Raw genomic sequence first — 288,358 nt, 5'->3', positions numbered from 1 at the left:
GGTTATATGTGTAAATGCTTTGGATTTGTCAATGTGTAGGACTCAAAAGGGTTCCTCAATGGTACCCAAAACTTGGGCATTCCTAACCTATCTTCTATGAAATATTTGTATACCTAAGTATGTTCATTGCACAATTGTCTCAACTTTGTCTTATTTAGCTTATTAACAATGTTATCTTACTCTCCCTTTACAGTTTGTGGATCTAAAAATATTAGTTTCGATCACAACTTATAAACAGCCATTACTCTGGGCAGTTATAAATACAAGTCAGGACTGAATTGGAGACTTTTTCATAGTCACCCCTCATGGTGTTCATTAGGGTTGTTTGACTTTCTCTGTCTTCCCCTATCAGAAGAAGTCAAGCAAAAGGTATCACTGGTATCACTGAAACAGTTTCCCAAATCCTTCAATTCCCCCTTCCAAGTAAGTACCAGACCACACTACTGCTTTTTTTTTTTTTTTGTTTTTTTGGTAACTCTAAACAATACCCTCTATTTTGAAGCTTTATTAACTTGTATATCTGATAACCAGTGAAGAATGGTTAATATTGTGATTGTAGCACATGAGGACTGAAAGTATGCAGAAATACTGAAAAGTAAATAAGGAAATAAAGGCATTAAAAAAAACCCACAAAAACACAATGCATGCTGACATTCAGACACATCTGCATTTTAATGGAATCGTTAATTATGGTTGTATTCTTTCTTATGTCTACTATTCAGAGATGACAACAAGAAACAACTTTTTAGGACAGCTCTGAAAGAGGAAGAAGAAATGGCTTTATATAACTTTACCCAAGTTTTGTTGGGTCTTTTTCATTAAAACTACTACTATGGATTGCATGGAATAAAAGCATTTTCAGTGAAGCAAGAACTAATGAAAAAAACTAGGCAAAAAAAAAAATTCTTTGCATTTTACATCAGGATCATTCCTGTCATATTGTAAATACCTTCCATGAACTCATCAGCTTCATCAAGTTTAGAATCAATTTAGATTCCTCCATTGCTAAGCCTTTCCAAATCTTTCTTTGTTGATTGGGAAACTATTTCTAATTTCTAGTTTAAATTTATACATTTGTATCCATTTACTTTCTGTAAGTACTATCCTTCAGTATTTATGCCTTTGCATTTATTTCTTGAATTTATTTATGAAAAATAATCATGCCCTTCTCAACTTTTATTTTGCTAGGCTGAACAAAGCAATTTCCTTTAATCTCTTTACATATGATAAGTCTTCCATTTCCCCTAGTTATACAAGGAGTCATCCTTTGCTCCTGTTCCAGTCTCAGAGGATTTTGTTAGTTTGTTTTATACACAGATTGCTTAAACAGAGTATTACTGTATTTTAAACGTGCTCCTACTAATAACTTTGTAAAGCAACTATGCAGTGCCTGGAATATTTCTCTTGAAAATATTCCACACAATATATCACAAAACTCCCACATTTTTCCATGGATGAAATTTAACCACCAATTTTTTCATTTAGGTTTGTTCTTCAATCACATTAAATTGATTAACTCCTTTTGTTTATAAGAAGTATTGTGATGTCTATTCCAAAATAAATGGTCTTGTACTTCTCTGTCTCATTGCTATCCATCCCTTGAAGACAGACCACATGATAACCATGTGGTTCCTCACACTGGTAATAAATTCTGGATTGGTATAAACTCTACTTTTCTAAAACAACAAGCCCATTAACAAAAATGTTGAACAGAAGTTTTAAAACAAGCAGGACCCAAAGAAAACAAGAACTGATTGATCCACTTCCTTCATAATTAGTATCAAGGAATTATAATCTTTGCGTTATCCAGTTTTTTATTCACCATACAACAAAATCCATGCACTCCATTGTCTTCCATTCAATAACTACTTGTGAGCAGTAAATCAAGAGTACTTCCTTAAACACAGCTAAAGAATGTTGGCAAATATACAATTTTAAAAAAAATCAGTTATTTTAGCAGTAAATAAGTTAATTTATTAGAAATTACCATTCATATAAGCATTGTAGCTTTTAGGTTACTTTCTGTTTACACCTGCTTCCTATATATAACATTGAGCCTATAAACCACAGTGAGCAGGTGTTTCCTGACCACCTCCCCACTACTTCCTTTTTCAAAAGACAATACTGTGTTTTATTTGTAACTTTCTATCTCCTAAATTCAATTCCCTAGAATAAATCTAACTGGAATAATTGTTATTTGATTTGCAAATTATTTTTCCAATTGTTTTAGTATTTTTAAAAGGTGATTAGATTTTAAGCAATTAGTTGCCCAAATATTGTTTCCACAGAATCACAGAATCTTTGATTTGAAAAGACATCCAAGATCATCAAGTCCAACTTTAGATTGATCAACCACTTTGTCAACCATGGCACTAAGTGCCACATCCTATCCAAGATTGTTGCTTGGACATTTCCGGAGACAGTGACCCCACAATCTCCACGGGCAATCCCTTCCAGTGCTGAAAAACCCATTCCATGTAGAAATCCCTCCTAACAGTAAACTTGAACCTCTCCTGGCACAGCCTGAGGCTTTGTTCTCTTGTCTTGGTGGTGGTTGTCTGGGATGAGAGACTGACCCTCACCTGGCTACAGCTTCCTTTCAGGCAGTGGTAGAGAATGATGAGGCACCCACAAGTCTCCTTTTCTCCAGGCTAAACACCCGCAGCTCCCTCAGCCACTCCTCATAGGACTTACTCTTCAGACTCTCTGGATGTGTGCTTTCATCCCAAATTTGGCTGTGTCCGTTATTCAGTGTGTTGTTTCGTGAGTACATACATATGTACATTACATTTAAGTGTTACTGACTGCATTAAGCTATTTGTTTCCACTCTGGTTCACAGACTTGTTTTAGTCTTATATGCATCTCTGATATTTGTAATGTGTTGCATAGGCCTTCACATTTTATCTCATTATTTATGTGACTGAAAGCTGTGTTTCTATTTTTATTTATAAAGTGAAAAACTCCTCATCTTTTAGCTATTTTCATTGTATTCTTTATTTCTCTTAGTATCAAGAATTAAGTCTTTTTTTCATCATTCTTTTTCCCTTTACTTGGCTATACCATTCTTCTGGATGCCCATGTGAGTTGTTTATTCTTTACTCATTATTTATGCTTTGTCACTTTATTATTTTCCATCTGAAATATAAACTCTGCAAAATATTTGCATTTACTCAGTGTAAAGTAAATGAATTCTAGGCATCCTCCATGTTCCAATTCTTTGTGTCTTTCCAGCAACCCACATTCTATTTTTTATGCTTTGATCTTCCCCTCAGATCTACTTTCCTATAAGTAACATTTTCAGAAGTACTGCAAGAGCTCTAGAATTGTTCACTTCCAGACTTTTTCCATGATCTGTTCCCAGTAAGATGCGTGCCCCCATTTGTTCTAAAAATTAATAAATTAATTAAAATTTTGATCCTCAGTAATTTTGCTGCCTGTGTCCATGAAAGACATGAGCCTGAGACAGGAAGAATGAACTGGAAAGGACAAGAGGACAAGATGGTAGGGAAAAAAGTGTACAAGATTTAGAAATGTGGTCATGACACAAAGGGAAAAAAAAAAAGAAAAAAAAAAAGAAAAAGTCAGGCTAATACAATTAGATGGGGACAAAATAACTTAAACCATAAATTTTCCAGGCAGAAAGAAACCTAGACAGTCTAGACAGGACAGATAGTAGAAAACAATTTAGGCAGCACTATGAAATACAGCAGCAAAAGCCAGCCAATGCAATTTCAGTCTCTCTGTGCATTGATAACACAACACAGTGCAGCACTCCATCATCTGGGAAAAGGAAAAGTAACTCAAGAACTTAAAGATGCTTCTATTGCATTCCTTATACAAGGAGAAGTGATTGTATCTAATACTACAACCACTATAGACTCTCCTTCCAAACAACACCAAGGCTCAGACTACATTCAGCTGTCCAAATGCTGACTTTTTTGCAATATTATTTTTAGATGAACAATGTGGATTCCATACTGGCTGCAATATTGTTGGCTGCAGTACTCACAAACAGGGAAGTTGAGGAGAAGTGTAGTGCCTAGGTTCAGTCCTTCATAAACATTATGTTTGCATTGTTAAGAAACTAGAAGAAGTCACAAGCACTTCTCACCTTGGGCTCTTAATTCAGCCCAGGAACACATCAACTGCCTCTACAGACAGTATTAATACTTTATTATAAGATCATTGCATTCCTGTCATACAAATGTGAGCGTAATTTTAGTATGTTTGGGTCAGTCCTCCTTCCCATTTTCTAGGAGTTCAACGTTACCACCTGTACTGATGTTTGAAAAACGGGATTTGTCCATTGTCTCACCAGTGTTCATCCCTCCTCATCTCAAGTTTTTGCCTTGCCCAATCTTATCTTATGTTCTAAAACATAAGCACAGTTTCTGTAGAGTGTAAAGTATTTTTGTTGTCATGGAGCAGAAAGCTAGTCTTTATGGTATGCACAAAGCAATGAGGTTTGCCACTCAACTGATTACTAAAGGAGATGACAGCACTGAACACATAATCATCAGTATTCCCTAAGTAAAAAACGTAATGTTGTGTAACCTCAAAATCCTCATCTCAGACTCTCATCTTTTTGTCCAGGTTCTTCTGAATTGCTATCCATCTTTTGTTTACTGCAGAATCTCTCAGTAGTTTGTTTGCTGAGCCATCTAAGACAGCAAATATAGCAAACAGAATGACTTTGTACCAGAGCCCTAATACCATTTATCAGGTATTTGTAAATCACTCTGTAAATACCTGCTACTGGTTTCCTTTCTTCATTTTTTCTTTCAAGGAGACCTGTGCTCACAAGTCCATTTCAGCAGGGAAATTCCTAGAGCTCTGATCCAGGCTACATCTGCAGTTTAAACATTCCCCAGAGCAGGAAACTGAGATACCAAGTTGCCCCAACCACTGCAGAGCTGATACCTCCTCAGTAAGATTTCACTTTGTACAGTGCTAGACATGAAATCCTTTATGAAACAGACATGAAAACTGCAATTTGGCTGGAAGCTTTTACAACAGGGATAGTATGTGCTAGTACTTCCTAAAATCTAGGAAAAAAATATATCTAGTGTCGCAGACATTTCTCCACAGAAATCCTTTATTTCACATTTCTGTGTCTTCGGGAGCCAGAGGCCCCCGAAGAGAAGGTAAACAATTATTATCAGCTGCTGTGGAATGCAATAGGATTCACCTTGATTGGCTCATTTTCTATGTTTATAATTAAGAGCCAATCATCAGTTCAAGCCAGGGGACTGAGTCCTTGGCCACAACTTTGTTGTGGATTCTTTTCTATCTATTCTTAGCTTAGCTAGCAGCTCTGCAAACCTCTCTCTATATTCTTTTTAGTATAATTATAATGTATTATATCATATATTAATAAATTCAGCCTTCTGATCAAGATACAAGATTCACCGTCTCTCTCTCACCAGCAGCGACCCACTCAGGCCGCTGTAATAATCTAGTATCAACCCACAGTTAGGAGAAATGCTTTGCATTTCATCATTTAATGGAGTCAATTGGCTTCTCTCAAGATATGAAAGTATTTTGAATTTGATTTGAGTCCAAGGTGAAAATGTGAATGGAGCATTTATCTTAGATAACAGGGACCAAAGGACATATCTATTTGTTGTTCCTAGTTGCAAATCCTAAAATTGTATTTTTTATTCCAATAATAATTTACTGTTAAAATGGAGGACATTCCTATCACTCAGTTGCTTACAAAATAGGCAGCACATTTCTTCTACATCCCTCCCCTATCATTTGTGCCATCAGCATATCTTAGTTACTTTCAAAATGTATTTTATTTCAATAACTGACTTCCTCTAACTATGCCCTACATGCTCAATTTCCAGATTAATCTTCAGTGGGATGTCCTGTGAATTCTAATCACTGAAATTATATTCATATCTATGCACAAACTCTGCTTGTACATTTATATCAAAGTCAATCTTAGGCCCACCTGTTTTAAGGATTAAATTGTACTGTTGTACTAGAATCCATAGATGTTTGAGTTCATATATTACTGAAGGATTTGATAGAAAGAGAGCTAAAAAGGTTTAGTAACTTAAATCATAATCTGACCTATACTTGGCGTTTCATTCCCACATCAACTACGTCTATAATCTCTTAAGCAAACATGGATTACAGCAGACTTGAATGAAAATTGATATTATAGTGTATATTCTCAGAGGAACTATTTCAGCAGCTCACTGGATTTTCAAGAAGTCTGACAACATTAAAGACATCCCTTGTTTATCTTGATGCAATGTAAACAAACCTTTACCTTAGAAATTAATATTTATAGCCATTTGCCTAAGCAATATCATAAACTTACATCTTTTTACTGTCTTGTGCTTTGAATCAACTTCATTTATTATGCAAAAATTATTTTTCATTAAGGTGGTTGTTTTACATTAATCTCTAGAAAATGCAGTGTTTATCTTGCTAAGAAAACAAAGAATAACCAGACAACACATCCCTTGTATCCCTTGTATTCTTACAAAGGGCCATGCAAATTTGGATAGAGGTTGTATTTAACCTTCTGCATCTGCAAGATAGAAGCAAAACAAACATTTTCCTGAGATTTGGCAAAAATTAATTAAATAAGGCTTCAGCCTTCGTTGCCTGAGATCTTAATATAATGCATAGTTTTGATGGGTAATTGAACATGCAGGTATTCCTATAGTAAGTGTAGTGAAAGAATAATTATACTTTCCTCTAGATGATACAGAAGCACAGTCAGAGCCTTGTTCTATTTTTACTGCCCAATCTCAATGTTAAATGAATACCTATTCTTGTAGGTTAAATACCTATTCATAGGTTAAATGAATACCTATACCTATACTAGAGTGGCCTGCAAGTATTAAACTTGTCCCTCTTTTTTCCACTGCTGTGGAACTTGGTGTGTTTTAACATAACCTCACTAAAACCTTGTATTGGTTTGGGTGTTTCCTTATGTACAAAGAATACTTCTGACAGAAATATCAGAAATAAGAGGTACAATAGGGATTTCTGAATCTGACTCTTTTTTTTCCAGACACCTGCACAAAAGAGACTATTCTTGAAGAGAATATAGCCATTTACATCAACTACATTCAAGTGTTAGCAATGTAACAGTATGAGTAAAAAGAATAGGAGCTATTGCTTTTAAAATATATTTTATAGTAACATTTGTGAAGTCATTAAACTCTCCTCTGAGATTTTTAAATTTTTATTTCTAAAGGCTTAAAATGCTTATTTGGAGATTTAAAAAATCGCATAATATTATCAATTTCAAATCTACTTTTCCTCTCCTGTTTCTGTGAGGTAATGATTTGCACCCACTCTTAAATCAAAGAAGATATATTATATCTGCAGAAGTTGCCCATGATTAAAACTCCATCATTTTACCATCCTTTTGAGACATATTTACTATTTGCAAGGTCTGTGTATTTTTAATATTCATGTAGCGAAGCAACATACTGCCTTAATTAAAATAAGTCACATTAATTTATCAATCTCTGTTTGAAATTTGTCAAATAGTGATTAAGGTGTAATAGAAAGATGCAATCATAGCTACCAGGAATTCAGCAGTTGTCTCACAGTAAGAAACTCTTGACCTTACAACTCATTTACTCTTTGGCTTGGCCTGGTAGTCTCCAGAAGGAAATGATGTGGAACACATGAGGATTCAGGTCAGAACCTTGTTAGAATCAGTGTGAAAGAGCAAAATATTATTAGGATTCTCAATAAATTATGACTGAAAATTATTTAAAAGTAAAATTATGCTAGGATGCAAAAGGAGCAAGCAGAAAAATAATTAAATGATAAGACTTTATTCTTCAGAAATCACATCAAGCCTGACACTATACCACTATACAAGGCGCCTACCTATTTACAGACTGATTTTCTCTGTTATTTTCTAAATATTTTTGTTTTCAAAAGCCTATTACTATTTTTGATAATGAATGTCAAGAAACAGATACACAATTATATTACGTGTATGTAGGTTTTTCCTATTTGCTCTACTTCTTACACTGATAAAATCTTGTAGTAATTTATGCAAAAATATTTGGACAATAAACAGAGTCAGTAGTGTTTAATTGCCAACACACAAGTTCTCTCTCAAAACATCATTCAACTCCCTTCACTCCAAATTCAGATACTGTGCTCATTCCCAGTTTTCCACACTCCATAAGAGTACCAATATCTCCAAGCTTGTACACAAATTGGAAGCAGAGCAATGTGTCAAAAAAAAGGTTTATTCAGCCTAAAATCATAAGTAACTATATCTGAATAAAGTATGGTCTTTGGCAGGTTGCAGTTGTGTGGTTTTTCATTCCATATGCTTAGTACTACTCACTATCTGCGAGTGGTGAAATATTGTGTATTAGTAATAATCTTATCATTAGTAATAATCTTATCATTTTCCCACTGTTTAGCTTCTGCCTTGAATCCAGACTTTACCAAAACTCTCCCAGTTGGAGAGTGCTATCACTCCAGGCTTTACCAAAACTCTCCCAGTTTGGAGAGTGCTATCACACACAGTCCCACCAAATCTGTTTTACTGTTATTCCACATCTCTAACCTCAATGGTTAGTCCCTTGCCTCCCCCCACCCAGGTTTCCCACAAGGTCTTTACTAGATAAAGGCCTATTCTACTTATATTGACTGTAAATCAATAATTTACTGTGGCTTATCAGTTTTGTCCTCTAGTTACTGCCTACTGATGAACAATCCTCTTCAAGATCTCAATCTTTCCTAAAGGACTTAAGGTCCAGTAAAACATTCAGCTGGAGATTATGCTTTGGTATTTTAATTGCATATCTAGGCCTGAACCTAGGAACCTGCCCATAAGAAAAGAGGATTTTCAGTGGACCTTTGGCTTCATCATGTTATCGAAGACTAGAATTGTGGCTGTCCTGTTCAATACCAACAGAGAAGGTAATCTCCACCAAAAAAAAGTGCTTTCTGCTTCCAAGATACTTCCTGACAAAAGAGCAAAGGCTGTAAAACTCTGTGCAATGTTATCCAAATAGTAAATATAAGGGAACTAATCTAAAGCAATCATGTCAACACTGAGAAAACCAGAAAAATATCTCCACAAAATGAAGGGGAGAAAAGGTAAGCAATATGTTGAAAAATGTTTCAATGTGATCACCAAAGTCAAGCTTGTCAGAAGACTATGCTCTCTCAGACAGTAGTGAATATGCTGTGACTCTTCTACTGCTACCAGGTGCTTAACAGGAGAGAAATTCTCAGTTATTGAGAACAAGATCTTTTATATATATACATTCAGAAATGTAATTTAGGATCTGTAAATAGATGTTATTCTTTCATGTCTAGGACATACACATTCTTTATTTGGATGCCTGTGAAATGCTCACACCAATGCTTATTGCACTCTCCTGTGATCCTCAAAAACAACCTCATGACATCAGAATTGCCATTAAGAGATTCCTTTACAAATTACTTGTTGTTGTACAGGAAACCACCAGATGGCGACTGGAAATGCAGATCATTATTTCCTGAGACTGAATAATGTTCTGTCTTCAGGCATGGCTTGCTGGTGGCCTCAAAGGGCAGTCAAGTTAGAGTCGATGAAAGGAAACCATTTATCACCTTCTGCAGTTTACACCTGCCTGCCAGCCAAAATCTTAAGAGAGCTGCAAACAACTTAAACATGCATAGATCTGCTCATAATGTCATAGTCTGCTATGAAATTTATTTTACAAGCTCTCCTTTACCACCAGCTTAAGAACACATACAGTCTCTGAATGTGGCAGAGATAAATCTGCTATTGCACTCGAGAAATTCTAGGTCACCTATCAGCTCAGTGTCTGAAAGCAAGTCATATTGTAACAGAGAACAGAACCCAATTGTTCTGAAAGATAAAGTATATTAACTGCAGAAGAAAATCAAAATAAAGGGGAAAAGGCTGAGGGCAGAAGTGAGAAAGTTTTTCTGATAATAATGCACATATTTATTAATCTGTCTCAGCGTTCCTTTAGTCGTAAACCTCTGTGTATCAAATGAATGAGAGTCTTCTTGTTGCCAGTGTCAGCTTAACTGGGTTTATGATTTTCTTTGCTACATCTGCTTCATTAATTTGCTGTAAATGACCTGAGAAACTGCTGGAAACATATTTTACTGCTAAATAATTTATGTGGACAGTAATGATATGTGGATATTAGTCTGCAGTTGCCTTCCTTTGTACATGTTACAGTCCACTCTTCCAGATAAAAAGCTAATTACCGAACATCCACAGTTTTTGAATCCTCTGGTTTGACTAGCTATGCAGCTTCAGTGGCCCATGGCACTCATACTTGTCCATGTTACATTGGGTTTCCTCTGTCTTGCTCAAAAGAACGTTTACCATACTTGCACTGTGTACATTTTGTATATGAATATGCAAACTATGGGTTAGAAGATTTTAAATGAATCTTTATGCTCAGACTCTTAAGTTTATATGAGGAAAATATAGCTCTGCATGGAAGAGAGTATTTTGATATATTCAGGAGCTAATCTTTCTTCTTCCACTTTTGAAATAAGCTGTTGAAGTGTTTGGGGTGTTTTAGTGGATGGGAGAGAGAGGGGTTTTTTTGCTTGTTTTGATACTTCTACATATCCTGAACATCTTTAACAAGGAACAAAGTAGGAATTCTTCCCAACTATCTCTTGATAAAAATGACAATGACTATTTAAAATTCAGTAGAAGAAACCAATTGTCTTTTGTTAATATATTTTCCCAGCTTCAATCTGATTAATTGAATATGACCAAGAATATTATTTCTTTATCATGTTAAGAATTTTGCTTTAAATAAAGACATCAAAATATTAAGCTAACATGTAAAAAGAGCTTGGAGAAATTGAGGAATCACTACAAGTGAAACAAAACTTGTCATCAAGAAATGCTTAGTTTTATGAATTTTGGTTTGCAATGAATAGGAAAAGAACTAGATTCAAAACAACTTCACCAAAGAACTAGATTCAATACAGTTATGGTATCAAATACCAACTGCAGTTATAGTATCAAACACAACATTTAATAGTAGAGGAATTAAACATGATTTAACTGCAGGTATAGCTTGCAATATATTCCTATCATCCAGAAAACTCTCTTTGCCGTTCTCTTTAACAGAGAAGATTGTTCAATTGATTTAAATTTGAACTTGTTTTTTAGTAGACCTAGAACCTGATGATGTGCTTCTTGATGGTGAGTGGAATTTAGGTGTCAGTTTCTTCGGTTTTCAATCACCTTTCCAAAGAAATGTTTGGAGCTGGGCCTGGAGAAGATATCTAAAACTGAAGGTACGGAAAGTGTTCTTCTATATTGGAAAGTGGCCTAAACAGGTAAATCATCTCAGAGACACCACTGGAATTAAAGGACTTATAGGAAATATCATGTTATTGCTACTATTGCTATTGCAAATATTTTCCTTGCTATTCCTTTTGGTACTACAGCATACATTCTCCACTCTCCCAGCCAACTCCACATGAGGTGTATAAAGATGCAAGGGAACAAAGTAATTTCCCATTTTCTTCAAGCATGCTTGAACATCAGCTCCATCATTCTCTTCAGATCCTTTAGTGGTTGTCAGGTGCCTTATAGCTTCCACAGAAAAAGGAGAGATGGCAGATAAAAATGTAGTGTTCTTACAAGACCTGTCTAACTCTTACTGTTCTGCGGGCATTTGCCATTGTCTGAATAATTCAGTTACCTGAATTTCATGTTGAACATTCTGTATTCCATAGTCTATAAAAATCATATTAATGCATGTGTTATGTGTATACATATTATCCATAATGTCAAATATATATTCTATAATATATTAATATCCTGAGCTTTGTCTTATCCCAAAATATTCATTTACCTGCCCTTGATGACCAAAATATGTCTTGAGTGCAAATTTTTATTTCTAATTTTTATAGATCACATGCAACGACCATGCCCATTACAGTTTAATTGGACTTGAGCTCTTTAAGACTGGTACAAAACTACATCTACCACAGTCTGTGATATAAAATATTGCTTCATAAATGCAGTGAAAATGTACTAAGAAGTACAAAGAAATTAAAGAAATGAAAGAAATTGAAATATTCTTTAGAGATCTTGTTGATAAGCCTTTAATGTGTACTTGTTCTGACAATAAGATTTCACTTACTGTAGGTTTCGTTTCATAAATAAATAAAGTAGAAAACATGCAAGTAAGAAATTCTTAAAACCACCTATTTCCTTCAAAACCAGAGCATATTCCAAACGCTCTGGTTTTTTTATATCTAGTAAATGGGAATTGTGAACAACAAAACAAGAAGCATTTTAAATAAAGTTTGGGTGTGCTTTTCTAACACTGTTCATTAATAAGTTAAAATAAAACAGTCAAAACTTCCATTGACCTTTTGCAGGACTATTAGTCAGTCTCCCAAATTTTGGCTGAACTAACTCAGAAAAGCTTTTTTGTTGATATATGAGATGTACAAACAGCTGTGAGAAAAAACATAAACTTCTGAAAACAGCCTTCTTTCCCTATGGATCATGGAAATAGCCATCATCATCTCCAACATACAAGGGTGAGTGGACTAGGCCATGTCCTTTCTTTGTAACATTAGGTCAGATAAAGCCCAATAAATTTAAAAGAACACATCTTCATTAATGCTGGAATCAAACTACTTAACCAAATAGCAAACTATTTTAATATCAAAATTTACCTTGATGCTGGCTTTTGAGATTGGAAAACCAATATGTGGACATGGTAAGGAGGGAATGTATTACCTCAGTGGTGCTCTTTTTAGTCTGACTTTTCACCCATCAGGGCAACTCAGAAGATGGTAATTTCAAAGCCACACATTCACAATTCTTGTCCTTCACTGTATGTCACAAATTTCAGGATCTAAACAATTTTAAGAGGCATCAATGCTTGGTGTGATATAAGCAAAATATTTTAATACTTATCTCAGATGAAGTCACCACAAATCTAAAGAAGACATATTACAAGATTAGTGTAACTAAATGAAAAGTTTGTTTTAAAAAATATGGAAAAGAGGATTTTGATATAGACCCTACTTGTTCAAACTTTTAACTGTAATGATAACTGTAAGCACAGTTTTCTACTTTCAATTGTTTGCTATTTTCTGTTGTAAACTTCCATGTTTACTTGAAAAATTTATGAGAACATTTTCTGTGCTAGAGAAAGTGTAGTCTGACACTACAGTGAGACAAAGACACAGAGTTTCATTCCATAAACTTACTGTTCCCACCAGAAAGTCTTGCATCTTCATTTTCTCTGTAGTGTGGCAGATTGTTCCTCATGAAAAATGATTGTAACATCAGACACAAGAGGATTTCACACAATTTTCAGTGAGGCAGATTTCCTTTTATACTCAATTTATGAGCTTCATTCTACCTTGACACCAAGACAGTCAAGATGTCCAGTTGGTAAATCTGAAATCTCTGAGTGTGTAATTAGAAAGTCCCAAATCCAGACTTTATGGGGCAAGTCAAGCAATGCCCACTGCTGTGCCTTTCAAAGTGTTTTGAGGTAAGGACATTTTCTCTGTTTCTAGTAACAGCAATGATAAAGCTGTAGATGGGATGACCAGAGAAGCTGTGAAATCTTTGGAGATCCTGGGAACCTGACCGTACAAGTTGTCCTGGTTTTGTTCAGGGGTCACTAAGTTACAGTTCTCTCCAGGTGGCAAAGTCACCCTGTGTGGCTAGGTCTCCCTATGACTGAACAGCTGAAAGCCAAGAGGCTGAGCAGGCTGTGTTACTTCTCTCACTGTTAGAATGGTAGCTGAGGGTTGCTCTGGACATTCAGCTCAGGAGGGACTGTGGGAGGTTATGCTGTCTTGTCATTCCATCAAACAACCCCACAGACACCTCTAGCCCTCAGTTCCTGGGTCATTCACTATCAGAATTTTTGATTTCTCAGATCTCAGAAAAATCCTTTCTTACCTGCTCTCATCTTCTGTCCTCCTCTGTTACCCATTTCCTCCTTCTGTCCTAGCCTATGGATTAACCACAAAAATGGGGCATCATAACCCATTATGGTCTTCTACGTTGATATCACCTTAGAAGAAACAACAAATCTTGAGCCCTGCCCCCTAAGTGCTTCCATTTAAAGCATACATCATCAAGTTGGACATCCCACCATCAAAGATTCCCTTGCCTCCTCTAGATAGAAGTATGCCATTCCTCCCTGATAAGCTATAATAATAGAAGAATGTCCTGTTGTAAAAGCCAAAACCCTCAAGACATCACCAGCCACTAAACCAGAAGTTTGTTTGCATAATATGTCTGTCTCTGGCTGCACCCTTTTCTCTAACTGGTAAAATGCAAGAAAATGGAACTTGGGTACCTATACTTTAGTTGTACATCCAGAGCTTTGTCATTTTCTTTGATTTTGTCCAGATCCTGGCTTGCAGTGTTGTTTATTCCCATGTGAAGGGATAGCAATGGAGAGAAGTTTGTGCTCTTGACAAGCTGTGGCACTCTCTGGACAGCATCTTGTACTTTAGCTCCCAGAAGGCAGCACAGCTCTCATGGCTCTCTGTCAGAGCAGCAGATGAGCTCTGAGTGCCCCTTAACACAGAATCACCCCCTCATTGTTTCTTTCTGCTGTGTATCCATTTGAAATATCTGTAAGGTAAGAAGCATTTTTGTCCCCATTTCTGAGCAGAGAATTGAAGCACTGAGAGATTAGGTGAAGTGCCCAAAATGATAGAGGTAGTAAGGAATAAATCCTAGTCTCTGACACCAACTCAGTGCTTTAGTAATCCTCTCAGTTACAGTTGCTGTAAGAAAATAAGCCTGATCCCTTGTATATTGCCTAGACCTCCAGATGTGTAATCCTGCTTGAATGTGTGATGTCTGTTTCATTGGCTGGAGAGCAGAAAGCCAGCCAACAACATGAAGATACCATAACAACACTTTGAGAGAGCCCATGACCACACTGGATAGTACTGACACTCTGCTGTGGCTGCCCTGTACTGCCACAGTAAAGCCAGGTCAGAATCTGCAGAGATGTAAAGTTATAGATTCTTCTTCTATCCAAATGTTAAATAATGGCTTTGAAATTTAGTGCACATATAAAAGATTGTATTTGTACATATTCCAAACACAGTACTTAGGGGGTTTTGATATTTTGAACCAACTGCTTATTACACCTCAAAACACTGCCTTCATGAGCTAAAGGCAAAGGCCTACACATTGAAGTCCTAGTAGGTCACGAATAACAGAGAAAAGCAAAAAATAATCAATATTACACAACTAAAATGTACCTGTGGCTTCATGGGACTGGTTAGTTATTGCCAAATTATGTTACTGTGAATCCCTGGTATTCAATTTTGAGGTATGCAAATGCACAGAGAATGCCCAAATTTTGCTCAGGTTATGACAGGAGAGACTACAAAAATACTAATGAAGGCAAAATCAACAGGAGAAGAATTTTTAAAGCACATCCAGAAAAAAAAAAAACCACAACTAGAACAACTAGAGAAGATAAGATTCAGTTAATACTTTCAGGTATATTCATGCGTTTGAGAATAATGACAAAAGGAAAAAATATCACAAATTTGAAAAGACTTTACAGGTTTTTTGATTTTGATGTTTATAAGTGGTGTTCAATTGTAATGTTAGTTATTTTATCTCTAAGCTTTGCTAAATGGTTCACATGTAGCCAACCAGAATAAATCTCCAGTGGTTCAGAAAGGTTAACTATACAGTATACTGTGACAGGATATTTCACCACATATTAATAAAATCTCACTGTTTGCTTTCTCTTCTACCAAGTATTTTCATTTTAATTCCCAAAAGCTTCTGCTGTTTCTTTGTTGTTCCTTTATTCTCTGATTTACTCTGAAACACTTCCCCATTCTTTAGAGGTGTTATGCAGACACTGTTTTGTCCCCTAACACAGGAGAGACAGCATGTCAATGAATCTCTTCATGTCCTTCCTTGGCAATTTATTAATTCAGATAAAATTGTGGAGAGTCACACAGCACAAAAACTCTTCTCATTATAAATATGGGTTGCAAGGGTCTCAGTGTCTTTCATTCCATACTGTTTTTTCTGCTGTTAGACTCAATCTCTGCAGGCATTCTGTCCCACAACTCACCACCACTATTAAAAGCTCTTTATATTATCAATATTCCCTTCTCACATCTTCTCACCAAAAGCAGATAGCTGAACATGCCTGCCCCAGCTCATTCAGGCTGTCACAACCAACCCCACCTCATTATGAGCACAAACCAATAAACCTTTAAGACTCAGGTGTGATTTTGTCTGCTCCAGAGGGGTGCATCAGCCTGCTCAGAACTGCTCATAGAGAATGAAAACAGAATAGGCATGAAAAGGGGAAACTGGGGGTAAAGAAAAGGCAAACCAAGGCAAATTTAAGGCTAAAATAAACAGTAGAAGTACTGCTTTTTTAATGCCATGTACCAAAACAGATTAACTTGAAATATGCAAAGATTAACTGCAATAATAGAAAATATTAAATTGATTAACAACTGAAATTTATCTGACTTTTGTCGGGAAACTATTTTATGATTCACTCCTCCACCAGTCATGCTGAGGAGTGTAAAATCTACCCTTTAAAAACCTCTTTAAGAATTTCTCATTAAACCAAATCTTTGGAATAATAGAAATCTCTACCCGGGACCGTGTTACAGCAGAGAACCTAAGTGCTAGAAATATCTTGGAGGAACAGAGAAAAGGGAATTACACCATGCAAGGATGCTGTGATGTAACCAGCAGATTAATGAAAAATAATGTAGGTTACCAGCAATAGCATATTAACCATCCTCCTTGAAAACCTCACTAAAAGTATCTCCAGTCAAAAATTAAGATGTTAAATGCTGTTATCTCCAAATCAACATAATCTGCAAAGTTAGAAAAGATTAATTTTTGTGGGAGAGAAAATTCCAAAAGATCCTAGCACTTTGTGTGATAAGGTGCTAGAATGGACAGATAACTTTCCAGGTTTCAGTGCAGCAGACAGAACTCTGCATTTGGCCTAATCTGCTCAGTAGCATTTCCCTGAGCAGGATGACATGAAAGGTCCTTGGCCTGGTCACAGGAGGTCAGTGCTGACTTCTGACACAGCACCTCCCTTTGCCCTATCCCCTCACAGCCAGGAATGTGGTGCAAAATCAGGTACTTCTGTGATATTTTTTTTTGTTGATTTTTTTGTTTCTTTGTTTGTTTTTGTGTTCTTCTTTTGTTTCTGCCGAGTGGAAGTCCCTTCCCTCAGGGGTACCCCACTGGCAGGCAGGCTTTAGGAAGGCAACATGGGGAAAAAGTTGGCAGGGAGATAAAATGTAGCTACTCTCTCCAAAGGAGTTCCCTAAAAAAATATCTGAAAAGCTACCACCATTTATTCCCTTAAATCTCCATGATATGTAATTCTATGGCACTGGGAATACTAACATTTTTTTAAAGGCAATGCAAAGTGATGCCTGGACACTGAAGAAGCTACTTATATTTATACAAAGTAAAATATGGCATAGAAATGTGATATATATTTGCACATAATTACACATGCTTTGGCATACTGCTGTCCCTGTAGGTTTGTGAATTCACTGTCTGACCAAATTGGAAGTGTTCTGAGGCAAAGGGTGGCACCATGTCTTTATACAATGCCTGTACCAGCATCAGCATTTAACTGTAAGAATATTTGCAATGGGAGTTTTGAATTAAGCTTTTCCCCAAAAGGGAAAATATCAATATGCCTTGGAAAAATTGGGACAGGAAATCATTATTTGAAAATAAGCTGGCATTATGCTTTTGATCATAAATTTCTTTTCTGATATTAACCTGAGAAGCAATTATCTTGAATTTAGTTTAAAGGAAAAGTAGAATTTGTTTGCAATTGGAAATAGAAAATTTTCAGAAACAAGAAATTAACAATTTAGAGAAAGCATTTTATATTTCTGAGAGAAGTGACTGTAAAATAACAAACCAAACATTCTGCCTTCATCTGCTTCCTTACACCCGCTGTGGGGACAAACAAGACCAAGAAAATAACAGAAGAACAGTGGGAATTTCTCTGTCTAAATGGGGAATTGTTATCCACCGCTATAGCTTGAAAGCAGAAGGTTGAAAATTTTTCGACAGCCATTTTTCTGGGTGAAAATTCTATTTCCCCTAAACTAAAATTTTCAAAATGAATGCGGCAGGAATTTTGGGTTGGAAAGAGTTTTTAAGTATATTGGATTTTTTATCCACAAAAGAAAAGAGATCTCACCCAGAGAAGTAATAGATCAGTAGTTGTGCAGTTACCTGCATATATGGGTCCTCAGTTTAAGGCACTTTTTTGCCCAGCTCAGAAAAGAACATTTTTATACCCCAGCTGAGTATCCTAGCTATGGAAATAAGATCAATCAAACCCTTTCTTCAGCATGGCAATATTCTATATAAAAAACCCAGTGGGGCAGCTACTTAAAGACTGATCCAGTAGTAGCTGCATTCTCTTGAGAAACAAGAAACAAAGACCCAATGTCCCTCTAGGATAAATATTTAACTATTTATCTGACATGAAACAGTTCCACAAAGACAGCTTGGAAAAGGACACTGTACTCTGCCAGCTACCATACATATCTAGTCAGCAGGAAAGACCTTGCTTATCTTGTTCCATCTATAATTATACACTAAAGAAAGAGAAACATGGTAATGGACACCTTTTTGTTCTAGCATACTGCTTTGATCACTATAAAGGCTAGAAAAGTTCATATGGGAAATAAGGGGGAAGGTTTTAGCTAGAGCTATTTATTGATGACAGTGATAGATAATTTTTCACCAATTTTTGAATCAAGATGTGGTCCAAGCAGCTAATATTCAGGGAACTCTCAGGGCCAAGTCTGTCAGGATGGCTTGTTAGGCAGTTACAGTAACTTCTTTGGGCTCTGTAGGTTTAGAATTTATGAAGATGACACAGTACAAGAAGGCAAGTCAGCAGTGAAGGACAGTGAAGTAGCTGTGAGTGACCTGCTGATCTGGTTGCATGGTTAGGCCATTTGTTCTGAACAAGACACATACCAAACATTGAGACAGTGGCCACAGTCCCTCCAGATTTGAGGGTAAACATCTACCCTGAACAACTATGAGATTTTGGACAGAAAAGGGTCTTGTGGGCTTCTCAACAAATCCAAAAGAGCAAACAGAAATCAGTTCTTTTCTTCCAAGGCTGTTTGCTGTTTAGCAGCCAGAGCTGCAATATAAAGTTCTACTCCTCTATGAAGTTTTTTGTAACCTGAATATTATTCTTAAATTGAAGTGCTGTCACCAATTAGTAAATTGAAATAAGTCACCAGTATTTCAACCAGATTCATTGCAGAGCACAATGGCTGAGAGTATGAAATTCTTACTCTGGATATCTACCATTTAGCCTGTCCAAAGCAGACTTACTGTCTGAATTCCATTATATTCTTGGGGAGATAATCAATATAGTTAATGGAGTTTAAAGAACAATTCATCTGATCAAATTTAGGACAAGATTAACTGCTCTCTAGATGCCATGGACTGTATTGGCTATATCTTCATTGATTCTAATGGGACTTATACAATTAATTCAAATATGGCCAGATGCATTACATGTAACCAAGGCAAGATGAATCTTAACTAAATCCTTTCCATTAAGTGGGTAATGAAAATACTCACAGCTATGTTAGACAGTGTACATGATACAGCTGCACAAGACGTTTTTTGTTTAAATCTCTTTGTTTCATCTGAAATTGAGCTGAAGACTGCCCTCAGCCTTTATCATGGCTAAGAAGTTGAGAGCAAGCAGACATATTGCTAATAGTACTGTTCTCTGTGTGACATGGTGTAAAAGAACTGCAATAGGCCCAATTCACTAACACAAGGGATGACTGGACTTCAGGGTTGAAATTTTAAAATATTTGACTGTTCTAACCTACACTGATTAGACATGAGAATTTTGAATCTTCAGTATTCTACTATTACTTGCCTTAGATTATAAAATATGTTTAGTTATGTGTGACATAATGCAATTATTTTGACAAAAATTTGAATCCAAATACATGAGTACAAAAATTTAAATATAGAAAAAAAACAGAAATAAAAACATTATGGATCTTTTAGAAATATCTAAATGCCAAAATATTTTAAAGAATGCTAGAAGGTGAAAAGTTTCTTGTAATAACTGTTCTCATAAAGTATATGCAAATGTTCACTAGTATGAATAAAAGATTATTAAATTCTTTTGTACCCTGAATCCATGTTTGGCTCGACCTTATCTCATTAAGAACTTGGTTCTGAAATAATATCTGCCAGATGGCATTATAATGCTGGGTCCAAGGAGCATGGGCTAATTCCTTCAGGTGAAATGTTTTCAGCCAGGACATATCAGAAGTTGTCTCCAGCTACCTTTAAAATGTGTTTAAGGGAGACTGATAGTTTGTTTAAAAATAAAGTCATACAGTTCAGTCTAATTCCAATACATTAACTGATAGGAATACAATTTCAAATGACCAGCTGGGACATTCCATTTTATATCTTGTCCTTGATTCTGGCAGGAAGAATAATCTGTAAGGTTTTCTCAGAAGTTCAGTAATACAAAATAATTGTTTTCTACAGAATTATAGGGAACATGGATCTTTCAGATTGCATATCACATTAAAATTTTGTTTTCATTACTGCCAATATTTCTGTAAGATTCTTATTTTCAAAAATTCTATTCCTCTCTGGCCACACATTATTTACCGGTAAATGTAAGCTAAATGACATATTTCCTACAAAAACATAGGACAACCTTCAGTTCCTATGTCAGATGGCAGCAAGGAGATTCTTTGTAGCTTTACAATTGAATATATGAAACTTGCACGTGCAGACCATAAGAAATGACATTTGAAAGGGACTTATGTTATTCTGAGCATGTAGTTATGAACAAGCACAACTGCCATAGGTCACTAGAGGCAAAAGGATAAAGAAACTCTGTTTAAGCTTTCAAAACCATCGGGAAGTAAAAAAAGGTACATGAAGCTATTAAAAATGACATGATACAAAATCACAGATCTCATCAGTTTCACCTTTATTTGAGTCATGATACAGAATTGTCATGGTTTAGGAATGGTATTGCCCAACTTAGTACTCTCCAAAGGAAACCACAAACCCTCCCTCTCTGGTGGGAGACAAAAGGCAGAGATCACAAATGGAGATAAGAATGACTTACTGGAAAAAAGCAATGAGATAAGAAAATGAACAGTAGTAGCAACAATGCTAATAACAGAAGTCTACAAAAGAGACGATTTACATGATGATTTACATGAAAAATTCTCACTCAGACTGACCCAAGGCAGTTTGACCCCAAGACAAAGAACAATGGCTAAAGGGTTCCCCACCCTGTTCCACCCAAAGCTATGCCCCTCTTCCCAGAAGTAGACTCCCTTCCTTCTGCCCCCAGGGGTGATGTATTTTCTGTGGAATAACCAACCCAGATATGCCCACAGGGCTCTGAGTCACCACCTACTCACGGCTCCTGTGAAAAAAATTAACCCTGTCCTGGCTAAACCAAGGGCAGGAACCACAGTGGCACCAGGTGGATTACATAGACTGTCCTGAGTAGTGAAATTATGGGACAAAGTAAATTAAAAATAAAGATTAAACAAAAATAAAGGCAGAAATATAATTTTAAAAGTCCAAGTGGAAAGAAAAGTTGCCAAAAAGTCCTGTATATGAGCAACAAGGACAGTCCAGTTATCCCAGACAAACTCTCTTCCACTTAAGAGTCAGCCCAAGGACATGAACACTGAAAACAGTTCCATGCAAATATTCAGGAAAGACTGAAGACCTTTTTCTGCATGAAAACTCAGAGAGAGACCAATGGGCCAGTAGTATAAGACTAAAACTTGAACATAGCAAGCCCTAGCTTATACAAAGTATGTGTTTTAATAGGACAGTACAATATTTATTGAAGGTATGGCCACCCCGAGTGACTCATTCAAAACCTGAATTTTTAAACAGTATTGGGGAAAAGATGTTTACCAGGAAGCATCCATTTTGACTCAGCAAAATTATGTTCTTTGCCAGTCAGAAGGTTTTCAGACAGAATGATAACGCTCAGGAAGGAGCTTCACAGATTTGCTTTAAATACCAGAGAAACACTGTAACTTGACGTGGACAAAAATCACCACAGACTGAATTTATCTACTAGCAGAGTATACAAACACCGCTACACTAATGAACCTGAATATCAGTGGACCTCTACCGGATCAAAAACTAAACACAATAAATCCATTCAGGTCTTCTAAGGAATTATAGCCTACATTATCATGGTCAGGAATTTGGAGATGTCAGACCATAGTCATTGACTATGAAGACACATCAGTATCTTGTGTGTTGTGGATCCACTAGGTAAAACTACGCTGCTACCCACATGTATGATCATGTAATACACATACAACCTCAACATCTCAATGATAGTAAGAGATTGCAGAAGTGCTTTATTTTCTCCTTTTTCTTTTTTGTATTTGTCTGTGTGTGTTTAATAGCATTGTGTTGGTCTTCAGTTTCATTCTTCATGCTTTGGGACTAACACAAAGTAACCAAAACTAATAGTCAGCAAACAGCAGGGAAATATTTTCAAAGAAGGAGGAAAAGAGAGGATATTTTTGATCACGTTTTTGACCTGTCCCAGTGACCCTGTGGGCACAGCACAAAACTTCATGAAAAGAAATATTTGTTTAAAAAGGTCTCAGAATCCCAGGATGTTGTAGGATGTTGTAGTAGAAATTGTAGGCTGGGATTATTTTACAAGTCTCTTTGCAATGCCAACTGTAGTTACAATGTAGAGTCTATTCTTAGCATCAATGTTTTATACTGATCTTAAGCAGTATACTCATTTTTGTGCCTCACAGATCTCACCTACCAAAATTTAATTTTCAGGATGGTCACACAGCATTTGGTCAGCTTAGCATGCGGACGTAATCTTAGTTTGATGATGTTTCTTTAACATTAGCTACATTACGAAAAAATTCTGTGCATTTTCAAATGTTAAGTTTCCACAGTTGTAAACACCAAAGTAATCAATTCCATGTGCAGAATTGCAGATTGGATAGTGGTATTAAATCACATTAATCCTTCTGCTTTGATGTACACCTTCTTTATCCAGCAACAACAATCACCCTAGCAGGGAAGACAGTAATAGCAGATCTTCTGACACTGAGAGGGTTCAGCCACAATCTATGAGGTTTAGCAGAGATAACCCCTTAAATCTCTGAAGCCAAATTAGAACATAAGACAAACTAGTTTTGTTTCAACTCTCAGCTTCCTGAGTTTTTCTCAGTTTTCTTTACAGCACTTATAGACTCAGTCTTCCTGTGCCTAAGACCTTTCAATTCCATAATCCTCCTCTAGCTGTATGCTCTGTAACCTCTAAATGTAAATCAAGGGACCTCAGCTGGTGATTCTGGCTGGCTGCTAAACAATCTTCTCCCGCTCCTGGTAAAGTCCCCATGTGTTACATAGAAAATGCTCCCGAATTCACTTACAGTTACCTTACACTTTAGAAAAGATAATGGTGCAAAGAATTTGCACCAAACCATTTCAGACTTGTATATTTCTGCAGAGGTATTTAGGTCTGAATACCTAAATAGCAATTTTATTTATGGAGAAAAGCAAAGAGGAATTCCACAGGACTGTGGATCTGATTCATACCAGTTCATCTTATAGGCCAGAGAATAACTTTGTGTCTCCACCCTCACTCCTGACCTTGTATATGAGCATAGTCTGCCTGTAAATTTGAAATTTCCCCATATTTTATTTTATGGGGAAAAATTTTAGATTTGTTTCATTTTCGCCAATCAAGCATAGTTCCTCCACAATATCAGTTAATAAAGAAAGAGAACCAAATAGAAACATTCAACAGCTGAGAAGACAGCTAATGGAATTTATCTATTGTGCAAGTCAAACTTTTTCTACAAGTTCTACATTCTGTTAACTTTGTTTCCAATTTTTGTCTCCCCTTTTTTGCATTTACTTGAGTCCCATTCCCCCTCCCAGGGCAACAAAAAGGCTGATAAACATCAGCAATCTGAGTACAGGCAGGCCATTTTGGAATAACTCTCAGAAGACTAGGAACAAGCAGATCCTAGGATCGGCCATGGCCAGGGGAATTGACACAGATCCCTACTTGCCAAAGGTGATTTTTCCAGCCTGAGTTTTCTGCTGCAAATGCTAAATGCTTTGCTCAGCTGTTAGAGTCAGAACATAGCAAGTTCTTTGTAGATCCTGCAAAGTATTTGAGCATATCTGGATGGTGCCATAGGGTCTCTACAGAATGGATCTCCAGATATTATTGATGACCGATCCTATGCATTGTCAGAATGGAGGTGCAAAACCTACAGATGAATATAGATACCATGGTTGATTGGCTGGTTTGTTGATGGGTTTGGGTTTTTTTATTCCATATGCTATAAGATCTAAGACATTGCTTCTCTGATTGAGGAAAGGGATAGCTGAGACATTTTCACTCCAATGTTAACAATGAAGTAGATAGATATTCCTCCCCAGAAGGAGGAAAAGTGTAATTTTCTTGAAGGTTATAGAAGGTCAAATGTATGCCTTCACCCTGCATAACATAAGGGGGGTTCTATGGATGTTTGACTACCTAAAAAATTATGACAAAACCATCCATATTCTTTATAAACAAGTTGATTTTGGAAATGATGACTCTATCTGTTGGGAGGTCTTGCTTGCAGGCTACTGACCTCCGCTCTTGGGGAAGGAAGATGATGCTACTCAGGGCTCTTTTGGTCTATTGTCTCTGAATGATGGTGTCCAGATGAAGCCCACCATGTAGAATAGGAGCGTAAATCAACATAGTTCTTATAGGATGTCAAGAGCATTTGTTGTTTGGGAGTGGTTTTCTGACCTGTTCCAGCGGGGGAAAGAGACAACACCCCTGTCCTGTTTGTCCAAGTTTCTTATTCTCAGCCTATTCTGCAGCGACTGCTTCTCCAGCTATCCTGGAGGGCAGAGCAGTTACTTCCCATGAACATAAATGCTTTCAGAACCACCCCTACCTGAGTAGTCAAAAGACTCAAAAGCTATAAAAGAGAATTGATAGGCAAAGGGATCATAGACACACATTTACACAATTCACACACGAGACTTAAAGTATGAACATCTGAATCTTATTCTCTGATAAGATCAGACTGAAATACATTAAAATGTGTGTGGAGACATTTGTTTAGTAACTAGCAAGCAGAATATTTTGATCTGGCTCATGCAGTCATTAGGACACACTAACTATACAGGCTGACATTCCCACAGGCAGCAAGAAAAGAGCTACTATTGTCAACAGCATACACACATATGTCTTTTTTGCATTACTTTGTTTGGGCTTGGACTAAAAGGATGTGGAAGTAAAAGACTACATGTATTTCACAAGATTAAAGCAATGTATCCAAGTTCAACAACTATCTGCTTCTGTTTTTAAAAAAAAATACTATCTTGATGTTTTTCTATGTCATCAAACAGCTCTTTATCCTTGCTTTTCTTCCACTCCTTACAAGACAAAACATCTCTTTTCCTACAGAGTTAAAGAAACAACAATCTCACTGGTTCTAAACAGGGGAAAGGATGGACAAGTTATTGTATACTTGAAATTCCCAGTGTGAATTTTAGGAGAAACAAGGAGAGGGTTAATTTCTCTGTATTGTCAGCAGGCTTCCTTCACCCCACAGTGAAAATTCCAGAACAGAACAGTAAGACCCAAATAACAAGGCAAATCATAATAATGATAGCAAATAAATAACAAATTAAATAACAAATAACAAATTAAGATATATTCCAGTAATCTCTTCTGCCTTTTGTTTTGCCAGAGGCATTCTACTTTTTTTCTATTAAAATAAAACAAATAAAAAGCAGCAATGTTTTTTACCAGCTTTGAAAATATTACTTTAAAAATGGGTCCCTCTCAGCAATTTTATTAAAATAAAGTTGAATATCTTCTGCTTTTAAAACTGGAAATGATTCCATGCTTTTAATTTCTTTCTGAAGTAACGAATTGCACAGCACCAGAATGCTGCTTACCATTACTGGTTCTGGCCTTAGGGAATGTTACTTTATTACCTTTCCAAACCATACTTCAGAGGAATTAATTAATTGATGCTCTTAGCAGCCTCATCCTGACAAAAACATATGATACTCAAATGTTAAACATGGAAGCTAAGATGAAACTGTCAGGAGAAGGCTGAAAGTGGTTATTAATATGGGTTTTGATAAATATCTTCTCAGGCTCACACTGTGCCTCGTCTACTTTCATCTTGGAAAGTAGTTAATCTGATTGATGAAGATCCTGTTTCAGATTGTCTCCATGCTGAGTTTAATAACTGCTTCTTTTTTTTTTTTCTCAAAAATAAAAAGTCCCTTATTGCACGGCAAAGAAGCTGTGCACTGGCATGTTTTGCAATCATGTAAGAAGCCTAACGGTGAAACCCTTGGGTTTTTTCACATTCCATGCTTGAACAGTGTTGCTTAATTACCACACCATTCCATATATGACAGTCCACTCCCTCCTCCCTGAGCGCTTTGCAAAGCAGACTCTGATAAGAAAATTGTCATATGCTGCTAATGTTAAGCCCTTAGGCTTAAAAGAGTAAGCTCATCATGGCATCCTATCAGGACTGCAGCACAAAGGGGTAGAACAGCAAGCCAGTTGTGTGTCGTTACTAACATTCCAGTGTTAAAAATCAGCAAGCAGGGGGCTTTGTTATTATTTAAATTATTCTGTTTTAAACATGTAGTCTCAGATGTGGTTGCTAAGTTGAATAGAAAAGGGTACAGATTAATATCTGCAGATGCATTTCCATACAGAAAAAAACCTTCAAAATCCAGTATATATTTTAGAAGAGAACTTAAAATATTTTCTAATCAACTAATTCTACAGATAAACTTGGATAACACTGAGAGCTAGTGCAATACTGAGGAATAGGTGTATCCACGATCTAGCCAAGACTCTACAGCCCTTTAGGAAATTGTCTGGGAAATGTTATTTTGTGTGAAAATACTGACTCATCAAAAAATAAATTTAGAAAGGTCCAGTTTTTGCTGACTTTTTTTCCAAAATCTGTGTAACAGAATGTTCTTTTTTGTGTGTGTTTTTATTTGAAAGAACTCTTTATTTTAGATTTTAGTTGCTTTTCCTAATTAAAAGCATCAGGGGAAAATATATCTAAGTAAATGTAAAAAAAAACATTCCAATTCACTGAAGCTTTGTTTTTATACTGGTAACATGTAAACATTTCTGAAAGGGCAGCAAAAATGTTTTCATTCTGTAAAGAATTACGATCTATAAGGGCAGAGTTCCTTGAAGTCTTCTCTTAACAATGTAGGCAAACTCAGTTTTGTTCCGGCAAGAACAAGGGTTTACCAGGAGCACAGTGCTGCTTGTTCCAGCAGCTGAAGCCTTAGCAGACTTCTGAGGAGACAGGGAATATGGGAACCTGTGTAGACTGAAGGAAAAACACCTGAAGGGCCCCGCCGGGCTTTCCTGGCAGTAGCAGTAAGGAACAGGCAAGGTGAGAATGGAAACTGGACATTGATTTCCTACCTTTCCCCACATTCCCAAACCCCTCACTGGTGGGATTGGTGGTACTGCAGAATATGGTTTTCAAGGGCCTAAACATCACATCGTTAAAGGAAATATGGAAATATGGCTGTTCCTGCAAACGAGGGTCCTTCCTTCCGCCACTTCCTTCCTTCCTTCCTTCCTTCCTTCCTTCCTTCCTTCCTTCCTTCCTTCCTTCCTTCCTTCCTTCCTTCCTTCCTTCCTTCCTTCCTTCCTTCCGCCACTTCCTTCCTTCCGCCACTTCCTTCCTTCCGCCACTTCCTTCCTTCCGCCACTTCCTTCCGCCACTTCCTTCCGCCACTTCCTTCCTTCCTTCCTTCCTTCCTTCCTTCCTTCCTTCCTTCCTCCCGCCACTTCCTTCCTTCCACCACTTCCTTCCGCCACTTCCTTCCGCCACTTCCGCCACTTCCGCCACTTCCACCACTTCCGCCACTTCCGCCACTTCCTTCCGCCACTTCCTTCCGCCACTTCCTTCCGCCACTTCCTTCCTTCCTTCCTTCCTTCCTTCCTTCCTTCCTTCCTTCCTTCCGCCACTTCCTTCCGCCACTTCCTTCCACCACTTCCTTCCGCCACTTCCTTCCTTCCGCCACTTCCTTCCGCCACTTCCTTCCGCCACTTCCTTCCTTCCACCACTTCCTTCCTTCCACCACTTCCTTCCTTCCGCCACTTCCTTCCTTCTGCCACTTCCTTCCTTCCTTCCTTCCTTCCTTCCTTCCTTCCTTCCTTCCTTCCTTCCTTCCTTCCTTCCTTCCTTCCTTCCTTCCTTCCTTCCTTCCTTCCTTCCTTCCTTCCTTCCTTCCTTCCTTCCTTCCTTCCTTCCTTCCTTCCTTCCTTCCGCCACTTCCTTCCGCCACTTCCTTCCGCCACTTCCTTCCGCCACTTCCTTCCTTTCCTTCCGCCACTTCCTTCCACCACTTCCTTCCTTCCACCACTTCCTTCCTTCCGCCACTTCCTTCCTTCTGCCACTTCCTTCCTTCCGCCGCTTCCCCAGTCAGGGAAGGAAGCAGTTATTCACTTTGAGGGAAGTTCCACCACTGCCTGCATGCCACACACACTGTGGCATGCCAGAGGGAATCTGATTTTGCTGCCAGTCAAAAGACTGATGATATCTCTGTCTCTTTTGAAATGGAGGAAGCGCTTCTCACATACCCCAATTCCAAGAGAGCACTAAAACATAGCACTAACAGAACCCTTTCTCAAAAAAATGGAGTGGTGGGAAGGGGAGGGGAAAAGAGGAAGACTCACTTCCCTGAAAGTTAGTCTCCTGAAAGTTATATGTCTTGGTAGACATATAATACAACATGGTTAGATGGTACTTTTATCAGTATCATTTTATGAGATAATGCTGCTCACAACAATTTTAAAATCACACAAGTGCCTTGGGTGCTGCATCATTTTAGGTGTACTTTCCCAGAGGAACAGCATGCTGAGCCAACTGCCAGCAAATCTAGAACATAAACTTTGCAGGGAGGACTGGAAATGCTCAGGCTGGCTCTCTTCATAGGAGCAGCTGGTGGATTTCCGCTCCAAATTGTTGTGGCTTGTATTGCTTTGTTTTGTTTTAAGTTACAAACATTTTAAGAAAAATCAACTGATCCCAAGGGCCAAGTAGAGAATATTTCATATCAAAAGGGAAATAAAATTACACTCAATTCAATTTTTAAAAAAGAAAAATATTTAAAAATTAGTATTTTTATAATGATGCTAACTCAGATTTTCTCTTGCACTCTGACTTTTTATCGTTTCACAATATAAGACAATAAGAAACTGTATATCTGCCATTGGGAATTATTTTTGCATGGGTGTCCCAGCAGGAGAAAAGCAGATGCGGATTTTGTTGTAATGGGCATCTTCACTCATTCCCGTAGCAGGACTGATACATTGTGTATCAATAGAACAGCAGGAGGACTGAAATGAGATAGTCTCATTCATCCATGATTTTAAAGATGAATTGCTAAATAAAAACCTTTCATCCCCAAAAGGATACCCCAAAAACTTTCACAACTGATTACATTATCAGAACTTTGCTCCCCAAACTCTTCATGGTTAGCCTATTTTTGCCAAAATAGGCTAAACATGAAGTACAAAACCAAAATTTATCTTTCAGAAGGGTACTTATAATCTGCACTTAGTAAATATGTCCTGCTTGTCTGAGGTTTCCTCAGACATGCTGTAGTTGAGTCTTTCATTTTTATGCATTCTTATAAAAAAGGAGCAACTTTACTCTCTTTTGGTGGGAGTTTGATATAATCAAAAAGAGAGAGATGGTTTCCTCTGGTGAAAAACAGAATTATGACTACTGTAAGTACCAAAGGCAATGCAAATAAGTGAGGTTTCTCAGTAAGAAGAGACAGAAATCATGTCCAGGTCAGAGGGGAAAGGGGAAAAAAAAGGAACTTTTAGGTAAGAAAGATATTCTTGGTGGATGAAGATAGTAAATTCTTTGTTAGAGCAAACCCAGGAAAAGCAAGTAAAATTAGATATTTTGCATGCAAAATTTAATATTTTTATCCTTCATATCCTGGGTATAAAAGTTTTTTGTGGTTTCATTGAAATTTTCCTTCAAATTACGGACATTGTCTTTCATGTATGGATGAGGAAGGAGAAGGGGAAGTGACAGAGGAGTGCTGATTCTACTCATGATGGTTCATAGTAAAGAAATTAGTACAACCATCTTCTCTTTCTCTCCATAAGTTACTAGTATTTTCCTGTCTTTTCCTATCAAGGATATATGTAGCAGAAAGAACTCAGTGGAGGAACTCTTAAAATTTCTTAAACCATCCATTTCACCAGTCAACTAGGTCTTCCCACTCCATCCATTTATCTTCCGATTTATGTATTTGTTCACTGTCTTTCCTCCCATGCCAAGGCTGCTGGGTCTTATTGAACCTGGGAAAGTTTTTACAATTGACTTAACTCCTCATCTTGGAATATAGTATTTATCTGTCAGGCCAGTGCTCAAGGAGCAAATTTGTATCCAGTTCTGGGCCCCCTAGTTTAGGAAGGATGTTGAGGTTCTCAAAGGTGTCCAGAGGAGAGCAACAAGGCTGATGTCTAGACAAACAAGAGTCTAGAACACAAACCCAATGAGGAGGGGCTGAAGGAGCTGGGGGTGTTTAGCCTGGAGAAAAGGAGGTTCCTGGGGGGACCTTATCCCTCTCCACAACTGCCTGAAAGGAGGGTGTACCCAGGTAAGGGTTGATCGCTTCTCCCAGGCAACCAGGGACAGGACAAAAGGACACAGCCTTAAGCTGCACTGGGGGAAGTTTAGGAAAAAAAGGAAAAAACTCTTCCCAGAGTGATTGGGCATTGGAATGAGCTGCCCAGGAAGGTGGTGGAGTCACTGTCCCTGGAGGTGTTTAAAAAAAGACTGGATGTGGCACTTAATGCCATGGTCTAGTTGACAAGGTGATGTTAGGTCATAGGTTGGACTTGATGATCTCAAAGGTCTTTTCCAACCTAATAAATTCTGTGATTCTGTGATTCTTTTGTAAATGAGCATATTCTATTAACATAGTTAAAACTTGTCTGCTAACAGGTAAAGTTAATTGGCCCATCAGCTTGTATGGGGTGAGGGGGGAAGGGGCTGGTAACAAACCTGCCTCTTGTTTTATTTCTTTGCTATTCCTACATTTTAATACAAAGAAAACGTGTAGTCTTCTGGAAAAATGATAGTTGAAGTTTCATTTATTTGAGAGGAGAGAGATTAAATTTCTACACCAATACAGTAGCTGTACAAAAAATACAGTACACTGTTGGCAAATTACTATTAATGCTGCTTTAAGAATTCAAATTGGTGGCAGTTCTGAGCAGCTGTGAGGATACATATTAGTTACTTTAGCAGCTGTGGAAGAAAATGTAGGCCTGAGTGTGTTGCTTTTGTTTATATCAATCTGTGTGACTGTTAAAGCAATAAGTATGTCTGACGTTTAATTTCAAAGAAATCTCTTCGTGACTAACAATGAGTTGATCTCATTACCTGCTTCTTGTATCATTCTGGTGAAAGAGTAAATCTGAAGTTCAATTTGTCAGTCTTTCTTCTTAATCAGTCTGGAAAAAAAGTCTTTAAACTAAAGTGACTTATTCCGAAAAAAAATAAATGGAAAAGTAGATGTTCTTATCTTTTGAAATCTGGGCTCTAGCTGGAAGCTATATTTTTTTATTAAAATACCTTTTATAAGCCTAAGATATTAACTAGTCTAGAAAGAACATTTATCAAAGCTGCAGTTAGTCTCTGAAAAGCAGTTAGGTTTGAGGAAAATGAAATTAAATATGAAAATTCAGTGCTGCTGTGGAATGATCCCAAAAGCAGTGCATGGTAATATGAAAGTATTGGTATATATTACAGTAGTTTAGCATGTACCACACAGAACAAGTCATTACATAATTATAATTAAAGTTTTTTAATTGTATTCCTACATTATTATTACCAAAGGCCAAGAATCAAGAAACCTTCACTCATATATGTGAGTCTCCTTCAGTGAAGCTTATGGCCCTTGGGAATATAGGCAGCCACAACAGGGTGAATCTGAGCACCAGATACTCTCTTGGTTTGCTGCTAAATCCTCTATACCACTCCACCTTGTAAAATATGACCATTTAAGAATGCATTGTACGTGAGCTAAACTTATTGTAAAGAATTTCAGTTTCAAATAAGAGATTAAGAGTACTCTCAAGAGTAGGACACTACTCAAGCAGGAGAAAATGCAGGTATTATCAAAAAAGCAATTTTCAAACTGAGTCATTGAGTAAGGAACAGGGCAAGATGGAGTTACTTGAATGGATATAAGAGCAAAAGATAGTGGACAAATTGGTGGGGGAAGGGAAATAAAGGGCAATTTATAGCATCAGTTGAAAGAAGAGAGAAGTCCAAGAAGCATCAAGGTGACCTCAAAGACACTCAGTCATAAAAGGACCTGAAATGGGAAGACTTAAAGTGTCTAAGTACAAGTCTCAGAAGGAGTATCAAAGAGTTCAAGGTGAGATTAAGCAAACAACATGAGCTAGAAATGGAAAATGAAACATTAAATAGATGAATAATATTTCAAGTGTTCAAACATGCTTATTTAAAGTTCAAGTTTTGACTAAAAGAAACAAATATACATGTTGCCCTACTTCACATAGTATATGTTTGAGTCAATTATTTCATCTTCACAACCATGATGTGGAGGAGAAGCTTTTCAGAAATGAAAGTTGAAATACACATATTTTTACAAGAATCCAAAGGAACATGCCAGTTTATTCAATTTTTAAAAAAATTGTTTTAAAAAAATGGCTTGGTGTTCCTAATGACCTAAGAAATCATGGGGAAGAAATCCACGTGAGATTGGGTGATGAGTAAAAATTCCATACAACAAAAAGGAAGTCCAAGTTTGGTGGGGAAGGTTTGCTAAGCCTGGCACTGAGCATCTCCTGGCATGGCCCCTGGCCTGGCTGGGGCTGTGTAGCACAGGGCTCGGTCTGGTACTTTTGCTCTACCTCACTTATCTCCAGCAAACCCTGCTCTCAGCTCCTGCCACTCCATCTCTTCAATTAGCAAGCAAATTTGTGCCCTGCCCATGGCACATGTGAATGGGGAACTTCCGCAAGATTTCTTCTTTCCTGCCCTATATTTAGCACTTTCCCACCTTTTATTATGTTACATCATGAAACCTGGTGGCAAGAACTTCCTAGGCGTTTTGATTTGGATGCCAAATTATATTTTCTTCTAAAACTTTGGCTTTTTAAAAGCCAAATTAAATCTCTCACAATAGACCAAGTTTACAGGGTTTCTAGCACATTCCTGGAAATGAGGCAAGGAAGAGGCTGGAATACATTAAGAGAAATGCAGCCCGTACAGAGAACTCAAACCATCAGAGAGAAAACAAATAGGAAGCTCCAAGACTGTAATTGGAGTGCATTTATTGTTGTTCCAAAATAAAATTTCTTCATTTCATTTAAAAATGAAGATATTCCAGTTAAGGACAGCTCTACTTGTGATATTCCTAAATTGGTAACAAAAATGTTCAAGCAGTACCCTATCTTCACATTGACAATATATTTCCATGTAGCAGCCCTATGCCAGAAAGTATTTTGACAGAAAATTGCCAAATGAAACCTTCTTTTGAGGATAGAAATAAAAAACACTACTACAACAAAACAAAAAAGAAGAATAATATCAACAGAAAACAGGTTTAAATGCATAATTTCACAATTTTACTAAAAATATGCTTGCAGCAGACACATGAGGTAGAGACACCAGTGGAGGTGGTTTAGTTCAGTCACTCACTCAAAGCAAAGCAAGTGATGTTGGTGTCAGAATTTCTTTCTCTTTGCCAGGAGGAGAATGGTGTTAATTATTTCTTCCCCACCCCATATGGGGAAGATGGAAGATTCATTCTTCCCCTGTGTCTTAACATTTTCCAACATGCTTTCATGTTGCACTCTCTCCATTGATCTTCATCTCGATGCCACAAAGTTACATGCAAACATATGATAATCAGAGACATGATGGAGATTTGTTTTTTGCTTTCTTGTTTCCTTAAAGCTGTTTTTTCCCTTGCTCACAAGGTTGCATTCCATTAAATGACCAGTGGTTTGTAGAGTTGGTATATTTGTTTTCAGCTCCTGTCACTTCAGGCAGTGTGTGCATTCTCTCTTTCATCCTGTCTTTATCTTAGCTGCTCTTTGTCTTCAGATATCAGGCTCTTGCGTTTTGGTGATAGCAGATGCTTTAATTTTTTTATTATTCTTAAAACATTATTTTCCCAGGCGTTGTAAACAATACCTTTGTATTACTAGCTAGGTTTCCTATGCATCTTAAAAGCCTAGATGATTATATTTATTTTCTAAGGGAAAAAAATGAAAAATAAAAAAGGTTTTTTCAGTATTACATCAGTAACCTGATATCAGAGAAGAGGAAGGCTGAGTCATGATTTCTGAATGCTGAACTCCTGAGATTGGCCATACTGGTGATTAGGAGAAATGTACTCAAAGGCAATAGCAAAAAAGAAAAGAAATGATTGTATGTGGTTGATTTACAAGTATAAGAATGAAACAAAGAGGCAGATGGTGGAGAAATATAAGGGCAGGAGAAACTGGATGAACATCGGTATTTACAGGAATGGTGATGAGGGAGAAAGAAACAAGGGCAGTAATGGTAAGTGAGGAACATTGTCTGTGACAGTCAATACTCAATGCGAGCCCTGTTCAATCAATATGCAAAGAAGCAGCTAAAGTGGCTGCAGCAAAAGGCTCTGGCAAGAAGTGAAAATGGCTGCAGCACATACAGGGCTCATTTGTTAATCAAGAAACAGCTGGAGTCCTGCCATCCACTGCAACATGCAAAAGAGCAAAAGAGGCAGGGAGCAGCAAACAAAGGTTAAGTGACTAAAATGTGATTGATTATTAACAAGGCCAGCAAGCAGGTGAGAAGCAAAGGCAGTTCAGCAGACTGGAGGATGAAATGCACAGTTCTTTGTAATGACAACAGAAAATGCCTAACACACACACACACACACACACACACACACACACACACACACAGACACACAGAGAGACACACAGAGACATACACAGAGTTCTGAAGCCCTGCTCTGCTCAGAGCCTTTCCAGCCTCCCGCACACCAGAGGAGCTGCAGAGTAGCTCGGACAAGCTGGAAATCTCCCACATAACCCCATCTTTTTTGTCTCTAACTGCTCAAGAGAATTCTCTGGTGCAAATTTTGCCTTGTTCCAGGCACATCTTCAACATTCATACAATACCCCCCTTTTTAGTCCTATATTATAGTAAGTAGGAGCTATGATTACCTGCTATCACCATATACATTTTATACAGCTAGAAATAATGTGTACTCTGCTGTTTCAGTTCCTTTCAATATTCAATGCTTTGCTGGTTCTTTAGCTTTTTACCTGTCCAGGTCTTTACTATCCTTTGTTACTTCCCCTTATGAAGATTATTGCAACATATGATGATATAAACACAACTTGCCAATGGAACAGAGGACACATACAGACAGTACATTGGCAGTAAGCCTAAAAACAAAGAGTAGAAACATTTAGTTTAGATCCCTTAGAGGCAGGAAGAACAGCCATTACTAGACTTCCTCCAGTGATACTGTGACATTTTTTTATTATGGTTTGTGGTTTTTTGTTTGGGTTTTTTTGCACATGGGGTAGAGTTGGGGTTTTTTTCAGCTTACAAACAAACTGAAATGATTCCCAAAGGAGCAATATTATAAGTAAAGGTTCAATCAGTTATATCACTATTCTTCAACAGGATCTATCAAGAAATATGTGACCCATAAGTTGTATACCTTGTTTGTTTAACAAGACTGCCCAGGATGGCTGTTCAGAGGCAGTTTGTCAGCATAATCAGGAATCTGAATATTACTTTTTTAACAGCTGAACAGATCATGAAATTATCCACTCTGAGAAGAAGGATATAGTCAGACTGTGATGGAGATAGCCCTTTTGAGCTTACAGTACCATTTTCTGCCTGGATGCTGAAATTCTACAGCACATTGCCCATTTTAGGTAAAAAATATTCAAAACCAGTAAAAGGCCCTGAGTTATCAGCAAATCTGACTTAGTTTTCCCATAGTAATTTGGAACAGAAGACATTTAGCAAAGGAAAAATACCATATGCGTTTCTAAGAATGACTCCTGCAAAACTTGCTGTCTCTGGTCCAACATAATTTTACACCATGATATGCTAGAATTACATGTTATAGATTACATATCACTCCCTTTACACTCCTGCAATAGTTAAACAGTAACGGGCACAATATAGAATCGAGTATTTTTCACAGGTTGGCTATGTTTGGAAATATTTTAGATAAAAACACTAGGAAAATTTTTTCCAAGATTCTTTTCTGATGATAAAACAACTAATTACTTTTGATTAAGAAATAAATATAAAACCATATTTGTACAGATCCTCAAAATAATTTTTTGCTTAAACTCCTATAACTTAAAAAAAAATCATTAAATTTATATGCAATCATGTTCTCTAGCACCTTTTATGGAATTGGCATTTTCCTGGAGGAATCTCCATGAAAGCATATAAACTACATCTTACTCTCAAAAAGATTTTAGTATAAAGAAAGAAAAAATAGCTGTTTCTCTGTGCTATTTCGTACATTACTCTTAAGATATCATTACCAACTAAAACACTTATTCCACCTAATAGATTTATCTATAGACACATGGAGTCTGCATGCAGCTCCATAACTACCATTAAAAAAATAGACATCAATATTCAGATAGATCGATAGTATTATCTCCTCTTTCACCTGCAAATGAAGAAAAAAATAGTGAATAACTTAGAAGTACAAACATTAGCAATAATGCTCAGAATACCACTAGCTTAACATTGAGTTTTATATTTTCTGTAACATAAACAGTGAGAGTATAACCATGCTCATAAATGAAGGGGAAACAGCACTCTATAACAATAGGTGCACATTGTATTAGGTTAAGAGAAAAAAAATTATAACAAAAGGCAAGGAAATTCAGACATCTTGAGGAGCTGCTTAGCAGAGTTTCACACAGGTGTGCCTACATCTACTGAGGTTTGGGAGCCCTCAGTAATGATTTTCAAACCTATTTGTTAATCTCACCCACCAAGGACAGAAGGTAAGAGCCTCTAAGATATCTGACAGAAGAGAAAGACAGCATCAATGAATAGTGATGGAGGACTTAGGACTGTTTTGGTGTTCAGCTATTGCTGATTACTTTGGTTCACCTGAGAGCCATTACAAGCTTCACAATTGTAGAAATTCTACAATTATAGAATTTTCACCTTAGTAAACATCACATAATACAACAGCTAAATCCAAATCCAAAGGAAATGGAATTGGATTATTCACACTTACAGAGGAAGTTTTCAGAGGAGATCACTGCTCTTAATTTATTAACATAACTATGAATTTCTGCAGCTTGAGCAGAAGTAACTTGTTGAGTAATATGATGCTAGCAGTAGAGACTTTACAATGCCTTGTGGAAGTGATCTAGACAGAGGCCAGGGATTTGTAGGACATTGCCACAAAGGGAGCCTTTCCTAAAGGAAATGTCAATGGAAAAGGACTCTGAGAAGGACAGATTGCCTAGTCATTGTAACTCCCGTAAGGTAAAGTTCTCAAGTGAATGGGAAACATAACATAGTCAGCCTCAGTGAGAAATCTTTATCTACAAAACAAAAAGTGCTGGTTACTGGAGGAGGAGTTCCTTCATATAATTATACATATCTGCATAATTATAAACTTTAGCCTACCCAGCTGCTGTGACATGGATTAAGGTACTGGAGTGTAAGGGTTTATTCAATATTAGTCCACTGTATTTCAACAGGGAGGAAGCTATATGTTGAAAAGGGAGTGGGGATAGGTATTTTCATGCCAGCTGCTTTGATACCAAAAGGGCTGAGAGGGAGTTTCCCACGCTCATCTCCATGGGTCTGAACTCTTAATACAAAGTGAGAAGGTGACATTAAAAAGACATTTGTGTGGGCTGACAAGAAAGAAAATGATGAAACCAGACAGAGGTCTGGAGATGTAATGCATTGATAGATAAGCAATAAGCAGCTATGGCAATCTGAGTTCATTTCAGAAGACATAAATCAAAAAAACCTGATTCAGTCAGGACACAGGGAGATGCCATGCAGTACAGGAAAAAGGCTAATCCTGTGACCTGTCATAATGTCAGAATTATTTTAAGGCAGAAAACATGGGGCTGACTTTGAAGAGTGCTTCATGACATATGCAGGCAGGTTTGCCAAATTCAGGTACTGGGGTATACAAAAGGAAGTTCTGCCAAAGCACCCCAAAGGACACTGCACTCAGTATTGATCCTATGGGAAAGTTACCTCAGTATCAATTTAAGAGACTTAGTCTTGCCCCCTCTTCCCCACCTTTAACTTTCCTAAAGAGAAAATGCTCTGTAAATTGTATTCTAACTACTCCAACTGTATAATTCCTGAATATTTTTTCTCAGCATTGTTCTCTTGCAAGCATATAGTGTGCAGTGTATAATGTATAGTGTATAGTATATAGTATATTCCATACATGTTGAAAAATGCTATAAAGATAGGGCAATGTAATTCCTTCAGACTCTTAGGGGATCTGTCAGTTATCCCCAGAGCAGTAGTACTGGGAATTGGGAGGTATGTTTCCTTGCCTTTCCCTTCCCCTGGGGAAGCCTTAAGCTTCTTTCAGGTAGGATTTTCTGTGAAGGCCATATTTATATGGGCTATGTAGGCACCTAAGGAATAGTAAGAATCACAGTGAGATTTATAAAAGCATCCAATTTAACGGTGGATTAAAATTTCAAACCTAGGCTGAAAAGCAAGGGAAAAAAAGTGAATATAAGACTCTCACAGTATTTAAACACTCAACTAAAAAGTCTCAACTAAATCAAATTTAAAAGCATGCAGCACATGATAAAAACCAATGGGCCTTCTGTTCCTACATTATCTATGAGCTTATGAAAATTCCACCTTTAACAACTGTCACTTTTTGATTTTGACAGAAAATGCAAATGTCTCAGTTCTAGAAATAAATGCAACATCTTCTTATGTTTTCTGTATTAAACATGAAAATAATAAGGCATATAACACTATTCTTCTGGTCACTCAGGAGCAGTGGCTGCCAAACATTTTATAAAGTCAGTGAATTGACTGGACTGCTTCAGTGATCATTGATGGCTGCTACCTATTTCACTGTCTGTAGTTGCTGCAAAAATTATTAGTCGAACTAAGACAAAAATAATGTTAATATCCCAGAATTCTGTTGCAAAGTAAAATGAGTGAAGAGCCAGCTTTATGTTTGGATCCTATTTGAAACATTATTCATGACATTTTCCAACAAAAGTTGCAATTAGTGTCATGGACATTGCTGTCATTGCAATGCAAACACTTTGTTTCTTGTCTGTCAAAATCAGAGCAGCTGTCACAATTTAACTAAATTGAAAAGAATTGTAATTAGGAAGCCCTACTTTATAAAATTTCTCTTATACTTTAGCTAAAGTCAAAGGAGTAATTACACAGATTTCAGTCAAAAAAGCAGTCTTCAAACTTTTAAAATAGAAAATATTGTGGTTTTTGCTTTTCTGACTGCCAAGAGCAATTAGAAAAAATGGGGGTTAACTGAGATTAAAATATTACTCTATATCCTTACTATTAGAAAGTAATACTGCAAAAAATATTAAATTACATAGACTGTATATAATCCTCTACCCCTTAAGTTTTTTCTGTATAGAAAATGGATGCATTTACCCTAGAACTAATAATATGTAATGGGTACAATAAAGAGGCATTTAGAATTAGAGACTGAGATTGCATCATAATTTTTCAGGTACTCAGACAGATTCCACAAAAAAATTCATGTTCTTTAAAACCAGTAAATGATGCTGAAAAGTATCTATAGCCCCAAAATAGCTGCTGGTTTGGGCAGAATAAATAGGGAAAATTAGTTTTAAACCTTTCATCTGACTCAAATCTCTATGAGGCTGGTGTTATAGTGAAGGCAGTGGGGTATCATAAAATTTATGAAAAATTTTGCAGCTGTGACTGGCTTTATTAATTTATTAAGAGGTATTTTAATTAGTCTAAATGTCATTTAAACTGTACAACCATTTGTTCTTAAAAATAAAATAGTTTTCAGCAAATTCCTTTGCCCTTTTGCAATAATTTGCAAATATTTCTGCTTCTTTAAAAAAGTCTTTTTAAAACTTACTCTTTGTTGTTTAGCAGAGTCATTATTCAGACAATTTTTATTGCTGTTTGCTTGCCTTTAATCTCAGCAAATTCACCAGCATTTCTTACAGAGTAAGAAATAGACTCAGCAAAATATTAACAGTCAGGTCTCTGTCCCAAAATTTCTGCAGAAAGATAACAAGGCAGCTGAATAATGAGGGAGTAAAACTTCTTCATGAATAGAAACAAATTTTTGAGTTTGTTGAATAAATTACTGGCTGCTATTCATTTTTATTATTTCCAGGTATTCTTGATTTACTTCTCATTTGAATGCCCATTTCATCTTTTTAAAAATATTTATGTCTCCCTTTATACAAAAGCCCATATTTTCAGAGTTAGACATATGAAATAAAAGTACATTGAGTTACCCAAGTAAGTGACCTGATTTTTGGAAATGTTGAGACTCAGCTACCAGTGTGATCAATATATATTGATTCTACATACTACATTCTCTTTATGCAGTTGAAAACATACCAATATTGCTATGCAGTATTTCATCAGGAAGCTATAAAAATTTCTTAGGTATCTGTATTATTGACAAACTAAAAATAAGTGTTCAACTAAAATCCCAGTGGTGTATAATCTTAGTAATGCTCAAAACTGATTTTTGGAGTTTGAATTAGAAAACTTATTTATGTATTCTCTGAAATGCAACAAAAGTTTTCAAACAGAATGCTACAGAAAGGGCTTTGAAAGTGTCTCTTACCTCTCAGACAGTTCACTTGAAATCTTTTTTCTTAGAGATTTGGTTATTAAAAGTATTCTACATTTCATGTAAGAAATGTTATAATCATATTCTACATTTCATGTAAGAAGAGTTCCTCTGTGAAGCCAAGCCACTGATCCTAAAAGGTTTGTTATGTTTTGCTCATATCATTCTTGCCATCCTGAAAATGCCATAACTTCCCTTACCTTATAGCTCTTACTGGATTATAAACTGGAAAAATCGACAACCTATCTCTGTTAACCTTTGGCAAAGCTTGAGGAACTATTTCTTGCTCATGAAAAAGCCATCTAATTGCTAATCTATAATCCTTTTAATATGCTCTACGTTGTGGATTGATCTACTGCCAGCTGACCCAGCAGTGCCCATGGCTATATTAATCCTATTATTCACATGTTCCAATGGAACTCTTTAATGAAGTCTGAAAGGCTTGCATACTACTGATATTAAGGATGGTTACACTTGTATTGTACCTAATTATGGAACATTCTATTGTATCACCTAATTGTGCAAATTACTTTTTTTCCCAAGGCAAAATTTATTTCGACAACGAGCTTTATCATATTGTTTTCATCTGTGTTCTTTTTTTTTTTTTGGAGGCAGTGACTTACTTACAGCTTCACTGCTATGTTTTTAATATCCTAATAAGTGTTACATTGCTTGACCAGACTGAAACTAAAATTAGCAAGGTAAAGAAAGATGTTCTGAAAAACAGGAGTCATAAATAGTAATATTTTGTATAATTAGAATTTAACTAGAGGATTTAAAACTACTCGAAAAACAATGACAAATTGCTAGACCTTAAAATACTCTTTTATGAAAGCAGGTTTAACAATATTATAGATCTGTAGACAAAGAAATTAATGAAACATGCTAATAGCAGTGACACTGTACTATCAGCCAATAGTTCTTCAATCCTGACTCTTTGACTTTCTTCCTCACAGAAAATACAGTAACAGCATGGTTTGTATTGCTTTCTCCTTTAGGAGTTTCAAGCAAGTCACAGCTGTTGTGACTGATGCAATCACTTTCAGTGTCCCATACTAAAAAACAAATTTGCCTTTCCGCTTCATGTATTGCACAGAAACTAGGCACATCATCTGTAAGTACAGCATCAGAAAAAAAGGTTCTAATCCAGGCATCTGTAATCCAGCGCAACTTTGAAAATAAAGGCCCCTATTTCCTTCACTGATGCCCTTCACTGAGTCTTATTATGGTTTGGGTCATGTATCTCCACAAAACCTGCCCTGCAGTTGCAAAAGAAATCACTTACCCTTCATGATGCCATGAGAAAAGCAATAGCCTGTTCACTCAAAAATCACTCAAGCCAATTGTCATATGTTTCCCTGTCAATCATTCCAAAAAATGGTCAAGAACACAACTTGTGTTTTCTGTACTGCATCTCTGGTATGTTACCATCTTACTCCAAATTGGCAGCAGCCTTTATTTGCATTTTATTGGTAATTAGCATTTTATTATTAACCCTTAATAATTAAAGAATAGTAAGCATGTTGTAATGTCTCAGCTGTTGAGTGATCAGCAGAATACATGTGCTCCTCATTGGTAAAACAGAAATATCAAAGCCTCAACTGAATAGTAACCTTCAGCTACCTGAGCTTTTTCTTTTAGGTCTATTTCAAAATATTAAATTTATCCCATGAAGCATAACCTTAGACAAGTAATGTAACAGTGGAGTATTGATTACTTTCTTAGTCTTGATAAGGTTTATGGATTTATACACAAATACAGACTCACAACAAAATACACTTAGGATAGCCAGCTTATACTGCACAATATCGTGCAACTGACTTTTGCTTGTGCTTCCTAAACACCAGAGAAAATGAGGATGAATGTATGTTGTCTCTGAAGCACTTCATTAAGGTTGTCTAATTGGAATGCTACTCAATTATCCAATATAATGGCTACAAGTGCTTATAAGACATGCAAATACTCATAGACACGTCAAAAAGGCACTACGTTGGTGGCTTTGGGTGTCATAACTGTAAATAAAACTGCAGCAGCTGCACATTACTCAACATATGTGAGTTTTCTTGACAAAATACTGGTCTCACAAAATTCTCTTGAAAGAATAATCTCCTCTGGCAAGAAGTAGTGCTCGCTTTCAGTTGAGCTTTTCTTGCGAGTCAGTTGCTTTCCTAGGTCACTCTGCCTAATTCCTTCATGAGTCTTTCCCTAGAGCATCCTTCTTTCCTATCAGCACACGTATCTGAAGTTCCTGACAAAGAAAGGAGAGACCCTAAGGAATTCATTCTGCATCAGAAATTTGGGACCTACTTCAGAGGATTTGTGTCTTACAGCAGAGACCCAGACAGCATTTCCCTCAGCTAAGGGGCCAGGAGCATCTCCAAAGAACTTTCTCACACTATTTTATGTCACTTCCCTGTCCTGCACAACATAACTGTGCACCCCGCCTGAAATTTTACCCACACTACAGAAATCACTTAGAAATGAGACATACAGCACTTAAAGAGACTTGATAAGCCAGAACTGGAGACCAAAAATTCACCTGAAGTTGCGGTGCAGATGCCCACACTGAGTATTCTCCCTACTTACCAGTACCCTCATTGTAATCCCAAAGAACTTCTGAATCAGGTCAGATTCAGCATGGACAACAGTGTAACAAGTTGGGAAAGAGGATGGGTAAGAGAGATAAGTGAAAAAATAAGTAGTTCAACTAAGGGAAATCAATACATTATTCAACCTTTAGCAGTACGTGCAATTAACATAAATGTGTTCATTGGTGCTAATAGATTTATCAGCCAAAAGCATTCTTCCCTTTGGGAGCATGAACATCACAGAATAAAAGAGTCTCTGACTGTCTTAAAAGAAGAGAACCATGCCAATATTGGCTGTATTTCCTTTGACCAACACTCGCAAACCCTCACCAAACTGGTAACAACAACCCACCCCAGTCAACAAACTAACCAAACAAAACAAAAAGCTGGTTATGCAGGAAATCAGCCTTGCTCTGTTGATAGCTTAGTTAAAGTTGCCTGAGGAATTGACACCAGATACCATTAAAACAGAGAGTAAGAACTAAGTTAGTACAATGCTATCAGTCACATAGGCTGAGAGAAAGGATATGAAAAGCCCAGAAGACCATGGATTGCATGCAAAAATGAAAACCATCTGGGAAAATATATGTATAAGTTTACTCTTTTTTCCTATTTCAGATCCCTGAGATCCTGCCCAAATCCATTATGTTCTCCTTTATTACAATTTGAATTTATTTTTGGCTCAATTTTAATATCTTATCTTTGCAAGAAACTAAAAAAAGGTGGCTAAGATTTTTGTTTTGGATGGAAGGAGAAGAGAGAAGAAATTATGTCTGTAATCTTAGATTTTAACTAAATGACATTGATATTCACTGTCAGTTTGTTCCCACAGTATTTCTAAGATATCTCTGATAGTTTATACTTAGCAGCCATATGTATGTATCACTTATCTGATATGTTATCTAGGATCCGTTGAAGTAAATTGGCACAGATTAATTTGGGTCTTAGGTTTTAGGTTTCTGTTTTTCTTTGGTGTGTTCTTTTCAATCAATTTTAACCCATCTTTAATTGCCATTAAAAAATCTTCATTTACTTCCATAGGAGTAGCAATAGTTTCTTCATTTTTTAAAGTTAAAGATTAGATGATCTTTTCTTTCTGGAAATTAATGATTTTTTAACTCTGCAGGTTGTCAATTTGTTGCTGGAATGCTGCTGAACTCGACTTCCACCACCTTTGCAAGGATTCATAAATTTTTTGTTGTTGAGGATGCAGTTAGAGGATCTGAAAGAGTGAAAACAGTTGAGATACTTCTGCTAATTTATTGATGGGGTCTCTTAAAATTATCAGATTCACAAGTGTCTTAAATAATTTATCTGTTGTTTGCTAGATTACATCTGTTATTTGCTTTCTCCAGAAATATGTACTAGAATTCACATATCACTGGTTCATCACAAGGATTTAATCCATAATAAGAATTTGCAAGTGCAATATGTGATGCTTCTCTGTACAAAGTACAGCACAAATATTAAGTTTCCCAAAAAATGAAACTAACTGGCCATTGTATCTTTTTCCTGGTAGCATACTGTGCTCCTAATTTCTACCAAAATATCATGAACAAGTCAATATTCAGAAAATAAATAACAGTAAATTTACAGATTAAGCACCCATTACAAAGAACAGCTCAACTATATTTAGAAGCCCAAAAATCAAAGTTAATTGTAAATTGTCATAACTATCTGATTTGGAAGTTGATCGATCAAACAAACTTAAGCAGCAATATATTTCATAAAATTGTGAGAACCTTGCGGCAAAGCCATCAAACAAATAGCAACATTAATCAAAAATGGCTCACTGCAATAAGTGAAGGTTTAATAAGTATAAATGGACTGAAGCAAAACATTTAGTTAACCCTACATGCTCTGCTGAATCAGAAGGCTACACCATAGGTTGTTCTAGTAAAGCATATTTGTATCATAGAGTAATTGAAGGGATCAGTTCCTGTGGTGTCATCCCTGTCTATATATTTGTGAAGAAAATTTTAGTGTGGAAGAAGAAAAAGAGGTAGGCTGTTCATTTGCAGCAGATAAGAATAAATCTTTAGTTTATGCTAAGCCAACAGAAAAAATATTACCTGAGGATAAATTTAAATATTTTCTGGAAAATCTTATAGTTTTTCTTAAAATCTGACCAGAAAATGCCTGCTGTAGGTAAAAGTTGACATAAATGCTGAAAAACATTTAACCTTTTTTGAGGGAGATATATTTTCATGTCCTTGTTTTATACTAATGCAGACTTATCAGAGGTTTTTGTTTGGTTAGATTTTTCCCCAGGCTACTTCCAGAGAATATTTCTTAACATTCTAGTTATTCTGAAATACAGTTATTGCTCTTAATGGACTATTATGAGTTACACTGTGCAAAATCTATCCAGGAGAAAAAGTTCCACAGGGGAAAAAAATCAACATCCTTAAAACGAGTCAGTTTGGAATGTACTTTACTTCAAGACAAATTTCATTAGAGTGGGGAGTTTTCCCCTCTTGGCTACATTGATGCTCTGTAAAAGTCATCAATGAAAAATGTGGTTCAATGGAAAAAAAAAACTTTTCCCAACATGATAGTGATGTCTTTTCCTGGTCTTAGGAAACTGAGAGCCAGACACAGTTAAGGGATAAGGAGGTTTTGCCTCAGTACTTCAATAAGGGTCCTTATTGGTGAACAATTTTGCCAAAGTGGAATGCGCCGCAATGCACACACATGATAAACCACATTTGCAATTTAAAGACTTTACAAATTAGCACATCCTATAAAGATGGCTCAGTGGGAGGCCTGGATGAATGACATGGTATTTCCATATTTGTGAAATTCCCCCTTGGATGGGACAAATCTCTGTTTTCCAGGATATGTTCTAGAGAGGACCTTGGTTTCTCAAGACAGTGTAGGGTTTTCCAGCCTCCTACTATGACGCTTTTAGGATGTTTGGTCTCCTGACCCAACAGAATACTGGGGCTCTGCTAAATTACCAACTTAAGGAATTACAAGTATGCCTGCTAAGAATACCGAGGACACATAAAAGTTATAAAAAAGGTATATAAAAGAAAATACAAAAAAATCATGTTGGCATCAATAGAAATAGAAGACATAAATTCAACCTCAAGAACAATTCCTTCAATACATTAAGATAAACTTGATAAAGTCTATGTACAGTTCAGCCTGTAATGCCCTATGCACTATGAACCAGGCAGAGGACGTGCAGCTAATCCAGGCCCTGAAGTCTTTGATATTTTTCTTAAAAGAACTATGGCTGAATAAATATAAGGGTTAAGATTGTAAGTATCCGGAAGGACACGGAAATATGGATTAAGAAATAAAACAATCTACTGAGGATGGACACTGGGTCTGGAGGGCTGCTATTCAGTTCAGGGAAAGTTAAGATATTAAAGATCTGTGCAAATAGTGTGTGCTGTGGAGAAAAGCAACAAAATTTTTCCATCTTATAAGCTTTTGAACTAGCATCCAGAGGAACTTTTAAGCATGCACTATCCCAAAACAATGTACTGCAGGAGGGTGAGAATAGGCAATCCTCAGATGAGTCTCCTCCCACTTCCAATCCATCCCACCAGTTTCAGGGTCTTGTGGGGGCTACTGCTGCTATGAGTTAAAACTTCTGCCGTAGGGAATTGTCACATTTCATTTCTACCCATGTGTTTTGAATGGCTCCCAGGGCCAGTAATTGTGTGGGGGAAAAGACCTATTGACTCAGTCATACAGCAAAGAAAGAATTTGTTTCTTTTTGTTATCTCTTCCACTTCCACACTAGGCTTCTATTAATCTCTTCAAAGTATTGCAAACACAAATGATGTAAATACAGTTAGAAATTTACTTATTGGGTCAAATATTTAAATCCTTGGAGAACTAAACTGAAACTATTTCTGAATTCAAAACGGGGACTTGGGTACCTTTTTTCATATTACAAGAGTACTCTGACAAATTTTCTACTGGCTAGGGTCCAACAGATATTTCTTGCTATCTCTCTCTTGGTTTTGAATTGTTAGAGGTACAAAATAACTTCCCATACTGTAAAAACTCTACATAATACATATATGTCAGGTAAAATTATAGAAGAAAGTATATCAGATTAAGTAGCTGGAAATAAAAGACTTAAAAATTAAAGTTATTTCCTGATCCTTAAAAAATAGAAGCAAATTAAAAAAAAAATTAAAAATATGAAACAACAAATTTAAGCTAAACAATTATATTTAGTCATCTGCCAGGGCAAGGTAGGTAACTTGTTAAAAATAATGAATCATGATCCAGGAAAGAAAAGAGACTGTAATATCTGAAAAGCAGTATCATAATTAAGTACATAAAGCTAAGTCAGAGTTATAATTTTAATTGAAAGATTCACCTTTGCAGCTTTTTTGTACTTCTCTGATGAGCATCAGATCAGGAAATAGCCATTCTGTTGAAAATTTCCTCCCAGTCTTAGCTGACCAAGCAGATCCATCTTGACACAAAGTGATTGCTTTGCTTCACCTGCATACTTTCAGTGTAGCATTGGGCACAGAAATTCCACTGGAAGGATGCCTATGAATTTTGATGTTCCCTCTGGGATAGCAGGGGAAGAGATGGAGGTGACTGTGCTGGCTCCAATGGACAGATTTGTCAGCTGTTGCTCTGATAAGGTCTGGTTATATATATTAGCTTGGTGGATGTTTGGTTTGTGTGGTGAGTTAGCAACCTCAGAATGTTCAAATTAACAAAACTGTCTTTATTAGAGGGGAAATGAAGGAAGATATTTTAAGATACAGTGTTCCAGTACCAATTGCTATCATTCAATGATTTTCATATAGATTAGTTTATATTATACCACATGAAAACTAGAACTACAGAGTTTGTGCTGTTTGTAATGTGTTTAGCCTCTACTTTCTGCTTTAAATTTGTGCATGATATTAAAGCATTGAGAAACTAGAAAATACATACATTAGAATTGTTACCTAGTGTGATGCTTTTTGCTTTATGATAAGGTTCTTAATTGCTTGATCTCAAATTTCTGTGAAAATATGTAATAATTTGGAATCATTTTTCACTACATGCACACAAACACTTTTATTCACCAAGGTTTGTCTGGAAGGAGATACCAAACTGAAAACTTTTCAATACTCAATACTGGTATCATGAGAATTTATTGAAAGTTTTTGTTGGAAGATGCTGGACTGGTCTGTAAAGAGTCACAGTCTCAATGCCATGACATGAGCCACAGTATTAATTTATTTTATAAAGGATCTGGAATAAAGTTCCCAAATCTCATTCTTCCATTTTTCTATGCTATTTTTTATTGTGGCTTAAATCTCTAATTTTGATTGGCTGCCATATTTAGATCCAAAGAATCTTTCTGCACAATTCTGAACTTATCTCCCACACTACAGCAGTTCCACAAAGTAGTTCATGTCTAAGGGAAATTTTCTTATTATCTCTGGTCACAGGTGTAGTAAACAGTCATTGGGGGAAAAGTTGTCTCATCCTCTGTGTCTAGGCAGGTATCTTAAAATGGAGATCTTTGAGGATTCCAATTAAAAAGTAAATCTTCTAATGGTATTCACCTTCTTCAACAGATCCTGAGATAGGAAGATGAAAGTTCAGGGAACAAAGAGTCTTATAAAGACTGTTGCTTGATTTTTACTGAGTAAGGTTTTACTGATCAGGACAGAAAGGTGCATGTGTTTTTAACCTCATATTAATTGATCATTATTTGTGAACACTGTTTTAAAGACAGAGATTTGATTCATTGTAAGGCTTACTCGTGCATGGAAAATAAAATCTTATATTTCTGCCAGTTCCTTGACTAATGTTTTAAAGAAATTAATTAAATAACTAAATATAAATTCTTGCATTTTCCTGTTTTTAATTTGGTCCATATTCTAAGAGTAGTTTAGAGTTTTTTCAAAGTCGGTACAATAAAAATTAATATAGAAAGAAAACACACAAAAACACGTGCGCACACACACACAAAAAAACCCGTAACAAAACCTTTGAAAACTCAGAATACTTTGAACACAGAAACATTTCAAAATATTGCAAGTTCTTTCTCTCCTGCAATTTCTTATCTCCTTAAGGGCATCACCTTTATGAGAGCACCTGCTAAATCACAGTTATATGTGTAAACTTTGAGACAGAAAAAGATTTAATGACAAAATACAGAATTTGGCTTGACATGGAAACAGAATATTGATTCTTCACAATAGAGAGTACTTTGACAACTGAAAGCAGAGTAAGACTCACTGAAGTGAGCAAAAAGATCATTGATATCCTTGTGTTTTATATATTTTAAGTAAATATATAAACACATTCTTTTGTAGTTGTACCATATGCATTTAAGGAAAGATTCTGAATTAAATATGGAACTTTTGTTTAGAAAAAGCCAATTATTCATCCTGGTATTTTCCAAGATAAATATTATTGCAAATAGTGAAAATGGGCGGAAAGTATCATTTGAGCATGAAAACAATCTTAAATAGAAAAAAAAAGCCCAACATTTTCTATTTCAGATTTCTCATCTTCCTATTAAACATTATCCACTTTCTCTAATGCAGAATTCAATTTCCAGCACAAAAGAGATAAAACACTGATAATGGTAATGGATATTAATCTGAAATGGAGTGAAGAAAAAAAAGAAACATGCATTAATATATGCTAATGTTAGTGTTTGCAAAATATCCATAATATCTTGTTTTTAATGTATTTAGGCAAGCTGAAAGCAACTGACATTAACAGTGGATTACAAATCCCTTATTTTCTATGTCCTCGTATAATTTACATGCTGAGATCATTATGTTTCTTGACACACATTTGCAATGAAAATGAAATAAATTGAACTGGCATGACTGAAGTGGGCACTACTATACTGCAGTACAGTATCTCTCAGGTTTTGAGCCTCAAATATACCCCAAACAAAACAGGAGACACAGTATCATATATCCTAGCTTACCCCACAGAGTTCTCCTAACATACATAGAAACTGCCACTATGCTCTTGTAAAATATATTACATTAAACATGTCAATAGCAAACATTATCAGCTTAATGAAACAGCTGTTCAGGATTCCAAGTGGATTGAATGACACTGATAGCTTCATTCACAAGTAATAGTCAATATAAAATATGATTTTCTTAATAGAGCAGAGCACAGTATTGATAATTAAATAAACTTTTAATAATGAATCTGTCACAGAGCAAGAAGTGCCATGAATCATTCATCGTTACATGCTTGAGGCAAAAAGTGAAAAATGGCTGATTTTCTTCACCTTTTTTTTCGGACAGATTTTCTTTTCCAAATTAGCTGGCCAAATCAGCTGAATGAAGAGGTCAGATTTTTGACAGGGTTAAAACATCATAGGTTTGCATCTTTTAAATAAGGTGGCAGTACAGCTGTAATGTTCAGTAAATTATTCAAGATTATTTAAAGCGAGAAGCTATGACAGAATGTACATGAGGTTTCCATTGCAAAGCTGTAGTAAACAATAGGTGATCTCAATAGTTCACTGTACCTGATTCCTATGAATATATTTTTTATTCAGTTCAGTTCAGTCCAGTCTGGAGGTGTCTGACATGACTTGGGTAAGAACTGAAACACAGCACAGCTGTGTTTTACCAGGAAAGCTCTGAGGCTTCTAAAAAGTGGTCTGCTAAAGTGACCTCAGACAGGCACCTCACACAAAGCTGTGTAAAGAGACAGAATTTACTTAAGAAAAAGAATACTGGGGCAAGATGAAAAGTTCTGTCAAGTTTGCAGATGGCACCAAATTGGAGAAGACAGTCAACAGGTTCAAGGGCAGAGATGCCACCCAGTGTAGAGTCTGGAGGAATGGGCAACAGGAGCCTGATGAAATTCAGCAAGGACAAATGCTGAGGCCCAGGCCTGGGAAGGGAGATCACCTGGTAATGATACTGGCTGGGAAGAAGCTCTGCTTAAATGTCCTGGAGCAGTTTGCAGAAAGTGAGTTAGGTGAGCATGAACTCACTGGTAGTTATTGGTACTGAAAGGTTATAAACTGGTACTGAAAGGTTATAAACTGGCCCTAGTATTTTTCATTCAGTCTGGCTCTGCTGAGGTTTGTGAAGATGAAAACAGACCAGGCAGAATAAAGACTACTTAGGTAAATAGCCAATGAAGACTGGAAATGGTGCTAGAGACCTTCTTGGATAAGACACTGCCCAAAGGATCTTGAATGCTCCTTTTCTACTCTTCTCTTCTTTTTTTCTGTTCTAATTACAAAATTAGATAAATTAGCTTGCATTGTGCTCCATTCTGCTGAGACTAGTTTTCTTCCAGGTAACTCACTGACAACTTATTTGACCATAGTGACACAATTGCTGCAAACTGCAAAAGAAAAACAGCTCAGGAGAGAAACTACTCAGAGATAATTAGTGACCTCCAGTATCAGCTCATCAGCGATGTCTCCAGCATCACTGCTGTTCAGCACAACTCTGCATGCTCCTATAGGACCGTGCACTTTGTTTTCTGCAGGACTGCATGGCAGGGTTAATCGTTTCACAAAGGCATTTTCTAGTCTGTCCCATATTCTTTCTCTTCTGTGCCATATTTCTTCATTTTCTTCATTCAAAAGGATTTCCTTCCTTACAATCAGATACATATGGTAAGTAACGCAAGTAGCTCTGTATTGTACTCACGTTCTCAATTAGTTCCTCCCTATTGAAGAAGTAGATCCAGGACAGTTTCTCCTCTGGTTGCATTTTCTGCTTTCTGGATCATAAAGCTGTCTTCTCAGTATTCTTGGAACTACTTCTGTGTTTTACTGTCTTCATTACCTAATGAGTTTCAAAATGGTTATTGTTAAGTCCCTCATGAATATAGTAGCTTCTGCATTTTAACACTTCAAGGGTTGATGTAGGAATTTTCCTTTACAAGTCAGGTGACCTATAACAAACACACACAATCATATCTTCATCATATTAATTTCTTTTTTCCCAAATATACAGTATGTCTAGCTGGTACTGAGGTTTTTTTCCACTTATTTTTATATTTAATTATTCAAATAGTTTCTATTATATAGGTGTATTATCACTTTTAAAATTTATTTTGTATTTTAATTTTCCCCTAGGAATATGTTGGTTTATGTTTTCTCCTCTTTTGATGTCATAACACTTTTTTTGCCCTTTCTTTCTCCTGACACATGTTGCATCTTTCTTTTCTACTCTTTAATTCAAATAGCCTAGAGCAACTAAAAGATTTCTTTTTTCTATCAACTTATCAACTGAAAATTAAGCATTTTACCCTATGGGCTTTGCCAGAAAAGACAAAGATCTTTGTCATCTATTTGTATACATTCCTTTAAGAAAGCATGTTCTGTATATCAGCTAACAGATACAGTAAGGCACGGTAGTTGCTAGGAGAATTTTTCACTACAATAACAGAACAAATAGTGATTTGTCTGAATATAATTTATAGCTTCCCTAAGGCTGCAGTAAATTATGCATCTTCTTTTACTCACAGAATGTCTTACAAATGTCTACTGAAGATACCTCTTTTTTCTGCCTGTGTTTATTTCTTGCAATGCTTCATATTTTTAATACGGACAGAAATATGTTCATAAGAATGAATAACATTTTGGGGTTTCTTTTTAAAGCTAACATACAAAATAAATGTGATTTCCTAATATGTTCACTCTGTAAAGTAGCCAGCTTCTAATTACATCTAGTGATTGTTAATTTCAAATCATTATGGAACATAAAATTGGTAGAATGTCCATTCCTTCTTCCTTCTCACCAAGGGTATTAGGACATTCTGTGAGTAACTGAAGTGTTTAGGAGAATCACAGAATGGGTCCCATTGAAAGAGGGTCATCTGTCCAACCTCCCTGCTCAAGCAGGGCCATCCTAGAAAACGAGTGCTAAGTTTTCAGAAATGCTTCTAACTTCTTAGGGCAATTTTAAAACATGCCCTTTGAGATGCAGAAAATCAAATGTTTTTTTAAATGAGTTTCCTTTTACAGAGAATAGTTCTAGTGAACTCCCTAGAAAAAGAGCTCTAATTTTATGTTGCTCATCTTGGTCATAGAGTGAAGCATCAGCGACTGTCACTTGCTTAACTGCTTTTGCTTGTCGGAACTGACTTACTGACATCACATACCTCTACTAAAATTTTTGGGAAACTTCACATCTTTCAGTTTCCAGACTACAAAATTATTTACAGAATAGCGGTATAATGCACCTATAGAATAAATTTGTTCCAAAGGAACTGCAAATTACCCAAAATAAAAAAAGAAGTCTTGCATGAATCACAGTTATGGTTTCCAACAAGTTCCAGTGCTCTCAAGAGAGCACTGAGAAAGTAAAGTCAAAAATAAAGAAGTGAAAGTTTGAGCACTCTAGATTATAATTTTTGCAGTGTCCAAAAATTAAGAATAGTCGCATTCTTTTGCAGGATGAATTTCAATATTTTTAATTATAGTTTGCTTTCATGGTATTAATTTTAAAGATACAGGTATTTGCACCCAATGAAAATGTAGCTGCATTTTATACACTGAGACAATGTGGAGTCTGAAGGCAGTGGTATTTTTGATGAATGTAAAACATAATGTCTAAGGTGATGAGTGCCAAAAATTACATTAAAAACCATGATAAAAACTTCTAGTAAGAAAATTTCTTATTTAAATGATCAAAGAATTTATTATTTATGGAAAAATGCACTTTTGACCTTATATTTCTAAGCCTATATTGTCCTCAAGTCATGGCAAGGCATAAAAGGCTGAACAAATCCAAGAGCTTATGTGAATTAAATGATTCATTTCAGTCATAGAGCAAGTGCAGTAAATTATACTAAATGCAGAACAAGACAGCAGAAGACAAAGCAAATAGCTCAGGAAACTGACTTTCATTTTAGAAGGCAAAATGGTCTTAAACCTGCACAGCAAATATTGAAGAAAATTCATAACCATATTGTGCAGGTTATCTATATTATTCCAATGCATGACTGTAGCAGCTTGCCCCTGGCTGGATATTGGGTGCCCACAAAGCTGTTCTACTGCTCCCCTTCTCAGCTGGGTGGGTGGGAGAAAATATAAGGAAAACCTCATGGATCAAAATAAGGACAGGATGAGTAACTCAGCAGTTACCATCATGGGCAAAACAGACTCAACTTCAGTAAAAAAAATATTTAATTTTATGCATCAAAATATGAATAAATGAATGAGCAAGCAAAATCTAAATCTTAAAACACCTTCCACCTACTCCTCCTTTCTTGCTGGGCTCAACTTTACTCCAAATTTTCTCTACCTCCTTCCCCCCAGTGGCACAAAGATCAGGGAATGGGGTCTGCAGTCAGTTCATCACACATCATTGCTTCTGCTCCTTCCTCTCAGGTAGGACTACTCACAGCCTTCTGCTCCAGGGTGAGGTTTCTCCCATGGGAGGCAGTTCTACATGAGCTTCTCCCACATGAGTTCTTCCCACAGCTTGCAGTTCTTCATTCACTGCTGCAGTGGGAGACTCCACAGGGTAACGACTCCTGCCAGAAAATCCGCTCCAGCATCATCTCCTCTGATTCCATGGCTCCGCAAGTCCTTCCAGGAGCTTGCACAGTCCAGGCTTCCCATAGGGTCACAAGCTTCTTGGGATGCACCTCCCTGCTCTGACATGGAGCTCTCCACAGGCTGCAAGTTGTTTTCTGCTCTGCTGTGCACCTTCCTGGGCTGCAGGAGGACAGCCTGCCTCCCCACTGCCTTTTCCAGGGGCTTCAGGGAAATCTCTGATCTGGCACCTGAGGCAGCTCGGCCCACCCCTTCTTCACTGATCTTGATGCCTGCAGAGCTGTTTCTCTCTTGTATCCTCAGCCATCTCTTCTCTGTCTGCAGCTGCTCTTGTGCAGCACCTTTTTTCCGTTCTCTATTACATTGTCCCAGAGGTGCTATCACCACCACTGACGGGCTCAGCCTTGGCCAGCAGTGGGTTCATCTGAGATCTGGATGGCTTTGTCTCCACTGGAGATTAGAGAAGCTTCTGGCAGCTTTTCACAAAAGCTGGCCCTGCAGCTCTCCCTGCTACCAAAACCTTGCTGAACAAACCAAGTACAAGGACTTCCTCTTAAACATTTTTATTTAAAGAAAGGAGACAAACAGTTACATCTAAACAGTTTTATTTTTTTTTTTCTTTTCACTGCTGATTTGATTTTCTTAGCTGACTTTGTTTACAATTTTCAGCAGGATGATACGAGTGTCATTAGATGAGAACATGGCCGCAGTGGGCGTGGGCAAAGATGACCAAAATATGGACAATTGCAAAAGAATGTCTTAAACTTTCCTAGAGAAAGCCACTTTATCTGCTGTGTATGGAAAACCAAATCCTCATTTATATTTTCAGGACATGTTTATTCTCTTAGGCCTGTGACATTTAGTTTTAAATTCGATGCTGTTCCAAATTACTCTGGGAGTTTTAACTTGCTATGCAAGAAGTTTGCAAATATTAGCTAGCTTTTAAGGAAATGTACTGTGCTGAAAGGTATGAGCACTGAAGAACTGTGTAGGAAATTATTTTCTTAGCCTCTGGTAAGTCTGCATCAAGCCAAACCTGAGACTTCTGAGGGGTTTTATGGGAAAAAATAGAGAGCATCTGTTCAGAAGAGGCAGTAGCTCCCATGAGAGATGAGAATTGCAAGTTCAAGACATTAATTTCAAATTAGTCAGGGCAAAGACATAAAGTCTGGTTTTTTCATACCATCAGTGCATGGCTATCTGTTAGCAACTATAGGATTGTGGGGGTTTTTTTAGTTTCGACAGAATAAGTGCTGACTAAGAGAAATCTTTCCTGACTTAAAGAAAAATTAAAATTCTGTACAGTCATGTGGGTAGCTCCCTCCCAGTAACTCAGTATTTTCTACTGAAAATTTCTCAACTTCTAGTATCATTTTTATAAGCTCTGTTACTTAATTCCTGGCTTTTTCAGACTACTAAAATTTGTCATAGTACATTACAAAAGTCTTCCATAACAGAAGGAAAAAAAATAGCCTAGAGTTAGTGATAAAAGATTCTTCAACTGTAGCTCGGCAAACTAAACCATTATATGGGCTCAATATTACCATTAACTTTTAGCTTTTACTAAGGAAATCTTCCTGGTCTCTAGTTCTTTCTGCATTTCTAAGTTATAGCCAGTCTTTAATTCCTGAATTTGAGACAGTGATATATTGTGCATGGCTTTTCCTCTATTGCATCTTGAAGGTAGTTTTCTGCTGTGTTAATTTTCTCATGTGTCACACACCCAAGGAACTCAGGAGGTTCAGAGGAGTTTATAGTGACAAATGTTTTAGAATATATGGGGGTTTGGAGTTTCTGCTGATTTGAAACCTATGACCTCATACTACAAGGTCCAGGGTGATTCAAGGGAAAATTTTCAGATATTTTCAAATTTTCCAAGTTAATGGTTGACCTGACTGAGCACATAGGAAAATTTTAAGCACAGACTGAGACACTTCACCTTGATCCCTGACTCAAGCAGAAAAGGGGAAAGGATTTGACTGTCAGCTGTCAAGGAATGTAAATGAAGATTGCTGTTTTATTATTAACTTGATTGATATATTCTAGGTAAAAGCACTCTGGAGAACTGTTAGGTAGTGATATTGGGTGAAATAGCTGTTTTGCATCTCCCCAGCTATCATTATGTTAATTAAGTTAATAAAGTTACAGCCTCTAGCAGTAATCATATTCTTATGTGTGAATCTTATTTGCCTGAGGTGTTTAAATCAACACACAGGTGTTACCAAGCCCGAAAAAAATCCATATTTTGTTACATGATTACCAGTTTAAAAAGAAATTTTGGGGGTTTGGGATGTATTCAGTTACTGGTACATTGAAATTTTTCCATTGTTAGGAAATATACCAAAGGGATATATACAAAACTTTCAAAGTACAGCTGCATCCCACACATACAAACTCAGGTTGCATCAATGAGGATTTTTAATGAGCCCAGAGTAGTGTAGACAATCATATTTCTTTTTAAACACTATTTTATAGGGCATTATGTCAAATGGGTTAACCTCTACCTATTTATATTCTTTTTATCTAATTGGATGGTATTTTTCCAAATATCCTAAAACTTCTCATTTCCACAGTTTCCACAGCAATTTTTGACTTTATAACTAAGAGAGCTGTTGTCTTCTCTTGCCCTTAATAATGATGGTGTAATTGGATTTGAAATTAAAATAATAGTGAGAGGAGAAAATTCACTTAAAACTGAGTCAAATAAACATTTATCATTCCTATAATGTAGCAATTGTAAATTAGCCTATGGAAACCAAAAGGCATGATGGAAACCTAAGGATAAACCAGCTCTATCACAGTTTGACTTGTTATAGTTTGAAAAAAACTGATATTGAAATAGAAACATCTGTATAAAAAAACCCCAGAAGGCATTTTTGTTTAGACATAAAAATATTTTGAGGACATCTGAAAGAGAAGATTTGATGAACAGGTTAAGCCTGTTGATCAAGATCATTTCTACATTAAACCACATCCACCCCTCTGAGGAATCCAATTTCAGCTGCTGTCTGAGAAAAGCAGTAAAGTAAATGTTCCTTTGATTCTACTGAGGAATATCATTATATCAGATCAACATGATTAAAAGAATTTTACGCATCTAAGGTTTACTTCCTGATTTGTTTCTTCACCTCACTATAGCCATTCAGTATAAATGCAAAATAGAAGGTGGCAACCAGCAGAAGATGTCACAACCAGGAGTTGTGGCAAGATGCACTCAACAGAGGATTAATCTGTAGGCTTTGCACACTGTTCTGGAAGACTCTTCAGGCTTTTTAGGGTGGAAGGCAAGTGCATTGATGGAGTTGACAGCCCTGAAGGATGGGATGACATCCAAATGACCTGGACAGGCTTGAGAAGTGGCCCATGGGAACTCAAGAGGACAAACCAAGCCAAGTGCAAGGTCAGGGCAATCCCCATTATCAATACAGGTGGGGTATGATGGGTTTGAGAGCAGCCCTTCCCAGAAGAACCTTGGGGTGCTGGTGGATGAAAGGCTGGGCACGACCCAGCCATGGGCACTCACAGCCCAGAGAGCCAAACGTGTCCTGGGCTGCACCCAGAGCAGCCTGGGCAGCAGGGCAGGGCAGGGGAGGTTTTGCCCCTCTGCTCTGCTCTGCTCTGGTGAGAGAGACCCCCCCTGGAACACAGCACCCAGCTCTGGGGTGCCCAGCACAGGAGGGACATGGAGCAATTCCGGAGGAAGCCAACAAGATGATCAGAGGGATGGAGCACCTCTCCTAAGAGGAAAGGCTGAGAAAAGAGGGATTTTTCAGCCAGCAGAAGACAAGGCTTATTAAGAGGAGATCTTATTTCACTTTCAGTATTCAAAGGAAGCCTATAAGAAATATGGGGACAAAAGTTTTTTTGCAGGGTCTATAGTGACAGGACAAGGAGAAATGGCTTCAAACTCAAGGACAGTCAATTTAAATTAGATGTCAGAAAGAAGTATTTTCAATGAGGTTTGTGAGACACTGGAACAGGGTTCCCAAAAAGGTGGTAGATGCCCTCTCCCTGGAAACATTCAGGTTGGACAGGGTTCTGATCAGCCTGACCTAGCTGAAGATGTCCTTGCTCATTGCAGTGAGGTTGGAATAGATGATCTTTAAAAGGTCCTTTCCAACTCAGACTATCCTATGATTCTATGAAAAAACAATGAAAAAATCTAAGTGAAGGCCTGGGTCAGAATATGTGGCTACATGCTGCTTCAGGGCATGGTCAGATATGGTGGTTGAATTCAGACTTTCTGTGGGCCCTTTGGGTCCAGAAATGATTTGGCAGTTTGTGGAAAGAATGTAGAAGAGGAATTGTTGGTGAAAGGGACATTGTTTAAATAAGTTCTGAAAATTCAACTGTTAGGTATTTCATACCACAACTGACAAATTAAAATTCAGAAACCAAAAGATAAATACACCTAAAATGTATTCATTAAAAAAACAGTGATCTTATTATCTTTCAACTAAAGTCAAACTCATGAGTCTCTGATTTGAAAACTTATTCTGGCTGGGTTTTTGAGTTTTTTCCATAATACCAAGTGGAATTTCTATGGTGATATTCAGTAAAGCTCTTCCATGTTCATGTGTGAAGTACAACAGAACAATCAGTTGATAGACTACCAGTTGCAATGAGACTTTCAGTTGTAATGAGATGATGTGTCAGCCACACTGATACCATAAACAAAAGTCTTCCTTTCTATAGAAACCAGGAAAGTAAACAGAAATCTTACTGATTTTGTTTAAAATATTTGGGTTATAATAATAAATTTCAGATCTAATCTGAGATATCTTAAGGTCAATAAAAAAGATCCCAACAGTCACCAGGTCTTTTGATCAGGTTTATGGTTTTTTTCTGAAAGAGAAATCACATGGTATTTTCCTGTGGAAGGAGTTCACTGGAGATAATTTTTACACTTTATTTGATGATGTATGGAGAAGTTGGACAATTTTCTTTTCCCTGATAGTTCCTTTTTCCCCCTTCTATAACTACAGCAAGTTCTGGTGTACCTATAATGTAAAGATTTAGCTAAACTATATATTTAAAATTTTGCTCTACAATTTCATTCTCAAAAAAAAACCCCAAAAAAAACAAACAAAAAACCCCCCAAAAACAAAAACAAAAAACAAACAAAAAAAAAAAAAAAAAAAAAAAACAACAAAACAAAATCCCAATCTACCATACTCTAATGTATGATTACCACGATCATTTGATTAAACTATGTCTGCCTAATTTCAACCAGCAATGCTAACATGTCAGGAAATATTATCTCAGTGTAGCCCATTTTCAAAATTGTCACTGTCTCAAAATTGTTTTTTAGGTGAACACAAAACACCTGAAGTCAATGGGCATTTTCTCTTGAATGGCAGCTAGGACAGACATCACATGCATAGTGTTGATATCAGCACTTCCATAGTGTGCAGTCTGTTCTGATTTTACTGTAAATGCTTTTTCCTGCATCTGATTCACGTAAAAGCCTCAGATATTATGAAACAACAAAAGTGTTTATGATAGCCTGTTTGTACAGCCATAATTTTAAAAAATACTTATTAAGAATATCAATTTTACAGAGGTTGTCATCCTCCTTAGATTTAGAGAACTTACTTCCATCACGTTTGTGTTTAGTTTTCATTTTCTTTGGGTTGGAGAATTTAGAGTGGAGTTCTTTTCCAGTTCTCTCTAGTTCAGAAAAATTAGCAATGCTAGTTCTAGTACAAATCTCAAAGTTTTGGTATTGATTTCACAGACACCTCAAACAAGATTTTGAAAAGGAAAACCTATTAGGAAATTTAATCATTTGTAGTAAAATTATGTTAGCTACTACTTGGCAAGATTGCTTTAGAACTAAGGCTTTGAAGCCTGTCACAAGTCTTAAAAATAAAATTGCTTGAGTAGTTGAGGAGAACTGTATTAAAATGCAAATTTCCAGCTGCTAATATTTCTTCAAAAACCAATAATCCCTCAAGGCCACCAATATGTCAAATACTTAATGGAAAAATATCCCTTAGGCAGAATGGCCTTTCTAAGTTGACTTTTGATTAAACTTAAAATACTATATAGCAAAAAAACTTAAAATCAAAAAGAGGATATAAATATAGTACTAGACTAAAATGTCATAAAGAATGCAATTGGAGGGGCAAATTTAAGGTCGCTAATTTTTAAGTCATTTTCTAGCCTTTCTGAGGATTAGTCAAGGAAATAATTGCTAATATAAGGTATACCTTATAGCACACACCCACAAATGGGCCTTGGAGGAACAAAAACTAATATTTTTTCAAAATAATACTGATGTAAACAAAAAGTTCTGACACCGTTGATGTGTATAGCACAGAAATCAAAGTCTCCACTGCCAAACACTTCTGCTTCTGCTCTGTTGTACAAAACCTCAGACCTAAGGCTCAAATTTATCAAGTGAGAATGCAATGGATCTTATTTTTCCTGGCCACCAAATTCCAAGGCTCTGTGCATCTCTGTTAAACACAGGAGAGAATTTTGCTTTGAAAAGGAATGACTCAGTAAAAGTCTAACCCCATTCCTATGAAAAGCAGCTACAAAACATTAGTGTGAGGAGAACTGGGGTATTGTTTTACTCCAGTTGCAGTACACTTTGAGTACATCAAAATTTTGAAGAAATTAAAATGTTGTTTAAACATTAAATCAATCATAGAACCACTAGCTGCTAGCATATTGAATTCCATCATTGCTAAGTGTTGTCCAATGAAACAGATTTGTGGAAATCACAAGATGTCTGTTTACAGATTAGCATACTCTCTGACAATCATGAAATATCAGCTTTTACAATGAAAACTTCATGGCAGAGAAGGTAAAAAAACATGAGATACACAGAGTTTGTAATCTGTGTCAGATTTGTAATCAGAGTTTGTAATGTCCCTGAGTGAAGAGAATATTTAGTAATATAAAAATGCAACACCAGGTGTCTGATGAATAATCCAGGCACAGCTCATTTCTAATGTGAAGCACAATTGTTTTTGAATAGGAATTGGACAAGTGTTTTGGCCAGATAAGAAAATCTTATGTGATCATGAAGAAACAGCAGCTGAATTCTCAGCTGGGGTGAAGCAGAATAGTCTGACTGAAGTATCTTGAACATACAAAGATCTGTATCAGTAAAAGACGTGACACTGCATTTGATCTTTATGGAAGATGAGTTACAATGTTCTTAATCTGCAATATAATTCCAAAGGACATGTTTTCAATACTAAAGGTATCTTATAGCTCTTCAAAATATAATAATTTGTATAGCTTCACCTTAACTTTTGAGGCTTCAGTCACCAATGCATGAATCTAGTGAATGTGAAACAAGTAAAAGGAATGAAATTACCCCGAGGAAAAAGTATGATGTAGAAACAATATCAGGCCCCTGCTTTTAAATAGTTCTAGATTTTTAGCAGCATAGATCCATAGCTTCCCTGAAGAGTTACAGAGTCACCCTGAAATCTGTATTCCTCCCAATCAGCTCCTTACATCCAAGGAAACAAACTGCTTTAGGTCTCACCCTCAGATGTCTGACCACCTTCCCAAATAACATATGGTTATGATACAGGATGCAGAATTTTAATCTTCAAGTTTACAGAATATAATGCATTTTCTCTCAATAGTCAATAATCTAATCTAGTAACCTTCAAAGACTCTTCAAAAGAAAGGTACCCATCCTTTTGAAACCCTATGTGTTTAGTTTCTGGTTGAGCAGATAAAGTAGTATCAGACATGGACACTTCACATGATCAGCAGGTTTCCAGTTCACCAAGTACCCAGCTATCTTAGTAAAAAGTGATTGAAGTCTAAAGAAACTTTAATTTATTTTTTTCCTCGATCACAAGGAGGTCACTTACTGAGTGTTGAGGACACCGTGTTAAAGGCAATGACCAGTGATCATATTCAAATCTTGGCTGTGATCAAGGATCAAAATATACTTGTTGACAAAGTGTGTCACAGTAGCATTTCTCACTGGATCCAAACAGCTATACAAACTGTTTCATTTGCACTGGGTGGAGAATGAAGAGTAGTACTTCTACATTTTCAGTCTGACAATTATATGCTTAAGAGATGGTGGGAAAATAAAAACTAAGTAAATTTGGATCAGCTGGTCTAACTGAGTCCCCTCTCAAGATCTTATCGTCTTCCAGCCCCTTTGCTGGGGGAGGATGCTGAAGACAGAGCTGATGCTGTGCCAGCACTGCCCAGAAGTAGCCAAAACACTGACGTGTTATCAACACAACTACCAATTTCAAACTATCAATGCAAAGCACAGGACTGTGAGGGCTGCTAAGGGAAAGTGAACTCCATCTCAGCCAGACCAAAAACAAAGACATATTTTGTCTTTTAGTTTGGTTAGGAAGTTACTTGAGCATTGTCAGATTTCTAATTAATTCCCCAAATGATAGTGTTATTTGTAACTCATTTTAGAGGTTTTGGGTTTTTTACTTTGTTATCCAGTTATAGCATCAGACAGCCTTGTTATATTGTAGGTAATTTTTTAAGCATTCACATAACAATGGAATCAGGAAGGGATTATGCAATGGTTTACATTTAGACATATGGAATTTTTAACTACAAATTTCAAAAGAGCTTTATCTTAAATAGCTGAGAAACAATTAAAGTTTCTGTCAGAGAAAGAACATGAATAAGTTAAAAGAAATGAGTTTCTATAAAACATATCCCAACAATCAGTGTTGTCTAAAAATTAAATCCTTTGGCATTCTTATAAAAATTGCTTAAACTAAGAATTATATTATGTTGTAAAATGAGAGTTTATCATCAAAGAAAGAAAAAAGTAAGAGAGAAAAATTCTGATAACTTACTTGGATTTACTGCCCAGCAATAATGCTTATCCTGAATGGCCTCTTTGAATCACTATAAGTAATGGAATTTTCCCTGTTGTGCCTGTTGAGTAACTGTCATTTTGTTGGGTGGGCAAGACTAAATTTATCTGTAAGATTGACTGGTATCTTAAAGGTGAATTATTTTCTTTGTCATGAACTTATGATTTGCTTGTGTTTTGACCAAAGTGGCAAATAGATTTATGACCTGTCATTTCTTACTTTGGTGGCTTGAACTTGGCCAGGCGACAGATTCCTGCCCAGCCATTCCCCCCTTTTTATTCCTCTCACAAGCATCTGCTGGGAGAGACCAAGGATGAAAGGAGCTTGCAGGTTAAAACAACACCTTCGTTCTATCTGTCCTTCTTCCCAGGCTCACCTTCACTCCTTCATTCCCAACTTCTCTGCTTTCTTCCTGTTCCAAGTAGCGCAGGAGGATGAGGAATGATGAGGTCACAGTCAGTCTGTAGCAGTTCCTTTCTGCTGCTCCATCCTTTTTCTCTTCTCCCGTGTAGGTCTCTCTGTGGACTGCAGTCTTTCAGTGAAAACCTGCTCCAGCAATGGGCCCTCCATGGAGCACAAATCATCTAGGAAATACCCACATGCTCCAGTGTAGAGTCGTCCATGCAGAGTGGATGTATTCTTCCCATGGGTTGCAGAAAAATACTTTCTCAATCATCCACAGAGGATTCTCTGCTCTGTTCCTCCTCCTCTTCCATTTAGGCTGCGTATGTCAGCAAACTGGCAACGACTGCCAATCATACTACACATCATGATATTCATGTTCTTTAAACATTGTCTGTAGAACCATGTGCCCTTAAGTCAGAAAGAACGCAAGCAAGAGTTTAGTAACACAAACTCCCCACAAATAAATTTGAATTATTTTATTGAAGAGCATTTTTGTGTCTCTATTAGTATTTACTTCCTATAATGGTTTTGCAAAATCATGCAAAGCAAGCAGCAGTTTTCTGTTTTAAATGAAAATAGAGGCAATGATACTAGATGGATGAGGAGACAAAGGGTCAAATTAACCATAAACAGAACTGTCAGAAGAAATCTGATTACTTCTCAACTTGTTGGTAAATAGGGCCCCTTCATTCCATTTTCAGCCAAGACAGTGGCTGTAAAACAGCAATACCATAGGCAGACAAGCATTCTGCCCATGCATTTTATGCATATGCATGTATGTGAGCATTGTGACACCAAAGGGGCAAAGATGTGTGTGGTTTAATGTAGAAGGGATTCAGGTAAAAACAAATTGAAGAACGAAATAAGCACAAGAGGCAATTATAATACATTGCCTGCAAACAGGCAGAATCTATTGCCAAATACATTGGAAGGATCCTCCCATATGAAACACTTATTAAAGTTTAGCAGCTATGTAGATGCAGCGATCATAACAAATAACTTGTGGAGGCTTTAATGGAGGAATTTGGTCATGTCTTTTTCTAAACATCAGAACTGTTCTGTTTTGTCAGTGTCTTAACCACCTCCACTATATCGGTCTCTAACTCCCTGAATTTTTCTATATCTATTTATATCTGCACATGTAATAAACTTCATGGCATTTCTCTATCAGCATTTTTAAATTTGAAAATTTGAAAATTTTCTCATCCAGATGTTTTCAAAATGCCAAAGAATTACCTAGGCATCACTGCAAAAACTCATAACAAGTCTCAAAATTACTTCAAAAGTATCTCCTTAAGCACACTTCCCAAGAGCATCTTACAAGCTAAGCTAATCTACCAACTCAGCAAAGCCAACAAAAGGAACTTAATCAAGGCATGTTTCTTCCTCTCTTTACCCTAACAATGTGCTATCACCTGCACTACCAAACCCTAGCTCCCCAGTGGCAGAGAAGCTTGAGATACCAAGTCTTTTCAGTGTTTCTTCTCTACTGGGAGAAGCAATGTAACTTGGAGAGAACAAAATTCAGGCACACAAAACTGCCTGTAAAAGCATCAAATGTGTAAAGTCTAAGGCATGAGGCAGCAATAGGAAATCTGGGAGGAAAAGTGTGGTAAAGGTGTGATCATCAGCATTAGTCTGCTCAGATCTCTCTGGGAGTACTGAAAAACTCATTTTTATAGGACTCCCTGAGGAGTCTTCAAGAACTGGTTGTCACATGAAGTTCCTCAGTCTCCTCAATTTCTTTAATCACATTGGCATTTTCTGATGATGATGGAGATTGTCCACATCCCATATAGGAAGTTAAGGTTCAGTCTCTGGTGATCAAAAAGTCTCTGCATTTGGACTCTGTAGAAAACTTTCCCTAGAAAACATATGCAATGCACTCTTAATGTCTTCTCAATACAGTCACCCCTTTCTGGGGAAAACCAAAAAATCGAACAGAATGAGCATCTTACAAATGCAACAAATTTTGGTGTATGGGCTAGACAAGAACCCTGATGCATCCTGGATCATTTATCCATAAAATGTGCATCAGCTGTACATCACTCCAAAAAGCAATCACAGAAAGGGGAGGCTGTGTCTGTTCTTTACTATTATCCCCAAACCTGATGCATCGATGGCTTTGCTAGTCTGTGTGTCCAGTAGTACTTGGAAGGGAAAAAAATGACAGTATGGGAATACACTTCAACAGTATGCAATGTGTTATGTAGAGAACCTTTCATGTAAGAAAATTCTGTTACCTTAATTTTTCTTTTGAAATACCTTATGTTTTGATTTGCTGTTCATTCAAGTGACTGAAAGTTTCTTCTGAGAGCAGATTTAATAGAAAATAAAAAAATAAGTGTGGAGGGAAAAAAAGGAAAAGAGAGAGCTAATGAATATGATGTTTAGTATGCTGTCAGCCATTTAAGGCTTATGCTGCCTCAACTCCAGTTAGCTGAGCACAGCAGTAGTTATGAGGAGTAATGAGTTTGCCAGACATTTTGAAATTCCTCTCCTGCTGTGTCCTGTCAGTTGAAAAAGAGGGAGACAGTGATGGCTAACAATTTAAACATAACGGATTGACCATAACTGGCACCTAAAGAACAATAAAGCAAAGACCAAATGGCAGCATCTGACCAGCTAGTTTCTAAGTTCTCTGAATATGACAAGGATTGTTACATTTTATGTTTTTCTTGAAAAGAAAAATGCAGCTATAGATTCAGCAGCTGGAAAACATTTAATTAGAAATAACCACATTCTATTGGAAAAACAAGATAATTTATGACATAATAATGAATGCTAAAAATGGCCACATTTTTTTTTTCTGCTCAATTTAAGTTAGGGAGGTATTTCTAGATAATTTTGGGTAATAGATAAGAAAAAATGCATGTCAAATGTATTTTTCCACTTATAGTAATGTGTCTATGAAAGACCAGAGATTACATTCCTTCTACATTTCTCCTCAGAAAGATTGAAATCTGGATTTTTAAAAAACAAAGCAGATATTCATAGCTGTCACCATGCTGTCACCATGCTGCACAGTTAGAGTATTCATTATATTCTGGTAGAAGAGGGACTGGACATCAGATTTTCCACTCCAAAAGAATATGCCTCTGCCAAGTTATTTAGATCAGATCTATATGAACAATTTATCCTGCTAGAACTTTATTTCCAAAATAATACATCAGTATTGATAAGAAAGATGAAAAAAAAAGAAGAAATCTCAAAATCACAACAAATGGCTTTTCAGTTCTACTATTTAGCTGGAGCAAGTCACTCTGTGAAGCTGTTCCCTCTTCTGGTATGAAATAGAAGATTCATCAAAGGAGGGGGTTTTAATTTCTCATGCTAAGGAATCCAAACCCTAGTTTAAGGAGCTGAGCTACTCACCCCATGATTCTGCTATAGACAGCAAAGAAAAAGGAAGGCACATCTAGACACTGATTTCTCTCCCTAACATGACAGATCACATTAATTGTATACATTTGTGTTTATATTTGCTATGAGTGGAATCTCAAGTGTTTAATTCTGAATTAAATATCCAGTTTTTAAACACCTAAAATTTGTGAAAATCTTTTTTTGCCACCAATGTAGCTTATTTGGCTATTTTTCTATACATATTCTATTTCAGTCCTTTTGAAATAAAAAACACAAAGCTCTTTTCCCTAAAATCCAATACTTCATGATTCCAACAGACCCTTTTTCAAAGGGCAGAACCTTCAGAGTAAATATATAAAACTTGTATCATGTGATATCAAGTTATGCAAAGCAAATAAATGTAATATTGATCATGTCTGATAATGCATATCTGCTGTACCTGTGACACAAGAAATATCAACCATTTATTTTTTTTGCAGACCACAGCAGTGACTTGTTGCAAGGCACATTTGGACAAGTGTAAGTTCACAGCATTACAAGATGATGTGGGAGCCCCCTGCCCCTGAATCTGTGATTCAGCCCCTCTGGAGTTCACCAGAATACTGCTTAGTTCACAGACCATTAGCTTGATGGAATAGCTATCTTAAATGCCTAATTAATTTCCTTTTATTTTAAATATTAAAAAATGTTGGGATAGATTTATTTCAAACTAAGAAAACAAGGATTGGGCATGCTAAGCCCAGACCTTCATCTGCTTTGTCTCCATCAAGCATCCTGGCTGCAGAGGAGTAATGCAAAGAAGCCTCTGGACTACCTGAACAGTGCATGAAGCTCAGCCAGATTTACCTAGGGAAGGTAGTGCTGGATCACAGGGTTCAAATGTCTGCGTCCAAAAGAAGCACAGAGACACAGAGTCAATGTAATGACTAAAATCTTCCCTTCCACATCCATTGGATGCAATTGTATTCCCACTTTTGTCACACAAAGGGAAAAGGGAAATGTTGCCACGTTACTTGGCAGCCTCACAGCTTGGTGTCACACCACACACCCAGGAGAGCTCGGGCTACAGCAGTGCCCGTGCTGCCTACATGAGCAGCAGGAAAGGAGCTGCAGTTGGGGATTGGCCACATGTAAGCTCCCAGTGCTACTGCACCGAAGGAAAGCCTGGCATCCAACTTGCCTAAATAATTCCCTTAACACACTAAGCACCACAGAAGGACTGCAGCTTTTACAACTAGATAAGGAGAGCAGCTTACAGCAAGAATGGCAATAGGCTTAGGTACCATAATCCACAGCCATGGCTGTAGCCTTGACAGAGTTTTGTGAACTGCATATAAACCTATCCTGGTCTCACAGAGTGTTCTTGCTATTCAAAACCATTTCAAAAAGTGCTTTTACATGTAGCTCTGTCATCCACTGTAACAGCTGAACTGTATCATCTTTTCTGCTACATGATTATTTTTCATCCAGGATTCCCGGTACAGTTCCTACTCCTTGAATGGACAACACAGAAGTTTAAGCAGGGAACTTACAAGGGAAAAACAGGAAAGACTAACCCTCTTCAAATAAAAAGAGGAATATTCTTGTTGAAATTTCTCCTAGCCTTTATATTTGGAAATATTTTTATGAGGAAAATAATGATTTTTTAAATAATAATACTAAAAATCACAATAGGGGAAACAGACACAACAATCATTTCCAAAGATATTTCAAACCATTTTTTCATACAAGGACAATTTTCTATTTCACTGCTTTGCTTTATCACTCAAAGAATAGTATCACATTAAACAAGGGAATCCAGGGTATTTCCAGAAAATGAAATCCAGGGTGTTTCCAGAACATGTAAGTCACAACTGAGTCCTTGAAGAAATAATTTTCTCTGTTTGGAGCAATAAGAACAAAACACTGAGTGTTAAAAGGAGGTGTGACTCTAATGCTCCAGTTTTTGAAAGCAGCATTTATGAGATTAATCAAATTTGCAATTAGTTAAGAGTTTTGCAGTTAAATGAATGTAATGCCTATACCCACATAGACATCAGTGGTACAATAAACTCATATTGTTTGACTTAGCTGACAGGAGCTGGTTTATTCTAGGTTGGGGACTCAGTTCCTGTTCTGACATTGATCCTAATCATATTTTGAAAGCAATAAAGCTTTGGGAAGCTATTGTTTTCCAGAGCTGCCAGTGTAGGGCTGATATTTTATTCTTAAATCTGAATAGGAAAGCAGAATGGTCTATGTTCTTAGGGTCTTCAGAGGGGCCTGGCTTTTACTCTGGTCTTGCCTTTATTCTGGTGTGTAACAGGATGCCACTCACCTGTCTGTGTTGCCGTAGTCTGTCTAGATTCTGGCATTGTCAGGGAAATTCTTCTAACTATAAATGCAGAAATTAATTCCAAATTGCTATACCTTGGCTTGGAGGCTAAATCTTAGAGCATATTGACTGCACAGTCACTCATCTCAGTACAGACACCTAATCTGAATCTTTATTCATTTTTGTCCATGAGAATTCTTTGCTGTGGTACTGAGATGCCTCTACACAATAAAAAGTGTTTATTAAAAATCTGTCTGAAATTCAATAGCAATAATTTTGTTGTCTGAACCAGGTTATCATCTTCCACTTTAAACAGAGATAAAGAGAGATGTCTGAAAGAAATCTGTCACAAGATACAAGACAATATCTAAGTTCAGAAAAAGGAAATGATACATGTCAAGCAGGAGACATAGGAGTCAATTTCTTCCTTTGTCCCCAACTGTTAATGTTCTAAGGCATGACAATCAGCTTTTTTTTTTTTTTTTTTTTTCCTGTGTTGGCTTTCCTTCAAGGGTTAATAATATCTCCCCAATAATATTTGGCATATAATCCATATAAAATTCTGAAGCATTTGGATACAAGGCTACCAGTACTAGTCTATAAAAGGGTATTCAATTGAGGCTCAACCAGACTCTTATTATGGGCTCCTCTTTGATGCCTTCACTCATGGCTTTTCATTTCCATCAGCCCAATCCCCACCCTGCACAGCTGCACAAAGTGCAGCCACCCAATGATCAAGATCAAGACCAGCTTCCACACTTCAGTTCATGCAACCATCTAGATGAGGGTTGAAACATTTCTATTTTTTTTTTCTCAAATTTCACTTATATTTTTTCATTTCTTTTCTTTGTTGTTCCTCCTCCCACTTTTCTTTCCCATTTCTGATCCTGAGTCACACTGAGTTACCTATTGTAACAAAGGTTTCTCAGTCCTTTCCTAATTGGCAAAACCCTCCTGAGAGGATGACTTTTTAGCATTTCAACATCTCACATTATTGCTGTGATCTTTTGCATAAGAGCCGCCAGACAAAAATGATTCAGGTTCAGTTTTCCAAATGAAATGAGTAATGGGAGTAGACAATGGATCTGCAGATGGACCTGTTTGCCTCATTCTACCCCATGAATGTGCAGATTTATTACCATGTAGAAGAGTGGCATTTTGGGGGGTTTGCAGGAGTTATTTATAACATTTTTACACATTTTACACAACTAGAAAATAATCCTCCTATTTTCAAAACCATTATCTCTTAGAGATTACATAGCCTCAAAGTCATATTAAATCCTAGTGTTGGATATAAAGACTTTTTCTAATTAATTCAATTTGGTTATGCAGATTTGGTCCTGTCTACATAATTTTTTCATAGAGCATTTTTAATATTACCTCTTTTACAAAGAGATTAGACTTCAGAAATTAAAATAAAAATCTATGTGAAAAATAGGATGACATTGGTCTGCCTTTAACCCTAGCATCTACTTCTTCTGTAAGATAATGGCTGCTGAGCAGACTAAAGTTCTCAAGTTGAAATGTGAATGCATAAATCATGCAAAACAATTCAAAGTTTCTAGGCATCAAGAGGCTTGCAGACTTGAGGTGTGATTGAAGAGTAATAATGTGCGTTTGTCAGTGAGTTAGCTTGAATCTGAAAAATAGACTAGCTGATTGAAGGACTTGACCTAATGATCTCATTCTTCCATTTCTACTCTGTCCTTGTTTCCAGTCCACTCTAGATTTTTGTTCCCCAATTCATAGTAGACTAAAATTTTCCCTCCGTTCCACTTATGTAAATGAATTTCACCGAGTCTGTTAGTTTAGGTGGCATGACTCTTTATGGTACCCTTACTATTTTCAGCTGATCTGACAGACCTAGCAATAAGTAATAACAATAACTTTGGCACAGAAATCACTAACTTTTTTCCCAGAAAATTCCACATTATTTAGGTAAAAATTTATTTAACTGGAACAATAGCACTTTAGGTAAATATAGGCAAGATTTTTTAAAAAATGTTTGCAGAAATAGTAAGCATGAGAAAATATACCAACTTAAATGTGACTATTTAGATTTACCTTGATTATATCTGTGTTGATTTCACATAGCCTGGTTTTTGGCAGCAGGTTGGGCCACAAAGGTGGCCTCTGTGAGAAGCTGCCAGAAGCTTCCATCACATCCAGCAGAGCCAGTCCCTGATGGCTCCAAAGATGGACATGCTGCTGGCTGAGGCTGGCCAATTAGAGATGTTGGCAATGCCTCTGTGATAACATTTTTAAGAAGAAATCAAAACAAGGAACCCTTCATTATATTTTCTCCCCTGTCTAGTTGCAGTGGGGAGTGAGTGAGAGGCTTTCATGGGTGCCTGGCATTTGACCAGTCTCAAACTATAACAACATCGTTTGATATAAAGTTTAGTCTGCTTTATATTCTTAAATCATTCACAATCTAGAAAACATTAGTATGAGTTTACCAGTACCTTTCCCAGACCACATCAATAATTTCACGAATATTGTTCTTACGTAAAATCTGTGCTAAAGGACTACCTGAGTTTTTTTGACCTACACCAGACTGTACTCACCTCGTTACAGCACAAAAGAGAAAAAAACCTCCTAGCTTGACACCTGAAATAAACTGCTTTCTTAACTTCACACAAAATTCTGCATATTTCCAATGCAGGAAAAGCATATTTAACATTTTAATAAACACTGGAAATAAAAGGTCATTTAAGGAACCAAAAATGCAATTTGCATTTCTTAGTCCTTTCATAAGTTGCTTTATCCATAGTTGTCATCTTTGTCATCAAAGCAGAAGGATATTCAAATTTTTATAAAATTTATGTGAATGACAGTGCAATAATTCACCGGTGATTTTGAATTTCAGTGTTCTTGAAGAAAAATGCAGGTTTAATTTTGATTGGTTAACAGGGAAATTAATGAAAATGTATGATTTAATTTAGATATAACTGAAAATGGCTGCTATTAGATGCTTTCCAAAAGTGCATTCTTTCTAACCTGCTCTATCACAGAAAATAGAGAGATCACTTTAAGATATCTTTCCATGATCTTTATTATCAATCATTTACCACGTGCTTTGGTTGCTTAAAAATAAGAACAAAATCATTGATCTAATCTTGCTAAAGATAATGCTGCTTGAAATTAAAGGAATAGTTTTCCGTTATGTTATAATTTTCAGAGTGCAACGAGCAATTGATTTTTTCAGTATGTATTCATAAACTAGTGCTGCACGTTTGTAAATGCTATTTCTCTGTCTTATGCCAATATTATATTTGTGCTACTTCCCATACAAGAAGACATCCATAAAGGGAAAAAAGTTTACTTTGCTTATTTTTATAGCTGATTTATTGTTTCTAAGGATTTAATCAAAGTTTCCCCTCAGAAGCCTAATTTTTGAAACCAATTTACATATACCAGCTATTCTAAAATGCGACTAATCATCAAAAGATCCATTTTTATGTTCAATTCTTTAGCTGAGAGAGGGGTTTTTAAAGGGAAATTCATCCAGCACAAAAAGGTTTGCAGAAGTTTTGCACTCATTTATGCACTCCATTCAGGCCATACATGACACTCTCAGTGCTGCTTGCTCAGGAGGCTTTAACCCAATTAAAAAGCCCTTGACAAAATAGGCTACAGCATTTCAGGCTCAGTTAGCCTCAGGAGAAAACATCAGGGATAGGGACATGACAACACGGTCAATTAACATGGCTTCAGATATGTTAGCCCGGCTCTTCAATGCCATTAACTAAAATCAAGTGAACTAATACAATTAAACAGAGGAGCCTCTTTATCCATCCAAATATACCCCAAAGACTAACAAAGATGACCCAATGCCTGCCAGATCTTTTCAGGGAAGACACAGTTAAAGTTCCATCTGGAGCAACATTGCAACCTTAGGAACAGCCAAGTATTTAAGCCAAACTAGAAATCAGTCACAAATTTTGCACCTAGCCTCTGTTTCTCTTGCAGAGACACCATTCAAATGCATTTTAGGAGCAGTGAAGCATCATCCCTGCCCTTTGTTTCTTCTGTGATCCATCCACACTGCACACTCAACAGACTGGCACTGGTACAGGACCTGCACAGCTTGGTTTCTGTTGCCTCAATGTGTTATAATGACCCTCTTCCAGGAAGGGCTTACTTGGAGGTTTTCTCCAACATCTACTTTGTCCATTGAGGCAGTTTGATGGTAAGATTATTCATCTTTTCTGATCAAATGTGGTGACATCGACATGGAACCAAAAATACTACCACTCACTTTAGAAGTTTCTTTGACCATGACTGGTCATTCTACCAAAATTTCATTGAGATATAAAAGCAAAAGTGGAATATTATTTTTAATGTATTGCCAGAACAAAAGATACAAAACTAATTTAATGTTTCTTGAGTATAAAAGTCTCATATATTGTATAGACCATAAAGAATAAATCCTAGCAAATTTTAAATACAAGAATAGAGACAAACCCAAGAACTGCATTGAGCTGTGGCTTGATAGTGGAATGCTGGTAATGTTAAAAATATGGTTGTCCAATTTAAGTAAAATAATTATTAAAATAATGCAGATGGAAAGAGAGAAAAATGCAAATACTTTCACAGCACTACATAAGTTCTCGAACTTATATTGGATATTAACCCTCAGAACCTTTATAGAACCTTTATAGTTCACTTAGTCAGAACTTTTATGGAATAAAAATGTAGTTGCCCAGTGCACATCAGGAAATACCTTTCTCACAGCTGGAGTCCAGAGCCTCTTGATCAACATGTATCACTTTTACCTGCACCACATTGTTTACATACTGACTTGAAATGAAGCTTCTATTGATGGACATAAAAAACAAGGCAAAACTTCCACATGATTTGTAACTACCAAGATTTGTGCGTGTCAGTGTGGCAAGTCATGAAACTATTACACATTTTCATCCCTATCCTTTCAATTTTTTCTTCTCCTTGTCTTTTTGTTTATTGCATTCATTGTAACCAATTTTTGATTTGATCCTGACCTCTCCAAGGGAGAGATTTTTTCCTCTGGGTATTTTGCACAGTGAATTTTGTTTTTTTTAAATCAAGCAATTTGTTACAAATAATATTTGAAAGAACTATTCATTGGTTCAAATAATCAGTTTTAGGATTTTGATATTGAATCAGAAAAAATAACCATATTTGCTAAATAATAATTTCAAATTAGAATCTAAAAATATTTGGAAACTAATTTGACCAAATTCCGAAACATGTCTCAAATTTCTCCTGGAAAAGTCTCATAGACAAATAGTGGTAAATGCTGTTGGCTGTTTCCAAGATTTTTTCTATCATGGAGACAGTAGGATTTTACAGGCTTGTAATGGCTTTCAACCATGCAGGTATGGATTACACCTCTTTCCTTTAAAGATCCTTTGGTTATTTCTGGATGGTAATCATTGCTGTCAGTCATGATACTCTGTAGTTTCATGGTTTTCATAACAATGAGAAACAATAAAAAAACCCCAAAAAAACTGTAGCTCTCCATTCTCACCATTCTAAATGTCTCCCTCAAGTCTCCTTTTAATTCAAAATAAAATTAAGATAAATATTTATTTCTGCAGTATTTGACCTTCCAGCACATTGCATTGAATGGGAATATGAACCACACAGCAATCAGAAAATATAGATTCATTAAAAACTGATTTTTCAGTCAAATAATATAAAAATATATTGTCTGTGGGGATTTGTACAAGATTGTCATGGCTATTCACAAAAATTTAGCTTACTGTCACAGAAGGAACTGAGTTTGCTCAATCTGGAGAAGAGGCAATTTAACAGGGAACATGAATGCCAGAACCCACAAGGAGGGCATCAAGAATGGCTCTTCACAGAGGTGTGTGGTGGGAGGATGACATGGATATAAGTTGAAATAACAGAGGTTCAGACTAAATATAAGGAAAGCAAAATTTTACCATGAAAGGAACTTGAAAGAACCAGTTTGCCCAGACAGTTTAGGTAATCTCTGTCCTTGGAGATTTTGAAGACTGGATAAAGCCATGAGCATCTTGCATTGAACTCATAGTTAACAACGAACAGAATTTTCCAATGATCCTTTAATCCTATATCTAACAGAAATGTGGAATATGATAATGAGTTATTTGTGTGGTTGAGTAACACTTAGAATTGTATGGAGATACGCTGAACACAACATTCTTCTTTTTATCCATGGAGAACCATTGCTGCTGGTATATAGGCAGAAGAATTCAGCTGATTTAGTGGTTTGCACAATACTCAATACAGTAGGGGACCAGGCCAGGGGAGTTTAAGTGCTCAAGTAGCACAGATCCCAAATAATGATATTAAGCATACAGGACCAAATATTTAAGCATTATGACTTCCTTGCAATAAGGCAGGGCATTCATTCATTTTAAATATACTACTAATACAAAAGTATTCCACTGGGTAATTATGCATATTTCTGTATATTCTTATAGACCTACACATACAGCAACACATAGCATATTATAAAAAATAAAATAATTGAAGTAACTATATATAACCCACAATATAGTCACAGGAATTTCAACATACACATGAAGCTAGTGCTGCTTATAAATATAAATTTCAGCCTTGACTTCACTGGAGAGAATTAGCATCAACAGCATTCGCGGAAAGTGTCAGCACTTTTGGAAGCTATTTCATAAACCTGGTTATCATTTCTTTTCAGGCTTCAGAGGAAAACCCCTTCACCATCTACGTCATATGCACTTATTCATGTTGCCCTGTTTTTGCCAACAAAAAAGAATCCCACCTTCTCTCTGAGTGTGTGCGAATAATTTCTCTAGCTATCTATGGGTACAGATACAGAAATAATAACTGGAAAAGAGCAGGCTGAAGAGATCAAAAGGATAGGTTGAGATGTAGCACTTGACAGTCTCCAAGGAACTAGTATGCTCCAGAGAACCAGAAATGCTACTGAATCTACAAGAAATGATCTTGAGCTGAGAAAGCCAAGATTGGACAAATCTGTGCAAGGGCAGGAGAACACATGGGGATCAACAACAGACTGTGCCTTGGGCTGCTTCCAGAGAGGTGATGACTGCAGGACTAGGGGACTGTGCATTGTCCCTCAAGAAGGCACCTCGAGGCACTTTCCAAACACCCAACTACAAACCATTGGCCCATCAGTTTGCAAACATTTAAAATAGGTGGAATCTGGGATTTTTGCCTTGCAGAAAATATATCAGGAAGATGCAATTATCCAACTTATCTCAAATAAAGGCAGCAATGAGATTTAAGTTTCTAGAATCCAATCTTGTGATTGGTAATTACTAATCATGCGATTGGTAATGCCTAAGAACATATTTCAAGAAATGTTACTTTTGTTCCAGATTTTATTCATAAGTTTATTAACTCTAATGGCACTTACAAAAAAGGAAAACATTTTTCAACATCTTGATATTTAATGCACAATTTTGTCTTATTTTACTTACTGTTCCCATAAACAGGGGCTGACCTCTCCTGTCAGTTAGACACAAGTTATAACTTTTGAGTGCCAAGATAGGCACAATTTGCTATTTTGCTTTACTCTGTGATTTTATATTATTTCTGTGATTTGTGCTGCAATTTCATTTGTGGTCTACGCTGTCTTTCTAGGGAGATCAATTAAAGATAACAAGACAAATTCTTGATTATATTCAGGGAGTCAATTTTAATATTACTTCCAAGAGGGGATTGTAATCTTCTCAAGGATGTAATCTCTCCAGTTTTGCTTTTACTTAATGGGAGGTTTGAGCATAGTGATTCAAACCAATATGATATGGAATATAAGCAAAGTCCAATTTAACAGTGTTACATCACATAATTTAAATAAATAACAGTGTAATGAAGAGAAGTCAAAGCTTAAAAAAATCTGCCCAGAAGTGCAGTGACATTTCAGATGGCATATTCTAAGAGGCAGTGAATCTCAAAGCCAGTGCAGAGTGTGAGAGAAGTATCAAATTAATACCAATTTCAGAGAAAAATACAGCCTCTTACTGTATTCAGAATGACTTTAGTTCATCTTTATATTCAAAAGATAGCATAGTATCCTTGGAAGAGAACAATGAGGTAGCTTGACTCCATTAACTGCTGCCTTCAGTGAATATGGAAATGTCAGGTACTTCCTTTTCACACAGGATTTGATGAATTGTTGATAACAGAACACTGGTTATGAGGTGGGTGTGAGATCTTGTCTTATTGAAAATCAGAACTGATATCAGAATGCATCATTTTAGATATCTAACTTGAGACTTTTGTAAACAAACTGCTGAGATACATAGATTATATTTCTATCAAGCTTTCATTTTGCATACATACCTGAGGCACTGAAAGTCCAAAGTTTTTGCTATTGAACAGATTTAGACTTTTTTGGTCTGCTGAAATTAGGCAAATGCTTTTGCAAACTAACATATTGGTGTGAATAGGATTTGATCAATAATTTAACAACTTCCAAAACACTTTGCTAGTCATTTGCTCATAGGTCTAGGTAAAGAGTTCTGAGAGAGGATGGAGTAATTTCATGTATTCTGGAGGTTTTATTCCTACAAGGCTGGCCCTACTTAAGTTAATGGAACTATCCTGACATATAAAGGTGCACCAGAGTGTAGTACTGTCTCTGGTTCAACAGAGGTTTTAATTTCTGCTTGATCTTCACTGTGCAAGACCTAGTTCAGCTCATTTGAAATTCAAAGATAAATTTAGGCACAACTGTATTTAATTATTTGGGCTCAGAAGATCAGGCAAGAAGTAAAAAAAAATAGCATTTTTTGTTGCTTTCATTATACTTTTGTAAGAATGTGACTAACCTTAAACAAAAGAAAGCTGAGTGTCCTGAGCTTCATTAGGAGAAGTGTTGCCTCATTCAGGTCAAGAAATGTGATCCTTCCCCTCTGTTCATCACTGGTGAGGCCATACCTGGACTACTGGGTCCACTTCTGGTTTTCCCAGAACAAAAAGACATGCTGGAGACCATCCACTGAAGGGCCACAGAGAGGATTTATGGGCTGGAGCATCCTTCATGTGAATGGAGCGCTGTTGAGCCTGACTAGGGGAGTAGCCCCATCAAAGCACGTGAATATCTGAATGGAGGCAGTAGAGAACAGCCAGGCTACTTTCAGTGGTCTGTGGCAGAACAGGAGTCAATGGACACTGAAGGTTTAATCTGAACTGTGAGGGCAATGGAGCACTGACACAGGTAGAAAATTCTACATCCTTGGAGATACTTAAAAGCCATCCAGGCCTGGTCCTGGAGTATCTGCTCTAGGTGACCCTGCTTAAACAGGATTGGATAAGATGACTTGGAGAGGTCCCTTTCAATCTCAATGATTTGGTGAATCTAATTCTGGCTCTGGTATCTCACATTCTTTTCGGAAAGTATCAGAAATATATTGTCTTTGGTTTTCTCCCACAGGAGCAGATCCTAGAGCTGTGTGGATGTGGCTGAATTGCTGTTCTATACCATCCAATGCATCACTCTGGGCATGGCTTTGAGGGAATTAAAAAACAACCTCAGGACAGAAGTTCACTCTTTTGCTCCATTTCTCCCTTGAGGAAGCCACCAGGACCAGCACTGAGGACTCTGTACCTCTCCTGCTGCTGCCCTTCCTGTTCCCCAGAGAACGCAGCTCCAGGTAGTGAACACATCTGACCCATGGCACATCTCCAAAAAGCAACAAACTCAGCCAAGGCTCAGTTCTGAAGGGGCAGTGAGATGAGCCTGAGCTGAGCCCAGTGAGTCCAGCGGAGCCAGGCAGACAGGTCCGAAGCAGCAGCACCACAAGGAATTCAATCAGTGGAGTCAAGCAGTCTGGAGGTGAGCATTGCAGTGCTGGGCAGATGATCCAGCTTTTGGGGGGGTTGTTCATCATCATTTTTCACCGTGTTGGGCATGGAGATGGGGAGCACCAGCTGTGGAGAGCCTCTGCCAACTTGTCTTTGTCTTGGCAGACACATAGAATTTTTGTGTAAAGCGCCTTTGTTTTGTATACTTTTGTTATTGTTGCTGTTACTGCGTGTTTCTTATTCCATTGCTGTTTGTGTTCAGTAAATTGTTGTCTCAACCCATAGTTTCTGCCCTCTGTCTATCTCTCTCACCAAAGGGGGACTGGGGGTAGTGGCTCATTTGGAGTTTCATTCCCAGCTGTTTCTTTTTTAACCACCACAAGTATATAAGGCTTTCAAGACCAGTTTTGGCAAATAGGGGTTTGTGAAACCAGGGGAGTGTGAGGAAATAAAAAACAGGAGATACAAGGAACTGAGCTCACAACTCAGCACTGCAACCCTTCTGTGGGCCTGCAAAGCCCAAATTCAGCTAGATCCCACCACACAGGTGCATCTTGACTTCTTAGTACTTCATGCTGCTGCAAGATCTGCATTAACTGAGCACCTCTTCTATGAGCTGGGCCAATCTGAAAGTCTAGTATGCACTGCAGGCTGCAGGGAGCCTCACGTTTATCTGGAAAAACATCCACAGGGCCAGTGGGGGCACGTGCATCTGCATCAGCACAATTTTTTATAAAAGTCTTTGGGCCTCATTTTAGAAGTATTTAGGGGTCTTTTAGGTGGTCAATTCCCAGTGGTGCTAGCCAGATTTGAATGACCTGCTGTGTAGGCATCCAGGATCCACCACAGTGGAGAGTGAGAGAATAAAGTGGAAGGACTCAGGAGCTGGATTTGATAGCACCAAGACTGATAACTTGTCCCACTGTGCATCTCACATGAAATCAGGCTTCTCAGTCTCTCTTCCCATTTACAGTACCTCTTTCAGACACAGCTGGTGTCACTTGACTGGTTATGCAGATGTTCCAGCTGTTAAGGACTTTAATCTGGCCCTTCTGCTACAAGGTTTACAGGATAGAAAGCGTAAGGCAATTTATGTGAATTATATATCATTCACCAACTAGATGATCCCAGCCTGTGTAATAGTCCATCTTCAAGGCCTCAATGGTGGAGCTGGTGCTCCAAGCAGCTAATCAGTGGGGAAAGTTGCAGCAGTGCTTTGGATGCTGTGAAGCTGCCAGTTGCAAGAGACTATACACGTAACTGAATTGGACACCTGGGAGGTTGGGCTGTAGTTATAGCTGTGAAAACAGCAGCCGTGCCAATGCCATGAATCTAAGCACCAATCTGTTGTTTTGGGAGCCTGAGTTATTTTGAAAGACCTAGGAAATGACTGTCAAGGAGACTTAGAGCTACAGCTATTACTTGTGATGGGATGTTTCACAGGTCCTTTCTTAGGTCCTGAGGTATTCAGATCTATCCAGGTCCACTCCAATATGTGTATTTACTTTCTCAAAATGGGATGGTTGCTTAGATAAGAGCCCTGCAGAGACTGGTACAATTGGTGACTGGGAGAAAATTCAATTAGGAAAGAGCTACCTTTTCTGCTCACAGCAGTACAGGGTGGATATCCCAAAACTCCAACACCCCTCTGTGACTTATGAAAACTGGACTTCAGGTTCCCAAGTTGTTTTATACTGTCATTTCACATCTCTTTCTGAATTTCTAGAACAAAAATAATTGTTTAAAACCAGTGAGGAGTAGAAGGCAATGGTGAAGTTAAATATGGTGCATTCAGGGTTTATGTTCCCATGAAACATCTGTCTCATGAATATAAGTCTCTCAGTTTGTCAAGTGAAGACAGAAAAAAATCTTATTTAAAGCAGCACTGTTGAAAAAGCAGTTTTCTCATAACATAGAGTGTTGACCTTCTAATATTTGCTTGTCTTCCTCCTAGTTTTAGTAAAACTAATTTTATAGTTGTAGCAGTATTTAATGAAAAAACAGTTTTCTAACTGTTTTTTCTAACACACAACAAAAAGAGTTCTTCCTACCTACTCACCCATTCCATCTGATGTATTTTAAACTAGCTTTGAGATAACATTGAATTTTCTAAATACATTTAGAAAAGTTAAATACAAACTCAAAGTCAGCAGGGCTAGTGACAAAGCATAAGGCTTACTGACACTTTTTTCCTTCATAAAATGAGACTTGTAATTCAATTATGTACTCATAGGGGGAGAAAATGGTGCATGTTCCAGCCAGCAGCTCCCATTGTCCACATGTGCATTCTCAGATCAAACAGATCTAATAATTCCTTGTTAAAGTCATCATTTCCCATTAGATGAGCAACTGTGGCTGGTAAAAGGTAATGGTTACAGTGTGTTACACAATTAACACAGTGTGAAATGAACTGAAATATGTTTTCCAAAGAAGATTTTCAATGGAAGTAGAGTATTTAGACTGTATATATCAAAAATACATACCCAGATGAGGATTGTACTGAATATTTTTACAAGACTGACAGTGTGCTCAGTCACAGCAGCTCTTATACTATAAATAAAATTAGTATGCTGTCAAAAGCATAGCAAACATTCTTTAGGGCTGTGAAAGAGAAAACTTGCATTAGAAGAAAATAATTTCAAGTTGTCTGGAAATACATAAATGATGGAAATATTTTCAGGCTTTGTAATGGTTTCTGCCACAAAATGTACTAAAAATTCAGAAAATGAGAAGTACTGCAGTAGATAATAGACAGCAAGTTTAGTGTAAGTAGAATGAATTCAGGGTCTGGTGATTAAAAAAGAAAAAAGAAACTAGCAAACTCTTAAGTGAGCAGTTTACTGTGTTGTCTGCATGATATGTTTCAAACTACCCCAGAATAACTCATGTAGTCAGTGAACCACAATATCCAGCAGTTCTGAGGTTCAGAAGTTGCTTATCAATTCATGCTGTTTCTGCCTATCAATAAAGAGAGCAGGTTTCCTAGCAGATATCTGATCTGAATTTAAAAAAATAAAAATCCATATATCCTTTCATGTTGTAGAGCATTTTCACTACCTGTAGGCTAAATGCAGTTCTGTGGAATTTAGCACAGTGAAACCATTTTATATGTCACCTGGGTAGTGGCACACTGCTGGAATTTGATAAAAAGTGCTCCAGAAGATAATGATGTGAAATTTGTTCTTTGAGTACATAAATCATTACCAAAAGTAGCTGAGACTCTAGAGTCATTTAGACAGATCTGTATGTGACCATGTCCCTGCTAACAATTCTTGCTTCTCAAATGGGTTTATTGACATAATAAACCTGGCAGTCTGACCAAGTTAGAACACTGGGCAAGTTAATGTACAAGCAGCAGCCTCTGACCATTTAGACCATTCCTGAGGTCTGTTGTGCTTAATGGAGCAAATATCTAACTCTCAGGCGGCCCTTAGGAACCTTTGGTGTTAAGAAGCCCCATGTCAGAATTATAAAATCACAACATGGCTTGGGCTAGAATAGAATCAGAATCACAGAATCATAAATTATGCTGAACTGGAAGAGATCTGTCAGGATCAACTCCGGGCCCTGTGCAGGATCACACCTTGTGTCTGAGAGCATTGTCCAAATCCTTCTTGAACTTTGACACACTTGGTGCAATGACCACATCCCTGAGGAGCCTGTTCAGTCATCCTCTGGGTAGAAAGCCTTTCTTGATATTCAACCTACACCTCCCCTGACTCAGCTTGACTACAAGAGTAGAAAATCTCAAGGCACACCCAGTAGTGCTGTTGGGGTGGAAATTCCTATCATACAGTCAGAGAATCATAGAAATATCACAGAACCATAGAATGGTTTTCTTTGGAAATAACCCTAAAGAACATCTCATTTCAAGCCCCCTGAAAGGAGCAGACACACCTTTCACCAGGCCACTTTGCTAAGAGCCCCATCCAGCCTGGCCTAGAACACTTCCAAAGATGGGGCATGTGCAATTCTGGCCAACCTGTTCCCGTGCCCTCACCATCTTCACAGTGAAGAATTTCTTCCTAATATCTAATTTAAATTCATTATTTTGACTTGAAGCCATTCCTCCTTGTCCTGTCACTCCATGCTCTTGTAAACAGTCCCTTTCCATCTTTCTTGTAGGCTCCCTTCAACCTTGCAGTTGGAAGACCACCATCAGGCCGCCTTTCTATTTCCAGGCTGAACAATCCCAATTCTCTCAGCCTTTCCTCTTTGAAGAGGTGCTCTAATCACCACTCTAATCATCTTTGTGACCCTCCTCTGGACTCTCTCCAACAGGTCCATGTCCTTCCTGTGCAGGGACCCCAGAGCTGGAGGCAGCCCTGCAGGTGGTGTCTCACCAGAGCAGAGCAGAGCAGAGCAGAGGGGCAGAATCTCTCCCTTGGCCTCCTGGCCATGGTGCTTAGGATGCAGCTCAGCATATGGTTAACCACCTACAAAGATATGGGTAAGCATCTCAGAAAAGGATTTCAAAACACTGACACATACTACATTTAGAGAAAATCTGGCTGAATCTCAAACACAGACAATATTCTGCAGGTCCCTTACTGCAAAAAGATGAAGTTCTGCTTCCAGTCAGGATGAGATCACACCATTAGTAATTTACTTACTCAAAAAAAAAAAAATCAAAAAAAACCAAACAAACAAACCACAAAGTACACTTATATATGTCTTCCTTTTGGGTCAGGAGTACATCTCAAGTAACAAGATACAGAGGCTAGATGCTAGATGTGGAAAAGAGAAAGACTTAAAACCAAGGGTCTATCTATACTGTATAATGGAGCACAGTACAGTAATCCCACTTGTAACTACTGAAATAGCATGGCAGGTTTGATTATCCATTTTTTGTATGTTGCTCTCATGCTAGATTCCTTTTTCACAATAATTCTATAGCTCTTCTCTTGAGTGTTGCTCTACTGTATACCACTATGCTTGTCCTTGAGGCTTTCATTCTACAAGACTACCAGGTATCAGGTGTTTGATGAGACCAGTTCAGAGAATAATTAGGAAATGCCCATTTTATGCTATCAATAGGATACAGTAGCACTGAGATAGTTTTGAAGCACCATGCAGCATCTCCTATTAGCCTTTATGCCTAACCTTCCTTTTTATCCTCCATAATGCACATCTTTAAACTCCCATCTCTGTTTATCTGGTTTTTGGGACACGGACTGTCTGCTTCTGTCTGCACAGTAGGATAATATATCCCATTATGCAAATAGTAACCAATAAATAAATAACCATATGAAAAATACCAAAAAAACCAAATTATTTCACTCCTCTGATTGCACTCCTTTGAAGGGAGACAACTTTTTGTAGGATAGTTCCTTTGGCAGTATCAAGATCACACTGTTCCCTGGGAATGGGATGGAGAGGTATTTAGTTTCAAAGATGAGGAAGAAAAGCCACCACTAAAACATTCACTGACTAGATCTTGTCTCTCAAAAATAGTGCAAGATTTATTCAGCTATCCTGTCTCATTGAGAAGATTCAGCTATGTTAGTCTGTGTGACAATTACGACTTTACAAATAAGCATTATGCCTTTGATTGTAGTAGTATTCATTAAAATTAATAAATTTAAAGTATTCATTAAATTTCTCTGGCAGAAAACCCAGAGACTCCAAACTGAATATTGATGGGCTTGAAGTTGGACATCACATGAACACTCTGATATGCATTCGAGACTGTTCCAAACCTGAGTGCTTCAAATAATGTCAGTGGTTTTGTATAAGCAAAGAACACCAGAAATTACAGACCAAAACTTGACCTAATATAAATACTCAGAAGACTTGGTTCCCTCATAGTGTAAATTTGACCTTTTAATTATGCCCTCAGTGAAAATGGTGTCATGCAACTTGCCTGAACAGTGAAATGCTGGAGCATGATATCTCCTTCTATAGTTGAAAATACACACAAGAGAATATATCTGCTCTTAGATCAGACACACTGTACCCATTTGCAGATGATGTCCAGATAGGTTACTTCAGATGATTGGCAGACAGAGTTTACAGCCAAATCTCTTAGAAACCAGCAATTTATTTTCAGTCCACAGACCTTCGAAACTAGTCATCTTGACTCAGATTGCCTGAACATGATTTTTCCAATACACTAAGGTCATTTGATAGTTCAAACTTACAAAGAAGAAATTGGCAATAATGATGCTCTTCAATAGCTCTTTTCAGAAACTCCAAAACAATGACCTGTAATTGTAAGTAAAAAAATATTGTCATGTCTCAGCAGAATAGCTTTTCTTCAAGTAGAATATGTGAAATAAAAAGCCCGTCCATAATTGTCTAGAGTAGTGGTGCAGGGGACAGAGGGAAGTGTGAGGTCCTTCCCACAGGTCATGCAGAAACATTTTTAGGTAGGAAAAGGAGAAGATCTATCTTCTTTCTTAGAACAGCAGGAAGCAGTATTAGTGAGGAGAGACCACATGGATGCACGAGCTGATGCAGCTCCACATGGAAAAGCTGCTCTGCAGTTATTATCTCCTCACAGAAGCATAGTCCTTGGAAAGCAGAAGTTCCACACTGTCTCCCATTTAGGCTGATGTTATACAGGGCAAATAACATCAGAAATATAAGTGAAGAGTGGAAAGACACTCTTCTGATAGAATTTCTGCAGGAAATGAGGTAATTTATGCTTATCAGCCTGTTAGGCAATTCAGAATAACTGGTATTTTAATTCCAATAGTGAACAACACTGTAAATAAATTCTGAGTATATTGATTAATCAGTGAACAAGTAGCTAGAGTGAGAGAGACACTTTCCTCCACTAGAATGTAAATGGTCTTTCATTTGTTTTTTGATTAAGCTTTAGAGGTTAGCGCCACAGAAGGACAAACGCACCTTGAAGCCCATCAGGTTTGTCCTCATGATATTGTACCCAAAATTTTATGCTATTCTTTCCTAGCTGACTGACTAAACAGTCCCCTTGAATAGTTAGATCTCCTTCCCCAAAAAACACAGGTCAAAATTGCCCTTGTTAAGTTGCTGTCTATCAGGAGAGAAGGTAAAGCCTATACTTCTTACAATTTCAAATAATAAAACTCCAGGGTATTTGAAAGCTTCTATTCTACTTAAATGCTGAACAATTAATACCTAAGCCTTACTCTTCTCTCTTCCTGAAATCTTGGAGGTGTTCAGAATGATTGTTTTATTCAAGCACATAGAACAGAAAATAAGAGAAAGCATAGCCTTAGAGAATGCAAGTAGAATGGATGATTTGGCAGAGTAGAGAACACTGAATTTTGAACTAAAATTCATGTCTTCCACTTTCTAGACAAGTGATGTAACCAGATGGTTCTCATAGAAATGGTGAGAATGAAACCTGTACATTTTAAAAGGAAAAGCTTTTTTCATTGTTTTGAAGGAAACACACGACTGAGGACTGATTCAATTTATACTGCAGGTGTCATGAGATCTGATTCAAAGAAAAAGAAAAGTCTGAGTATTTGGAGACAACAGCACAAGAGGCAAAAAAGCAGAACACTTCTTTTAGGAGCAAACTGCAGAAATTAGACTGGTGTTAAATAAAATCACTTCCTCAGTTGCAGTCCAGGATCCACAAATTTGCTCATTCACTTTTTTACAGCCAGGTGTGAGCTGACTTCACTTATGCTATGAATTTACCTCCTTTCAGCCTGGAAGCTGTGCATATTTATCACCTCAGAGATATTCTCACATTTAAACCCATCATGGAGGTCTATTAGCATAGGTGAGTGTGTTAATGCAGCAAAAAAGTTGCATTCAATAACATCTCACACACATTTTGATCAGAGCACAAGCAAAGTCTCTGCCTGCAAGTAATCAAAGAGACCTGGACCTTTGTTTTCACACTCTGTGTGTTCTGATAACCACATTAGAACCAGAGGTAAACAGAGTTGATGGCTAATAGTAAAATGTAAAGAGTAGACATAAGTGAGTTTTGTTTTACAAATATTAAAGTTAAATTTTTATAAAGAAGGATCAAATTGAGATTAAATCCAAATGATGAAAATTTAATGATGAGAAAACGGAAATAATATTTAGACAGCTAAAGTCCTTGTTTGACTAGAAGATACCATTAACATTTCTTAGACATGTGATGCTCATTGAAATGTGGGAGCTTGTCTTATAGTTATATAAAAGTCATTTTCCCAAACTAGAACCTCTGATCTAGGCAAAGATTTTATTTGTAACATATACATACTAACAGGCCAGAGGTAACAGGTACTTCTAACATATTAAAAAATGTCAGCATAAATCCCAAAGGAACTATGAACAGCATTCTCTAAGGAATTATTGCACTCATTAATATGAGAAGGAATTAGATCCTTATTAATTGTCACTGCTTCCAAGAGAAATACTTTTCTGCCTTGACTTTACATGCAAGAATCTACTTAAAGTTTATGACCTTTCTTCCTTCCAAAAGCAGGTAAATTATAAAAGTAGCTCATTCCCTCAACATATTAAAAGTATCTCTTCTGGTGAATAATTTTTTTGGTTTCTCCTGTTTAGTCCCCAGTTAATCATTGCCTTAAATTTGTGTGATTGTAGTCTAAAAACTGTAAGTGTAAAAATGCCGGCTTGGTTACTCTCAAAATGTTCAGACTCTACCTGTGCCATCTTGCAATGATTTACAATATCATTAAAGAGTGCAAAGACTATGAAGAGCTGATGTAACTGTGAAAGAAAAAAAAGAGGGAGGAGAGAAGTGTTTTATTGAATACCAAAGTTATCTTGATAAATGGGGGGATTGGTCTGAAATCAATAACAAGAAATTCAATAGAGACAAGTGCAGAGTACTACACTTGGGGCTTGTCTACACAAACAGATTAGTACGGCAAACTAAAGCATGAATTTACAGTACCCTTGCTGCTGCATACTAACTTTTCATGCTGACACTTTGCTAAGCAGTAAGTATAGCTCTCTGTGATGTCTTCTACTTCACATTCTGCACAGAGACAGCATTAGTGCAGGCTACAAGTATCCACAGGGGAATCTGGCATGAAGAAGCAAGTGTGCTGTAAATTTATGCCCTATCTTACTGAAATTTGGTAGTTTAAATTCTACCATAGGCAGAAAAAAAATTGAATGCACAAAGAGAAAATGTGGAATTATAGGTTAGACAACATTACTGCATAAGCAGATTGTAGTCAGCATAACCAGCATAGTCATTGATAAATAATGATAAATAACTGTGTTATTGGTATTACATAGAGCACTGTTACAAGTACATAAAAAGAAACAGAAGAGAATTATTCACATTCTGCTTTTCTCACTGTTGGCAAGACATAAGCCAGAATAGTCTGCTTTCTTTGGAGTTCCACTTGAAAGGGTAGGCAAGTTTTGGAGTAGTCAGAAAAATGCAGTCAAACGTGTTATAAGATCCAAGATTGCTAAATCCAGAAAAACTAGGACTGATGGCTGAGTATGGTAACATTCTTCAAAGACATAAAAGGGCACTTTAAAAGAACTTCCTTTTTTTTTTCCAGTCCAAGAAGACTTGGAAGGAAACAATTGTTTCATTTTCAATTTTGATATTTCACACCTTGGGAAACCAAGTGTTGATGTATAACATCCTGAGAGGTACAAGAGCAAAGCAACACTGGAAACAATGGTAAATGGGTCAATTGCTCTCATTTCTAACATCATGACATGTTCTAGGAGTGAGTGCAAGAACAGCAGTAAGAAAGAGAAAGCTAAAGATTCAAGATTAACTTTCTTTGAAGAAAGGGTACAAGAACATAGAGTTTGAGAACTGTTGAGTTTGAAGACAATTTACCCAGAAAGAATAAGTAATTAAGCACACTGGAAGGTCCTAAAATCTATTCATAGACAAACATCTTTCCATGTGGTCTAAATATCCTTGAAACTTTCTCTGGGCAGGAGCTCAGAAGTAAACAGCTTTGCAATTCCTTTCCATTTCTTTTTAGACGTATAGCAGCCTTACTAAAATGTAGACCTTGTAGTGATGTGTACTTGGCTCAAATATATTATTTGCAATTTGCTATGGAGCAGCAGCACCCTATTGAATGAAGCCTAACAAAAGTCAATGGGGGTCTAATTTTATATCTGATTATTTACCACCCATTTTTCAGTTTCTCATCTAACTAATCATCCTCATCTTTGCTATATGCAAGAAGAAACCTTAGTGTTATATTTCTCATAGTTGAAAAGAGAAATAAACATGTAAATTACAATATATGCAAATTATGCTTATATTTATATGTGCTCTTTTATTATTAATTTGCATTTGCTTACTTAACTGTCATTATATGTGCCTCCTAGTTACCCATATATATTTTTCATTATTGAATATGTTGTATGCTGAATTTACAACTTGCATGTTACGACGGATTTAACCCATCATATATTGGGACCCAGCTAGCCTAAAAATAAGCTTTTGAGTTGGCTGCATTTCTCTTCCACAAAGACAGCACATAGAAATTATCTTAAACTGAGAAACCAAAAATCAGTACCTGCTAGAAAAAGAGTGAAGAGTAAATATAAAGTATGCCAGCTGGATGAACTAAAAGTTCTGGAAATTTACAAATTCAAAAAGTCGATGGGGAGAGTACAGTTACAGAAAGTTAGTTGCCTTCTCTTGGCAACTAGCCATCAGATGGTCTAAGTAATATAAGAGTAGCAAGAGGAATTCATCGTAAATCCTTTTTAAAATGTTAATAATATCTGGGAGAGAATAAGACAAAGTGAAAGGAATAGAATAGGCCTACAGGCTAGCAATTACAATTGTATATTAGCCTTCTACCTAGGAAGATACAAGAAATATTGGGAAACTAATTGGAAATGGTGTGTATTTCCTAGGAATGATATGAAATTTTATTACTGATTTGTTCTACCACCAAGCTAATCACTTTGCCTTTAGTGATATTTGGACACAGGCAACAACTTTTTTTACATTAATTCCCAGTCCTATGAATAAAGTAACTCCTGATTTTTTTTAATGGTATACCTAAATTCTTATCCAAGGATTAGTTGCCACTACCCCTTGTTACTTAGTATTGCTAAATGAGTTCACCTCATTAGATCAATTTTTAACAGAAAACATGTATTTCATCCCTTCCTATGTGTAAATACATCAGTGAGCACTACTCACATCTGACCTGAAGCCGACAAATGGACTTCAAATCAGAGTAAGAAAAAATACACCAAACAGGGATGAAGGCAGGCCAGAAGTCAATCAGAAAAGAACAACAAAATGGCATCACAGCAGTTAGCTGGAAGTCTAAGTAATGTGCTAATGAAGTTCATAGACAATTCCTCCATCTGTGAGGCTAGAAATGTATTAAAAATGGGTCTAAAGAGGTAGACTTGCATAAAGAAGTGGCAAAGGAGAGTAGCCATGAATGCTGCTGAAGACTGAAGACTGCTACTTAACTCAAATGAGAAGGAACACTGGAAAGCAGTATAATTAAGACTTGCTTCTAATAGAAATAATAGTGGAGAGCTCATTAGCAGCAAATTTTTTGCAGTTTGGGACCTGAGAGAAACCACTGTAACTATGAATATGAAGGAATTTCATTAGAGAAAGGTGATGAGACCATGTAAAATATTGCATTCATTTTGTAGTCTTTAACTGTATCAGAGACTGATGATGTGGGAGTTGCTCTGAAAAGACCAACACAGTTCTTTTGGAGTGGTTAATTAAAAGCAACTTTGCAGGTAATACTTGTGCAATTAGCAAAAGTAAGTAAATTGGGCAAATTTGTGTGATTCCTACGAATTAAAAAGGGGTGCTTTTACCACAGTAGGGGGAAAAGCCTTCTTTAGGGAGAGGAAATTCAGTAAAACCATAGTCTGCAGGGAAAAAGCAGAAACTTGCTCAACATTTGTAGAAGAATAGTACAAGAAGTTTTAGGAAAAAATACCTCACTGAAAAATGGGAGATTATTTGCTAAAACATTTCTCAGAGTATTACCTTTGATTAAAGAAATGGTAAGTCTCAGATATGCAGAAGAGCTATCATAATTGCATGAAATGAGATAGTACTGGAGAATATGGCTGAGATCTTGAGAAAAATACAGTTCAAAGTTTGTGAGTATTACTCCTGTTTTCTGAAGGGCTACAGCTACCTTACTGAAGTTCCTCAGCTAAAGGTTTCAGTAATTTTTTTCTCAAGTCAGGGAAGATGCATTTGGGAATTCATTTGATACACAAGCTGTGATGTTAGTGTCTGTCTACCTTGTTAAGTGGACATGACCTACAGGTCATTAGCAAAATAAAGACTAGAGCACCTATACGCCTATTTATCCCTTTGTTTCATGGAGTTTACAAGTGACCTCCACACTAAGAATGTTAAAGTGAATCATGGCTGAATAACTGCATTTCTTATGCCTCTAGATTTACAAAAATACAAACACAGAACCAGAAACAGACAAACACAACAAAATTAACATACAATGAGCTCAAGATCACCATGGTTCCTGCCTTTCAAGTTCTATTATTGCTGTTTTGTTCACTATCAGCAATCACAGTTCTGGACTCCACATGAAGCCAGTTGAAAGGAGTTCAGAGTATTTACCTCTGGAAGAAGTATGCTGCAGTTGTAGAAATTTCCTTGAAGAAAATTCCATCTTTATTTCCACTGTATAACTAATCAAAATACTTTACTTTCACAAAAGAAATTTTAAAATGCTTCATAAATATGCCATAATAAATTTAACAATTATAGCTATTGGATACTAGAAGAATTAATATGACTTTTCATTTACATTCCATAAGTGAGCTCAAATTTTCCTTAGGTTACCTGGTTCTAAGTAGGCTTTTGCATCTCATTCCGGATTTTCTGTGACCTAGATGAGGAACTAAAGATCTCATGTTATTTATGCCTTTGCCAACTCTGGTTTTATTTATTTTCTGTGATGAACAGGTCTGCAAGTGCATTGGGCTTCTCCCAAAAACTCAGTAGCCCTTTCACAAACTAGTGATTTACTTTTTGGAAAGGCTAATTGCCACATCTTCACTGATGTGTATGAACGGCTTCAAACTTATAAATTTTCTTTTGATGCCTCTAATTTCTTATTAACAACAGGAAGAAGTCATTTCACACACCACTTAAGCCTTCCCTCATAGCAATATCCCTACTAGATACATGACTGAGGTACAGTTTGAGCTAGGAATAAATCCCAAATGTGCTCTATCTTCTTTCACAATGGGAATATAATTCTTAGAATTAAAGTTCGAGTCATTGGCTTGCTCCTGACCTAAAGCACCTACAAAAAACTACATTGCTTCTTTATCTCAAAGGCAAACTAAGATAAAGGATTCAAAATTATGTATATCATACACAGGACATCCGTCTAAGCACAAGCAGAGATTCACCAGTGTCCCTCAAACAGAATTTAAAAATTGTATAGGGATTTTCCAATGAGAAAATACTCTTGTACAAAACAAAGTAATCTGCTTGCTAGTTTGGATACATTAATTATCACAGAATACAGGAAACAATGAGAAAATGTAATTTTTAACTATAAGATGGATCAATGTTTTTGGAGAAATGCCACAAGTATTAGATCATATTGTCAGGTCTATACTACTCAAGGAAATACAATATTCCCAAAGTCCCAAGATTTATTGTAAATTTACACAGGACAGTTTATTTTCAATAGTGTTCCTCTTGCAAGCTGCAAAAGGTGTTAACCATATCCACAGATATTTATTTTGACAAATTAATCCAGAAAATTATTTAATCTGCCAATTTTATCATAATTTTAGTAAGATACTGACCATTAAAAAATAAAGAAAAAATGAAAGATTATTTTACTACAAAATACTCTGTTTTTTCAAAGTCAAAAGATTTTTGGAAATAGTGTTCTTATTTATAAATTATTAGGCAACTGTAACTAATCAGAAGGGTCAAAAGTGCTTGTATTTCATTGAGGTGTGTATGTATGAGATATTAAAAATACATTTTTTTGAGAACTGTGTATATTTAACAAAAAAATCATAAAAAGTATGCTTCAAATTTATAAGTACATGGTTCACAATAACTCTGCAGTACATTGTCTTGGAAATTAGGAGTTCTTGGCATCCAAAACTTGGCATTCCCAAATAGGTATTGTATACATTATATATTATGCAGCTCCTAGCACAACAGGTCCTTGATGCAGCCATTTGAGTTTTCTGGCAGTCCTAAGGCATGCAGTTAAGTACAAATCACTGGAGAGAAGCTGCTCTTCCTTTGCTAGATGCAGTCAGACTCAATTTTACTACCTCTGCCATGGAAGGACAATAGAAGGACCCACAAGATGCCAAGACTGAGGTTCATTGTCTTCTGTTGAAGAATAATTTTTCAGATCAGTTGTCTATGCTTTAGGCTGGTTTTACTGTAAGCTTAGCAGTAAAAATGGATATTTTTAATCCATTTTCTTCCACAATTCTCTAACACATGATTTTCAGGGTAGCTTATGATATTCTACTAGAATTGCAATTTACAACACCGAGTTCAGAACTCATGATGTCATGATTCAATGGTAGCAAAACTGCCCTCTGACCAAATGACTTGAATAGTATTATTTAAATTTCTGTGTTAACATATAACACTGCAAAACTTTCATTCTGCTCTCCTATAAATGGAGTTTGAATATTTCTAAGTTTGCTGTAAGTTACTACAGTAATTTTTAATGTTTTCTGACATCATTACTTTTTAAGTAAGGGCAAACTTTGAAAAACAATATCTGTATAAAGATGAATTTATTAGTTTGGTTACTACCAGTGTCAGAGGAAGAAGGGAGAAAGGGATAAAATTTTACAAATGATTGCATAAGGAGAGAAGATAATATATTTTCTGCTCCAGGCTGAAATATTTTTATAAAATTAACAAGTGAAAGCCTTACAGGTCACTACCACTGTTTAAAACTTTAATCAGTGATTTTTGCAGTTTTTTTGCAAACTACCCATTTCCTAGATCTTAGACTCCTTTTTTCAAAAGCACAGGAACTGACACATAAATAATATCACCAATCCATGCAGGGCAATTTTAATATACTGATACTTGCTCAAGTGCATGATCCATGTATTTTTCCACCAGAAATCATTGGTTCCATTAAAATATCTCTATCTGTGATTCTCTATGAAGTGAAAATAAGAGCCAAAGCATGATTTAAAAGGTTAAATAAAAGGGTGAACAGAAACAGTCTCTTCACTTCTTAAAAATAAGTAACTTAATCTTCTTTAATCCTAAAAATATACCATTAGAGATATACATCTTTATTACTCCTAGAATTAACGAGTTATAGTGTGGCAACATTTGCCTGGCCTAGCACTCCATTAAGGCATTTTTCCTGTGCAAGACCCAGACACTCATACATACATTGTTTAACTGACTTAACACATTCATGTGCATTAAAATCCTTTTCCAAATGACAAAACCAAAAACATTCTTTAACAAAGTTAGTAAACACATAATATTTCCTAAATAGATTGAATGAAATGCAATGAACTAGCACCTAAGTAATACATTATCTGTTCTGGTATTAGATCACTGTTTCACAACTCAATCACTAAAAGAACTCTTTCAAGCTAAAACTCAACAATGCTTATGAAGAACAACAAATTCTTCAAAGGCTTCGGTCTAATTAATAGTATGAATGACTGTGACAGAGGCAGATAAAATACCAATGACCACAATTAATAGGATCAAACGTTGCATGATGAATAGTTCCTTTTTGTATGGATGCTACCTGAAAAGTGGACAAATATTTAAACATTAATAGAATGTATATGTTTCATATATTTATGAGAAGTTTTAGAAAATATAGAAAATAATGAAACTGTACCAGCAATAGTATTTCACATCAATTTTCCAGGAATATAAACGAACCATATAATGCTCAATTGTAATATGGATTGCTAAGATTGTTAATCATATTTAACACTGGAGTTCTATATACTATTAAATGGAATTTTATATTGAAATCAATAGCAAAATTCCCATTGATTTAATGGACCGAAGATCTAACTATTGGCAACAACACAAATTAATTTATGGTTTATACTGATAACAATTACTTTTAATAGAGCACAAGGGGTAAACACTTTAAACCAGTTTAATCATGATCCCTGTTAAAAGAAAAAAAATTGTGTCAGCATATTCCTGAATGAGATCAGAATATGGACTACACAGTTTGGAAAATTTCTTTCTCCAAATCTAGACATGGTTTGGGGTCACAATTTTGTCCTGGGAAATGTCACACATAATGAGGAAATTCCCACAAGCATATCAATTCAAAGAAGCCAAAGCAATAATAATATGAAAGTCTCCTACTGGTACATCAGTGGGAAAACATTTACTTTCAATAACATTATCCATTTGCTTTGTTCCATTCTCATGTTCTGCACATTTCAGCAAAAGAGCTTCTCAATTGATAGTTGTTTTGAACGTTTCTGTTCTTGAAACACTAGTAGAGTGTTTATTGGGATTTTTGAGAAGCTGTTCATAATGCTGCACATAGTTGGAAGCTGACCTGCATTTGCATCTGTGACCCAAGAGCACAGAACATGGGGGCAAGGGTGGAAGGGGAAAGAAAACATTTCCAGGACTGATAATTCTGAAAGATATGATATGAAATACTGAGTTCTTTTCGTAGCCTTCTTTTAGGCAAGGACTTCTTGCAGTTGCTGGTTTTCTGGATGTTGGGGGTAAATTATGCCACTATCCACAAAATATATATATAAAAGCTATGAGCTTTTTTTTACAGGAAGAAAATTCCCTAGTACCATAAAAAGGGATCTCTTCATTCCATAGAGATCAGGACCTCACAGGAGGCTAGAATTAAGGCAAAGACAGGCCTTTGTACACAGAGAGTGGCTCTATGTTTTCCCACTTCTAAATTATAATGACTCATTTTAAACAAAGCCCTGCAATTTCTTATCGGAGTGGGGGCTTCTGCTTGAACTAGCAAGACTTTCAGTAATGAGATCTGCTTGCTAGGAAAAGGGCTCCAGAAAGTTTTATGTATTCAACATAAATATGTATTTTCACACACTCACACACGCATGTACTTATACACACACAAATATGCATACACACAAATTCATAAATAGATGTCTATATATGTACATATGCAAAGGGACAATATTGAAAATCATGTTAGACTTGGAGTATTACCCGCTTGTCAGAACTATTTAAACTACTATCTACACAGTACATATTGAAACTCAACTTTAAGATTTTTTATTTTTATGTACAGTTCATTTTTTCCTCTGGAAATAAAATATCTAAATACAGACAGACTGTAATGTTGTATATGTATAGCTTTCAACAATACTTTAGCTGAATAAATGCTTTGTACATAGTTCTGTCTTTTAATGGAGTTTACAGCTACATTGATAAAATGGATTCCTCATTTCCTTGATTGTTTTAAACAATAACAAGCAGAGAGACAATTACAAGTTAATATTAATAAGCAGCTCAAATAACACTGGTTAAATTATGTACAATACAAACCATTCATACAAATGAAGACTAGGATATTGAATTTGTTACAATATTTTGTAATAAAGATAAGACAGCCACTTATAACTTACATGTTCTCTGCCAGGCATTTTCCTTCTTAGAGATCAATTCCAGTTTTTAAGCAGTTTAGCTGGCCTAAACTCAAACAAGTTTAAAGAATCAGAGCTTAAAGAGTCAGAGAAATGTTAAACCAGAATGTCTGCTCACATGTAAATTCCAAATGTTTGCCCATCTTTACTAGAAACAGGCTTGCTCCATGGAAAAAGAGCCACCAACACCACCTTGAATGTGCCTACTGTGTGCTGGGAAAAGTCACGACGCTTTGCTGTGTTCATATAATACGGAATACTGAACTCTAAACACACTTTTCCCCATTTTAACAAGTACTTATTCCTACAGTATTATTTACCAGTACAGCTGCTCCAAGCAGTAGAATGCATGAGAGAGGATTATTGATTGGCATGTACTCAGAGGACTTTCAAGGAGATTTCCATAACAGTCTGCCTTAGAAACCTTGTACTGTCTAGTTAATCCATTTTGCTTGATGATAGGTTATGCTGAATCCTTAGATATCAGACAATGAAAGATTTCTTAACAGGAATCTCAATAACGTGAGCTGAAAAGTGTGTGTGTGTCTCTGTGTATGTGAATGGTTTTATTTCAAATCCATAGTGATTTACACCTAGATGGATACATGGAGCTGACTGGGCAAAAATTACATTAGATTGTTTTCCACTAACATATTTGCAGCCATTTGACATCAGCAGCAGCAGGTAGACACATTCCAGGCAATAGATGTGGCCTTCCTCCTTGAGGTTACAGCCCTGTTATTCGACCTCTTTTATTCCCCAGGCTTCAGTCTCAGACACAAGTTGGTCCTCACCCTGAAGGGAAGTAGGGTGTGTCACTGTGGTAGTTGTAATCAGGACACACCTTCTGTACTAGTTTATAATCTGTACTATAAAAGGAAATGTAAATACAGATTACTTTAAAGGGCTTGGAGCAGAGCCATGACACATGGCTCTGGGTCTGCTCCTGATAACAGGTTTTTGAAGGGTCATAGTTGCAGAGTGTATTCTTGGTAGCCTTGTCAACCTTTTCATACTCGATTCGACAGTTAAAGGACTTGGAATCTTTGGCATCAATCACTGTCTGTTGTGCCAAGTCAAATTCCACTATTTTTGTAGGGGGCACTAGGCTCACAGATACATTTCCTTGACCAGTGGAGTTATGCCTGAAGTAAACACTAAACGTCCCATTGCCATGGTCAACAATTTTCCCTGTTATTAACAGATTTAGCTTCACAGTCTTGATGTTGGAATGAAAATCTCCCCAGCCAAACATTTTCTTAAATTTCCCAGTCTTGACGATGGGCCGTCTCTTTGCTCTGGGCCGAGGCTCTTGCAGATCTGTGGAGTTCCTCAGCCAGTCCCAGAGATCTTGCTCAGAATAAGTTTCTGGGGCATCGTATCGCAGGTCCAAATCTGTATCATTTTCCTTTCCACGAAAAGTCTGTGACAGCAGTCGGCTGATGGACAAGTCTTTGCTGCTTTCTGTCCATATGTGCTTTAGTGTGGATTTGGAGCTTCCTGATTTTAGAAGTTCTGTTTTTCCTCCATTTGTTAAATTTGCACAGGTAACCTGAAAGAGAAGGGAAGAAGAAAGAAACAATATATTGAGATATGTGATACAAATCCCATCATTTCTACCTGAGACCAAAATAACCAGATTTACCACAAACATAGATAAATATTTTTTTGAGAAATTAAATTTTACCTCTCTACTCAGTAAACCAAAAGGGAAATGTCTGTTTTCCTATACTTTCCAAGTATTATTACTCAATTCTCCTTTGCCAGTTTTTTTAAAATAGGCCTTCAGATTTAATCACAGACATTCACATTATTTGTCTGTTATGATGTCTGTAAGTGGTGAGTGCATAACAAAAACTGAGTTACACAGTCTTGTCATACTTCAGGCTGTATGTGGCATCTCAGAGTGAAGTGTTCTTGCTTGAATGTTCACTCTACAAGGTTGCTGTGTCTTCTACCATCAGAGACACATTCATTTACTTTTGCTGCCCCTGGAGTGCACTGTCAGGGTGCTGTCTTGGTGGTGCCAGCCTGACCATGCTTGGAGTCCATGTCATTATGAATCTAATAATAATACAATTTCCTTATTCCTTTTATGAATACTCATTGGTCTATGTTCTTGACTGGGATCTTCAGTCACAACTACAATATTAATAACAGAATAATGAAAATTTTAATGAGTTTTGAGTTGATAACTGTACATAGAGTGTCCTCCACGTCAGTTAATGCAGGAGGAGTCACAGCCTATTCTAACAATCCCTTATAGACCAACTACTGGTTTGCCTTGTCTGTATCTAATATGACAAGCATTTCTCCTTTCTTGCTTCACTTCTTTTTTCACCATTTCCTCCCCAAATTAAATAGAGATCTGTGTAAGACAGAAAGCCTTTTGTATATTTACAAAAAAAAAAAAAAAAAGAAAGAAAAAATAGAGGCACCAATTTAAAAGCAGTAATAAAAAAATCCTGCAAAATCACATTTTAAAAGAACACAAAATCTTGCACCAAGTTCCTACAAAATCATATATTTCAGATATCGTTTTTCACAAAATTTACTGTCAAAGCAATTTGTCTTATTTATATTTTTTTCTCTTTGCTTTAATTGAGTGGAAAACAGACAACAGATGCAGGCTTGCAGCTGTCTAACATGCAGCACTGGCAGAGAGCTCTGACAGAGCGTACCTGGGAGGGCTGGAATTTGTGCAGGGTGGATGGAAAAGGACTGACAACATGTGTAGTCCTATTCCCCCTATAATTTGCACCTCACACACTGCCTAATTTTTTTAACATTTGCACTGCTCTGAAGAGGCCATCAAGTTTCTTATTTCCATTTTCATGGCTACATATGAGATTCCAAATATGCCTGTTTTATTCCTCTGTGTTCTGGCACTGATTTATGTGCTTCTATCATACTTGCAGTTATATCTTTCTCTTCACTTTAAAATGAATTGAGTGCATTTCATACCTAGGAAACCCATTGGAAACCAGAAAGTATTTAAATCATGTCCCCTCCCTACTGGTACAATTGGAGGTATATGTCACAAAGGATATCTATCACAGCATGGCCTTTTCATTTCTTAACAATCATGAAATTGAAACACACTTTCATTAACTTCAGTAGTTTTCCAAGGTCATTTGAAGGCACATAGATAAAATCAGTCTAAATTGTCTTAATACACTGATCACACAGGAGATATGCCCCCAGCTTTTTACAGCAGCTAAATAGGTAAATAAATCTGTCGCATCCTACGCTATTCCTGCCCAATCCATTTCATGTGGGGCCAGTAAGGATAATAGATAAAATATGGATTTAATTCAGGATTTTGCCAAAGAGAAAGCTTCCCCCCCTTTCAAATGGACAGAAGGATCAAAACACAGACCAGCATTTTGATAGCCAGTTCATAGCTGCATCTTAGCAATAACACAGTAGGCCAAGAGAGAAGCTGTAATAAAATGCACTGATGGTGCACTGGTTAATGAAGCAGCAATGAAGATGTCACAGGGAGAGAAGAAGAGACTCAGAATATTTTTTTTTCCTATGTCATATGGGGAAGGAGGGCAAAATAAGAAAAGAAATGTGGTTAAAAGGAAAAATGTGCCTGTGTAGAATGAATCTATCAACCACAATGAATCAAAGCAGTTAGCTAGCAGAGCTAGTAAACCAGCAATCTGTAGGTAGGATACAGATTGCTTACCACTCTCATTTTCTTTGCTTGCAGTTTGTTTTTCCTTTGTTTTCCTCTCTTCATCTAATGATTTATATTTCATAGAATTAGACTAATGGTTCCATGTAACAATATGTAAGAGTTTAAAAATCTTGAAAATAAGTCTCTCTTTTTTCCAAATATGTGAAACTGAAGACTCAGGAGAAGGAGGAAATTTTCTGAAATGATTGATGACTGATCCTATGCGTGGTTTTTTGAAAACCAGCATATTTCATGGAAATAGATGATTTAGGCCATAGGCATTCTCTACTGCTTCACATCCAATCTAACAGATACAACTGATTGTTATTGTCATTGATTTTGTAATACCTGAAAGATTTCTGGCTGTGCAGTTAGTCCTGAGACCTCTGTTTGTGATTTTCAATGTGGGTAACTGGTTGCATTTGTGAGTAAAGGCCTGAACCTGTCTTTCCTAGTCAAGAGTCCGTGTTAGCACTAAAAACAGCCCACAAGCATTAATAAAAAAAGCTCTAGAATTCATTGTGCTTCGCTAACATTTTCCATCCAACTGCTTTTCATATACTGCTAGTATACTACACACTATAGAAAGTATCCTCAGAGACTCACACACCCAATAACACAGAGCATTGCTGTGTAATAGAATTTCTGCAAATGCAGCAGTTCTTTCACATGAACTGATTCAGTTTTCTTCAATCTCTCTTTTTCCCAAACCCAAGGTTGCAATAGTACAAGAAAGACCATGCAAAAGCATGAGGTTTTGCACTTAGTATTGTGAAGCTTAAACATAGATCTATTTTAGGAGATCATGGAAAAAGAGCCAATTTGAAGTGAGCAATAAAACATGGAGCAGCCTAAAATCTATGGTGGTTTTCTTGTCCTCTTCCTTGAGGATACTTACATATAATTCAGAAACTTGCATACTCTATCAATTAGTACACGCTAACCAGTTTTGCCTCCTTTTCCATAGCCAAGTGTCACTCCTAGATGAAACATTTGAAACCCAATTTTAATGGCCCTTTCTAGGATGGAGTCCATTTTCTTCATAGAAGCTCATATGGTGCTGAGGTTGAATTTTGACCCAAATGCTGGTAACATACTTATGTTCTAGCTCTGGCTGAAGAGTACAGTGCCAAGACCTTCTCTATTTCTCTCAGCTTCTCTAGTGAATAGACTGGGGAGGTGCACAATGGATTGGGAATGGACACAGCTGAGCAGAGAACCTGAATTCACCAGAGATATTCCATAATATGTTGCATCATGCTCAGCAATTAAAAGAGTGGGAGTTTAAAGGAGGTAGACATCTTTTGTTCAGGAACTGGTTGGTCATCATTCTACCCACTGGAGTAGGTTGTCTGTTGAGTATTGCCTTTGCATCACTTGTTCTGGTTTATTTTCTTCTTTTCTTTCTTCTTTTTCTATTTATCCTTCAGTTATTAAACTTTACTTTATCTTGACTCCCAAGTTTCCTCACTTTTATTGTCCTGTTCCTCTTCCCTGTCCCACTGGGGAAAGGGGCAAAGTAAACAAAGAACTTTGAGGTGCTTAGTTGCTCACCAGTGTTAACCCAAAACACCACTGCAGTGCAATAAATCAGTGTTGCAAAAGGGCTGAGTAGGGGCATTTCCTCCATGACTGCATAGCTAGAAGTGGTTCTGAATGATGATGATGGCAGAAATGTTTGTATAGAAAAATAGTAAGGGGCAAAAAATTTAGAAGTGCTTATCTAGTGTACAACTGTCATTGGAAAAGTACTTATTAAGCATGGCAGACTGATATTTGGTTCTGCTCTTGTACGTTTACGGGAAAGTATGCATTTACAGTATCTAGTAAAGTCTACTGATACCAAAAAGGCACCATGAGATTTTACTACTGCCTGGCAACTGTTCTCCAAAAAATACTGACAATTTGTTATTCCATTTCTTCTACTTCTTCTTTGAAAAAGGAAAGAGAGTGATTTCATTGGGCATAATTTCAGAAAGCATCATTAAAACACAGGAATTAATCTGTAAATAATTTTTTAATGTATTAAAATAGAATACTCCATTCATTTTGTATCCTATGTTTTGAGGGTGATGATTTTTTTTAATGTTTAGCTTCATTAAGCATGTTTTAATTAATATAGTTCTTTAATTAAAATAGTTATTTTAGGACTCCCTAAAGGATAGGCAGTTTATTTATCTCAGAAGTTTTGGAGTTCTCTTTCAAGACACTGAGCCATGAATTCTTTGCCAAATTAAACCTTAACATTTGGAGCAGAGAAAATGAAGTTAAAAAGGAATTTCAGGAAACCATGAAGGCTTCAATTGGTGATTTAAGTCCTCTTCTCAGTGTAAAATCAACCACAGGTATATTAACATTAATTAAAGACTGATCAGTTTAAGATTTTAAAAAATATTAATTAAAAAATGTACAGAATGCATCTTGATTTCTCACTCTTTTCCTTTTATTCTAGCTCTACTACAGTTCATTACCTATAATTACAGTATTGGTTTAGAAATTATGCATTTATTTCCCAGAATATATGACTACTTCAGAGCAAATGAAAATGCAAACAAACAATCTAATACTCAAGGTGGAAAATCTCTCTCTTCAGGTAAATAACTAATCAAAAACCAAGACTGTTTTTTTTTTGGCATAGAACTGTAAGAATTTGGCAGCACTGTGTTTGCAAATGCTCTGTATAAAAGAATTCAGAATTTCCTTTCCTCGGTAAGATATCTCAGATACAACAAAGGCAGGATAGTATTGATGGACACTACAATAAGCTGGACCATTATCAAGGCAGGGCAGCACACAGAAAGTTGTCACTGAGTCCAGTGTCTTTATATTCATCCTGTTTCTGCAATGGGTGGAGGGAAAACAAGACCAAATTTACTCTTCCATTTAGGTCCATTTTTCTTCCTGCAGCTGTCTACACATTGTACGAAGTTAGCAGTGGCATGGAAATATTTTATTCAGTGAATAATTTCCAGAAAAGTCAAAGTCAGTATTCTACAGGTATTTGGTAATAAAGAAATTGAGAATGCAAATTAATGGAGATATTACTGTAATGGGAGAGAGTGAAACACACTGAAGGACTTGTACCTCTTAAATGGACACTTTGAGAAAGAAGGATGAAAACAGAAAACCATACACATGGATATTTCACAGAAACAGGCCTCTCTGGTTTTAGCTTACAAACCTTTATGCTGAACAACATGAAACAAATAGGGATGTATGTTGGTCATTCAAAAAATCTGCAAACTCAGATGAGACTGACAAACAGGACAGTAACCCATGATCTAGTGTCAAATGAGAAATCAAAAGTCGCTATGCAGGATCAAACCTAAGACTCATTTAGAAAAATCATCTTGTCTCCAACAGCAACTATAAGGGACACCTCGAGAAGAACATGCAAGTGCCTTGCAGATGCCTTGCAAGAATATGGCAAGTGTATTTTAGGCCCCTAATTTCTTTCCAGCTGTCCAATAATTCTAGTTTCCTCTGCTAGATGTTGTTTCTGTGTATGTTTTCTGTTTCATCGTTTCCCTTTCAATTTCACAATATTATGCTATCACATTTAGAAATCTGTGAACAAATTAGATTTCTGTTTCAGTAACTCTAAACAGACTGATCTTCTGTTCATTTGATCACTTTGACACTTTGCAAAATTTAATGATCATAAGATGCTTCAGCAGTGATTTCGACAGCTCTGTTTCCTCCTAGGGTTTGTTTTAAACCTCATTCCTGACACCTTCTTTGGAGAACCCTTCATGTGGAAAGTTGTGCCTCTATCCAAATTTCCCATGCTCCTCAATATTTCTCTTTGTTGCTATGCTTTAAGTATTTTTTCAACAAATACCACTGAGTGGAAAATTTGATGATTCCTAGCTGCATGAGGAAGCCTCCCTCTCGCTGACTAGTACATGCCTCAACTATATCCATTCATAATAGTAATCAGATATTGACCTCTTTTCCAGCCCTAAAAGCCTCCTGAATCATGCAAATAATCCCTATACATAAATTGTTCTATACCTATAGCTTTAAATTTCCTTTTTGTCCTTCTCACTCCCAGTTCTGTTTTTAAAATGAGAATGGTACATGGTATTCAGGATGTGGCACAAACATGGTCCTGTATGATGGCAAATATAGCCTCCCATTATTTGTTCAGTCTTTTTTCTCTACTTATTCAAAGTATTTTATTTGGGTTTGGTCATAAAAGAGCACTGAATTGATTATTGACCATATAAAAATAAGTTTCTGAAGTTTTTAATAATATTTTCTAAAGTAAGCACTTTGGATAATTCATTTAAGCATAAAAAATTATAATTGAGGGAATGTAGGCTTGTTTTTTTTTTTTTCTTTTACTATCTTTAGGTTAAGAAATTGAGCTTAACATACACTGTTACTGCAATTTTTGTATAGAACATTCTTAGGAATCACAAAATGCAGAATACTTATATTAACTGCTCGGCTCAGCTTTAAATTCTGTATTTTTCTGGTTTTAATCTATGAGCTATCATTCTTGCTTCAAATTGCCCTTGTTAAAACAAAAATGTAGCTACCTGAGCTTTCTTCATCATTCACACAACAGCAGTTTTGCAAGACAAGAAGCTGATATAAATTCAGCTGACAGCAGCTGATATAAATTCAGTGAAATTTAACATCACTGAAATTACAGTGCCTGTATCAGTTGATATGTCTTTGAGATCTGACTAAGAATCAAAGACTAATTAGAAAATTTGTACCCACAGAAAGATGAGGGTACTAATAAAATAGTAGCAACACAGCTTTGTTTAGGTGCATTATAATTCTTAACAGTTGTTATCATAAGATATTGGAATGGCTGTTCTGCAAAAGAAAAAAGCTAGCAAAAATTACAATTTTGCAGTGCTTTCTACACAATGAAAGTTACCTTACAAATAAATCCCAAAACTAGCTAGTCTCAAACAATTTTCAGGAAATGCAAAGGTGGTAAAGCACCTTAAGTATTTGGTCCCAATAAAAATCCTTAAGAATTAGAGTTTCATTTCCTCTCCCTTGCATTCCTGGACTGTGGGCTAAGCTGTGACACTGCCACAAGCTCTGTGAATGGTAAAAGACTGATGAAAAAATCGAATGGCCTGCCAGCTATTAGGTCCTGAATTATATCATATCCTTTGCCAGTCCAGACCATGATCTTGGGAGGGATTCACTGATCTATTCATTCACCTGGAATTCTAGGCCTAGTCCATAATCAAGAGAGAAACAGAGTGGATTGTGTCCTCTACCTCCATGAATGTTGATGAACTTTCCAAATTGAATAAATGCTCTTCACCTAATCACCCAGTGGTAACCAAGAACAATCTGACCTATGGTGCATAACTTGCCCTGGAGACAATTCTATGGAGAGAACCCAAAGGCTGCAGGCTGGCAGCAGGGCAATGAATGCTCTGTGTAAATGCCTTCTGCTGCTCTCCAGTCCTGCTGAAGTGCACTTCTCCCTGTACATCTGTAAGCATGCTGAAACTGATGAAGTTATATGGTACTCATGCACCAAGGCATGCACACTTGCTAGTATTGCTCCTCCTTTTAGATATAGGAAATTCCCCATCTGGAGGAATTTCCTGTGAGAAACAGTATAGATTTGTACTATTCTGTTATCTCTTGAGTTTGATTTAATCACATGAAAGATTTTCACAAGTATTTAGAATCTGAAAAATTAGTCTTCTTGATCCTGTTTTGTCCACTAGTGACTAAGAATTGTTTAGTAAGCAGGCTTTTTAAGAAGTGTTTAGTCATCTGAGACAGATAGGTATTTTAAATCAATCGGATTTAGATTGTAATTACAGAGACACTTCTAGTAGCAGTGTCCTAATGGATATTTTTCTCTTCCTCCTTTTTTTTTTTGTCTGCTTCATTCTGCCAGGGCTGCCTTCTCTCCATGACAGTCAGATATATAGAAGGATTTTCTTTATTATTTCACAAACTTTCAGAGTGGAAATCAGACTCAGAATTAAACATCCAGGCTTCTCTATCTGCCTGGATAAGACTGGGACCTTTGAACCAAGAATCAAAATCACAGAACCACAACAGGAAGCAATGAAAAGCCAGCCCTACAGTTTGTTCCACCCTTTTCCTGGAAAGCAGGAGCGAAGACAGGCACTGCTATCACTATTGTTTCAAAGAAGATAACTCATTGTTTTCTCTCCAAACACATAGCTTTTAGAGGACAAAAAGAAAAAAGGAAATTATTGCCATTGTCTCTGTCATTTAAGAGTTCGAAAGAATTAGGAAGTCAAAATGGAAGTCTATCTGGTTCTGCACCATGCATTCAACAATGGCTAAATGTTGATTTTATCACGAAATGCAAAATGAGGAGAAAAACATACTACTTGTACCAGCAAATATTTTTAATTTTCAAGCCTTTGCAGATCAATGGCTTCTTAAGTTGTGGGTGGGGCTATGAATTTCTTCATTTTCAATAAATATAGCTTACAAGCACTACAAGAACATGAATCTTCTACCATGTGAAACACCCTACCACCTCATCTCTACTTCAGACCCTCAGAACTTTCTCATCCTGTTGTTTTGAACGAGTCCCCTGCCAGCTTTATCTGATGCCACCCAAAATCTGGTCCAGCATGACACAACAAAACGGAGGAAGGAGGCAGGATTTTTCCTGTGGAGTTCAGGCAGGAGTTTGGTGCCTGCATGCTGAGGCAGGCAAAGCTGTAATCATCTATGGCTGGCACTAGAGGAGCCTCCTGCTTAAAGAAAATAAGGTGTTGTCTGTGTTACAGATACTTCCAGAACTAGGCAGCTCCAAAGGTTTAGTCAAGGAAGAGTGTAAAACTGTAGGTTTCAAGTACATAGGAAATGCATGAGCCTTTCCCAATCAATTTGTGAGCCGAATCTTCACCCACCAATAAAGTCAATCATAAAACTCCCAGAGGAGCAGAAGGATGAAGACAGTATGGTATTATGTACCTTAATTTCATTTTTGTGCCCAGTTAAGACAGAATGGAAGGTATTCAGTTTGTAAAATGTCATTTCTGTTTCAGTTTAGAAAATATTATGCTATCACATATAAAACTCTGTGAACTGAAGGACCAATGAGTTACAATACCCTGTGAAAATCTTTGCATTAGAATTTTGCAGCTTTCTGGTTTTTGCCTTAAAAGAACAGAAATTGAGCCCAAGTATTTCTGATGGCAGAGATGCAAGTGAATGTACGACAATTTGGAAAAGGATTGAAATATAACTGTATGAAATATCCTATTAACTCTTGCCCTAAGTTTAACATTTTTGGAAATAATTTAAACTAAACTCTTGAAGCCTGCTGTCTATGTTGTCATTACAGATTTTTTACTTCAGTGGATTATGACTTTTGAAAATTCACTCCATCTCTATTCAGCAGGGGATTAAACTACCATGGAATAAATTAAAGTGGGTTAAAAATGTCTAACAGAGTTTTAAAACCACTGTATTATGCCAGTATCACAGAGTGCTGCTAACTTTGAAATGAAAGTCTAGCTAGGTAAATAAATTTTGACAGGGATCTATTGTTCTTGTTCCACATTCCTGTAAGCCTTCTTTTATTAATATTAGCTTGCCATTTTCTGCATACATGTAGAAAGTAATATTAAATAAAATTAGATTTTATATGAAAGGCCACAGAGCAACATTTTAATCAAAATTTGCTCTATAGTTTGCTTTTCCCGTAACACACTGAAGAAAATATCCATTATCATATGAGTAGCCAAATCTTCTGAAGAAAGTGAAAAATATTATAACTTGACATATCCTGGAACTATATAATGGACCACTGTGCACAGTTAACATTGCTCATTTTCTACGTGATGTTCCAAATCATCCAGTCAATGCAAAATTTAAATAAAATTAAATCCACCCAAAGAGTTTGTTGCTCCTGTGTCTGATGCTATATTTTTTCCAGAGAAAAGCATCAGAATGTTGATACAGCTGAGTCACTTTCCTCACAGATATTCATGGGTGCTTCCTAGAAATCTGAATTTGAACAAAGATGCCATTTGAGGAGATTTAACTCCCACTGATGTTGGCAGGGTGCACATTGCCACACAAAGGAATTTTATATCTATATGAGATGCTTGGGGGAGGGGGGAGAGGGGGAAGGGCTCCCACAAGTTCAGGAAATTCTATAGCAAAAATACAAATTCCTTTCATTAAAATTCCCTGTTCTTCACCATGTGTTATTCATTGATTACAAACAGCTGAATACTTCAGGAGAGGTATTTTAAAAACATAGAGGAAGCTGTTCCAATGTTCAGAGTTTGACATATCCATGCTAGCTTTTATGCCCTCCTCTTCACCCTATGCCCTTGCTGCATACATTTACTAACTTCTCAGAAGTCTTTTGTGATCTCAAAGAAGAAGGGTTTCTTCTCTTTGAATTTTAACCAGATACAACAACATACTGCCTTTTTAATTGTGTTTCTTTAAGAGGCATTGCTCGTTCATTTTTTTGGTCAGTGGATATCAACAGCTATTAAAATTCATTTCTGAGGAAAGAGGTGTATTTCTTTAAAGTTGTTCTGGTAAGGAAGGGAAGCATTAAGCAGCTATTCTATTGCAAGTGTATTCAATTAATTTTTATTGAGATTTTCTTGATGGTTTTGTCAAGGTCTGCTAATTCTTACAGGGGTATGCTCAGCAGTAAGCAGCGTGTGGGCACCAGCTCTGCTAGGCCAGCCAAGTGCTGAGCATTGTTTTCCTGGCGATGACATACACAAACATGCTGCAACGCTCCCAAAGTGCAAAGATGTCAAAGAAATATGGATTGGACTGTTGGAAATCAGGAGACACCACATGTTACATATTTACAAGATCCAGGCAAAATTTAGTCTTGATCCAAATCTGAGCAGGACTCTATCATCAGTGTACGCTTGCTCAGTCAGGATGCAGGGAAACCAAGCAGGCTCAGTAAAAGTCCTGGCCACACTTGCCTGCAGAGCTGGTCTTTATGTGACCCTGGACACTGCATTATAAGAGATTATTATGCCACTAAGAGAAATAGAGCTACTGAGTACTGGAAGGGGATACCATAAACCAATTTCTCTACATCCTATAAACTATTAATATTCAATCTACATGGTGCTTCTTTGTGCTGACTATGTCTGAGCTTGCACAGACCTGTTTTAAGGTCTCTGGTACCTTTCTGAGCTGATCCAGACAGACATTGCCAAGGAATTTACCACAGCCAAACAAACACAACAGAATACTCAACAGAAAATCAGCATTGTCTCTGCCTGATAGTAGTCTTGTATTTTCTCCTGCAATAGTATCACACCTAATTAAAAGTGAAAATTGATAGCCAGCAGGATTAATCAAATTCCATATGCAAATAGCTGGCTCATGAGAGCCATGGTCCAATTGCTAATACTATCAGTAAGGTCATTAATTTAAATTGAGATGAGTTAAGAGTCCTTTGGGCATTGACACATAAGTTGAAGGAGGTTATTCATTGCTAAGTTTTTCACACTGTAACAAAAAACTTAGGAAGAGAATATGTGAATATTGCTCCAGCGGGCCAGCTTCTAGGATGAGCAGCACTGTGAACTTGTCTATGGGGGCCATGAGGCTTCTCCTGAGTAGCTCTGATACCTCAGTTTAAATTCTTATTAAGATGTACTAAGCAAGTTAAATACAAGACAGTCCAAGGTCTAGTAAATTTACATCTTTGGGATTTATTTTATGCCTGCCGACTTCAAATAACAGAAAGACTTCTATTTTTTCAATGAGACTTGAGGACCAGTTTCATAAATCCTTCAGAGACTTTCCCAACCTTCAGCCTTCATAAAAGGTCCAGACATTTCCAATTAGCAAGAAGTATTAACTCAGCTCATAAAGAGAAATACTGCAGCAATTCTAATGCAAATACAGTGCATTCTCAGTTTACCAGCTCATCTCAAAGCTAGTTCCAGTGTCTTGATCTATCACTACATTTCTAGACAGGGTGACTAGAAAAAATGTAGTATTACAGGCAGATTATTATATAGTGCTACACACCTATGAGCTTTCTACAAATGCTGATGGCAAAAATATTTTAAGTTGCATAGTAACAAAATGACTGCAGAGTAATAAAGTAGTGATGTAATTACATAACTTATCCTTCATGAGGAATAAAAACATTACATTTATTACTCTGACCTTGTATCCCAAGAACTTCTCAGGAATGTAAAAAAAATTCAATTGGTCTATCAAAACAGGCTTAGACTAAAGTGAGCCCTGCAAATCTTTGTTGCCAGAAGGCTTTTTCTAAACTTATGGAGACCACTGGAGTCTGGAAAATTAAGCTGGAATCCTTAGAAGTTTGGGCTTCATTACTTTCTCAAGATCCTGTTTTTATATTCTTAGAGCATAAAAAAATTCAGGTTTCAGGGACAATCAGGCATTCTTTGTCCAAAATCTGCTCAAATTAGGAAATGAGACGGACTCCAAAAATGGATAGACAAACAAAAACTTTTCACATCAGATTTCCAGAAGCCTTCATCTTTTTTGACTGATACATGAAGTCTGCTCTGCTTTGATCTCAGACAGTTCTAAACATCAACACCTTGACCACACTGAAATATTTGAGCCAATTCTCCCTGCATTTCCACTCATGCAGCCTCCTGCATGAACAAAATTTCAGTGGAGTGATTCAGACAGGAATTAAGTGCTTTGCCTTTCTTAGCATAAACATTTCATCAAGGGCAGATCAAGATCACTGTTTCATTCATCTGTCTGCCCAAAAATGCAAATGACTTTTTTACATTGTCTCATCCTTCCATATATTTGTGGCTGAGCAGCAGTACAAAACAATTTAACATTAGCAAGAAATTTTCATTTGTTACCTGCCAAATGCTGATACAAAAGATAAATATGAAAAAAGCAGTAATATCTTTATTCTAAGGCAGAAGGTAACATGTCTTCATTATAATATACTTGCTAAATAATATTCAATAAACTCGTAAAAGCATTTAATTCAAATATAAATGCTTAGCAGTTCTGTTTTTCAGGGAGTAAATGACACTCCTGCTTGTGTTTATCTTAAATGTATTTTCAGAATAGATATCCTTTCATAACCTCTAGTTAGTGTAATATATTATTACTCTTGCTGCAATGCTCACAGACCTCCCTGTGGTCAGGGTTAAGGTGTACTAGAAGCTAAACATACACAGTCACTGACCTAGAAAGATTTCTCACTGAAACAGATTTGACAAAGGCAAAGCTAAAAGAAGAAATATTACTGATGTCCTAACTCAATTGCAGAGCTAAGAGCTAGTACAAATCTCTGGACTTCTCTTTCCCATGTCATATCCAGTATGTACCAATGAAAAGGCCAATTCCAATGATTACTTATACATAATGCCACTTTAAAAAGGATGCAAGGAAACAAAGTCAGCTTTGAAGTGCATTGTGTCAACAAGAAGCCTGAAAATAATTTGTAGACCAGTTTTCTACAGGAGCAGGAAAAACTGCCCTTGTTAATGAGAAATGTTTGATTTGTTCTTCTGCCAAAAAATGATAGTGAAAATAATCATACTCATGTGTTGCATTCCGTCGCAATGTGGTTAGAAAATCACAACAAAAAAGAAATAACATTGGATTTACAATTTGGAAGACATTATAAATGTCTTTCAAAATGTGAATCACTTTATCTTTCATCAGCCAATCAACACCAGCTCTGGGTAGAATATAAGCTACCTAGTGAATAACAAGAATATTTTTCCATTGTTTCAAATTTAATATATAAAAATCTAATTATATAATTTTTATAAACTTAGAGGAAACCAGAAGAACTTTTTCAAGTTATTAGCTTTTTAGAGTGTTTTCTTTCTTATAGTTTGCTCTATTGACAACCAAGACCGTAGAACAGCAAAAAAAGTCCAGTTGGTACTTGTTACACGATACTTTAAGCTTTTTATTAATCCATTACAATTTTTTGTCCATTTATCTTTTGGATTTTATTGCTAAAATATGGAAGACTTTTTATCTAGTGTAATCCAGCAATATTCCTAGATGAATTAATAGAACAGATTTCCTGGTAATTTCAGAACGGCTTTTCCATGGAGAACAGCATGTACACAGACTTGCTCTAAAAGATATATTTATGAGAAATACATTCTATCGCTCATGAGTTACAGGAGTATGAGAATACAAAGTTTTGGAATTTAAGGTTTTGTTATATCATGGTAGTAATCCTAGGCAAATGCCTGAACCCTGAGCCCCAGCCCCAAGCTCTTACTCATTCCAAGCCCCTAACTACAACCTCTCTCCTCATCCTAAGCAATTTGATGGCAAGAAAAAGAAGGGCAGGCCTTGTATGTATAATATACATAATTTTGCAGTACTTTCTCTAAAACAACTTAAATATGATTGTGTACTTTGAGTAATGCAGAATTGGATCTTTTACCAGGTTCACTGACTACTACTTAACTAATTTTTCAGCAGATTCACGTCAGATTAATCCAGCTGAGGATCAATCACGTATATTTGAAAATATCAAACAAAACCTTCCAGAGTTAAAATGCAGGTTATTCTGCATTCAGAGCCCTTCAAATAATTTTCAGCTTTATTTTGGGTCCAAAGTATGATTTCTTATAATTTCTTTCAGGGCAAAAGATAACCAAACAGAATACAAAAATCTCAGACAGAGAGACTGAAAGTTTCAGCTTGTCCTTGAGACCGAAAATGGCAGTAATTTTGGTTATGGGGAATGGCAGTAGCAGCTTCATGGCAGCTCTCCATGCCTGTTCAATTACTGTCCATTCTAATCAGATTGCTAACAAGGGATCATTAGGAGTTTGGTGTCTATGATGTAAAATATCTACTAGGAATTGGATTTTGATCATCACTTCATTTTACATCTGTTTCCCACTAACCAATGGAACAAAGATTGTTAATCACTCTTGACCTTTCCTGGACTCACACTAGTAATTTAATTGCTAATCCTTACCGAGGGACTCCGAAGTGCACTGCAGAGCCCCCGAGGCATGCAGCTTGACCCTCTCTGCTCAACACTGGCTTTAACCAACAACATCATCAGGAGTACACTCAGATTTGACAATGTTAATTGCAGCCTTGGCCAGAGTTTCCAGATGAAGTAGAAGAAACTGTCTAACTAGAAACATTAAAAATATCTGTCGAGCTCTAGGTGATTCTACATAAATCAAAAAGTGTCTCTCCAGCCAAGAAGACTTTGCAGCCAAGACAAATCTTGCAGACTCACACTACTGCACTGTCAATTTGCTCCTAAGAAATGCCCAACTCCTGGCAATTAGAATTCTTAAGGGGCTGGTGAAAATCTGTTAGTTTTGGCTTATTTCAAAATCTTCCCCCAGATGGTAATATAATTCCAAACCAGCTGAGATTCACTTTGTGTTGAATTTCATTCTAAAAAAGGATCCTACAGAAAAAAAACAGGAACAAAAGATTTCCTCTCCTCAAATTTCAAGTTACAACATGGAGAACATTTTCTTTGAATCATTCTTCTGAGTAAAATTAGGTTATTCTAAATTCTGTATCTCCAAATCTAAACTTTCTCCTTGATTATTTTCAAATCTACACTCAGTTATATTTCAGACTAACATTTGCAAACTAAGAGAGAAGAAATATAAAGCAGTATGATCTATCATGCACTCCGGTCTTAATACAAAGCTTTAAACCAGAACACAAGCTTCTACCTGCACATTTTCTGCCATATTAAAATCACATTAAACTGATAATTTTCCTGTAAATACCAGTGCGTAATACTGCTATCGTTTGTCACATAGTTTCATGCCTCTTACATGTGTTTGTCAAAATATATTGTTTTATTACAGGATTGAGGGTCATATCTGTAACTAAGATTAGAACCACATTTCTGTTTTAAACCTGACTGAAGACTACATTTACTTTTCTGTAATACTTAAAAGGCTTTGTCATTGCAAACTGGAATGCAGTGTCTACTGCCCTGAGATTGTAGTGATTAGTATTTCAGACAGAAGCACTAGCAAGGTCCCTCAAAGCAGACAAACTCTGTGGACATGAAGTTGTGCAGCAGATAATGAAATCCCCCTATTAGACCTTAACTGGGGCACTGTTTAGCTCTGGGGTTACTGGTTTAGCAAACAGCTTGCACAGAGGTCTGTACTGAATTTTTTTATAATGTCAGAGCCCTATTCTCTTCGTTTTTATCCATTGAAAAATGTAGATCTTCCAAAGTAAATACAAATCACTGTAGTTGTTCACTGGAGGGAGTAATTTCCCATGAAAACTGAGTTCAGGCTTCACAGAGGAAGGCATTAAAGGTACCTCTCAGTTTGATGGGATTCCAGGCATTTGGGTTGCACCTCAAGGGACAAAAAGAGAATGATAGTTTTCTAGTATAAAAATAGATTCATTGACTATACTTTACTGGAGTTATTCCTGAACTATGCTGTCATAAACAGAAGTTCTAATCTGTTCCACACGGTAACTGAATAGCCCAGTCAATGGCAACTTATTCAATGAGCAATTGGCATTTGTCAGGATTGAGAACACTTCCTATTTTCTACTGTCTTGATCACACTAAGACAGGCCTACACAGGTAACAAAAATTATTTTTAAATAAATATTTTTGGTAGTATAAGCCAAAAATTTAAAAACTCGCTCTGCCCTAAGATCTTGGCAAGAGACGCACGCACGTCCTCGCAGAAAGCTGACTGAGAAAGTGTGTTGTGTTGGAAATATTTCTTTGACTAAGGATTTACAAACTTTCATTTAACAAATCGCACACCAAACTTTCTTAAGGATTTCAAAGAGCCGGCAAAACACAAGAGCCATGAAAAGACTCAGGACTTTTGAACCATTCCCAGCCCTGTTTCTGTTGCTGCAGCTCCTCCAGGAAGGCAGCTTGCCAGCCTCCAAAAGCAAATCCCCAGCACGAGGGTACTGAGGTGTTGGATGGAGGCAGTCAACAGGAACTTGTGGCCAGCGTGCCAGGCCACCTGTTCTAGGGGGGATCAAGCCACAGAGAAGGGTTGAATTCAATTTCCTTAGCAATTCTCTTTACACAGCTTCCCAGCATTTATCAAATCTCTGCCACCTGGAGAAATCCTCTTTATGTCTGGCAGAGAGAGGGAACAATGAAAGAGAATGTGTTTCCCCATCCCCATACCAGATTGACACTGGAAACCCCTAACTACTACAAATATTACAATGGAAATACAAATCTTTTCCTCTAAAGAATGAAGATATTTCTGGCAAAGACAAAAAAATATAGCAAAAAAATAGTCATTAATTTCTGTGAAAATTAATTAAAACTTCAGGGGGCTGAATTAGGGAATCAGATGCAGTCTAGAGGGAAGTTTCTATCCATTGTTGTCTCATGTTATTTACCACAATAAAGCTCAAAGGTTGCAGGAACTTAAAATTATTCACCACAAACTTAGTATTCTTCTTGTTCTTAGTATTGTTATAGTCCAAGGTCAATGATCTCAGTAATAAATCAAGAGGAAAATATAACACAGACAAATACAAAAATAACTTTTTCCTTTACTTCACAACATAGAGAACAATAAATACTTTATCCATACTGGAGAAAAATATTTCAATTATTCAGTGCTAGTATTGACCATTTATAAAATGTTATATTAGTCTTATTATCTGTGGGAACACAATATAAACAGTTGTTTGTTTTTTTTTAATACTGAATTTTTCCTAAACTTGTCTAAGAACTTTAAAATAGAAATAAGTTGGTCAACTGCATCAGAACTACCAAAGTACTGAAAGTTACATAATTTTCTCACAGCAACCCAAAATTTTTCTGAATACTGTTTTGACTGCAAAACTGTACAATTGCCAAAATGAATCCAAGAAGAACCAAGGACAGTTGTGTTGGATTTTCAGCAAGAGTAGTAATTCAAATGTGGTCCTGGCAGAAAAGAACAGGCAATAGATTTTTTTTTTAAGTAGAATCAATTTGAAGTTAATAAGTATTTGCTTCGATTAAAAATTCAGGAAGTAATTGCAAGATTAAAAATAGAAAGTACATTTAAGTACTAGCATATTTTGAAAGGAAATGTGTACATTTAAATACAAATTATTTTTTTGCCCCACTACACTACTGAATTTGGCATAATGAAAAATGAGACAAGACAGACAAGAATGCAAAGCTTCCCAGTGCTGGTCCATCACTGGCAAAGTCACAGAGAGAAATGAAGGTTTATACTTGGTGTGGACCCGAGTGACACTTTCTGGAGAAGCAAGCTTTTTATTCAGAAAAGGAACAGATGTTTTGGCAGATAGCATAGAAAGAATCCTGTCAAAGACTATAAACTAGGCTTGAAGGGGAAGAAAAGAGTCTGGAAAAAATGTGAAGTATAAAACAAAAGAACCAAAATGACATGGATAAAATAGAAATGCAGAAAAAAGACAAGGGCTTTGTTAAAATTGAAATGAGAAAGTAAATGTGTTCAACTCTTTGTAACTTTGGAAGAAGTTTTAAGGCAAAAAAAAATGAAACTTATCTCTCTTCCACTGACACAGCTCATTGCAGCATGACACTGGGAGATTAATTTTATAGCTCCAGACAGAAATCAAATAAAAGGAAGAGTCAATGCCCTTTTTAAGCATCAGTAGAGAAAGATCACAAGTACACAGCCAATATTAAAATGCAGCCAAGGTTTATGGCCAACATTTAAGTAGATTTGTACTGGAAGGACAAAAAATAACCAACTGTGTAAATGGAGATGGGCATACTACCACCTCACCTGCTCTGCACCCAGAAGTTTTCCTCTTTCATTTCTTGGCAGTAAAGAAGCTCCTTCTGAACCAAACAAATATGCTTAAGACTCAAAACTCAAATTCACCAAGCCATTTCCTGTCAATACCTTCAGTCTTCATAAAAAGAGCTTTGTCAAGAAATTCTCAGCCTACTCCATCTGCAGCTGCTGGACAACATTCTAAAAAATCCTGTATAACCTCCAAGAATAGCCTTTTCTGAATAAACACACCCTGGTATCAAGGTGTCCAAGCCAGTTATGCACAGCTCCTTCCTGCCATCTGCTAAGAATGAAGAACCAGCCAAAGAGACTGTGGCACATCTTGGTACAGACATCAAAGTGGGAAAAAAATGTGGCCATACAGAAGTTGCACTGCCAGCTAGCTGTGCATCTATCTAACTGTGATGACACTGATACCTGAGCAAGCAACCACAAAAGATTCAGGTATTGTATGTCAGCCGTTTCACAGTCAGAGCCAACGCACCTATCCTTACCATGGTGTAAATCCAAGGCAATTGAAGACCACTTGTGAATAAACAGCAACCAAAATTTATCACAGGAAAAAAACAGGAGCATGCATTTTTTTATTAAATACTCAAATTTACATTTTAAATTCCACTGCAATAGGCTTCTTACACCCAAAAATGGCACTACCTGGCCTGGAGGGATGCAGCTTAGGGTGCAGTCCCTGAAAATATCTTAAAGACTTAATTTGTTGTTTAAATGGTGTCCCAAATCACTGTTTCTATGAGGAAAGACCCATACAGTAACACTGACTAGAGTAAAAATTAGAAATTTAATATTGCAATGAAAGTTCTATTTTTTTGTCTTTTGGATTTTAACCCCTATATTAAGTCTGTAAGGAGGTGCTGTTCCTCACACAGCAAGACACAGAATATCTGTAAAAACAAGAAACCATGAAAAAATTTACAGTCAGAGAAATATACAAGGAAAAACTGCAAGAAAATGAATACAAAGTCCCAGTAAAACTGACAGGAAGAAATAAGAAGGTTCATCTGGATAGAAAATTGACCGTATAAACACTTCTTTGCATTCCATATATATTTCCATCAAGGCTTTCCATTTGAAATGTTCTCAGTCTGCAGTCAAAACCAGATTTTCCTGTCTGATGGACATGAAAGCTCAAATTCACCTCTGCAAATTAACTATGTTCTTTCCGCTTCATACATCAACTATTAGAAGCAACGTTATTTCTGGAACTGTATCTGAGCTTACAATTTGATGATTATGGTACATCAGGGAGAAGAGAATGCACCTTGCACTGCCACAGCTACATTTTTATTGACTCCACAGTACTGAATTGGGAAATTTCTTTTTGTCAGCAAACTAAGCAGGTCTGACTTGGAAGATTTAAAGGCTGCAGATCTGGCATCTGTGATCAGTTGATGCCTGCAATGACAATGGGATGGCAGAAAGAATCTGCTTAGTCTAGGAAGCTACTGCAACTATTTACAACAGAAACACTGAGGGATAATAGTGTACCAGACTTTTGCCATCATTTTCTCCAGGCAGAATGTGCTTCTTCATGAAAGGCGAGATTTTTGCATTCTCACCTCCAACCCACCTCAGCATTTGCAGCCTGTTATTCAGGCTGCAAATTACTAACCAACAATACAAAGTTCATTACTAACCAACAATGCAAAGCAATGGCCCCAGTGGTTTGCAGCGAGTCTGTAGATTTTGGGTTTGGTGATATATGGTCCATCCTTCTGGGTAAAGTCTCCAGCCTCCCAGTTTAGACCCTCAGACTCCAGAACCATGAAACATAATATTAAGATCTCTGAGCTTGCACTCTCATGAATTCTCTGAGGCCTTTAGCAAGATCTTTCCTCATGTACTCCTAGACTTCTCAAAATCTTCTTTGACCCTGAAAACTGGGTTTCTCTCTCCTGAGGAACACAATCTTTAGTGGTGATGTCTGATTAAAAGTCTATCTCCCTTATTCTGTAAAGAGGAAACAACAGAAATTATTTCTTGCTGAAGGAAAAGCCACGAGTCCAAAATTTCAGAGGAGAGGGGGCTTGATCAAAACAATTAACTTTGATAGTCTTTTGGTCTTAGGTCATCAATCAGCACTGTTAAGAACCGTGGATCTTGTAAGAGGTATTGTACTGGAAAAATAGAGAGAAAAAATATACTTTTGACATTTCTACTAGACAAGAAAAACTCAGGAGATATACTCACAGACAAAGCAGAGTTGCTGGATTAAAACAACCAACTTTATATTTAAACAGAGCAGGTCAATGACAAATTAAATATGGAACTAATGGCATTTTGTTCATCACTAAGTTTTATGACTGATTGTTGCCATAACTGGTGGCATACACATTTTTATTTTCATTTTAGAAATAAAATTAGCTGTGGCTAAAATAAACACATTTATGATTTCCTTTCCAGAATTATTAGCCCATATATTTTTATATGGACATCCTCCGTATATCGAGATATAACTAGAAGAATAAAAATTACAAAGAAAATAGAAATTTTGTGATTTTTCTTATAGCAGGCTAAAATAATTTATATTCAATGCAGTATTTATTGAATTTTAATGTCCCTTTGGGTTTTTGCTGTTATTACACAAATAATTATGTAAAAAAAAGCTATATGCTTATAATTCTTTCATTTAGATCATCCTCCTGATTAATGTTAATTTGCATGTGACTTTGGGGTGTTTGCTTTTTCTTGTTCCTCCTACAATTCTCTTACATTTTTTCACTCAGTATGTAGAAATGAGTTCGCTGAACTTGCTTCCCAAGCTATCCCAAGTAGGTGTGAATTACTTTGCTTACTTGCATCAAAATGCCAAATCCTACACAAATTCTACTTTTTGCTGTTTTACTTACTTATGCTCTCTGTTTGCATCACTCTAGTAAATGAAAATTAGCAGTACACTGACCCTCACAAAATGGCTGAAGTAATTTGCTTTCATTTGTGTCTTTTATTACCTGGTAACTCCAGAACCCTTTCATGTCCTGAAGATAATCACCTTCCCTGATCCAAATAAGATGAAGGTCTCAGTGGTTGCTGCAGCTGCCAGTGACCAACATTTAACCCAATCTGGCACCAATGCTACTGTGGATCTGATGCATGCAGAGCCTTCCTGGTTCCACTGAACCCTCAGAACACTTCAAGGAATCACCAGCTCTGAAAAGGAAGTCCCAGGAACATACACATGCAAAGAGGTGCTGGCTGGTTAGAGAAGCTTCTAAAAGTCTGGCCTGTCTTTTAGACTGTGCTATAGACAAGGTGTCTTTAAATCATCAGCACTTACATGCCTTTCTTCCTCTCCCTAGTTCACTTTTAATCTGAGACCACTACTTAAAACAACTAAATGTTTTCCCTTTCTGAGTTCTGCCTGTAAACAAATACCTTTCTGAAAATGAAAGCTGTCACTGTCCTCAAGAGCAGAAGTGATCCCTAAATATCATTAATTTTCTATCAGTTTCTACTCACCATTTTTAAGTCTATCAGTATTTTCTATTATAATATGATATTGCCTCTACTCACATAGATTCTTGGGTTTCTCATCTCTGGGACAGACTCCATCTGCCCCTGAAGTTTTGCTGATCTTTAGACATTCTAATATCCTGATCATCTGTTCAGGTATGGTCTTGATTTTCCTCAGTATTTCTTCTTCCTCTCACAGGAAATTTACAGCCATTTCCAGCATCTGTCACCCACTCACTTGTGAATGTTAAGGCAAATCATTAATTTAATGTTTAAAAGTTCTGTCCATCAATTATGTTAGCTTCTTACTCCAGCTACCTTTATGGACTTCCCATGCAAAGTACATTAAAATTCCTTCATAAAACAGCTCAGCATGTCTTTTCTCATGTTGACTTTTTATAGGATTAGGCTTCCCACAAAGAATATGTATTTGCCTTCCTCTTCCATAAAAGCTAAAATAGGAATCTATTGTGTGCGCTAGTTTTTTTTTCAAATCTCCCAGTAACTACCTGGTCTCAACTGTGACATGTACTAATTGCTTCGATCATCTGTATTAAACCCCTGATTTTCATGGAACCTAACCTTTTTTTCTGCAAGCTTTTCAATATAATCACTTTTGAAACTGAAGTTTAAATTGTGAGGATTATTTTAAAAATCAAAGTAACCAGACCTGAAGCTTTTGAAAAAATGTAAAGGGATGGCATAAGTATGTCTTCCAGAAAACCAAGCAGAAGTTTCTATTGCTATGACTACTCACTCTGTATTTTTCTACATATTTACCTTTGAACTTTCCTTATTGCCCTCATTCAGAAAAAAATATTTAGCTTTCCCTACTAGAAAAGGGGAACAATATACACACTGACACAACTTTTTTTCAACACCAGACAGTGCTTGTCTTTTATTTAAAAACTTATCATGTGTTCCTCTAGAAAGTTAGATCACATCATCTGCTTTGTAAACAAGTCAATGTCCAATGCCTTCAGCCTAAATTTTTTGGTTATTTCTGCATAGCACCTTTAATGAGTGCCCATTGATGTTCACCCACAAAACTCTTCTCCATACTGCCATAATCCACTTCAAATCTCTATCCATCAGAACATCTGTTCCTCTGTTTACCTATGATCCCCTCACACAGAATCTGATGGAACAAAAGTGCCAGCCTTTTTGACCAATGCTTGTTTATTATTTTCAAAATAATCAGCTGTAAGCTATTTGCCTTCATCTTCAAATTCTTCCTCATTTTCATCCCACCTATCATCTTCTATGAGCTGTCTCCAGTTAGACCATAATGTTGGCTTCCACTATCCATTTGTCAGATATTTTTAAACAAGCTCCTCTGTGATTTTTTCCAAGCATCTGCCACACAACCTCATTATCTTCCTTCAAATCCCTCATTAAAACTCTCTTGCTGTGATGCCTACAAAAAAACATGAGAAAATGTTTAAGCTAATAATGCACTGAGACGCTTTCTCTCATACTGACCAACATTGCCTCATTGTTTCCTTGTGCTCCTTCAGCTGTCTCAATACATGTGTTGTTGTCTCTTACATTTGAATCATAAACTCCCCATGTGGTCCTGGTTTATGATTCAGAGCTCTGGTGTTGATAATATAAATAAGAATCAGAAGAAAGGCTTTTCCCCTCATTATAATTTGCTAGCTCCTGCAAACATGTTCACACTTCTCTTTTGTGTTAGTTTCTGGCAAGTAATTATAAAAAGCACCTCTAATATAATCTCAAAGTCCTCTCTCCCTTTTCAGAGGGAAACACCCAGCTGAAGGACTAATTCATTCTCTATTCAAAAAAAAGTATTTGTAAAGGGGAACTATGGGTAAGAGGGAAAAGCTAGTGTTTCAGCACACTTTTTCCATAAAGGAGGGAGAAGTTCAGCTTTGATTTCTCTCCATCTTGTTCCTGCCCCTTAGAACAGTACAAATAGGATTCACTTCAAGGTAAGGATGAGGTCTTTCCTGGGAATTAGCAATTTCCTTTCCTCCTTCCCTGACTGCCATTGCATGCTGGATAAAGCCCAAATCCTGCTGCTTTTGAAGGCACAGACTCCTGCTCTGGCACTTCTCATGGAAAGGATTTTCCTTCAGGATGGGAAGGAATTATTTTTCCACAGATAATGGAGAACAGAATGAAAAGTGAAAGTTTTTCTCATCCCATATTTCACAGTCTCTCAGTTCAGCATTATTTTCATTCTCAGATCACAAAGTTATTTGTAATCTTCCCTAATACATGTACTCAAAGCAGCTCTGTGCCTGTACTAAAAGGAGTTCTTTCTAAGAACTGAACCTCCTCTGCATGGATCTGAGTTACAGTGAGGGCTGATGTTTCCAATTTGGCTTTTAAGTCCTCTATGTATATAATATGTCCTTAGCCACTGAATTTTTCCTTTTGCATCTTGTCTCTTTTAGTCCTTTTTAGCAGGATTGATATAACACTCATGGGAATGACCCCTATTTACAAGAAGGATAGGTATTTTCCTGGTCTGACACATTATCATTGCAAATACTACAACAGAGGTGTAGAAATTGGTTTAGACAGATATGATTTAATAATGTGCTCGGCAGATATCTGTTGATCAGCTGGAGAACTTTAGCACCTATCCAACAAGAGATACACATACAAGAAAAAATATATAAATTTATACACCTACCAAATTTCCCACAGACAACAGTAAATCCTACAGCAATTTCTGATTTTGAGATGTAAGCAGTCAGTTTTGACATCTGTATGTTCTATGTTCAGACAAGAACACATTAAGTCATGGGGTTTATATTGCTCAAATTATTTAGGACTTTAGGAAAACTTGATACTATTTTTTTCCTGTGTTTCCATTTTGTTAACGCAAAGCACCAACAATGCAAGCTACAAAATTATATCAGTTATGCTCATGAATTACACAACTCTGCGTCAAGTCCTTTTATTCCATTTGAGTTATGGGAAAATGATTTAATTATGAAAATTGAATCAGTCATAGAGTTCATTAATCCCATAGCACAAACACAGGAGGTGAGCATGGAGCTGCAGTGCAAGTACTGGGCAGAGCCAGAGGCCATTCTAGCACAGAAGCAGTTGGGAGACAACATGGAGCAGGTGTAATCTTCACCTCTTCAGAAGCATTTCAGAATGGCAGCCATGGAGTTTCTTTGTGCTTCTAGGGGAGTGAGACAGCTCCATGCTGTTAGCAAAATCTCACTCTACAAAGCCATCAAATGCAAATGTACTGTCCCCCCTTTGATTTCATGTTGACAACATTGTGTCATGGCTGATCAACCAATCTCCATCCAATTGTAATTTCTTATCTCAAGAGAAATTCAACTCTTTACAACTTTCACATCAGAAACCTGTTAGAAAAATAATAATAAAAAATGCAGCTGAACAGGAAGCTGTTTTCTATAGTTAGCACCTGCTAGTCCCTTACTAGCAGCTATGCAACTCTGATGGACACATTAAAAAAGAATGAACTTTTCCTCCATGCAACAAAGAGGTTTGCTTATTATAAACGCAGCAGAAGCTCAGCTTTGAGAACTCACGGTGTAAGGACTTTTTCTTCCACATAAACATGGCTAGCAGAGTCCTCATCTTAGCCCATGAGAAAGCTACCCAAAGCAAACAGCTTCATCTTAAAATGCTGAACCACTTTAAGAAGAAACTCAAGTACTCTTGGGGAAAAGAAATCTAGGGAAAAAAAAGCCAACCAAAAAAAAAAAAAAAAAAAACACACAAAAACCACACAAAAACCCCCAAACACCTAAGTACATAATCTTCCAAAATTTCACTACCCATTTCTGGTTTCCTTCAGAGGGTTTTGATCACTTTTCTAATATCACTTCCACCATATCTCTTACCAATATCAACTTCAATCTGTCTCAAAATTCAAAAAGACATCTTTACCTGAAATGTGCTCTGATTTAGCAAGAAATGACCTTGCAAGTCAGTATGATGGTCAATTTAAGTGAGCTGAGGAAATGTTAATTAATAAGAGATTAAGATATTAGAACTTGGTTTAGATTATTTGTGCAATGTTATGAATTAAAAAAAAAACTTAAAAAAGGAAAAGCAATAATGTAATCATGTAACAAATGAAATTAAGGAGGAGAATCAATTACCTGATCTATAGTCTATGGATCCAATTTGAAGTTATGCACCATTTACAAAGATCTTCTGAATAATTCACCCAGGGGAAAAAAAGTTCAAAAAGTGCTGCCCAATAAAGCACAGAGCTTTACAGTTCATTTAAGCTATGTTTCTTTATGCACAAGTACCCATATCTCCATTATGCATCCAAGGGTGCACTACCACAAAACAAGGTGGACTGTGACAGAAAGAGACATGACCTGTTCCAGCACACAGTTCTCATTTAGTTGAGGAAAACTAAAATGGGTATAAAATGTCAAACTGCCTGATGTACCCTAACTTAAAATAAATGCTCATTACCTTTGATGGTTTTATTCTGAGTTTTGCTGTAATAGAAATAAAGGATGAAGGGGATAAGAAAAAATGTAACCACTTAAAGAAATTTCCCAAGGAAATATTTTTATGCTGAAGCTGAGACATGCATTTTGCAGCTTTTTTGCCCCACATATCTTACCAACATCTTTTACTGATACTGCAAGGTAACATCACCAGTAAAGGTTTTTGATCAACGAGAATTCAAAGTCATAGATAGCAAGCCCACAGATAATTAGACAACATAAATCCATAGGACAGTTTAGTAAGTTGAGCAAAAGCATCAGAAGGGATTTTTTAAAGCCTCCCAAAAAACATAAATTCTATGAAAAAGGAATTGTCAGGATCTTATACCACTCCATGATCTACAACATCTGAAACCATTGATAAGGAGGAGACTGAGCCAGCTGAAAGTTCCTATCACCTCAGCATCTTTAGAAATTTTTAGTAAAAGAAAAATTTAATGGGAAAATGTAGTAATGCTATTTTGTATATTTGAGAATGGCCTAGGGACTGTGAGAACATACTGTCCCAATCTGCTGTCTACATTTCAAGAGAAATGTTGATATTCAGTTGACAGAAGAACCTTCAGTGTGCATAGCAGATCAGAAGATCTCATAGCTAATACTCCAAGAGCTCAACACTTCTACAGAAGTTTAGGAATTATTTCATCTACAGCTTAAAAGAATGTATATGGGAAGCAGAAATTTAATAATGGCTTCTCTGATTTACAGCAAAGAACAATTTTAAGGAGTCCTCCCAAAAACTTAAAAAAAACTATGAATAACAATATGAATAAAAGCCATCAGCTTTAGAAAAAAATTAGGAATTAGAAATGTGGAATATCTGATCTTATATAGGCCAAAAGTTCCCCAAACTCTTATAGCCCAAACAAAGCAGAATCACAGACTTCTCAGAGATAAGATACATGGAAATAGAGAAGGATCTACATTCACAATGACAGAAAGACTACAAGACATTTAATGAGAACAGTTAAAATATATTATCAACAGAAATACCTTTGAAGCCATTAGTGGACAAATATTCAATTAAGATTAAAAGGAGATAGCTCAGTGTTGACTTCAGCAATATATCTACTTTCACTGAAGATAAATAAAGCTCATTAGATGATGAATGCACTGAATATGTTCAACAGCTGTAAGTTTACAGTTTCTACTAGTTTAGTACAGGAAATGAAGATGTTAAAAAATGGAAATTAGTGTTTCATGATATTGAAACTAGATTACTTCAAACAGATTTTATAAAGTGCCTTTACAGAGTACAGCATTTTCTGCTACAAGTACCCACCAACACTGGTGAAGAGCACAGATGGAGTTACTATTAGCTAGACTGATCATGCACTTACTAAGTGAAGACAGAAATCTTTGCCTCTTGGCATCAAAAATCTGGAGGGAGGTAGCCGTAACTCATATGACTGTCTCGTAAGAGACTCATAAGAAAAAAATTTACATAGTAGAGAAAACATAGAATATATGAGCACATAGAGAAGACATTGTCTTTAGACAATTCAAATTATGCACACAAATGGAAAGTATTGATTCAGGAAAAAATTCTGGAGTCTGCTAGATTAAATTGCAGATGCGTTGGTAGCAAAGAGAAGGACATTTGGAAAACAAAGGAGAGCACAAAAGCGGAGCTCCAGAAACACATCCAAATGTAAATGAGCAACTTTGACCTAGTATGCAACCTAGTGTGCCAATGCAATCAATATAACCAAAAACTACAGAATGTGAAAAGACTGAAGAAGAAACTGCAAATCTACAAAGAAAATAAAACTTCAAGGAAAGAATGAATCAGAAAAAAAATTACTAAAAACATGAGTGTCCTTCATGACTTCAGGACACATTTAACTGCACAAAGAGCACTGTGTTCACTCTTGGATCCTTGGCACAGGGGGGCAATCCCCTGAAGCACCATGAAAACATCTAAGGTGCAAAAGCAGATGACACATGCAACTAAAGAAACTGCGTTCAGTCTAGAGAAAAAGTGTAAGGAAGGACCTTATTGTCAGATTCCTACTATCTAAAAGGGAGATATAGAGAAGATGGAGACAGGCTTTCCTAGGAAATTTTGTATGAAAACAAGAAATAAAGAAAAATTCCTGTTGAACATGGTGAGAACATGAGTGTGATCAAACATGGTAACAGTTGCTTGAGAGACTAACGCATTTCTTTACAAAACTGGATTAAACACAGCCCTGATCAATCTGATTAGCTTGAAACTTAGCTCTGCTACGAGGAAAACATTGAGGTAAATTACTTCCAGAAGGCAAAAACAAAATACACAACTGTAGTTTATGTAAGCCCTCCCTCAGATCAAAACGAGTAACAAAATTCAAAGTTCAATGAGTTCAAAATTCAAAGCCAGGCTGAAAACAATAGCTGTATTGAAAAAACAGTTCCAAAATCTGAGAAAGAAGAGTTGATTGATAGTGAGAAGTAGGGGAATTTTAATAGGACTTTGGAAAGCTGAGAGGCCGAGGAAATTATTGGCTGATTATTAGCAGAGATATGAGAATATATAAGAATAACAAGGAAGTTGGTTTAAAACGACTGACCATTACTGTTCCCTGAGGTCTGTAGTTACAAAGATTAGCCTTTTAGTTTCCAGTGGCATAAGTAATTTTGCTTTCCAAGCTTTTCTTTTAAAGGTATTTCATACCTTTACTGCATCAGGCCTGAAAGTTCAGAGAGGGAAGGAATAGTTTGTGAAAAGCATTCCCCCCCTGGAAAATGGATTTTTATAGCCACTGTTGTTTGTCTGCAGGGGTTCATTCAAGTATGAATTTGTTGTTTAGTTATACCAGTTCCTATCTCCAGTTTCCCTAAGAGCTTTTGGTGTGTTAGGTGAAATACATTATATTCTGGGAAATTCAAATACAAAATTCAGAGCTTTCAGTGGTTCTTTGGAGGAGATCCTTACTATGGTGTGATGATGGGTGTTGGTATGTTTTACATGTGTTCCTTGGGCAAGAGTGGACCTTTTCACAGGATTATAGTTTGTAGACAATTTGCTTCTAATGACTGAGTTTAAGGAGCCTGAGACTGTTCAAAAATTTTACAGGGGTATCAATGCATGAAGAAAAGAATATCAATAACAAGAAAGTCTGATAAAATATAAAACTGAAAATAATCTTATTACAAGGAATGGAAATAGAGAAATATGGTAGGAGTGCTTAGACAAGTCCGGTAAAGAAAATAAGAAGGCCAACAACAAATGGCCACCTTCCAGGCAGCTGAGCCAAATTTTAAAGAGATTCAAGAGGCAATCAGAACCCTTAGGAATAACAAGCACCAGGTGTCAACAGTGTTGCTGCTGAAATGTTAAAAACAAGAAGCTGTAATCTTAGAGACCTTATCTATATATTTTTTTATATGGAGCTCTGTGAAAAAGCTAAGGGAATTGAAAAAAGCAGGCATATTTCTAATTTCAAAAGGGAAGACAAATGTAAAGAGACAGTCTGCTTTCTCTATTTATTATGATTCATAGAATCCTAGCTTTAACACTTTTATATAGATTTTGCCCTTAGAGGCAACAAACAATAGGAGAATACAAGTGCTTCCAGGCATATATAACATTCCATAAATCTCATATCTATGTATCAGATGTTTTCAATGCTTCAGTGGCAAAGAAAAATTGTAGTATGATCAGCATACATATTTAAATAGATTCTAAGGTCTGTGTGATAGCACCCTCCAATATGGTCTTTGTACTGCAATGAAAGAGATGCCTAATAAAATAGTTAGGGTAGCCCAGTTGTCGTTAAGTGACTGAAATTTAGACTATGGAATAGGAAATTCCTATGCATTTTGTCAACAATATAGGATTATGAAGGGCAAAAACTGTGTATGGAAAAAATCTGGCATGAACCTGTAGGAAGATTATTACACAGGATAGAAAAAAAATAGGTCTCAAAAAAATTCAGTAACAGATCATACAGTCAGAATTCTGGGAAAATATTCCAGTTAAACAATTCAATATACTGTTCTTATACCAGTATTGGATAACCACATAAAATGCTGACCAAGGAGGAGGCAGAAAAAATATGGCAAGCATTACCAAGAATCTGTAATGTCAAGGTGATGAAAAAGAAGAAATGAGAATCTGAACTTAGTTTATCAGCAGGATATAACAGTTCACCTTCTTCACTGCAGTTGATTGTTTCTTGAGTACAATTTCAGTAGACACTCAGGATGGGTATAAACTCAGTAGTGAGATTTGTTTATTCATTGAGCAAGAGGTTCCCTTGTTAAAGTGAGTATTTATGGCCTGTCCTTAACCATACCTTGTTGAAGGTAAGCTTCTGAATTATTGTTATATTTGACTTCATACTGTTACATTAAAATTTTCCTGATGCCCAATTTTAATATTCAAATGTAAGCTACAATATTATTTTGTCTCTATTTTATTTTAATTTAATAAAAGCTACCTACCTCAATCATTTCTGCACTCCATTTTGCTTTCAATGACCATTTTATGCCCTTCTTTATCTAGTAATTATCCCTCTAGGCAATTGCTAGATCCAGTTACAGTAAGTTCATTACTAGGCTTGATTTGAAGATTCACATTGTTTTTCAAAATAATCAGCAGAAGAATCACCTTATATCTTATTGAAGATTAACATATCTTGCATAGAATATATGTTATTCTTGTCCCTTTCTAAAATATAATTTCTAATAGGAATAAAGCTGCATATTGGCATCTCTGAGCCAAAAGAAGGATAAATAGGTCATTGACCTTGGAAAAGTATCACATGCAGAATTCAGGGCTATCATGTAGCATTTCATCATTATGAGATTTTATTCAAGAGGCAAAGTTTGCCCCTGCTCTCTTTTCATGGATCATTAATAGCTTTTTAATCAAGAAAAATTAGCTGAAAATAGTGTCATTTAGCTACAGCTATATAATGATCTTTATAAATGTCTCCTGAATACAGGGTCAAAACTGAGAGATCTCCCCAACAGTTCTTTTATTTATTTGCTATTTCTGTCTACTTTATTGTCTGGCTACTGTGTTATGAAAATTACAACTGCATATTACGGCTGAGGAAAGAATTGAAATATCTTTTGAAATAATAGAATAAAACACATCTTCTTCTAGTTCTCTCTTAAAAAAATATTGAATGTATTGATCAGTTTATAAAATGCTATGAAATTCAACAAACAGTTTTTATTGGGCCAAAATGAAGAAATAAAATCAGAATCCAATAGTGTCATGAATAAGGATTCAAATCAGAAATCATTCCATTAAATCTCCTCTTTTAAAACTATATAGTTTCAGAAATTTTGTTTTAAATTCACATCTAAAAACATAAATTATACTACATAGACAAAAATAGACTGTACCTGCATATGAAGAGTGCCATTTATGTACAAATACTAAATGTATCTCTTGCAAAAACCAACCCAGACGCAGTGGGATTTTCTATTTAAATCGGCTATTTCTGAATAAAAGTGTGATTTTGGGAGTATTTATTCAAACATCCAGCATATAATAATGATGCTAAGACAGAAGACGTTCAAAGCTTGAAAGAAAATTCCTTTGTTCATCCAAAGATTTATTTTCCTTGAATTTAGAGAGTAAAATTTTCCATCCACACAAATCTTAAAAATTCAAAGGTAGGTGTGATCCAAATTCATAAACAAACACAATATAAATTATGCAGATGTACTGCTAGATCACCTAAATAAATAACATCATCAGCAGTGCACTACTAGTCTAATCTGAATTTTAGGAAAGATTACCTAATTTTTATAGCATCTGGCACTGACTACTTGAATTAAAAAAAAAAAACAACATAGTGATACTATATGTAGAATTTTTACACATATTTTTATGAGAGTAGCTTCTTTTGTTGATGATGTAACTTTGTAATTTCACTATATTGACAAAGATTTGTGCTTTAGTAGTACCTCCAGTTGTACCTAGTAACAATTCTACCTGAATTGTGAAGAGTAACCACTTGTCCGTCACAGTTTGATTTTTAGGATCCTCCAATATGCTTCAGAGTAAGCTTCTGACTGTGCCTTAGTTGCTGTCTGTATTCTTTATTTATACCTATTTTTTACTCACATCTCCACGTCTTTAGATCAGATCACCAGAAGTTATGACTTCCCCCAAAGAGAGAGAAGGAGAAAATATCTCATTAATACACTTGCATAACAATGTACACACACCTATGCACATGCAGACCAAATGAAATAATGAACAGTATCATTTGGTAAGAAATGTTGCTCCTAATGTCAAATAAATACACCCAAGAGGAAATAATATCACTGGTTTGGTTACCACATGTAACAAGGCTCTACATTTTTAGAGAGATTAAGAAATTGGGAAAGTGTCACCTGCTTTGGAAAGTGTCACCTCCAAAGGCACTCTACGCTGCAGTGGTCTAACAGGGCACAGCTCTTTTCTGCTTCTGAACTGATAAGGAAGTCCTGATATAGAAGTTAAACTTGTTGCATATCACATATGTATGATGAAGTTATTCAGAGATTTATCTAGTACTGATTGCAACTAAACTCTACTATCTAATGTGTGTCTCACTCTGCACAGTGCAGAGAAAGCAAAACCCTCTGAGCAGTTATAGCTGGGAATGAAGGGACAATTTTTTGAGGCTATTGAGACACCTAAAGAGGTAGGCTCTAGCTCCCCAGAACTTTTCAAAAGGTTCTGTTTACTGAGGTACAACAAAGACCTGTATTCAGAAAGAAAGAAAAATAGGCACCTACACATATGATGATCCTGCTGTACCCAACCATATTGCTAAGCACATGAAAGCCTGTGTGCTTTTAGTTCCAAGGCATTTGTTCAAGACTTCGTGGAAGGAAATGATCACTAAGCAAAAGATGCAGTAGGGGATATCTTCTACAACTGGTTGTTTTTCTTTTTCTAAGATAAGTTTGCCATAAAAAGGCATCTTCATTCAGGAACTTTTTAACCAGGAATTCAGAGCTTGCTAAACATTGTCAAATGCATCAGAAACACTACAAAAGCATCAAATCCACATTATGTGTTTAAACATAGCCATCTAGTGCAATTTTAGATACACTCAAGTTATCCAAATTATCAGATAACCTAAGCCAATAAAAATAAATGTATAAAATCAAATGTTAGAAAGAGGAATCTGTCTCAAGATGACTACCAGTACAACAATCTCCATTTATCCCCATGATCTGGTTGATCCAGTCATTTTTTAATCTCCTGGATTCTGCCTCAATTGTAGATCAATTCTAAATAGATTTCTATCAGTTTGTGGCACCAGACAGCAGCGTACACTTCAGCTTCCAGCTTGCAATTGCACAGTTGACCTGGTAGAAACTACTTACAATAAAAAAAAAAAAAAAAAAAAAAAACAAACAGAAAATAACAAACAAAATAACCCCAAACAACAGCAAAAAAGTGGTACACAGACCTGCCAGCAAAAGTCTGAATACATAACTACCAATGATGTATCTATGTTATGAACTCAAAAAAGGTTTGAAATAAGCCCTGGAAGTTCATGCTAGTCTAGTCCCTCTCCCCAAGAGGGCAGCTGTAGGGTTTCATCACACTCCCTAGGAATATTTGGGCTTGCACAGAGACTGTGCACAAGTGTAATACAAACAAAAGACTCTAATCCTGGGGTTAATGCTGTCATCACTTAGCATTTTAACTCACCCTGAAGAAGCAGCACAAACAGGATATCTTGAAGGTATCTCCTGCGTAAACTCAATTGGTGCATAGCTTTAAGTAATCCCTACAGATCTATTATTAAAGGTAAGATGAAAGGAAAGAATGTTCTTTTCTGAAACAAGGAGAGGGTATTTGAATTGGTCTCTAGATTAGAGAAGATCTTGGTCAATGGCAGCTCCCAGAAAGAATCCCCCACCAGCACAACCTACCTTGGATCTTGGGTGACCCAAACAAAGGTGGTACCTGAACTGAAGGGTTTTAAAACTGAGGTCTATATGAAATGAAAGACCTATTGTCATTGCAATAACTGAAGTAAAGATGGCTTGAAATTTCACATCAATGTATAAACTAAGAGGAAATGATGGAGGAAATGCAGAAGATTCATGTTATGGCAGAGCCTCTCTCCCCAGAGTTCTTGTCCCCTCACCATGTTTTACAGCTAAGTGACACTGGCTCAGGAAGAAGGGACTCCATGCAGAGCACTGCTCTCACTGTCTGGACTCACCTGAGTTCCCCCTGCAGGCTTTCTGCACCCACTTGCTTTTGCCCTAAACCACTTCATTAATTCAGAGGCCTGTAGCAGTAATTTGTAATATTCGTTTTGAATTTGGAATATACATAAGATATTGCTGAGTACATTATCCAATACATGGGTGTCCACATGGATTTCTCCCCTTCTTAGGTGTATTAACTTGCTGGCTATTCCATGTCCTGTTCTGATCAGAAACTAAAGAAGATCAGCAATAACAATAAAACCAAAATATTCTTTAATGGCCTATCTACAGTATATTTTCAGGAAAACATCAAAAAATACTAACTTACCTGACTCACAATACCCCATGTACTTTTACAGGATCAAGAACAGCTGGGTAGATAGGCAATGATAAGAGAGTTCAGAAAAATAGGGTGACAGCAAGATACAATGGTAAATTCAGTAGAAGAGGAAAGGTACAATGAATGGTCAAAATAAGTGAGAAATATCAGGAAATCTAAAAAAAATTCACTTTCCTATATAAGAGGTGATTTCTGAGTGTGGATAGAGGGACCATCTCAAAGGAAATGAAGACTGCTGCCACAAGTGTAAGGGTTTCATGGTGGGTGTCAGAGGTTGGTTGTTGTACTGAGAGGTGGGGTGGAAGTCAAAAGGGTCAGATAAGAAGGGAAGATCCTTGCTCCAGGTAAAGCTCCAGGGTGGCTTTGAAGAGACCCACCTGATCATAGACCTAACTCTGCTGCTCATTTTCTGCCCTCAGGCATTTAATTTTGTTTCTTTGAGATTCTGTTTTTTCCTCCTGTCTTCCCTGACATCTATCTTGAACTGTATGTTGTTTAGGATAGCAGCTGTTCTTACACACTTCCTTGAACAATGGGGGTCTGATCTCACAGGAATCATCTAGATGCTCCTGGAATATAAATAATAAGTAATCTTAATTTAGCAAATATTTATTGAGTTCTCTCAGGTATTAGAACTAATTACTGCCACTTTCCCTTAAAGAAATAATCCATCACTCTGCTGATGATAAAAGAGCTTTTTGAAAAATGGATTTAAAATCTATCTATTCAGATAAATAATTTGTTCTTATTTCTTTCCTATCGCTTTATGCAAATTTCTTCCTTCCCTGTAGGATAACTCTAAACTCTCTAAATAGGGTGAACTAAACCAGTATTGAGCAGGTTCAGATTCTGTGCAACGTAAAGATGCAAAGAGATAGTTTCTATTTCCAAAGAAATAGAAATAGAAAATGTGTACATACAAAACTAACATTCCACACAAAAGTAGTTAATAGAAGAGCTGAACTATGTGGGAAAAGACTGCATAACCATATAATTTGATAATTATATATTAAAAGTGGCATTCTCTATTTATTAGATTTGTGATTACACTGTAATAATTCTAAGTAATCCATTGTACCCAGACTATTTTATAGTAGCAGACCATATAGCCCAACTACACCTGTGGGAGGCACATTTTCAGGAGTAGACATTTCCTTCAAATGGATCAGTTTAAGAGCTTAAATTCAGGTATTCAAAGACTTCTTTTCATAATTAAATGGGACCTCACAGCCCACTCTCAAGAAAGAGACAGAAATTTTGAAGTTTGACATCCTGCATGGGAGGTTTGCCTGACTAGAGATTGTTTACTTCAGCTACTTAGAAAGGGTTTGCTCTAGTCATTACTGGAAATATTCCCATGAATTTCAGCAGAACTCACCACAGGGAGATGGCTAAAAAGTAGCAAATCTCCTTTCTAGTAGAACAAGGGGAAATGTTTTACATTTTGTCTATGTATGTCAAATATGTGATGCATCAATACAAAACCACAGAAACCTATCTTAAATTTCAACTCAACAAATGTAATGTGATGTGATATAACTGAAAAAGAAATTCTGTAAATAAATTCTTTCATTTTTAATTAATTTTGTGGAGGTCTGAAATCCCATTCTATGTACATGCAGCAATTTGAGCTACACACTGTTCTGACATCAAGCTGCTGGTTTGCCTGCTGTAACTGGAATGTAACAGGAATGAGAATTTTGGCTCATTACCCTAAATTTTTCCAGGATAAAGGTTTAAAGAAAAAGCCTTACTATAAAAAAGGCTAATGGCATTTCTAGCTGGCTTTTTAGAATTTTATCTACCATTAAAAGAGAGCTCTATTATGGTCCCACATGGTAAACCAGATTAACCTAGAGAGGATGCTAAAAAGAGAAAGATACTGATAAGATAAATGAAGTAGTTCTTCATTTACCCTATTCCATAGGTATCAGTCTCAGGGAGCAAAACTGGATACTCATCTAGCGACAGAGGACTAAAAAAACCCCGTACATAAGAAATACTGTGGTGAGTGTGAGTCACGGGTCAGGTGATGAGAGATGTGGTTTCAGTGACTGTTTCAGTCCCTGGACTATCAAGCTACTGATGGTCCCTAAAGCTGTATCCATTCATTCCATTTAAGAGTATTCCTGGTCTAGCAGTGGACTGAATTTCAAGGATTAGGAGGTTAATTCAAATTTTGCTACTCTGAGGTGTATAACCTTCCTTATTTCATTGTGAGACTGACTTTTCCCTTTTGTCCCTGTACTGTTTAATCTTCAAGCTTTGTGTGGCAGGCACTGTCTCATACTATTTGTGCACACAGCTCCTAGTACAAGATGGCCTCAACCTCATTCAAAATCCCTGGGTACTTCAAAAACTAAAAACAGAATCAGAAATTCCATCGAAGCAACTCACTACTCCTCTAGAGGAATATACACAGACCTGGGAACCTCATTTTCTTCCCAAGTCCGTATGGAGGCAAACCCCCAAAAATGTGTTTAAACATCATCCAAGCACTGAAAGAATCTGGTTCAGTCACAACTTTTTCTAACCACTGATACAGACATGAAGAAGATTAAAGGATGAAAAAAGAAACTGGAAAAATAAATGGACATGGAGACTGGAGAGATGAGGCAGTGGAGATTTCTCACTCTCCAGAACTATGGGCACTAGGAGGATGGAATGTGATTTTTCTTGATAAACAAGTTCAAGCAACATCACCACAAAATAGCAGGGCCACAGTACTGCTCATGTGAGACTTTCTTTGGCTCCATGAGATATCTGACAGCCCAGACTTCTGCACTGTAATCGTGCCTTAGGGAGATGATGGTCTTATGCACTGCCTCAGTGTTAGTTTGCTTTCTGCTGATAAGTTTCTGAAATAAGCTCAGAATCAAATTGCATCAAATTAACCAGTTCCACAACGGTGCTCCAATCTCCTGGATGCCTGTTGATTGTGGAAAGTCTGCAAGCATCAAAGCAGGACTTGGACCTTTTAATCACCTCTGAGATTCTAAGCTGATTCCTCTCTATGAGTTTAGCATGGTTCCCACATACTCATTCTGAAGATAAATTTGATTTTATCCTGTTCAAAAATATAAATTATAAGAACAGAGGCAGATTTTCACTTTCAGCCATTGGCTTCCGGTATCAGCACAATTACTGCTGCTTGCAATTTTGTGCCTGCTATTAGAGTAAATAAATCTGCAATCATGTCAATCTATTAAAAATTAGAACCAAAGGTCAGCAAGCTATTATTATTATTATTGTTATTGTTATTGTTATTGTTATTGTTATTAACAATAATAATAATAAGGTTTTATGTATTTAAAATTCTTATGTATCTTTCCAAGCAGCACAAAACCATTCAGTTTTACAACAACAATAACTAATACCAATAGGTAGATTCTCAGTAACCTAATGACCATTTTTAATTCATTTGGGCCTCTACAGTATAACACGGTGTTTCTGAAGTCATGCAAGACTAGCAGAGTCTTTCAATAAACAAACAAAATAAGACAAAAAAACCCCACAAAAATAACCCCTACCATTTGAGCAAGAAGTTTGCTTAAAATGTCGTTTTCTCTCATTTGTAAAAAAGCTGTCACCAGATGGAATGTGTTCTCGACTGCGATGCTCAAAGGTACTCACTAAGTCCAGGAAAAAATATATTTGAGATGAAATTTGTACATAACCTTTGCCCACAACACTTTTGAGGTTCAGACCTATTCCAATAAGCTGGGAGTAGTGTTTGTTTGAATAGCTGGCTGGTGTTTTTGTGATTGCACTGTGTCAGGTTGGTTGGCAGACTGGCTCTTTATTTAACACAGACCACAGTCCCTTTGTAGTCAAGCAGTTTGCAATCATTTGTTTGTCCTCAGAATATTTTAAAATTACAGGAATGTCATTTATGCTATTGCCAAGCTAGAGGACAGAGGCAGACACAACTCAACTGTACCTTGGTTTTGGTACTGACTTAAAATTTTTGATTATCACTGAGTGTAGGATCAGAGAGCATCATCATCGGGACCAACCAGGATGAGTAAAGGTAGCAGAATTGCATCCAGATCATGGAAAACTTGGAATGAAGTTTTCCACAGCATTTTAAGGGAAGAAAGGACCTTCCTCATAACCTTGAGTGAACTGCTCCAAGTACACAGATAAAGCCACTCACTAAAACCCCTTCACATCTGGTCCAGCTAGGTCATTGTACCTCTCTTCTGCAACAGGTATACAAGTTTTCCCATTAGCAAAATATTTCTCTGTCCATCCTGAAGCAGACAGGGTGTTGGGCAGGGACTGTGAGAAGCCAATCTGTGCTCCCAATGCACAGCATCTCATCCTGGATTGATGCAGGCACTTAAAATGATTACCTAGAACAAAATTAATTTTCTCAGTGTACAAGGAACATCACAGAAACAAAGCCTAAACCCCTGAGCCCCAATCCTGTACCTTTGGCTGTGAGATCATCTTTCCTGATTGGCTGTAAATCACTTGGAAAGGCTGGTGTCAGACGATGTCCAGCTTAATTCTGCAGGTGGCTTAAATTAAAGAAACCTGATCTAAGATGCACTGCAAACACTGGGAGTGATTTCCTAAAGGTATCAGTGGCCTTGATATTCAAGTATGCAAACACAGCCTGCTTGTAAAAATAAGGATATCCTTTCCAGATCAGTGTTCTCCATATGCCTTTCAAGGATGCAGAGTTAAAAAAAAAAAAAAAAACAAAAGCAGCAAAAAAAAAAAAAAAAAAAAAAAAAAAAAAAAAAAAAAAAACAAACCACAGGAAAAAAAGCCAAAATACCAACCATTTTCATTTTATTAGGACATTTGTAAATGTCTTGTTATAATTTCAATTTCCCAGTCAGGTTGATTTATGGATTTCCCCCCTTGTTTATGGCTTTTTCAACGCTCCATTATATAGAAGCCATGAATACATCAGGATTTGCACCGAGGACCTCAAATAAGTAGCTCAACATCAGCTGACAAAGCAGCAGACTGATCTAATAAGATTTTTTTGCTCCAGGTTCTCTCAATCTGCTTTGCACCAATTACACAAGGTAGGGTCAGAAAGAAGGCTTAACCTAGAAATTTTTTTCAGAGATTTTAGCAATGCCATGTTCAGAACTGTTTTCCTGATCCTTATTATGTTGTTAGCCCAGCAGAGGGAAGAAACATGTCACAGCAGGAGCTGTCTTAATATTAAGTATTAGATCATTGATGGTAGGTGTGAAATATTCTGGCTTTGTTGTAGTGTGGGAAGGATTGTATAGAATTGCTAAATAAAGAAACATGATTTTACTTTCTTTTTCTTTTTTTTAGAAAAATAAAATAAACATGAAGGAATCACTGCACGACACTGTTAATACAAATTGAATTAAGCCTGTGGATGTATCATGACTCTAGATGCTGTAATAAATAGCTCAGAAAAAGACCTGCTTTGCTGGACTTCTTTAAAACTGGGTCAGAATAGGTCACTCCTAAATCTCCCAGAAACCAAAAAAGAACTACCTTTTTCCCAAATGCAAAGTAGTTCTATGAATATTCAAATATGATCTAATTAATTTTCTAAAAGCCAATGTCCTTTTCTGCTGGAACATAGATTATCATAATTTTATCCTTCAAATTTGAGAAAGAAAAGTTATAAAATCCTAAATAATTTTTAAAAACTTCAAAGTATTGTATGGAAGTTCCCTATGCACAGGATAATAACAAACAGTTCACAGGTTTCTTAAGCTGGATGAAGAAAAATCCCTTTAACCTTGTAAAACTTCAAGGTATAGTCATCTAATGCTTTCATTCACATAAATTGGTATGATTTTTATCAGGACTAATCAGACAAGCTTGTGGATTTTTTTAATTCTTTAGGCTTCCATAGCAAACCTTTTCTGGTTTTTCATGCTTTGATCTTCATGTTGAAAAATTTGAAAAATAATGTATCATTATATATGTGATAATAATATACAGACATATCGGCAATATAGAATAATTTCCCTTCATTAAAAAAATGCCATTTTTAATGTTTTTTTCCTGCTTACTACAGAAGGAAAAATGCTAGCCTTGTGTATGACAGCAAACAGTGTGGCTCCCAGTCCTCAGCAATAAATATACCTGGAATATGGACAGCAGTGGCATTCAGCCTGAACATCCATCACCATTTGAGGAGTTTGAAGTGCATCTGGTCCTTCGGAGTATAATTCCCCTGATTGCCCAGTTCAAGTCTTTCCCCACTATCGTATGTGTCACCAAACGACAGTAATGAAAATAACTGCAGCCATTATTATAGGGTGTAGGACTTTGCCATCTGTTAAATATTAGCCTCTGGCTTCCCCAAACTAGCACGCTGTTGTGCCAAAGTCGACACATCAGCAGTGTCACCATCCCACATTTGTGTGCATTTTTGTGGCTCTTCTGTTTACACATATCCCACAGAATCCCACAGAACACTGCTAATACAGCCAGTAATCACCAATAAAATAGGTCAGATGGAACAAAGGTAGTTCAAGCACTGACACCCAAATACCACCGTGTGCAGAGGCAGGGGCTGCAGCTGAGATTCCCCATTGCAAGATATGCATGCTTGAAAAGCTAATACCACTGTGTTAAGCATATGTTAAGATCTGGTAGTGTCAAACCCTGATTCCAATAGACTTTTTGCTTTGCAATCAGCACGTGTGAAGAGTCTTAGGTGGAAGGGAATGTAAGGCACTAACATAATACCCTAGACAGCAATTAATATATTCACAGAGCTCTCCTCATAAAATATCACCGTTTGTTGTCATGTACAACAAAGCACTGGAACTGTCCTAGCAGCTGAATGCCAGAAATCACTGCTCAGGCTTTAGACCATAAAACTTTCTCTTGTTTTCTGAAGACTCAACTCCTTTGAAGATAAAAAATGGATATAAGCAGTCTGATATCAGAAATTCCCTGAGCTTAGAGAGCTCATCAGTCACAAGACTGCATCATCATTAACAATATACACATTCACATTACACCTTCAAGAGACCATTCTAAGCAAAATCCTCACAGTTGCATTTCACTTGCTACATCACAGATGACTAAGGTGACTTGTAAAATTCACCTGCTACTTGCTGGCAAATGCTAGAATTTAATTGTGACTTCATCAAAGACAGTATGTCACCATTAGCTGGAAAAAAAAGCTCAAGCTAAAGCAATGCACTAAACAATCTCAATGCACTAAACAGGAAAATACAGTCAGTGTAAAAGAACTATAGTAGATATAGCAATACCAAAAATCCTGTGAGGATTCATTGTGTTGACTAGGAATGTAAACTAAGAAATAAAGATTGTTATATGAAGATGGAAAGCTCTTAGGGAACATTCATACTAATCATATCCTTCATGTTTTTACGTCTGGAATCTACCATCTCCATTACATTTTTGTTCAGAGGTTATTATTTTGGAAAAATTGTGACTATGGTTTCATTCTCCAATCCATGGAGACAAGCTGAATAAAGGAAAATATCCCAATCTATTGTCTTCAGCTAAGGAAGACAAGGAAGTAAGGGTGTCTCAAAAGTGAATTTGACTGAAGAATAAACACAATCATGTGTGAAGGAGGTTCTTGACAATCTTTTAATAGCCCAAGCTCTCCTCACTTCTGAAAAAAATTCATATGAGTCATGTACATGTATACAGAAAAGTACTACCTACAACAACAAAAAATACTAAGAAAAACAAACAGAATTGTTTACTCTCTGGACAGACTGCAGGACAGAAAATGCAGTTGGTATTTCCTGACAAATCACCTCTGGTTCCATACTCAACTAATCAGAGTTGTTGGTATTAAAATAAAACTGAAGTAACTTAGAATTCACAGCTTTATCCAGCACCTACTAGCATGGTACTTTGGCAACCAGTCTAACCATTAAACACTTAGTATTGCTCCTTCAGACACAAACCAAGGCTTCCTATCAGTGCTACAATGAACTGCTGTCCCTCTTTCTGGAGACTGCTGATTTAGCAGCATGAGAGAAAAGAGATTTAGAGCAACAAGAATCAGCTTCAGTAAATCTAATTAAGTTTGCTTAATTGAAGACACTAGATGATTCTCATGTCATCTTTATAACCTTAAGCTCTTAAATTACATAAACTGAGCAACAGAGGAAAGATGCATTAAAGCATGTGGAACCATGGCCAGAATTTTCTTTTTATTTTCCTCCAAATTCCTTCTCAGCTTGCCAATATGTCTGTCCATTTCATTAGTATTTTCCCTATTATCGTTACCTTTTCCATTTTTGAAATAGATTAAAAGTGAAGAAGATTGGACAGAGTATCTTGCTTATTTCAGCCCCACCATTTTTGGAACACTTGATTTTCCAAAATATGGGAAGTGACTCCTCTTAAGGAGAAGTTAAAAATGAAAATGAATGAGCACAGAACATCCAGAAGAGTTGATATATTGAGGAGTAAAGTGATCAGCCACCAATATGGTGAAGATTTATTTTCAGTTCCTTTTCATACTCTCTCCACATTAATGCACTAAGAGATAGCAGCTCTCTTGGGTTTCAGCTCTCTCTCTGCCTATCTCACTGTTTTTAATCAGAAGTTGAACCCTTAGAGGATAGAAATCTTTTCAATTAGGCTTACTGAAATGCTTCCATTACTGTGAAAAATTTTGGCTTCCATAAATTGCTATATTTTTAAGACATACCATGTCATCAAAATATGCCTGAACAGTGTAAGGCTTCAGAATCAACTGGATCAGAAAAAAATGCAGGATAAACTCAGACACTGTAATAGAAACAGAGCAACATGCAAGTCACATTTCACCATGGCTCTGTGGGAACTGTAATCAGGCTAAGTGCTGTAAAATGTAGCTGCAATTACTTGCAGATTAAAAATTCCAGCCACAGTAACTTCTTGATTCAAAATTGAGGATGAAGAATTAGAGGTCACTCTGTTAAAATAAGAACATTTTAGTGTAATATTTGTCAAGGTTGTCTTGGTTAGGTTTTTGTAGTTGCTTTCGTACCATAGTGTAAAAATAAATTCTATAAATCTGCACACAAATTCTAAATATTCAAATGCAAAACCATGGACTATTCAAAATGCTGCCAAGCAAAATAATGCTACAGGCCATCTTCAGTGATAGAAGCACAGCTGTATTGAGAACCTTCACTGAGATCTCCACTAGAGCATGGGAGTAGAAAGATTGGAGAAATGGCCCTGTAAATGTGCAATGGGCAATCTGCTGTGATTTTTAAGGACACAGAATTGGACCAAATTAGAGAAAATTATAAATCCAGACTATTTAGCCATCTCTGGAGTCAAAATGCAAAGTACTGGAGTAGACAAAAAGTCTAATATTTTCATTAGACTATGAAGCTGATTTACAGTTTTGTATATCCCCAACCATCTGGGAATAACCTGGAGACTTTGAATCATGTGCAAGAACACTAAGCTCTGTCATCCGCAGCCCTAAGTAGAGAGAGCATATTAGGTGAAGGGAAAATGTGATAGAAGCTACAAAGGAGATAACAGAAGCCAACTGGAGGGAAGTCTGCCTGGGGAATACATGGGGGGGAAAGGCTATTTATACTGCTGTGCTGAAGAGACACAGATTTCATGCTTTCAGGAGTACTGCATAAACATATATAGAAAATTCAGCTTAGTGTTACTTTCAACTCTCTGCTGGCTACTAGCTGTAAGACTAATCTCTTCTTACATATACAGACTTTCTGAAGAACATAAATAGCTCCTGTTAGCTGAGCCTAATTGACATCCAGTCCCTCATTCTGATGTGATACTGAAATATAAGTTTCTTATTTCATACCAAAACTAATTTTTAAAACAGAAAAAAAGATTAAATTATGACTTAACTATTACTTCTTGAAACTGAAACTAAGCTTCTATCAAAAGGAATTACTGAGATCCCCATGTGTTAAAGGTTAGGCAAAAGACTGTAAAAGAAGTAGCATCCAACAAATATGCTATACAGTAGGACTATGTGGTACAAAAACACCCTGAAAACTATATAAACATAAATCCAGTGAAATTCATTAAAAACCAGGCATGCCTGCAGCCACAGTTGCATAAATCATCCAGAATTTTTTAGTAAATGCTAAAAAATACTTTAAATACCTTTGAAAAGAGAAGCATGTTGCTTTCTTAACTCTATGAAAGATCCAGAGTCCCTAATAGACACACAGGGATTCAATCAATATATCTATATAGTCAGGAGATATGGTAGTTATTACTCATTCATTATGTAGCATTCTCTGAAGCCACATTAAAAGGAGTGAGATGTTAAGGAATGGCAGGCTAGTAGATTGACACATGCCATTGTGCTGTATTTGATCAATTAAACCATCCAGATAGTCCTTTGAGGATAAATGAGTAGATGCTCAAAGAACATATCTGTGCAATCTGATGAAGACATTGAAACAGCAATTCATCATTGCTTCAACATGAATGGTAATAAAGACTAACCAAATGACAGATGTTCTATACAAAGTCAGACGTTGCAGACAAATGCAAGAGATAAGAACTTTAACTCTTTCCAGTAATCACTGAAAAAACATCAAGCCAAAATCCCAATGTTCATAGGAATATTCCACTAGAAAAAAATCTCCTGCTGCTGGAATAGTCCATTTTGCTCTGCCAAATTGCTGTAAGCATGTACTCTTGACACAAATAGAGTGAAAATCAGGTTTCTTTCTACCAGCAACAAATCCCATAGTAATTCCTTAATACAAATCACCATTTGGTTGAAGAGGAATTAATTCAACCACGAGAGATATGGCACCACTGGAAAGTGGCTGGCAAGAGTGAGGAACACACGATCCGCCAGCTTAGTTTAAAAGGTTGATGGGAGCTAGTTTGCAGAAGTGAAAGGAGTCTCAGGTTCACACTAAGTCTACAGGTGATTCTTAAAGAGATGGTACACCACCCATGCATGATGAATTACACTTTGTCCCTTTCTCTTCCCCAACTGTGTTTTTGCCCCTTTGGAGCTTAGAAATTATTCAGAGGTGATCAAAATGTCTGACAGGCTCATTGGCTCATTTTATGATGATTTAAGCCAATCCAAGGTTCCCTGTTGTCAAGAAGAAGGATCCTCTTTCCCATGGCCTCAGATTGCAATTTCTTCCTTTTCATCAGCTCTAACACTGAATGGAGCCATGAAATGAGTCACGTCAGTTTAGTGATATCTAATTTCTGGAGGGTTAGTTTTGGTGTAAGCCATCACATAACAAAGAAGTGCCAGCACAAGTAGGCAAGGCCAGGGGAAAGGGAATGACCAACCTTTTCTTCATGTTGTTCATGTTGGCCATGGGCTAACATAATCTGAACACAGCACAACTGCCTTAGGAGGACTAATATTTAGCAGGAGTTCCATCCTCCATAGAGCAGGGAAGTGAAAAGCTACTGCTAATTAGTAGCTGCAAGTGTCTGCACTAGCCAGGGGACTACTAAACACTCGTAATTTATGGCATAAGCTCAGATCCTCCAGGACCAAGTGCATATTTACAGCATCAGCCAATAATTAGAATTGATTGCCATTCCCCAACCTCCAGGAACTGAGCTGCTGCAAAATGCCCAGATCAAACAGGTGCTGGGAAGCCCAAAAGTGTCTTACAACTTCAGAAAGAGATCTATATATGGGTTCTTCCATCAGAAGAACGGCTCTTCTTCTCAGGAACAAGGGCCCAGAAAAATGCAGAAATTGAGTTCTCCTGCAGGCTCTTGAATATTAATGATTTTCTACTTGCAGATGGTTCTGGCAAAAGATGCTAATGGATTGCATGTAAAGGTTTGATGATGTTCCAGCAGTCAGTGCTACCTCAGAGAAAACTTAGCCTGCAGTAACAGCACTCAGAGCAATCAAAAGCATTCTGTAAGATAGAGACTATTGCACTTTCTGGCAAGGGAAGATGTGTCAGCTCTGGAATGGGAAGATATATATCTTGGCTCACCATAGGGCTTTCAGCCTTTTCACACAGCTACAGACTGATTTTCTGTGTAATATCGCAGGCCTTCAAGGAAAATGAGTGGTGTGGCAAGCATTAGATCTTTGCATGTTTTACTGAAGATGGCAAATTCCCAAGTATGGACTGAGGAAAAGATTGTTGGTACTAAGTCAGGGAAAAAATTAAACACAATATATAAAATCAGTGCATGTCTGTACACACTTGAACACCACCAAGCCAGTGTCAAGAAAGCTTTCAGTGTATCAGTGTTGGGATTTTCTCATTTATGCCAAAAATTAGCATCTCCCAAACCAAGCTTGCTTTCTACTTACAAAAGAATGTGAAAATATTTCTCTCCCTTAATTATCCCAGTAATTAAAAGGTAGAATACAGAAATAAACTAGACACTATTTTGTGCTTTTTCTTTTTCCAAATATTTACTTGTTTCTCATTTGTTTAGCTCTTATTTCATGGACACATAGGCTAATTCTTGAAAAGTACTCATCAGCAAAGACCCTTTCAAGTGCCAAGGTGTTAGAAATTTTATTTCCCAGAAACTTGATAGGTTTGCAGTATAACACTTGCCAGTATAATCTCAGATGAGAATTTTTATAAAAATGGACCTTAATTAATATTTAAATGGAGTATTACACAGTGAAGGTGTTGATTTTACTCTACATAGCATTCTACAACAGTTGGGTTTTCCAGAGAGTATTACTTTTAATAGCCAAGCCAGCAGCTGACATTTCCATGTTCCAGATTTCTCCTGACTGTGCCCTGTGTTGGCAGGAGGACAGCCTTATTGTATTACTATCATCCACATAGAATACAAAAGGACAGTCAGCTTGATATGCTAGAGAGACAACCAATGGAAAGAAATAAAAGCAATTTATTTTGGTCTGTTCTGTTGGTTAAATACAAAATTATTGTGCTTTTATTCTTTTCAAAAGCTGATTGCTTAAGGAAGATCTCTGTAATTGTTGTTAGTATATTTATCTTTAGCATACATAACACTAACGACAATATGACCTTCAGAATTTTCATTATATTAAATCTCATTGCATAGGAAATTAACAGCTTTGAAGTAATATTTTAGTTCAATTGTTCATCATTCCTACTATCCATCAGGAAGATTAGGCCTCCTGGCTTGTCCTACCTCTGTCCATTCTGTATCATTCTGCATCCTCAGCCACAGGAGGTCCTTGAGCTGTAAATTGTTGGAGAGTGAAGATGCATGATGGAGCCCTGCTTTCCTAGACACAGCTGAAAATCTTCCTGTCCAGAAAGTGATGAAATGGTAAATTAATTCCTTGCATTGCTGTGCTTGTGTGTGCAGCTTTTGCCCTACCTATTAAACTGTCTTTATCTCCCCGTGAGTTGTCTCAGTTTACCATTCTGATTCTCTGCCCATCCCACTGGGGGAATGGGGGTAAACAAGTGCTTGTGTGGGGTTGGTTGAGCCAGGACTAAGAGGAAGGCTTTCCTGTGCCCCCTGTCTGAAGTGCTACAGAGAATTTCTCCATAAAGCTTGCTTTCTTGTATTTTACACTGGGATAACTGACACTTATTTTTGTTTCTGTTTGCCATTAGTTGACTTCAAAGGTATTTTATAAATGAGAAGATTCTGACAGTAAAAACATCTATTCCTTCTATGATCTGTTTTTATTTGCTGGAAGATTTTCTTATGGAAACACTATTTCAAGACTTTCTTACATTCCCAGTTTTGTAAATGTGAACTGAAAGGCACACACAGAATATTAATCAAGTCCTAATTCTGTCTTTAAGGTCAAACAGAATTTTTGAAGTTGATGTATCTGACAAAGGATTATGACTACAAGAGTCATATCTGCATCTTAAAAGGAGATTTGAGAAATGCCAAATGATTCCAGTTCTAACTGCAAAGCCAAGAGACAACACCTTTCCTCAGAACATTTCAGCTGTTTTCACTAAAGTATACTCAAGAGTTAACTTTCCATTTAGATAGCAAGTATACAATCAGCATAACAGTTTCAACAATGTTGTCACAAGTGTTGTGCTACCATAAATTAGATCACCTACTACTCAGCAGCACCTGAGACAGTACAGAAGATTCCCAGCAAAGACTAACAAAGATGATTTTCTGTCCTCCCTCTACAGAACATATGGAAACAACAACCTCTCTCACCAGCGTGTGCCCTTCAGCAGCTTAGGAGTTATATCACGGAGTATTAGTATTTCACTGTCTCCTTTTGGATTCATACAGGGTGATAGGGGTTAGGGGTGCAGAGCAGAGGGGCAAAAGCATGCATGGGTTTACCCTGTATTTTATTGCTACAGAGGTACATTGCATGATTGCACAGCATCAGGTTGTCCTCCTTCAGGGCAGGAGAGCCAGCTCATTCAAGCAGAATCTCACTGCAGCCTATTCATCTGCCGTGTCCAAGTCCCCTCAGAAACAGGAGTGTCCAACAGCAACTGATACTTGAACTATGCAAAGAACACTTTATATTCTTTAATGTCTTCTCTAATGATCCCTAGACAAACAGATAAAAAAAAATGTGGTGGCCATCCCCCACTTGAGCAACTAAACAATTATTGCAGTGTATTGGTGTAGGCTCTGTAGTAAACTTCTGCGTTCTTCATTGAGACTATTGTCTTGGAGAGCAAAGAATAGACTTGTTTTACTCTGAATCCAGGTGATGGCATGGCACCATACTGTCCAGTCAAGAAAGAAATCATGTTTGGTCCTGCTTTTGGCTTCTTTTAGGAGAGGATGCATTAGTATTAATGCACTAATCTCCACTGGAAAGGAAACTCGAGATAAGAGCCTCCTCCCAAGGAGAAAATATTGAAAAGGTCATATTTTTATAGCAAACTGAAGAGCAAATATAAGCACAGAGGCAATTTTGTGCCAAATCCTATTTTGAGAGCTTCTTTTTTGTTTTTCAGAAGCAAAAATATCGTCTGAACTGATATTTTTCATTTTTGTGCTCAGTCTGCAGTTTACCACCTTTCATGATGAATAAAGAAAAATGTGGCTATTTTTCATTAAAAGCTGCCTTTTGTACTTTAAAGAAAATGTCCTTGTCATTTTCTGCATAGTGCTTCGTCCAGAAAAGAGTTATTTGGCAAGTTTGAAATGCTGTGTGTATATAGTCAAACAGGAAGATTTCATACTTGACTGAGTTTGGAAGTAGCAGATAAGAAACCAATGCATTAACACATAAAAAACAACACATTCTAGAACATCTATTGGCCTTTGTAGAGCAGGATATTTATAACAATCCTGACTCAATGCTCCAATGCAAATGGATTACAAGTATGCTTAAGGTACTATAAGGTCAAGGCTTCAGGTATCATCCAGTTCTGTAAAGTCAAAAAGGAATCTCTGGGTGTTGCATTGAATATTAAACACATAGAAAATGCATCCTGGCATCCTGGGAAGTGTTGAAATGCACATAACATAATCAAAACAATTTCCTTGTCTGTTCAGCGCTTCTGATCATATGTTACCATTATGCAAACATGGATATTGTTAAACTGCTGATTACATGGTCAACTAGTTGTCAAAAAACTTCAACACCATACAATTTTCTTTACAATACTACACATTATAATTTACTATTTTTTCTTTTTATGTGTCTACATTTTTAAAGAATGGAAAGCACTCAGTCTTAAAAAGGAAAAAAAATCCTTTAAAATAATATTTTTGTGACATTAGGTTAAGAAATTCACTCATCAAAATGTCAAGCAAATCAAAGTTATGATTTCCAGGATAAACAAAACATCCACACTGTAAGTAGACCTAGAAATAGCTGCCAAATAAAGTGGTAGAAAATTCTCTGTAAGGTAGAAGAGGACTAAGTTAAAATTCCTGTGAGAATCATCACTTCAAATTTCTTGACTCCTCTGTGCGTGTACATTCTTATCATGACATTGCACAGACATACTTTTTTGCATGTCATACTACACTTCCACTACATTTGTAACACCAGAATATTCCACTGTGAATGTTAAGCACTAGGATTCTAATACCTTGTTATGGAAAAAGCTTACCAGAGCAGAAGCTGAGCTGTATTAATTTATTGTCATGATGAAAGGGATAGTGAGAATCAGAGCTGACACTAACTCTTTCTATTTTCTCTGCTACTTTTTGATTGCAATCATTGTGGTCTCCACGGATGTCATATCCACAACAGGCACACCAGCATTTGAAGCAGTTTACTGGGGCTGGAAAACAATTCTGATAAAAATGTGCTGCTGCCAGAACTTGGCATATTAGAGTGTCTGAAAAGATTGCCAAGGCTGGCATTTTGCCTCTGTTGCCCAGGGCCATAGAAGATTGACACAAACTAAAAATAGTTGTAAAGATCAACTGTGTGTGTTTTTATGAGGTGCTTTTCTTTTCTTTTAAAACACAACCTGCCTGACAGACCACAAGCACCTAATGCAACAAGGTGCTGATGGTTTCAGGAATGGTGCTGGGGATCATATAAACTTTGTTTAGTTTGAGAGCATTGTACAGAACTGTATCTACAGCACATGTTAATCTGCAAAATATTATGTGCAAGCTGGAATTTTAAAAAAGCCAAAGGAGTCAGAAAAGCAAATGTCAGTAAAAATCATGCAAATCATGTAGAAGTTGAGAGACAAAACTAAAAACAAATAGGGGATTAGTATTTGATCAAGTTTTTGATCAAGCATTAAATTCTGTGACCTTTCTATGCCCACAGAAAATTCAAACCTCAAGGCACACACAATCTGAGTAATAGTACATGGTACACGATTCTCCCTCTTTGGACTTTTGGAAACTTGAAATTTTGCCCCATTTCTTACAGAACCACTTGGATGAATGCAGACACACCTACACAAAATTATTTATTTCCTTTTTATTTTTACATAATTTAGTGTCTTTATTTTTTGTGCTTTTCTTCTGTAAGTCATCATGAAAAGAAGTTGTACAGGCAAAAATGTGTGCAGAATGCCAATTTCCAAATCAATTGTAATTGACTAATAGGCCAGATGTAACAGTCTCACAGCCAATATCCAACCTCTACAGAGGATTTTCCAGAATGTAAAGATTACATTTTTAATTGATTGTTCTAGGACATGAACGAAAGATAAGCATGGGACAGCATTATATTGAACATTTTATAAATAGAAAAATATATGTTCACTAAGTTCAAGTAATTACTGATCGTTAACTATTTACAAACTTTAGAACTTCTTGCAGTCTCAAAGAAAAGAGCCTAAGACCAGATTGGACATGGTTCTGGGCAACCTGATCTATTAGGTGGCACCCCAGCCCATGTTAGTGGGGCTGTAGCAAGATGACCTTTAAGGTTTTTTCCAGTTCAAACCATTCTATGATTCTATCATAGACTGTATACTGAAAGCAATAGGCTGGACAATTTTCCAACACTTACTGCCCTGCTTGACCAGACCTTCACTAGAATTCCTTTGAAACAGGAGAACTTTGTAACATATAAATTTGTATTGCATAACTGCAAAAGCTCGGGAGAATTTTAGGTTTCTTCTATGGGATTTTAATAAAGCTGCTAAGAAGCTCCTTTTGGGTTTTGTGCACACAAATGGTATAAATAATTCACACTAAAACCTCTGGCACCTGAAGGAGCTAAAAGGAAACCTTTCCATGGTTTCAGAGAGGTAGAACCAAGACCAAATTTCTAATCAATTCAATTAATTTTACATTAATACAAAATGAGGTCTGTTTACTACACAATCTGTCTCTGTGGAATGATATTGTGTTTCTCTCACTAGAAAGCTGTTTCTAGAGACTAGTTACAAGCAGTACTGTACCTGAGGAACATTATGACTTTCAAAACCATTGTCGTTCAGCCATCTTATAAAAAATACTTAGTTTCTCAAGAAAAGTAAATAAGAAAAATATTGTGTCATGATGAATTTCTCTGAAGAGCTAATAAAACTTCATTTCATAAACTTCTCTCGAATGCTGATCCATACATTTCTAGTTACTGGTTGTTGAGTGGCTGACGAGTCATCAGAGTGACTGACATAATTTTGACTTTAAAAAATGCTTATTTGGTGCATCAGTAGCAGTTTTCAATACACTGGTTGCTGTGCCCTGCAGACCTCTGAGTGGAATTAGACTGTCCTGGCCCACAGAGGCAGATTCTCCAATTATAATTTCTGCAATATTGTCTCTCCCTGCCACTTGAAGATCAACAATGGTGGTGAATGCTAGAAAGTACAGACTCCATTGGACTTTCACACTCACAGCTCACTTCCATGCTACTTACAGTTGTTGTGGCATAGATTAATAATAAATACAGCCTCTTAATCTGTAGCACAAATACTTCACCAAACTCCTCCTCATTTGTTCAACCTTCTTTATTTCTCCTTTTCTCAGGAAGGAATTTCTGTTTTTCTGAGGAACACATTTGCTATGTTCATCAAGTTTGTTTCTTCATTATGCTGCTAGTAGTGGAGCTTGTCTCTGCTGGTGGCTGTGATTGCATCTGCACATTATTGGCCTATTACCTATAGGGACTGAGGGCATGTGTGGATGATTTTCACTACTAGACATTTCACGCTGAAAGTTGCCCATATGGGAAATATCTCCCCTATTACTGCGAAAGAGGTTAAAAGTATCAATGCAATTTTGTGGTTTCCATTGAGGGATTCATGGGTTGTGAATTTCCTCTTTTGTGTCCCCGTATCTACACAGATAGAAATATATGTTAATGGAGCAGCTGTCGCCAGTCTCAGGCATCCAGAGACATCCTGATTCAATTAGATTGTCACTGATGAATTCATATTTGTAATACATTTTGGTCCTTAATTGGTACCCTGGGCAAAACCAATAATTCCTACTTTCTCTAGTCCTACTTTCTTTAGTCTGCAACTCATTTCACCAAATCTTCATAAATAAAAGCATAAAAGCACAATAAATTAATGCCATTAGTTTAATGCCAAAGGATACAGTAGTACTTTTAACTTCTTCCAAATTATTGTGCAGATACCACTAAAATAAGAGGCCATTTCAAGGGACCTTCATTTTCATTTTTCTTATGCTAAAAAAAGGTATTAAAATGTTCTCTGTCATGAAAATTTGTCATATATGTGATTTTATACCATATCTTAAAAGCATTGAAGAGTTTTCATATTAAACCAGGGGTTTTGACCAGAAGATAACTTGAAAAAATATTTGTGTCATGTCACAATCATGAACAGCACGTTGCAGAAAGAGAGACCTTGACTAATTATAGAACAGCACAGTCACCAACCATTATGAAGTTCAACAAGGGACAGTGCCAGATTCTGCACCTGGGATGGGGCAACCCTGGATGTACAGACAGACTGGGGAATGAGAGCCTGGAGAGCAGTGCCACAGAAAGGGACCTGGGAGTTCTGGTTGACAGAAAGTTAAATATGAGTCAGCAGTGCCCTGGTGGCCAGGAGGGCCACCCTTGTCCTGGGGGGCATCAGGCACAGCACAGCCAGGCAAGGGAGGGCATTGTCCTGCTCTGCTCTGAGCTGGGGCAGCCTCACCTTGAATAAAGTGTGCAGCTTTGGGTGCCACAATATAAAAAAGACATTAAGCTGTTAGTATCCAATGGAGGGCAACAAGGATGGTGAAGGGGCATGAGGGGAAGCCATATCAGGAGAGGCTGAGGTCACTTGGTCTGTTCAGCCTGGAGAAGACTGAAGGGAGACATTGCAATCTTCAACTTCCTCATGAGGGGAAGAGGAGGGGCAGAGGAAGGATCTCTTCTCTGTGGTGAACAGTGACAGGATCCAAGGGAATGGCCTGAAGTTGTGTCATGAGAGGTTTAGATTGGATATTAGGAAAAGAATTTTCACCCAGAGGGTGGTTGTGCACTGGAACAGGCTCCCGAAGGAAATGCTCTCTGCACCAAGGCTGCCAGAGTACAAGAAGCATTTGGACAATGCTCTCAGGTACATGAGACCATCTTGGGGATGGTCTTGTGCAGGGCCAGGAGGTGGACTCAATGGTCCTTGTGGGTCTTCTCTAACTCAGCATACTTTTTGATTCTGTTTCCAGAGCTCTCTGATTTCGGTCAAAATACAAATAAAAATGCACAGCAGATCTTCTAAATGACACATTTTCAAAAGCAGCATGTTTACTCATCTACCTACTCTTGCATGGGATTCTAGACAAGAATAATATCTACCTTTGAGTCAATTACAAAAACTTACTGAAGCAAAGACTTCTGATACAAAATCCACAAAAGCTTTTTTAAGTTAACAACTACCACCCAAATTATCATAACACTCAATGTGCACACCCTAGGACTACCTCAAATCTGATATACTGACACTTAGCTTAGGCTTTCCTTAGAGTTTTATTGCAAATCCTGTTCTCTTGCAACTGGACTAGATTAAATACATATACACTTGCTGTGTCTGTTAATCAGATGACTTTTATGACTTTTGATCAGTAAAACATATAGGATCAGGACCAGGTCCCCAGGATCCAATACAGTGCCTGAATTTAACTATTGAAGCTTTGCCATTAAATTATGTAGGAGTCAACTGAATAAGCATAATTAAGCTCAAAATTAACATGAGCTAGTTATAAAATGAAAATATCTTTTCTGGTTTGTCCTTTTGTTATATTGAAAGCAATAGGAGCTGAATTTATTTAAATAAATGTAGTGGTTATTTTCTCTGAACCTTTCAGTCCCCCAAATGCAACCAAGACCTAAAAGAGCTACAGTGTGCATATAACTCACAAATTACATCGGGATCAGGTCTTACATGCTGAGATTTCTGCATCCTCTTGTGTTAACTCTCTTTAACACTCACACAACGCAGGCCCAGGTACTCTTTCTTGTCCATTATACCATGCCTTCAAGTATGGTCTCTGAGCTATTACACTCACCCACTGGAAAAGAGATTTTTGAACTTTTTGAGAAGGTTTGAGACCTTCGTAGAAAACTGTTTGGTGTTGTTGGAAAACCTAATGTGTATTCCCACAGCTGCAGGCACTGAAGGTAAAACTTGATCTAACCATGAAAGCAGTCAGGTATGTCTACTGGAACACATTTTTTTGCTGAATTCAGCATGAATAAAGTAGTTACTTGATCTCCTGAGAATGTTGCTTGGTCTCTTGAGAAAGGGCCAGTTTATAGAGATACTTTTCAAACTGTTAAGCAATGCAACTGTTCTCCCTATGACTTGTTTTTCCTGTTGCAGCAAGTTCTTAGCTCCTTGCTCTTGTAAACAACTAGTACAGTCATTCATTAATTCTCTGCTTAACCGGGTTCTTCGTAAATCTCTGTTCTCTAATAGAAAAAGAAGAAAATATGAGAGCACTTTCTTGTGGTTTATTATGGCCCTTTAACAGCATTGGAAATATTCCATCAAGAAATTTTAGTCACATTATCTGCTGTAGGATGGATTAATCAAAAAAGAAAATTCCTTTAAAGCCATTAACCTTTGCTAAAAATTGCAGATGGCTGTAATGACAATTTTTATGCCTTAGGTATTAGATGATGTACAAAGTGCCTGATCCAGCAAAAAATATTCATATCCTTATGGACCACTCAAGCCCTGGATGCTGGTTCCACAGCAGGTGAGTTGACATATTCAGATGAAAGGTCAAACTGCAACAGAAAGCAAATACCTCAAGTACAAGTAGTGAATGGACTCTCTGTGTCCATCTGTCACCACCCCTGTCTCTAGACAGTCTTCCCACTGAGAGTCATGGGAATTACAAGGCTCCCATTTCCCTGCTCCACTTCTTTCCTCTCTCTTTCCTTTCTTCTGTTCCTCAGTACTGAGAACAGCACACTGCTCCTTCACTACTTATCTTCACAAGTCCCTTCTGCTTCCTTGCTTCTTAGAAATGTATAGCCAATTATTAACAAATCCACTGGAACAGTAATGACATGGATCACCAAAGCCAGATCACCAACTCAGAGTGGTTCATACTGATTCCTGTTTGTCCCAGCTGATGATAACTGCAAATTTCTCCACCCCAAATAAGTTTTAAATGTCTGGACTTTCTATTATCATTATTCAGATAATCAGAAGATATCAATTTTTTTAACTGCTCACTTAAACTAACACCTCTATGGGACAACTGACAAAACCTTTATCCATGTAGCACATATCCCATACTGTACCAATACCAGCAGTTTGTTCTTACCCAGAAGTAAAAAGCAGGAAAACTTTGAAAAGGTTTGAGAGTAGTTCCTGTTGCCTAACAGAAATGCCCATTATACCCACATTCAACTGTGTGTGAATGAATAACCCAAACCTACTGTACATATAAAAGTGGGCTGAAAAATAATGTTCAGGGCACATCTATAGGATAAATTAGACTTATTCTAAAAATTGTGTATTGTGATATTCCTGTTCTGTCCTGGGTGAAGGGGGAAAAAAAGGACAAAGAAGGCAGTAAAAAGTGAAGAAATACAAAGCACAGCTCTTGAGAAATATTAAATATTTGCCTTAGGTTCAAATGTAATTTTTGTTGGAGGTTCATATCTAATTCTGTTTGTCAAAGCTTGATTCCTACAGGATGGATTTCTAAAAATAGATGCAAATATATATTACTTTTCTTTTCTCTAAATGCCCACAAACATTTAAATTATGTCTTCTAACTACACACTGTTCATATACTTGCCTCATTATTGCAATCTATCATATCTGTACAGGTAATATTAAAAATCTGGTCATGTACATGGGATGCTTTAAATCAAACAATTAATTACTTTTAGAAGTAGGGTTCTTTTTCAAAGATGAAGGAAAATATTTTAGTTAGTCAAGATATCTTATTACTTCTCCATAATATACAGAGCTTTAGGGAAAGATTAGGTTTATTAAGTCAGATTCACAATGCAGGCTTTCAACACTGCCATTTCCAATAAGTACACATTTGTTTAATATTAAAGTTCCCTTTCAAAACAAAGTAGTTAAGCCTACCCTCACATTTATACATCTGCAGTTTGTTTGATAACTTACAACATAATTACAGGCTGTCCTCCCACTAAATGCTGTATTCAGACTTATGAAACAAGGTGGTAAAATATGCACTGGAGTCTGAGTACTAAGCCCGTAATTTAGCACAAGCACTAGGAAGAAAAGAAAGAGAGGGGAACCCTGCTATTTAAACTGCTCAGTTATCACGTTTTCCTCCCCCACACATGCAGTAGCATATAACCCATTCATATTTCAATTTTACATTTCCCAAACTGTCATCGTGTGTTTCAAGTTCATTTGAGATCCAATCTGCTTATCAGAGCAGCAGTGAATGTTATTGCAGATCGAGAGAGAGCTGTCACTCCCCACTAACAGATAGGTCTGTGGCACATGGCTTGGTGAAATGAAGCAGTCCTTGTGGGGTTAAGAAAAGCACCCAGAGTGTTATGGAGGGAAGAGGCATCCAGCCCCTTTCTTACCTCCCATGTCCAAGCAATGAGAGAGTATCCTCCCTCTGTTGGAGTTGCAGCTGAAATAACCAAGTGAATTCCCAGGTAGAACCAGGGAATGCGGGAAAATGAGAGACTGACCTCATTTCAGCTTTTTCAGCCAAGCTTCTCGCAGAGGGTGGGCTACCCCAGGGAGGCACTAAAGAGGCCAGCTGCTCACTGTCCTGCAGTGCTCACTGTGGGATACCTCATCACCCCTATCCTGTCCCCAGAGCTTCTTGCTCACGTAGAAAACAAAGCTCACATGGTACCAGGGTTCTGTCCAGCCTTTCTTTCCAGCCTGGCTTCTCTTGGAGTAGGAATCTCCTGTGTGCCCCTTTCCTCAGAGACTGCAAGCCATTAGCCAGAAACAATGCTTTCAGGTAGTCACATTCTCTTTCGTTTTGTTGTTGTTGTTGTTGTTGTTGTTGTTCATTTTACTCTCCCATCATAGTTAAACAGCAATCACAGGTTCTGAATCATGATTTGCTGTGATAACTATGCAAAGCTCACCTTGCAGCATGTTCTCAGAACAACTCCACTCTGTAAATTTGCCAGTTAACTTGGTGTGCTTCAGACAGAATTTGTCTTAGACACTACATACAGCTGTAGCAAATTACCCAAGTTTTAGATTTTAAAGACTGAAAGCTTCATCTTCACATATGCTATCCACTAAACACATCCTGTACCAGAACAAATAATAACTATTAAAGGCATATTTATCTGCTACTGTGTTTTTTCTACCTTTTTGTTGCCTCTCAAATGGGCACCATAAGTATCAATGAAAACACAGTCATTCTTAATTACATTTTAAAACATCAAAGCTACATTTGGCCCATTGCAAGATGAAAGCAGAGCTCATTTGCTGTGAGAAAACAAGTAACACTGGAATAACATCTTAAATGTAGGTATGTGACTTTCATAACAGTGAAAGATTTACTAGGGAAAGAAAGGAGATAGCATACTGAAAGCTGAGTGTTTTGGAGTCTTTGGTTTGCTAAAGTATCTCCATAATGTGGTGCTGAGAAACCTAGGCCCATCCCCACTCATTCTGAAGTATATTGAAATACCAAGAAAATTAGAAAATCATATTCCACACCATTTGCTCGCTAGCCTTCCTCTTAGTTCTCATACCTCTTTTATTCAAGGACACTCATCTCAGGTTTTGTCTGGGCTTTCAAAAAACATAAAGGATGTTTTTCTCAAGCCAAACTCCATACTGTTTTTTTCAGTGTTCTCAACAAGCAAATAAAACTGGTAAAGGCACAAACTACCAAGAAGCTATTGAAATCTGTTGAAATTTTGTCACCTCCAATTACATCCAAAGTTGCAACCTAACTGGGATTCTACCTTCTATGTGAGCTCAACTAAAGTGGTGTCTGACTGTGTCTGAAATAGTACAGGAATCTTTAAAGCACAGTTTGAAAAGGTAAAAGCTTTTCTGACCTGTATGGATGCAACATATAAAACATGGCTGGGGCATGAGACTTCCAATAGAGGTCCCTACATCCCTACAGCCCCTTAAGTTGAGCCAGGGCTGGTTACAACATTCAAGTCCCATCATCTGCTCCAGAAAAGAATTAAAAGGTGTTAGTGGAAGAGACAGACAGATAAAGAGGAAAATCAGATGGGTCTCTTTCAGTATTTTTGCAAGCTCTTTTTCAAACTGTGTTGAAGAGCTAAGAAATTCAGTGCAACTGTTGCAATATCAGCAGAAAAAATATGGCACTGCTATAAATGAAAGGATGTGAGGCAGTGTGTCAAGGTGTTTGATTCTGAAGTAATAATTGGACTTATGTTTGAAATTAAGTTCCAATATTAAACTAATTACAATTTCTGTTCTTATCTGTCAAAGCTGACTACTTGCATGTCTAAGGGCATATATAATCTGAACCATAAAAGGTATAATTTATGCATTTTTCCCTAAACCTTTGTCCAGAAAAATATTTCCTTGGACATATTTTCCAAAACTCCAGTTTGCCATTCTCTTCTTTCCCTATCTATCAGTTAGCCAGAAAATATTCTTCAATGCACTGATGAAACATGAGTGTAGTGTGATAAATCCACCTAGAAGAGACACATCCTCTACGATACAGGTGGGTATTTGGGCATGTAATTCCTTTGGGTTTTGAATCACTGCCCAATTAACATCCATCTGTAGTTCAAATAGTATCAATTAAAACATGAATGTGATGATGTGCACAAAAAGAAAGAAAACAGATTATAAGCGACTTCTGAAAAGACATTTCACATCTGTGAACTGACCCACCTGGCATGAAAACAAGAACAGGAAGGCACACACAAGGCTTTATGTTATGGTAAGCCTAATTATCCAGTTGTACCTTTTGTCCCATGAAATTAAGACAGCAGTAAGGGAAGGAATGGTGCTTATGGCTGCATTCATAAAAAAGTCTACTCAACAGTGTATTTTGATGATGGGCAGTGTTTTTATTTTTTCTTGACTCCTGCCAGTTATAGGAATCACTCCTGACAGATGTACTACAATTCAGAGTTCAATTGCTAGCTGGCTTGGCTCTGGATTGCCTGTTGCTTCTTTAAAGTTCAACAGCAATGATCTTTGGCAGCAAAGCTCTCTTGTTTCTACAGTTTCTAATGCACTGATTTGGGGTTTATTCACACTACTCTTTCATGACAGCATCTTAAGTGCTCCATCATGGTGAGCTCCATGAAAAATTGTGATATAACAACAAAAGTACAGCTAAATTCCTTTTGGAGCTCTTTGATCTGGAAGCCTGAAGTGAAAGGTCTGCTCTTGCCCTAACAGTCCTTATCACCCCCAGGCTCAAGCACAGGTTGTAGCACCCATCTGAGGCCTGGGCTTCAGCTACATCCCTTCATTTGCCAGAGAGGTAACAGAGCAGTGACATACGAGGTTATCACTGTGCACCCTGGGTCCACCTCTTCAGCCAGAACAGGTAGGGAAGCCAAGCTCCCATGTGGTCTCTGATGTAAGGAAAGATTGCTGCAGTGCTGGAGAGAGAAAGGGATCAAAGCTATAGGCAGCCACTGTTCAACTTAGTAATTTGCTGACATTTTGGCGAACCTGATTCAAGCCTGGGGAAACCCCAGTGCCAGGGCAATATTTATCCTATTGTCCTATTTCAAGCTTCATCTTTGGCCTTTAGGAAAGATCTCCTTTTAATGTCATTATTATAAATAAATCTATAGCTCCTGCAGAGTGGGGACAAATTTATAAAAGAAGTATTTTTGCATTGTCACTTCTCAGGACATAATCGCACTGGAGTAGAGACCCCATGGTTATGTATTCACACTAACAAAAAGCAAAATTTTCCATCTCACCTGCCGATTTGCCTGCTCCTGAAGTGCAGCTCAATAAGAATTGGCTTGGGTTAAGAAACATGGAATAGAAGAGTGAGTTTTCAATAATTTCAGGCTCTATCAGTTCCAGTAGAAGTCCAAACATGCTGCTAGACCTACAAAAATATATTCACAGGCTACATCCAGTAGTACTGATGTTTTCCATTCATCATAATATAAGCTATGCATGAGGACAAAGTATGCTGAAGAGCTGTTAGGGAAGGTGACGCAACACAAAGTATTCATATTCAAAGCAGACTTTAAAATGGATTGCAACAAGTATGAGATATAGTAGAACATAGCAGTCAACAAGCCAAGGATAAAGACAGTAATCTACACCCCAAATGGTCCCTTGAAACAAGGCTAATCATTGCCAATACCTAACAGCTGAACTATTTCAGACACTGTCAGCTTCGCAGACAGTCACTAATGCTGACTGACATGCAAAGTGAGTGTGGAAATATCAAACTATAGTCCAATTCCTGAGGTTCTTACTCATACATTTAACACAGTTGTTAGTAGGGGAGTTTTTTTATTGAAGTCAATCCATTCTGACACCCTGCTCTGAAAGCTTGTTGGACTTGGCAATAATAATTCCTTCTGCTTCTTTTCATGTGTTATCCCTTCAGCCTTGATCCTTTCATCTGTGTCCCCTGTAGGAATGATGTGCAATCCCTACTCTCTTTCAAATTATTGAGACATCTGTAGATGGGAATAAGGAAGCATGACAACCAAAATATAACAAAGGACCCTAAATTTAAAATGCAAATTGACCTTATAGTTGCAGAAAGAAAAGATTGCTATGATTATAAACACACATTATAAACACCTGATAATCTGCTCACTATCTGAAGTATGTTTAATTCAACTGAGCGCAGTATCTTTTCTCTTGCAGATATATTAGATTTGAGTAAAAATAATTAAATTGTGATGAAAGATGAAAAATATGAAAAATAGGAAAACTCTGACTTTTTTTGTTGAAAACAACTCTACCAGTTGAGAAACAACTGAAATGACCAAAGAAAATCCCAAGTCTCTACCAAACTGCTTCTGCAAAAATGTGACACCAGTTTGAAATTTCAGCTAAGTAAAAATGGTGTACAAAAGAGCAAACAGTAGAATCCTTTTTTTTTTTTCTGCAAAGAAAGACTCTCTGATTATTTTCAATCTCTTATATAAACAGTCAAAGCCACATAATTGAAAGAAAAAAAGCTGTGAGATATTAGATGATGTTTAAATTCAGGATGACAAAGATACGCTGGCAACAAATATGTTGATACTTTGCATCACGGGTCATGGTGAAGACCTGTTCAGCAACTCAGCAGAACATCAATGTTATGTCTGCCAAACAGGCAGAATTGAGAACATTTTGTCATGCCTCCAAGGCAAACTCTGTCTAAATTAGTCTACAAGCCAGATTGACCCTACCAGCAGAATAGAATATCCTGAGCGTTTATGTGTTTTAGGCTGCCCCTTGTAACCTCCAGCCCAGGTCCCACTCTACCACATGTGCCATAACATTAGTGCTCTGCTTTGCCCCTTGTCAGCCACAAGCTCACAGGCATGCCAGGCACCCTGCCTAAATTCTCAGCAATCATCTCCTTTCAGGGTGACTGATTTGAAGGTTCCTGTATGGACAGAGGAAAGCCTGCTTTATAAGCCTGCATCATGCTGTGAGACCAGCTCCCAGCTTTGTGTCATGCAAACCTTAATCTCTTCACAACCTGTCTAGTTGCATCTCAGTCTGGTGTGAATATCATTTCTCTGCTGAGGGATCTGGATTGCTCATGATCTAATCATACCTCCTGTCATCTCGATACAGGTTATTTCTCCTACATGTTTATCATAGATGCAAGCTTCCAAATGTCAGCTAAAAACAATGTGACAACACCAGAAAAATGTTTTGCTTTATCGAGTGCAAAACAACTTGTTGGGTATTTGAGCAAAAAGGCACCATCTTCTTTTCTACCTTTAAATCCTAATGCTTGCCTTTTCAATGTGCTGGTTGCTTCCTCCTTGCTTACCCTCTGAATCAGACAGTGACAGTATGTTTTCATACTGTACTGCATTTTAGTAACTCATGTAACCTGAAAAGTTGTCTCTGTGTCAATTTTTTTTCTGTCATTGACTACTTTAAATGTAAGTCTTCATCCACTGATATTCACAAAGCATTTCTGTGAATATCCCTGAATATGCCTTCAAAAGCAATCATTCCCTCTTTCACAGAAATGTAAGGTCCTTTTAAGTACATAACCAAAAGAGTGCACATCCTTGGGCTCTTTGTGTGGGTCCTCCCTTACTTTTACTGTGTCGTTATTTCAATGTTTATTGAACTTTTTTACCCTCAGATCCAAACCCATAAAAACAGAGGAAAAAACATCCTCTTGCAAGTGACAGAAAAGGAAAAGGGCAGCAAAGCCCATGCCAAAATCTGAAAGTTGAAGGAAGGATCCCAGTGAGGTGATACAACTCTGTGTGCAGGGCAATAAATAGAAGAGAGAGCCTTCCTTGTATTTAACCCTAGCTGTAGGAGAAGGACAAAGGGCAGCAAACTCAGGTCTTCCCAGTAAATGAAGAACCAGAGAGAAGGAGGAACAGACAAAACCAGGCACATCACTGGGAGCAAAATCTCCCCAGGAAATAATTTTTAAAAAATCTTTCTTTCCCCCAAGGGAGGCAAGCAGGTGAGACACTGCCCTAGGGTCTGTTTGAGGAGGGGTGCAGGCACAGAGGGTTTACCCAGACCTTTCAAACTATGCAGTATTGCCTTCAGTATGACATTACTTTGAACACATTATAGCACAGCTATCAACTAACACAACCATTCACACCCAGGCAGGTAGAGCACTTCATACATCACTCTATCTAGGGCTTTGCCTTTAAATCCTCTTATTTCACTCCCTCAAAGGCACCTCAGTGTGTCCCAGCCAAAGTGGCTGCACAATTTATCAATAACAGCAGCAGCTGCTGACACATCTTGCAGTTACTTGGAACAGTAGCAATCCACCTGTAAGGAAACAGGAAAAAAAATCAGCATCTGAGATGTGCAGGGGTAATAAAGGCAGGGCAGTGGTTTCATGAGGCCTACAGCAGGCTCCAATATGGGAGATTTAAATGAATGTGGCATTGATTTCTCCTGTAGCTCGATTCAGTGATTAAAGCTATAACCAAAGGCTTTTTTCATTTTTTATTCAGGCAAATTCTCACTGCAGTCAAAAGAATCTATCCAATGAAACTCCAGGAAAACCTCAGTAGTAGTCTGTCCAAAGATTTAACACTACTTGCTTTATTTCTAATCACTCTCTTTTAGAAGGGTAATTAAAGCCACTTGACATGTGAGATGCTGTATACGTGCTCTGACCTAGTATGAGAAAGTAACAAGATAGCCTCCTTTGTTAGAAAATAAAAAGCATGAACCAGAAGCAATAATCTCCTCTGGGTTTTCTGCAGCATGCCCTGATTAAAAAGGAAATCTTTCTCCTGTCTACAAATCGAGACAGATGAAGTCTACAGTGCAGCATCCAGACTCCAAAAGTTACAGAGGTGCAGTGAGAGGCAGCTGAAGGCAACCCTTGAGCCAAGACTTTCCCATCCCTTCCCTTGTACCCCACCCTGACCCTTGTTACCTGTCCTGCCACCCCACACCTGCAGTGCCCATCAGTGCTGCCTCCCCTGCCCCGGCCCTGCCTCCCTACGCACAGGCCAATGTCCCCTCCACTGCTGACAACTGGGTTGTTGCCCTTATTTATTTAGTTCCCTTTTTCCTAACCACTGGAGATGACCACATGGGGTTGCCTTTGTCCCATCATGACTGCTGCCTTTTATAATTACAAGACACTGGCTTTCCTGTGCCTTTTCAGATGCAGTTTAAGGATTAATGCTGTTACATATCTATTTCTTCTGGCAGAGCTAGACTGTTTTCTCCCTACTGTTTGTAATACATTTACAATAATCTCTTAAATTTCACCAGTGGAAGGTAGAGCACCATCAGAAGTGATCATCAATTAACAGCATTAATATACTGTGATCTCAAAGTCTCTTGGAAATAATCCCTATGTTTAAATTTCAGGGTTTTTTAACATTCAGAGGCTACTTAATGCAGTTTAAAAATAGTAGAATAGGTCACTTGGAGGCAAAACAGTTTGAAACCAGTTATACATCTGCCTCTACAGCAAAATGCTAATGCCCTTTGAAATACAAAGGTGAGGGAGTTGCTCTATTCATTGTTTAGTATTTTGTACATTTACAGACCAGGTCCAGAAGTACTTATCTTTCATCTCAAAATCTGATTGCTGTGCTAATGCCATTTAAAACTAAATAAAAGAAAATTATATTCTCCACAAGAATTCGATTATTTCCTTTCTTTGGATAGAAATGGAAATAATAGTAATTTTTATCCACACAAATGCCTGTGTAGAAACCTCTGTGCATAAATCACATTGGGCCTCCATAATTTGTTATTAGCTATTGGTTATAACTGGGATAAATGCATGGGAACATTGTTTATGTAATTGTAAGCAATGTCACTTTTGGATTTGGGTCTCAGATCTCCTGTAGCTTTATACAAATCTTTCTCTAGTTTTCTCTTTTCCTGCAAATCTTTGAGTTTAAGCCAAACAGGAATAATGTTCCCAGTCACAGGAAGAGTCAGGCTGGTTCTCAGAGGGAGCAAAGAACCCAAGGGAACTCACTAATTTAATTCCTAAAATGCCACTTCAAACATTATGTACATGGTTGATACAGTTGTATCAACCATGTACATAATGTTTGAAGTGGCATTTTAGGAAGTAAATGGGCTGAAATATTCAAGAATAATTCAAGTTTTCAGTGACCCACATGATGCTTAGGTCAACATCTTTACAGATTCTTTACAGAGTGGTCCAGTGTGTTTTCCTGACTCCTGGCATGGTGCAGTCCAAAGGAAATGGCTTAATACCACATACCATGCTAATTCTCCTTATCTTTTCCCTTCATATTTCATCTTGTCATCTTTCCTATCATACTGCAGTATGAGACATAGCACAGGACAACAGAACCAACTTACTGATCCACAAGTGTGGAAGCCTTCAGTTGAAAATGCTAACAGTTGGGTGGGATGCTTGGATACCACCTTTCCAGATGAGGAAGGAAAGAGTTGAGTATAAAGATCTCATCCTCTTGTGCCCTTTCAATGATGATAATTAGTGCCTCCAGAATCACAAAAAGTAATCTATGTGTCTTTTCAGAATATCATTCAAAGAAATAATTTAAGAATATTTTAAATTTTAGCACTTAACAGAAATAGAAAACTGTACTTGCTTTGTGTGAAATAAGGGTTTACAACAATAAGATTTATTTGCAGGTACTAAAAGTATATGTTCAGATGGCTTACATATAGGCAGCAAGCTGAACACCCACTTATGAGTTAAGTTTGCATGCCCCACTTACAGATATTCTGTGTTTAAATTAGGTACTTAATTGCATAGTCAAAGCCTTGATTTCTGTTTGTAAATCTGATTTTTATTGGATTTTCCCTCTATAAAATATTCCCAAAGCACCTCCACCACTCTCTTGCAAGTATTTTCTTTCTTTTCCTAATCTTCAACTTTTATCACAGATTCCTTGGGGCAAACACACTGTTTACTATATAAAAGCATGTTGCAGCTCACCTGATATTTCTATTTGCAAAAGTACAAGAATCATTCTGTAGATCTCCCAGCTGACAGTGCAAAAACTTCTTTTCCTCATGGGAAAGAAAGAAGTTAGAGCCTGCCCTCATGCCCACTGTCTGTAAAGCAGGGCATGTATTTGGAGAAATGTTCCTTGCTCCCTCACCTCCTGGATCTATGTGCAAACATCAGGCATAACACAAGCTGCTGCAAATTTCTTTCAAAGCTGCAGATGTCCAGTCTCAATTCAGACCACAACACAGAGTTCCGATTCTCCTCACTCAAAAGAAGACAATGCCCCTCTAGACTCGTTACTTTACATACTCATTCAGATTAGGGCCCTCAGAACTAGGAATACCAAACTGTCTTACACATTTTTCCAGCTTGTGATGTATGCTACAGTCCACTAGGAACAGATCTGAAATAATTATATTTCATTTCATCTCACGTCAGACAACAAATTAGCTTAGCACATTTTAATGGAGTGGTGCACAGTGCCTCTTTCACTTAATGAGACCACATTTTGATGAGGGACTCTAGTGGGCTAAGGAATCATAACCATAATGAAATACAAGGTTTGGGGTTTGGTTCATTAGGCAACAAGGAGAGCTCTTCAGAATACTTGCTTCCAAAAAGAAATACTTATGCCAGGATGCTATATCCCTCTGGAGAGTTTTTCTGTGAACTGTCATTACTGGAGAAATGTACTTGGAGGGAGAGTAATGGAAAGAGGGATTAAAGAATTCAACTGAGCCACAACATATTTATCCATCCAAAGAGGATAAAAAGTTGATTTTTCAGTCATGAAAAGGAAAAAAACAGTTCATTAATCTAGTTTGATAATCAATCTTACACTGGAAAAAGAGACATTTCTAATTCCAGAATACCAGTTATTTTGCATATATTTAAGGTATGCATGATATAACTGGCAGTTATATATATCTCTTTCCACCATGCATACAAAAAAATACAAGCAGAAGATATGGGCAACATGCATGTCTCCAAACTCTGGCAGATATTTTCCTAGAAGAAATTAGTATGGCAACTTCACTAGCAGCAGACACCAATAAAAAGGGGACAAATGAGCAATTTTACACTATTTAAACCCAAAGAAACTGTATTTCCTCTTCACAATGAAAATATGATCAAGCAAAAGTTGAAGATTACTGTTGGGAAATGCGATGCGTTTTCATACCAATTCTCCTTATGATTATAATTTTCATAAACTTGCAAACATTTTGATAATAGAGAAGGAGGGAAAAGTTATGGATTACCTTGCCCAGAGATGGTCTCTCTAAAAAGGTAAGCCAAAAAGTTGTACAATTTTGAGGGATGTTGAAGAAAACCAGATAAAGGAGGGAGGAGTTTATCCTTTGGTGCACTTATACCCATGCTTGTCCCAGAAGCTAAAACATGCACCTGCAGCAGCAAGCAATTGTGTCCATGTTAAAATTTAAACAGAAGGAGATAAGAGAGGATTGTAAGTACTGGCAAATAATCAAAATGCCTTTGATTAGTAGAAAGGGACACTTTGAAATCTGAGCAGAGAGCTGGAAACACTGAACATTTCTATAAAAAAATGTTAAAAGTCTGAGTCTGGAGACTGAAAGAGGACTTCTGGGGCCTCTGTTCATCTTTACATGTGCATGTTCCTATTGACATGCATACCACGGATCACACAAAATCTCACAGAAAACTGGATGACAATACCTTCCATCTCTGAATTACTGAAAATAAAGTGCAGTGGATAGAGTAGAAGCATTCCTTTCAAAGATTAACATGCAGACTGTATTAGTCCTCCCAGGCATAATCATCCAGCAAAAATCATAATTAAAAGTCATAATACATACTTTTTTCCCAAATCCCACACTTGACTTTGATCATAATATCAGATTACAAGGCACATATGATCAACAATTTTGTAATTAAATCACATCAAAGCTTGCTGACCTTTTGGTGCAATCTTTTGAGTAAAATTCGCAGTACACAAACATGTTTTAATCTATGTGAAACATTTAACTTGCATAAAGAAAGGTAACTTTTGACATCAACATAATTAGCCCTGGCATATTGACTCTAGATGTCAGCCCTTGGCTGTGAGCTAACTTGTGTGAGATCTTGACATAATCATGTTAAGTGCTGCCAGTTTGCGTAGTTGCCATAGATTAAACAAGAAAAATGGTATCAACAATGTAGGCCTATGCTCTCTGCTGCATGCTAATGAAGCCATTTGCACTAAAATTGTTGATATTTAGAATTTCCTTTGTTTTCATTATGGTAACGATCAATAGTATAGAATCTTAGTACTTTTTGAAATAGGCTATTAATTAACCCATTGATTCTTTTGGAGAGTGAGATTAATAATCTTCCTGAAAATATATTCCCTTTTTCAAGGTCTTCTCTGTGCCTTCTAGGATGCTGAGATCTACTGACAGAATAATGTTGCCTTTTTACTGTATGAATAAATAGCCATAATAGCTACAGCATAATTTGCAGATTATTTCAGTTCTCCTTGAACCAAGGTCTGAAAGCTGCTAAAACCACTCAATAAGGGAAACTTGCCATCAGATGAAATTTGGATTTATATCCACAGCAAAGCACTGGATTTAATTTCTCTCAACTTTATCTGGAAGTTGCATACTGAGAGCAGGGACCTCTGAAGACTTTTCAACTTGGCCTGTCTTTGCATACTCAATATCCTGCAATCACCTTCTGAGATCTTAGAGCAGTGTCATTTCTCCTAGCAATGGGAGATAAAAGGATGTACTTTGCACATTCCTTAAGCTTGATAACATTAAAGTAATGTATCTTGGCATCAGTAGAAACTTCATTGCAAAGGTAACACTGTAGGGCTTAATACATGCAAGGTTCAAACTATCGAGTTTTAATATTTTCCTATTATTTTAGGTAACATGATACTAATGCTTATTTCAGCATATGCCTTGGTGATTTCATGATTTGGGGCAAGGTAGTAAATTTTACCACGTGTACAACATAATCATGAGACCACAATTTAGGGCAGTAAAAAAAACACAGTTTCAAACTTGTCTATTTATACCATACAGAAAACAAAGTTTGACTTTTGAATATAATGATTTCATAATCACAAGCTACAAGCTCAATATCAGCAACATCCGTTAGAAAAATTCAGCATTATCTTTTATTGTTAAAAATGCACTTAACAAGTATTGATTATAAAATGACATTAGGTGTTGGCCAGCTCCAGAAGTTAATTTTTCCACATTCCAGTGCATTGCAGGGTAACTAGTTTTGAATGTCTAAATCTGAACCCACTCTAAGGTTCTAAAGCAGTCCTTCTGTTTAGGATCTCTTTGAAGTAAAATCATACTTTTCCCACAATTTCAGCACAGGGGAATAGAAAATCACATAAAAACACCTGTCTTCTCAGTAATTCCACCATTTTAAAAACTCTGATTCTAGATCCCTTGCAGTAGGTAGGTGCTGCTGATCCAAATCCAGCCATAACCCTGATACAGACTGAACCTGTGCCATTCTGGTTACAGACCTCATGGGCCAGGAGCTAAATCCTGTTAGAGTGATTGTCTTCAGAATTCTTTTTTGTACAAACTTAAAAACTGCATCTTTATAAAATATTCATATTAGCACGTTAATTTTCTTCCTCTAAAAATACACCTGAAAGTTAGTTAAATCTTTTAACAAAAGTGATTCTTTCTAAAAGGAGAATTGGAGCATCCTAATAACCTGGGTCCATTCTGGAACATTTTTAAGGTTCTTGCTAACCTTTTATTCCGATCTTCTCAGATAATATTTATTTGCCTAGAAACAACTATTTACTGACATTGGGACAGCCTAGAATTGCCTGCCTTGCATCCAGCTACCACTCCAGAAGGGCACGGGAACACTGTAGGCCCTGTGCCATCTGTGCCAAGGCCACATTGCTGTCACAGATGCTCACAGTGGCTTCAGGGGCAGGGGACATCTTGATGTGGGAAATTGAACTGAGTCCCTAAGCACTGCTCAGCCACACAGGGTAGAATTGAGCATGGAATTAAAAGACAGGTTTTTGGTGTCTACATACAAAGCAGATGTCCAAGCTCCTACTATAGGCAATGGAGAGCTAGTAAAAACAAGTGGAGGAGACCAGAGACTTCTTACCAATCTGCTCAGTGTACCTTGGGGTCCAGTAACTGTACTTACTGCAGATTCAATTTAGTTGCCTAAAATTGGTCCTTTCAGCTATTGTGATACACAAATGTTGTAAATGTGACATAAGATATGGGAAATATGAGCCTTTCTGGAATAGCTTGAAGCAGGAAAGTCTGAGTTTCAAATAGCACCAGATAACTATGTTTAAGCCACTGAATCAAGCTCTGCTGTTATACTATGAATTTAGACTCCCAGATGATATGCAGACCCTTATTTTTATGCATCTGATCTGGAACTAAATCTAAAAATGGTGTCCAATGACAAATTCCCTTCTAGAGCCCAGTTTTCCCATAACCCTCACAAGTTTGAATCAGAAACAGCACAAAATGTAAATTGAATTAGTTTGATGTACAACTGAGAGAGATCCACCTGTTTGGTTTCTTTTTCTGTTACAGTCCAGTAAGAATATAGATTTTACAATTCTGCAAATCATAGGCTTAGTCTTGCCACTCCAAGCATCAAATCAAAACCAATTCCGGATTAAGACATGAACATCAAAGAGGTACTTCTGCTGCTCCTCCTCCTTCCCTCACAGCATCTTGTTCAGCCATTTAAGGAATTAGCTGCAGTCCATGTACAGCAAAACAAGTCTGCAAAGGAATTTTTCTATTCTGCTTATTTTTTAATAGGAATGAGCCTTTCTGAAAGAGCTGTTGATGTGCCCTCCTATTCTGCATGATGTTTATAAAAAGCACTTTACAAGCAATCTTGACAGTACCAATATTTAGTGAAATGGATTTTTTTTTTTTTTTACGTTTTGCATTGCCACACAGGTTATTGGTTCTGGAAATTTAAGTATATTTATTTCCTAGTATCTCAGCCTTTCACATCTCGTTTTAGTATCCTTTTGTCTCATCATGAACACTAGACATGTTAATACCTCCAGGGCTCTTGATGCATCCTGGACATAAAGAACAGGTATTTATCCTGCTGCACAGAAAGAATCTAATGCTCAAAAATATTCCACTGTGAAAATTTTTATTCATCTTCTCTGCACAGATGTCAGTTTTACATACATACACTCAGGTATAAATAAATGTTAATTGTCAGTTTTCTCTGGGGAACTGGGTTTGTTTCTGAGTGTTTAATATATCAACTGTTTTATATCCTCTGATGGGATATGTATGTAATCCCTTGCTGTTCCTTCTCCAGAACTTCAAGGAGTCCTGGATAACACAAATAGCTGGTACCAACAACAGGTGGAAACATCAAAAACAAGTCTAGGAAATCCACTATTTTTTTTCTGGCAGCAGCAAAATATTTTTTTTTCTGGCACTACAGTCTGCAGTGTTACTACTGAGCAGAAGCTTAAAATTTCTCTTAATTTGTCAATTCCAAAAAGAATAATTTGAGTGCCAAAAGGTACATTATGCGATTCCTAGAACTTTCAGAATTTCTCAAGCTGCAACACCTAAATCCTGTGAAATATAATAATGTGAGAAAGATTTCCAAACGGTGCCTTACCCAATCTTCTTTTTTCCCCCAATTTCTTTGCTTAACTGGAAAATGCTGAAACTTCAAGAAATCTCTGAGTCTCCTCTGTATTAAGCCCATTTTCACTTAATTTTTTATATGCACTGAAAAACAGTATCAGCATTGGGAACAACATTCCAGAGCAGTACATAGTTCATAATCTGGTATTCTACGTTAATCTTTATACTTTACCAGATTATTTTCATATGTGATTTCAAAATTGCCTACTTCTTTCTTCCTACCATTGTTTAAACTCCTTGTTGTCTTCTTTTTACAAAGGTAATGTCACGTTTTTTGACCTGTGCTTTATTACCTTTCAATCACCTATAATTTCTGCTACTTTTATTCAAATCAGAGAAATCGACAACATAAAATTTCACTTCTTAGAAATGTCATCTGCACTCTAGACCCCAGTGTGATCAAGGAGTTTTGCCATGGGGTAGTTCTTTAGATACTTGAAAAAGTTTAAACATTCTTTCCAAGTCAGTCTGCCCATACAGGCAGATGGTCTTCTGTTTGAGGCTAAACCTTGGAGTCATTGATATCAATAAGATCACTTTTTTTTTTTCCTACAACACATTATTTGATGCTTAATCAAAGACATTGATTAAATTGGGATGTATGCACCCAAATATATGCACTTCACATTTTTTATGTATTACAAATATATGTATATATAAATAGATATACATTTATAAACAATCCAATAATAACTGGCACCTTGCACATGCTTATTCTGTCAAAATTATTATTCAGATATTTAAACCTTTTTAAAATTGGATTTTTCCCAGCTTGTTTATATAGACAGACCTTAAGATGTTTATTACAATGTAGATTCTACCATAACCTCCATCAGATTTGCTGAAATGTCTTGCCTCTTACACTTTCTCATCCTGCCTTTGCCATGAAATGTGTTTCATTTTGACTCGAGCATGCAAGCAATGTGTTGTGATATTATAGATTATCTTACTTACAAAAGCCTATCAGGAGTGCAGTAAACAGCATGTATGGTCACATCATTATCTATAGATTCAGTACCTCACTGAAGAAGACACACATTTCAGGTGTTTTCCTTTTCATAATAATTTCTAAACATATTTTTAGACTGTGAATTTTCAGCCTGTTTTCAGCATGCCTGCTACACTCTTTTGGAAGCTTACGATTAAGCCCTGCATAGCTACTGCTCCCTATATGCTCCCTCACTGTCAGGAGGTAAACTGGCAGATCTTTATTTGCCACATTTTCCCCCAGGCCCCAAAGCCCTCATTCCCTCTGCCACGATAAACAGAGACCCTGCGAGCACAGCTCCAAGTACACACGACCCTCACTTCCATCTCTGCAGGAGATTTCTGCTGGCTATTCCCTAACCACGACATGCAGCAAAGCCACACAACGCTTTGCTATTATCCAGGCACTGTATGCCTCCTGAGGGGATGGAAATGCCTGGGTCTTCTTTATAATAGTTATTGTCAGAGCAAAGCCCACTGGAAAAAGCACAATAATTTCACCTTATAAAGAATAAACACTGCTATTCATGTAACGTAAGGAAACGCAGCTGAAGCCCTGAATGCCTTTGGCATTCAAAATTCATTGCAATCTGTGTACCCAAAAATTGTATCAAGTCTGAGATTTCTTATAACTAACCCTGATTTTATGAGGACTTCACTCATCCGTCACAACCTCCAGAAAATTAGAGTTTACCTATGGTTATTTTTAGACATGAAGGGAAAGAGGATTTCATTTTAACAGGCTTTAAAGAATGACTTGTGAAGCCAAAAATAGTTTCTGGTGATAATATGCTGAAACTTCAAAATGCTTAATGTTAAATCCTAAAAGTACTAGACAGCAATTTTTACTATTTTAGTTACATGAAGGGTTTCTATTTGCATGAAGGTGTTGTGGTCTTTGTGAGCACATCATTTGCAAATGTCAGTTTACAGCTTACCATGAAATTTCACAACAGGACGTCACCTTGTAATATATATGAAATTTCTTCACTACTAGTCTATAAATCACTATTTCTAGAGAGCATATTAGAAGATCTCCAGTACATGAAGTTCATTTGCTTCACTATTCTGGTGAACAGTAAATCTTCTCATGAGCAGAAGGAAATCTGGCCTCCATTTTTTTTCAGTTATTTATACATCTGAAATTATTTTCTCTTTAATAATTTTTTTTTGTTTCAAAAATATTTTCTTTTATTCAGATCATATTTGACTCATCATTGACTGAAAATTATATTGCTATGTTTCAATGTGTCGTGACAAGTGAAAAACCACACCTGTAAAGATAGTATATTTGCCAAGAGTTCTAGTATAATAGTTTTGGATTGGAGTGTTAGCAAACTTAGTTCCTCAACAGCAGTCTTCAAAACAGGCTTGTTCCTTCCAGTAGATTTCCAGTGGAGCTAAGAAAGCAAGTTTCATCTTTCTACACTGAACATCTCACTTTTTCCCTACTGAAGAATGAAGGAATACTGTAAAAAAAATGGTTAGCAATGAAACTTTTAAAATTGAGTATCATTAATTTTGACATGGTCTCCAAACCCACAGACAGCTTTTGTAACCACTGAAATGACTCTGAAGGTCAAGCCAGGATATTTTTATACGTGGTGAGTATTAAAATTTGAATTATCATTTTTCTTTGAGCATGTCTCATTTTGTTATCTCAATAAAGAAATTACAAGCTGAAGACCCTCTACAATGTATCAGCATATCCTACCACAATTTATTGAAACATATTATAAAGATTGAAGGTCATTAGAAGCAAATGCACAATCTGGTATTTCCTACCAATCTGAAGGGTTGATTTTTCAACTTTAATAATCCTTGATAAATGTTATTTCTCTAGAATGCATGAAAAGAGATCCTTTTTATACCAATACCTAATGTCTTCCATATAGAGATTTATATGCATTCTTCTAAAGCAATATCTCGTTTCACACTCATAAACTAATGTTTCTCTTCCAAATAATATACGATTAGCAGATATTATGCCAAGAATAAATCTACTGCACAGTAATATAATGCATCTGTAAGCTTCAATACTTGCACAGTACGTTAACAGAATACCTTGTAGCAACCAATAATACATTTCACACTATCAATGAATAGCATAACACAGTAAAAGATTCATGGAAGTCTTTGCTATATCAAATAAATTTTGTTTCTTAGCCAGATTTTGTTTTAGAATAGGCTGCATTACAAACAACTCCTGGGAACTATAAGTTCAGGATCGTTTCTATAATATCTGCAGATATATTGATGTCAAATCTTGAGCATGAGGTTCCGAACTGATTTGATACCTAAGCAAATTGGAACAAATGCTATACCAAGGGCATTTTTTTCATCATTAATAAACCTGACATACAGCACACCACTGAGCTATGCTAACATATATTTTCAAGGATGAGCCTAACTGCAGGTAATAGAGCACATCTTGAATGTAGATGTTTATATGCAGCAGCAACAACAAACTTAAAGCCCACTATATGACATTTATACTCTCTAGCCAAGGTAGACATAACTTTTGGCAAACTTTCTCTGACTACAAGAGACAAGGTTTCTTTACAGCCCAAGTTAACAAAACACTTGTACCTGTGCAGGTACTTCAGATGAGAAACACCACTTATCTAAGCTATTCATACCACATCTAAGTCACCATGCCTCCCTCTCTTGAGGAGTTGTAAAACACTTCGTCTTATAAGGTCCTGTTAAATTTTTTTAGCTGTTTCCCTCTGCTTCCAGAAGGCAACTGTATTTACAACAGAGAAATAGGCTAGTGACAACAATTTAAAAAAAAAAAAAAAAAAAGGAAAACAAAAGCTGTTTCATGGAGGAAATATTTCAACAGCTAATATTTCATGTCTACAAGAGAAATAACCACAAGTCTGACCATCTGCCTACTTTTAGGCTGCTTGTCCACAGACCAAAGGAACTTTATGAAGACGTGAAGGATGCTTGTTTGAGAAACAACAGTAAGCAAAGTTCTGAACCCCAGATTCCCATGGTCTTGGCACGTTCTATAGATGGTGAATGAATCTATGAAGACCTTGTGTTGGAGGATCTGACAGAGTTTTTCAGGTAAAATAGATAAATTGATGCCTATTGTAGATATGAGTTTTGTATTTAGTTTTCATTTAGGGCTCAAACATTTAGATCTGAAAGCAGCTTTAATTGCCTTAGAGACTGAGGTGCCATTTCTCATATTTAGGGAAAATTTGAGGGAAGGGAAAGAAAGAGAAATGATGATTTAAGAGGCACAAGACAAGTGACCTTGTGAACTCTATCACTCAATACAGAACGACATCAATTTTCGAAATTACCATAGTAATTCAAATTAAAACCAAAAAGAACCCAAAGACAAAAAAACAAACCAAAAACACCTGTGATGAAATTTACTGGAATTTCCATTAGAAATGGACAATCCCTATGACATAAAATAGGTCATTTTCTATTTACTTTTTTGACAGCAAAATCCTGGAAACACAAGCTGCTGCTGAAGGATAAGTGGGAATGCATCAGGCAATACTCTTGGTTGGTGGAAGAGGCCCCATCAACTCAGTAATTGTGACAGCAAGACTGATAAACCAAGCTCTCTGTAACTCTAAAATCTCTGTGTAGTGCAACATCCCTCATGCTCTGGCCCTTCTCCCCAGTTCACTGTTCTCCTCATTCTTGCACCAGGACTGATACAAAAAAATTCTCAGTTCTACGTAGGTGTCTCATAGCTCTATATTCACACTCCCTTGTGTGAATATAGAGCTTTCCTATAAGACACAATGCGATAGTTGGAACATGGAGCATGGACAGATCTTCTTCAAACTCAAAATACAACACAGTTAAAATTTGAGTAACTCAAATCAGGAAAGCAATTAGGGAAAACCCTATCTAACCCATGTAGGTGTCAGGGATTTTTCTCCCTGATAATTATATATGTATTAGTGAGGAAACTCTTTGGCACCTTTCTCTTTACCGAGCTAGCTGCACAGACAAATCACCTCTCATTAACAATTCAGAAAGATGCACTGATGTCTGAGACCTCAGAGGAACCTAATTTTCTAGCCATTCTCTGACCAGCTTAACTCAGACCACTTTGTATGAAAAGCTCTGGCAGGTATGAATGGTACCCACTTCTTACATTGCAGCTGAGTGTTTGAAGCTCTTGCCTCAAAAGCAGGAGTCTAGCTTCAACAGAAGGGGGATATCCAGAAAGGATAATCCATCCCTTTGATCCAAAAAGGTGATATTGAAGGCACTGCCTAGCATGCAAAACCCATTAGGATAATGCAAGCGAGAGCTCTCATGACTCCATAACAGCATAGGAACACTTACAATTTATAAGGTACCATCCTGCAAATGAGAGGTCAACATCTCGCCTCACAAAGACACACAGCAATTCCAAGCTCTGATTCCTGGCTTGATACAGGAGCATAGCACCCTTTCTTGGTGCTAACCTACTGAGATCTTTAACACTTTGAGACTCCCAGACCAAACCTGCATGCGGGGGAACTTTGGCGTTAAGAATTCAACTCCTTCAGCAAAGGTCAAGTACCAAGGGAATTTAGAAGCTACGACTCAGATAACAAACTTTTTTACAACTTCCATAATCTCAGAATTGCTTGGGGCATGTAACCTATATATTGGTCTCTTGCTAGACTGCTGAATGGAGAAAGCATTCCCTGACAAAAGAGAATAGCTGATAAAAGTGTTACACTGCATGTTTGCTTCTCTACTGAAAAGTAATATTTGTCTGAGCATATTTATCGTACAACTAATTCTATCTTTGTTTGCACTTTGTAGATACTGCCTACCAGCACAGATGTCCTATGTTGAAAAATATGACAATTTTGAAATTAGATTACGCGGCATATATAATGTCAACAGATGTCTTGGAAATATGGAAATATGTCCCATTTCCACACAGCAGACTTCTGCTGCTTTTTCCCACAAAACATCCAAGGTAACAGAAATGTGATGAGGCTAACAGTTTTGGAGCAGCCATCAGCCATCCTGGAGGATCACTGGCTGGGAATCGTTGTGGTAGGCTCAAACAGGTTAAGGGGAATCCCTTTGGTAACCGGGCTTCCCACGCCAATATAATTTCATATTCCAGCCACTGATTAAAACCATTCTACCATGATTGCTACAAGAATGTTTGTCCACGAAAATCCAGTCAATCACTTACTCAGGGAGGTTTGACTCATTTACATGAGGCCTCTTTATGTTATCTTAGCAACGTGGAGCAGTCATAAAATGGATGCAAATGCAAAATAAGCCTTTTTCCATGCTGTGCCCATACCATCTCTGCATAATCTCCCAAGCCTTAGTGCCCTGATGCTCCCCATCCCACTCTTTTGTTGTCCCTCTTAGAGTACCCTGTGTGAAAGTAAATCATTAGCTGCTTAGGGCAGGGACATGTAATTATAGGCATTGAAAGCATGCAGAGAATGCACTGAAAAAAATATTTTCATAAAGAAAATACTCTCTTTGCTAATAAATAACTTAGAATTTCCTCTCATTGTCAGTGGATGGGAGAATCTTGGCTACTTTATTTCCACTACAGTGCAGCCTAAGAATCACAGCTCCCTTTCTAAGCCCTTTTGCATCTCAGGGATGACAGTTTTCAGCATATGCAGATTACTTTCATCCCTCTCCTCCCTCCCCACACATATCTCCTGTCAGTTACAGTTTGTTAACTGGTTCTATCTGAGGAACAGCTAAGGCTTCCCCATCTCCAGATATTTCATACCCCAGTGCTTGCCCCTCCACAATACCTGAGGTGGGCATGAGCTCCTCGACTTTCCTCATCCTCTGAGTGCCCTCACAGAGACAAATAATGACTACATTGATTTGATTTTTGAGGGCATTATGTGTGATCTCTGAAAAAAAGTTCTCAGAATGTGAACCAAATCTGAAAGAACTGGTTTATATATATATATCTCCATGAAAAAGGCAATCTGTTTATGGATGTGGAAAATTAACATGGTCTTCTAAAAATGACTTATTAAAAATGCAGTCTTAACCCTAAATGTCCTTAAGAGATATGCAAATAAGCCATTGCCAGCATGTAACCTGCAAAGAGATTACCAGGGAATTCATCATGGGGCACAAGAGCAGAGTGGTTAGAGCGTCCTGGTGTGGCACTTGAAATGAGTCCACTTCCTAATGGACTTCTGCTGTAATCACACACTTTCCCAGCCAGTCTATGTGAATGCAGACAAGGTCACAAGCATGGGGGATTCAAGGACAGACAGATAAGATACAAATCACATCACCTTCCTGCTTCTTATTGGTATGCTTCAACCACACCAGCCCAGCAAGCCATCCTAATCAGGAGCCACAGCCTCAAAACCTCACACAATCCTCAGATCCAGGGAAGAGGGTTCAGGGCCATCACTTCCTTTCTTTGTCATGTTGGCCCATTTCCCAAATAAATAACAAAATATACATGGGATTTTCTGTTTTCATTCCATCCTTCACCCATATTTACAAATTATGAAAACATATACAAGCATACTACTACCTATTGTTACAGTCCCTTACTTTGGGACAGAAAATTATTTCCTTTTTCTAAATAAAAAAAATTATACAAAAATGTATGTTAATTCTCCCATAATATTTTAGAAGTGTTTTAAAAATATTCCTTCTACAAGATTTGAAAACTGAGATTTCAGAGAGCATCTGGGAAGTCAAAGTACTTACTGTCACTTTTGCAATGGATATTTTTGCATCTATCTTTTCATCTCTTTTCTAAAAAAAATTACAGAGATGCTCTGGTAACCTAGACAGTACCCAGTGCATGAGAGAAAGTGAAAAACCAAATTAATAAGTGGCATTTTTTAAAATAACCTGCTCACAGACACTTTTTTTTCCAAGCTGGTAAACATGCTGAGATCTGAGGGCTTAAGTTACTGATTATTTTTTTGTTTGTTGTTTCCTGTTTAATGTCCTGAGGATATTTGCATTGTCTACATAAACGCCACAGGTTAATTAAGTATTATCTTTAAATATATTTCCTTTTATCAGTTTTAATTGCAGAGGCTTTCCATTTCAAAGCAAAGTCCCTTTTGATGAAATCTTCAGAAAGTAAATAGAAGCTTCAGATTTAGCTTCTTATTAATATTCACTATCTTGTATACCTTCATTGTGTCTTTTTTCTTTTCTAAAATTCATTACTTCATCTCTTTCTTCAGATTAAAATTGCCTCATGCTTCTATGTTTTTGCCATGTACCTGTTGGCCTCTTCTCATTTATATGTATTGGAGCATAGAGTTAATAAAGTGATGGCACTATATCTTTCCATTTTTTCCTTGTTACACTCTTGCTCTTTGCAGATTACTGGGGAGATTTATAGTGAGCTGTCCAAGATAGGCTCCAATACTGTACTTCCAACTCCGTGGTCACTTAATAGAGAGGGTTTAATTATATCAATGTCACATCTGGCATTTCAGCTGTTTCCAATTGGACTGTCTCATATGTTACAAAAAGAGTATTATTTATTCGTTGTAGCTTAGAGCCAGATACTCAAAGTCACCTCTTTTGAAGTCTTTAACCAGTTGTTATCTTACATCTTATTGATCTCCTTTGGTTTTTTTCATGGAAAATAGTATGGTCAGGACACTGGTAATGAAATAAATGTCATAATCTGTGAAATACATACAGGCAGTTTATATCTGTAGGCATTTCATGTATTAAGAAAGTGTACTTCTTTGAAGAATATAAAATAATTTAGGTGCAGCACTATTCAACTAATCAATGACTTAAATCTACTCATTATGAATAGTCAAATCCAGTTTTTTAAACATTTTATTTCTATCTTTCATTCCTCCAGGTTATAGAAGGCTTCTTACCACCTTACCAAGTAATCATGTTCACATTCCTAGCCTTTTTAGCCTTTCATTAAGACATATAAGTTTTATTTAATATTTGGCTTTTTTATTTAGCTTTGTGCTCTGATATGCCATTATGTTTTCAGGATGCTCCTTTGTGAGCAGCATCTGTTCCTCCCATAGTTCAATTGTAATTTTCCTTATCTTGTGTGACTGATGTCTTTGGCAGATGTCTTTGTCTGACCTGAATACTCTTTAGCACCTGTCAGCCTTCTCCTGCTCTTGCTTTGTATAATTTCCCTAAATATTGTCAGTTCTCTGGGGTAGCAGTTTTGCCCTGTTAGAAAAAGGAAGAATCACTTTCTGTAGAGGACTTTTTTTTCTGCAAAACTTCCTATATTTCTAAGCACATTTAAATTCCTTGTGTTAACTTGTGTTTTCCTACTACAATTCTGAGATTCTGAGTACTCATCCTGTGCTACATGTGTAGGTAAGTTGGTGTACATTTCATGAAACTGTTGCTTACAGGGGCACCTTTTTCCTGTTAATTTAATTTTGATTTGCATAAGTCTCATTTTCCTTCCCACTGTCAAATTCATAGGTAAAAGCTCAGAATCTGGCCAGAAGGGTCCCTCAGGTCTTGCCAGAACTTCATTGATATCCCAACTCATCTTCACACCTGTTGCACGCACCTTCCCATCACCTACCCAGTAAAAGACTTAGTCAGACTAATAAGTGAATTTCCCACTGACACCTCCACCTCCTGGTGTTAGAGGAGCAATGATATCACCATCAGTTCTAGTCTGAACTGCTGACATCATTGAATGTTTCCACAGAAAACAAATTGCAATGAATGAGCAAACAAAATATCTAAATTATTTTACCAAAGTTTTTATTTTAGGAAGTTGCAATATATTATCACTGGTATGGCTTGCATTTTTTTTCTTTTTTTTTTTTTTTTTTTTTTTTTTTTTTTTTTTTTTTGGGTATAGAAATGATTTTTCATTCTCTGAAAACATCACACACAAGGAACTGAATTTTAAGTGGTAGTGGCACAGTTCTCCATTGACATCATTTTTCACATTATTTTCCCTTGTGGCAGTTTCCCTCAGGCTAAAGCACAGGCAGCTAATCGTTCCAGGAACAAAACTTTGGATTAAAAGATTTCCAAGGCTGTTACAGAAGTCCTAATGAAAGTGCTTACTTTCAAAGTCATATTCAACAATCAAACACAATTCCCACTCAGGCCATAGTCAGTCTTAGAAGTAAGCCAAGGGCTGACTTTAGAATATAAAGCAAATATTCTGCAAAAATTTTCTGCACATTGAAACTTCAGAGTAGTTTTTCCAGTTGTAAGCCCTAGCTAAAGGCTTGCCAGATAGCATCTTGCCTCCTCTCACATGTATTTACAGTGACTGTTAGGGAATATCTTTAAACAAGCAGGAAAAATGGGTAAGGAAAGTTCTTCCAGACTCAAGGGCACCATTAAAGATAGAAATAACTGGCTTACTATTGCCATAGGTTAGGCTGACATTTTAAATTGTGATTTGGAAATATGAGGGAAGGGATATTATTGACAGGGAAAAGGATGAAGGGAAATGAAAAAGAAAGAAAAGGGTAAAGTGACACTGAGACAAAAAGACTGTGAAAGGCAAAATGAAGAGATTTCTCACACATCAGTAATCTTCTAAAATATAAACCACTGGACTGTTTCTCTCCTGCAGAGATAATCCTGAATTTTTCCTTCCTTTGTAAAAGCCATGTAAAAATTCAATAAAAACATCTCTTATTTAAACTGAAAGTTGTTTTCTTTACAGGTCATCTTTTTAAATTTTCAGATTTTGAATCTTTTCAATTTCTGTCAGTTGTAAATAGAAAAAGACTAGACCTTAGCTGTTTTAAATATCATAGGCTAAAGAGACATCATCAGTTAAATATAGTTAAAGAAATTACCCTTGGATATCCCATAGATGCCATTGATCTGTTCTTGCACTGGTTTTTGATACTGCAGCAGAGATAAACTTGCCCTATGCATGTTCTGAAAAGCTTACTCCGTCACTTCAGAATTAGGTCGTGAGGTTCCAAAGCACTGAGGACCCTCAGCAGTGCACAAGAACTGAGGGTTTTCAGCATCATGAGGGACTGGCATTTTTAATTATCAAAGCTAGAGTCCTTGGACAACATCATTCCCCAACTCAGAGCATTATTTCCAGCAGTTCTGATGATGAGGTATAAGCAAACAGCTCTGGAATCTTCTACACAGTAGGAAATTTAGAAGTAGTTTCACTGCAAATGATTTCCTACAAATAAAAGACACCAACAAACACAAAACTGTGATTTTCAATTTTCAGAAATGACCTAATGAACTGAGACAGTGAAGCTAATGTGCTCCAATTATGTCAGGGAAGAGAGAGGGGAGAAAGAAGAAATGAAAAAAACAAAGAAAGAACATGCATTATAAATGGTTCTGATTTCACCTTTCTGAACACCCCATTTTAATTCACCGTGAACCAGTCAGCAACTGAAAATAGACTGCAATTTTCTGAAGTGGAGAGTTTTCAAGGTGCACAGAAGGTGTATGCTTTGAACTCAGCATGGAAGAGCACCACAGCCAGTGCTCCTGGAGGCAGTGTCCTTGGAGCAGGTAAAAAATATAGTTGTGTCATCATCCTCTTCCAGTCTACAGGACACATTTCTTTTGTGAAGGGCCTGCCCTACAATGACAGACATGTCGCTCAATGTAGAACGTAGCTTCAAAGGTGCCACCTCTTCCCTTAGCACTTCCCTGAACTGTGCTCGAGACACACACCCTCGAGAATCTTGACAAAACACTCCTTTCCATTCCTCTCACACTCCTTTCCTGCTTTATGTCTTTAAAGACAAATTCTAGTGTTTGCTCAGCTAGAGACGTGTTACTTGATAGAGACAAAATGGGGACCTCTTGGCAGACAGACTATGTTATACAGTTTAGTTTGGAATTTCTTGGCTTGTCTGACTCTTTTCTACAATCTCCTCCCGGAAGCTTCTCCTTTTATTTTATTTTTTTTTTCAAATTTTATTTATCTTCTCCTTCATTCCCACTACATTGCCCTTAGCATGCTCAGTCCCCTTCATTTAGCCTCACTTCAGTGTATGCTTCCCATACATTTTTGCATTCCATTTCTCTCATCAACACGACTAAAACATTTCCTAGAAAGTGCAAAAAATCAACATACAGTTTGCCACCTTTCCATTCTCTGCTAAAACCCATGCCTCTATTTATAGTTTCCTTTGTTTAGGTTACAAATTTAGCAGAGCAGGACCATTCATATGAATGCAGTACCTAAAACAAAGGTCCTCCTGCTGAGGAATAAAAGTATATTTTTCTCCCTCTTGTTTTTAATACATGTGATGGAATAAGCATTGGAAAACTCTTGCTAACAGAAGGATTAACTTTTCTTGCCTTTAGGTTCTACTGTAACAAGGGATTTTACTTCTTATCCTGAAGCATAGACTCATGTCAGCACAGTTGTGGCCATTGTGACTTGCCACTCCATAAGAATACAAGCAGAGGAAAATCTGTGATCCTTTCCTGTGTTACCAAACTGAGCACAGAGAGGCTCTGAGGTAGCAGACCTCATTTTTCACCATTAAAAATGATGTTGGTGATTTGAAGAAGTGGTTTGAAATCAATAGGATGCAATTCTGTAAGGACAAGTGAAAGTGCTACAGTTAGGCAGAGTAATCAACTGTACAAATATAAGGTGGAAAATGAGTCTGTAGGAAACAGTTTGTGGCCTGTGGGGGATCACAAGCTGAACAGAAGTAAACAGTCTCACCTCCCTGCAAAAACTATTGCAGAGGTTATCTGGGCAGTATCATGTGTGAGATTTGTACTTACTCCAGAATCAGTAAGCAGCTAATGTTCTATATGCACCTCTAGGGACCCTGCTTTAAAAGAGATGTGAACTCCTAGAAGAAGTCCAGAGAAAGAAACAAGGTGGATTAGAGGACTGGGAAAAAATGATGTGCAGGTAAAGATTGAACAAAACCAGAGTTGTTCAGTTTGGAGAGTGAAACACTTCAGAGGAAATGTCATAACAGACTTGAACAGTACCCTGCTGAGGAATCGGAATCAATTGTTCTCCATGTCCCCAGGGATTAGAACAAGAAATAATGGAATGTGGAAACTTTAGACTAGGCATTAGAAAAACTTTCTAACTTGATGAGACCAAAGCATCGGAACAGATTGCCTGGAAAGACTGCAAAATCCATATCATTGGATTTTTTAAGAATAGGTTCCAGACACGTTTTATCAGATTTTGTGATAACATTTGTAATAATAACACCTCATGCCTCTCTTCTGTGTTTTGTAACAAAGAACCCCAGGGTGCAGCTACCCTCTAAGTAAAACATACAGACAGGAAAAATTTGCACTCCACTTTTTCAGACAATGAGAAAAATGTCTCGAAGTAGTTAAGTTGCCTGCTTACTGAGCTGTAGGCATGCCCTAAAAAGGATTGTGCTGATAATTTGGGGTCTCAGCTCCAAGGTCCCTTCAAGCTATAATGACTCCATTGAGTCTGAGTCACCTGATCATCCTACAGATGACTATAAAGTAAACAGCTAAAACAACTCATCATAGTGCTCTCCCTTTGTAGTCAATGAAAGCAAGCAAGTGAATCACCTGGCCTCCTAAGGTATACAATATGAGCTATATTTCATTGTTTCCTAGGCTGGAAGTGGATGCACCAGTTAGGAATCTGAGCTTTCCAACTCCTCCCTTTGTAACCCAGGATTTGAAATAAAGTGCTTTGAAGCTACATATTTGCATATAGAAAAGTATGGCTGTAACATGGCCATTCTCAGTACATGGTTGGGGTTACTATGGAGTAAATTATGTATTTAGGAGCAGAAACAGGAAACATTCCCCTTCTACATTTTAGCATGTTAAGACGACGGCTCAATTTAAGAAGATGAACTGCCTTACAAATCTTGTATGATAGATGAAGATGGCCATAGGAATATGACCTCTTCAGCTCTCATGTGATTCTATAATTTACCACATGATCCATCCTGCATCTATAAAATGAAAAGGATCTCTCCAGATGTACTAGAATAAAAGTCAATTCTAGTAACAGCTTTCATATTGCCTTTGCCCCAGAAATCAATCTCCTTTCACACTAGATTTGTTTTGCAAATATGAAAACTTTCCTCCTGGTCTGCTTCCCCAAGGTTTTCTTCCTTACTTCAAAAACATCATCTCTTTAGCTTCAAATCTGTCTCTCTCTCTTCCCATCTCTTTTTGCCCTCATTCCTACCATGAGGTCTCACCCTTAACTGTGTCATGAGCTTTTACAGAGACCTGACAAATCCTGAGAAAGGATGGCTTGTTTAGGTGGCAGAATCAATATTCTCCTTGGGACCACAACACAATTCAGGAGTGTTATTAGCTAGGCATTCTAGCAGAGGGGATCAAAGTGAGGACCTGTGCCCTTGACCTCCTGTGCTACAGGCGAGGGAGTTGCTCTGCAGCCACAGAGTGGAAGGCTGCCAGGTCAGCTGTGGGCACCGGGCACAGCAGCAGACCAAAGGGACCTTAGCAGGAATTAGCAGTGTTTGATGTGAGCTCCAGGCAGGTGCTGAGCCATCACCATTTGCTTCTGAACAGCCCCTGCCTTAGGCTGTGCAACACCAAGTGGGCCCCCTGTTAAAGGGGGAGACCCATCCAGCCAGTGTCCCACTGAGTTACACACAAGGCTGAGTTACTAATTTGGAAAGCATTTTACTTCCATGGATCATGACATTTGGAGAAGGGGCTGCAGTGTCTATTTGTAATTTTGCCATTGCCCTGGGCTGGGATGGAGTCAGGAAAGTGGGGAAGATTCCATTTTGCTCATACATTTGATCTATTTAAGTGCAGATCCTCCAGGATGTGGATGCAACAAAAGAAAATGTCTGAATTAGGTTCCTGCTGACAGCGCCTCTTATTCTGAAAACATCAGTACAATCACAGTACTCATTTGGCTTTGTTCTACTCCTGTAGTTGGAAAATTGCCATTACTGGTCCCTTTGGCCACTTTCTGTCATCTCTTCCAAAAAAAAGCCAGCTAGCTTGGCTACTCTGAGGGCTAACTTGGCAGCTGTTATCTTCCAGATTATATTTCTTGAGCACTGGCATCTGCAGCCATGACCAGCCTTCCTGTGGCCTCTGCCCTGGCTTTGTTCCCTGCAGCACAACAGCCTCAGGTTGGTGCAGGGTCAGTCTGCTGCTGGAATCTCTTCACATCCTGGTGGCTGCTCTCCTTTGAGCCCACCTTGAAAACAGAAAATATGCTTCACAGGAGCTGCCACACTTGCAAACAAACCCAATGGGCTGCATCCTGTGTTCAAGACAACCACAGGCCTAATATTATTCGAAACACACCTGGAAATTGGTTGATGCCACAACAGGGCTGTAAGAGGTGTAAATCACTTGTGTTTGAGCCTTTTCTTCATAAACAAGGCAGAGACTTTACACCTGCCTTATTTTCTGATCCAGTTTTCTCAGATTTCTTGTATACAGTCACACAATTGAATGCAATAAAATTTAATTATCACCCATCAGCAGATGCATAACAACTAACAGACTATGTCAGACTATCCTAAACCTGGATGAATCAATGTAACATAAGAAGGCAATCCACATTTTTATAAAGCACTAAAAAACTCTCTAAGTCCAGAGTCTGCACTTGAAATAGGACATGGAAATGGATAGGACACAAATTAATATGAATAAGGATTTGGTAGATAAAGATTATGAAAGCCCAAGAAATCTTGCAAAAGACTAAGTTCTACATCAAATGTGCAGCCTATAGAATTTTAAAAATAAATGTTCAAAGCAGGTTCCAGGTCCTTCTTAGATCACTAAACTAAGTCCTGTCTGAAACCAAGATTTCAAATGAATTAGCCTTAGTATGTTTTTCTAGCAGAAATCTAACTCAAAAAAACATGCCTGAGGAAACCTGATAGGAATTGCAACCAGTGAAGCAGGCAGTGTGTATTCTATGTCCATTTCATCTTGATGTAACATTTCACAAATGCAAATATAGGGTTAATTTTTTTTGAGGTAAGTTCAAGATGCAAAGTTCACTCAACGCCTCCCAAGAACTCCCATTGCCTACAGAGTTACTCTGCACTGGAAGGAATCATGTCAGACACTCAGCTTGCAGAGGCTGCTACCCTGCCTCCTGAGACAGTTCCCAGCACCATCATTCAAATCCTTTGCCAGAATGCAACATAATAGTCAAGAAGCAGACAAAGGGAAAGCAGAGGGACAATGACAGACCAAAACAACTCTGTGTCTGTCCCCTGTTTTTGTGAAGATTTGATATGCTGTAGGTAAAGTATTACTTCACATGAGATTTAATTTCCCAGTCAGGAATTGTATTTTTCTGTTCAAGACCCCTCATTGACCAGGCAGTGGTCAGATGTAGAAGTTCATTCTCCCAGTGTCATGGCCCTGTAGATCACATTGAATTCCTGTAGCAACACATTGAATCTCACTTGTAGCCAGGACAGTGAGCCAGTGAGTGAGTCTGATAAGCTGTTGATCAAATTGAGGATACACAACAGCTGTATTGTCTGATCCATTCTGGGACATTCAAGCTAGACCAAACTTTGCTTCAGAATCACAGTAACCTTGGCCACAGCTGATATCTACAGAACTCAGATATAAATGAATGAAAATTTACAGAGCAAATTTCTCAGGTGTACAAAGTGTATTCAGCATTTACTGTGCAATAATAGAGTCTTTTGCTTAGCAAACTAGAATTTACATGGGCAAGTACAGGAAGTTTGGCTTCATTACAGAAGCTGAAAAGATGGCAGAGGCAACCAGGCACCTGATAATTCTTCCATTAAATAGGAAATTTCCAAATGGGATATCACTACATACCCTCCGTTCTACCCACTCTTACAGTCCTAGGGCAGTGTGTGTAGCAAGGGAAAAGTTGCAAAATGTCTGCATTTTCTCATGCTCTGGTTCATCTAATGTTCTCAAGAGATTTCAGCTTCAAGCTATTCTAGCTGAATTTCTGGCTTCAGAAAAATCACAGACCTCTGACCCCTCTCTTATGCCTTCACCCATGAGAGTGAGTTCATGTGAATCTACTAGCCGTGGTTGGAATAAGGATTCTTTTTAAATCTCCTATACTCTCTACAAAACATCATTTGCATTTTAAGTGTAAAGTACTGCTACACTTAATACAGCTCTGCAATCAAACTGAAGTTAGCAGCACCACATCCCTTTCAATTGGTGGAATTAGTTCATATGAGGTAAAAGGCATAGTCGCAAAAGAAGGATCCTGATAAGATACTACAGGCACCACATCCCATCATGTCTTTCAGAACTATCAAATCCCTATTAATACTAATTGAAGTCTTCATTTACCTCTCCAAACTGGTCAGATGTTCCACAATCCACTTCTCAGATTGCTAGATGATTTCTAGCCTTAATTTGTGTATGGGCAATCACAACACATTGATTCTTATGGCAACGTTGCTGTTCAGCTGAAGGAAGTGTTTCTTCTTCCTTTGCACTTACTCCCAGATGTATTAAACAGAGCAGACATAACCCCTTTCTCCTAGGCCTAACAAGCCATGTTTCAGTCTCCTCTCAAAAAAAAAAAAAAAAAAAAATAGCCTAGCATTTCCCGGAGTCATTTATTTCTTCCTTAAATATAAGTTACGAGAATTGCACATAATTTTCCAGATAAAATACAAATAATATAATTCTTCAACTCACTAGAAGTACCTTACCTGACTTGCCTTAGGAACATTTGATCTTTTTCATGACTAAATCATATTGGGATATGTTGGTCAATCTGTGATCATCTGATTCAACCAAGCTTCCTTACTTCCTTAGTAAATTCCAAAACTTGAATTCTCCAGCTTACCAAATAAGTTCTTTCTAAAAATTCCTAGCTGCAGTGGCTGAGTTCTAAAAATGTTCACTATTCTTCCTCTCTGTTTTTCAAATGAAAAGTCAAGATCACTCATGGTATAAGAACTTTCCAGCTGTATTTGACTGCATGGATTGGACTTCCATTCCATATCTGAGCTGGACTCCCACTCTGTGTCAGGTACTTTACTCATTATTCACATCATCTCAATATCAAGAGGGTAGTGATGGCTCTTTCATATCTTATTAAATACACAGTCAAGCTTCATAGTCTCAACAGATACTTTTCAAAACAATTATGTCTTTTATCTTTAAGCAAAGATACAAAGAATCTCATAGATGGGGAAGCCAATGCAGAAAGCCATGATGAGACTTTGCCCAAGCAAGTAACACTGCTGGCTGCACAACTCACAGCTGTAATCCTTGCTTGGAGGAATGCACAGAGACCCGCATTTGCTGCACTGAGACTTAAGTTTTCATAATAATAAGACTGGTAAAATAAAAAGCATTGTAAAATGAAATTCAGTTTCTGGTTTTGATTCTTAGTCTGAGTTTTGGGGGTTTTGGTGGTTTTGGGTTTTTTTCTGTAAGTGTAATGAAGCTATTTGTGCTTTAGTTTATTTTTCATTCAGTTGCTACTCAAGAACTGTTTCACATTTTCCAGAACGGATGATATGAGCTTATGCTTTGTTGAAAACCCCATCATTGCAGAGATGAAGAGAAAAATTCCCCTTTTCATGTGCATTTCTAGTTTGATTTAGTTTAGGTCAATCTGGGCCAGAGATATATTTTTAGCATTCCTTAACAGGCAATTTCTCTCATTTTCAATAAATATTATTTTCTCATGCCCCTCTGTAATAATAACTACAATGCAATCACAATAGACAATTAACTTCTGTCAAATCCCAGACCAGGACATTTATGTCAGAACAAGGTTGAACTATTTACTGCAATCACATAATAGACAAGCTTACCTCCTACCCAGGTCTCTGCCCAAAGTGAATTAAACTCTCCTGAGCTCTCATTCTATGAATACACATAGTTTTTAAATATCATACAGCAAATTGCTAATATTCTTGTAGCATCTCAAGGAAAATTAACTTTGAAATGGAAACTGTCATGTCAGAGACACCACAACTCTTTATCTGAGGAATTTACCTCATATAAGGGGTTGAGACACTGAGTAACAGAGGTTTATTCTTGAAGAAGAGGGTTTTTCTCATTATTTTGCTATGCAAATATTACTCAACACCAGAACACTGAAAGGTTTACGTAAACCCCCCCCCACTTTCTTTTTTTATATCATTCTTGAAGGGTTTTCCGGGTGTTTCATCACTTGCATGGGTGCACTGTTCACTGTGTAATGAGGCTCAGCCCAAAGAGTAGTGATGAATGGAGGTAAATCCAGATGGCAGCCAGTCACTAGTGGTGTTACCCAGGGCTCAGTACTGGGACCAGTCCTGTTTGATATCTTTATCAAAGATTTGGGCAAGGGGATTGAGTTTTCCTCCAGATAGGTTGCAGGTGACATCAAGCTGGGCAGGAATATTGATCTGCTGGAAGGCAGGAAGGCTCTGCAAAGTGATCTGGACAGGCTGGATTGATGTGTCAAGGACTAATGGCCTGACATTCAACAAGGAATCGTTCCAGGTCCTGCTCTTGGGTCACAACGACCCCATGGAGCACTACTGGCTGGGGACAGAGTTGCTTAACAGGCAACTGAGGACCTGGTCTACAGCCAGTTGAACATGAGCCAGCAGAGTGCTCTGGTGACCAAGAAGGCCAATGTCATCCTGGCTTGTAGCAGAATTAGTGTGGCCAGCAGCACCAAGGCAGTGATCATCCCCCTGGTGATGGCTTGGCCCCGGTGAGGCTGTGTCTCAAAACTCATGTTGGGTTTTGGGCCCTGCACAACAAGAAAGACACTGAGGTGCTGGGGTGTGTCCAGAGGAGGGCAACAGAGCTGGTGAAGGGTCTGGAACATAAGTATGATGAGGAGCAGCTGAGGGAGCTGGGAGTTTAGTCTGGAGAGGAGAAGTCCCAGGGGAAACTTTATCACTGTCTACAGATACCTGAAAGGAGGATACAGCCAAGTGGGTGTTGGTCTCCCAAGTAACGAGGGACAGAACAAGAGGAAATGGCCTTAAGTTGGGTCCAGGGAGGGTTTATGAAGGATTTTAGTAAAAACTTCACCACTGAAAGAGTCATCAAGCATTGGAACAGGCTGCCCAAGGAAGTGGCTAAGTCACCATCCCTGGGGGTCCATAAAAGACATAGATGTGGCATTTAAAATATGCTTTAGTGGTGGACTTGGCAGTGTCAAGGTAATGGTTGGATGAAATGACCTTAAAGGTCTTTTCTAACCTAAATGATTCTAGAATTCTATATTCATATATTAGATTGCAGGTCTCAAAACCATGAGTTAAATTAAATAATTGAGTTTTTTCTGTCTCAGAGAATCCCTGAGATTCTATTTTTTCAGAATTGTTTTTCCTTGCTATACACAGCAGGAAACTAAGAACTGGATCCCATCACAGAATGGGTGGTGAAGGTTGTGCTGGACAGCTACCACTTTCAAGGTTAGAAAAGATTGCAATCGATTTGAAAAATAAAAACCAAATATGCCAGGTCTCTTCAGCTTTCTCCCGTGGCTCCTTTGGTGTGGATCACAGAGATCACAGTACTTCTGCGGGACAGCAAGGAAGGGTGGGCCTCTGGGGGGGATCAGCAGAGGCAATATTCAAGAATAAAAGGTTCAGTCACAGAAAACAGTGCAGTAAGGAACAGAGTTCAAGAATTAAGTCATTATTAATCAAATTACAGATCAGTCCCAATAACCACATATTTCCTTGAACCTGCATTCAACAGCCCTTTTCTAAGATATTCACAGAGTAGGATCAATACCTCTCTGGAGGTAAGTGGCATAAATTATGTCTCAACATATACACCACAGGAGCTTTACTGTGTGTTGTATACAGTAATTGCATTTTATAGATGACTGTGGAAGGTTTCAGCTTTCATTGATTTTTATCATAAACTAAAAGGTGGCAAGAAGAAATGAACAGCAGTTTATATGAAAAAGCCAGTCAGCTGAAGCTGCAAAAGAAAATGAAAATTTGGCAACGTACGTGCGATCAATCTATGTTTCATGCAGAAATGAATGCAGATATTTGAGCCTTTCCACTCAAAGTAGCAAAAATCTTGAGTGCCACAGAGATCCCAGTTCATCTAGTAGCAGTCAATTGTGCTATCCATCAGCAGGGTTTAAGACTATAAGTCTTTCTAATTACAGCACTTTTAACATTTCTTATATCATGAATGTCATCTGAATCATTTATGAGACAAGGCAACAGGTTGTGTTTTCATTATCACACATAATGTGGCCACATTCACATTGTAATTGAGGTGAAATAAATAAATTAAGATCATCATCCTATGCAACATTTGCAACTTTCAAAAGTGTATTTTTAAAACACTGCTTTTCTGATTTCCTGCTTTTTCATGTCCTTCACAGCAAGCAATTCAGAAGAGATGTTAATGCAGCATAACAACTCTTTACCCTTTTTCAAGGCCAATTTTGCAATATGGGCAAAGTGATTGGAAATGTAGTCCTGAAAAAGCTTAAACCATCTGTCAGGGACTCAGTTAAGAAGATCCACACTGTTTCACAGCCAAAGATGAGGATAAATTATGCCTGGCTAGAAATGTCCAAGGCATGTGGGTTACCATTCAACCTTATTAGGATGAATTGCAATTTTTTAATTGTTCATTACCCTGGTAAGATAATATTTTCAAATTATAATATGCAATAAACCATGCAGACTGGAAAGCAAGCAAGTGGTAAACATGGGTACTAATGATTATAAAAGCTCTATGTCCTATTATAACAAAAAGTCAAGTATGTGTATGCACCCAAAACCCTATTTGTTTGTCTCTGTTGACATAGCTTTGTCTATGTTTTTGTGCTCCATATATATTTATGTCACTAATAATATTTAATCACGTGCCATAAACCACTTGTCTATTTTATTCCTGAAATGTATTTCACATTAAAAAAAAAAAATTCAATGTGGAGAATGAGAGGTTGGGATTGCTTTTGTGACTTAAGCTGGATAAAACCAATATTAATGTTATGCCGTTGTTTTAATATTATTATTGGTTTAATAGAAAACTGTTATCCCAAGATTTCTAAACAAGGAGTTTTCCAAAGTATTTCATAAACACTCTCAGTCTAAAACCCTTTAAAGACTGTAAATACTGTATGAAGCTTTTATCAGAAATATGAAATTGATTATTACTTGAGGGAAGGCCTCTGGGCAATATACAAAATAAAAATAAATCAAATTTTCCCATCCAAATTACTGTGCTATGTCTCTTAAAACCCCCACAGACACTGTAAATGCCAAAAGGTGTGTGAAGATCTATGCTTATTATATATGTGAGAGTTATGAGAATTATTTGATAAGCAATAGTCATTTTGTGCATAAAGGCTATAGCTAGTGCTTAGCTATCTGAGATTTTCTTCTCCACAGCTATTAAAAAATTCTTCCCAGTGCTAAAATTCATCCCTTACCTGCTTCAGAAATTATCACTAATTTCACCTGGGAAAGTATATGACCTGTAAACCAAGCCTGTTCAACAAAATTTAACAAAACCTTTAATACCTTGGCTTTCACATTTACGAGTGCTTTTTCTCATTAGTCTCTTAAGGGTAAAAATAATCTAATTTGATTTTCTCACACTACTTTCACTGTCCAGGAATGAAAGATGTTAATAGATCTGAGAAAGCCCACTGAGAAGGTGAAAGTAAACAAAAAAAATATCTGAAATGCTGATGCAAATAAAAATGTCATACTTTTCTCTTTCTTTCATCTTACCACAAAAAAAAATTTGCATGTTTGACACCAGTCTTTTTTGGGGAAAGAAGATGGGATTAAGAGAGGCATGGAATGATTGTTCAGGGTGATGGCAGCAATTCAGCAGAGTACCTGCTGTAAAGTGATGCAGTGCACAGAGTACAGGTACCCTTACAAAACCCAGAGTGGATCCCTCATCACCACTCAGAGCATTTAACAGGCCACATATTTTGTACAGGTGTAATCAAGTGAAAATGTGCAATGATCACCAATTCCAAAAATGGATGCTGTGCAGCCAAATTTCTCCACAAAACCACCTTGGCATCCACACAACCTGAATGGTCTTTTTCATATTTTCACTGGATAATAAAAGTGATGTAAAATCCATTAATACGGCAAGAAACAAACAAACAAGCAAAACAAAACAAAGCAGCAGCTGGCACATTAGGTGCTCTTCAGGTGCCAACACAGCAGTCTGCAACTAACAAGATTATTTTGTGTTTGTTTTGCTGATTACATTCAGTGGAAAATAGATTGCAAGCAGGAATAGCAGCTTTATCAGTGAGGCTGACTGGAGACTCCAGGAGGCTTTCTGCAAAAAGTCACCTGAACTGCTTTTTACTCACATCACTTTGGGTTTTGCCTCTGTCTCCATATTTATACTGGCAAAGTTTGTGTTTCTTCTTACAGTTGCTGAGCGTATGACAGTACTGCTAGTCAAGCACAACTAATTTACAGAAGATTGGGCCAAATGACATCTTGGACCAAATATGAACAGATAACCTAGATAATGGAAAATCAAATGACTTTGCAGTACCATGGTAGCTAGGGCATGGGTTAGTTTCAGACACTAGAAAAAAACCAAGGAAAAATATGGTGCCCTTTCCTAATGTCATTTATTTGAGCAAACTTGTGCATTCCTGAAAGGTTATCCTCTTATGTCTTTAAGCTCCCTCCTCCACTATAACGATGAGCCAGTTGAGCTATCATTTATCACAGCAGGCTAAAGTTGTCACAGCCTTTTCCAACTGTTCAGGGAAAGAGAGGAAAGGAAACTCCTGATGAAACCATAGGTTCTTGCCTGGTTCTGCTCAGAATATGAATTTCTCTGCTGTGAGAAGAGCAAGAAGACTTTTTCCAAGTTATTGGAAAGGGGGAATTAAGAGATGTACAACCCATATCCAGACTTACCAAGGATATAAGAAGGAATCTAATCAGTAAAACATGAAGAAGCAACTCATCCTCTACAAAGAAATTGAATGGGGGAGGAATAGAAGGATAAAGATGGAAATCTTACTGGCAACACCCTAACATACATGCCAATGTGCACTACACTATCTTAACCTCAAGCTTAGATTGTCCTTTGGCTTATTCCTGCAACAGGGCAAGAAGTACAGCCCTGTTTACAGTCTTGTACAGCCTTGTACAGTCTTGTTTATTCTCCACCACCCTGTGGCAGATTGCAAAGCCTCAATGTAGAAAAGAAATCCTTTCTTTTCCTTTTGTACTCACAGAACTCTGAATAGTGTATCTGTCAAATCACCAGATATAAGCCCTACTGTGAAAGGCCTATAAAATATCTTCTAAAGCATGAGAAAACTGTGTTTGAGGTCCGTTACCTTAGCTCTGTTTATCTGTTATGTAGACAAATTTCATTTGCCCAGAGCTCTGAACTGTACCAGCTGCAAAGCATTTTTTAAAGGACAGCTTCTTTGAAAAACCCAACATCTGCACTTCTAATATACCTTCTATTCTTCTACTCGCCATTAAATGGTATTTACAGTAGACTTCAGAATTTATTTATGACATTTAGATCGTTGTTTGTTTTTTAAAAGAGAAATAAAGAATAGATGACAAACTTCACATTCAGAGATCACCAAATGAAAGACAGAAAACATCCAGTGAGAGAATAATTGTTAGAGGATAAAAAACACAAAGCCCATTTTTGATTTAGCCTTTCATATAGCTGGCAGTATTTAAATGTTGACTCGTTTATGAACTCATGTTTTGAAGTTCAAAACAAATCCTGAATGCTATGCAAATGAGCTCATTATCTCACCTCTCATCTTTATGTATCTAATTTCTTGATGACCTGTTTTACTTTTCCCCTGCCTCAAAAGCAAGAAATAATTCAGAGTAATTCAAAGACAGAGGAATATTTTTACTTTTTTTTTGTGTCTCTTACCCAGATCTGATTACTAATCACAATGAATAAATCATTCTCAAATGAATACTGGGTAGGCACAAATTACTGACTAGTCAGTGTTCTCAAAACAACAAGGTATTTTTATGTAGAATAGAAAAATAAAGTAACCCTGTGGTAAGTTTTGAGATGTTAATAAAGATAAACATCTGTAGAATCAAAATGATGTTTTCTTAGTTCACCTGACAAAATGACAAATCACAAATGTTAATCAAAATAACCTTTTCATTTAATCTATATAGCAAGTTAGTTAGCAAAATGCTAGTTTTAGGCACTGAATGATGAACTTCAGAAATCTGTGCCAATGTGGATGGATCAGTCTGCTGCTTCTCATTAAACTCTGTTCACAGTACCCATGTTCATCTCCTCCTTGTGTGGGGATTTACAAATGAAATGCTTCTACTCAAAGCACTTATGTGCTGGCTTTGTCACTAATTGAAGTATGCTAAAGATGAAAGGAGCTGACCATGAAACATCAAAATTATTGAAGTAGCAACCATGATGCCAACATCTAAATGCAAGGATATTGAATTATACACACTTACAAACTGTCAGAGGAAGAAAAGCTTGAATTCCAAAACAGATTTGGAAAAGCTGGCGAATGTACGTCTACAGTCACTGGCAAATCTTTTCTGCTCCTTTTTCTCTCCCCATACAATGCACAGGCTGAAGTGAATGCTCAAGTTCACACGCTGAGTGGGTAGATTAAATAAAGATCAGCAATAGTTTCTGGGATCTGAAGTTTACATCAGATATTAGTGGCTTTTCACTGAACTATAAGGGATTTATACGCCACAAAGGGCTGTGACTTAGCCCACTCAGATTCACTGCTGACCTGCCTGACGTTCAACTGTTGTGGATCTTTTCAAAGCCAAATACACAGACATGTCTACGTGCTGTTCAAAGCTTTGGAGAAAAGGAAATGTGTGTGTGTATATATATATGAAAACAACAATGCAGAATATACATATTGACAGACATTGTTTCTGGCCAGTTTGGAGCAACGAGGGCTCCTACACAAAATTGAATTCACTGGTATACAGAAGTTCAGCTGCTGCATGTTAGAAACAAGCACCCAGGGAGAAAAGCCCTTTCATGGTGACTGAGAACTCACCTGCAGGTCAGTGAGGTCAAATGCTGCCCTTGAATTATGCAGAAACAGACTTGTAGAATCCTAAATTTTCCCAGCCTACACCAGCTAGCAGACTTCACTCACCATGGAAGTATCCTGTACCTCTTCTGCGTGTTCTTAGTGGAGGTGTAGGGGACTGTCAGACTCATAAAATATTTCAACAAGCAGAACTGATGATTACATGAGAAAGAGCCCCCTCTCCTGCCCACTCCCTTGTTCCAGCACTAAAATTTGCTTCCTATAAATCAAGAACTGTTTATGGAGGTAAACCATTAGAAACATTTCTCTTTAGTTTGTTTTCTTGAAGAATGGGGGAGAGGGTAGATAGGAAACTAGACACAACTTCCTATTTCTTTGCTTTGGCCCTGATGTAATTCAGAGTAAACTTATATTTGTGGAAGCTTTGCATTACCGCAGTACAGCTGTATAATCTTATCTAGTTTGGAGTACTAGCAAATACAATCTATAATCTCTATGCATAATGAATAACAAAATTTATGTAGAGGCTTAGATCATGATTTTGATGGATAGATAAACATTCTTTCTTTAAACAATAGACTAAAGCAGCAAACTAATGTCAGTAAAGAACACTGCTAAAAAGTAGTCCAATACTGAAGATAAATTGAATGCCTTTGGAAATGTATCACCTGACCTTTTGATATTCAATGTTAGATACAGTTTGGCTCTCTGCACCTTAATTTACCTATAAGTCTCATCTCAGAAAAGTCACTTTAAGTGATGTTTTATGACATTTGGGATATATTTCAGAGGTCTCTCTGTGGTTTTTCACATCTCAGAAACAGCCACACCATCTGGCACAATAACCTCTGCACATGTAGTCAAAGCACACAACTTTGCAGCAGCTGAGCAGAACAGTATGGGAAAGGTTTCCTGACAATTTCTCCAAGCAGAGCTCAAAATAAGAACATTAGTTTCTCACATGCTGGAACACATCATTAACATGAGTAATTGGAAATTAAATAAAAGGAAAAAACCAAGCTACATGACAACACCACTGCTACAATGTATGAAAATACATTTACTTTTTAATTGGACTTTTACCGTCAATTTGAATTGTGGATATGTGATCCAAAATAGTCACAGCATGCCTTCGTGAATTGCCTAATGAGATGTCCGCTGACTGCTGAGCCCTGCAATTAATCAAATAGCTGAATACATTGAAGGTAGCTTCTCTCTGCTACTCTATTAAAACTCAGCATTATATCAGACACTTTCACAAGAGACTAAAATCTGAGTTCCTGTTGGGATAGTCTTCAAACAAAAAATGACACTCATTTAGTGATTCGAACATCTGCTTAATTATCTTTACTACCCTGCTACTTCTTAGGAGTAATATACCAAGAATTTGACTTACAAAATAAATTATCTTTAAGACAAAGAATGTCAGATTAGTTCTGTGTTAAGACACCTGGGAGAGAAGTGGGTTTAAATCCCAATTCTACCATTCTTTTCGGTTTGACCTTGGCCATGACATTTAGTTTTCTAGCCTCATAGTCTATATCTATTGATGTTACAAGTGATGGTTAGCTCTTCCTTCCCTACAGCAAGTTAGAAGCCATGGAACCCCTGTAAAAATGATGCTATACAATGATAAGCTAAAAGATATCCAACTCTTCAGAAATGCCTAATGAGAAGCTACTGTAAAGAAGCAACTTCTCAATATTCCTACATAAAACTTTCATTTGCATGCAGAGGAACAGTTCAGGGAACTTCCCAGACATTCAGTCTTAAGGACACAGAGTAATATTGAGTATATTGACCTTTTTATATCTCATCTTGTGTTCTTCAGAGACTTATGTTCATTTGCCTGTTGAATCCAAGCCTAGTATCACTCTGTGGGTTGTGCGAAAAAGCGACTATGTCCTCACATACCTTCTCTTTTCAGTTCTACTGAGATATCAAACCAGCTTTCAGAAACAACTGCAAATTAGGGGCTACTAACATTACCTTTATAACAGTGATCTCTGCAAATTCTAGTGATCAAAATAGTAAAGGGAAAGTCAGAAGCATTAAGTTTTTCATAAAAGACACCATTAGCTACACCCATATTTACTCACAGTTTGCTGCATACAACTTCAGCATTTTTCCACCATGCAGCTAGGCTTATGCTGTGGTCCATTTCCTGGACCATTCTGCAGTGGGGCCCTTCTGGACACCTCACTTAGGCAAATGAAAATCTTATAGCTCAGAATCTTCTTTTTCCAGCACTAGAGGTTCCTAGTCCCTCTCTTCGGCATTACACACAGTTCAGGAAATGATCTGTTGCAGAATACCCAAACTTTAAAGCTGAACTTAAAAATAAGAATATTCAGATAATAGCGCTCACATCTCATTCACTATTTATTAGCATTTAGAAATTGTGATGGGATGGCCCCATGCAGTATCCAAGTTTCCACCCAGTCAGTCACTCAATCTCTCCCCAGAAGGACAAAGGATATAATCAGAAGAGCTAAAGCAACAAAAACCTTTTGGGTCACGATAAAGACTTTGTTAACAGAGTAAACAAAAAACCAAAAACAAACAAACAAAAAAAAGCCCCAAGTGATGCAAAGGCAATTGCTCACCACTTCCCACAAACAGACCAAGTCTGAACAATCTCTACTTTGGAAAAACTCCCCAGATTCATTGCTGAACATGAACTTTATATGACACTGTGCAAGCACTGTTCAGCAATAGCTAAAACTTTAGTGTTTTATCAGCAATGATTTTATCACAAATCCAAAATGCAGCACCATACAGACTGCTTTAAAGAAAATTAACTCCATCCCAACAACACCCAGCAGAGAAATGAAACATTCCCATGGTTTTGGGAAGCCCCACAACAGTGACCTCCTCTTTTCAGTCATACGCGACAACCTCTCCATTATATTCCTCAGCATAATTTCCAAGTATGGAACATGACTGTTTGCTGAATATTTGAGTAATACTAGAAACTTTTTAAACTAACAGCTTCTCCTTAGGCACAGTCACAAAAAAACTGTCTTGGTCTCAATGGCAAAACAAATAAACAAGTCTGCTACTCCAACACACTACAGCAAGAAAACTCATGATTCCTAAGAGAAAATTTATTCCAGCCTAAAGCCTGAACATATTCCAGGTTCCAATTCCTAAAATTTCTGGAACCATAATAACAATTAGAATTTCTGAAAATCTTGCTTTTCTTTTTTGTCAGTTCCTCAGTAAACCTAATTAAGTCATACTGCATAAAGTATATTTCTGCTGGAAAATTGAACTTATCTGATTTTGCCTGCTTCAGCAGCAAGGTGGGCATGAAATATTGCATCACTTTTTCTGTTGTGACATCACACCCAAGACAAAGTACCCCAGTTGTTCACCTTGCCTTACAGTCTAGAGAAAATCACCAGAAGGCAACAAAACAAGAAACGCATTCCTCTATATAAGCAATGATCAAATTAAGTGGCATAATAAATGCTCACAAAAATCTTTCTTAATGATGAAATACTGAGCTAAATTTAAGTGTCTACACATAGGTCTATGCACATGAAACAGGCATCTAAGACTTTGTTGTGGCTGACAGAGATTTTGTCTACAGGATCACTGGACCCTCAAGAAATTTTTCCCAAACTGAAACAGAATTATTTGGTTAAGCCTAGTTGCTTTAGCCAAACCTCTAGGAAACAGATCCATATTTCTAACTCCATGCAGAAATGTTCTGTTGTAATAGTCTAGGCTGCCAAAATGAGACTGTACATACCAGACATGAGGTAAAACCTCTGTATTTCATGGGCCCCTCTGCAACAGTGTAGGAAAGACAAGGGCAATAAACTTTGAAGAATGTTTGAGCAATTGGCTAGTGAAAAGACAGAAATATAAGTTTGGGAATACAACCTGGGGTTCAGCTTAGGTTTATGAGGCAGGCTGTTCTCCTAGTTGGTCTAGTTCATCTATTTTCTATCAGTCCATTTCCTTTGATCTGTTAGTAATATTAAAGTCTTATTCTGCAGTGCTGCTTTTGAACTTGTCCATTTTTCCTTTTAATTCCACTCTGGCAGGAAGGGCTATTGTCTTGATCTTCTTTGAAGATAAATTTGCTTGTTGTCACAGCTGATTTAGAGATTCCCATGACATTCAGTTCCCCTCTTGTTTCCCATATTGCAGATGAGCAAAGCTTTCCCTTTGGAGGCACTGACAGGTAGACCTAATTTGCAGTTCCCAGTAATTGACCATTTCTTAAAGACTAATGATGCAGTTCACACCTAACCAACCTTACAAAAAATGCAAGAGAGAAAAGCATTTCAGAAGAATGTATATTTCAAACCTCATTAAAGAACTTTCATTGGCAATTCTTCCTCAGTCTTGACAAATTTTCACTCTCTTTTATGTTGATGCTGTTTGTAAACCTAAACAATTGGCTCAAGCTAATCCTATTTATTAGATGTTTGAATACAAAATTACAACGCTTTCTACGGATTAACCGATATGTATTACAAAAAAAAAATTACTTTGTTAAACAGAATAAAAATTCCAGACCATATCTGTGGTTTTTTTCTTATCACTGTAATGTAAGAAATCTATTACTTGTACTCTTGAAATATATGGACTCTCATAAAAAATGTGTTTAATTGTGTGTTCAGTGATTACTATATGTTACTTTTCTGCAATTTCCTATATATCTTAAATAAAACTTGGGACAAAGCCACAGAGAATACAATGGCATAAGTGAGAAAGCATGAGTCAAAGAAATAGATGGGAAAGGGTTAAACAGTCACAGAAACCAAGAAAAATACATAGATGTGTAACAGGAACCCTACAAAAAAAAAAAGAGAGAGACAATAAACCTTGAACAGAGAAATAGTACCAAAAAAAATTAAATTAGGAGAAAAAGTCTTGAAAAAGAATTCTAGAGGAATACAAAGAGATTGGAGAAGAAATTAGATAGATTAACCTAACATAATATAAAACACTGGTGAAATTCCCTGGGAAAAAAAAAGTAGTCACATTCCAAATTAAAATGGGTGAAACAAAGGAAGAAAAGAATACTAATAACAGTAAAATGCTTTTTTACTAATTTCTAATCTATAAGAAGCTCATGCTATTCATCATGTTTGATTTCACATAAATTCATTAGCATACCCCTTCTATAAACTATGTCCTTAATTTTGATAGCACTTCTGAATGTGCATGTAGTTATAGATATTTGTAGGACCAATATTTCAATCTCCCCCATATTTAATGGGCCATATTCACGTGGAAGAATCGTTTCTGTTGATGCAGATTGTTCTAATAGTTTCTTGTTGAACAGAAAAAAATCAACACCTGTGATCAATCTTACATTGCTGTGATACACACATTCCACCCTAGAATCTCATCATCTCTTGGAAGCCTTCTTGGTGACACACACATCTAAATTGCATGGAAAACATTTCATCCAGCTGTATTTATCCAATGTTAGGTAGACAGTCACAACACACAACTTCATCTGCATATAGATTTTGAACTCATTTCAACTAACTTGCTGGCAGCCATTTCAAAATACAGGCACCAAGAGTTTATTTTGCTTAGCAGCTGCACAAGAATATTATTTACTCATTACTACCTTCAGAAGGTATATTTCTCTTTTCCTTAAGAAGGAGAGAAAAAAATATTGTTAGTAGAGCTCTCCCATAATTCCAGATTTGGCATGAAGAAAGCATGCTGACTGGGAACATATTATTCATAAAATTACAATTTTAATCAAAATTGTTATTGATGTTGACTTTGGGGATATCACAGGACATGTGTTAATATTGAATATGACACCATGGTTTCCCTGATAAAAGAATTTACCTTCTGTATCTGTCAGAAAAGAAACTTCTGAAGTGGCAACTTCTCAGTCATGGGGCTCTTACAGAATTAGACTCCATCTATCTTTGTGTCAACAGCACTTCAGGTAGCTAAAGTACAAGTTCTCCCCCTCTGATCTACTGATGATTTACACCATGGCCTAAAAGAAGGTATTCACGAGTAAGCAATCTTCTTTACAGAAATTAATATTCCAAGAAAGTTGTTTCAGGCATCTCCTCTCCAGAGGCAAGCAACCAGCAAAAATGCCACAGCAGTTGGACACTGAACACTTGATATTATACCAGCACAGAGTCATCTAAAATAAATTTTAAAGCATTCTTAAATTAAAAGGCAAATACTTTTGAAAGCAAGTGCATACTGGGTCGTTTAACGCTCCATGATTTATTTATGAGGATTTTCACCATAGTAAGGAAAAAATATCGTTGAAAAATAAATGAAAACCAGCATGACATTAATATGACCAGAGAGAACCTCTTGCTCTTGCCTTTGGGATATGATCAAAGGACTCACTTCTGTGAGTGTAGTTCTGAAAAATAATCATGTCTGACAGACAGCATATGGCCCCAATCCTTAGTTGTACTGGAACAGCATTTGCCACACCATCAGCACAAAGAAAGCCTAAAGAAAACACAGCCTTCTCCTGCGGACACTACACAGAATGGGGAACTTCCAGAAACACAAAGGAAAGCACCTTGCTCATTCTCATTGTCTAGATAAAGGAAATGCATGGGAAAAAGACCAGATAGAAGGTCATCCCATAACTAAACAACGAAACAATGGCTTTTGTCCATGGACAGAGACGTCAAAGGAACGTGCAATCTCCAAAACTACAGGAGATTAGTTCTTTGAAACCACTCCCTTTTCTCTCAGAGTTGTGCTGCTCATCTCAGTGACACAGCTGAAAAGCAAGGGCTTCCTCCCACAGACTACACACAGGCTGCAATGAATGCTCTCTGTGACACAGCCTACACTCCCTGTTCACAACTGCTCCCTTGGGGATCTACCCAAAGCTGATTGAAGTTCCCCCAAAGCTCATGAGACCCTTTCTTCTAGGAAAGTGGAAGCATAGGAATAGAGAGGAAGAGGAAGAATAAAACTGATGGAAAAAAAAAAAGTCAGGAAACACACAAATCACACAAATACAGAAGATGGGGAGAAATTCTTAGATTTTGCAGATTTGATAGAGTGTACAAGTAGGAAATCATGATATACATTTCCAGGAATGCTTCAGACCATTTGCCCTTGTTCACTGAATAGTTTTGTCCTTTGCTGCTCCTCCTTGGCAGATCCTGGTATCAATTTCCCTAGCAATCAGGTCAGCACGAAGATATGTGAAAGGAAGGTCTCTGATTCAATGCCCACCATAATACACTCCTCAAAACAGTCTATCGCATTCACTGTAGGTGCCTAGAAGGTGCAGTTGAAACCACACATTCAAGCAAAAATCTCTTGCTCTTCTCTTCCAGAGCTCTTCCTCACTGTAAACAAGCTCATTCAAAAACCACTGATCATCTGAAATTACACCTCACTCTGCCTGTCCCTTTCCATTGCTGCAACAAGAATTGGTCTCCTTCTCACCATGAACAACAAGAAATTGCTGGATTTGGCCCTGAAATTCACATCCCTTTTCAGAACCCTGTGAAAATGTCAGAACTGTGATTTTTTTTTTCACTGAGGATAAAGATGTACTTATATTATTGAACAATCTAGGTAATTCTGCATTTTACTACTCAAGATCTGTGATTTTTAACAGAGTTAAATCAATGGAGCATTAATAAGTGTGTCATATCTTCAATAATTTTCATGGAGTGTTTTTACTTTAATTTGTGAAAATATAATTTGGACATGTTATTAAAAAATCAATATTTCACTTCCCATATCTTTTCACTTGCATATAGAAAGACAGAGGGGGAGAGAGAGAGAAGTTTTTCCACTTCAGCTTCTTCACCTGGGACAATGAAAGGGGAGCAACATTTATTGAGGGAACCAACACAAAAAAATTATAACTTCTTCTACCTGAAGTGAATTTAGTGCATCCATTTCCCACACACATTAGCGTAGTTCTGTTTTCACCTCTGTACTCCCCACACATGAATATTGTGATCCCTCAACATGCCCTGATATCAACACATCCCGCTATCAAGTCTTGAGCATTTTTACACATACACTCTTGATGTTTTTAAAGTTCCCTTTAATAGCTAGAAGTGAAGGAAGCAAAAACTGATCAAATAGCCACAACTGATACTTATGGTCACAAATGGTGCATGCTGCAAAAATCATCGCATCCAATGTTATTCTGTCCACTTTTGGAGTGGCTATAATCCTTTTCTGTATTATTTTCAACATAATTTCCAGTACACATCAATAAAAGAAAATAAAATAAATCCATTTAGAATTTAGAATCTGCATTTAGAATTCCATACTGTGAAAAGCAAGGGGTTTTTTCCTTTTTAAAATAAAAAATTAGAACATTGGGCCATTTTTTATTTACAAGGAGTACTAAAATACCAAAATAAATTATGATGTTAGACATCCCTAGAGAGGCCAAGATATTAAAAGATACTTAAATAAATGATTTTCATTTCAAAAGCACTAAACAATTAAAAGTATCTGTTGTACAAATCAGGAAATTCTGTATTTTCACTACCTCTTACAACTTGAACTGTTTAAACACAGACTGAAGAATCTCATTTTAGGTTCAATCATGATGACCAGCTGCTCCTTAGTCTTCTCTTTGCAAGATAAGCTCTGACCTTGATTTGTCATTCTGGCCTTCAGATAGTCATTTATACTCACAGAAAGTGTAATGCTCTAGTGTTTTTCTAATCATTGTTCTGGTCAACAAATGGCTATGTCAGCGGTGGTGGAAGTATAGAAAACGAGGTCCATCTCTTTTAGTGTAATTAAAACCACATTTCAAATAAACCTGTAAGACACTGTATGGAAAAAGAAAATTTGAATTCTTTCATTACATAGGTATATTTTCTACTTTGTACATTTCCTCTAAGACATGTCATCCTCTGAATATGAAAATATAAAGAGTCACACATACAGTTACACACCGAAACTTCTACATAGACAATACTGGTTGAAACCTCAATTAAAGCTTTGAAATACAGATACTGTTTTATTTTTAAAAAAATTAAAAATTGAAATTAACTTTGTACTTTAAAGAATACACATGGTGATTTTAGAAACCCACAGAGATTGTAAATACCATACAGATCTGGTAGATGAACAACATATCATATCAGAACTAGAAACGGTATGAAAACAGAGTACTTAACTTTCTGTCAGGGAATATTCAGCAATACATATTTTATAACTATTTTTAATGAAAAGAAGCTGCCTGAACAGCAAAAGAACAAAGTAAATTAAAATTCAGCCCCAATGAGCCTCTCATTTTTCATGTGGCCAATCTCAAGTTCAAGTTTGTCATAGAAAATGCTAATTTTTTTAGAGTTTGCCAATTTTATTTTTTCTGAGCTGAACCAGAGTATTTAATCTCAGGAGTAGAGGCAGATGTTTTTTAGATAACACACCTGTTCCCTTTAAGTTGGAAAGTATAGTCAAATTGCATTAGATTATCCACCTGCATGAGAGTATTTCAGCTGCAGAATTGTCTGCAAAGAGTTGATTATAGTTAGCTTGCAGCAGTTCAGATACTTGTTTCTGCTTCAAGGGCTGAATTCAGACATCATAAGACTCAGGTGCTGCACTCTATCTCAGGGCTGTGGCACAGAAAACCATTTTCCTTCCTCCACCACTCAGAGGAAATTATTACCATGTGAGGCAAGCTCCCCACCACCCACTGAAGCACACAAGAACTAGCACAGAGGTGGGACCAAAGATCTGTTTTCAACACCAGTGAACAAAAGGTGCTTAGTGCAGAGTACAAGAACAAGGTAAGTCTGTAATGCTGTTTCCCCATAATAACCTTCCAGCGTCTCACCAGCGTCTCAGACAGTTCCCCGAGCCACAATATATTTTTTTCTGGAAATCACCACCCACTACCTCACCTCAAGCAATTTAAGGTCCAGAAAACCAAAAGCTATGTCTATTCCACCAAAAAAAAAAAAAAGGGAAAAAAAAAGGAAAAAAAAATTAAAAGAATGGGATTCATTTTAAAATTTCCTTTCCTTTCCACTGATATAAGCCATCAGTTACTCTACACATGTTGTACCCATCTAAAATGAGGGCAAATCAGTAAAGGCAAATCAGGCCTAGCTACAAACCTCTCTCAGTGATCATTGCAGGGGAAATTGAGCCCACTTTCTCTTTTTTCCACTATAGAATTGCCAGAGTTTATGGCCAGGTAAGCAGAGGGTTCCTACAAATCTGTCCTTGGCAAACCTGGTACTCCAATCTCTGATTCTCCTTCACAGGACCAGGGACAGCTGAGCAATCCCTCTATGTGAAGAAAACCAAGAATGCCAGTTATTTTTGTTCCTCACTTCACATAATGGTAATATTAAAAACTATAATAGACATTGTGTTCCCTGTGCACAGAGAACGTGCACTCTTTGTGCTGTAACACAACATATGCACTCTAGAAATCTACAAAAGAAATAACTTGACATTTTAATAATAAAGATACCCAACTATTCCCCTCCAAGCCTCTATGCAGACAGAGGAAATAGTGACTATTGATAAGAGGTAGGTAATTTCCTCTGGATTCCTATTCATAAACTCCTTATGAATGTTAACAATATAGGTCTTGCATATGATTGAAATTAAGATTTCTGCCTGGCAATACCTGCATTCCTCTAATGCTTGGCCTACAAAGGCTTTCAAATTTTTAAAATTGTTTGCATAGAAGGAGAAGATTCACTTTATTGTGAGCCATGGCAGCTTGGTAGGCAGATAAAGCTTTACCTGAGACTGGTGTGTTAACTCCTTTAGAGTTCTGATCTCCCTGTTCATTTACTTTTTAAATAGCAGACAGAATAGTGAAGCAGATAGAAAATGGATGTAACTGCAAATTATGCATCTATCATGCTTACTGCGTAGTGGTAATCTCTCTTTGACTTTCAAAAGAGTGAGATGGAGCTCTTTTGACATTACAAAATGTAGAAAAGTAAAATACAAGTTCTGCTTAGTAACGGCATTGAGAAATCATGATTATTGAAAAACAGTAAATAACAACAACCAAAAGATCCCTACCTAATGAATTGGACTTCCATGAGCCAAGGGTCAAATCCTGGGCAAAATCCATGGAAATATCTCATAGATAAGGGTTAGTGTACTTGTGTGAGTTTTGTCAAAAGAATTATTATAAGATGCATTTTTCAGTGCGTGTTAAACTTCTCTAGTCAATGGGACCACATAAAAATGAATTATTTTTATGTAATTACTTTCATGTTCTGTAGTGACACCCTGACTGTACAACAATTAAGCCTCAGAACACCACAATGCTATTTTCATCATTCACTTAGGTATCTCCCCCCAAGGGATACCCACACTATAGTTAGTATGGATAATTGCCCTGTGCCAACTATCCACATTCCTGACCATGCTGTACGAGCTCAAACTCCACATCCTGACGTGCCCTCAGGCCTTCAGCTGTGCCTCCAGGATTCTCCACATCTTTGACAACTGCATCCTGAGAGCAACCACAACTTAACCGGCCCTGCCAGAGTCTCAGTCTTTGATTATTTTCTAGCCAAAGGAAAAGGACACCAAAGACTGGATTTGTCCATCAGCCCTTCACTGGCTATATGTGCACATAGTATCTGGCAGCCCAAAAGGGCCATGCATCAAACAAGTACCTGTTTTGGCAAGGAGCCAAGCCAGAGCATTCCAGAGGTAAAATGTCCTGCTTACATCATTTGTCTGGATATAACTCATGCTGTGATGTACTGGAGAATTCTTCCCCCACTGAGAAGATTCCAAGTCCTCAGAGGCCACCAAGATTTAGAGATACAGCACACAGGACAGAACACACAACATTGGATGCAATATTCTTGGGTTCATGTGAGGAGGTAGGGAGGCAGTGGGAGAACAGAACCACGGCCAAGGTTCTCTTCCCAAGTCATACAGACAGCAGATTAGTTACATGTCAACAAGTCACACCATTTTTAATCCTCCCAAAATCTTTGTTGCTGTTCAAGACAAAGTATTTTCCTTCACCTCACTCCACACTTTACTCACTTTACAAAGAATTAATTCTGACAGCCCTGCTTCAAGGAACAGCATCCTGAGTGTTTTTCTGTGTTCTTGGTTCATCTGGAAGGCAAGTACATCCCTTTTCGCAAGGGACCCTGTCTTTAGCACACCCTGTAATGCTTTGAAACATTTGAGTTGGATGAGGAAAAACACCTCAGCTGTCAAAGCCCTAAACTGAAAGCTCCATCAAAGACAAGCAATGCTAAGAATCCTGTGCTAGTATGGACTTCCACACAAGCAGGACAAGTTAATAGTCACACACACATACATATATTTATATCTATCAATATGTGTTCATGTATGTCCTCTTTATACTTAACTTTGATCCAAAGAAATATTGATCTTTACTCACAGGAGCCTATGCTCTGTCCTCCCTGGCTTATCTCTGAATCAAAACTTGTTACCACCTGTCCAAGCAATCCTGCATAGTAACCTGGACTAAAAAAATACAAGGCAGTACACTTTCTAAGAATCCTTGATAAAAAACAGCACAGGAAAACATATTCTTTAAGATATACAGGCTTCCTTATGAGCCTTTGCAGTCAAGCACAGGGTGAGTCTTAGGTGTTGAGTGTTCTTCCAACACTCAACACCTGATACTCACCCTGTGCTTGAGACACCTTAACAGAAAATCCTTTTCTCAAACGCCTGTGCCCAGGACAGCAACCACCTAATTTGGTAGGATTCTCTTGGAATGTCTTAAGTTGTGGACAGGGTCTCTCCTCCCTCATACATCAGTGAAAGAGAAGAAAATTTAAGGTGTCACAAAGCACCTACATATGGCTGCATAGAATAGTAACAGATGGTTCTCCAGGAAGAGCAAGCAGGAGAAAGGGTGAGAGAGCAGAACCTCAAACAAGACAGAAGCAAGGCCAAACGAAATGTGTGCAGTAATCTTTCACAGATCGTGATCTCGATTTTTTAATCCCTTCAGATGGCAGAGGAATGGCCATAACCCAGGATACTGATTCAAAGAATGTGAAGCAGTAACTGAGACTGGGATAATCACAGACTCTGAGATGTAGCAACCATCATCACAATTAACTTTCTTAACAACACAGGAAAACTTAACTGCTGGACCAATTATGCCATGTATTTTTCCAGATGTCACTCTCATTTTGTCTTCTGCATGAGTATTTATGCTAAAGCAAACAGAATAACATGTGACTTTGTACAAATATGCACACATGGAATGTATTCAACCCCTACCCCTGATGCTGTGCATCAGGCATAGGATCACCAGCCAGGCAAGGGAGGGATGGTCCCACCCTGCTGTGCACTGGGGCGGACTCACCTTGAATGCTCAAGGCAGTTTTGGGCACCACAATATAAAAAAGGAGATTAAACTGTTGGACAGTGTCCAAAAGAGCGAGACAAGAATGGTAAAAGGCCTTGAGGAAAAACCACTCCTTGAGGAGTGGCTGAGGCCATTTGGTCTGTTCAGCCTGGAGAAGAACAGACTGAGGGGAGATCTCATTGCAGTTACAACTTCCTGTGAGGGGAAGAGGAGGGGCAGGCACTGAATTCTCTGTGACAACCAGCAACATGACCAGTGAGGGAATGGCCTGAAGTTGTGCCAGGAGAGGTTTAGGTTGGATATTACAAAAGGGGTTTTCACCCAGAGGATGATTGGGCACTGGAACCCCCAAGGAAGTGGTCATAGCATGAAGTCTGACAGAGTTCAAGAAGCATCCAGACCATGCTCTTGGGCATGTGGTGTGACTCTTGGGAATGGTCCTGTACAGGGTGGGAGTTGGACTCAATGATCCTTGTGGATCTCTTCCAAATCAGCATATTCTGTGATTCTGTGATATGCCTCTATTCAGCAGGGGATGGAAGCAAATATTTATATATGTGAAGAGTCTCACTGCAACCTGTGTTACATATTCATAGTTTAGAATATGTTTTGTTCTTTCGCTTGACCAGCACTAACAGAATTTCCATATCAGAAAAAAAGTGACATCAAGTAATTCCCCTTTCATTTCCCTTTTCAGTAGTGAAAAATTTACTAACACTAAAACTCCGTCTGGATTTATTTGCAACAACACAATGGACAAGTGCAAATATCCTTTGGCTTATCTGCTATTATCTTCAAAATAATATAGAAAGCACATAAGTAATGTGTAAAAACTTGCAAGGAGCTCAGTCCAGCTATTCACCTTAGGTCAAACACAGCAAAACATTTTGGCTTCCAAAGATTGTTGCACAGCTCTGCTAATACCAAGAAAAGAGATGTTTACCATTCTTCTGCAAGGCCTCTCTCATTGACAATGAGCTATGAATAGATTTCTGAGATATTGGATTTGTTTGGTGCTTTTAAATCCTTTTCTGAATCATATTTCTCTCCTCACATCCTTTTATTACAGATGAGTTAGTTGCAAAAGCACATAATATCCCAAAACATCAATCTGAGATGGCATAATGAGAGCAGGATTCATGGGGTGTTTTTTTTGATTTTTTTTTTAAATCAATTACTGACAAATCGATACATTTTATACTATTTCTGCCTCCCAGTTTTATTATTTCATAAGGACTGCAACTTCAATTAAAGATTAAATGTGTTGAGTTATCATACCATTAATTGTTCTGAACTGGTGAATTGTTCCTGGTTATATGTGAGTGTCCTTGTTTATGACAAACAGGACGATTGCCTCCCGCAGAGGCGCTGTAGCTGTAGTGTGATGTCCCACTGAGCACCAGCATTACTGCTGCCAGGACTGTGTGTGCTTAGTGGGACTTGCAGGGAACTGCTCTGCACCTCCAACTTCCCCACCTGTGTCCTCGTGGCTAGTCAGACAAGTGATGGAGCTGTTTGGAGATGAGCATCTAAAACTAGCCCGAGATAGGTAGCACCTTCCACTCCTCTGCACCTCTGATTTAGCTTTGTTGTGAGGTTCCTTGGGTTGTTTTTTGTTTTCTGGGGTTTTTTGGGGGGTGGGAGGAGTTGAAGTCTTTCTTTGTAGGTGGTTTTGGACATTTTAAAAAGCTCTGAAATCTTTTTTGTGGAAAACTTTGTTAAACCTGTCTAGAGGTAGTGCAGAAAAATGTCCAGTTATTTCACTGATGGGCTTTAGATCAGACTACACCCAGCAAATACTATAGGCAAATATTATACTTTTCTTCACACATTTGCTGCTTTTTATAATATATTGAGAGTACATTTCATAACCCCTAGGGCTCTCTCCTGCTAGTACTTTTCCACAAAAAAGATGGCATAAAAAGGTAAAAGGAAAAATAAATCAACATAAAACCCTCAAGCTTTACTTCTCCAAAACATGTAGTAATCTTGGTAATAGTCAGCACATATTCTTAGATCTCATTGAGTTTAACAGGAGACTTCTTTTAAATACATCCATTCTGAAAAATATACTCTCTTGGTTAATAAACTAAAGAACCACTTTCTTTAGACTCCCAGGCTTGCTTTTACTTCAAGCTGAGTTTTGCTGTGAATGTTACAAACACACACTGACCTCATATCGCTTTAGCTTGGAAATTTAGCCCAGAAATACCTTTGTAAGCAAAGGTTAAGTAAAGTAGGCAACAGGAGGAAGAACAAGGCAATTTCTGGAGGATAAATCTTTACTCCTGTGCCTCGGTCATAATATTCATCTTGTTCATTTATGCGGAGGCTCAGGATAGAATTCAACAACGTATCTGTTTGGTCAAACACAGAGATTTTCTTTGCCAGCTTGTGAGTAATTTCCAAGATGAAGGCAATTACACTTGTGCACAGCTACCCACCCATGCTAACAGTTCACCTAAGAGGAGGGTGCTCTTTCTTTGCTCAAACACTCTGATTTCCTAACTGAGCTGCATATGTTCAGGACTAGGGATAGTTCCTGCTCCTGTAGCTCAAGGACAGCCTAGCCAAGCACCTAAGCTGTCTGCATCTGGCTATGCAGTTATAAGAGTCCCAAGTATGTTCTCCACAATAACTTTTTACAGATATCTACTTCATGAAAGGTACTTAGTTCCCCAGTACCAGCCACTGGGACAACTCCTTCTGTTCCTAACAAAATAATCTATGTGAAATCCCACTACAGAAAACTAAGAATATATTTGTGAAAATTTAATCCACAGTATCTTCGCTTAATACTGCAAGTCATATCTTTTTAGAGATCAAGGATATCTAGGGGGAGTCTGGGAAGTGTGTTCCATCAAATTCTGTTGCTGTAAAGTGTTTGTAGAGTCTAATAGTGGTTAGTTTTTACTGGGTCCTTTCAAATCAGTTGAGATAATCTCATGGTAGTGTATTCAGTGTGTTCCACAGGATACAGAAAAGAAATTATGGCCAAATCAGTTCATTTAATCTAGTGTCCTGATCCTACCTATGGCCGATATCAGGTATTTCTAATGAAGCTCTAAATAATGCAGCACATAAATATTTAAGAAAAATATATTGTTCACATTCTGGGGAAAAAAATCTACTGTTTCTCCTGAGCAAATGCAGAATAAGCTCCCTGTAGGAAAGTCTCTTATGGCAGCATTAAGCATGTAAAGGTTTGTTTCTGTTTCAAAGCTTAACAGTTTACACAGTTTCAGTACAACTAGCCAAGAGAGGAAGCAACAACAGAAGGTGTGCACAGTCACATATGGCCAGATCAGGGGAACCATCCGGACTTAATACTGGCTGAAGCTCTGGCCAAGAAATGTTCCAGATATCCAGAGAGCAGTCTGTGGGCACTTGGGCAGACTGCACTGTGGCAAACAAACTTCACACTTATCCTAGACCTTGCATTGTCAAAATTAGAAAAATTCTATTTAATTAAAACTATGGTTTTATCCATCCCCACCTCTAAACAGCATGCACAGTAGCTTTTACTTGTTTTCAATTTTAGAAGAATGCAGTTTATGCCAAGCCTGCTGCAAAGATGATCTGAGAGAATTGTGTGAGATAAGCACATAAAAGTTTAAAGTAAATATATCAAAGAGCCCTTGAACTCCTTTGCTAGTCATTCCTACTATCTTTTACAATATTCAGTCTTGTTACAAGACTGCAATACAAGATGTCCTGGCACTCTAAAATCTTCTTATTTGATACCCAGACATTCTGTAAATAAATCTGCAATGAAGTCCTTAAGGGTTTATTTCTTACTTTTTAGCAGCTAGGCACAAAATGTTGGGCTACAAAGTGCTTACAAATTAGATCGCTGGAAGGGAATGAAATGCACTGTTATCTACTGAACCAATGATGGGTCAAATGGCACTTTGAATTCTTGTGGTGAATATGACTGCGACCTTCACATAGCCCATTGAAAGAAAGCAACTTTATTTACATTTTTAAATCCACATAAAGGTGAAAGATGTACCACTACAAAATGAAACATTAAATTTTTTTTGTCGCAAGGCATAACTGAGATCCCCCAAGGGCACATATAGTCTGAAATGAAGCAAGACTTTCTTAATCCTGCTACCAGTATGTTTCACCCAGACCTTGTAGTACTGGTGATCTATTTTTCTTTGCCAGTCAAAAAATCTCCTAATTTTAAGATGGAGAAATAAGAAATAATGAGTGACTGTTTCTTTGTCCCTTAACTGTTCTGCACAAACAGACCATTATGTTTGAGCTACTAGAACAAGCTAGTTTCATCTGTACAGATAAAAAGATCTACCCATAAAGAGATGGCAGCTTGAAAAGGCCTTATTCAAAATTAAATATATCACATCCTCTGGGGCCAACAGCACTATAATGTCTATACTTCTAGAACAGAGTCTTTAGGAAATAATTAAAGCTGTGTATAATTGGATACAATCTGCATGTTAAAACACTTATAGAACAGCATATTTTTTATATGTATACCAAATGTGCCTGTCACTTTCAAATGTTAAACGTATATTTTAAAATCTATCCATTACACCACTGTATTCCCTGTGCATTTTTTAAGAACCACATGATGAAAAAGTTACAACTAAAATTCTTGTTTGTAAGCACCACAGAGTGGTAGTGTTATAAAGAAATTATAAATATCAACAACAACTGCATTTGTCTAACCATTCTGCTTAACCATGGAGCTACTCCAAAGTACAATATTTGAAAAAGGGCAACAGTTATTCACACAATAACACCATATTGCAAAGTACTGTCACACAGAGCACCTAGGAGGATACATATGTTCATAAACTATAGATGGTTCTGGTGGCAATGGCTGTGATTAAGGCTGCCTGAAACTTCATGGAAAGACACTTTTTTTCAGTTGCTTGTAAGTTTGTTGAACTCCTTGCTACTTGGAGCAAAATTTTTCCCTGCAAGGTATCTACCTGACTATTTATACAGTCTTTGTGGAAAGATTAACACAAAATCTTAGAGAACAAGACCACAGGAAAACATCCCTGGCTTTGGAAAATAAAGCAAAACCAGTTTTTCTTTGAGAAGTCCTAATGCTGCATTTCTGGAGAAGGAAAAACCTTTAAAATGTGTCAGGCATATAATTTTTATGATTCCTAGAATGCCCATTCAAAGACAGGGTATTTTGCTGGGTGTTTTCAATATCAAGCTTTAACTACTTCCCAGAATCAGCTCAGTTCCTACAGCTAAAAATCATTAGTATTCTTTATATGTTTTAACACTCAGAATGACCTATACATGTTTCAGCTCTGGAAAACAGAGTTTGCTTTCTTCAGCCCAGAGAATTGGTTGCACCAAGCAAGAACATCCCTTCAATCCTTGCTATATATATTCTAGACCAACAAAATAAGATGCTGGAGCCAAGTTCTCCTATTCTTTCCTGACAGTTCCTGCAGGTGCACTGAGAATGAAAAAGCAGATAGACATGAAGAGAACTTGCAATCCAGTAATTCAGTACAGGTTTTTATGCATGGATGATAGATACAAATCATCAAACAAAGGAAATTATAAGCTTAAAAATCATGGATGGGGAGTGAGGGTAGTGGTGTGCAAATTGGTAACTTGTTGCAAGCTAACATATGCATCCATAGCTAACCACAGGTATTGCTCTTCAGGAAAAAAAATAATGCTTTCAGGATCTTGGGCACATAAACAGCTTTCTAGAAGCAATTAGTTACTAATTAGTTACTGTGCTATGACAGACTGACAGGGTTTCTTAAAATGTAAGATGAGAACGGGACTTGTATGTAGCTGTGAAGATAATGGAGATTCAGCAAGCAGATGAAGTTCAGAACTGCCTGTGCTTACTGTTAGCAAACTTGGAAGACCCTTCAGGCTTCATCCAGAAGGTGCCTATAATCAGTACAGTGAAAGCCTTACTCTCTTTGTCCAAGGGACCTGTTAAATTTCATAACCTGGAATTAGTTGCCCTCATATTTCTGTTGGGAAATGTTTCCTGAAAGCAGCATTCATAAAAGCTACTAAACTGTCCAAACGAAACAACCAGAGACAAAAAGGAATTAACTTAAACACTTTCTGACATTTCTGAAGCACAAATGCTCCTAGAATTAGGTACCTTATTTTGCTGTTGCTAGTATGCCCAATGAATAGAATTGGCAAGGCAGCATATCTTCAGCTTTCTGGTTCAAGAATTTCTTACACATGATAATAAAGCTTTTTTTCTGATATAGGGCTCTCAAAATCTCAAGTGCTTCCATTATGGGTGAACTCAAATACATAAGGCCAAAGAGCAAGAGACAGAGACTTAATTACACAAATGTCTCAGAATCTACCTACAATGAGATCCTGTTTCAGATTAAAGCAGTCCCTGACTGTATTAAACCAAGCAGAATAAAATGAACAAGAAAATCAAGAAAATTCCACTAAGACTATTCCACCAGGCAGTGGTTAAAGCAATTACCTCTATTTGTAAGGTTTGGATGCACATTTTCTGAAGAAGTAAAGAAACTGAATCTCTTAAATCCCTAACAGAAGCTTCAGTCACTGGGCTGATGAGAAAAATATGAACAAGTGACAGAGAAAATGAGAATGGAAAAGTCCTGTGACCCTATCAAATCTTTTGTAAGTCTAGGGTGTTACACACCCAACTAGAACTGCTTCCTGATGGTCAGCATTCCCTTTTTTGGTTTTGGAGTTTTTTGAAGCTTGAGCCTTGAACCAAGCCTGTGACTGAACTCAGAGTTTCAGGTTTGTGGGTAACATTGACTCAGACACCAACAATGCAAGATGTAAACAATTCTTAAGTAGTCAAGAATGAAATAGAGGTCTAGGCTCAGAGGTGGAGACAGGCTCTTGTAAAAACAGACATCAAAGCTAAGCAATTACGACAGGATGAATCTTTATTCAAATTCTGGGGGTTTTGGGATTTTATTTTGATTTCTAAGAAGGAATTTGTGTTAAGATTTCCTTTTGATTACTGTACCTATTTCTGTGCAACTACAGTGACTCATTCATATTTTAGAACCAACAGTATTCCATTAAAGACTAACCTCCTGTTTCTTCAGGGAGAGGTAATAATATGCATTTCCTACCATTCCCAATGAGTCTTCTTGCAAAAGTAGAGGTCACTTTTATGCTGATATTTCTGCTAAGAATTCTCTGCCTAAGCAGTGATACATTTAGCATCCTTAAGTAACTTGAAATTACTTTCACTGTCAAAGAGAAGTATCTCAATTCAAAAAAAAAAATAGTTGAGACCATTTTCTGTCAGGCTATCTTTATGACAGCTTTTGTTTCCTAAATGCATACTCAGAAGGCATTGGAAACCAGGATAAATTCATCAATGTAATTTCAGTTGTGTAGATTTTTCCATCCCCACTGGGCATATTTATTGGAATCTCACTGTAGCTGGTCACATTATTAATAGCAAACAATTTATTTGATTCATTTACCCTATACTTCTGTTCATTAAAAAGCTTCTCCCATTTTGATTTCTGCTTATTTTATTCATAAGCATTCAGTGAATGTTTCCAGCATATTTTAGTCTGGGAAGCTAAATTATTTGTTTGGAAACTCTTTGCTTCATCTAATCACAATGATTATTTCTTTGCTGGAGATGCTGTGACTTGAAATCTTCAGTTAGTATTGTCTTTGTTCACCTAACTGACTTTGCCACTGTAAGTGCAGTATCAGGAACACTTCAGACATGAATAGTGAATATCTAGGATCATATTTGAAGCACTGACTTACCAAGGGATACACAATCCATAGGAAAACAACCTTTCTCTAAACATTCATCAGACAAAACAAGGGGTATGTTGAAAACATTTTTAAACAGGTGTATGTTGAAAAATGAATAAAAAACCATGAGAATACAGAAAATTTAAATCCTTAGAGAAGCAAGAACCTTTATAGATGGATCCTCACACTATTATCCCAACTCACGTCAAGCCACTCCCTTGTTGTCCAATGATATATTTTTCCAACACAGAATGATCCTTCATTCATTCCAATCACCAATTGATCAGCTCCAGCTAAATCAAGGCCAAAAAGGGCCGATAGGAGTTGTAAGCATTCTATGAAATGAGAATTTTAGCATGTATGAGCAATGAGTTTGCTGGTTTTATAAATGTTATTAGCATAACTCCACTGGAGCTAGTTTCCTCTAAACACACTGAAGACAAAATTGCTCCAAACATCTCTACAATCTTTGAAAACCTAACAAAAAAACAGGTCACAAAATTCAACCATGCAAGGTGGACCTTGCGCAAAGAGGACTAAATTAAATAGACTCATGTTAGACTCCATCTAATTTCTCTGTTATTACACAAAGCTGAGGTGAAAAAAATCTCCCACAGAATCTCCCTAAAACCACCACTTTCCCACAGAGTAACTGTTCTTGATGAATACAAAAGCATATATGCCTCTCATTACCTGAAATGTTTTATAGGTCAAGAGGTTTAATCCTTTCCATCGGCAATGGAAATGTAGGTACAGATTTAGAGAGTGTAAAACACCTGAGCAAAATTGAGTCAGGGACCAGCCCAGGGAGATGAATTTAGCCTGAATCAAGAAGCTAACGAAGTCACAGCTCCACCTGTTGAGCTAAAGCAAATCATCCACCTGGAGCAGCTGGCAGCACAGGTTTGTTCTTGTGCCAGACGTAGATGACTAACACTGTGCTGCTTGGATAAAGTAAAATATCAGAGTTTAGGGACAATCCATGCAGTCATTACTGTAGGTGAAGGAGTACTGCAGCCATGGAGCCATTCTGCCAGGGAACAAAAGGACTGGGATCTACGGGAAGGGTCTTGTGGCAGGCCAAAGAAAGGATGACATTCTTCTGGGTAAATTTACTAAAGAATAAAACAATGACAGAAACAATGCTAGAAATAAAAGTGTATAGAGCCTGCTCAGCTCTTTTTTACTTCACAGAAGACTAAGTTGCTCAGAGCAGAGGCTATGAATGCCACATACCCATACATACATATTCTTTCACAATCATCAGAAATGTTCACTACCTCTTTCCTGTGTGAACTATCACTAGCCAGTTCTCACAAAGAAAATCAAGCTAAAATGGAATGAAATATTCCAGCCATCTTATAAAAATGGAAATATTTATCAAGCTAAAGACCCCATTTTACAGCCAAAGAAATCAATGGCGAAGTTCTTCTGAGCTGAGTAGTTCTGAATCAACATGCAAGTTTCTTGCAGAAGAATAAATAAAGCTACATTTTTTTGCTTTACATGGTCATTGTTCCAGTACATTTTTCTTCTGACATTAAAAAAAAATAAAAAGAATCTGCAGTGGTCTGCAAAACATGTACATCAATTGTGCAGTTAGACTTCAACTTTAGACCTCAAATATAGTTCTGCAAAATGGCCACACGTGGCTTTCTGAGCCATGTCACCATTTGCATCTCTTTGTAGTTCTAGACAGTAGTAAGGGTGCTGTCTGCATGCTTCAAAAACATATTTACAGGAAGGAAAAAAAAGACACATTAATTATCTATTTGAAAATCCTAACTCTAGTTTAATTTCATAGATAAATGTATTTTTGTAGACTATTTCTTCAAAAGCTGGAGCAGTAGTCAGAATGAGTTATAAATAATGACTCAAAAATTAAAATTAATCAGAAAATAATTATTATCTCATAATTATAGGAATTTTTTTCTCATTAATTATTATCCAATAATAATAAAGACAATGTTTTTAGGATAAGGGATAGTATCAAGTGCGCTACTTGGTAATAGAAAAATATTGTAATAGATCCTGAGTAGTCTAGAGGTAAATTCAGCAGATTCTTGGCAAAAAAACTACTCTGTGATATTTTTGAAGACATGGATGTGTTATCTTTTCCTCCATAGAAGAAGTTTTATATCCCAAAAAAAGAAATGAAAAAACCATACTGCATTCACTTTCTCCTAGCTCAGTAAAGCACTGAAGCATATGAGACAAGTGTTCTGACTTCAGTTGAGATTGTGTTTTGCTTCTAAAAAGTAGTTGCAAGCTATTGGCCTTCACTCTGAAGTGTCTGCTACAACACTGCAATTTCAGAATATCCTAAAAATTGTGAAGAACAACAACAGCACCTCCTCTAATGTTCTTAGTCATACATTTCCATATTCGAGTGGCGTTAGACTGGAAGACTGAACCATATAATTACAATCTGCTAATCCATACAATAACTTTTCCAAGACTCACAGTTTGCCCTAGCTAGCAAATATTCATCACATTTAACAGATAACAACAATCTATATTCCAATACATTTGTAATCCTGTGGGATGGTACCTTACAGCAATGACTTGTGCTGGCACAGAGAGCAGGGCTGCTCACAGAGGAAGGAGACACGCAGCAAGAGGTCCCACTGAGTCAGCACAGACAGAAGCTAAAGAGATAGATGATGATTCACACGTACCACAGTCTTGTCAAGGACCAGATAATATTGGTTTTTTAACCACTCTGAGTGACCACTCCCAGATATGATGCCACTGAAGGTATCCATGCACTTCCCTCTGCTTGCAACACGTACTACACTGCCACCTGCTACAAGCAAGTCAGCTAAGCAAATGTGATGGTTTGTGAAAGCAGAGAGAAGAGAAAAGCAGGAATATAAAATGTGGACATTGTCAAGTAATATCCATTGCAGATAAAGGCAGCTGGATGGAGCCCATCTTTTTAAATGGTGAAGGTTTTCATATACTATTTATTATGCACATCGTTTATGTCACATTTCTGTAGTCTTTCTTATCTTCCCCATCCTTTAAGATCTGTTCACTCAGCAATTGTCCTCTACAGAGGTAGAGTATTATTGCTATGTTTTACCTATCAATATTTCTTACAAAATCTCCTCAAGGTGCAAAGCATTCCCCACATAAACATTAAGAATAATCTCTATGTAATACAGAGTAGTTGCAGTAAGTGACAGCAGAAATTAGTCTAAATTAGAGTCAAATTGCAAACTAACATTCTGATTTTAAGCACACCAATATTTTACAATACTGCTGACAGTGCAATAAGCATGAAGACACAGTTTTAACATTATTCCTATTTTAAGTCTATCTCTTCTTTTGCAAGACCTCAAATGCTATGCATGAGAATGTAAATATAAAAAGCAGTCCATTAATTTTATATAAGCAGTTTTATGTACCTGAAGGCCTATGACAATATTTCTTGACAAAACAGCCTAGCAGAAGGATTATTTTTCTAAAGTTCAATCAAGAATAGCTTATAAAAATGACTGTGCAGAAAAATATTATGGTACAGGTGGTCTGAACTACCCATAACAGAAATTCCATTAGCTAAAATCTTTTAAGAGCTGCCAATTACACTTTCAATTTGAAGTGGTATCTGAATAGTGACAAGCAATTCCCAGAAACAGAAATGGTCTCCTTAATCTTCAACATAAACAGAATCTGTCCTCCTCACACAAGTAAACAAACCATTGATTTACATGGAATCCTCTCTTGTATTACACTGCGGGATCAGGGCATAGGATCTGCAGCAGGGCAGTCTTTGTTTATCCACAGTGTTCTCAATACATGGGCAGAATGTTTCTCGTTTCTATTTTTACTTTTACCCAGTAGCTCACATGCACCTCTAAAACAAGTGCAGGAAATATTGTGCCAGCTGAAAGTTAACTCACACATAATGCAAGGCTGACATAGGGCAGGGGAAGGGGAAAGAGGATCATAAAACACTGGTCACTAATCATTGGTAATCCTACTCCTGTTATTTCAGAGCATGTTCCAACTAGGAAGGTAAGAAGCACCTTTTAATTTTCAGCTGAGGATACTGTACTGCTTAGATTTAAGTGACTCTCTACTTTTCTTTCTAAATAAATAAATATAATTCTAATGTCTCATATATTACTGTAATATTAATAATTAATTAATATATTTTTATTTATTGTATCTATTATAATTATGTGCCTTTCCAAGAACCAAGGTTATTAGATAACTTTCCTACTATTATTTTGTCTGTCAGCTCTGCTTCTAAAACAAGTCTGCTGCACAGCTATCACCACATTTTCAAAAGCCCAGCAAAATAAGGGCATTCACAAGTGCTCTTGTGCACACAATAACCAGGTTACCCAGACAAAGAAACAACCAGGCTCTTTGTTCTTTTGTTTTTTGTGTCAAGTCTGGGTTAGAATATGAAATCTGAGGAAAAGAGGGCACTAATGTCATAATCATTTGGTAGGCCTAATTTCTCTCCCTTCGACAGCCTGCAGATCTGAAAAGAGCAGTTCATCTTTGCATGCACTGGTCAATCTGTCATCAAAGTGATCAAACAGATTAACAGGAGAGGTGATAACTCACAGGACAAACTAACTTGTGAATGGGCAGGACAGAGACCACCTAGTGGACAAAACATTTTTGAGCAGATACAGGGGGTAAGGAAGAAAATATTACTAAATCTCTCCTCGGAGAGGAAAAGACAAGGCAGCGGGAGAGATGATGCAGTGTGCAAGGCAGATGAACGTCCCTGAGACATTTGTCACTGGCTGGACGGTGAGACATTGACATTAATGAGGGTGGCATTTGGAAGATAAAAGCAGTATCTCTGCAGCAGACAATGCAGTTGTGAGACACCACGCACAGGGATATGGTGTAATCAAAAGGGACTGGAGAATGTTCACATCCAGCAAAAGCATCACAATCACTACTGGTATTCATGGGAGGATATGGATTAGGAATAAATGGCTTATGGTTTTGTCTGGAAGGCTGGTAGAGATTGTGGGTTATTTTACCTCTCAGCCCAGTCAATTCCCATCACATTCCTTTATTGAAGGACTCTTCATCAGTCATTCACTTACACCTGCCTTGCCAAAAGTCACTGTTTCATTGACAAGTGCTTTTCAGGCAGTAGAGCTCTAGAGGATAGCTCTGTTGATAGTAAGTGGGATTTACAGGGGTGGAGGCAGTTGCCTGTGATTATCTCCTTGTGAAAGCAAGTGGAGGGCTGGGAGATACCCTGAGCACTGTCTGCCAGGACACAGGCAATCAATTGAAGGGAGCAAGATCTGGCTGCCCCTCACAGGTGCCTCAGAGTGCCACTACCCCGAAAAATGACATCAACTGTGTCTGAGAGACACTCCTGCCCCGACCCATAGGATTAAAAAAGTCATTGTTAATTAATAACTCCCTGTTCTCATGTCTCAGTGTCAGCCATGTCTCAGACCTCATTTTTTACTCCAATGCTTTTGCAAATCTTTGGTCTCTCTCCAAGAGGAGAGGATGCCATGGTCCTGGAATACAATGAGACAAACCTGAGCATCTCAGAACAGCTTTCCTATCCCCAGATTCATTCTACCACCCCTGCTCCACCGCATACTTATGTATTGTCCTTCTGACCAGCTTTTCCTCAGAAAACAAAGCTACCATTTCACCACTGAGTGAAAGACAGTCTGCAGCAACAGTAAATAAATACATCGACCTGCTGGTCCACCCGTCCCCTCCTTCCTTCAGGAAAACTGGCACAGAGAGCCAAGCCCCAACTCCACAGCGTGTTGAGGATGAGGTCTAAGCAGCAGCAGCCCAAAACCTTGAGCAGCCCGGGACGGGGCGCCTGTGAGAGAGCAGCCGGCGGTGCGGGCCGGGACCGGGGCCGGGCGCTGTCCGTGGTGCTGCCCGGCCCGGGCTCTGTCCAAGGTGCTGATCCGGCCCGGGCTCTCGCCAGGCCGGGGCTCTTTCCAGGGCACTCCCCCATCCCGGGCTCTCTCCAGGGCACTCCCCTATCCCGGGCTCTCTCCAGGGCACTCCCCCATCCCGGGCTCTCTCCATGGCGCTGCTGCCGGCCCGGCCGAGGGGGCAGCGCCAGCCCCGGCCCCGCGCCGAGCGGGACACTCAGGGCCAGCCCTCTCTCGGCCCCATTGCCAGAGCCTGCCCGCTCTCCCCGCAGCGCCTGCACTCGCCGTCCGCGGCTCGAAACACTCAGCATCTCCGACAGAGGGGGGGAAAACATACTTTTAAAAAATAAACAAACAAACAAATAAATAAATAAATAACAGGTAGACTAATCATACTCTGAATAAAGTTTCAGACACGGATCCGGCAACGAATGGGAAATAGGAAGCCAGACTAACCCGATATGTGCTAAGCACAAGTTCTTTCTGCTTCCTCGTTAATGCTTTATGCAAGGAGTGCAGCCCCACATGTGAATGTAACCATGTCCCCGTCCTACTGCAGAGTTTTGAGAGCCTCCCTATTGTCCTTCAATACCGTCTCTCTGCTTTGATACAAAAAATTGAAAGAGTATGGCAAAGCAATAGAAGAAATCTGACTGAATCAATCACAATCAAGCCCAGCAAGACGGATATGGGAAAAGAAGCTGTACTCTTGAGTAACGACCGGCGTCACCGTAGTTAAACTAGAGCAGAAAAGCCTCTCGAAAAGTCAATTCTTATGTAGATGAGGTGACAAGAGAGATTTTCTCTCCCTTCGAGGGCTCACTGAATTCCTAATTTGCCCCTAGAAGCCCTAGAGGAATGAGGAAGAAAGGATAGGAATACTGGGATTGCTAGTCGCAACAAATATTACCGTGATCTAGATTGTTGCGTAGAAATGCACTGAAAATTAGGGGATCCAATGCCATTGTCTCAGCCGAGCTATTTGTCTTGACCTTCGGCTTTGTCTATCCAGGCTGAACAAACTTCCTGCAATGAGCGTCGCCCCCGCTGCCTGCCAGCCACACAACTTTGATCTCTCTGGGTCACAGAAAAGGAAAGAGGATGAGAGGCAGTTTCCCCTCTGAAAAAGGGCACTCGCAGAAGTTTATACAACAGCCAGAAAAACGTAGTGTTAAACAATAAACTGGGAAGTGTGCTGTCCTGTTAAACAGAGAGTAGTTTGCACAGCATTGAGAACCCGCCAATATATATCATATCAATAAAAAGGAGCTCTTCGAAAGCTTGCATAGTAATTGAGATTGGAGATCTTTTTTGATATGGGTTGGCATTTCCTCATATCAATCTGACAGAGCCAACTCAGGAAATTGCTGGTAATATTCATCTGGGGAGCACTTTCATTAAACGTAATTCATTCGACTTTCACAATAAATTGAGTGACATCCTTACAGCAGAACCTTTTTATCCTTGATGAAGTGCTTGCCAGCCTTTGGGTTTCAACTTTATTGTCACATTCCTTAAAGCAGAATCGTCAACATGTCAATCTGCCGCATGAAAAAAATGCTAAAGCTGTATTTACAAAGCACCCAGGAGGTGGTTTAATGCTGACTTACAAGAAGACCGAGCTGGGTGTTAAACTATCTGCTAAATCACATTAAAACTTCACCCAAATCCAGTCGGAAGAACAGAAGCCAATCCTAGGGAGGCTAGGATGGCTCATACATTCATTTTCTCCAAGTGCTGGCTATTCAGAGCAATTGGTTTCTTAACCTGCTTCACCGCACTTTCCAAGACGATTAGGAAATGGGGTTTTTGTTAATTAAAACGGCGGTTTAGAGATGCAGGGAAATATTAAAGAGGTTAAAATGGACACCTCTAGGTACCGTACCGACTTGGAAGATTTGGTTAGTCGAAGACAGGCAGGGATGTTGGATTACATTCAAGTCCCTCCCCAGAAGGTGAAATCTATTCCAGATTGCTTTCTCCAACTATATACTGAATTAAAATAGTGTGTACTAAGCATCAGGAAAAAGAAAGTTCAGTGCAGGAAAACCCCTTCTGAAACTAGCACAGGTCTCTGGTGGTTAGGAAGCAGGGAAGGAAGCCTGGAAAAGAATACACTATCCTCAGCTTGAAAAAAAAAAATCTAGAGCGCAGATAAGTTTGTTTCACCTACACGAGGTCGGGGTCCCGTTGTTATTCCCTTGTCTTACCTTCCGAAAAGGTAATTTTTCCCTTTACACCACCGCTACAGCATCTTTCAAACTCGTTAAGAAAGAGAGAGCGGGAGCTTCTCAAGGCTACGTAAACTCCCCCGCACAAAAAGCCACTTCTGTCCCTGCTCGCCAAGTGCTCTCCCCCGCCCTCCCTGCCTTCGACGTCAATTTGAAAATTGAAAGAAAACGCTTATTTGGGGGAAAAAAGCAATACCCGAATGCATTCACCACCAAATGCCTCTGAGAAAATACTGTGGGTGGTGATTACGATAGGACAATGCCTCCTGTCTCTTTTGTTTTCTGCCTATAGAGGTGTAGGTTTGTTTGTTGGGCTTTTTTTTTTCCCTCGGTGACAAAGTAGGACACAATCAGCAACAATCTTTAAAAAGACGGAAGAAAAAAAAAAAACCAACTTATCTTCGCCGGCACGTGATATTTCCTCACGTTCACCACAGCTTTCATTAACTGGGGTGAAATGACCGCAAACAGTGCGACACGCAGCGAAATTAAATGTACACAAACTCCGGAGCCGCTAACCCCCTGTTTACCCCCTCAGCAAATACTGTACCGAGTGTGCCACCACTGAGGACAATTTTAAACCCCTGTTATTCACAACAATTTTGCAGGGAAGCTCCTCTCGGCTGTCAGAAGGCCTCCAAGCTACAGTGACGGTGTGAAACAGACCCTAAAATCCCAGCCCGGCGCGGCGGGGAGGTTAGCAGGCTGTTTCCAAAGCCCCTCTGCCAAAGCCATGGCCGTGTTTAACAAGGTGCCCCGTGAGCCCCGCAGTTCTGCTCCTCTGGCAAAGCGCCGCGCAGGAAAGCTCCCCCCGCGGGAGGAACAGCCTTCACGGCGGGGTGCAAAGCCACCCCTCCTCCTGCTCTGGCGCTGCTCAAGTTCTGCACAGAGTTCAGCACTCAGCTACCCGGCTCCGGTGCGGATCCTAATTAAAGCCACCGGTGAATAAACGCTTTGCTGGGAGAAGACGACAAGCCGGGCGAGGGATGAAGAGGGGGAGGGATCCTTACCCTAGCAGCATGCCACGCAAAATTCCGACTGATTTTAGCTCCGTACCCGCTGCTCCGGTGTAGGAGCACCTAAGTAATGAGCCGAGGTGATCCCGGCAAAAGAGGTGCATGTACGCACTCCGTGCTTGTGCGGTGCGGCACGGTGTCCCCAGGGCGGGCGGGAGTCGAGCCTGTGACCGTGGCGGGGGTGAAATCCCGCCGTGAGCCAGCCCTTGGCCGCCCGGGGCTGCACAGGACGGGACGGGACGGGATGGGACGAGCGCCCGTCGCCGCCGGCAGCTGCCGGGCACAGCCCGCCGGGCCCCGCCGCACGGAGCGGCTCCGCAGCGGCCGGCACGAACACGATCTGCCTCCTCCTTCGAGGGCCTGCTTGACCTGTCCCTCTGAGAAATAATACTCGGGATCCTTGCCGTCCTTCCTAACAGCCCGCGCGGTCTGTAGCCACTTCTACAGCTTGCTGCTTCCACACAGGGGGAAAAAATATAAGGAAGAAATGAAAAGAAACAGGCTGGCCTTTTATTGTTCTGTGGTGTCGGACTGGAAGTTCACAGGCAACTAGGTAGGAGGTACAACAAGAAGGTTTCCCTTAAAGGAATGGTGTAAAATCCCAGCGTCCTTATAAACAGAACTCAATTCTAAGAGAGTCTGCAATCTCCAGATGTTATTTTGGTTTTTTTCTTTATTCTTTACGTTCTTCCTCACTGACGATTTTGAGCTCAGCACTGTTAGTTAAGGAAACATCATCCATTAGAATCAGACTAAGATGCTTTTGAAAGAACAGCAGTGATGTGGAGTGTCGTGGTAAATGAGACCTAGTGTAGGTGTTTGAATACTTTCTGCAGCTTTCTAAAAGTAGAGAAAGAAAACAACTGCATGACTTTAAAGGTTAACTCCTAATTCTGACAAATAAGTCACCCATTTAGGCCAAAGAAAATGCACTACCATTGCAAATCAAATATAACATTTTCAATAAACTGCACAGCTCAAAACAAGAAAGAAGAAAATGCACCTTGCAATGCACAACTAATGTTCTTTTCAATAAACATAATAAGGTGAACCATCTCTACCCCAGCAAAATTCCTACTCATTCAGATCGGCCACGATCTCTATAAATTTCAGGCAATAAGGCTGAATAGCATATGGCCCTGTTAAAAGGGGAAGAAAACCTGAAGCACTGTTTTTGTTTTTTTTTTTTTTTTCCTTAAGATTTCTTACAAAGAGGTTTAACAGAGGAGGTGGAAAAATAATAAAAAAAAAAGAAAAAGAAAAAGAGCAGCGGTTTGCTGAGTGAAGAGAAATTACAAGGCAGACAGTGTCTGTAAATGAGTGACTTCAAGGCAGCCCAGCCTCACTGCAGCTGTTCACTCTCCATGAACACCTCCTAATTCAGGCGAAGGGGAAACAGGCTATTTTCCCTCTCACCTATATGATTAACCCCTCTCAAAAAGGTTTTTTTTAACAAACTCGATAGGAAGCTGTTTGTGCTGCCATTTCATTTACCCTTCCTAACAGTTTGAGCATTGAAAATTTAATTCCTAATTGAAACTGCTTTTGTCCACGCGGAGCGACGTGCACATATGGAAAGGCACAACAAAGTGCTGCACCTTGCTGCTTTGTGGCGCCGCATTAAAGCTTTAATCAAAACTTCATGCTTCGGTGCTAACAGTTTGTTACCATGTGATGGCCTAATGCAAACTTTCAGAGTCACTCCTGAAATACAGAGAATAGGGGGAGATTGGCATAAACGTGGAAGAATGGAGTTAGAAAGAAGAATCGTGCTAGGGAAATCCTTTGGATCCTCCTCGAGCGTTTTGGCAGAAGACACAGACGAGCTGAAGGGCGCATTCCCTCCCCCTAGCTCGCCTTTTATTCCCGATTTTTTTTTCTGTGTCATATTTTGCATTGTTTCGAGGGAAACTTGAAAATCGTCTCCTTCACTCTGCAATGCCAAGTCCTCGGGAAAAAAAAAAGTATTCAGGTAATGAAGTCTGTAACTAAACGGTAATTGAATCAGCATAATTTGCACACTGAATGGTTTTCAAATGCTCCCAGTTTACAATTAAAGGAGAATTAATGCGCTTGTTGTTCAGACTGCAGCGCATTAGAATAAATCCAGCACTGTTGTTGTAATGAGTCGAGAGCAGTTTAACTGCCAGCAAACACATTTAAAATTTAACACGACGTATCGATCTCGCTCCGGTTTTTTGAAAGAATTATTTGCCACGCGCTTTTCTCCCCATTTCCCCCCACCCTTCCACCCCCACCCCAGCTATAAAATTCGCAGGGAGGAGAGACGCCCGCTCCAGACGTGGCACCGCCCGCCGAGGGCAGGACCCCTCATGAGGGAGCCACGTCGGGCGGGCACGGGAAGGGCCGGGAGGCGCCGGACCGGGCCGGGATGGGCCGGGATTGGCCGGGATTGGGCCGGGACTGGGCCGGGATTTGGGCCGGGATTTGGGCCGGGATTGGGCCGGGATGGGCCGGGATTTGGGCCGGGATTTGAGACTGGATTGGGCCGGGATGGGCCGGGATTTGGGCCGGGATTTGAGACTGGATTGGGCCGGGCCGGGCCGGGCGCGCGGGCGCTGCGCGGGCGCGGTTGGATCGCGCGCGGCCCCGCCTGCCCCCCCCCCCCCCCCCTCGCCCGCGCCCCATTGGCTGCCCCGCGCGGGGCCGCGCGCGCTGCCCCGCAGCGCCCCCGGGCGGCGCGGCCGCCACAGCGCAGGGAGCGGCGGCACGGCCAGCGCCCGCAGCCCGGGAACCGGAGCCGGAGCTGGAGAACGGGAACCGCAGCCGGAGCCCGAGAGCCGGAGCCCTAGCCGGAGCCGGAGTGGGAGCCCGAAAGCGGGATCCGCAGCCCGAACTCGAGAGCCAGAGCCCGAGAGCCGGGCTGTCGCCGTCACCACCCCCAGCACGGGCGCCGATGTGCTTCTCTCGGCAGCGCTCCTGGAAAAAAGTCTTTTCCCTCCCCCGTAGCCACGGGGATGAGCTGCCGCCAAGCGTTTGCCTGCTTAACGCATCACAAGAGAGAGAGGATGCGGACTGCAAAAGGGCAGTCTGCCTAGGTTTTGTTCCTTGCAATCGTAGCGGGAATAAAGTGTGTGTGTGAAAGGAGATAACGCCGGTGTTTACTCGTGTTCCCGCGGTAATCTTAAAGGAGATTTGCTACGAAAGTCAATGACACTTCTCGCGGAAAACACTAGCTGTGCTCGCCGCCGAGTGCCCGCCCGCCTGTGCCGCACCGCCCGTAGTGGCACACGGCGGGGTTCCCTTCCGGAGGGGCTCCCACCCTCGGCAGGGAGCGGAGGGCACGAAGTTGCCTCCATCCCACAGCCTGGCCGGGCGCCCCCGCGGCGGTGCTCTGGTGCCCGCGCAGACACACAGGGACCGGTCCGGGAGGCAGCACGGGGGGACGCAGCCCAGGAGATCCCGACCCTGGTCCGGCCCGGCGGAGCACCCCGTCCCCGCGGAGCAGTTTCAGGTCCTCGCACCCCGCCGAGATTTCCCGGCCGGGACCCGTACCGCCCCGCACCATCCCGGCCCCAGGAGGACGGGGCAGGGCTGGCTGCGGCGTGCCAGTAGTTGCCGTGAGTTTGCTCGTTCTCCGCCAGGCTGGCGCCCTGCTCCCCGACGAGCATCCCCATGCCCGGCCCGTGAGAGGGGCCGGGGACACTCACCAGGTAGAGAGTGGGCTGCAGCAGAAGGACCGCGTACCAGTACACAGCCTGCATCCTCGCCGCTCAAACTTCCCCCGCGCTGCTTTCGCTGCCTCTTTGTTCCTTCCAGAACATAGATCCACCTGACATCCACTTTACAGAACAAGCAGAGCTCTCACCAGCCTAGACAAAAACGAAATTATAGATCCCATGACCACAAGACAAGGTTAGGCTCAGCACAAGGGGGGAACAGAGGTGTATAGGGAAAGGGGGGGCGCGGGGGGGCGGCGGCGGGAGAGAAGGAGGAGATGGGGTGTGTGAAGGGGGGTGGGCGAAACAAAAAACGATTAAAATCGAGTTAATCCATCGTCAAAGCAAAGTGATCGCACGGTCCGAGGTGGCGGCAGACCGCCTACAGGCAGCGCTCCCCGGCGCTCGGTCCTTTCCTTGGGCGGGAGAGCCCCGTGGTGTGGGCTGGGACGGCCCGGGGGTGCCACTGCCAGCCCTGCCTGTCTGTGTGCCCCCGGCGGGGACCGGGCGGCAGCCGCCCGCCGGTCGGCTGCGGAGCCCCGGTAGCGAGCTAGGGAGCGGCGCGGGGAGAAGGCGACAGCGGACGCTGGGGTCGTGGCTCCGGATGCTTGTGGGCGCTTAAAGCCGAGGCAGAGAGCTTCGCCTTCGGGACGCCCGAGCAGGACCTGCTTACCCCTGCAAGCGCCCACCTCCCTCTGCCGCTCCTAAAGGCGCGCCGTGCCCTGCCCCGGGCCGGGACCGCGCCCCGGGGCGCCCCGACGGGCGAGCACCCCCATCCCCGGCCCCAGCCCTTCTCCGCCCCCGCGGCCCGCCGACAGCCCCGCCGCCGCGGGGGGGCCGCGCTGGGGATACGTACGGCGTGCGGGATCCGACGGCGGACGGGGCTCCGCGGGACGCTCCATGGGCGAGCCTAGAGGGGCCGAGTGCCGCGGCGCAGCCCGCCGCCCCTGCGCATCTCCTGGCCGCGCTCCGCGCCGAGGGGTCCCGCGGCCGCTGTGCATCCAGCGCAGGCACTGTCAGGGCGGCGGGGCGGCTGGCAGGCTCTCCCCCCCTTGCCTCCCCTTCTCCGCACACGGCCGCGCTCTGGATCCGCCGAGCAGGACACTTACGGAAGGAGGGAGCTGCCCGGGCTGCCCGCTCGCCTTCGGCGGGGGGCGCGGGCAGGAGCGGCGGCACCGGCGCTCCGGGGCGTCCAGAGCGATTTGTCTCTATTAAAAATGACTTATTGGCGAGTGAGCGGCGAGCGCCTGCTATTTAACTTCAGATAAAATCTATCTGCAAAGACCTTGGCCGATCATCTTAAAATAAAGCGCTGGAGCCGAGCACTGTCCGAGGCTCACTGCTTGGGGAAAGAGAAAGAGCAGCGGAGGGGGGAGGACGGGGGGGCTTGCCAGGCGAGGGGGGAAGGGAGGAGGGAGGAAGGGGAGTTTAGCAGCGTCCCATCCTCTCCGCTGAACGGGGTGATGAATTAGAGCCCTCCCCGGGCGGCGCGATCTGCCTTGCGCTGCCCGCCCTGCCCACCCTGCCCGCGCTGCTGCCTGCCCTGTCCCTGCTGCCCGCCGTGTGTCCTGCTCTGTCCCTCTGTTTGCCCTGTCCCTCTGTCTGCCGTGTCCCTGCTGCCTGCCCTAGCCGCCCTGCTGCCTGCCTCTGCCCGGGAGCGGCGCTGCCCTCCCTGCCCTCCCTGCTGCCCGCTCTGCTGCCCGCTCTGCTGCCTGGGCACAGCCCTTTCCCTCTCTGCCCTCCCGCGGGAACCGGCTGTCCGCCTTAAAGGAGCACGGCAGAGCATCTTCTTCCTCTTTCTTCCCTTTCATTTTAGTTTTTCCGCCTCCCTCCGCGGTGTCCCGTGCACCGACAGTGCTGCTCCGCCTGGAAGTCAGCGGGCGCCCGCCAGCCAGGCGCGGAGGTGGCAGGATCGCGGAGCCCAGATGGATGACGGCTGCGGGAGCCAGGCTCCACGATGGAAGGGTGGCTTCTCCCGCTCCAGCAGGAACCTGTAGCTGGACAGCCCCTCGGAGTGAAGCTGGAAAGCTCACCACTATCGGGTGTTGTGGCTTATCCTGCCAGCTGTCATACAAATGGAAAGGTCTCACCGACCTGTTTTTACTTCTACTTTGCAAAGAATCCTATGGATGTTTTTCATACACCCTTCCATCCCCTAAACGGTATCATTACTAGCGTGACATTGGGACAGGGTGAAGGGGAGGATACCAGCAGCACAGAGCAGCCTTACCAGATGCCCAAGCTCAATAGAAAACCTCAGATTTATCATTTCCCAAAGCCAAAGCAAGAAGCACGCCAGTACGCTGTACAGAGAGGGAAATGGTAAGGAAAAGGAAGACTTCAGTTGTCCTGTCAAATCTTCTCTCAGAGCACATAGGGGTAACTAATATCTGTGATCTGAGACTTCAGTATCAAGCTGTAAAATACTTAATACTTAAATATGTTTTAATTTTGGGGTCTGAGTTTGGAACACTATAATGAAAGGGGAGCAGGGAAAGAATGGGGAAGGTAATGAGTACTCTTTGAAAGAGCCGCACCAGAGCCCTCCCCCATAGCCATTTCTGCTCCAAACACCTGGAAGATGGACACCTCCATATGCTTCCAGCACCATCACTCTTCTAGACATGCAGAATGCTCATGTCACAGCTTTGAACAGAAGTGTGCAGCCTGTGAGGAATCATACTGTCATCCTGCCCCTCCAGACAGCCTCTGCGTTGCAGTGCAGGCTCAAGCTGCCTAGGGACTTCTTTCAAAAGGAGAACAAAAAATTGCAGCTGACTTTTCCCTTGCAACTCCCTCCTTCCTACAGAGATAGGGAAGTCTCACTTCTCCATTAGTCTGGGGCTAGGACCACACCTAATAAACAATCTAGAGAGATGAGAGAGGGAGAGAGAGAGAGGAGATAGCTAGATAGATATTGCTCTCTTTGCATAGAGCAAACTTGCCATAGACAGTGTGGAGCATACTGCTGATCATTGCAATAACTTGCTGTTTAACACAGCACAGTTACTCTTATTTTAGATATGAAATTGCCAGGTAATTGTGGAGCAGAAAAAGCAAAGTCTGCCAGGTATCAGTAGGTCATGCTCCTGGAGAAGACATAATTTCTTCAGGAAGGAGCAATTCAACTCTAGGTATAACTTGATTCACTTTACCCAAGTTCTGATCACTGCCTTCCTATTAGAGTGACAAGGCAGTAGTCCCAGGAGAATAATCATTCCTTCAGCTGGTCAAATAGAAGGTCCTCCTAGCCTTTCTCATCTAGATCCTTATACCTTGTCTAGAGGAGCATTGTGGAGACTCCACTATGCCTCATGACTCCTCATTCCTGCCTCCACTGGAATCACAAGCATGCCTCATCTTTACTTCATCCCATTGAAATGTCCTCACCCTGTGAATTCAGCAAGGTCTCATATAAACTGCCTGGTCTGTGTGGCATCTATTTGAATTGTTGGGAAGACTCTTGAGGCAAAGTTCTGAAGGATGGATGGATCTGTTTACTGAAGGTTCAGACTGTTCCAAGGTCTCATTGGCTTAACTGAGGGTTTATTTTTTTGCCCTTCAGCTGACCTCCTTAGCCAGAGGCCACCGGGACAAACCTTCTAACTACAACAGAACTGAGTGAGATTTCCTTCAGAAATGCTGCTTGGATTGCTCCTTCCCTCCACTGCCATTCCAGAAGAAAGGAGTAAGGAGTATATGGGAATCTGGATTAAGCGTTTTTATTATTAAAGAAAAAAAAATGCAAACTCCAAAGTATTCCGCCTGTGAACATGTGATACTTTTTCAAAGGAAATAAAATGATAAAATGCATATAAAAATCTGACATTTAAGATTTTTGGATACAGTCATTTGACTTCCATCTGATCCTGTAATATTGGTGCAGCAGCTTAAGTGGAGTATTAGATTTTTGCAGTGAATAAGTGAATTTTAATTTCAAACATTTGGATGCAGTTTGCAATTTTAACAATAAGGTCCTCATCAAAGCAGTATCAGCTAGTGAGGTTTTAAAGAATCACAAGTTCTGGGCTTAGTAACAGACTTTGCAAAAGACCAATTAGAGTTTAGAATGTAATTGGACTATTTTTAAAGCTTGGAAATACATTCTAGCCTTTAGATATCTTCCCTGTTTCTGCAAAGATAGCGTCCTGGCTTCAAGAACTGAAAGGGTCGCAAGCAGAAAATCCAAAGACAATGGCAAGTGATTAATAACTGTTACAGGTTCCAATGGAAGATGGGCACATGGTTTAATTGCTTGAGGCACTGGAAGAAAATACAATGCCGTAATGATAAATATCAAATTATTGTGCTAAACTGACTGCACAATGTAGCTAACCTGTCTAAACATGGACAGTTATTTATGAAATAGTAAATAGAACTGAATCTCATGGAATCCTATTCATAGAGACCGCACATCTCTTATTTTGGAAATAAACTACTTGGGGAAAAAAAGCAAAGCAAAGGAGGCAAAGGTGGGCAGAGAACAATGAAATCCATTTAAAATGTGAAGAAGCAAAGGAATAAGAAGAGAAAGTCTGATGAATCAGTGTCTGGCAATAAGAAGAATATTTCAGTAAGATTATTTACATGAGTGATAAGGAGTGTCCAGCCTGTAAACTGTATAGCACATATGTAGGGCATGTGCAACTCCGCTATCTTATCTATATGCAAGCTGAATTCAGCTGGATTGCACTACATATGCACTACAATGACAGATTATGGCCTCCACAGCTTTTCTATATTTGTACCATACAGTGTGTGGGCCAGATGCCTCATATCACTCATGTAAATAATATTATTGAAATGTTCTTCATATTGCCAACCATTAACTCATCAGACCTTCTTTTCTTATCCCTTCCCCTCTTCACATTTTAAATAGATTTCTTTTGTTTCAAGGAAATCTTCATGTTTGAAGAGAGCATTTTTATGGTTGGTATAAATACTACAAACAGAGTCCCTTGTCACATTTTATTTCCATTTTTCAAGGTCAGAATATGACTGTATGTACTATTGCTATTTCTAAATATAAAAATATCTCTGTGAGACTTTTATTTTTATTACATTGATTTCTGCCTACTTACAGTCCAAGGCACACCACAAAGTGATGTTTCTCTGTGTTCCATATGGAAAAATACAGGAATACTCCAACCCCTTCAAGAGAAGTGTCTTGTATTCATGGTGTTCTTAACTATTTCTCCTGACACTATACCATGCTGGAGTGAGATGTGATGTTCAGCATCAAAGAAGACTAAAAGGTAATGTAGAAACAGCTCTGTCTGGACCACTCAGTGCTTCTGTGATATAAACATGAGTAAGCCTGCAGGCTTCATAAGACTTATTGCAGGTGACACTCAGTGTGCACAAAAAATACTTGAGATGAGGTAAAACATAAATTATAATCTATATGAATAAAACTTACAGCCAAGTTTATCTATGGGATTGTCTCATTAATAATGTCTTTAAATTCAAGGAGGAGGGGAAATCATGAATTTAATAAGTAAAAATATTTCAAACTTCCATTGCATAGGGATCTTCTTTTCTAACAATATTTATAAATATATATATATATGTATATATATAATTATAATTATATCATTATATTGACAGATTTTCATTTTCATTCCACTTTTATTTTATCCATTACATCTAGATAATTTTCTACAGTGGGAATAGAGGAAATAATAGCTATAAGAAATGGAGAAAAAGAACTTAAAGTAAGAAAGAAGTCTGTACTAAGTCTGTATATTAGGTCCAGAAAATACCACAACTTGGGTGAGTTTCCAGAAGACATAATTAGATTTCAAAAATAATGTAGGACTAAGTGAATTGCTTAATTAAAACCCAATTATTAGAATATTTCATGATGTCCACTCTAGGGATTATTAGCTGACAGCAACACTTGTTAGAATAATAAAACTTGATAACAAAAGTTTTATTAAAATTTCTATGTCTATGCGTATGGGTTTTAACTGCAAAATAACACAACGTATACCATGTCAGCTGGGAAGGCTTTATACAAGAGAGCTAAAATATGAGAGTTAAAATGTCTTGAAAAAGAAACTGATGTAAGGGAGAGTCTGCAAAGCCAGTTTTCTTCCTTTCAGTGATGTTGAGGAAGAGAGCAGGGAAGTCTCTGAAGGCTTCTTGGGCTGCTGGCTGAGCTGAAGGAGGGAGCAATGCATGGTCAAAGCAGCTGCCCTTGGCTCCTGGGAGCAGTTTGCTTTTCAAGGCTTGAGTCAGAGAGCTGCATAAACCTTGAGCATTCAGAGCAGAAGGACACTCGACAGAGAATGAGGAAGAATGGCAAAATTTCACCCCAAAAGCCTGCCAGGGCAGACATCCTGGCTCTACATCGTATGTGCCAAAACAACACTGTGAAGCCACACCTTGTGAAGCAGCAATCAACTATTTTCCATTCACTGTATTATAAGCCGGAATAAAATCTCTGATGCAGTGCTAAGTTCACTGAAGGCAGATCTCTTTAGTATCTTTCCCTCTGCCTCTTTTTCTCTCCTTCATCCTGTATTGACTGCGTACACCCAACAGCAGTGCTGTCCTGAAGCCAGAATTCCCTTGTCACTCTATGGAGTGGCTGCAGCTGCAGCCAGGCAGGGCAGGACAGCAGGCTGCATGCCCAGTCGGGCTCTTCTTGATGCTGGAGCCATCACACTGAAGGCTCTGGGGGCAGCTCTTTCCACCCACTCCTCTGCCCCTTGGGGTTTGTGGTGGGCGCACTGGTGCCAGGCTGACAGGCAGCCCCTGCTGGGTGTGCTGCCCTGCACTCACGCGCTCACTGAGCCAGGATGGGCTACAGCTTTTACACACTGCAGGAAAAAGCTCTGTTGACCTCAGGAAGGGAAGTACAGGTGGTAAGTTACTGGAATGGCTGTGTCCAAAAGGAACTTTATTCTCTTTTAAGAAAGCATCTGGTAAAAGGATAAATGATCTCAGATAGAAGAGCCTGAGCTCAGACACGGACCCTTCATGTCAAATATAGCTGTAGCTAGGAGGAAACCAGCTTCTGAGTGAGTGTTCCATGTGTTTTGTGGAGCTCTGAACCATTTCACATTGCTTTTGCTTCATGGTAGGTTTGTAAATTACCAACCACACTGATTTTGCCTCTGTCTCAGTAAGTAGCAGAACCTGAGGGCTTTTATTTACCTTTCATAATGAATAACTTAATATTGTTTTACCTATAAGACAAAATGAGCTATCAGGAATCTATTCATAAAAACTTTGTCTTTCATGGTTTAGACCTGTAAATTTGGGTGACCACTCTGCTCATCACCAGATAAATCAAAGTATTGAGACTTCCTTTGAACAAGGGGTAGTTGAGCTTTTGTGAGAAGTCTCCTTTGGACATGTCTTGCAGCAACAAAAACCTGTAAAGACAAATTTTTTCCAAGTCCCCGATCAAGTAAATTATTTCATGTGGTCAGGTCTTAAGACCAACAAGGTATATTTTTTAAGCTATTGAAGGCTGTTTACATTTCACGATCAAGATTGTACATTTTAGCTATAGTACTTAGGACTAAAAAGGCACCAACATGTTTTATTTTCTTTGTTAGCTTGAGGGCATTCTCTTAGTCACAGGTGTAAAAGACAGGCTTCAGTTAGCCAATGGCCCACCCAAGTGAAAAACATCTTGTTACTTCACTAAAGTACAAAACAGCTCAGATATTTTCACTGCTTAGAGGATCAGAAAGAAATGTGGCAATATGGGAAGGAGCTATATATTTTGCAAAGCCATGCAAAAATGTGTCATATTTCACCTGTAATATCAACAGTAATTAACAGGTTTTGTTTACCCAAGCCTACATCTGGTATTAAAACCAAGTGAGATATTTTGGATGAGACTATTGTGAAATCTATTAGAAGCAGACAAATGTTGGGAGAATTTTCACCTTTAAGGAAAACCTGAAATAGATTTTCAACTATATAAGGGAAGAGAAAGATTAAGACAACATATTAAAGAAATTACAGAGGAAATTAAAATCCCACTTTTGCATTACAGTTGCTGCTGAGGTATGAACAATTCACTACAAAAACAGAGACAGCTGTTAGGAATGCCAGTATTAACGAATACATGTTGGAAAACAAAGGGATCTCAATTTGTCTAGTTATGCTTTTGCAATAGCTACGCTGCACACAGACACATTTCCCTTTCACTCTTGAGAAAACTTCACTAAAAAAATTTTAGTGAATCTTAAAATCAGAAGAAATAAAAATTTTCCAGTTGCCTTGGTTTACATCCTTTAATACAAAAATTCGTGCTCTCTGTCAGAGACTGCGGGGTGATGGTGTTAATTACGTTGGATTACAGCAATCTTCCAGTGCCACCTTGTGGCACAGTGTAACACCGCAAAAGGCATCTAAAACATCGCCCTCGCCGAGCAAAAGCAGCCAGTTATCCATGCGGCAGTCCATAAACATAACAGAGAGGTGGAGGAGAGTTTTCATCTTAGATATTAAACTTCTGCCCTTGCCACAAGAAAATGTCAGCTTTTGCTGGTAGAGGGTAGCAGTCATCGCATCTAATGCTGGTATTTGGGTGTTGCTCTAAGGATGCACACAAAGCAGAGAGATCCCCAGGGAGGCTTTGCAACAGGCTGTGTTGTAGTACATAAGCATTGCTCTAAATTCAGCATGTAATTCAGCACCAAGGATATATATATATATATATATATATATATATATATATATATATATATATATATATATTTAAATCACTATTCTTACTTTACAATGTAATGGAATACATAAGCAAGCATCACCATATGTGGATGTCTAGCCTTGACTACTCTCCCTGTGTAGATTGTTTCTCTCAGGCCACCAGGATTTGTCTTGCTGCAGTGTGAGGCCGAGTTATCACATCACATCACACTCACATCAATAGAAGCACAGCTCCTGAGCAGAGCCCTTCCATGGTGCTACAAGAGCTCCTTGCACACACACAAAGTACCTTCGTGCCACCAACTGATAAGTGGACTTCTTAAAGCTGGAATTAAAAGATATAAACCACTTGAAATAAAACTGGTTGATTTCATTGACCCATGTCCCAGAGGACATAATAGTTTTAAACAGGGAAGGGATATATTCATAAAGTGTACACAGCACAAGGATGTCAGCAGCAGTGGCAGCACACTGGCAAGAGCTGCAGAACAGCTCATACTCAGACTGGTCCTGTGAGCTGTGATTTGGGAGAGGACAGTCCAGTTCCCCAGGCTGGTTAACCTCACATCCTACTGTGAAACTGCCCTTCACAGCTGTACAGGACCTGCAGTGACTGCAAGGACCTTTGGAGGAGAGAAAAAAAAATTAAACCAAGAGGAACCAAGTGGGTCTATTTCCTTGAGTGTGAAAATCCATGAAATCCACAAATGACACATGAATTAAAATAATCTGCAGGATGCTAAGTCTGAGTTTACTAATAAGACCAATATCAGTCCTGGATAGTTATGCCTCAGATGATCATGCAGTGCCAGGCAAGCATCATCCAGCAGGCTTTAAAATGGGATTCATGTTTTGGAGAGTCAACCAATTACCCTACTGACAGATCCCTCTTTTACTTTTCATCCTATACTTCTTACAGATCTATGCTGACAAATCTTTTCTTTCTTGTCATCTGTCAATAGTATATATTATGTTATTTTCAAAGGTGCTGAGCTTATGTAGTGTACCACTCATAAGGTAATAGGATCATAAAACATAATTGCAAGAAGTACATTTCCAGAAGATTCATCTTCCTCTTGAAGGCATAAGATGCATCCATGGTTTTATTTCTACACATAGATTTAAGGAGACTATCAGATGCTGACAGAAGCCTGATTTAAACAGCAATGGTGTTAAAGTCTAGCAAGGTGGCCATGATCACCCCAGCTCCCCAGGTAAATTGAAGCTTGCAGATCTTATTTTTGTCTTTACAGAGGAGGACAGTTTTAAGATGAAGAACAATACTCTTCTGAGCCAAGCACATGCTAGCTACATAGACATCTATGTACACATCAGAACATGGATGTACAATTTTTTTTAAATTCAGATTGCTTGCAGATTTAGATATATAGTATGAAATATATATTCTGCAGAAAGAATAGACTGTTTAGGGTAAAATCTGCTTTTCTTACCTGACGAGTTTCAAACACTGCAGTAAAATAAATTCAGTAAATTTGGATTCTACAGATCAGCTAGTCTGAAGGGGGAATTACATTTAAATTTGAGACAGGTTGGGAATTGTGGAATTCAGTTAGATTTTAAGTTCAGCTAATTTAAAACTTTGCCAGCATGGTACAGTGTACTTAGACAAAACAGACATACAATTTTAGAATTCGTTCAATTTGAGCACCACTCATTAAAATTAAGCAAATCCTTGAGCATGGTAGTTCAAATTCCTAGTTTGAATTAAATCCACAGCTTTAACAATATTAACTGGATTCAGTACAAAGCTGGTCTGAAGGAGTGATAAATAGGTTGCTGTTTGGTTTCCATTTGAGTGCTGGGCACTGCAACGCTAGATTAATTACCCTTAATTAACTATCTCCTTTGTAGAAGCTTGGAGCAAACTGTCTAATGAGAGCAGAAGGAGAGTGGAAGCCCCTTGATTCACATAATGCACAGGTATCATCTGTGACATGATTTGCCCCTGAGCAGATGGGCTGTGCTCACAGCAACCCAGCTCCCGGCCCTGGCCAACGGGACAAATGGGAAGAGCTCGGGGAGACAGCAGAGCACCAGCAAGCCACGTGGAGACAGCACAGTCCCAGCTGTGGGCTACAGCACCTGTGCTAATAAACAGTCCTGCAGCAGGGCACCACTCATCTGAGAAGGAGCACATTTTTTCCAGTACGTGGCTTCCCTTAACCCTAGGATGTCCATATATTCTTTTTCACCAAGGATACTGCTCAGTGGCTAGCTTTCATTGTAAAAGACATACACTACAGAAAGATTCAATTGTAAACTACATGGATAATCCAGTTTCCAAAGCCATGGAAACCTGGCCAGTGTTTTGTAGGCCACGTATAATAGCATTGAACCTCTGAAGGTTTCTAGATAGTTTCTTATACAATATCAAAGAGGATGTGGTAGCTCTGGACCATGACAGTATCAATATCAAAGGGAAAATATAATATTTTTGGGCTAGGAGGTGTACTCTGAAACTGCCACAGAGACAGAGAAATGATCCATTTGAAAAGCAAGGTTATGAAAGCAGTAAAGGCAGAAAGGTTAATTTTTGGAACTCTTTGGAATAGCTGAAATTCAGGAAGGAAAACCCAAACTAGAACTAACTCATTGATTAATTGAAACAGAGAGAAGATTTAATTTATTTTTTTTTAATAAATAAAAGTAAAGGAAAGCCAATACCTATAAAAAAGGTACATACTCTTTCCAACTCAGTAGCGTTACAGTTCTGTCTCTTTCTATCCAAACAAATGGCATACCTCTTCACCAGGTGTGCCATCACACCTCTGTCAAGGCTCCAGGGCTTATCCCCATGTGTAGTATCTGACTTCCATGCTGTTTGAAGGGAGGCTCTCTCCCCTCTGTCCCTCAGAGCACTCATAAATTCTCATTAAGGAAGGCCTATATGCATGACAGCCCCTGGAAGTGGAGCTACCTCACCTCCATGATGAAATTCCAAGGTGATTCAGACACCCACAGCACCTGTAATTTCGCAGTCCTTTTACAGGCAGCAGATACCCCTGTTCATGACATGGGACCCCGCTCCAGAGCTGACAGCTGGGAACAAACCCTGTCTGGTTTCCTGAGATGGGCTGGACACTGGAGAATTCAAAGCTTTGGGACACTCTTGACAAACAGAGCCTGAAAGCACCGTGGACTCGAGGACTAAGAGAGAGTTTGTTCTTTGTTCACAGCCACAGCTAGGGAAATGAAAAACAAGGATTCCTTCTTAGCAAGGAGTCACAGGGAATAAATGTTTGGCATTAGATAAAAACTGCCTCCTTCTTGGACTAAATAACCCAGGGAAAGACTTCTGCTTCTGAATCTTTGTTTACTTCAGACATTCCCTCCTTCTGCTGCAAGATAGCGGTGGATAAATCAAGCAGGACCCTTCCATCGCACAGCATGTGTGACAGAGCAGGTCAGTGAGCTATTATCAGTCTGAAGAAACCTTCCCAGAGGTCCAAGAGTCCCAGGAGCTGCTGTTGTGCTGAAGGGTGTCAGAGGCTCCTGCTGTGTCCTCTTATCAAGGCTGAGGACTGGAGCCATTGCCCACTTGTGATTGCATGGCATAACAGCCTGGAGAGTCCCCACCAGAGAAAGCTGTCACGGACTCAGGCCCAAGCAGGGGACTACCTCAAACTGGCTGCAAAGGAGACACAATATAACCTTATATTGCAGGCACAGTGACTATGCCAGTAGGAGCAAAAGAGTTGGAAGAATTAATGTGAAAGGTATTTGACTTCAAAAAATAGAATTCCCAAAAAAAGAGGAAACTAGGAAAGAGGCAAAAGGGCAAAATTTTTTGCATGGCATGGAAATTGTTTTAATATGCCCTGTTAGAGGCTGGTTCTTAGCAAGCCAGGAACTTCTATCACAAAACTTTAAAAGGAAGAAAATCACAAGTCAGTTAGGGTTAACAGGGTGATGAAAGATTTCAAAAGTAAAAAAGAAAAAACAGAAGTAGTTTCATCCAAGTGAGGAAAAGACATCATAAAAACTGGAAGGGTTACAGAAAACCACAAGGAAGCCCAAATATTTTTAGGAGCAATTTACTGAAGGCATAAAAATGTTTCATTAAAAAAATCTCCTCCTTTTAAACACATCAGAAGTAGGACAAGTGCCAGCTAGTTAGTCAGGCAGATATGTGATCAAGATGTAAAAGGAATGCGCATGGAAGATAAGGTTGAAAATGTTTAATGAATTTTTCCACTACTGTTCATGGTAGAGGATCTGAGGGAGGCTCAGGAAACAGAGCACTTTATATGGGATAAGAATATGATGATCTGTCTCAAACTAAAATGTAGAAAAAAACAGTAAAGAAAAAGCTAAAAAATAAGTTGTAGCAAATCAGGCTCCAGAACTAAAAAATTTCACTCGGGACACCTAAAGGAATTCATGTATGAAATTGCTGAAGAGCCAACTCCATTTCATATCTCAAGACACACACCAGTGTTGTTACCAGAGATGTTAAGTTTGGTGCCAATTTTTTTAAATAGTTGTTGACATGAACGTAGTAAATCTGTTTTCCATCTTGGGTAAATTTGTAGAAACTATATTAAAGAACAGAATATATAGACTCAGAAATAAACATGATGCATTGGAGAAGGGTCAGTGTGACTTTCATGGTGAAAAGTCATGCTTCATAAATCTACTACATTTCTTTGAGGTGTCAATTAACATGTAAACAGGGATACTGCAGTGTAGTAGGAATATGAGAATTTTGTTTAAAGTTTGCTTATATTCTCTCCACAAGGGCTTTAAAAACACTCTGCTTGCCTGGAGGAAGATGGAGGTCTTGTTATGAACTAAAATTTTTCACAACAGGGAGATTGAGCCAGGGGGCTCACAAGGATCCATGTAGGCATTTCTGGTGCTCAACAGCTTGAAAGTCTGAAAGGAACATTATACTGATATGCCAAGACTGGCACATCATGATGACTGAAAATTATTCAGGACTGGAAAAAAATTAGGGTGGTAGTGAAAAGTTGAAAAGGGACCTCATTTACCAGTGGCTTCCACGTACAGTGGCAACAAACTGTAAAGTGAAGTTCAATATCAGTAAATTAAAACTTTAAACATGTGCTCTAAATAAATGTTTTCCTCTCAGGAAAGAGATGTGTGGAAAGTGGAAAGTTTAGCTTAACAGTCTGTGGGAATCATGATGAAAAACAAATCTTAATTATTTAATAATAAAAAAAAAAAAAGAGCAAAGAAGTCAGAAAACAGGAGTACAAGAAGTATATTGCTCACAAATGGTTCCTACATCCCCATTGCTGACTGTGCACAGGTCTACTCCTCTATCAGCAAACGGCTTTAACATAAGTAGAAAAGCTGAAGAGAAAGATAAGGTCACCATTGTGTTACAGATTCCACATAAGAAAAGCCTCTACAAACCACTTTTCTGCTAGTAAAACCAATGGCAAAGGAATAAAATGATATGAAGAAGGAAAAAAATCCCCTTCAAATGCATCAACTTGTCTGTCCTTGTATTCTAAAAAATGCAGATGCCTGAGAGCCACTGTTAAAAATTCTGATGCTACTTTTTCCTTTCTCTGTTGCAATTTTTGTTAGGTGCATCTGAGTGACTAGGGCAAGAGAGATGCCAATTTTTGTAAAAGGAAATGGAAGAGCTGTTATTCAACTCTGCTATAAGATCACTAAATCTTAAATCTTGTCTCATAGTGCAGGAGCAGTGAAGCAGGAAATTGCTAATGCAAAGTGTATAAGAGAAGATCCACTACAGCAGGATTCAAGTTTCACCCCAAAAGCCACTCTTGAAAACAGAAAAAGAATAAATATGTGAGCAGAGGAGAGCACTATGAAAATTAAACAGCTTTCCAAAACAGAACAAAAAAAAAAAGAACCCAAACTAATCCTTTTACTACTACATTCAAAGTTTAATTGTGTTATTGTGTGTTGCATTTAGTCTTCAGTAATGCAGACAGTTGAAAAAAAACTCAGCTCCACAGAACTTAAACTGTATCAGTCCATTTCATGGAGAGCTGGAAAAGTTACATGTTTTATTTTAAATTTAGTGATAATTTATCTAGGAGGCAGTTTGGTAGTAGCACTTTGGTTTTAATGATTTCTAGCTAAAAGTAGCTCCCTGTCCCTGTGGTGTTTTTGTGACCCCGCATGCATTGCTGGTGGGCACTTCTGGGGTGTCTTTGCAGACTCGCTCAGGACATGCAATTCTCCAGTGCAACTCTGAGTGAAGAGGTAAGTTTTTTAGATCCTGAGTAATCCATGGACTTTAGGCCCCTTCTTTAATTCCGCCCACTTAAGCAGTGACCTGCATCAATGGCACTATTAGCACTATTTACACATTTACATGTTTGCAGAGTTAAGGCTTGTGTACCTGCAGATAAGTGACCAGCTGTGCCTGGCAGGTAGAGTCATGTACAATATGTAATGATGCCATTTGGGCTTTGCCTTTTCTCTTTTATATGTTTTCCATATTCTTCACACATATATTTGTAACTCTGTCACCTATTGTATTGGCAGTTAGTTTTCCCAGTACTTTTCCATGGCCTTTCCCTAAGCAGAAAGACAAAACAAAGCTCCAAACCCCAGGGGTACAAGGCCCCTGTCCTATCTTGGCTCTTCCTGTATTGGTGCTGAAGGGGAGGCTCCAGACAAGGGGTTTGCATCACCAATTGTCCTCTTAATTGGTACTTTTTATCAATTATGCTGATTTCCTAAAACCTCTAAAAATATACTCCCCCCTGGAGCAGGTGGGCTTTTGTGCACATCTTTCCATAACTGCTCCTTAAGGTCTTCAAATAAAGATCTTATTTTATATTACCTCCTTACTAAAATTGTCTCGAGTTTCCAGGATGGGAAAAAGGCAAGTGTTAGTTGACTGGCAAGTGAAATTATGTGTTTGCAGAAGAGTTCAGTACAAAAAGTCCATGTGCAGATAAATTACATCTTGTCTTCCTGTGGTGGTGTAAAACATAAGATTCAAAATCAAAATTGATTTCCCACTGTTTTCTCTACCCAGCTGATGTAGTGTCTGTGGTGAATGTCTTCATCTCTTCACAACACTGCACAGACCATTCTGTAAGCCCAAGTGGGAATCTTCCACATCTCAGACTGTTTCTGGCGTCTTCTCTCCAAAGGAGGCTGGGCATCCTAGAACCCCACTGACTGGAGAAATGTGCTATGGACAAAAGCCTAGCTACATTTTTGATTAAATACAGCATCATCCGGGTGGCTTTTATGTTATTTAAAGTTTATTTACAGAAAACATTAAATCCTATGCAGAAATAATTTTTTAAAAAATATAGCCACCAGAATGTAGCTGCAGACACAACAGACAGTTTTCAGTGTATTTGTATCTGTTATAAGACAGTACCTTAAAAAACCTGAAATACACACGAATATAATGCACAGTCTTCATTCTGACCATGTGATGTGTTCATATGTTTCAATACTTACCCTGCAAAGAGGTTAAAAAATATGAAACAATCCATTCTCACAACAATAACTGAAGTAGAGAAGTTTGGCTATGCAAGAGAATTGCAAGTTGGAAAATTTAAGGGCTTAAACATATTCTAATCGCAATAGAAAAACGAACTGTAGTTTATTCAACCTAAAGCTATATCTGGCTCCAGTTTTAAGGTTAAACTGTGGTTTGTACTTGTAAACAACTAGCCTGGTGCACCATTATGTCAAGAGATGCTGCTATGGGTGAAATTTCCCATTTGTTGAGCTTTTGATACAAAGCAAAATGATTCATATTCTTCACATCCTTCTGAGCAGAAACCAGGAGCATTTATTCCCAGAAGGACTGTTCAGCTGATGCCTTTCTTAAACAGTGTTAGCAGTACAGAGGGCCAAACACAACAAACAGACGTAGTTTGGGCAGTATTTCCATAGCTATCATTTCTGATAGGGATTCAACACCTTAAGCGCAACCATCAGCACACTTAGATAGCTGTTTCATTGTCAAAAGACCAAGGCAGGAAACCCCAGAGGGCAGTTCATCTTGCATACCTCGAATGTGAAGCTTTAGAGCACTTAGAGATTTGATTCATCATTTTGAAGCCAATTAGAGAACTGCTTTATTTAGAGTATATTTTTTTCCAAGAGGCCATATTTCTTCATTGGCTGAGGAAGGGGGCACCAAACAGACTAGACCCTGGCTTTCAGACAGCTAAAGCTGGAGAGAATGAAGCACACCTCCTGTGTCTTTTAACTTGCTGGAATCATTAATTGTGGATTTTAAACTACGGTATGTAGGCAACCCCTTTCCTGACTGCTTCCAGACACTAAAATCCTAACCCTAAAGTCCAAATTACTTAATGGTCAAAATCAGAAGCTGTCATGTTAAAAAAACATCCTGATACCAATTTGAAACTACTTCAAAGATCACACTACAAAGCCTTTTATTTTTCTCCAATATGAATGTTGAGCAGTCATCAATTAAGGAATAATGTAAAGCTCTTGCTCAGACACAGGCATCAATGTCATATCACCACATATAGATACAAACTAGCCAGGAACATTGACTGTCAGGGACAAGCAGCTATTTTCAAACACAGCCAAGGTGCTTTCAGCAGGGATATTACTCACATGCTGCTTTATACAAACAAAGAGCTTTTTTATAAACTCCCTAGTTATCTATTCTGCTGAGAAGTGCATCTCCACCCCAGTCAAAAATAAAAGAATAATATAATGCACAAAGGTTTCCAGGGTACCTTTGCCATCCTAATTACAGGCAAAAAAATTCATTCAGTGTTTAACACAACAGATTTAAGTGATGAATAGCCTAGTTTTATATCTACTCTAGATGCCACCTTGGACTGTGCCACAAACCAGCACCTGAAGGTCCACAGTTGTGGGATTTCTGTCTTGGGTCCTTCATCTCTCTCTTAGACTGAGATGTTCTAATAGACATGAAAATAAAGAGATGTCATGACAAGCAGTCTCAATATGGCAAAGACCAGCGCGGTGGAGCAGCAACTCAAATTTATGTAGCATTTGGCCTCTTCTAGAAGAGGAATAGATCAAAAGATTAATAGAATAATATTCCCTATGTAGCTCTCCTGGCAATCTTTCTTACAAGTCAACATCCTTACCTGAGGAAGAGAAGGGACAGGTACCGATTTCTTCACTCTCACAAATCATGACAGGACTTGAGGAAGCAGCATGAGGCTGAGTCAGGGGAGTTTAGGCTGGATATCAGAAAAAGGTTTTTCATCCAGTGAGAGGCTGGGCACTGGAACAGGCTCGCCAGGGAGGGAGCACTGACAAAGCTCAAGAAGTGTTTGGAAAATGCTCTCAGGCACATAGTGTGACTCATGGGGATGGTCCTGTGCAGGCTAAGAACTGGACTCAGTGATCCTTTTGGGTCCTTTCTAACTCAGGATATTCTGTAATTCCATTATTTTACTGCTGCCAATGAGCAAGCTGTGTGACCTGTGACCTGTGTACCATTTGGCTGAGTTATATGCTGCCTGCTTCACTCATCCATTGTACTCATTAGCAAAGGCCTGAAGAAAAATCACTTCATTTGTATCTATTTCTTATCCAGAATTCCCACTGGATGCTCAGCTGTCAGAACATCTCTGTGTTTGAAGGTATTCGAGCATTTCTGAACTAAGATTTGAGTTTTCTCCCGTATTAATTACAGGAACATGCTGAGCTGCTCTTCAGTCAGAAATCTCCTTTTTGCCACACAAGAATGTGTGACATACAGCTTACAACAAAGGAAAAGAAGTCACAGATGTATTTAACACTTAAATGAAATTGAACTTGATGTTTCAGAGACCATTGCAAAATAATTTGAAAGAATCTCACAGGATCAAAAAACATAATTATAATCTGTAGCAGTAGCATGATGTTGGCTGAGGTTCACTTGTCCTAACTTTATGCTTCCTTCCACAGGGAGAAATGTCAAAATTCTGAATTTCTCAGTTAGCAAATCTGCCAACAACACAAAGCATTTTGCTTTGTATCACAAGCTCAACAAATTGGTTGATGTGCTGGAGGGAAGGGATGACAGGTTTGGGAGGTGGGTCTGTGAAAACCTCATGAAGTTCAAGAAAGTCAAGTGCAAGGTCCTGCAACAGGGTTGGGGCACTCCCAAGCATGAATACAAACTGAGCAGAGAATGGAGTGAGAGCAGCACTGCTGAGAAGGATGTGGGGTGCTGGTGGATGACAGCAATGTGCACTTGTAGCACAGAAAGCCAAATGTGTCCTGGGCTGCATCTACAGCAGCGTGGCCAGCAGGGCCAGGAAGGGGATTCTGCTCCTCTACTCTGCTCTGCTCTGCTGTGCTCTGCTCTGCTCAAACCCCACCCACCGTGCTGCATCCAGCTCTGGGATCCCTAACATGACAAGGATGTGGATTTGTTGGATGAGTCCAGGGAAGGGCGACAAAGATGATCACAGGACTGGAGTACCTCTCTAGGGTGAGAAAGCTGGTGTTGTTCAGCCTGGAGACAAGAAAGATCTGGGAAGACACTAGAGCACCTTCCAGAACCTAGAGGGGCTACAAGAGAGACTTGTAACAAGGACATGTATTGACAGGACAAGGGGTCACGGCTGCAAACTGAAAGAGGCAGGTTTAGATTAGATACAAGGAAGAAATTCTTTACTGTGAGGGTGGTGAGGCACTGGAACAGGTTGCCCAGAGAAGCTGTGAATGCCCCATCCATGGAATTGCTCAAGGCCAGGCTGGATCAAGCTCTGAACAACCTGGTGTAGAGGAAAGCATCCTTGCTCATGCCAGGGGAGTTGGAACTAGATTAACTTTAAGGTTCCTTGTAACCCAAACCATTCCATGATTTTGTATTTCTATGATCCTACCCTAGGTACCTCTGTGAAGGGGTGAAAGGAAAAGAAAAAAGAGACATAAGCCCAAGTCTAAATAAAGAGATAACAACACAGCAGTGAGATGTGATGTGACGCTGTCCTTGCAAGGGAAGAGAACAGAGAGGGACAAGGCAAGTGAGATGAAAGCAAGAAGTGGTTTATGTTTGTAAACAGGCTCTTTGTAAAGGGAAGTGAAAAGGTCACTGGACTGGAATCAGTGACTGACAAAGATGAAAGAGAATATTGTGTGATGAAAGGATTCCTATTATTTATAGAAACAGGTTTTTGAAAATGGAAATAGTGTGTAACTGTGTATCTGCTGGTGCTAGATGAGCTGCTAGTGACTGCATTAAAGTGACACTACTCAAGGAGAAAAATGGGAAAAAAAGTGAATGAAAAGATTAGAAAACTTATGGAATTTCTGCTAAATTGCTTAATGAACTAGTGAGTGGTAGGAAAGTGTTTGTGACTGTATGTCCTTATAAAAGAGTTACATCTGTTCATCAGAGTCCATTGCAAAAGCAACCATCAAGAAAGTGGTGGAGGAAATCAAGAACTGCCAGAAAACAAATGGCAAATGTTTGTGCAATGCTCCCACCACTACTAATAGGCCAGCCTGTGAGGAGGTGTTTGTGACTCAACAAAGGATGTGGCTGAGTGTGCAGTATGTCCCCAGAGATGGACATAGTGAGAAGAGTGATTGGTTTGGGATCAGTCATCCTGCAAAACCACAGAAAGAAGGTAATCCAGGCTACTGAAGAAAGACTCATGGAACTTACAGGTAATTTCATGGGCGTAATCCAAAATTTTTTACAGGGGTGTCTACTCAAGTGTCAACCTGAAGTTCACTTCAATTCTAAACAAAGAGAAGAGAAAGAGTAGTGAGCAGTAGGAGAGTAAGAGTAAGAAAGTTAGAAGTAATAGAAAAGAGTAGTGCCTAGTAAGATAAAAAAGATAGTAAATATCTTCAGAATAAGCAGAGCTGTGCAAATGGCACAGTTTTATGTATTGCCTCCTAAATAACTCAGTGGTAAAAACATGAAGCACTGGTAGGTAAGCTCAGTCAAGCAGCAGTGTGGGTAGAAGAGTGAGGAAGGAGCACAGGAGAGCACTGGGGGAGAGAACACCCAGACTGTCCAGGGAAGTCTGCAAATTGCCCTCTTGCCTGTCCCTGCTCATACAACAGGCCTGCCAAGTCTGAATGAAACAATCTCCTCTCCTTTTCCATTCCACAGGAGCGGCTGCTAGAACAGCAAGTGTTTCAACATGCACAGGTCCTGTTGGTCCTCTCACTTAGTCTTGTAGTTCTTCCTGAGTCTGAGTTTGCCTGCTCACATAAAACAGGGGAGTCAGACTTCAGTGAGAGTCTTCTGTCTTAGCTAAGCTACAGGAACAAGAGATGTGTGCTAAAACAATGCCTCAAGGTACAGTGAGACTAGTTCATAATGCTGAGCCTCAGCTGGACTCTCTGGAAGCTGCAGTTGCTGGGTAGTGTGGCTCTGAATAATAATAGGAAAAAACACAGAAGTGTCACTAGTGTCTTTATCTTATAAAAATGTATTAATTGTGTCATCCAGCTACTTCAGTGCTATACTGAAAGGGTGGTGAGAGGGTCTCTTAGCTTACCATGGTGTTTCTGATCCAGAAATTACCTGAAATACCCTTGGTTATCTTTGCACAGAGGTAAGTTGTTCTGTCCTGAAAACACTGGCTGTGCCTCTGCTGAGTGTTTTCCCTTTGGGCCCAGGCTACCACATCACAGCATCTCTCCATGCTACACTTTCTGATAATGGCATCTGTTTGGCTTCCCTGACTATGTGATTGCCTACAACGACTAAGTTGTGACCTATAAAACTCCTAAATAAGCTAATATTTGATCAATACGCTTCCAAAGACCTGGTTTAGAAGAAATTCCTAGTTATCTAAAGTAGATGACACCCATTTGAAATGACATCTCAGGTCATCTGTAGTCCTATTTTAACTTTATTAATTTTTTATTGATCTTAAACAGAAATTTCTTTTGCCTTTGCAGTACTCCTTTCTTCATTCTTCATTCTTCATTGAGCATATAGCAAAATACACATGGCTGTAAACTCTTCATTTGTTAAGTACCATAATGATTTCAGGATGATTGATTGTGACAAATTCAAGATTCTCTTTGCTAAAACTACCTTGAGAGGGCTGTGAGCATTAGCTGGCATTCCCTGAGTGTATTTCTCATTACATCCCATCATTTTACTGTCTTTCAACAACGATGTCCCTTGCCTTCATTCCAGGGCTGCCTTGGGATACAGTAATGAGTCCTCTGACCATTTTAGTCTCTCTCTAAAGGGAAAGCAAACAAAGTGCCAGACAGAGAAGAAGATAAAAAAGCTCACATAGTAGGAAAGCAGGGAAGGAGATGGCACTATACAGCAAAGAAATCATCAGTAGTTTTGACTCACCCTGGGTCCAGGCATCACTTGACCGATCTGTAAGAGACACCCAACTTGGTCTCTTCTGTAAAGCTCCATTGAAATAATTTTAGTTTTCTAATGCTATCTGATCCCTTTCTCTCTGTCTCAGCTGCTTGATTTCAAGCGTTCCCCCTGAGTATTTGAACACGAATGCAAAACAAGTATTAGAGAATTGTATGATAGAGCTTGACATTTATGAAATAAAAGGAAAGACAGTCAAGTGTTGTTGGTTTTTTTTTTTTTTTTAACTCTGCCAGTTGCTGGAGACCTTTCCATGGCTATGGTATTATCACTAGTTTCCAGTATATAACACTGAAATTGAATTATGGATAAGCTTCCACATCTTTGGCTTTCAGCTATTGGCAGTCCTGAGAAAACTGTATGTCTTGGGCTGTCCACCATTTCAAACATGGTAATGTCTCTCAAGGACACATCTCTGTTTCTTCCCTTCAGAGAATCATAGAATATGCTGAGTAGGAAGGGGCCTATCAGAATCATCAAGTCCAACTCCTGGTCCTGCACAGGACATCCCCAAGAGTCACACCATGTGCCTGAGAGTGTTGTATTAATGATTCTTGAACTGTCAGGCTTGGTGCTGTGACCACTTCCCTGGGGAGCTTTTCCAATGCCCAGCCACCCTCTGCACGAAGAACCTTTTCTTGATATTTACCCTAAACACACACCCCCTCCACACCCCCACCACCACCCTAGCTCAGCCTCATGCCATTTCCTGGAGTCCTGTCACTGCCCACCACGGGGAAGAGATCACTGTCTGCCCCTCCTCTTCCCCTCATGAGGAAGTTGTAACTGCAATGAGGTCTCCCCTCAGTCTCCTCTTCTCCGGACTGAAGAGACCAAGTGACCTCAGCCACTCCTGATATGGCTTCCCCTCAAGGCCCTTCACCATCTTTGCTGCTCTCCTTTGGGCACTCTCTAACAGCTTAATGAGTTGTTTGGTTTTTTTAATTTTGGGCCCTAAAACTGCCCCCAGGACTCAGTGCAGAGCAGAGCAGGACAATCCCCTCCCTTGCCCAGCCAGTGATGCTGTGCCTGATGCCCCCCAGGACACAGGTGGCCCCCCGGCTGCCAGGGCACCGCTGACTCATGTCCAACCTGACATCAACCAGGACCCCCAGGACCCTTTCTGCAGCTCCAGCCTCTCATTCCCCAGTTTATATTCACAAACAGGGCTGCCCTTCCCCAGGAGCAGAATCTTGGCAGAAATTACCAGAACCATTATTTTTCTTCCCCTCCTGGCACAGCTCCTTCTGCTTATCCCTTTGCAAGGCCTTCGTAAGGGGAAGGCCTTCACTGCTGACACTGAAAGACAAGCTGGCCATTGCTTCTCCCAGCTCTGCTGCTTTGCTGGCATGGGGCTGGTTCCAGCCCTCCCCAGCTTCTGTTGCTGCAGGACTGACCATGGGTTAGGGCAGTGGACAGCTCAGCTGGGGCTGCTGCTGCTGTAGCTTCCAGCTGAATGAATGTTTCTCCATAGCACAGAGACTGACTTGGTCAACACGTTTGTGCCTGGATCCCAATGGTGTTCACCAGCCAATGGATATCTCAGTTCCCACTCTTTTTGATCAGGAAATTAATAATACTGGCTCTTCTCTACATAACTGAGAAGCCAGTACCTATTTGAAATCGCTGCAGTTGTCAGTGTTGTTGTCCTCTTTAAACTGACGAACCTTTGACAGCTTTATGCCCTAGCAACACAAAGCAAGGCAGACTATGCTGTTCAAAATAATTTCCTCCTGCCAGGAATGTGTAGAAACCACTTGTGATATAACATATGCCTTCTCACCATAGTTCTCTGCAGCCTCACAGACTTCCTAACCTATGACAAACATCCTAGGGAGGTTTGGAAATAGCTTCATGGGAGGCATGAAAATCACCTGTAAAAAGCACAGCACATTGCTCGGGTTTGCCAGGGAAGTCAGAAATAAATGCGTGATTTATGGAAGAAGTGTGCAGAAGAGGTTGTTCAAGTTCTAAACATGGTTGCTGTGGTTCCTGATGAATCGTTTACAGAAAAAGACACTTGATTTCCTTTCAAATGCAAAGAAAAGGTAAAAAAAGAGGGTTTCCACAAGAGGTTTTCATCCTTCTTTTTATGCATTGCTTTAACCGCTTTGTGAAGGACTGTGCCACCCAAAGCTAAAGAAGCCACTCACAAATCCAGTGGAAGAAAAGAATACAGCTATACAAATCAGAATAAAATATACTAGTTTCTCCTTTCCCCTTCACAAAAATACATCAAGAGTGCAAACCTGATTTTCTTGCAAACACATATGACAGTTAGAGGGGCAGAGTTTCTTTGGGTCACATCCCATTGCCACCAGTCTGACCCTCCTCATCAAAACCCTTCTCTGCTTATGGCTGCAGCTATTTCTCCCTTTAACCACATCAAGTATTTGCTCAGTGACCACAGCCTCACAGGGGCTCTCAAAAAAGATAAGCACAGCACAAATACAGCAATTGTTTCCTTCCTTCCTTCCTTCCTTCCTTCCTTCCTTCCTTCCTTCCTTCCGACACTTCCTTCCTTCCGACACTTCCTTCCTTCCGACACTTCCTTCCTTCCTTCCGACACTTCCTTCCTTCCTTACGACACTTCCTTCCGACACTTCCTTCCTTCCTTCCGACACTTCCTTCCTTCCTTCCTTCCGACACTTCCTTCCTTCCTTCCTTCCGACACTTCCTTCCTTCCTTCCGACACTTCCTTCCTTCCTTCCTTCCTTCCTTCCTTCCTTCCTTCCTTCCTTCCTTCCTTCCTTCCTTCCTTCCTTCCTTCCGACACTTCCTTCCGACACTTCCTTCCGACACTTCCTTCCGACACTTCCTTCCGACACTTCCTTCCGACACTTCCTTCCGACACTTCCTTCCTTCCTTCCTTCCTTCCTTCCTTCCTTCCTTCCTTCCTTCCGACACTTCCTTCCGACACTTCCTTCCGACACTTCCTTCCGACACTTCCTTCCTTCCTTCCTTCCTTCCTTCCGACACTTCCTTCCTTCCGACACTTCCTTCCGACACTTCCTTCCGACACTTCCTTCCGACACTTCCTTCCTTCCTTCCTTCCTTCCTTCCTTCCTTCCTTCCTTCCTTCCTTCCGACACTTCCGACACTTCCGACACTTCCTTCCGACACTTCCTTCCGACACTTCCTTCCTTCCTTCCGACACTTCCTTCCGACACTTCCTTCCTTCCTTCCTTCCGACACTTCCTTCCGACACTTCCTTCCGACACTTCCTTCCTATTTTGTCCCCATCGCTGGTGCTTTTCCTCAAGCCACTTCAGAGCTGCAAAGTGCAATCCTCATTTCTTCATTCTTAGCTGGGACCTCAACTACAAAAGCTCATTCCCAGAGAAACAAAATTATCCAAATGATCCTAAAACATCTAAACATTTCCAATCATACAGAACTATGGATAAGCAAGCAGATACAGTTTGAGATACTCTAGGGAACAGGAATAAACATTTTTGGAAGATAACCTTTCCTCTGGTGTTTTTCTGCACTGGCACTTTCAAACATCTGCTGCATCCTTCCACCTGTTACTGCAATACTGTCATAACTTATCAGTGATGGCCAGGTGGTATTTGCATTGCAAAAATCTAGGGAATATCTGGATTCCTCAGGAAGGTAAAATCTTATTTTACCCTCTAACATGAATTCTCAGATTGTTATTGCAGGATGATGTAGAGCACTGACCTGCCGAGAGGATTTTGTCTTCCAGATAAGACATAAAGTGAGAGTCTGCTACTACAGTCACTAAAGATACTGTGACACTTTTGTTTAAGGTGTATTATTTCCTCTACTCTGGTGAAATCCCAGCTGTGAACTTTACATTTCTCCTATCTCCTTTCTCCTTAAAATTAAATTGGATAGGATGGTTTTCATTTCCTGTGCCCTCACTTTTTGTGTGTGTGGCTACAGGCAGTTAAAAAACCACAGTGTTTCACCCTGGAGGTGCCTCTATCTCAGTAAAAGGTGAAATAATCTTTTATGAAAAGATTTACCTGTCTCACAGGAATTTTTTGAAGTTTAAGCCTTTTCTTTTCTCTTTTTTTTTTTTTTTTTTTAAGAGGATTGAGATAAAAAACACCACGACTATACAGATGACCTGCATATTTACAAGGAATTGACAAATTTTGAATGCAATTAGGATCATCATTTTCTGAGATTTCGGTATCCTTCATCATTTTTGAGAGGAGAAATCAAAATAAAAGCAGTTGAAAGGTAATCCAGACAGGAAAGGAAAACCAACCACAGTGCTTTTCTTTAAAGGAAGTAGCTCTCTCTGCCAGGCATGATCTCTGCAGGATTTATAAAAACTATTGTGAAGGATGGCTGTCATATTAATGCATTTTTGGGTCTTTTCCTGCTGACACTTTGAAGACATGTGACTCAGCTCTATTTCTTTCTATTCAGCAAAGCTAGTGCTTGCTTTGAATACCAAAGGGTTAGGGAAAAAGGGACACAGAGAAATCTCTGTCAGCAGTCACACAGCCAGTGCAATTTCTGATGAAAATGATGGCAGATGCCTAGGTTACCTTGGTACCTTGCACTTTCATCCCTGTTTCACTGAGTTTTGCAGATCTGGAGGCTTGACATCCAAGAGACATTAAACCCTTGAAGTGAAACAAGTAGATGTGATTAAAATCAGTGTTAAAATTGTTTTCAACAAATTTGGCAAAGGTGGGGCATGGTTAGATGTTATTCCATGCAGTCCTGGCAGAGGGAGACATCAGAAATATCTCTAGTTATTACACTGGAGGATCATCTGCCTTGGAAGGATAACAGCCACTATTAATCCTGGTTTTCAGCAGCATCCAGCATGACTGAGAGACTTTCAAGTACCAACAAAGATCAGTCCTTAACCTTATAGTCTGAAACTAAATTCAGTGTCAGAGGTAAAGGGGAAATAGTAAAATGTACTGAGTGCTCCTTTGGATGGTCTGAACTAGACACGGTAAATCAACTAGGCAATCTTATAAGTAGGGATGACCTTGAGAACCCTCCAGTCTATTTTAGTCATACAGTGCTTGTAGAAACTTGACTGCTTCATTCTCGATGAGTTTTGTCAAGTACCTTCTGTGAAAGTAGGCATACCCACTGCAGGAAGAAAATTAAGTGCAGTCTATTCTCATTTATTTTCAGGAGAATTTTCCAACTTGCAGTTTAGTGAGACTTCACAGGACAACCCCAAATTCTTCCTGTTTAAACCCTCCTTTTAAAGTCTTAACTTCTTTTCTTTTTTTAATTTTTTTTCCAACAGCAAATACACTAACTACATGTTGGCTTCAAACTCTACAAATGTTTTATCTTAACCAGGTGTTTATTTTGTTTGCATTATCTCACCCACTTCTTCCATGGATATTTGAGGATTAGCATATGTTGTGGACAAGATCAAAGCAATCAACTTACAGTTTGTGAGCTTTATAAGGGAATTATTTGATTTTTTCAAACCCAACACAGCTGTTGTGCATGAAAAAATCTACTTAATTTTATGTAAAGAAAAGATTTCTATGAACGCTTTTGTTTGACGAATTCACTTCTCCATCTCATACAAAAATCAATTAAGATGAAAATGCAACTGGACTGTGTATGTGTATTTTTTTTTTTTTTTTAATCAGGAGAGCTCCATGTCTCCAGATTCTATTGAAGTAGGTTTTCAAAGCCCTTTTGTTCTCACCTGCCTATGAAAAATCATTTGCAGCATCCTGGATCTGAGCTCACAGTGACTGCCTGGATCCAAAAGGTAAAGCAGCCCATCCCCATGGAGGAGGCCAGCTGTCTCATTGAGTCTGCAAGGCTCTTGGCTGGCACTGAAGCAGCACTGGCATCATTTCCAGGGAGAGGTGTATAATGAGGTAGCACCATGTTAACCATAAGCAGGGAGAAGTCAAACATCTGGTCTGGAGGAAAAGAGGAGTCCAGAGCTGAACTATCAGCATCAAAGCAGGCATTTGTTGGGGACTGTATGCCAGGATTCAACACCTAGAAGCAAAAGCTTTGGGGATGAAAAGGAATGCAAAAACAATAGTAAAAAATAATAGGAAGAAAACTCCTTGTTCAATACACTTATTTTCTAGGAACTATATTCTTGATTATGTAAAACCAACGCTATTACAATTCTACTGTGGTGAAAGAGAGGATACTCAGAATAATCTTCATTTTGTACAAATGTACAATTATTTCCTCAACATGACTTTTTAAATGTCTGTCTCTTTGTCTTTCACAGACCAAGCTGCCAGTTTGATGCATTTCCACTAAAACCCCAGCCCAGCGCAGCCTTTTCTCCTTTCTGGGTTGCAATTCTACAGCAGCAGTTTATGAATGCCAAGAAGCCCTGTCAGTGAGTTGGGAGAAATTATCTCATGGACTTCTCCTACAGTTTGGAGGGATGAGAATATAAATAGTGAAAATTATTTAGCAGCACTTGGGGAAGATGAAGGGGAGTGTTTTAAAAACAGAGGCAGAGGGTGAGAAAAGGACAGAAGTCATCCTAGGCAGCCCTTGCTGGCAGGTGCATTCACACCAGGTGCTGGCTCTGTTCTCCACTGATTGTAGCAGCAGGACACTGGCAGGTTTTGCTATGCTATAGAAATGTCTGGGTGTATTTCAGCTTTATTTTTGTTGGGTTGACACTTTTAAAAAATTTTGGGTTCTATCAACAAAACAAAAGGAAAGAAGAAGTGTCTTCCTGTAATGTATAAGGGGTAAAACAATCTCTGCATCAGTTTCCAGAGTGCAGCTTTCTCTTTGGCTGCAGTGTCACATGCCCAAGTGAGTGTATGGCACATTCACAGGTCTCTCATCATCATTCTGGACATGCTTCTTGCTGAACAAAGTTGCCTCCTAGAGAACTGATCCTAAGCTCAAGTACTTGTGATGCCAAGTCCTGGTGGCAGGCATTTCACAATGAAATTCACTGTTCTTTCTTACAGTCATGGGGGAAGGTGACTCTGACCTGCAATCTGCTGTTTGCTTTGGCAGGGTCAGGATTTCCAGTATTGCCCAGTCTCATGACTGATTTAGAATTGACTGATTAACACATCTTGTTAGTTGTGTACTGAGACTTTGATCTTTTTGTCTGTTCATCCCTGAGCGGTGATCTTTGCAAAGTGTTATGAAATTGATTGCTATTTTCTTACAATGCTAAATATGGAATAGTTAAATCTGCCAAGGACTTTTTAAACAATATCTCTACCAACTTTCCTGCATTCCCATCTGGATGTTCATAGTATGGATTTGCTATGACATGCTATTTGCTATGCTTTAGTTGATACAGCAAGGAAAAGCATTTTTGGAACATAAGACTCCCACAACCTCTCTCAGCCCCAATTAGGACTCCCCAAAGTTCCTTATTTCACATTGCAAGGAGTCAGATGCACAACAGTAAGTTATCAGATCCTAAACCAGAATACTAATCTGTCATCCTCACCCATTTCCTCCTCTTCTACTCACAAACTGCTCCAGGTAGTTTTCTACCCTGAACTGCCCATTGCTCTTTCTCCACTCCCCCATATGCCTGCTCAGAGCAATACATCATCTCCTTTCCTAATCATCTTTCCTTACTCTAGTTTTTAATGTCAAAATATTCTGTGCCTTTGGGGATTTGCTAGTCCATATTTTCCTTTTTGCTGCTCACTGACTCTTTCTGGTCCTCCCTTCTTTGAAAATACCAGAAACACTGAGTGTTGTAGCATATATGCTATATATGTGTTCCCATTATAGTGCTATGAGTCTATATTTGCATTTTTGGGGATGTGAAGCCCGTGAAACATCTTCTCATTCCCTGGCTGTTCAAACTGGTGGACCTCTTGGTGTAAACTGTGTCCCCCCTTTCAGTCAGCACATGTGAATATATTTTTTGGCATAAAGGAAGGGAGGTCATGCTCCTCAGGAAGAGGTCTACCTCAGGAAGAAGGTGGAACATTGCTGATGTGTGCCTCCATAGCCAGAAGCTGCAAAATCCCAAATCCCAAAGTACAGATGGAGCTAGGGAAAAATGAAAAAAAAAAAAAAAAGAAGCCCCACTGCATTTAGAACAGGCCATATAAAAAGGTTCTTTACAGATCCATCAGTATAAATGTAAGTGGTTGATGCATCTATCTATAACAATTCTGGTGCCAGTCACATGACAAGTTACTGGGGGGTCAGAAATAACATGCCATCAAAATAAGCTCCTTGAGTATTTCCATTTTGGTGCACAGAACATCTGATAAAAAGAGGCACTTGTCATCACTTCCTTAAACATAGTCTTCTGCCTCTTTTGTTCAAACCACTAAAAGCTAGATAGCATATGCACGGGACTAAATTCTTCACAGGCAGGCATCTGGATCAGTATATTGAAATTGAGTCTATTTTTAGGCCACTGATGCTAGCTTCCCCATGAAACTGCATATTCGTAGTTTTTCAGGCTTTCTGAAGTGGATTCTTGCCATAAATTGATTGTAAATCATTTTGAGTGCATGGGAGGAAGGGCCTGCTCCAAAGTCTATTGAAAATACATTAGAGTCTTTCTATTGATTTGAAAAGCTGAAGATCCAGACAGCAAGAATTCATTCTGCCCATGTAAAATACGTGCAATTTGCATTAGAAATGCAACATAAATGTATTTCTTATGCAAAACTCAGCTGAACAACACACTTCACTGCATATCTAGCAAATTCCACAGCTGGAAATATTGTTCTCTCTTTTATACCCCTATTCTTCTTATCCAAGCAGCTAAGGAGATATTTGGGGTTTTCTCAATTGTTTCATTAGGGGGATAAATTAATGGGAGAGAGAGCCTGTGATTGCTCTGGTACAACCATTTGCTTTACAAGGAGCAAGCATAAATCCCAGATACAGCAGGAAGAGCAATAAAATGTCTTCTTTTTTTTTTTTTTTCTTTTTTTTTTTTTTTTTTTTGTCTTTAAGCATTCTAAATCTGTCTTTTTAACAATCATTCTGCCCCAAAATCTGTTTTATCCCCTTTGGCTTTCCTTCCATCATGCCACACATACTTCTCTGTTACCTGTTTTTCTGGTCCTTTCTGTGGTTTTTTCATGACTGCTGATCCTCTGGTCTATGTATGGTACCCTTAGGCTCTGAGACTGCTTTGCAGAAATTTGCAGCTGCTGGGATCTGCTGTCAGTGCTCATAGTAGCAATTCCACTGTGTCAGCTGCTGCTTAACACCTACTATCACTTCACTGTCCTCATTTATCTTAAAAGAGAGTGATTGTCATGCCCAGGAACTTGAGTGAGATCTCTGATTGTTTCCAAATCAAAAAGCTCAGACCTACAACCAAGTTACAACATATAAGCAGTTATCTAACTCTTGATGATCCACAATAAGTGCTCAAATATCCATCCTTTCAGGCCATATCAAATACATAGGAAATCCATTTAGCTAAGTCCCCAAAGAGCATCATCCCAATCAAAATATGTTTTGTATTAGCTCCCTTGATGTTCTCAGGCCACTGAGGCTCAGAGAGGGCTTTATATAAATCAATAGGTTCATATGGGGTCAAACAAGAGGAGCATGTGGTTTTCAATCTCTTCAGGAAAAATTTGAGGTACCAATCAAGCTATTCCTCATTCTGTGAACTTGTATTACCTTGACTGATCACAAACTGTGAAGCAGTGGATATTTATTAAGTTATTTGGGGGCCTTTTGGGGATGGTGTACCTTGTCTAAGCCACACACTGCTAGGATAAGAGAAATTCAGTATTAAATGCAATTCTGTTATGTTATTTTTTCTCTTAAGCTCAAATATTTTTATTTAAAGTTTAATTTTAAAGTTTTGAAAAATAAAATCTTAAAGTTTTGAAACACATGCAAAGTCAAGACAAATTCATAGAACTTATGTCCTATGAATACAAGTGTGTGTGGTGTTTGGCCATAAAGGGAATAGAGTTTCCTGGTGTTTGTTCTAGGGTCAATCTCCAAATTATGTAGAGTTTTAAAACATTTTCATATTTTAATTTTCGATCTCATGTGATGGCCTGGAGAATATTTTTAAGTAGACTTATGAATTCTCATTAATTTATGAACTCGTTTTTTGACTTATTTTCAACATGGAATAAATATACAGAAAAAGAAACCCTGCCTGTGAGACAGACATGTCTCAGGGCCATGAACAGCTTCTCCCCAGGAAAACAGTGGAAGTCACTGCCTGAGACATTTACTCTTAACTATTTTTAGCCTCAAATTAAAGAAAGGATGGAGAATAGAAACAACACAGAGGAAAGGTAGAAGGACGAGATATTTAAAAATGGACTTTACAAGCAAAATTCTAATAAAAGTGGCAAAAAAAACCTACAAAATCCTAAAACAGGAAAGAAAGTATGGCAGGAAAAAACCCAAAAGTTCTAAGAAACCTTAACAACATTAACAATCCTTTAGAAAATCCTAAAGGGTGTTTTTTATTGTTTTTACATCTACAATTCTTTGGTTTCCATTTCTTCCATTATTGGTATGCTTAAAGTCTTTTACAAAGGCTGAATGTGTTTAGCTTCAGCTGTCACAGAGCTCTGCAGAGTTAAATAGCCTGTCAGAGCTACCTCAGGAGGGCCTTGATGAAACCAAAACTATTTTAGCTGAGTATACGTGAGCACAGTAACATTCTAATGTTTCTGGAGTCATATTAGTATGAAAAAGTATTGCTTTTGTGTCTCTTACTGCTGAATAAAAAAGCTTATTTACACCAAAAGTAATAAATTGTGACATTGCATTCATTGAAAAAACTACTGAAATTAATGACAAAAAACTACAGCATGTTCAGTCTTCTATATGAATATTACTTTCTGACTTATTTTGTGTCTTTGCTCTTCTTTATCAAGACAAAAATGTATAAGCACCTCTATAATCTGTTTACCCAGGTCTTCAGCTCTCTGATGGAACACTTTCATCACCCAGCCAGTATGTAAAAGATGGGCACTATTGATCTTCCGAGCCTTTCTCTGTGCCTTCAAAGTTTAAGAAAAGATGTAATTATCTGTTCTAATTAGTTGACATGGAAGCAAAAAGAAAAAGGAATCCCTTTCTCAGGGTCTTAAATTTCCCCATACATTAGGCATCTAAGTCAGATTTGTCAACTCCATTCCCAGAGCCAATTCAGTTTCAGAACTGAACCCCACCATATGTGCAAAGCTAGGTATACTTCACCAAGGTCACGTTGAAATCTGGGAAGGAGTGAGGGATTGAAATTCTTTCCTTCAAATGTCTTGTTCCCTTCTAGTGCACCTGGAACAGCACTGAAGACAAAAGCACTAGCAATTCATATAATGAATAGCCCTTCCATTAAAAACTGCTCCAGGCACACTTGGCAGCCCCAACAAGGATAAGTGGGAGGACCAAGGTAGATGATAACACTTGGTAAACTATTAACCAGCCCACACATGGGCTTGAAAGGTTTGTACCTGTATATATTAATCTTTTGTGTAAACACATGGAGGACAATTATGGACACAGTGGCTTAAACTGCAAGTGTTAAAGAGATTGCTGACCCAGCACAATTACTGCTGCACAACTCCCTCAGACACCTGTCCTTTATGCTGAGAAGGACATCCTAGCTGGGAGTGCTTCTGTATATACATATGTATAAAATGGCACTTGGTTCACATTGGGAAATATAAAAGAAACCACAGAAAAGCTCTTTGTGACACCTAATAGAGATCATCTTGACGAGTCTGTGACTTGTCCTTACTTGAATCCAGTAACTCCACCAGGAGAATGCAGAGAGGCTGCAGTTTTTTGGCAATGGCTGCAACAGGAGCTTTACAGCCCTGCTCAGTAGCCCTAGGTTAAAAAGTAGGTTTGTCCTCTGCAGACCATTCATATTCCATCCTCCTAAAGCCCAAATACTGAGATTATAAAAGCAGAGCAGCTCTCAGTGAGGGTGTGCAAGTATGAAAACCCCCTGAACACAGACAAGTATTGATGTCTCTGTATTTGAGTACATGTCCTGTCTGTTCTGGAAGCCCCAAGATCCCAGGAAAACTACTACACCCTGCTCCAATTTCTCTGGCATTCTGTTTTAATGGCTGTGTGGTATTGCAGGTTGCTTTGACAAAGGTCTCTGTTTCACCCCACAAGTACACACATACAAACTCTGAAAAAAATAATTCCTCTTTACATCATAACACCTGGCTTCCTTTTGCAATAAAAGGTGCCATATAAAGCAAGATATGACAATCTGAGCAATAAAATTAGAAATTTTAATCTCTCCATGCTGGGCACAGAAAGAAGTTCATTGAGGCATTGGTTTACTGTAGTATGTTATCGAATTGTGATAATGCAGATAAAAAGGGAATGGAAATGGCAAAGTTATTAAACTAACTGTATCAGCAAGGATATTAATTTGATTTATCTCACTTATTATTATTGCCATCAAGCTCAAATGCAAATCCCAAAGTTTGAGTTAAATCGATGACTGGATTTAGTTAGGAGGAAGGAAAAGGAAGGATTAACAGTTATAAATGCTACTCCCTTACATGAATTTGGAAAAGAAAATCTTTCTTGTAAGTTATTTTTTATCTCCTTCTTGTTTTCTAATCTTCTTGTTAGTAATTTTTAATGCTCCAATTTTAAAGGGACTAATAAAGACATCTAGTGTGTACAATTTTGCTTTTCTGGACATTAATATGTTTGCCTGATACTAACCCAATTCTCTGGTGTTTCAGTGGATGCTCAGAGGCAGCTCAGAAGCATATGGAAATCATAAGACCTAGGGCCCTCAGACAGATGAACTGTTATTCTCTGCCTACAAATAAACAATGTACTGTAATAAGTTTTAAAGTTTGTATTCTGTTACCACAGTGCTAGCACATGCAAAAAAAATATTTAAATGTGAAATATATGGTTTCTAGTTTATACTTCCACTTCAGTGTATGGTATTCTTTATTTACATATCGCCTTTCTTTAAGGAAGGAGTTAGGGTTTTGTTAGGTTTCTTATATTGTATATATTTGAAAGCTCACATCCAGGGCCTAGCACAATAAACCAGTGTATTTTGATGCACTAAAAGTGAAATTTGGTCTTATTTTGAAGAAATGTCAAAAGTCCAGGGTGACACCTAAGGTATATATTAAGGTATATACATAAGATATAAATACTAGAGTCAGATAATCCTCATCCTGACTGGGAATCACAGAATCACAGAATCACAGAATTTTCAAGACTGGAAGAGACCTATAAGATCATCTAGTCCAGCCGATGTTCTAACTGTTCAACTAGATCATGGCAGCAAGTGCCACATCCAGTCTTTTTTTAAATTCTTCAAGGGATGATGCCTCTACCACCTCACTGGGTAAATGATTCCAGTTTCTGACCACTCTTTCTGTGAAGTATTTCCTTCTTACTTCTAACTTACATCTAGCTTGACGCAACTTGAGACTGTGTCCTCTTGTTCTATCCGTTGTCGCCCGGAGAAAGAGGCCGAATATATCTATAATATTTACAACAGTTTCAACTCACTTGCTGAAGGTAATTTAACCTTAGAAAGATCGTTTCATTAGGATGGTTGTGATGCTTTTGGTACCCAAGAAGGCGTCCTCAGAGCAGTATTCTCCAAAGACATCAGGGTTTTATAACAATACACAATGCTTTGGTATAGGACATATACCCAGTCATTGTGTCAGGATTAAATCATTCATTCTTAAGGTAATATATTTGAGATGGAATACATGCTTAAAAGACTTGTTAAAATGCAGTCATACTCTGTGATGAAAGTTAGGATTCAGATCTTATGAATTTAAAATAAAAGTTAAGCCAAGGGTAGCCAAGGTTCATTATTATAGCTTTGTGCAGCATGGTAATCAAGCCTGTGGAAGTGTCTGCAGCTGTACCCACAACATCCCTTCTGAAATGGTTCTGTCACTAAGCTGAGATCTTGAACTAAGTGGATTGTTGCCTACCATTCAATGTACACAGAAAAAAAAAACAAAAAAAACAAAAAAAAAAAAAACCAAAACCAAGGATAGACAGCAAAATATAATTTTGGCTACCATCTCCCTAAGTTAATAATCTTCGTAGAAGTACATGTTGAGTTTTGGTATTAAAACAAAGGGTTTCATATTATAGATTATGGGGAGACTCATGTGAACAAAGTGACAGATATAGACAATCAAAGTGTCTATTGAGGCATGGTGCTGCAATACAAAAGCAATCAGTGCAGAAAGCAAGGCAGAGACAATACAATTTTAAATCCATTTGACAGACAAACTGTATCAGTTGAAGCTTCTTAGGCTGAATGAATATAAAACTCATTATCAGTATTGCAGCATGCCCCACTTGATTTATTTGGATGAAGATTGGAGAGTGTGAGTAAATAAAGCAACCCTGCTCTCTACAATTTCTTTGCAGGTAAATCCTTTGCCTATATTTGTTCTTTGTTTTCGCACTTCCCACGAGTCTGTCATGCGAGCTCCCTGCCCACCGAAGGAAAACAACCCTAATAGAAAGTACAGGGCATGAGAAGGAAGTGTATTTACCTTTTAGAATGGTCAGTGCACACACACAAGTCATAGTGATACTGAAAGCACTGACTCCTTAATCTTGACTTTTATCATATAATGATCATGGCTGACTATCTCAGATGTCTGTGAAGCATTACAGACTATTTATTCAGTCACGTCTTTAAATGGTGAGAATTGTTTGGCTGGCAGAGTGACTTTTATCATATAATGATCATGGCTGACTATCTCAGATGTCTGTGAAGCATTACAGACTATTTATTCAGTCACGTCTTTAAATGGTGAGAATTGTTTGGCTGGCAGAGTCCATTCAGTCAAACTGTGTGGTAACTTCTGGACACAAATATTTGGGGTTTTATAAGTACTTTCCACATACCAATGTTCCCACACGGACTATGGATCCCAAGCAGTGTGCAACCCATTTCACTCATATCACCAGCCAGCACCTTGAATCCTAATGTAGAGGATCTATTCTTCTCCTCTCATTTGAATACAAAGAAGTCTTATAAATAAACATTCCCAAAATATTTCAAAAGCACATGATTAACCACATTTGTACATTTTTCAAGATGAGAAAACTTTTAAAGATCCCATTTTCAGTGTTTACCAATGGTTTAGACAGTTATTTTTTACCCCAAATCCAGAACTAACCCTACTTTGATAATGTCTGAAGCCTGAATAATCTCATATGTAGGGATCCATGCTTTTCAGCGAATTTTGAATCAGACTCACATACAATAATTATTATTTTCCTTGCTCTGTGGTGGAAAACTAGTTCAGTTTCAGACTTCCTTTTCTTTTTTCCCCTCATCCTTTTTTATAAAATCTGTAATTGTGACAATAACTGTGAGTAATTTGATTTGAAAGCAACTCCTGGTCTCAATTTCAGCAACCTTAGGGAAGAGGTGAAAGAGAGGTCGTTCAAAACACAGAAATTATCAAAAAGGTTTAAATAACAGAATCATTAAGATTCCATAACAGCCTTTGCATGAAAAAGACTGTCATGAAAAGAGGAAATAGCACACCATGCAATGTATTCATTGGGAAAATAACTGTAATGAAACTTAAGCCCGGGAAATAATACAAATGTAGCCTGTTCTCATTATATTCTAAAGATAGACAACAGTGTATCCCTTTCTTCCCATCATTGTTACTCTTTTAAAAATCAAACCATACTTTCATCTTAAAAGTCACATTTTTCTCAACCTTCAATACAAATGTGTTACAGAAAATTGTAAGATCGGTCAAGTGGTCAGGGTATTTCTTTGCAGTTAATACAAATTGGTAAACAAATCTTATGCTTGAATCTATAGGCAATATTTTTCAATCAATTACAAATATATTTAGATTTATGGGATATAGAAGAGCCCTTGGAAATATCAAAAGGAAGTCAATCATGAACTAGTCATCACCTGGTGAGACACGAAGTGAAATCACAAGTTTTCCTTAGAAGATTATTGTGCAGATGACTATTCCAGGAATCTACAATATTCATGGACTTACTTGAAAACTGCAATGCAAAATCAGTAAGATGTTGTGGGTACTTCCACTCTCCTTGGTGGCCTTGATCTCAACTCTTTCAATCTCCTATGGCCACAAATACAGAAGGGAGACTGTAGTAGGGTCCAGTACTCCTCACCTTATAAAATCTGCTATTAACTCAATGCAGTGAGGCACACTGGATGTAAATTTTCCGTAATCTTCATTTTAAAATCTATTAAATGAACAACAGGCATGTGTTATCAAAGTATTTCTTGTGCAGAGGCACTAGTATACTGGAAGAAGATGCTGCTTTTATTCTTTAGACTCACCTGCAAAGATGTGACACTTGACAGGTGTGGATTTGTTCTCTTCCCATCTGTCTTGCTTCCTTTGAGCAGAATTCCAGCACTCAGTGCCTGGCGTCCCCTGCATCAATAAACACCCCTAGGTTTCTAGTGTTACATTTTCACCTGACATAAAAACAAATGAAAAGTGTTCTTCTGTATATCCAGTTCTGTTTCACACAGCTTTGGCAACTGCCAGCTGGAATAGGAAGAGACACTCTGATTTCAATAGTTGACAGAAATGATACGCAGAGAAAGCCAGCCAGTGACAACTGAAAAGGAACAGGACATTACAGAAAACCTGTATGTTAATACCAGAGTCCAAGGCCAAAGAGAGCAGATTCAAACCTCACCCTTTCCTTGCCCCAGCTGTCACCAGGCATCAGACCCAAACAATTCTCAAGCTCATGGTTTTGATAGTGACTCCTACTAAGTGCCCCCATACATAGGTAGTGCAGCTGCTGTCAAGCACAGATCACTTTGAGTACATTTTAGAAAGAGAGGGGCAAAATGACTGCAACTCAGCCCCGTGTACTTTCTGGAGACCAAACTATTGCAAACTTGGGAACAGCTCCACAGGCAATCTGGGGTACCTAATGTACCACACAGTGGGGACTTGGAATCCTGCATGGAGCCAAGCTCCCAGCCAACCTACACACACCAGCTTTGTCAAGCACTGCCCCCCTCCAACAAGGATCTGTTAGAAGAAGACAGGAAGGTGAATCAAGTGAAAAGACACAGATATTCTTCATGGCTTCAGCTGTTCTTCTTTTCTTCTATCCCAGTGATGACATCTGCCACCAGTGAAGGGGAAGAAACAAGAAAGGCATAAAACAAAAAAGTTTGAGAGCTGCTAATAGGGCATATAATGGGCACACTGTATAATATTTTTCTAATGTAAAGCCTCTTCTTATATTGGAATAGGGCTTTTTTCTCATGACCACCACTGCATGTGTGCATCTGTCCTTTAAAATGTGCAGATGTCCCCTTGTGGGTACATCTAAAGGTTTGGAGAGCCAAGGAAAGGGCAGAGAATTTGTCATGAATATTTTTCCTATCACAGTCAAACATTTTGATCTGAGTAACAAAACAAGGCTCTGTGACTATGGTAAAAATAGAGATTTTGCTGTAGATTTCACTTATATTAATTTCTCATTCCCTCAAATTTCAATATAGCAAATTCCAAGGCAAGCTTTTCTAGAGACTTCTAATATGTTTAGAAACTTTGTTTCAACATTTCATATGATATTTCCAGGCACATGACAAACTCTGGATGGAGCATTTATGACACCTGACATCTAGAGCATTCAAATGCCTTTTCAACGACAGCTGCTGAGAAGAAATAGCATCCTCCAGCTGCACAACTTTTTTTCCTTCCCTCACTTGTGAATTGAGATGTTTGGCTTTAAAGTGGCTCTCTGTATTGTACTCTTAAAACTGCAATTGTCACTTGATGAAAGGAAGCCAAATGCACCATCAACGACATCTCACAGCAAATAAAAATCTCTTTCCTAAGGGCATAATGGGCAGGATGCAGCCATATCATTCTTTCATCTTATTAAATCACACTATCCTTGGGATTAGCTATCAGGCACTAGACACGTGGGCTCCACAAAAATATACAAAGCAGAAGCAGGGTACAAAAGGCAAGCACATGCTCCTCCTCAAAACTGAGCACTATGACATTCCATGAATAAATTTTTGTGATTACTCCTCCAAAGAAATAAGAAATACCAAGGAAAACATCTGGCACTAATGCAAGGCCAGGTACTCCATCACCTTAAGCCTGGCCTTCACAGTGGGATAAAACTATGGGGGAAGAAAGAAACATCAGCTTCTCACTATCTGCAGTTTCTCACTTGCAGGATAAATTTTAAAGAACAACACAAGTATATGCACAATAATTGCCAGATAGTTAAACAAGGGTGAAAAACATGATCACATGAAACAAAACTCTGAGTTTGCTCATTCTTTCCTCTCACAGCTGCTGTCCAGCCACAGTCTCCTTCTCAACTCTAATTAGCAGCCCAAATTAAGCCTTGATGTTACTCTGTTCAACAGAGTTTGCAAGTGGCATACATTTGCACTGATGTGCTGGGGTAGAGATTTTCTTAAGTGACTCTCTGCTAATATTTAGATGTTGAGGAATCTGATTTCATAAAGGGCTGTGTGTCTTGACACACAGATAGATTCTCTGTATAAGGACTAAAATGTCAAATACAGTCCAGAGTGAATCAACTAGCTGTGCTTCTGGAGGCAGTAGATCCACCTTGGTTCCCAAATCAGACCCAGCAAGCACACACACCCAAGAGCATCTTCAGTGATACAAGACATCAGTAGTTCAGAACCTTAAATGTGCCCCACAAACCAAACAAGGAGATTTTTGGCTTTTATGTGTGCTGTATCCAGGCACAATTACCTTAAATTTATCACACTTTTCAGCCTAATGTACAGATAATAATACTGCTAATAAAAATCAGATTAAATATTGGTAATAGCTTTTTTTTTTTTTTTTTTTTTACTTTTTAGTATTTCCCTTATTTAGTCCTATGATTTTATTTGCAAGGTACAGTTCAGTTCCAAAAGGCCCACGTAGGATTAGCAAAAAGATGCCCTCTTGATCACAAACAACTGCAAGGCCAAGCACAGACCTCCCTTCTACTGCCACTGGGTAGAAGAGGAGCAGCTTAATAGGGAGATCCCCAGTGTACACAGAATCGTAATCACATACTCTCCATGTCCCTGTTACATCCTCCCCAGAGAAAAGCTTACCATATCTCCTCTTCACCACAAGCAAGAAAACACAAGGGTCAGCAGAATCCTTTTGCTTTTATCTATCCTCATTTAGAAGCATAGGAGGCAGGGGTTCTCACTGTGAAACCTCCCTCCTTTTATTTCATGATATGGCTTGAATCCCTAAGACACAACATTTCTGTTTCTCTCTTGCACAAAGGAAGGGCAAAATCTGTCTTGCATGGGATACATGAAGACTTGGTTTGGGCTCTCCCAAGCAGATATCTGGTGCAGACCTGAACTGAGAAGTGGAGAAGGACTTAGATGCAGAGTGAGAAAGGAGAGGGTGCACATCAGTGCACTTATCTCTGACTGCACAGCAAGCCCAGACTCCGGTGCTCCAGTCAAAAGCACCATACAAATTACCTTAACTGACCCCAGTTTATTCACAGAGCATTTTATTCTAGAACATGCATCCTGTGAATCCCCTTGGCAACTAGCTAACAGCCAGCAAAATATTCCCTGCCAAATGCCCATTAAACTTCACATAACGTTCCTACACCAAAGAGGCTTTATCTCTAGTTTGTAGTCTCATTTTTTAAACATCCTGCAGTACCAGATAAGCTTTTAAAAAAGGTATTCATTATTTGATGTTTCTTTTGTTCAGATAAAAATGACAACAAATAAATTCAGAAAAAAAACCCAAAACCAGACACCACTTTCATATTTTCAGTGGTGCTATTCACATGACAAAGATACATTTTTAACACTTCTGCCCAGAATATTAAAGTCCTGCATTTTGCCTGAGAGAGAATTTGGGTATAGAGAGCTTCATTATCAAAGGTGTCAGCACTTCTTCTTGTCTGTATCTTCCCTAACAGCATCTTGGATGTCGCAATCATTTTCTGGGAAAGTAATTTTGATCTTCCACAGAAAGCTATTAAAAGTGACCTGGATCTTATAGGTACAGCACTTTAACTTGAGAATTTTAAATAAGCAATAGCCCTTCTAAATTATTTAATAGAGATTTAGCATCAGGTATTAGCTCCTGGACAGAGCTGTATGTCAAGTATATGTTGTATAATTTGTTACTGAAGGATGAACATTAATGTCTGTTGCCACCTTAGAAGACAGGCTTGACCTGAGCAATACTTTACTAATAGTTTGCAGGGTGGGAGGATTTTGAATTTCCATCATTTTTAATGATTCATTTGTGTTTTAATGGGGAGCCAGCTTCACTTCACATCCCTGGGCCATTAAAGACATTTTTGCCCCCTTAGTTAATTCTGTGTTCATTCCCCAAAATGAATATTCATACCATTCAAATGCAATTTTTAATTAACAGCACCAGCAGCATTATCATTATTACACCTGAAAGATTCAAAGCCAGATCAGAGAAATGTTGCCACAATAGAGTTCACTAAATTCTGCTCACATTCTCCTCTAAGGCTGATCACCTTAAAAGTAACAAGAATAAACTGTGGGATAATGTAAGACAGATCTAATTAAGATAATGAACTGGGGATTATGAACATTGCTACTCCATGTCTGAAGAATTTTAATATATTAGTCTAACAGAAGGTTAAGGATTTACAAAAGGAATCATAGTGAAATATACAATGTGGGCTTTTTGGACAAAGCTTGAGATTCAGCACCTAAAATGTATAAATAAGTGGGATAAAAAGAAATCAAGGAGGATATTTCAGGAAACACACATCATAAATTCTTTTAATTAATTTACCTAATACTTCCACAGAACATACAATGAGAGAATTCTCCCTACAAAGCAAAAGCAGGCAGGGAAACATTATGGGAAGCTGAGAGGCACTTACAAGGCTATACTGTGGAGAGTTTTATCCTAGCTTCCATCTGATATGGCTATTATGGCCTTGGATGAATTTTTCTTGAGGGAGCAGCCTAATTAGCTTGCCAGCAGCAGCATGGAAAGGAAAGGGAGGGAGGCAGGCAGAGAGGAAAGAGGTAAATGAGCTGTTAGGTAAAATACAGTTGATATCAATAAGACCCACTGTTCAGTTTCTGAGAAGCTTCATCTTCCAAAACAAGGCAGCAGACAGACAAATATTTGAGGATGAAACTAGAACTAAACAATTTTCTGTAATCAATAGCAGATTGTCAGAAATCATCCTTCTCACATTTGCAGAGGTCCATTCTTCAAAGCAAGTGCCTGGGAACTGCTGCCTTGGAATCGTACCCCCAGATAATTCACTGTAATTATTCTGCTACAGGTAAAGTTTCACTCCAGAAAGAATCATTATTATCCTTCTAGAATAGAAACATCAGGTTACTAGAATATTTGTTGAGGAGTAAATACAATTAGGTCAGGCTGTGCTGGCTCGGTGCTGCACTGCAGGCCTCCTCTGGAAAGAGGGGGCACTGGAAAAACACAACTCTTGGGGGGTAAGTCAACACAGAGGCACGACTGCAGCTCAGGCAGGCTTAACCTGCCCAGCACTGGCAACAACAGGAGCATGTCTGCAGCAGCACAGCTTCCATCAGACTGCACTGGCCTGCCCAAAACCACAGGTAAGCGCTGAGCTGTGAAGCCTCAGCTGCCACAGGGGGATTGCTGCTCCTGCCCAAACTGGACAGAGTAACACCCGGCCCCTGTGAGCCAGGAGCCCTCATGTGTGAGGGTGACACCGCTCCTGGACATGATTTGCTCTGTGCTGCACGCTGCTGCTGTAGGCTAACAGGTCCTTGATGTGCCCCAGTACCTGTGGAAGTATAAACGTGTCAAAATGTCCACAGTGTTATTCTGACTCATCACAGACTCCTGCACAGGAGTGAGCCAGCATCGCTCGAGGGAACAGGAGGCACAGACCCTGCACTCAGGGGAGAGCACAGCCCTGCACAGAGGCTGGTCACTGGGCACAACGGGGGAAGCAGCTTTATGATAGCCAGCTCAGAATCAGACATTTCGTGTTGTGTTGCCATAGCAATACAATATAAGGAAAATAAAATAAAATTTTCCCCGATTAAAGACAAGGTTTAGCTTAGAAAATATCCTTTGACAGAAAGAAGTATCTGGGAATAAAATGAAAGTAATGTCATTCTGGTTCACTTCTATTGCTTCAAACAGGATGCCACAGACAATTCATAATGGCTCCAACATTCGTTTCCAAAAGGATAATTCTCACTGGTGCCACCTGTCAAATTTTCATCTTGTTCCAGACACAGAGGTTGTACTATAGATAAGCCTAATTGTCATTGTCTTCATTGAAATAGCTGTGCTATTTCTCTGTATTTAGGACCACCCACTTTCCTCAGAAAAACAGATATCTATGGCTCTGGAGACAGAGAAATTCAATTTTTTTTGAGCTTCCCTTCATATTATTCTAGTAAAAAAAAACCAAAAAACAACCCAAACAAACAACAGCTTTTTCTCCCTAAAGCAGCAGAAAGAGAATATCCATAACACATTCTCTACAAAGAGTAAAGCCTGTCTGTGAAGCAGACAAGTTCTGGAATCTTGCTTAGTGCTTGGGCTAAGCAAGGAAATAGGGACATAACAACACTCACTATTTATACACTGAACAACAAGATCATTGCTTTTACCCTCGATTCTCTCTTATTAGCACAGTATTTAAAGTAATTCCAAAGGAAAATATTCAGCTGGGCACACTCATCCCCCTGAGGAGAGGGTGAGAGCATAAACATACACCAGCTGTTCCTCATGCTGCTCCGTGCTCTTTTGCATGTCACTCTGGTGCTTTGGTCATGAGCTCAATACAAAACCCCAAAAGAATAAACTGGAAATGAAGAGTGTCCTAGTATCTCTGAGAAAAGCCTGAAAAAATCAGAATGAGAGCACTGAAGCAATTCCTCACAGGTCTGCCAGCTGTCTACTATACACCAGCTCACTGGGAGAGGACAAATTAAATGAGGAGTCATCTTCAGTCCTTGAATTTTAAAACAGATTCTTAGGGTATGACTTGAAAAAAAATCAGTAGACTGTAGAGGTGGCAAAGCCTCTAAAAGATCTACAGATCTGTTAGAAAAAACTGGTTTATATGAATGACTTGTGTTGATCAAATTGACAATGCACTGCAATAAATTGTTAAAACTGCCCTGGTTTGTACACATTTAATTTGGCATTTGACACAAGGCACTTCCGCTGTGATGGGAAGGAGTATTGCAACAATATGCAACAATGAGCAGGGCAGTCAGTCAGTGAGAGGATGAGGCATCTCTTTGTAAACCCTTGGGGGACAGCAGGAGGCTCCCTAGCCATAGGCAGACTCCCTCAGACTGCCAGTCAGCCCACACATTTTCCTCCATGAGAAAGGAGACGAAGGAAAGGAAAAGGCAGCTGGAAATATGTAGGTACATTTAAGCAGATAATGGTTGGTGGGGTTGATGGTTGGCCTGCCTGCTTTTAGGAAAACAAAGCATTATTTCAGGGATACTAAGTGACTTGTTTTAAAACCTTTTTCTCTAACTGCTACATTAGCTTGGATTAGAAGTGACCTAGCCACTAAATTCAGGCTAGTCACTGTCCAGTGGAGACAAGGACTTCGTTAAAGTACACAAGGGTCACTTGATTTCACACCAAAAGTTACAGGTACAAAAGCTAAAAGAGGAGATTTAATAAAGGAGAAATAACATTGAATAAAGCTTGCCTTCCAAATCATTCCAGTCTAGTGAAAATTTTTGTGAAGAAAGATGCAAAATAATTTTATTTTCCTGTATGATAATTCTGATATTTTTTCAGACAGGTAACATAACTGCAGTTTGATAATTTTTAGTGTACCTTATAATCATAATGGAGAAATGAGACAGTACTTGTCATACCTGATTTGCAGAGCTGAAATATTTCTCCCTGTATTTACAGATTCTCCCATTCTGACCAGGTTTTTTTAGGCCTAAAAAGAAAAATGAAATCCAAAATTGTTCACATAGATACTAAATAACTTTTTATGTTTCTCTTTTCTTATGGAAAAACAGAGAATTCATTCAGAGATGGAGAACCAACACCTGCCTGCAATGTCACTTAAGAAAGTTATTTCTTCTGATTTAACTAGAAATTAATGAATTTTTTTGTTGCAAGATCACAATCTGAACTCCCAAACTGATGTACTACGTATTATTTCTCTTTTGCTATCAATGTTTAATGGTTTTTTGACAACGTTGGATTTCCCTAATACTTTTGTTTATAAATATTTTCCTTCCACAATATTCAAATCTATGGTTTCAAAAATTCTTTTACACTCCATTATCCTTCCAATTTTTGTTGGCCTCAAGACCAAATTTTTATCCCATGCATATGCACAGAGATGAAAATATCAAGAGACACAAGCTCACTTAAATCTCATCATCTGTCTTATATCCAATGTACTGTATATTAATGGAGCATAAAAGTTTTTGAATTAAATAAAAGCACAAAATTCAGTCATGACAATAAAGGCTGCTATCATCCAGCAATCACCATCTTAACTGCTGCATGCATACATGAGTAAGACATATGATTTGAATAACAATGAGAATATTGACAAATATTGAGTAGCTGTGTGAAAGTGTAACATTTAGTGTGGTAGATGCATCACTATCAAAAAGTGAAGGGGAACAGACATGTCATCAGGTCAAGGACAAAGCTCGATTTTCACACTACCTTTATATACTGATATATTTATATTAGTTCTCTTACAAGAAAACTCCAGGTACTAAAGTGCATCACTTTCTAAAAGTTTTAAAGAACTTTGATATTGGGCTATTCTGTTTAAAATAAGTCAACTTAAGGAATAGTCAGTTGGTAAAAAGACCAAAAAGTCTCCCAAAGAGAGGAAGCTACCTCTTACCACTCTTTAACTCAGCAGCTGCCAAGATGACCTGCATCAAAATTACCAGGTCAATGAGATGCATCTCCAGCTTGATATGAGGAGTATGAGGAGGGAAGAATTACTGCCCTGTCAAGAGTTCCTAAAAAGAATTTTCCCAGAGTCTGGACTTACATTGTCATTGTGGGAACCTTTCTGGAAAGTGTCCTCACAACTAAAATTCACCCTAGCAAATAGAAGTCATCTGCTGGCCCATTGACCTTTCCACGCCCAAGAAGTAAAATGACTTATTGAAGAGTCATGTACTGTAGTTTTGACTTGTCCTAATTGAATTATTCTCCAGCATTGCAGGAAACCACAGGGAAAAAATGGCACCCTTTCTGCTAGGCCAAAAGCATGGAATAAAGTCCAAACCCAACTCAAAATCCAACCCCAACACAAAGAGATTATGATTTAGGGACAAGCCTCAGGCATCTTATACCTAAGACCTAGAGAGATTAAACAGGAAAGCCTGTTTAATCATCATCATCGTTTTCCATGCAAAAGAAATGAGGAGGCCTAAAGGGGCCCTAAAAGACCTTCACACTGAGTAAGGTTTCTTTAGAAGAGGCACTATGAAAGAACCCAATAAGCTTTGTTCCTAACATCCTTTCTCAAGGTCTGGTGAAAGGAGCATGCTACAGCTTGGAGTGGGGACAAAAGAAACAGTATTATGGATATTCCAGCCATGACATTTCTATTTCATGCAATCCTATTTCACATTCCCGTAGGACACCGACGAAGAACCACAGTTTGAACTGAACAGATTACACTAGAGCATTCACCACACCCCAGGGCAATTCAAGGTTAAAAGAACTCGGAAGTCTCTTGAAGCTACTTTTGCCTCTCTTCCTACTGGGTCATGATTTCTGTGCTTCTACTCTAGGGACAGAACACAGAATTTCACTGTGATTTGCTCAAAGTTGTCAGTTCCAGAACTATTTCAGATGCCAGGAATTCTCAGTCTGCCTTTTTTATGCTGCTCTTTAGCAGAGGGACTGCCTAGCCTGGAGATGAGACAGCTAAAGGGGATCTTATCACTGTGTATAAATACCTGATAAGAATGACTAAAGAAGACTCTTCACTGTAGAACCCAGTGACAGGGTAAGAGCAAATGGGGCACAAACTGAAATACAAGAGATTGCACTTTTAACACAAGCAAAACTTTTTTTTTTTTTTTGATGGTAAGAACTGTTGAATATTGAAATATAGAGGTTGTGAAGTCTCCATCCTTGGAGATACTCAAAACCCAACTGGACACAGCTTTAGCAACCTGCTCCAGTGACCCTGCTGTGAGCAGTGACTTGGTTGGACAAGACAGAGTTCCTCACAAACTCAGCCACTCTGAGGTTAGGAGCCCTTCCAGACAATAATAACTTGATGGCCCTGTGAGTAACTGAAAGTTGTCATAATCTGTGATGCTTGCCTCAAAATATTTTCCTTCTCTGAAGGAAGGCAGAATGTGCTAACATGGATGTGCAAACGTAGAATACAGCACAGGATGAATTTATTCCAAGTTAGTATTTTTGCTTGTTCTATGCTTGATTTGCAAGGGTCCCTTGGTGGAAGAAATGCTGCTGAAACTTGGAACTAGAGAACTTCCATATGCTCCTCTGTCTTTAGTGATGCCCCAGTTCTCTGCTTAGTTATGTACAGACTTTCTCAGGAAATTGGCCTCAAGAGATGCTTTTCACTGAGGTGTGGGTAGGGTGGGCATGACTTGGGGATGAGGTTTTCAAGGGCATCTGAGGGATTTAGGGAACTTACTTACACTAGAAAGTGAGAACTGAGACATCCTTTTCTTTGGCTGGTGATGGACACGCTTCCCACCATGTTTATTCCTTGCTGTGTATGATTACTTGCAATGAGAACTCCAACATCAGTGATGTGACACCACTTTAGCCTCACAGGCTACACAATTCTGTAAAAACAATAATCTGTTGTGCTTCTTGTCACTCCAGATGCTTTAGAGTAGCTCTCCATTTCAGGAGACACAGACATAGAGGATCACAGCATGTATCAGGTAGCAAGCAAACAGAAATTCTTTGCCAGGAAATAATAACAAGGTTTTCAGGTTTCCTAAAATGATACAGTTCTGCAAGGTCAGATGATTAACCTATTGGGACTTTGCACAGCACCAAAAGAACTGACTTTCTCCTTACCTTTTTTCACAGTATCTATAGCATCAATCACTACCACTACCATTCCCTCAACTTTGCAAGCTGTCACAGAAAAGTACACAAATTAGGAACTATATGAAGGGCCACATATTTGAATCTAGAAATATATTCAGTTATTCACACTGGCTTGTCTGAATCCTAACAAAAAACCAACCAAACAAAAAAAAATCACCTTTCATTTTCATCTCAGAATACCTGACAGAAAAAGAGGAAATACCTGTAGTAGGCACGTCGTGGACTTCTGAGTCCTAGAAGAGCAGGACTTGTGAGACCACTTACTAAGTACCACACTATCCTGACACTGGGATCTAAGAACATCAAATAGAAGATGAGGCAGGAATAAAACCAGAAAAAACAATGTCTGTCAGGTCTGCCTGTCACAGATAGGAGCTTCTTTGACTCTGCTGTAGCGCTAACAAACAGAAGGGACATTCATGGCATGAACACCCTTAGCCTCCCCCCTCCCTCCTCGCCTCTCTTTGAAAAGCCAGAGCTCTTTGCATCTCTACTGCATCTCTAGTTTCAATGATGCTCAGTTTCTTTGCTTCCACACTGATATTTCACAGATTCTTAATGGCTCCTTATTAAACCAAAAAGTCCGTTTTCATACATGCTAATGAGAAGAGCATAATGTCAGCTCAGGGATTGGGAAGTACAGCTCCACAATGAAGCACTTTGCCAAAGTACCTCAGTATTCACATGGGCAGGTGAAAAATATACTTGAGGACAGAGTAATAACAAAGTCATATTCACACACAAGGACATCAGAGCATACATGGCATATAATGAATTTGTGTTTAAACATCTGAATGTAGTGCCTGTGCATAAAATGCTGTGAAGGGATTAAGCCAAAAGAGTCATGTGGCAGTGACTCAATAAGAAAGATAAAGCACAGTCATTTAGGCCCCAGTTTCCCCAAACCTTAGCGTCAGCTGCTCAGGCTTCATTAACATTACCACATCTTGTGCTTCAGCTATTAACAGCACACTACATTGTGACTGGCCTTTTGTGGGGACACAAAAAGAATGAGTGGTCACAAGGAAACCTTTGTGCCTCTTCCACAGTTGCATAGGAGAGCCAGTCCGTGCAGCCCACAGCTGTATAGGGAGTTTCAGAGTTAATAATGCCAGCAGCAGAACACTTTTCAAAGGAAAGTGGAGCAGAAGGGAGGGCAGTTAAAGCTCTGCTCTCTTTCTCTCACATTAGCTACCAAACTAAACAGAGGGAGTTTATGCTATACCCTCACAAAGGAGACGCACAAACTACTTGTCATTGAAGAAATCCTTCCCATGACACTGAGACTTTCTGCCTGCCCTTGAGAGCTGACAGGCGCAACACTTTCAGGAATTACCAGCGCTGCAGTGCACCTGCAGTTCCCCCATGATTCTGCTGTGCCCTTGGTAGTGTCAGGAGAATAGACATCATACAGTATTTATGCATGTCCTATTGCCGGATTTATTCATGGATTTTTAAGCACTGGCCATATGCATGGTGCTTAGTAAGGCACTAGTTCTGCCTGGAAGAGATTATTTGTAACATATTTTTTCATTCTCTGCCTCAAAAAAAATCCCAAAGAGTATTTTAGAAGTTACATAAATTGCCTTATTCATTCTCAAAACACCAAATCCATCAGCATGCCTAGCTAGCCAATTAGCACCACTGAATTTGTCTTAAATGTCAAACTTTATGAATAAGCAGTCTGGGTAGTAAGAATTGGAAGCTTGTTTTTACTGAGGACATGCTTACAGTCTGTAATATGAGTTGCAAGCTCTATATAAAAATTGTTCACAACCTTCAGAAAGAAAAGGATAAGAAATAGGTGATGATACTAGAAAAATAAAATTCTCCTAAAGCAGAAGGAATTAGGCTATTTTAAGGCTATTTTAAATAAAGCTGGACGTGTCTCGAACGCAGAAAATCCATTTCTGTGTGAGCAAAAGAAGCCAGCAGGTGTCAGCCTTGCTTTATCCAACCAGCCTCTTCCTGGCTCGGTAGCAAATTCTTGCAAATTTATTTGCTATGATTTTTGATCGTAATTTTCTTCTCAGGAGAAATAGTTAACTGTGTTAGTACAAGTTAACTGTGTTATCACAGAATTCTATATTGGGCAATATTTATATAGGTTAAAATGTTGAAACAGCTGCTACCATAGCAACTGCTGCATCAGATGGATTATCACCAGGTGAACAAGGAGACTGGAACAACTTCCTGATGAGAAATTCAATTAATATGTCCGTGTTTGTATGCAGAAGCCAAACAGCAGTTTGTCTGAGTTGGCAATCACATTTTACATGTGATGTTTTTTTCCACAAGGGGAATGATGACCATAATACCTTTATGCCTCCCTCACATTTTTATGAATGCCTGTTTTCAAGGCCTGAGACACACTTATTTCCATTATACAAAATTCTAACTCCTGAAATGATGTGCGGGGTCTTGCTCAATAAACACATCACACAGGGAGTGTTTTGTAATGCCAGTGATCACTCTGCTGTGTAATAAAATAGTGTTTCCTTTATTAAAAATGCATATAATATCACTTTTAATCTAAAATTTTATAAAGACAAAGTGCTGTAGGTTAAGGGCAAAAAAAGCCCAGAAGTCCAGTCCTTGTGCAATTCAGGTTTTGAAAGGCTCCTTATCTCCTACTGCACTGCAATTTCCAGCAATCTGAATTCCCAGGGATGCTGTCAGTCACTGTGATGGGTGCAGCACCCAATGCTGTTCATTTCTGATGATCTTTTAAACTCACTCCCCCCACCTCATTACAGTGTAACCTGCAGGAAGCATCTCTAAAGAACAGTGCAAAATTGTGTCTGTGGAAGACTCCTGACTCTTCATTTTCCTATCTACTTTAAGTCGTGCCATAATTTGCTGTAGGGAGTTGTAGTCATTTCTTCTGAGATCCCCAAATCATTTCTTTGCTGTATACTCATGGGAAAGTGCCCTTCAGGTCTCTTACTTTAAAACACTTTAATCTGTTTCAATCACAGAAACCTTCAAATGTTAGTTGATACCAAAGCCATCTTGTTTCCATTTGAAAAAGAAATGCAAAACATGACTTGATTAGTTCCAAAGTTTCACACATTTTTATTTAAAAGCTCATACAAAGAACATGCACAAATTTCTCAGAAGCCGACGTGAAGGTTTTCCCGCTCATAAATTTCAAGTCTGGATTTCCACCTGATCATATGCTCAAAATAAGCTTCCCTCTCTCTCACAGGACTTCCACCAGGACTACATTCAAGTTCCCCTTGTTCTCTAGTTATTTTTACTTTCCAATTCCTATTTATCTTTAGGCAGATACCAAACTGATGCATCCGACCCTGAATCTGTGGTCAATTTTGAGGCAAGTCCTTTCAGCTGCCCAGATAAAAATCTATTTGGGCCTTGTCCAGCCTAACATTGGCTTTTACTGCTATGTTTATTATTAGAATGAGGGAAATTCTATGGCTTCCTCATTTAGAATAAAGCAGAGATAATGTAGTAATACATACCAAACAATGCATCTGAGGTGAGCCAAACAACACCACTATCAAGCAGAACAAAACCCTGTGTCACACAGGATATGGCCGAAGTGGAAGTTCATAGTGAGCTTATACTCAACATGAAGTTTGATACTCTCATGAGTAAATCAGTGTCAGCATATGACTTCTGAAAAATGTGGTTTCCTTTGAGGCTTCATATCAGTGCCTCCTTATTACCCCAGTTCTGTGAATATGGAAGGCTTTCTGTGCAACCACAAGTAAAACAAACAGCCTTTAAAACCGATCTGTGAAATTTCAGTTGCTGGCTACTGCAGTTAGGTGAGATCCAAAGGTATGTGAGAGACAGATTAGACTAACAAGCAAGCTGCTGGATGGAGACTTAGATGCCTAAGGCTCAGAAGACTTGCCTTCGGTTTTTATCCTTTTCACTTACATATGATGGGACCACAGATAAGGCACTTCCTCTCACTGTAACCTTTTTTTTCCTGCTGTCCTTTTCCTGTATTCCCTGCAAGGATTATTTAGAGATTTAGAGACAAAGATTTATTTCCATTTTATTTACAAAGCAGAGATCACAGTGATTACACAGCAGAGACCACATATTGTCAGGATGTCTGAGTGCTCAAGGAATGCAGTTATCCTGCATTAAACAACATTATTAACAAATCATAGAAACCATGGCAAATGTCAACTCACTGAAAATAGCTTTACAATTCTGGTCACATAAGGCCACCCATCATATTCTTTATTGATAGTTTAATTTTTTTCATACAATATTACATTAAACATTTCCTGAAATCTGATTTTTGTCCAAATTCTCTTTTCAGTTCCATTTGTGTACTGAAAGACTCTGGTATAGAAAGTGTTTAATTTGTAAATAAATAATTTCAAAATATAATCCTAAGGGGATTTTATGTAGGTAATTCCTATTTGTACATCAGAATGCAATAAAGGAATTAATTTATTGTATTAGTTAAATATCAGTGCAGTTTCAACACACCTAAATTTCTGGACACTAGAAGTGAAAGATGTTGATTTCACTGACAATAAAACATTTGTGCATTTTTTATTATGTGGGTTATTACAGACATATGTAACTTGATTTGGATTTGTACATGATATAAGATCAGAATTAAAGGAAGTTGATCCAAATCAAATAAACAATTTTGGTGAAGATGGAGTATTTTTCTGTCATGTTGGCAGCCATACTAATGAATTAGAAGACAAATGCACAAATTCTAATTTTCACCTGGAGTCTGAAGACACTAAACACAAAGGCAGCAGCACAGCTAGGTTGAAGGGAAACAGAACAGTATCAAGATGCTGCCTCTGTCTTGTCTTCTTTTATTAGTTTGGAATCAAGGCCATGCTGACAGCATGACAGCACAGTCAGACAGCAACAAATAACTCTCAGCTTGGTGCATTATACAGACATTGCACAGAAGCACAGGCCAGCACAAAACTGGCCACTTCTAGTAAGCTGCATTCTGTTTGCTAGACATATTCAAAGAAAATGGTTTTGTCAAGCTGGTACCATGGAGTATCAACTTAACCAATACAAACTGACAATTACTAGCGCTTCCTACTGTTAATCAAAAGCAAAATCAAAGTTGCCATCTTGTACTTGCTGGTTCTTATCAGCTGAAAATGTTCAACATAAGTGAACAAGAAGGTTTGGTGAAATTCAGGCACTTGCTGATAGATCTCTTCAAGCAGCTCCTCACAGATTTCTGCTACATCATTTCAGGCCAAAGATATTCTATAATCTGCTGCCATTTCCTATCTGTAATTGTGAATCATATATCTCAACAGAATCTACTGTTCCAGATCTCTTATCACTCTTTTTTTTAAATTTTTAATTTGAGTTTTTTGAGGTTTAGTTAGCAGAAATATGCCAGTATCTATGGACCATGTTTTTCAGCTTGTGCAAGGTTACATAGGTATAGGGCTTTTTTAGTGGCTTAGTTGAAGAAAGCCTTAGATCTGTCCTATGAGCTAACTGTCCTTTGTGCCTTTGAAAATATCCTGTGGGGCCCCATATTTACTTTTCTAATTATTTAAAACAGTTTGGATCTGAGCCAATAAGGTTCATTAAGAGGCACTCAACCAGGTTCTTCATGTAAATTTCTAACATCTTTACAAACACGTGGCCAGCAAAGCAAAGAATGCTAAGAAACAAGGTTTCCTTTGTATCAGTCACAATCTCCTCTGAATCAAAAAAACCCAACCAGAAATGGAACAAGGATAATTAATTTTATAACCTTAATGGGCACCTCTTCTCCCAAAATCCAGACAAATTGGCAGGTGGTGTGAGGAAAGGGCATGGGGAAATCAGCAAATATCAGGAGGCTGTTATACAAGGCACAGAAACAGCTCTCTCTGCACTGGGTGTGCATCTGCTCACACACAGCCTCTCAAGGAGCCCACTCTAGAATTACAGGGTATTCAGAGAAGAATGGAAGGGGAAAAAAGGGAGATGGAGTTTTACAAAGGGAGACTTAAAATATTGATATTGCTTTTCTTAGAAAAGAAATGAGATACAGCAAAGGCACTTCCTAGCTCTTAGTAACTCTTACCATGTCTATATACTAGTGATATCATGGTTGTAATGGTCAATATGAGTGACAAACAGGCAGAAGTAAGAAAACTTCATGGGTATGATCTTAAATTCAGGGATTAGGCTGAAATTTATATCTGACCTGCAACTAGCTCCTGTCCAGGTCTTTGCATCTTCCCCTAGTGCTGGCTGTGGTTTGACACAGGACAGCACACAGGTCTCACACAGCACTGCAATTTCTTTGCTCCTTTAGCCAGTGGGCACAGTCCTTGAAAACACGAAAATGGGCATATTCCCATTTTTATTCTGGAGTCATTAAAATAAGGAAATTGCAGTTGCAACACTACTCAACTAACTTTCTAACTCTCATTCCTGAAAAACAGAACTTAAAAATAATTCATAATGCATCCTGCTTCCCTGTTCAGTACAGTCATTCCTTCCAGCTCTTTATCTCCAAAATGCCTTGGATAAAACCTGCAGGAACTAAAAATAACAGCATTAGCTCATCATCACACTCTGGTCAATGAGTTGAGTAATTCAGACCTTATGAAAATGTACATTTAGAGCTCTTGCAGATGAGATGTATAACACAAGCCATTAAACACAAATCTCTTGATCTAATTTCATTATTTTCAGCAGACTGGAGTTTAGAAATTATGAGTTGCACTAATGAATACCAATCCCCGGGAAAAAATGGCTGTAATTGAATAAATTTTAGTTGGAAACACCTAAGATGAGATATTTGTCATTACAGATAAAGGTTTAACATTTTAAAGAATGTATGTTCATGCAAAATACTCCAAGCTTAGTTTTGTTCAAAAAGACAATATGCAGAAAATTGAATAATTCTTTCCCACTGATATATTACTGCTTTCTAGGGATAGGGCTAGAGAATGGTATCTTTCTGGAAAAGTAGACAAGATAAAATGTTAAAAATGGTGATAACATTAAACTCATATTTCTATGCTGAAATGGAAAAAGGCACTTTTATATGTTGCAATTAAATAAGCCTTTTCTTTTATTCAGAGAGGTGGGGAGAACTAGACATACAAAATGATTTCCTCATCTCAAAACATTTCTATTTCTTCTTGGTAACAAGGCCCTTCCTCAGTCACAGAAGCTAATTTTAAAAAAATTAAAATTCATGTTACAAGGGTATGCTGGTTGTAACTGCCACAACAGAGTGCCTAATCTTGCCTCCCATCCATGCCAAATATCAGGACTTCTTTCAATCAATTCCTATTGAACTTGAGTATAAGCTTTACAAAAGAAAGACCCACTGCTCTTACTGTGATTCTCCATAAAAGAGTCACATTTGCTTGATAAAGATCAATGAATGTTTTTTCAATTATTTTGGTGTTTGA

The 288,358-nt window shown here is 38.2% G+C and overlaps 1 protein-coding gene across 2 annotated transcripts; it reads right to left on the bottom strand.

Annotated features, from left to right (window-relative positions):
- Nucleotides 1-96,783: 96,783 nt before the first annotated feature.
- On the bottom strand, nucleotides 96,784-233,188 carry NXPH1 (neurexophilin 1). 2 transcript variants are annotated; one of them, XM_058814642.1, is made up of 3 exons: nucleotides 233,066-233,188; nucleotides 231,948-232,109; nucleotides 96,784-98,883 (listed from the first exon to the last, which is right to left on the bottom strand). In XM_058814642.1, the coding sequence occupies exons 2-3, from the start codon at nucleotides 231,999-232,001 to the stop codon at nucleotides 98,122-98,124; spliced, it is 816 nt and encodes a 271-aa protein (XP_058670625.1). In that variant the 5' UTR covers nucleotides 232,002-232,109; nucleotides 233,066-233,188; the 3' UTR covers nucleotides 96,784-98,121. The 2 variants fall into 2 exon arrangements, with proteins under 2 accessions (XP_058670625.1, XP_058670617.1); XM_058814634.1 differs by lacking the exon at nucleotides 233,066-233,188 and adding an exon at nucleotides 232,813-233,019.
- Nucleotides 233,189-288,358: the final 55,170 nt, after the last annotated feature.

Source organism: Ammospiza caudacuta, chromosome 1 (genome assembly GCF_027887145.1).
Source record: "Ammospiza caudacuta isolate bAmmCau1 chromosome 1, bAmmCau1.pri, whole genome shotgun sequence".
Taxonomy (NCBI): domain Eukaryota; kingdom Metazoa; phylum Chordata; class Aves; order Passeriformes; family Passerellidae; genus Ammospiza; species Ammospiza caudacuta.
The sequence above is the reverse complement of the archived record's forward strand: the minus strand, read 5'-3'. Positions and strand labels throughout refer to the sequence as shown.

Coding starts and splice junctions, on each gene's coding strand:
- NXPH1 (XM_058814642.1), bottom strand. CDS start 232,001: ATGCAGGCTGTGTACTGGTACGCGGTCCTTCTGCTGCAGCCCACTCTC. Junction 98,884..231,947: donor TGCAGCCCACTCTCTACCTG/GTGAGTGTCCCC, acceptor CTTCTCTTTCAG/GTTACCTGTGCAAATTTAAC.